The sequence below is a fragment of the Orcinus orca genome, chromosome 11 (assembly GCF_937001465.1).
Source record: "Orcinus orca chromosome 11, mOrcOrc1.1, whole genome shotgun sequence".
Lineage (NCBI taxonomy): Eukaryota > Metazoa > Chordata > Mammalia > Artiodactyla > Delphinidae > Orcinus > Orcinus orca.
In genome coordinates, this window is record NC_064569.1 from 40676406 (window position 1) to 40928397 (window position 251992).

The following is a 251992-nucleotide window of genomic DNA, read 5'->3' on the forward strand; positions in this document are numbered from 1 at the left end:
AAGTGAATGAACTGGAAACAGCTCTTACGTGTCAAAAGAAATATTGAAAGAGCAAGTTAGATTGACATATAGAGTTTGATACCTTTTATTTATAGTTTTTAAATTACTATTTATTGTTTATGGATACATCTAGTAAAAGTATAAAAATGTAATAATATACTTGGGAATGATACCGGCTGCAAGATGGTGGATACCTTTTAAATAACCATGTTTTGGGAAGGAGGAAGGGAGGTAAATAATACTAGGGATGCATGTATAGGGCCTTCAAATGTATCTGTAATGTCTTTAAAGTTCTGAAGCAGAAATAGATGGTGAGATAGGTACATAGGTATAATTCTCTATACCTGGAAATATTTTCAAGTAAAAACACTTTTTAAAAATGTAAAAGAAGGTAGAGGAAAAGGAGTTCCCAAACAATACTGGCATTAAATGTTCTAACAAGAGAAGCAGGAGAAAGAGATGTTAAAGAAATTAAAGGAGAAAATTTCAAGATGTAAAGTATAAATGCCACGTAAGTGAGATGACGAGTCCATTGGATTTGACAGTTGGACGGCTACTGGTAACCATTACCAAACTGATTCAATAGACTAGGAGTGGAGGCCTGATAATAGAGGGTTGAGAATAGGTTGGAGAATAAGTAGAGGGGAGCCAGTGGCTTACTTTAAACGTTCAGTGATGGAGCTGGACCCAAGTGCATAATCAATCTTAATCTAATCCCTCTTCTCTCCTCTTCCCTCACCTTTTTTCCACACCTTTCCCTCCCATGCCCAATCCACTAGCTGTATGTTGGCTTCTTCCTCAGGTGCGTTCTCTATGTGACAGGAAAGATTGGTCAGTAGCAGTTACAGGCTTACGAGGTCCTTGCAGCAATTTCCAGATGAGGAATGAATTCTCCTCCCCAGTGTCCAAATCTTTCACACAACAGGACAAATCACCCTCAAGAGTTTTGGGCTTTTATGATTCTGTAGCTTATGGTCCTCAGCCATCAAGGGAAGGGATACACCCAGTATCTATATATCATTTAGGTACTTCTTATCTGTTATTGCTAAAATTGTATTTCTTTGATTGCTGGTAAGTTTTTAAATGTTTTTGTATCCTTATTAGCCATTTATTATTTGTTACTTATTTTTTCATTAGGTGGTCAACTTTTATTTACTGGTAGGGCTCTTTTTTTATAATCTATTTTTGTTTGTTTTTTATAATTTATTTACTTATTTATATTTGGCTGTGTTGGGTCTTTGCTGCTGCGCGCGGGCTTTCTCTAGTTGCGGCGGCGAGTGGGGGCTACTCATTGCAGTGCGCGGGCTTCTCATTGCAGTGGCTTCTCTTGTTGCAGAGCGCGGGCTTCAGTAGCTGTGGCTCGTGGGCTCTAGAGCGCAGGCTCAGTAGTTGTGGCTCACGGGCTTAGTTGCTCCGCGGCATGTGGGATCTTCCAGGACCAAGGCACGAACCCGTGTCCCCTGCATTGACAAGCGGATTCTTAACCTCTGCGCCACCAGGGAAGTCCAGGGCTCTTTTTATGTTCCGGATATTTCACCGTCTGTTAAATATACTGGAAACACATTCTTATTTGTAATTTAAAAAATGTTAACGTTTATATCAGCGGTCCCCAACCTTTTTTGACACCAGGGACTGGTTTCGTGGAAGACAATTTTTCCACGGACTGTGGCGGGGGTGGGGGGGATGGTTCAGGCAGCTTGGGGACACCTGTTGTATATGGTTTCTTGCATTTTAATTGTTTTGGGGGCCATATCTATCAACATTCACCTGTACAACTTGCTTAGGAAGCCCTGCCTATGCTGAAGTTATTAAATATTTTTCCTCTCTTCTAATACCTTAATTTTTTTCTTTAAATTTTAACTTTTAAACACATTCAGTTTCTTTTGGTGCATTATGAAGTGTCACTCTTATTTCTTCTAAATAGTAATTTGTTAAAAAACAATTTGTTAGATACTTGATCTTTTCTCCTTGATTTGAGGTGCCACCTTTATCATAAAGGAAATTCCTAGTTATGCGTAAGTCTGTTTCTTCAGTATTTATCAAATTCCTTCTATCCTCTTCCTGCACTAATAACACCCTGTTTTAACTCCAGTAGCTTTTTAGCATATTTTGTTATTTGAAAGGACAAATTGTTCCCATAGTTTTTTTATTTAGAATGTTTGGCCATTCTTGTGAATTTTTTTCTTTAATATGAGCTTTAGAATCACCTAACAAATTTTGTTAAAAAAAAAAAAAAACCAAAATGTTCTGTTGAAGATTTTATGGATATTGCATTGTACTTACAAGAAATTTTGGGAGAACTGACTCGACAAAAATTATGAGTCTTGCCACTAAAGAACATGCATGTTTGTCTTATCTTTCATTATTCACAATCAGTATTCCTTCATGACTTTTTGGTTTTGAGGCTTGTTGATTTTTAGTATGTTTTGATATCTGCTCAGGCAAATTCCTCTTCTAAATTTTTTAATTTTTCTTGACTTTCCTTGAGCATTTAATCTTCTATTTAAACTTTAGAATCTGCTTGTCAAGATTTAGAAAATTACAGTAATATTTTGATAAAGATTGCATTCACTTTTTTTTTTTTTTTTTTTTTTTTTTTGCGGTACGCGGGCCTACTCACTGTTGTGGCCTCTCCCGTTGCGGAGCACAGGCTCCGGACGCGCAGGCTCAGCGGCCATGGCTCATGGGCCCAGCTGCTCCGCGGCATGTGGGATCTTCCCGGACCGCGGCACGAACCCGTGTCCCCTGCATCGGCAGGCAGACTCTCAACCACTGCACCACCAGGGAAGCCCTGCATTAACTTTTATAGATTAATTTTTGGAGTATTGATATCCTTATGATATTGTGTCTTCCCATCTGGGAATAGGTAACTATTATTTAGGTTTACAGTTTTCTTCATATAAATCGTACACATTTCTTGTTAGGTTTATTCCTACTTATGTTTTGCTGTGACCAAATGGATTTTTCTTTGAATTGCCTATTGCTGTAAGACAGGAAATTATTTATTTTTATATGTTGGCCTAATCTTAAGCCACTTCATAAAACTAATTGTAATTCTGATAGAACTAAACTAAGCTCCGTGAGAGTATACACCTTTTTCAAACACTATTCCTAGCACCTAGACAGTTCCTAACATGTTACATTAACTCAGTATGTTTGAATGAATGAATGAGTGAATGATAGTATTTTAGTTGATTCTCTTGGATTTCTGGGTAGACAATATTTCCAGTTTTTCAACTGTTATAATTATGAAACTTTTAGTAAAGATTGCTTTGTAGATTCATGTTTTAAAGTACCCATTCTCTTAATATATAGCAATATTAGAAAAAACAGAAAAAGATACAATTACAAAGGTATGATCTCCTGCAGAAATATTTCTCTACTTAAAAAAATGTTTTTTTATGGAAATTTTAAAATATATACAAAAGTAGAATAGTATAATCAAACTGCATATTCCCATCACCCAACTCCTTCTATGATCTCAGCCAATATTACTTCAGATATACCTCTACCTTCTTCTCACCCCACCTTACACTGGGTTATTATGAAGCAAATCTCAGGCATACCATTTCATCCATAAATATTTGAGTATGTTTTCCCATTAAAAAGTACTATTTTAAAGTTATATAATCACAATGTCATTACCATATGTAAAAATATGACAATAATTCCTAAATATCTAGTGTTCAAATTTTCCTGATCCTCATAAATTTTTTCTTTCCTTTAAAAATCTCTTATTTAAGGGCTTCCCTGGTGGCGCAGTGGTTAAGAATCCGCCTGCCAGTGCAGGGGACACGGGTTCGAGCCCTGGTCCAGGAAGATCCCACATGCCGCGGAGCAACTAAGCCCGTGCGCCACAACTGAGCCTGTGTTCCAGAGCCCGCGAGCCACAACTGCTGAGCCCATACACCACAACTACTGAAGCCCACTCGCCTAGAGCCCGAGCTCCACAACAAGAGAAGCCACCGCAACCAGAAGCCCAGGCACCGCAACAATGAGTAGCCCCCGCTCACCGCAACTAGAGAAAGCCCGCGCTCAGCAATGAACACGGAACGTAGCCATAATTTAATAGATAAAATAAAATTTAAAAACTGCCATAGTCCTCATGTAAACCAGAAGACATACATACATATATTCCCATAGATTCTCCTTACATTGTTGCAGTTAAACGGAAATTTCAAAGTCTACTTCCCAGTCAACCTTATTACATTCCTTTTTTAAGCTGAAATTCAATTTTTTTTCCCCCTCCAGCCCATGAATGATATAATACTGTCTGGGAACTACTAAAGAACAGATGCTGAGGCCTTACTCTCAAAGGACCAATTTTGGATCAGAATGGAAGGGAAGGAAAAACACTGGAATTCCCTCTAATTCTGCAGGGGACTTTTGACGTTTAAAAAAAGATTCAATACTACTAAAGAAAGACTATGAATGGCAGTTTAAGGCATCCGCCCCAGTAGTTCCTGGTAAAAACACACATGTGTGGATCCTTATACTGAATTAAAATATTAATACTTTTGGAACACCTATTAAGTCATACACCAAGGAGGATAAAAAGATAAAGAAGACGAAGTTCTCCTGTAAGTGGTTAGATGTCTAGGAAGAGGGAGGCAGATTCTCCCTCCTTTGTCTTAAATGCTAGAACCGAAATAGAAAAAAAAGAGCTCCTGGTAAATGCAATCGGGAAGCCCCAGTGAAAGAACTGGCCTGAGTTCAAATCTTTATGAATCGGAGGTGTCAATCAGGGGGAAACGGAAGAAGTGACAAGACAAAGGGATACACTACTAAGTGAAGAGAACTGGAAAAAGCAAGGCCTGGGGCCCCTGAAAACTGCGTGGTCGTGAGTTCGTAAAAGGTAAAGGCTACGTGTCCCGGTGGACATCAACACCGTTGGCGTATTTAGCGTTGGAGAAATCGGGGCGGCGGGCTTGGACTCGTCGTTTCAGGAGTCTCCCAGTAGAGGGCGCCATCAGACCGCGAGTGCTCAGCCTGACTCGGCTTCGGAGGCGGTGCATCCTCAGCCCGGGGGCGGGGCTGCCGCGCTCACGTGACCCTTGCTCATGGCGGCGGCTGCAGCGGAGGCGCTGGCGGCGCTTGGCGGCCGGAGCCGGATCCTGTAGCCGGGGTGTGGGCTCGCGTCAGTCCGTCCCTCTTTCGGCCCCCTCGGTTGTCTTCCGGAGTGTGGCTGACAGAGCCGGGATGGCGGAGCGAGGCCTGGAACCCTCGCCGGCTGCGGTGGCGGCGCTGCCGCCCGAAGTGCGGGCGCAGCTGGCGGAGCTGGAGCTGGAGCTCTCGGAGGGTAGGAGACGGGCGGGGGAGCGGGCGCCCGGGCGCCGCTGCGGCTCGCGGCGAGGGGAGACCAGGTCCCCGCCGCGCGCCCTGGTGGCCGTGCGGGCAGAGTGGAGGAGGGTGCCGGAAATCTGGCCCGGGCTCTGAAGGGTCGCTCCCCTTCTCTCTCACCCTGGGAAGTGGGTTTCCGTGTGATTCATTGTGTTTCCTGGGAGGGGGTGAGCAGAGGCTTGGAGAGAGGTCCTCCCCAGGCCCGGGCTGCTTCTGTGTTCCCTGCCCCCCAAAACCCGAGACAAAGCTGTGTCCTCCCGCTTCAGGCTTCTGCCCGGGCGCCGGGGCACGGTGGGGGCGGGGCGGGGGTGAGGCCGCCAGCAGGGTGGCTGACAGCTTTCTCCTGTTCTCCTCTACCCTTTTCCAGGGGAGGGCCCTAGCCTGTTTCAGCTCCCCTTCCCCGTCTTCAGAAAAAGAGAAAGACAGGGGAAATCCGCCAGCATTTCTTCTTCCTTCTTTAACAATGCGAGATGCCTCCCTAGTGACAGGAGAGAGATAGAAGCGGGGTGGGCCGTAGAGGGTCCTAGGGAGGCCAGAAGAAGTGGCATTAACACAGAGAGGGACACACAGGGCTGCTTCTAGAACACCTTTGTCATAAGGGTTTTTTTTTCCTGGTGCCTGTATTCAGGCTGAATTGTCCGCATCTGATCACCTTTTGCAGTCTTTGAAGAGGGAAGGAGAGAGGTGGCTACCGGTTACAGGCAAATCCTGGCCGGCACCGTCTTTCTTTTGTTAATGGATTGTTACAAGGAGGGTTGGATTGGTATTGAGAATTAAAAGAATGGAATAAGTCGAGCCACTATTATTAGAGAAGTCTCTGGACAACAATGAGAGAAACGTTGCTCTGTTGTGGGCATGTGATCAGGCTTCTTGTGCAGTTGTGATCAGTTCTCCACAAAGTTCCTGTTTTTATCACAGGCTGCCTCTGAGACAAAAGCAGCATTTTCTCCAAGCTTGATGTCAGTACTGTGGTGGTGTCCCCAGAGTTGCATATTCTTATTAAGTTCTTTGCCAAAGGCCCTCTTCGCTAGCATTTTTCAAGTGGATTAAAAATTGTTGGTTGGAAAAGAAGAATGTGATAAGTTCCCAGGAGAGTTCTGACTTTTTGTTTACTTATCAAGGCATTCTCTCTCCCACCCCGCAGTCCTTTACAATGAAAAACCAGAAGTAGATTTGAGTGTTATAAAGCCAGTTGGGCATGGAGGGAAATAATTATTTTTAATAACCCTGTTAGGTTTTCCCAATGTATAGGGAGGTGCTGTTTTCATTTGCACTTAATTATCAGCATATTTTTTTTCAATTAACCAGTTGGGAAGTTATTCTTTGGCCAGTCCCCAGAATCAGTTGTGGTGGGTGAGTTTGTTTCTGTGAAATGTTTAGGGCATTGCTATCTTGGTTCTGCCTCTCAAAAAACCTCATTCTTCTGGACTAAAGCATTGTCATTCAATCCGTGATGACTTTCATTCAAGTCAGACTTATAAAGGTTACTTTATAGTATCACATCAGCTATCTTTGATTAGCCAGAAGGAGAGAAGTTTGGCTGGATGTTTGCATCAGAACGAGATTAAAAATAGGAGTTGATTGCTTTTACATGGAGAGGGAAATCCTGGAAGCTCTTTATTCTTGATATATCTGCTTCCAGCTTTTTATCGTTTACTTCTCTGGGTGTTTCTAGAGATGATTCCAAGGAACTATTTCTAGGACTCACACTGATTAGCTCACCTGTGTCTCCTTCAAGAAAGTGTGAAACTCCTGCAAACTGTATTGCCAAGCCTTCAACATTTTTAAGGACAAGTGCATGGTTTGTTTTCTGATGCAGGGTTGTTTTGCTTTGGCGTGTAACTGAGTTTGAATTGGTTTCTTAAAGGTTTATACTACATCATCTTGTATTTCATCTCTTTTAGCGATGGAAAACGGGAAAAAATGTAGTTGAAAAACCTCGGACCTGCAGTGTCAGCATCTTGGCCATCTGTCTGTCTCTCTTGCTTAAAGTACAGAGGTTGGTTGACTGGAGGAGTAGGTAGACATTTTTAGGAATTCAAGTGAAGTTGAAACCACCAACAACCCCCAAATCTATAGCATGCTATTTGTGATGTCTGTACCATATTTTGAAAGGACCTTTGTTTGTTTAAAATTTTCTCTACGGTTACTGCTCTGACAAAAGTACTTTTTTCTTCTGGGAAAAAAAAAGATGCTTTTAACTATGTGTTCATTGTGTGTTGTTGGCTTTGGTGCACTCATTCCTCCATTTTATTCATTTTTTTAGGTTCAGGCTGTAGTTGGTCCTAATTATAGCGATCGTCTGAGCTGTATGCCGTTAAAGAATTTTCTTTGTGCTCGCCTGTATTTTCAGCTGCAGGCTCTCTCTGGTCGCAGATGGGCCAGCTCTGCACCGGAACGCAGGTTGTGCCACTCTGGGCGGTTTGCCGCAGAGTGCGTTGCAGAACCCAGTGCTGTGGCTGCTGCTTCATTCAGGCAGGTCACCATGGACTTGGTGCTTAAAGCTGCCTGCTTTTGCACCAAAAAGAACAGCCCAGCACTGTCCAGAGAATCATTTAAAATTGAACGGACACCTCATCATAAGCTTTTCTGTAGACTAATTGAATAGGCAGGAGGTTTCTGCAAGTATTCCCATAACTGAAAATTTTTTCATGATTCACATGTATTGTTACATTTATTATGTATTTGGTAATAAGCTCTGTTGTCTGAACTGGAGTCATATGTTTTAGTCAAGTGTATGCACGTAAAATAACACTAATGAGGGGAATTTGTTTAAATCTGTCTGATAATTCATTGTGTTTGTGTCATGATCTTATGCATTATGTCGTTTGAGTCTCACTGCAACTTTGTGATTAGGTAGAACAGATGTTATTAACACCTGTTAATAGTTTTTTGTTGTTGTTTTGGTTTAACAGAAGGGAAAACTAAGACTCAGGTTAAGTATTTTGTCTAAAGTTGCTCACTAATAAGTGCGTTATCTTAAGCTGACAGGTAATTATGGCATCTGTTACCATCAAATGATTTAAATATCTTTATGGTTATTGCACAAGCTATTAACTCTAATTTTTACTCTAAGCAAATGCTACGAAATAGTTGTATGCCACAATTCCAAAGAGTCTTGTTGATTCTCTTTCTGAAATCTCTTTTAAATCTATCTTTCACTTATTTGATTCAGCAGACATTTACTCTCTGCTTACTATGTGCTAGGGATACAGAGGTGAGTATGGAACTGTGTTAGCTTTCAAGGAGCTCTGAGTCCGGTAGGGGAATCACTTAAAAATACCAACAAAACAGTCCATGAGACAAAGCAGTCCATGAGGGTTCTGTACAGAAACTGCCTTCTAAGAAAAGAGGAAGCTGTCTGCTTTGTTGTTGTGAAAAAGGAACAGCAGAGAACCTTAAATACAAAACTGGAGGCTGGTAGAGAGGGCTGTGATTTAGCTCGTGAAATTGTCGTAAGTGTGAAGGAAAGAAGGCAGTCTGTGGCAAATTAGAAGGGGTGCAAGTCTTTCAGTGCCTGAAAACAGTCCCAAGATGACAACTGGAAAGGTATTTAAGATAAAATAATGCTTACAGGAAGGGATCCTCCCTTTTCTTGTTTGAACACTTCTCTGACCACAAACACAACAAACCCAGTCACATCCTCCCTTTCTCCTGTCTGTTTCATCACGTATCTCAGGGTCCTCAGAGAGTGGTACAGGTCCACCTTGAAGGTGGAGGGGAAGGAGACAGCTGCTTCCTAGGAGTTGAAGTGAATCCTCTTTAGGAGTTGGGCAGAGGTGGGGGAGTTGAAGAGGAAAAGGGGGAGATGCTGAATTGAGATTGTATTTCACAGTGTTCAAAGTGGGCAATTGGAATTAAGCCACTAGAAAACTGGTAAATCCTTCTTACTTTACTTATAATGGGAAAGTGGGCCACTTCCCCCCAAATATGTAGCATAGTCATTAATTCATAAGAAACACCTTTATCAGAAAATTATGACTAAGCAGTTGTCATTCCTAGTGTTAGGAGTATTAAGGAAAGCAGGTGTGTGGGTTTTTGAAAAACCAAAACTGGGCATTATCTAAGTGATTTATTCTCTGAAAGTTGCATATCTATATTTTTGGTGGGCTATACCCGCCTTATGTTGGAGCTTATCTTTAGGAATTGCTTGTCAGAGCCTGTGACACATTCCTTTGAAAATCCTCATAGCGGCAAATTTTAATTCTTTGAGGGTAGAGTTTCATTTTATGGGTTACTTGGTGTCAAGTAGAGAAAAGCTGGTTGATGTTCTTCTGGAGTCCAAACTAGCTGTGAATGAAAAAATTAGAGTGATTATAAATGTGTTTTATTTGTAACTGTCAAAAAATTAGAATGATGCTAAACTGGTTTTGAGGGTAGTTCCAGAAGAGTAGTGACAGACAAATTCACTGGAAGAATGATTCACTTTACTGTAAAGGATAGCGCTTGTTTAGACACCCTAGTTCTATGTATTTTGAAAAATTAATCCTGTTGTTTGACAGTCCATAACAGTGAGCTGGATTTTTTTTTTTTATAAATTTATTTATGGCTGTGTTGTGTCTTCCTTGCGGTGCGTGGGCTTCTCATTGCGTGGGCTTCTCATTGCGGTGGCTTGAACTGTTTCAGAGTTTGGGCTCTAGGTGCGTGGGCTTCAGTAGTTGTGGCACATGGACTCAGTAGTTGTGGCTCGCGGGCTCTAGAGCGCAGGCTCAGTAGTTGTGGCTTATGGGCTTAGTTGCTCCGGGGCATGTGGGATCTTCCCAGACCAGGGCTCGAACCTGTGTCCCCTGCATTGGCAGGCGGATTCTTAACCACTGCTCTACCAGGGAAGCCCCTGGATTTTTGAATAAGAGAAATCTTTAACCCTTCACTCTCAGCCCAGCCCTTGGTGGCTGCTTTCTTTCCTGGCCTTTGTGAGGATTAACACCTCAGGGTTGAAAGTTCAGATGATTGGCTAAAAACAGCCTTCACATGTATTTGTATTTTAATGATTATAGTTCTTCATGGTTCTCTCTCATGATTAATCAGGAATGGTCTTTGAAACACTCCTTCCTGCTTGTCTGCACCATTTCTCACAGTTCTTTAAGAGTTAGTTGAAGTTCTACCTTTTTTCTAAACCTGCCCCTGAACACTGTGAGCTCTCTTTCTCCAAACCTTATAGCATTTACAGTTTATATCATTTTTGCCAGTCATGGATCTTGTAAATATTTAAATTGTTTTTCATTTCACCTCCATGTAAGCTCCTAAGTCCTTTAAACAACTGCTCAACAATTTCTTTCTTGTATTGTTTTAGGAGTGCAATAAATTTTTGTTCACCTCAGATTTTAATTGAAGCAAAGCCTCTGTCTTGGGGATTTGATTTTGGCACAAGGGGTGGGGTTGTATGATCATTTGAGGAGCACGGGTTTTGGCATCTGGTGGGCTTGGGTCCAAGTCCTGGCTGTCACTTAGCCCTGTGACCTTGGATGGACTGCCTAACCTCCCTGGTTTTAGTTCTTCAGTTCTTAAAAAAGGAAGGACAACCTTATTAGAGTTGTAAGGAGGTTTAAAGTGAGATCGTAGGAGAACAGCTGAGTGTGGCGTGTGCGTGTAGTAAGTGCTTGGTATGTGTAATCTTTATGGTTTCTGATAGTGAATGGTTGCATAGTGACTTGGCTGTTTTTAATATCTTGTGTTACTTAGCGGAATATGATTACATATGAAGTGATGAATGGAATCAATTAGTGTAATTCTTTTTTGCAAGTAATACTTGACTCCTCCATCAGTTGCTCCTGTCGGCACCCTCTACCCTAGTTCAGCACATGTTGTGTCAGTGCAAGCAGTTGACTAGAGCAGCACAGAGTAGCTGGTTTGTTTCACGTAGACATCTGGCATGTGTGCATTTCTAAGCCTATAGGCTCTGGCAAATGGCTCTGAAATTTAAGCATCGTTTCTTAGACTCAAGCATCTTCACGCTATGTATGAAAAGGCACGTGTGGATGCTCAACCTTCACATGGCTTTTGACTCTTCCTTTTCCCCCGTTTGTCCTTCGTGAACAACTCCTTTTGGCTCCTCGTTCAAAAGTTTTCTTGCATCCATTTTTCCTTTAAGTTGCATTTACCACCAGCCTTGTTCAGTCCTCTATCTTTAGACCTAAGGGTCAGCTCTAGATGGATCTTTTATCTTTTAAAAATACCATTTTTATCTAAAGGCGTTGCTACATCCAAGGCTCTGTCGCTCATTGTCTTTATTTTAGTTTTTATTTTTAAAAATATGTATTTATTTATTTATTTTTGGCTGCGTTGGGTCTTCGTTGCTGTGTGCGGGCTTTCTCTAGTTGTGGTGAGCGGGGGCTACTCTTTGTTGTGGTGCGCGGGCATCTCATTGCGGTGGCTCTCTTGTTGCGGAGCATGGGCTCTAGGTGCGCAGCTTCAGTAGTTGTGGTGTGCGGGCTCAGTTGTTGTGGCTCGCGGGCTCTAGAGCGCAGGCTCAGTACTTGTGGTGCACGGGCTTAGTTGCTCCGCGGCATGTGGGATCTTCCTGGACCAGGGCTCGAACTCGTGTCCCCTTCATTGGCAGGCAGATTCTTAACCACTGCGCCACCAGTGAAGTCTAGTACAACTTTTTTTGGACTATGTCATGGACATTTAAGTAAGACTTTTCGTATATTTGTGTTTATAATGAATAAGTTGCCTTCCCTGGTGGATGCTCTTCTATGAATAAAATATTTTCTGAAAGGCCATTTCTTTGGAATTTTATAGCATCACAGCTGACAGGATCTTTGGATACACGGGTTGGCTTTAGTGGACCTGGAAACTCTAAAGCCGTGTGTAGAATTGTGAGTGTGAGTGCTTATGTGCCTTTTTGGGGAACAGAGTCTCCAGCTTTCATCAGTTTCTCAAAGAGGACTGTGAAGCGAGAACCAAGTCTGTGTACTACCACTCTTCATTCTTACTAGCCTGTAAGGAACGCCAGACTCCCTCAGCATCCCTCCTCAACACTCACAAACTTACCTATATCAGTTCCCACCCGTATCCTCTTTCCTTCTTTCCTCAGAGGAAGAACTGTCCCCCTCCTGTTCTGCAGTGTGTCCCTGTGACTATGATCTCAGTCCTCATCCCTTCTCCTCTTCTGGGATCTTGGGATCTTACTTTATTGATCCATCTATTCACTTGTAGTCTTTTGTCTTTGTTTTTTCCTCTCATCTTTAGCCTCTCACTTAACACTTGGCTCTTGGCCCCCTCCCTTCAGCCTATAGATACGCTGAAGTTTCTCCCATCTTAAGAAAAGTATCTTCCCGCGATCTTGTATTGGAGCCTATTTGCTTTTGTGTGCTAGCGTTCACTCCCTCTCATAGATCCTAGAAAGTAGAGCCTACATTTCCTTTATTTTGTTTCTTACCTTTGCTCACTCCTTAGTCCGTTGCTTCTGTCTTATCAAGCCTCTGAAAAAAATGTCTCCAAGGCCACCAGTGACTTCTGATTTTAGACTGAAAAGTACCCACATCTTTCTCTGCATCTTTCTCTACAGCATTGGATGCTGTGGACCAATATCTTTATAAACCTCCCTCCTTCCTTAGCTTTTATGGTATAATTTCCTTCCAGCTCCCTACCTATTCCTTCTGCTCTCCCTTGGGCTTCTTTTTCTCTTTCTTCCTCCTGGTGTGGGTGTTCCTGGTATCTGTCATTAGCCTTCATCTCACTTCACAGACACTTGCTGACTGATCTCATCTATGACCAGGGCCTCAGCTGTCAAGGCTGGGAGATGACTCCCTAGTCTGTATCTCTAGCCCTGACTCCTCTCTGCTCCAGACATCCTATTTATTCTCCCCAGACAACTGTAACTTAGTAGGTCCAAAACTGTACTCCTTGTTTCTGCTCCGCAGATACTTGGGGGTCATCCTTAACTTCTGATGGGTCACTAAGTTCTGTTGATTCTGCTTCTTCCCCTCCATTCCCATTGTTTCAGCCTTTGTTTAAGCTCTTACCATCTTTTGCTGAGACCATTACAGTAGTCTCCTAACTCGTCTGCCTGCCTTCAGTCTCTTCTCTCTTCAGTTCATCCTTCTCTATTCTGTGATGGAATGATCATTCTGAAACACAGATCTAATTGTGTCCTTTTCCCTGTTGAAAAATTTTCACTGGCTTCCCCAATCCACAGGATAAATTCCAGGCATCCTTTGTGTAACAAGACCTGCCTGCCTGCCTTTTTAGCCCCGCTTCCCGCGCCTTCCATGTTTTTGCTGTCTTCTCTAGCCGTGCCAAATGACTTGTATTTCCCTGAATGCATGGTGCTTTTTCACTTCCATTCCTTTGTACACGTTGCCCTTCTCTGAGAAATGCCCACTCGGGCATGTTCTTCCCCTTTTTCTGTCTCTTTAACTTCTGTTCCACTCAATTTCCTGTAAGAAGCCAGCCTTTCCTAAGCTCTCTTAAGAAGTTAAGATCTCTGTATAAGTAGCCATCAATTATTGAGTGCTTATTATGTAACATGCCCTGTGCTTAGCACTTTATATATCCTGCCTGACCAGTAAGTAGGTGCTGAATAAATTGCTGCTGTTGTTATGGTGATGAGGGAACTGAGCTAGCAAAAAGCAACTGAACCTTGAGTGGAACAAAGGGTGTGCCAGCTCCTGCCCTCACACAGACCTGATCTTTCCCTTTTTCCCTACCAGGAACAGTAACGTTCTGAAGTGAATGGCAAAGGGGAGAGAACACACTTGAATCATTTAGAACTGTTTCTGCTGCTTACTGTATGATCTTGGACAAGTCTTTGAAGTGTGCTTCTAATCCTAACAACTCCTAAAGATAGGTGTGTCATTTCCATTCTGTAGAGACTTGTTAAGGAACGTGAAGCCTGAAAGTAAAGTGTGCTGGGGTTGGAACCCACCTCAACTTGGCTCCAAACCCCACGGTGTTACCACACTGCCTCCATCTCCCTGAATCACGTTTCAAGTAATTTCAGCAAAATTCTTTTCCATCTTAACTATTGGGCCCCGCTTTTCTTAGGATACGGCTTCTGTCTTTGGAGTTTGGGAGGTAGGGCTCCCCAGAGAGAAAAGAATGGGAATGTTCTATCCTAAGAGAAATGGATAGCAGTTGGAGTGAGGTTGGTTATTTTTGACCTTGCTTTGCCAGAACCAGCACTCCAACATATATTTGGAGGATTTCATTTATATCAGCTTGACTTCTGGAAGGGTGTGACTTCTTTTTTTCTAAAAAGAGCAAAAGATATTGGGTAAAATCCTTTAAGACTGCGTATCTGTAAAGTAAGAGATAATTTTATGTACTTCTATTTTGATGTGAGATTGATTTTTCTTCCTTGAATTGAGATGGGGTTGATGAGAAGCTGAAAGGGGAAAATCCAGAAGGAGAATATCTTGGATGCTACACAGGACAGCCCTAAATGAAAATGCACAGGTCTGGCATCTTTGAAAGGTCCTTGCTGTGCCCTGGACTTGAGCTTCTGGGCTACAGATAGAGTATTGTTACATTCTGGTTCAGAAAGAGTTTTTTGTTTGCTTTGTTTTTTCCTTAGGATATTTAATGTTTAATTTAAAAATTAATGTTTAAATTAATGTAGATATTTCTGTAAATGACATTTACTTTAGTTGATTTTTCTGGAGTTATTTTTTGTCAAAGAAGAGTGCTCTCATATCTCCTTTTTTTTTCCAGAGGACTCTTGCTTTTAGGGGTAAACTAAAGCAGCTGTAGGATTTTTTTCTTTCTTTTTAAGGACCTTGTTTCAAGGTTATGTTTGGGTTATGTTTCAATTTATTCATAAACTGGAACCTTCTGGGTTTTAATTCAGGTCAGGCATGAATGCATTACAGTGCTGGCCAGTCTTGTCACTGAATCTCCTTTTTTTTTTTTTTTTTTTTGCGGTACGCGGGCCTCTCACTGTTGTGGCCTCTCCCGTTGCGGAGCACAGGTTCCGGACGCGCAGGCTCAGCAGCCATGGCTCACGGGCCCAGCCGCTCCGCAGCATGTGGGATCTTCCTGGACCGGGGCACGAACCCGCATCCTCTGCATCGGCAGGCGGACTCTTAACCACTGCGCCACCAGGGAAGCCCTGAATCTCCTTTTTATAAATGAACCCAGGGGCTTCCCTGGTGGCGCAGTGGTTGAGAATCAGCCTGCCAATGCAGGGGACACAGGTTCGAGCCCTGGTCCGGGAAGATCCCACGTGCCGTGGAGCAACTAAGCCCGTGAGCCACAACTACTGAGCCCACGTGCCACAACTACTGAAGCCCGTGCGCCTAGAGCCCATGCTCTGCAACAAGAGGAGCGACCGCAATGAGAAGCCCTCGCCCGCAACGAAGAGTAACCCCTGCTTGGCACAACCAGAGAAAAGCCCACGTGCAGCAGCGAAGACCCAACACAGCCAAAAATATAAAAAATAAAAAATGAAAATGAACCCAGCAGGAATTGTGAGGAGAAGTTTCTGATAGTTTCTTGCATAGTAAATCTGTGACTGAGGCAAGCAGGCTGTCTTAATTTTTTTTTTTTTTAATCAAGGTATAATTGACATACAACGTTATATTAGTTTCCAGAGTATGACATAATGATTTGATATTTCTATATGTTGGGAAATGATCACCTCAGTAAATCTCATTAACATCTGTCATCATACATAGTTACAATTTTTTCCTGTCTTAAAATTGTAAAGAGTTGTCATTCTTTTTTTGGCTGCGCTGCATGGCATGCGGGATCTTAGTTCCCTGACCGGGGGTTGAACCTGTGCCCCCTGCAGTGGAAATGCAGAGTTTTAACCACTGGACCGCTAGGGAAGTCCCAAGAGTTGTTATTCTTACTTTATTGGACTTCCTTTCTGGTTTGGAGAAACTGTCATTTGTAAATTGAATGTGTAGCAAAAGCATTTGTGAGTTTTCCTCCCATGGTTCTTTGCTTATCATTTTCTTCAAGGAGACCAAGGGAAGTCCTAGAAGAGAACTTCCTGTTAAAAGAAAAGACAACGTCCTCATTTGTTGGTTCTCTGAGCTCTAATCTCTAATGTTACTCCTATATTATAGTTATTTTTCAAATGACCTTAAAGCTATTGTGTGATCATTTGCATAAATATTCTCATCTCCCTTTGTAAGCTGCTTGAGGACAGCACACAGCATCCTTCAGCATAAGTGCTTTTCAGTAATTATTCAGCCAGTGAATGAATCTAGACTCTTGTCATCAGCCTCCTTATCTATTCTTATTTCCTTAGTAGTATCTGACAGACTCTTCTATTACAGTCAGACTGGTTTCCTCACTCTTTTTCCTGACTGGCTCATTCTCATCTCTATGCCTTTGCAGCGACTATTTTCTTTGTCAGGACTACCTTTTCTCCTAGTAAAATTTACCTGTGGTTTCACGGCCTGGTTGATGTCCTTTCATCATGAAACCAACTGACTACTTTAGTCCTTATTAATCTCTTCTATTTTTAAGCTATTGTTGTATTCAGTGACAGTTTAACACTTAACTGACAGCTGTTTATTTGTTTTGTTTATGTTGTTTTTGCCTCCTCAGTTAGACTTTAGATTTTGTGAGTGTAATGACAAGGTCTTCTACCTTTGGGAACTTGTAAGGTGCTAAACATCAATATATCAGTAAAGATGTATTGAGCACATTTATTTACAAGATCTACTGAGAGGGTGAGAGATACGTAGAAGGCAGATACCCTGCTCTCAAGGAGCTTTCAGTCTAGTAACTTCTCAACAAATAGCTGTTTGGGCTTTAAAAATATTAATTTAAAGTAATTGTCTTTTGAGTGAGCACGTAGAAACTATTTTATACTTGAGTGATAAGATAGCATTTAAACAACGCCATTTGAAATGATTCTGGGAAAATGGCAGTTTGAGCACATCTCTGCTGCCCTCTTTTTTTAAAACTCAGTTCAAGTAAAATAACAATTTCAAAGCTTAGAACAAAAATACTAAGAGTTGGAATGGGAACTCATGAAAGTCGAAGGACTTGGAGGATAGATCCAGGAAACCAAAAATGCAGATAACAAGAATTTTAGAAGGAGGAATAAGTAATAGAAGAAAAATTCCCTGAGCCAAAAAAAGATTGCAGATTGAAAAAGACTGAAGATTGAATGAGTTCACTGTGTTCCAGGCAAGATCGATGAGAAAAGGCACAAACCTAGGCATATTCTGATAAAATTCTTGAATTCAATGGTAAAGACAAAAAAAACCCTACAAGTAAGTTCCTAGATAGAAAGATAAAGATTCAGAAGAAAAGAAAAGGTGAGAAACATTCAAAAGAAGATAAAGATACAAAAGAAAAAGTTAAAACTACCACAAAACAGACTGTTCTCATTTGCATCACTATAGTGTTAGTGTAAGAAGCAGACTATTTAGAGAAAAGGTCCACTCCAAAAATCTTATAGACAGTCTAGATACTATTCACCTTTCAGGGAAAAGAAAGCTCTGTGTGGGTGTGCAAGGATTCACATTATATCACCCATAGACTCTAATCTGGACAGTATACTCTAATCAAACAAATAATATTTCCTCTCCTCCTTCCAAAGTAGGAAGAGGAGAGGAAACAGTGATAGACAATGGACTTTGAAATATATATATATCATATATTATTGTTACTCTATGTTACATATATATATCAATATAATTACATATATTGAGAGTGATAAGGAATGTGTAATATAAATGCTAAGTAAGGATCTTTGAAATTGAAGACACATATTGAAAGAGAAAACCTTGCTGTCTGAAGGAAATATTCTAAATGATTCCAGCAAAACTTGGACATCGCAGGACAGGGTAGTGTGTGGTGAGTGGGAACTAAAAGCATTCTTTGGTATCATCGAGATGTTGGCAGGGGAAGTATGGCAATGAACTGCCTTTGTGAGGAGAAGAATACTTCATTTATAATAGTGCTAAAAAAATTGTAAAATACTTAAGGGAAAGTATCACAAGAAAGGCACAGGCTCTGTGTGAAGAAAATTGTAAAAGATTAAGGATGATCTGAAAAAAATGGAAATATATACCGTGTTCCTGGATGGGAAAACTAAATAGATGTAAATTTAATGGAAATTAATTACAACTCCAGTGGAGAATTCTTTTGGGGGTGGGGAAATAGGTAAAACAATCTGTGTTCAGATAGAAGAATAAATGTTTTAGAATAGCCAAGAATATTTAGGCACAGAATAGTGAGGTGGTCCTTGCTTTACCATGTATTGAAACAGATTCTAAAATGATCATACTCAAAGCAGTGTGGTATCAGCATGTGAATAAGGATGAGCAAACAATAAAGTATCCCAATCCTTGTATATGTAAGAAACATAATTATAAAAACATGAAGGTTTTGCAAGCTTAGACTAGCTTTCTTTCCAATTGTCTCAAATTAACAAAAGATCTTAAAATAAGTTGGCCAGGGCTCCATAGGACATCAGAAATACTGATATTGTATTTATCCTTGATACTCTATTTATCCTGCCAAGAGGAGCACACTGGAACCATTCCTCCTGCAGTGTCTTTCCAGTGCCTCTACAAAGCTTAATATTGTGGCATCTGGCAAAGGAAAAATATTTAAAGGGTTCATCTTAATTTTCACAGAGCAGGCAATGAAGGGGTGATCTGGAGCTGAGAAGCAATAAATTGATAACTGGCACATTCTTGACTCCTCTCTTTTCTTCAATCCAACGGCCCATATCTAGTCCATCAGTAAGTCTTTTTGGTGCTACCTTGAGAAATACCCTCGCATCTGCTTCTCCATCATTGATCACTGCCGATGATCACCTTGCCTCTGTTACCTCATCTGTAGCTTCATAGTGCCTTATCTCGTGTCCCTGCTTTTTTCTCTCTAACCTATTTTCCAAACCTAATTTGTAAAATACAAATCAGATCATGTCGCTTCCCTGCCATTGAATTTCCTTCGGTGGACTTCTGTCTTTTAAATAAAATTCCAGGGACTTCACTGGTGGCACAGTGGTTAAGAATCCACCTGCCAATTCAGGGGACACGGGTTTGATCCCTGGTCCAGGAAGATCCCACATGCCGCGGAGCAACTAACCCTGCGAGCCACAACTACTGAGCCCGCACACCACAACTACTGAGTCTGTGCTCTAGAGCCCACGAGCCGCAACTACTGAGCCCACGCGCTGCAACAGCTGAAGCCCGCGCGCCTAGAGCCCGTGCTCTGCAACAAGAGAAGCCACCACAATGAGAAGCCCATGCACCGCAACAAAGAGTAGCCTCCACTTGCTGCAACTAGAGAAAGCGTGCGCGCAGCAAGGAAGACCCAATGGAGCCAAAAATAAATAAAATTAAAATTAAAAAAAAAAGTAAAATGTAATTCCAGCTCCTGTTCCATGGTCTACAAGGCCAGCACTCCTGTTCCCCCATCTACTTTGCTTCAGCCACACTGGCTGACTCTTCTTTCCCTCCTTTCTCGTTTCCTCCCTCTCTCCTTTTCTTTTTTCCCTCTCATTCTTTTCCTCTCTTCCTTCTTTCTCTGCCTCCCTCCCTTTCTCTTTTCTTTTCCTTTTTATTTATTTAGCTACTATTTACTGAGTGCCTACTTTATGCCACATAGGTACAGGCAATACGGCAGTGATTAAAATAACAAAACTCCCTGCCCTTAAGGGGCTTACATTCTGTAGGAATAGACAGAAATTAATAAGTAATTTAGATTGCCTGTCAGATGGTAAAAATTTCAGTGGAGAAAAATCATGAAGAGCAATAGAGAATACTGGGGCCGGTCAGTGAATACAATTTAAAGTAGGGAGTCAGGGATGACTTCATCATAAGATGGCACTCGAACAGAAACCTGAGGATGGTGAGGCTTTTTCTCTCCTTTGAACAAACCATGCTTGTTCCTGCCTCCAGACCTTGTTCCTTGCTTTTCTTCTGCTGAGAATGCTCTGCTCCAAGTGCTGTGCTTGGCTGGCAACTTTGCCTCCTTTCTGTCTCAGCTCAAAAGTGACCTTCTCAGAGATGCCTTCCCTGACTGCTGAGTTTAAATGAGCAGCTCCTCCCCACTTTCCCCATCTCATCTTTTTATTTATTTATTTTGAAGTCAAAGTGATTATTTATTTATTTATTTATTTTTGGCTGTGTTGGGTCTTCGTTGCTCTGCGCTGCCTTTCTCTAGTTATGGTGCGCGAGGTTACTCTTCGTTATGGTGCGTGGGCTTCTCATTGTGGTGGCTTCTCTTGTGGAGCACAGGCTCTAGGTGTGAGGGCTTCAGTAGTTGTGGCCAGTGGGCTTCAGTAGTTGTGGCTTGCGGGCTCTAGAGTGCAGACTCAGTAGTTGTGGCACACAGGCTTAGTTGCTCCGTGGCATGTCGGATCTTCCCGGGCCAGGGCTTGAACCCATGTCCCCTGCATTGGCAGGCAGATTCTCAACCGCTGCACCACCAGGGAAGCCCTCATCTTTTTTTTTTTTTTTCTGTTTAAAATTTTCTATTTAATACCACCATTTGAAATGATCTTGTTTGTGTATTTATTATCTGATCCCAGTAAAATGTTAGTTCTGTGAGAGGCCTTGCTGCCTTGCTCCCTGCTGGATGCCAGGACCTAGAATAGAAGACACTCAGTAGACACTTGTTCGCGAATAGATGGACTTTGCAGGGAGAAGATTCCAACAGGATTCCTTAGATGGTGATAGCTTTACAGAGTAAAGAAATGTCGGCTCTGTCCCAGGGCCTCTGCTGGGAAGGGACAGGGACCCCTGTGGAAGCTGGCCAGGGCTGGAACTCAGGGGCCCATGATGTTTCCTGGCATTCGGTTAGTTTCTCATGTTTGTTTTTCCTTTGTTTCCTTCACCTATTTATCTGCACGCTCTGATTTTCCATGTGACTTTTACAGTTGGGTGGTGTGTGACAACTTTCCATTTTATCAGCGGACCTGGCTCTTTGGCCCATACATTTCAGTTCAGCTGATATTTATTATGCAGAAGTGTATAGAAGATGCAGTGCCAAGCCTGGTAGAGCGCTTGCATGAGAGCCAGAGCTGGAGCCAGGCCGCTGAGGACCTCTGCTCCCTGCATGGAGGGACGTCCACTTCTGTGTTGACTTGTACTTGCCTGTGTGTCGATTCCCTTTTCCTCTACCTTGACCAACTGTATTACTCACAGGATCTGATCTGAGGTGTAAGCTCATTGGGTGAGTTTTTCTGTAGAATAGATAGTGTAAGCAACCTCGTTTTGGTTTAACTGGTCAGTCCTGGTTGGGAAAAACTAAATATTTCCCATGTTTGGTTTTTCAACATCTTTTCTTGGCCACATTACATCTTTTCCAAAATGTTGGAAAACCAGGGAAGTGAAATATTTAGCCATATGGTAAGTATTTGGTTTGTTGAACTGTCACACCTTTGGACAGTTTATCGTCGTTTATGCAAATTGTGTGGCCAGCTAGACTTCTGAGGGCATTCATAGGCCGCCCATAATATGTCTGCCTGTATGCATACAACACTTTTATTTTAGGTCCCAATGTTTTCTCTCAGGTGCCTCTTTGAGTACCTGTGTCCAAGATGTTGTTCAGACACTAAATTTATTGTAATTTTACACATAGGATAAATATAATAAAAATCTCCAATATTCCATTTATTTATTATTCTGTCATCAACTTGAAGTTTATCTTTGTGGCTGAGAAATAGAACTTGTGAAACATCTTAATAATTAATATTATCCTATTTCAGCAAGGGTTGAAAGAAATATGATTTAGATGATTATCATGTTGAAAATAAGACTAAAGTATTATATGTTTATCAACCAGAGATCACCATTGACAGAAGTAGTAAATTGCTCAGAATTCTGAATTTGATTTGATTATCTTCTAACTTTTCCTTGCAATTGTAGAAAAAAGAGTTTTTCATTAGAGGTAGGGATTCTTTCCTGCCTTCCCCCCACCCCCCCGCCCCAGTCAGATTTTTTTGTTTTTGCAGTACGCGGGCCTCTCACTGTTGTGGCCTCTCCCGTTGTGGAGCACAGGCTCCGGACGCGCAGGCTCCGCGGCCATGGCTCACGGGCCCAGCCGCTCCGCGGCATGTGGGATCTTCCCAGACCGGGGCATGAACCCGCGTCCCCTGCATCGGCAGGCAGACTCTCAACCACTGCGCCACCAGGGAAGCCCCCCAGTCAGTTTTAGTTGTCTGTTTCCATACCTATAAAATGTGGTTAGGAATGCTATCAACCTTATAGGATTGATGTGAGAATTAAATTAGTTAATACATAAAAATACAGTGATTAGAACAGTGCCCAGCCAGGAAGTCCCTGACAGTAGTTTTTTGCAGAGATAGGATATTGCAAACAGTATGTTTATTGCATAATAAATGCCATAAGGAAGGCATGTACAAATACTGAGGGTGCTCAGGCAAAGGGCGTTCATGTGCCTGTGTTGTTTCTGGGGAGGAGTATTGCTCAGGCTCAGAGTCATCAGTTGAATAGGAGTTTGGTGGGAGGACAGACCAGAGAGGAGGATAGTTTAGGTTTGGAGAAAGACATGGGTTTGTGAATCACTGGAGTATGTTGGAGGAATTACGATGATTTAGTAGTCATTGCTAGAGCATAAAGAGTAAGCTCAGTAGGTCCAATAAACCTGGACAGGTGGGTAGGTCTTAGAATTTTATCTAATTTATTTATCTTAAACTTTATCTCGTAGGTTCTTGCTTCTCAGTAGGAAATGTGCCAGGGTACTCAAAACTGTAGGATAAACATGGTACAAGAATCTTCTTGGGGTATCCATTTAATTGAATTTTGGGGAAATTATTGCTACATTAAAACATGAATATATTATAATACAGGATTTAAAATCCAAGATAAAATATAATTTTAACTTTTTAAATAAAAAAATAATACATTTTGCCTTAGTTGCTGGCTTTTTCAGGCTGTGCCTCTTCTAGACCCTCCACTCCCCCCCATCACTTTCTTCAGGTGAAAGTTTAAAAACCACCCATATAGGTCATGGGGAATCATTGAGGAATTGTAAGCGGGAGTGGATGACATCTGTATTTGGTGGAGATCAGCCTAGAGGAGGATGGTTTCAGGCTCCTGTGTCACACAGTCAAGGGTCACCATTCACATAGAATACAATGCGAAATACCTTAAGTAGATAAGAACAGGACAAGAGGGCAAGACAGGACAGGGAGAGTTGTAAGGTGGCTACTGAAATGAGCTGGTGGCCTCTGCAGTTGGATTGGGGAAGAGGGAATGAAAAGAGGTATTTAAGGAGAGAGAATCGATGAGACTCGTGTAGAAGAGGAGAGCGTGTGATGTGTTGGAAGAACCTAAGTTGACGCCTAAGAAACTTAAATTTCTGGCTTAGCATCTTGAGGGAGGGAGGGCACCATTTTCTAGTACAAGGAATAGCAGAAGAACAGTTTGGAGTACGGGAGGAGATAAATTCAGTGTTCCTGAATTGGAGGGGTCTTTGGGCCATGCGGGTGAAGGTGCGTAGCAGGCAGTTGGCTATGTGTGTGTGGAGCTCTTTAGAAAGGCCTGTCCTGATGACACACCTTCAGTTCTCCCGAGTGGCCATCACTGGCAGTGAGGCCCACGGGCATGACTGAGGTGGTCTGAGGGGAGCATAGCGAGTGAGGAGAGGCTAAACAGAGAGCTCTGGAAGTGCTGCCATTTAAGGGGGGAGGCTGAAGGAAAGGAACCTGAGAAACTGTCAGAGGTATGTGTGGCCAAAGAGGGAGGAGAAGAGCAAAGCAGCAGGGAATTTCAAGAAGTGCCTGTCGCTGCAAGAGAGTTTAAGAGTAGACTGGGAAATGCCGTCCAGATTCACCCGTGGAGGAGGCCACTGCTGGTGACCTTTGCCTGAGCTGTTTCAGTGGTGTTGGGGGTGGGGACTGCAAACCTGTCCGGAGAGGGTGAGGCATCCAAGGCGGGAGAAGGAAGTAGAGGCAGGCTGCCCGCGCTGCTCTTGCGAGCCTGGCTCTGTGAAGTGGAGGAGAGAACAGTAGCTAGGATGCTTATACATTCACCTCCTCTTTCTCTCCCACTAGAAGGTAAGTTGCACGAGGGCAGGAACTTCATTTTATTTACTGCTATATCTCCAGGGTAGAAGAGAGCTCCTGGCACCTAGTAGGTGCTCAATAAATATTTGGTGGCTGAATTAATGAGTTATGTTAAGATGGGAGAGACTTGAGCATGTTCATTTGTAGGGTGGAAGGGTAAGAGGTCTTGGAGAGGAAGGTTTGAAGGTCTAGAGGAGAAAGGATGTGATGGAACATGGTCTCCATGAGTCAGGAAAGTTTGAGATTCCAAGCCCCTCTGGAGTGACTATCCAGGATACCAGGAGTGGCTCCTTTTCTGCTGAAACTGAAGGAAAGGAGGAACGGATGGGAGCAGAGGTAGATGTTTACAGGTGGTGGAGGAGGAAGTTGAGGGAGTTCTCTCCTGATGGTCTTATGAGTATTCTCTGAGTTAAAAATAAATTAAGAATGAGTATCATGTGTGTATCCTTGGAAAACATTTTGTGAAGACATACAAAAAAGCCACCTCTATTTAAGCAGCTATGCTTATGGCGAGAGTCACAGACAGGTAATTGTAGGCACACACAAGGTTGTGGTCGGTGATATAAAGGGTAGATGAGGTAAGGATGCACCCAGGGGATGAGTAAGTAGGTGAGACAAGAGGTCTCAAGTTTCAGACGGGAATGCAGGGAGTGGCTGGGAGCTGGGAGGAGGGATCCACACACACTGTGCACGCCATTTCACCCTGCCCCAGGAACCTTCTGTCAGCAGGAGACTGTCCTTGGATCATGGGGAAGTGGGAGGAGAGGCAGTGCATGGAGCTCGGTCGTTCCTCTTTGAGATAAAACGAACTGAAACCTGAGGCTTGAGGGAAGTAGAGTCACTCATTGTTAGTAACTCTTCTGGTTCTAACCAGGCTGGTTTTCCAGTGATTTATTTCTGATTCATTTGATAGGAAACTGCTTTCCCAACTTTTGTCAAACCTGTTATCTGAAATGATTTGTCTGTTTAGAAGCACAGGTAGTAGTGAGAAAGGATATGAGAGTGTCGCAGTGAGTCATGAAGAACAAGACATGACCATATTTATTTACTACATCAGGCTTTAGCTAGAATTAATTTAAAGAATATTGAAGTGTCCATTTTATTTTAATTAGCAATTGTTTAGTAATAAAGTTTCACTTGTTCAGAATTCTCTATTTTCAGTCTATTTGAGTTCAAGACTGCCTACTTCTCAGAAACTTTCTGAAAGGGAAACTAGAGTAGTAAGGATGGGTCTTTTAGTCTTCTAGACTTTCATTGAAATTAAATAACCCAGTGAAGCAAATTTTGTTTTTGTCTTTTGCTATTAACCTTAATGGCCATTATTGCGAATCAGTCTCTGATAGCTAAGCAGCATGAGGCAGGTTAGAGTTGAACTTGAGTCCTGGCTACTTCTGTTCTTGGATTTCTCACATGTTAAAACACGTTCCCTATAAAATGAGCAGAGGATCTTTCAGAAGGGGATCTGATTCTAAGAGTTAAAGGGGTTTTGCTTAGAACAAGTTGCAAATTCTAATCACTTATTTAACTGCCCTATCAGGGAAGGCAGGTTTATGGTGTAAAAAGCACCTGTCAATTTTTGGAGATGGAGAGAAGTACCTTTTTTTCTCTTGACAGGAGGTGAAATCAGAGGTTGACTAAGACATGCTAATTGGAACTTGGTATCGTCTCAGTTGGCTCAGTACTTAGAATTCATTTTCTCTAAGCCAGTGGTCCCCAATCTTTCTGGCACCAGGGACTGCTTTCGTGGAAGACAATTTTTCCACAGATGGGGTGGGGGGAGGGTTCAGGTGGAATGGGGGCGATGGGGAGCAGCAGAGGAAGCTTCGCTCGCCCGCCCCTCACCTCCTGCTTGCGTCCCGGTTCCTGACAGGCTGTGGACCGGAACCAGTCAGCAGCCCGGGGGTTGGGGACCCTTGCTGCAAGCCATCCCAGTTCTGATGGGCAATGGGGGGAAACCCTATGTGCCTCCACCTCATTCCCCCCAATTCTAAGTTTTTTAGCCATTAGTTGAATAGTTAGCACTCCAGTTAGGCCTTTATTTGGGGGAAGAAGAATGACTTTATCAGCATTTGGGGGAGAACCTAGGGGACAAGAGAGTCTCCAGGTCAATTTGGCATCAACAAGCTGAGGACCTGTTTCTCATTTTTACAGAGAACTAAGTTATAGCCAGATCCCTATTTTCCTGGAATTTATGGTGTGTGTGTGTGTGTGTGTGTCTAAGAGAACATGTTGAAGACTTTTGAAAGAGACCTGACGTCTGGACCCTCTTTACAGATTGTCATTTTTGTTGCCTTTTACGGGAATCAACTGGGAAAGCATTCTGAGATGAGGCATGTCAGAGACAGTGAGTGAGGTAACAGGGAAAAGGTCACTGGGTTCTGGTCCCATTTCTGCTATTTCTTTGTGACCTCAGGCAAATCATTTAACCTTTCCTGGCTGCTGGGAGATGAAGTGGCTAGATGAGGGAATCTAGTTCTTTCCAGCTCTTAATTCCTGAGGTGACCTGTGAGTATGGTTTAGGAAAATGTATGAAGAAAAAATCATATATATATATATATATATATATATTTTTTTTTTTTTCCCTTGGCCGTGACACACCGCGCAGCACGTGGGATCTTAGTTGCCCGACCAGGGATTAAACCTGGATCCCCCCTGCAGTGGAAGCAGAGCCCTAACCACTGGACCGCCAGGGAATTCCGGAGGAAATCCTGTTGATATTTTAAATTCATTAAGACAGTTATCATTTAAAGGAAATCCATGTATAATGAGAATCATCAGTTGCCTAATTTATATTCATTCAGTCAAAACTTATATATTGAATTTTCCTAAAGCGAGGTATACATTTAATTATTCAGGATGTGTGCTGTTATTATTTTGGTCTAGTGAGGCTTAGGGGATGGAACTTTCATTCTGACTCTTACAAGTTACAGGTTATCAAATTCCCCTCCTAATGCATCTCCTCTTCCCTTTGTCCCTCTATGCCTCCCCAACCTCAGCATCCTGTGTTTATCTTTGGTAATGCCTGTGTTCCCTTACATTTCTTTCCTTTTTTTTTTTAAGATTTATTTATTATTTATTTATTTATTTTTGGCTGGTATTGGTTGTGGCATGAGGGATCTTCGTTGAGGCATGGGGGATCTTTTGTTGCAGCACGTGGGCTCTTAGTTGTGCTGCATGAGCTTCTCTAGTTGTGGTGTGTGGGTTTTCTATCTCTAGTTGTGGAGCATAGGCTCCAGGGCGCATGGGCTCTGTAGTTTGCAGCACGCGGGCTCTCTAGTTGAGGTGCACGAGCTCAGTAGTTGTGGTGCACGGGCTTAGTCGCCCCACGGCATGTGGGATCTTAGTTCCCCGACCAGGAATAGAACCTGGATCGAACCCATGTCCCCTGCATTGTAAGGTGGATTCTTAACCACTGCACCACCAGGGAAGTCCCCCCTTACATTTCTGTTTATCCTTCCCAGAGGCTGGAAATCATGTCTTATTTGTCTTTACTTTCCTTATTGTAAAACATTGAGGGGAAGAAAGGTAATATGTGAGGAAATAGGTAACAGCAGAGTCAAAGATGGCCCAGATTTTAATTTGGGGTAATGGGAGAATGTTTATGTTATACGTAGAAATACCTGAGGTGCTGGTTTGGGGAGAAGATGATGAATATAATTTTGGAGATGATGGAATCTGTGGCACTGGCAGGACATTCAGGTAGACTGTTCAATAGGCAGTTAGAAATGGTGACTTATATCCTGGAGCAGTTGGAGGATTTGAGCATCATCTTCATGAGGTTCATCAGGGTGAGTCAGATCTTTGAAAGGGAAAGTGAAAAATGAAGCTAAGGGGGAATGCCTGTATTTAGAAAGCTAGAGGAGAAAGAAGAGTCATCCAGGCTGCCAGAGGTGATCGCAGAAATAGGAGGTGTACTGGGGTGCGTAGTAAGTGGCTTTTATGGAGGTAAATACTCAACTATGTTAAAGCTACAGAGAGGTTAGGAGAATTAGATGAGGGAATACAGATGATTGGATTAGTCAGTTCCAGTCCTGTGGCTGGACCAGAGGCTACATTAAAAAGTGATGAGGACACAGAAGCAATGAGTCTGTAGGCTTCTTAGTTTGAAGTTGGGAAAAATGAATTAAAGAACAAGGGCAGGTTCAAAGGAGTACTTATTTCTCTTAATTTTTATTTTTTAATAATAGAGGATACTGAGAAATCCTTATAGGCCTGGGAGGCTAAGAATGGAGGCTAAGAAAAGATTGTGTTGGCTAGGGAGATTTGGACACAGATTAGATCCCTGGAGGGTAGATGAGGGTGAATTTGAGAGCAGGCTGCCGTCAGGTTGGAGAGGAGGGAGGAGCATCTCTCTGAGACAGGAAGAATGGTTTGGTTGAAAAAAATGATGTAGGGAGAGGAAATTGGTGTGGGATTAAAGGGAAAAGAATATTCAGAAAGATGGAAGCATGGGGTTTTGAGAAATGTGAAAAGAATTTGAGCAGCAGCTGCAGGGGAGTTCGGGAGGAATTAATGAAACAATGAAAGCAATGCTGGTGCTTGTAGGCAGACAGAGTGTGGTCAGCATGAATTTGGAGGGGACACAGTTGTGATGCTTGTGTCCAACTGTGAGATCAGGGTGTCATAAAAGTCGTCAGTGTGAATGACGCTGGCTGCAAAGACAGTGACAGGACCTGGGGTCTGGGGGGAAGCAAAAGAAACCAGCAGTAAAGATGGAATGTGCTCTGGGGGCTTCAGGACTTCAGTGCCCTAACCTGGGCTTCGTAGTTGAGACCAGCAGCATTCCTGAGTCCCTGTGTGTTTGTTTTTATGAAGCAGGAAAAAAGATGGTCTTATTTAAGGGTTATTGAAGTGGAAATGAGGTATGAGAATACTTGTAAGAATACTGTGCATTTTTTTCCTATTAAATTAAAAAAAAATGGCATGGGAACATTGTTGAAAAACTCCATGAAATGGAAAAATAGCCTCCCTCCTCCCCCCGCCCAGCCCCATCCCACTTCCCAAGATGTAGCCATTTTTTATCAGTTAGTAGTATAACTTTCAATATGTTAAGTCACCTTTAGGAAGCATGTCTTGATTCTCTGCTATGAACAGTTGAGGAGTGTACCCATTTCCAGAACTCTTTCCTTCTGAGTTTTTGCAGTCATATTAGTGTTCTTTTTTAAAAAAAACCCTTTATTTTTTTTTAAGTCTTTATTGAATATGTTACAGTATTGCTTCTGTTTTTTGTTTTGTTTTTTTGGCCTCCAGGCATGTGGGATCTTAGCTCCCCAACCAGGGATTGAACCCACATCCCCTGCATTGGAAGGTGAAGTCTTTAACCACTGGACCTCTAGGGAAGTCCCTACTGGATCTACTTTTAATTTTGTCTCTGCTTTCTATATTCCTTCTCGGTCTTACTCAACTGCTGTTGTTTCTTGTACTTTAAGTTCTCATTTTTCTTGTATTCTTAAAATTTGGAGTAGTTATTTTTGATATGGGGTGCAAGAGAGTTAAACTTTTAAGTCCTTGCCTTTCAGTAACGTCTTTATCTCTCATTTGATTGTCATTTCTGTGAATGTAACTTGTTTTTATACTCTGGATGCTTTTAGGGTTTGCTTTTCGTCTTTGACGTTCTGACGTTTTCCCTAGGGTGTGTCTAGGTGCCTGTCTTCTCCATCATCCTGTTTGGGGGTTAGAAGACTCTTTGAATTTACTGGTTGTCTTTCTGGAGCTCAGGGAGAATTTTGTCTTATTATTTCTTCCCTTCCATGTGCTATGTTTTTAAATCTGTTTTGTGTTTGCTGTCTTTCCTCTCTCTCTTTTACTTCCGTTTTAACAGCAGGTTTATTCTTAATTTTTTTTTTTTTTTTTTTTTTTGCGGTATGTGGGCCTCTCACTGTTGCGGCCTCTCCCGTTGCGGAGCACAGGCTCCGAACGCGCAGGCTTAGCGGCCATGGCTCACGGGCCCAGCCACTCCATGGCATGTGGGATCTTCCCGGACCAGGGCACGAACCTGTGTCCCCTGCATCGGCAGGCGGACTCTCAACCACTGCGCCACCACGGAAGCCCTCTTAATTTTTATAGACGTGATATCCTCTGAGCATGCTAATTAGCATTTTTTTTAAAGTTCTCTTTTAATTCCTGAAATAACTAATATTTCCTTTGGGGCATGTTTTTCCAGAGGTCCATCTTGGTCTACTTTTCCTGTTCTGTTGGGTTTCCTCAGATGTCATTCGTGGTTGTTCGCAGTTAATGTGTCACTAGGTTGATTAGGTAGTTGGTGTGGTTTTCTTCTGGAGTTGAATAGGTCTTATTAGCTATTTACATTTTTATTATGGAATATCACATGCAAAAGAGTATATGTTATATGTGTGCACAGTTTAAGGAAAAACAGCAAATTGTCCATCATCTAGTTTAAGAACTGAAACCTTAAAATACCTCTGAAGGCCCGTTGGGCCTGTCCTGTTACTTTCACCTCACTCTCAAATGTAACCATCATCCTGAATTTTGTTACTCATTCCCTATTTCTGCTTTATAGTTTGTATGTATCCCAAACAAAGTATTATTTAGTTTTGTAAGTTTGTGAACTTTAGGAGTGGAATCATGCTGTGTGTATTCTTCTGTGACTTGCTTTTTTTTTTTTGCTCAGCATTGTTTAGGAGGTTCATTCTTGCTGATGCAGGTTACTGTAGTTCTTTTTTTGTTTTCCTGCTGCTCTGGCATTCCATTGCATGAATTCACCACATTTTATTAGTTCATTCACCCATTGGCAGATATTTCAGTTGTTTCTAGTTTTTTGCTGTTGCAAATGACATTGCTATGAACATTCCTGTGTATGCCTTCTACATTTAAATATATATATATTTTTTATACCTTTAGTCATGGATTTTCAAATGCATATATAAAAGTCTAGAATTAAACAGAACAAAATCTCTGGATAGGAAATTGTGAATGATTAAAAATGCTTTTATAAACTTTGTATTTTCCATAGTTCCTTACATGCCCTTAATTTTATGGTCTGGAATTTTAAAAAATCAATTGAACATACTCGCTATTTTTCTTTGGAAAACACAGAAAAGGATAAGAGTTGATAAGAGAAATTTGCATTAATAAATGTGGAAAAATTCAGTGCAACTTTCATAATGTTAACTGTGTTTTTTTGCATCCTTAAAGGTTTTGTAGAGTCACTAACAATGCCATCTATATCAAGTTAGTCTATTTGTAAGTACTTCCAAGCTTGAATTATAGTGTTTATGTCAAGTTTGTAACTTTTTAAACTTCTTTTCTGTTACTTTCCTTTTCATCTACCATCAGTCACTCACATTTCCTTTGTCAGCATCATGCAGGATAAAGGAGACTTACCAAAACCTTTGCTATCTGAGGACAAAGAATATTTTTGAAAGCGTTCAAAAAATTTAAGAGATTTATTATAGGTTAATTAAGCTTTTGAATTGTGAAGATTTTGGGTTTTGTTTTTGTTTTAGTGGTAAGGTTTCTCAGAATGAAGCATGCCAGGCTTTTGATAATGATTTTTGATACTCTAAATAACACAGACTCACTTTGGGTAACAATTTTTCTATATTGCCTCACTGACTCAGAGCACCAGGTGACTGAGCAAATAGATCATTCAAAACAACTGATCAGGACTGCCCTAGCGGTACAGTGGTTAAGAATCTGCCTGCCAATGCAGGGGACACGGGTTCGATCCCTGGTCTGGGAAGATCCCACATGCTGCGGAGCAGCTAAGCCCGTGCACCACAACTACTGAGGCTGTGTGCCACAACTACTGAAGCCCTTGTGCCTAGAGCCCGTGCTCAGCAACAAGAGAAGCCACCACAGTGAGAAGCCTGGGCACCGCAATGAAGAGTAACCTCCGCTCACCGTAACAAGAGAAAACCCATGCACAGCAATGGAGACCCAACGCAGCCAAAAATAAATTAAAAAATAATAATAACAAATAAAAATTTAAAAACCAACTGATCACAGAGCTTGGGAAATTTGTGTTCAATTTTCATTGATTGGCAATAGAACTGATAAATTTGGCCTCAGACATAGGAAAAATCCATTTTATATACTAGTAAACTTTGTGGAACAGTTTTGTTTGACCTTCATTTAAAGATGCACCCCCTCTGATAAGCATCACTCACAGGCCTCTGGAGTTCTTACTCTAAGACAAGTGTCATTCTTTGAGTGCTTCCTGAAGTACAAAACATGGTAATACTTCCATTTAAACATATTATGGGAGTTACTTGAAAATTTCTGATGATCACACCGTGGTATTAAATTTGGGTAATGGAACTTGCTTGATGTAAGCAGTTTTTTTATTTTTTTAATTGTTTTTTTTTGAGGTACGCGGGCCTCTCACTGTTGTGGCCTCTCCCGTTGCGGAGCACAGGCTCTGGACGCACAGGCTCAGTGGCTGTGGCTCACGGGCCCAGCCGCTTCGCGGCATGTGGGATCTTCCCGGACCCGGGCAGGAACCCATGTCCCCTGCATCGGCAGGTGGACTCCCAACCACTGCGCCACCAGGGAAGCCCATCCTCAGTTGGTTTATGAAAGAACCTAAACCTCAAGTTTTGGAGGAATCCCAGAGGTCCTCCTCACTTGCACCACCTCTTTGCAGCAACATGTACTGTACAAACTTGAGAAAAATTGGCCGTGATGCCAGTTTTAATTCAGGAAGGTCAAGTTTCAGAGTTGGGTGGAAGAAGAAAGTTGATAATAGTTTAGACTTATGTATGGCTTAGGAGATTAGAAAGTGAAAATTGGGGTTGATGCAACAACCCACTTAATGTCCATATTAACTCCTAAAATGCGAGCACTTTGTTTCTTATATCATCTCCTTTTCATATTTCACCAAACAAAATACTTCATGATCTCTGTGCCCTACCATGGGAAAGCCTTTTAGAAATTTTATTTTGGTCTTGCATGACTTAAAATATTTGTGAATGTATTGTAGAGAAATGTTAGTTTTTCCCGTACAGAATGTGATGCTCTTATTTATTGATTAGTCCCATCTTAACAATATTTATAGAGTCTGGAGGAAAAGACGGGGAGAAAATGACCCAAATATTGTATTTTAATATTTTAGTTATTTTTAAGGTAAGTTAGTAAGGGAAAGGGATCCATGTGTACTTGGTTTGAATGAGAGTCAAAATCCCTAAAAGTGCTTAGGGTGTTAGTAATAGTTGTAATTCCGGTTTGAAATTTTCATCGTCGCAGTATAAAAACTGAACCGATGTACTGACAGTTGGAGGGGAAATTTCTTTTTTTGTTAATCCATGGTCACAGACAACTTCTGTTTGGAGAACAGAGAGAAAGGCAGGCTAAGAGAAATACAAATAGAAAATGTTTAATCCTGTGTTGTGGCTTACTGTAGCATTTCTTATCCCCTTAAATTTTGGACTAGACTTCTACTAGAATTCTGTGAACTTGAGTGGTATGTGTGATTGCCAGCTGTGTGACCTTTTGAAGTTTGGAACTTTCTGGAATCTTAATTCCTTGTACTCTCCAACCTGTAGTGTGGGAAGGTAACACACATACACACACACACACACACACACACACACACACACACACACACAATTAGGGCAGGCTAGAGAATCTCATAAATAAAATGGAAAAAGGCTACAGTTGTCTTGGAATTCATAAACACGTTTAAAAGTTCATTTTTTTATCTTCGTAGATGTGTATTTCAGTAAGTTTTTCCTCTCTTCATTTCCCTTCATAAAAGGAAAAGATTTTTTTATTCCTGAGTTATCACTCTCCTAAAATATACTGTTTTGCTCAGATCTGTGCTATGTATAGAGTTATATTCCTGCCCACGTCTGGTGTGGAAGGAGAGACACAGAGAGGAGAGTGGTGACTGACTCAGAGAGATGTAAATGATCTTATTATACTTGAGCTGCAACCACACCTAGAAACCTTGACAATAACAGGGTCTGTGTTTGATATTCCTTACTTGTTAAATCCTGTCTGGATTTTATTATGTCACATGTGTGTTGTTCATCAGCAAAGTCGAACGGGTGCTAGAACAATTGCAAAGCTTTTATCAGACTCATGATTATGCTGTTTCTCACTTTGGCCATACAAAGAAAATGAAACACATAACCAAAACAAATTTCTAGTTGTTTCTGGTATTGTTGGTCTGGTTCAGTGGTTTCAGTGCTACAGATCCTATACCAAGATAGATTTTCATGGGTAAATTCATTAAGGTTAAGATATTCTCAATGTCTGTGGTAAGCCGTTAATGTTTTTAAAATAACTTTTCCCTCATTATAAAAATAACACTTTTTAAAAAAATTTTATTTATTTATTTTTGGCTGCATGGGGTCTTCACTGCCGCGTGCAGGCTTTCTCTAGTTGCGGCAAGTGGGGGCTACTCTTCCTTGCAGTGCGCGGGCTTCTCATTGCAGTGGCTTCTCTTGTTGCGGAGCACCGGCTCTAGTAGTGCGGGCTTAAGTAGTTGTGGTGTGCAGGCTCAGTAGTTGTGGCTCACAGGCTCTAGAGCACAGGCCCAGTAGTTGTGCACAGGCTTAGTTGTTCCAAGGCACGTGGGACCTTCCCGGACCAGGGCTTGAACCTGTGTCCCCTGCAGTGGCAGGCAGATTCTTAACCACTGAACCACCTGGGAAGTCCCACACATGCTTAATTTAAAAAAAAAAAAAGGAAACTAAAGAAGAAAATGACTATTTCCTTAAACCTAACGCCCAAATATAAACACTAATACTATTTAGTAAATCTCCTCTAGTCACTTTTCTATTTACATATCTTTTAAAAAAAATCGAGGTACTACAGTAAATTCAGTTTAGTTAACTTAAAAAAAAACTATTTTGAACAGTTCCTATTTCATCATTCTTTAAAAACATGACTAAGTAATATTCCATGGGTTTGGATATACCATAATATTTGGATATTCACCTACTGTTGGAATTATAGGTAGCTTTCAGTTTTTCTCCAGTAAACTGCTTTTAAAGTAAACTTTCAGGGAATTTCCTGGTGGTCCAGTGGTTAGGACTCAGCGCCTTCACTGCCAAGGGCTGCGTTCAATCCCTGGTCAGGGAACTAAGATCCTGCAAGCCTTGCGGTGTGGTCAAAAAAAAAAAAATTATAAAGTAAACTTTTAAATTGAAGTATAACTTATACAAAAAAAGAGTCCAAATGATAAACGTATAGCTTAGAGAATTTGTAGTGAATTTTTATAACATGAACACACCCATGAAACCCCCCAGATCAAGAAAGTGTAAGTTAATTGCCAGCATCCAGAAGTTGTGCCCCTTCTCGGTTATTACCTCCCCAAAGTTAACCACTACTCTGGCTCCTTTCCTCATTGATTGGTTTTGCCTGATATGAATTTTACATAAATGGAGTCATATGTATGTTCTCCTTAGTTCCTGGCTTCTGTTACTCAACATTGTATCTGTGAGTTTCATCATGTTGTTACTTACAGCAGTAGCTAATTCTTTTTATGCTATACAGTATTTAATTGCATGACTCTACTACAATTTATTGTTCATTCTACTGTTTGTGGACGTATGGTTTATTTCCAGTTTTGGCTCTTATGAATGTTATTCTATATGTCTTTTGGTGCTGTACCTTGGATATATACCTGGTAGTGGAAATGTGTGGTCATATGTTCAGTTTTCATAGATATTATCAAATGGTTTCCCAAAGTGATTATACCAAATTCCCATCAACAATGTATGAGAGTTCCGTTTGGTCCTGTACTTACCAGCACTTGGTATTGTTAGTTTTCTTACTTTTAACCATTCTAGTAGATACATAGTAGTAGTATTTCCTAGTGGTTTTGATAGTGAGCACCTTTTCATATATTTATCAGCCTTTTGGATATGCCCTTCTGTGAAGTACTTGTTCAAATGTTTTGGCAATTTTTAAATTGTGTTTGTCTCTTTATTGATTTATAGGCATTCTTTATATATGCTGGGGATGAGTTCATTGGTTGCATACACTGCAAATATCTTCTCTCTGTGGCTTGACGTTTTACTCTCTTAATGGTCTCTCTTGATTACACAGTAAACTTTAAAAAATTGACAGTGTTAATTTGGTAAAAATGTAGACACATCGTGCCTTGCCAGAGGTTACTTACTTGGAGGACAGTGCGTAAGGGGATAATAAAATCAGAAGTTCTGTTATAGTTAGCTTTGTCCAGCATAATGGCCATGGTTTGCCTCCCCAGCAGTGCCAGCTCTCTTACAAATAAATGTGGGCCCTTCGTTGCAGGGGGAACCAGCTGAGCACGTGGATGGATCGGTGAAATTTCTCTCTAACCCTGGGAGACTACTAAAAGCTCAATCCCTTTTAATATTGGCTTAGTAGAACCATGTTTTTATACTAAGTATTGTACATACAAGTTAATGCTTAAATTGCACGCAGTGGCATAGGATCTTGATATGTTTTAATCTATCCATTTAAAAAGTAGGGATTATATAAAAGAGTAAAAGATGACTTTATTTTTCTCCAGACTTAGAAGAAAATAAGAGCTGCAAATCAAAAGTTAAAAATATAGGTACTGAGGGCAAAAAGACAGAAAGGAAGTATTATTTAGTGGTTAAGGACTCAGGTTGGAATTCTAGCTCTTCTGTTTACTAGTTTGGCAATTTTGGTATGGTATTTATCTTCCTTCAACTTTAGTTTCCTCATATTTGAAATGAGGGTAATAGTGAACCCACCTGGTAAGGCTTTTGTGAGGATTAAATGAGATAATTAATGGCAGGTGTCTGTGGCCCATAGCGCTCAATAAATGTTTATTTACTCTTATTAGGAAGTAAAGGATAAAAAATAAGGTTAAAAACATTTATTTATTTGTAAGGACAAACCGAATTTACATATGCTTTTGGGAAACCAGATTTTTTTTTTTTTTTTTTTTTTGGCTGTACCACGCAGCTTGCGGGATCTTAGTTCCCCCACCAGGGATCAAACCCAGGCCTACGGCAGTGAAAGCACAGAATCCTAATCACTGGACTGCCAGGGAATTCCTGAGAAACCAGAATTTTTAAGAGAGCTAGAATAAAGATATAAGTGATCCTAAAGGTTCATAAATGCACATATTCAAAGATTGTTTTATCCCACTTTTCTCCTTTTGGCTTCAGAGTCATATCTAGATTTGAAACTGCCTCTCCTGTTTAAGCTTTTGTCCTGTGGAGGTAACTCTTCCAATCAGCGTTTGTCAGTAGACACCAGGAGTTCAGTTTATACAGCTCAACCACTTGCACTTTTTAAAAAAAATAATTGATTTTTTAAAAAACACATAATACTTGAACTGTTTTTGTTTTTTGAACTGTTTTTTTAAAAGTTTTTCTTTGCTAAAAAATTAATCTCCCTCTAAGAATATAGTCATAATTTTCTGTGTTAAATCATCCTTTGATTCCTTCGGAAGACAATGAGGGAATCCTAAAATGAATTCTCTTCTTTAAGGGTAGAGAAGTAACACATAGGCATTGTCTCCTGGTTAAGAATTCATTCTATCCTTTCTGTGATTTGAGGTTCCAAAAAGAAAACAAGATATATCTGTAATATCTTATAAAAACAAAGGGAACTGGAGACTAGGTAAGTTTTAAAATATTTCTTCTGCCTTGGATTTCTAAATGAACAAAAGGAAAGAATAAACTTCATGAATATTATTCTCTACTGTTATAGACTGTCTAGATTAGTGCTTCTTAAAAAAACATTTTTTATTATGGAATATCTCATTCATAAGAGTAGAAAGAATAGTATAACAAATCCCTATGTACCCATCACCCAGTTTAACAATGATCAGTTTATGACCAGTCTTATTTCATTTATAACTCTGTTGTCTTCCCCCCACCCCATACTGTTTTAAAGCAAATCCCAGCTATATCATTTTATCCATAAATATTTTAGTACATATCTCTAGAAAATAAAAACAAAAACAAAAAACTCTTAACCAAAAACAAAAAAATAAACAAAAAAACCTCTTAAAAACAAAACAAAAAAACCCCATTATACTGTTATCACCTAAAAAAAGAAAAATTTTAGTTTTGTCAAGTATTCAGGCATGTGTTCAGAATTTCCCCAATTGGCCCATTGATTTTTCGTCTTCTTTAACTGTTTGTTTGAATTGGGTGCTTTTTGGCTGCTGTCCTGTTCCCAGTGTGCTGTATTTTGACATTGTATTTCATGTGTGGATATTTCATAACCCTAGGATTTGAAGGAGGGTGGGGTAGGGGACTAGCAGAAGTATAAGAATCTTACACGAGTGTATGAGTTAGTAGGCTGGTCTGTGGCTCTGATTATTTGAACAGGAGGAAAGTAATCAGTGCAAATTGGCCAATAGGCAGGTACCGTTCTCCTTTAAATTTCACAAAAGTGTCTCTACCTTTGCTGTTGCCACTCCATCCTTCCTACTGTGCCTTCTGCCTTCCTCCTTCCCTGGACATGTTCAATGTGTATCTAAAATATTTTATGCTCTTTTGTTTTAAAATTGTTTTTAACCTGTGTTTGGGTCCTTGCCTCACTCTATTGTGATTATCTTTCTACTTGCTTTTCTTCCTTATCTCAATGAAAACCCCTTGAGGACAGGTACTTCCTTGTTTACAGTTAACAGTTCCAGTACCTAGCACAACTTAGAGTTAGTGCTCAGTAAATGTTGTGGAACTGTAACTAGGTTTTCCGTATTAATATTAATTGTTATAATTTATTACAAGACTTCAGATCTATTATAATATTTACCTCTTTGTATTAAAATAAGTCATGATGACTGACAGTCTTCTGTGTTGGGCATTGCCCTTGGCCCTTTACATGAATTTTTTTTAATCCTTATAGTAACTAATGGATAGATAGAATCCCCATTTTATATTTGAAGAAACTGAAGGTCGAGAGGTTTATTAGTTTTCTTAAGGCCATACACGTCCATGCCGCTCTGGCTTTTAAGCCAGTGCTCTTTCCATTACATCACATCCCCTCAAAGGGCTGATGTGTCTGCATGGGGGAGAGAGGGAGAGACTGATATGAAACTTAGGACACTGCCTTTGCCTCTGAAATAGTATTCAAGAAGAGTAGGCAGGACTTCCCTGGTGGTGCAGTGGTTAAGAATCCGCCTGCCAATGCCGGGGACACGGGTTCTAGCCCTGGTCTGTGAAGATCCCACATGCCACAGAGCAACTAAACCCACACGCCACAGCTGCTGAGCCTGCGCTCTAAAGCCAGCGAAGCACAACTACGAAGCCCACGTGCCACAACTACTGAAGTCCACGCTCCTAGAGCCCATGCTCCGCCGCAAGAGAGCCACCGCAATGAGAAGCCTGCGCGCTGCAACGAAGAGTAGCCCCGCTCGCCGCAACTAGAGAAAGCCTGCATGCAGCAACAAAGACCCAATGCAGCCAAAAATAAATAAATAAATAAATATATATATATATATATATTTAAAAAGAGGAGTAGGCAGGACCAAGTCAGAGGTCAGTTATCAAGAGGCTGTATAAAAAGTTTCCATGAAGGGACTAGGGGGATAGGAAGTAGACCAGGAAATAAATTGGGAGGGTCAGAGCAGGAAAAGCTGCTTAGTTAGACATCAGACTGGAAGGCCTGGAGGAGATAGGAGGCTGGAGAGGCAAAGATAGAGACAGAGAAGGGACAGGGTACAGGCATGTCACAAACTGGTTTGAGTCACATCTCACAAACGTGAAGTTCCTTTAGCGTAAGTCCCCGTAAAGCACAGTTTGACATTTCTTGCTGGGCTAGGGGTGGGTCCTCAAAGTGAAACACCAGACTGAACAGACCATGAGAGCCAGGAACCAGGGATGCCTAATTAATATTCTAAGCTGCTTTTATGGTGCTGACACATAGTAAATACTTAATACAGGCTTTTAAATCAATGATGAATTTATTTCTAATCTTTTAGAGTTTCTGACATGGAAGAGATGCTGAGAACACTGTAATTTTGTAAAAATACATTTTACGTTCAACAATGTTCAAAAAGGAAAAAAATAGCTCAGTTTGAGATTTGGGGCAGAAATTTGGGAGAAATACTGAGAGACATGTTCAGAAAAGGAAGTCCTGTCATACTTGGACTGAAAATAAAGAAGGGGCAAGATAGCTGAAGTTAATGACTTGGTACTTGGTTATCAATACAATTGAATTCAGTGAATGCCTTTTGAACACCTATTAATGTGCCAAGACAGTGTGCCAGATATTATACCAGGCTAGGGATAAATTAGATAGCCCTCTCTTTGGGAACTCCCAGTCTAGACTAGAGGAAGACAGAAAAAACAGTGACAACGCTTATCATCCGTTCTATTGTGAGACATATGTCAAAGGAAGTAAGGGAACACAGGGAAGTTCTGTATTAGAGTCGCGTTCAGCTGAGATAGACAGAAAGCCCAAATTAACAGTGGTTTATGTGAGGTAGACGTTTGCTTCCCTCTCACATAAATGCTTACTTAGGTGGACTGGGGGGTGGTGTGGTATTTCATGGTGTTAGAGCATCCGTGTTAGTGCTCCACCATGTGTGGCCCCAACCTCACGGTCTGAGATGGCAGCCTCTTCATTCAGGCAGTAGGATGGGGAAAGGAGTGAAGAAGAAAAGGCATAGAGCTGTCTCTTAAAGAAGGTCCATGAACCCTTGTGCTTATATTACATTGGTGAGAGCTTCATTATATAGCTACCCCTGTAGTTAGCTAAAAACGGGGGTCCTACCCAAGTGCTTAGGTAAAAATGGGGGTTCCCTAACTTAGAAGAGGAGGATGAATTTTGCAGAACAGCTAACCGTCTCTGTCACTAGAACCAAATTTTACCTTTCGGAGAAAGTGATGCTTAACCTGAGACCCGAAGACGATGGGAGTTAGCCAGGTAGACAAGATTAAGGAAGGCAGAAGGAGGCATGGGGATGGAAGAGACATTGACAGTTTGTGGGACTTCAGGTCTTAGGTTTGATTCGGCATTGGGTAGGTAAAGGGGAGCAGCCTCGGATGAGCCTGACGAATCAGTAAGAGCTGTGTCAGTCATTTTAATGAGTTTGTATTTTATTTTGTAGTCAGTCAGAGCCATTGACCAGTTTTAACCGAAGGAGTGACTTGATGAAATTTCTATATTAGAAGGGTAGCCCATGTTATTTGAAAGACAGATTTTGGGTGTGGTGAGCCCACTTTAGCTCCAAGACCACTTAGAGAGTTGCTACAGTGGTCTGGGGGAGAACTAGTGGTCTACTTTTAGTTCCCCAAGCATGCCAAAATACTCCCTTCCCTTCCCCTTCTCCCCTTCCCTCCCTCCCTTCCTTCTTCCTTTTTTTTTTTTGTTCCTCAATTTAAAAAAAAATCAAGTTCACATACCATAAAATTCACCCTTTTAAAGTGTACAAATCAGTGGTCTTTAGTATGTTCACAAAGTTGTACAACCATCAGCACTATGTAATTCCAGAACATTTTCATCACTCCAAAAGAAACCCTTGCCTGTTAGCGATCACTCCCTGTTCACCCAGCCAGCCCCTGGCAGCCACTAATTACTTTCTGTCTTCGTGGATTTGCCTATTCTGGACATTTCATATAAACAGAGTCATATGATATGTGGCCTTTGTGTCTGGCTTCTTTCGCTTAATATGTTTTCCATGTTCATCCATGTTGTAGCATGTATCAGTACTTCATTATTTTTTTGGTTGAATAATATTCCATTGTATAGATATACCATATTTTGTTTATCAGTTTATCAGTTGAACGTTTGGGTTGTTTCTACTTTTTGGCTATTATGAATAGTACTGCTGTGGACATTAATGTGCAAGTTTTTGTGTGGACATGTATTTTTAGCTCTCTTTGGTATATATCTAGGAGTGGAATTGCTGGGTCATATGGTAACTCTGTGTTTAGCTTTTTGAGGAATTGGTAGATTTTTTCCCAAGTGGCTGCACCATTTTACATTCCCACCAGCAACGTATGAGGGTTCTAATTTCTCCACATCCTTGCTAACATTTATTATCTGTCTTTTTGTTGATAGCCATCCTAGTAGGTATGTAAATGGGTTGTTTGTCTCTTTATTGTTGAATTGTACGTTTATTTTATATTGTGGATAGTAGACTCTTTTCAGATACATGATTTGCGATTATTTTCTCCCACTTTGTGGGTTCTTTCTTGATAGAACAAAGAGTTGTGAACACAAAAGTTTTTTATTTTGATGAAGTCCAGTTTATTTCTTCTTTGGCTGCATGTGCTGTTGGTGTCATATCTAAAAAAAATGGTTGCCTAATCCAAGGTCATGAAGATTTACACCTATGTTTTTCCTTTAAGAGTTACATAGTTTTAGCTCTTACCTTTAGGTCTCTAGTCCATTTGAGTTAATTTTTGTATATGGTGTAAGGTAGGGGTCCATATTTATTCTTTTGCAGATGGATATCCAGTTGTCCCAGCACCATTTTTTGAAAACTCTTCTTTCCTCCACTGAATTGTCTTGGCACCTGTGTCAAAAATCAGTTTTGAAATTGGAAAGTGTGGGTCCTCCAACCTTTGTTCTTCTTTTTCAAGATTGTTTTGACTGCCAAATTGTTTCTTGCTTTGTAGCTATCTATTCTCTTTGTCTAAAAGACTTATCTTGCCCTTGTTCTGGAGAATTTTACTTATCCTCAAAGATTCAAATCAGCACAGCATCTCTGTGAAGCATTTTGTTTTTGCCTTTGCAAAACTGATTGCTCTCTCCTTCAAGCCACCACTTTATTTATCTCAGTCTTCCCAAATGCAGGAATGAGCAAACTAGGGCCAGAAGACCAAATCCAGTCAGTTATCTTTTTTTTTTTTTTTTTTAAATGACCCAGGAGTGAAGAATCGTTTTTCAGTTAACAGAGTTACATTTTAAATGGTTATATGAGTACCTACATAATAGTCTTGATTTTGCCTTCGGCCAGTAAAGCCTAAAATATTTCCTATCTGACCCTTTAGGAAAAAGTTTGCTAACCCCTGTATTTATCGTGCAAAGCATATGTAATATTTTACATGTCTTTCATAATAGAATGAGCTTTTTAAGGACAGGACTGAATCTTGTTCATTTTTCTGTTCCTATTGTCTAGGAAAACACTTGGTATATGGTAGGGGTTTAGTGAATGTTTTTTCGATGGATGAATAGTGTGACACAAAGTTATTTTTAAATTATAATTTAATTACTCTTATAATATCTTGCTTTTTTTGGCTTTATCTACTTAAATTTTGTATACAAGTATGAATTACGTAGATTTCAGAATTTCTTTACACCTTAAGAAAGACTTACAGAATATAGTTATGGAACACCTTTTTAACAGAGAGAAAAATCCGAGTACATATAAAGTAAGATTTATTGAGGAATTTATTAGAAACAAAAGCAGGATTCCTCCTCTTGATTTTACAGTTCCTTCTATGGAAAAGATATGAGTACAATTGAATACAGCAGGCTGCTATGCCTGTCAGCTTTGTTTCCACTCTGCACTGATTCCATCATCTTACCCTATCCTAGGCCAACCAGATGTGCTTCCTTTCTCAAATAAGATGAAAACGGTTCATTGTTTATGCACACTTGTGCAAACATGTACAAATGCAGCAAAAGTTAGTCCTGCCCTTTGGGAAATACAACGAACTAGTATTAAGTGAGAGGCCGCATGGTTTACTCCAGGGATGGCATATAGTTTTAGATGCTTACTCCTTCCTGTCGGTTGGAGGTATGCGCTGTGGAGAATCTGAGGCCATGCCTGAGATCAGTGAATAGAAACCTCTGCTTTTGTTGCAGGAAGAGGACATGTATGCCACATATTTACCTTCCATAGGTGGTGGAATAAGGCACAGTATGGAACCTGACTGATTCAGATATTTCCAACACTTATTTTTAGACAAGCTATTTTGTTCTTTGAGAGTCTCAATTTTCTTATTTGGAAATGAGTCCAGTAATACCTCCTTCACATGCTTGTTAGGATGAAATAGGGTAATGCATGTGAAGCATCTACCCACTGTTTTGCAAATAATAGGTGCCTAACACGTGTTAGCTCTCAAATAGGGACACTTCTGAACCAAGAATGACCACATCACGGCCCTATGTCTCAATTTGCAGGGGCTAATGTAGTAGGCAGTGGAGAAAGAATTTTTAAACGAGATGTCTGTTTTGAACTTATAACTGGTTTTATGTATAAATAATTTAGAAATGCATTATTTACAAAACAATTAAAAAAGATACCACTTCCTATTAGGCTTTATTCCTTTTACTGAAGCTGCTTATTCAAAGGTTAACAATTTACCTTGGCTTATTTTTACTTCCCTTCCTCCTTGACATTCACAGCACTGTTAACCACAAACTTAGTTGAAGCCCTTTCATCCCTTGGCTTTAGTGAAAATAGCACTTTCTAAACAATTTCACTCTTTTTTGGGGAGGAAGGGACAAACTTTTATGTTTAACTTTAACCATTGATTTTTTTTTTTTTTGGGGGGGTGCGCGGGCCTCTCACTGTTGTGGCCTCTCCCATTGCAGAGCACAGGCTCCGGACGCGCAGGCCCAGCGGCCATGGCTCACGGGTCTAGCCGCTCCGCGGCATGTGGGATCTTCCCAGACCGGGGCACGAACCCGTGTCCCCCGCATCAGCAGGCGGACTCCCAACCACTGCACCACCAGGGAAGCCCTAACCATTGATTATTGATTCGATTGGTAGTTAAAATTAAAGTTTGTCTCAAAAGATTGAAAGATATCTAGGAAGTAATAATTTCCCTGTGTAATTTTTTTAAATTAATTATTTTTTTTGGCTGCATCGGGTCTTAGTTGCGGCACGCCGGATCTTTTGTTGTAGCTTGTGGACTTCTCTAGTTGCAGCACGTGGGTTTAGTTGCCACATGTAGGCTTAGTTGCCCCATGTAGGCTTAGTTGCCCCGCGGCATGTGGGATCTTAGTTCCCTGACCAGGGATCGAACTTGCATCACCTACACTGCAAGACAGATTCTTAACCACTGGACCACCAGGGAAGTCCTGCGTAATTTAATGATGACTACAACCCTAGACAAAGAGTCATTTAAAATGCTTAATGGAAATATTAATTGGTACCATTTTTTCAAGAAGATAATTTGGCAGTAACTCAGAGCAGGGTTAACATTCTGTAATTTGGGATCCAGCACATTCCATGTCTAGTAATCTCTCGCACAAAAATAATAGCAAGAACGGTAAAAATATCTATCGTGAGATGTTAATCTAAGCATTAGTCTAAGAGCAAAAGTGGGAAACAAACTAAATGCTTGTCAGTAGAAAAATAGTGAAAATTTACTATTTTTTTTTTACTATCATCTTTACTATTCATTCATTAAAAAAATGAGCTATACAGGTACTGAGCTAAAAAATGTCTGATATATTAAGTGAAAATAATCAGGCTGTGACACAGTATGTATAGCATGATTTCATTTTTGTGTTAAAAGAAGTGTGTATATGTTAAACTTTGTGTAAACATAGGAAAAAACTCAATCTTAATGATTTCCATTGGAATTGGGTTTAGAGAGGCAGAGTAAGGAACTTTCACTTCTTACTATGGCTGATAATTATGGGTGACTTTTACATTTTTTGTGTGTACTTTTCTGTGATTTTTCAAATAAAGCAACCTTAAGAAAAAAGAAAAATTAATGGAGAACAGTAAGGGGGAGATATGGATCCAACTAGCTACTCTTAACAAGGATGCCCTTTAAAATTGTATGTATTTATATGCATACTCCTGTATATATGTATTGATACATAAATTTATGTATACACACACAAACACACATACATATGAGTGACTACAGTTGGACATTCAGTTAAGCTGCATGATGCATTGTATTGACATGCATTTTAAAGTGCAAGACACAAAGAAGTGTTTTTTCAAACATCACAGTGTACAATAATAGTTCTTAAGTTCTTTAAGAAGTGATAGGATTTGTTCTGGAAATGTACAGTTTTCTAGTGTTGCAGTAATGTGTGTCCACGTTTCCCCAATGCAGGTTACAGCTTGTTCATGTCTCTTAGTTAAAGTTTAAATTTTATGGTAATCAACCAACTGCGTGACCTTTGAAACAGAGCAAAGAAAGTACTCCAGAGCAATGAAACTCTCAGTACAAGCACTCTGGGTTTGGACTGTAAGTTGGAATTCTCTTCCAGTGACCAAGTCAGGGATGAGAGTAGGGTCTGTTAAGAAAGCTGTGTGTTGTTCATGATTTCCTGTTTAAATTTATTTTATAATGATCTCCTTTACATGTAGAAATATTTAGCTTATGTCTCTGTGCTCTTAATTTTGTTTTATTCTGAATAATTTTTAAAGAACTGAATCTTGGGCTTCCCTGGTGGCACAGTGGTTGAGAGTCCGCCTGCCGATGCAGGGGACGTGGGTTCGTGCCCCGGTCCGGGAAGATCCCACATGCCGCGGAGCGGCTGGGCCCATGAGCCATGGCCACTGAGCCTGCGCGTCCGGAGCCTGTGCTCCGCAACGGGAGAGGCCACAGCAGTGAGAGGCCCGCGTACCGCAAAAAAAAAAAAAAAAAGAATTGAATCTTGTGACTTGTTCTTTTTTAGATATGGAAATTTAAGCTCCGCATGTAACAAAGGAAAAGTCCTATTCCAGATTTAATAGTCAAAATACCTAGTTGTATCAGATTTGGAAATTTTCTTAACCTTCCCTTCAGTGTCACTGGCAATTTTAGATTTTCTAGAGACTCTTCAGTTTGCAGGTTATCTGTGCTTCTGTTTTCCTTCTTCATTCCCCCGCCTGCCCCCTGGAACGGCAGCCGTATGCTCTGTGTTAGTTCTTTGCCTAGTGAAGGCAAAGGAGATGCCTAGAAACTGTCGATTTGTTTTTTTAGGCCTGACTAGTTTTGTGTGTAATAGATAACATTAAGTTTTGAAAATTTCGATGAGATCTCTTGGGTTTTAAATTTGGGATTAAATACCAGCTTGCTTTTTGAGACTTGAAGTTTCCTGACGATTTGGCCAGTTTCTTCATTGATTTTTTTTCTCTGTTCGTCTTTTTCATGAGACTGTGACATTCACAAGTGAATTGAGAAATTGAACTACTCAGAATCTAAGTATGAATATTTCATGAGAGACACGCTGTCTAAAAGAACGAATAGCCTCTAAGATATTCTTTATAACCATTGGTATATTACTAGGTCTGTAACAGTTTACCATATTACAGGATTCCTGAGGGGGAATGGTCTGGAGAACCTAACAGGCTTTTCTATCTCTCATGATTCATTTTACTTTATTGAAAAATTACCTTAAACATAAGGAAGTGAATAGCTGGTAGAACTGGATTCTAAACTGTGCAGCTTCAGTGGGAAGGGAGTGATTTGTCAGTCAGTGCTTGCGCTGGCTGTTAATCTACAGGCAACGCACTGGCCAACTTCTGTGCAGTTGGTAAACACTGCTGTGGGCTGGCGACAGGTGCTGCTTACACACATCTCAAAGCAAGTGACAAATTGCTCTTCTAGGGATTCTATTTAGCCACAGATTTAAGGTTTATCAGTAGTGTTTTCAGAAAACAATATTTTGAGAACCAGATTCTGTCATTTCTTTGTTTTGAAGTCTGTAGTCAAAGCAGCTTACATAATGTATACGTTAACAATAGCTTCCATTTATCGAGTACCGCTTTGTGCCAGGCACTGTGCTAAGTACTTTACATATATTATTTATGCAAAAACCCTGCAAGGTAGGTATTGTTATTTTCATTTACACATGAGAATTAAACACGTGAACCTTTTTTTTTTTCTAATTAAAAATTTTTGGCTGCGCCACATAGCTTGCAGGATCTTAGTTCCCGGACCCAGGATTGAACCTGGTGGGCCCATGGCAGTGAAAGCGCCAAGTTCTGCTGCTGGACTGCCAGGGAATTTCCAACACTTGGACCTTTTATCACACTTCCTTTTGGTCAACTTTTTCATTCTTTCCTTTACCTCTTTTTTTTTTTTTAAAATAACAGTGTTATTGAGATATAATTTACATGCCACAAAAGTTCACACTTTTATAGTAAGTGTACAGTGAATTTAGTGGTATTTACTCTATTTACAAAGTTGTGCAACCATCACCACTGTCTAATTTTAACATAGTTTCATCATCATCCCATAAAGAAACCCCAAACCCATTAAAAACCACTCCCCCTTTCCCTCTCGCCCTGCCGTAGGCGACCACGAAACTTCTGTCTCTGTGGATTTGCTTGTTCTGGATTTTTCATATAAATGAAATCATATCATGATATGTGGTCTTTTGTGACTTCTTTCACTTACACCTTTTCTTTGTAAAGTATCAAATATTACATCAGTCAGGGTAGTTGATTCAAAAGAATAAAGCAGTAATTATATGGTAATAATTCTTTTATTATTGTTGAGTAACATGGTATTTTGAATACGTAGATTTCCCAGATGACTGATACTTACCATAAGCACATTTGAAGAGCAGAAGCTATTCAGATTTGAGTCAGGGACGATGTAATTCAACCTAAATTGCATGATATATTTTCTCTAATTTCTTAAACATAGCATAGTTAATAACCTGGGGTTCATTATTTTGAATGTTTATTGCACTGTACTATATTGCTGTGGTGTCCTTGGGCATTGGAGATGTGAAAGACTCATCTCTATGTTCATCTCTGTACTGAATGGCTTCTGATTGTTGTGCTTTAACGGTTTCTGATACTTCTCTGTGAGATCAGTTCATTTATTTTAAATTTGAATTTGATTAAAATTTGTTCTTTTTCCCATATTGAGCAATACATACTCATTGTAGGAGAAGTAAAAAATCATAGCTAAGAAAAAAGATGAAAACTTACCCATGTACCACAGAGCTAACCATCGTGAATATTTTGGTATATATCCCCCTAAAGTCATACACACATGCACACACCCACGCTTGCAGATGCACAGGGATGTATACATGTATGCAAGGACTTGATATAATTCTATGTCTTTTATTTCTTTTTCTTCCTTTTTTTCTTTTTGCCAAATGGAATCATACTCTTTTGTAATCTGCTCTTTACATTTCAATAAATATATTTTCACAACTTAAAAAAAATTCAATGAATTTATGTCAAAGAATTTTACAACGTATTCAAAAGAGAATCCAAAGAGCAGGCACTTGTATAGACAATCAGGAATGCTGAAATAAATTTACTAATAGATACAACACTGGTGTTTTGAGGGGCAGAGTGGTGAGAGTATCAGTTACATTACATTTTCTCTGGACAGAATTCATTTTCATTCTTATCAGTTTTATACAAGTTCCAGAGTTGTGAAATAGCTGTCAATGACTGTGAAAGCCCCAGACTCCAGTAGTTTCAGATAACCCTGGAAGGGTGTACCTCTGTTCTATTGAAAGGACACTGAGTAATCTTTTTTACAGAATCATTTTTATTTATTTATGTAAAATTTTTTAAAAAAATTTTTATTCATTTTTTATACAGTAGGTTCTTATTAGTTATCCATTTTATACATATTAGTGTATATATGTCAATCCCAATCTCCCAGTTCATCACACCACCACCACCACCCCCGCCCCCGCCACTTTCCCGACTTGGTGTTCATACATTTGTTCTCTACATCTTTGTCTCTGTTTCTGCCCTGCAAACTGGTTCATCTGTACCATTTTTCTAGGTTCCACATATATGCATTAATATATGGTATTTTTTTTCTCTTTCTGACTCACTTCACTCTGTGTGACAGTCTCTAGATCCATCCACGTCTCTACAAATAACTCAATTTTGTTCCTTTTTATGGCTGAGTACTATTCCATTGTATATATGTACCACATCTTCTTTATCCATTCGTCTGTCGATAGGCCTTTAGGTTACTTCCATCACCTGGTTATTGTAAATAGTGCTGCAATGAACATTGGGGTGCATGTGTCTTTTTGAATTATGGTTTTCTCTGGGTATATGCCCAGTAGTGGGATTGCTGGGTCATATGGTATTTCTACTTTTAGTTTTTTGAGGAACCTCCATACTGTTCTCCATAGTGGCTGTATCAATTTACATTCCCACTAACAGTGCAAGAGGGTTCCCTTTTCTCCACACCCTCTCCAGCATTTGTTGTTTGTAGATTTTCTGATGATGCCCATTCTAACTGGTGTGAAGTGATACCTCATTGTAGTTTTGATTTGCATTTCTCTAATAATTTGTGATGTTGAGCAGCTTTTCATGTGCTTCTTGGCTATCTGTATGTCTTCTTTGGAGAAATGTCTATTTAGGTCTCCTGCCCATTTTGGGGTTGGGTTGTTTGCTTTTTTGATATTGAGCTGCATGAGCTGTTTATATTTTTTGGAGATTAATCCTTTGTCCATTGATTTGTTTGCAAATATTTTCTCCATTCTGAAGGTTGTCTTTTTGTCTTGTTTGTAGTTTCCTTTGCTTTGCAAAAGCTTTTAAGTTTCATTAGGTCCCATTTGTTTATTTTTCTTTTTATTTCTATTACTCTATGAGGTGGATCAAAAAAGATCTTGCTGTGATTTATGTCAAAGAGTGTTCTTCCTGGGTTTTCCTGTAAGAGTTTTATAGTGTCCGGTCTTACATTTAGGTCTCTAATCCATTTTGAGTTTATTTTTGTGTACAGTGTTAGGGAGTGTTCTAATTTCATTCTTTTACATGTAGCTGTCCAGTTTTCCCAGCACCACTCATTGAAGAGACTGTCTTTTCTCCATTGTATATCCTTGCCTTCTTTGTCATAGATTAGTTGACCATAGGTGCATGGGTTTTTCTCTGGGCTTTCTGTCCTGTTCCATTGATCTATATTTCTGTTTTTGTGCCAGTACCATATTGTCTTGATTACTGCAGCTTTGTAGGATAGTCTGAAGTCAGGGCGTCGGATTCCTCCAGCTCCATTTTTTTTCCCTCAAGACTGCTTTGGCTCTTCGGGGTCTTTTGTGTCTCCATACAAATTTTAAGATTTTTTTTGTTCTAGTTCTGTAAAAAATGCCATTGGTAATTTGATAGGGATTGCATTGAATCTGTAGATTGCTTTGGGCAGTATAGTCATTTTCACAATATTGATTCTTCCAAGCCAAGAACATGGTATATCTCTCCATCTGTTTGTATCATCTTTAATTTCTTTCATCAGTGTCTTATAGCTTTCTGCATACTGGTCTTTTGTCACCCTAGGTAGGTTTATTCCTAGGTATTTTATTCTTTCTGTTGCAGTGGTAAATGGGAGTGTTTTTCTTAATTTCTCTTTCAGATTTTTCATCATTAGTGTATAGGAATGCAAGAGATTTCTGTGTATTAATTTTGTATCCTGCAACTTTATCAAATTCATTGATAAGCTCTAGTAGTTTTCTGGTGGCATCTTTAGAATTCCCTATGTATGGTATCATGTCATCTGCAAACAGTGACAGTTTTACTTCTTCTTTTCCAATTTGTATTCCTTTTATTTTTTTTTTTCTCTGATTGCCTTGGTTGGGACTTCCAAAACTATGTTGAATAATAGTGGTGAGAGTGGACATCGTTGTCTCGTTCCTGATCTTAGAGGAAATGCTTTCAGTTTTTTACCATTGAGAATGATGTTTGCTGTGTGTTTGTCATATATGGCCTTTATTATGTTGAGGTAGGTTCCCTCTGTGCCCACTTTCTGGAGAGGTTTTTTTTTTTTTTTTGCTGTACGCGGTCCTCTCACTGTTGTGGCCTCTCCCATTGCGGAGCACAGGCTTTGGACGTGCAGGCTCAGCAGCCATGGCTCATGGGCCCAGCTGCTCCATGGCATGTGGGATCATCCCGGACCGGGGCACGAACCCACGTCCCCTGCATCAGCAGGCAGACTCTCAACCACTGCGCCACCAGGGAAGCCCATCTGGAGAGTTTTTATCATAAATGGGTGTTGAATTTTGTTGGAAGCTTTTTCTGCATCTATTGAGATGATCATATGGTTTTTATTCTTCAGTTCGTTAAAATGGTGTATCACATTGATTTGAGTATACTGAAGAATCCTTGCATCCCTGGGATAAATCCCACTTGATCGTGGTGTATGATCCTTTTAATGTGTTGTTGGATTGTTTGCTAGTATTTTGTTGAGGATTTTTGCATCTATATTCATCAGTGATATTGGTCTGTAATTTTCTTTTTTTTGTAGTATCTTTGTCTGGTTTTGGTATCAGGGTGATGGTGGCCTCATAGAATGAGTTGGGAGTGTTCCTTCCTCTGCAGTGTTTTGGAAAAGTTTGAGAAGGATGGGTGTTAGCTCTTCTCTAAATATTTGATAGAATTCACCTGTGAAGCCATCTGGTCCTGGACTTTTGTTTGTAGGAAGATTTTAAATCACAGTTTCAATTTCATTACTTGTGATTGATCTGTTCATATTTTCTGTTTCTTCCTGGTTCAGTCTTGCAAGGTTATACCTTTCTAAGAATTTGTCCATTTCTTCCAGGTTGTCCATTTTATTGGCACAGAGTTGCTTGTAGTAGTCTCTTAGGATGCTTTGTATTTCTGTGGTGTCTGTTGTAACTTCTCCTGTTTCATTTTTAATTTTATTGATTTGAATCCTCTCCCTCTTTTTCTTGAGGAGTCTGGCTAATGGTTTATCAATTTTGTTTATCTTCTCAAAGAACCAGCTTTTAGTTTTATTGATCTTTGCTATTGTTTTCTTTGTTCCTGTTTCATTTATTTCTGCTCTCATCTTTATGATTTCTTTCCTTCTGCTAACTTTGGGTTTTGTTTGTTCTTCTTTCTCTAGTTCCTTTAGGTGTAAGGTTAGATTCTTTATTTGAGGTTTTTCTTGTTTCTTGAGGTAGGATTGTATTGCTATAAACTTCCCTCTTAGAACTGCTTTTGCTGCATCCCATAGGTTTTGGATCGTCGTGTTTTCATTGTCATTTGTCTCTAGGTAGTTTTTGATTTCCTCTTTGATTTCTTTAGTGATCTCTTGGTTATTTAGTAACGTATTGTTTAGCCTCCATGTATTTGTGTCTTTTACTTTTTTTTCCCTGTAATTCATTTCTAATCTCATTGCATTGTGGTCAGAAAAGATGCTTGATATGATTTCAGTTTTCTTTAATTTACTGAGGCTTGATTTGTGACTCAAGATGTGATCTATCCTGGAGAATGTTCCATGCGCACTTGAGAAGAAAGTGTCATCTACTGTTTTTGGGTGGAATGTCCTATAAATAACAGTTAAATCTATCTGGTCTCTTGTGTCATCTAAAGCTTGTGTTTCCATATTAATTTTCATTTTGGATGATCTGTCCATTGGTGTAAGTGATGTGTTAAAGTCCCCCACTATTATTGTGTTACCGTCCAATTCCTCTTTTATAGCTGTTAGTAGTTGCCTTATGTATTGTGATCCTCCTGTGTTGGGTGCATATATATTTATAATTGTTATATCTTCTTCTTGGATCGATCCCTTGATCATTATGTAGTGTCCTTCCTTGTCTCTTGTAACATTTTTTATTTTAAAGTCTATTTTATTTGATATGAGTATTGCTACTCCAGCTTTCTTTTGATTTCCATTTGCATGGAATATCTTTTTCCATCCCCTCATTTTCAGTCTGTATGTGTCCCTAGGTCTGAAGTGGGTTTCTTGTAAACAGCATATATATGGGTCTTGTTTTTGTATCCATTCAGTGAGCCTGTGTCTTTTGGTTGGAGCATTTAATCCATTCACGATTAAGGTAATTATCAATATTTTTGTTCCTATTGCCATTTTCTTAATTGTTTTGGGTTTGTTTTTGTAGGTCATTTTCTTCTCTTGTGTTTCCCACTTAGAGAAGTTCCTTTAGCGTTTGTGGTAGAGCTGGTTTGGTGGTGCTGAATTCTCTTAGCTTTTGCTTGCCTGTCAAGCTTTTGATTTCTCCATTGAATCTGAATGAGATCTTTGCTGGGTAGAGTAATGTTGGTTGTAGGTTCTTTCCTTTCATCACTTTAAATATGTCATGCCACTCCCTTCTGGCTTATAGAGTTTCTGTTGAGAAATCCGCTGTTAACCTTATGGGAGTTCCCTTGCATGTTATTTGTCGTTTTTCCCTTGTTGCTTTCAGTAATTTTTCGTCTTTAATTTTGCCAATTTGATTACCATGTGTCTCGGCGTGTTTCTCCTTGGCTTTATCCTGTATGGGACTCTCTGTGCTTCCTGGACTTGGGTGGCTATTTCCTTTCCGATGTTAGGGAAGTTTTTGACTATAATCTCTTCAGATATTTTCTCGGGTTCTTTCTCTCTCTCTTCTCCTTCTGGGACCCCTATAATGTGAATGTTCTTGCATTTAATGTTGTCCCAGAGGTCTCTTAGGCTGTCTTCATTTATTTGCACTCTTTTTTCTTCATTCTGTTCCACAGCAGGGAATTCCACCATTCTGTCTTCCAGGTCCCTTATCCATTCTTCTGCCTCAGTTATTCTGCTGTTGATTCCTTCTAGTGTATTTTTCGTCTCAGTTATTGTATTGTTCATCTCTGTTGGTTTGTTCTTTATTCTTCTATGTCTTTGTTAAACATTTCTTGCATCTTCTCAATCTTTGCCTCCATTCTTTTTCCGAGGTCTTGGATCATCTTCACTGTCATTATTCTGAATTCTTTTTCTGGAAGGTTGCCTATCTCCACTTCACTTAGTTGTTTTTCTGGGGTTTTATCTTGTTCCTTCATCTGGGACATAGCCCTCTGCCTTTTCATTTTGTCTGTCTTTCTGTGAATGTGGTTTTTGTTCCACAGGCTGCAGGATTGTAGTTCTTGCTTCTGTTGTCTGCCCTCTGGTGGATGAGGCTATCTAGGAGGTTTGTGCAAGTTTCCTGATGGGAGGGACTGGTAGTGGGTAGAGCTGGCTGTTGCTCTGGTGAGCAGAGCTCAGTCAGAATCATTTTTAATAATTGCATGCTGTTTCATAGTATGCTTTAACATAATATATTTAACCCATCCCCCATTCTTGGACATTTAGGCTCTTCGTGTTTTTTCAACTTTAGACACCATGTGCATTGCGTAGTCTTAAACACTGTATCTTTTCTTAATTTCTTTAGAATCAATTCCTGCCCCCTGCCTGCCTGCTTCTCCAGTCCTGTAGTAACATTTGTGGGTCCTGTAACAAGTTGTGTATTTTACATCTCTTTTCTTTTACACAATTCACTTTTCTTGCCAGTCTTATCTTTCATGTCACAGTTTGGGTGACCCCTTCCCTTATCACTCACTCCCAGGGCTGGGTTCTAGGTGCCTTTCATATGCCACCTCTTAGTTCCTTTTATCAACCCTCTTGTAGCATTTCCCACACTGTCTTGTGTGTTACTTTTCTTCTTTCGTTAGACTATGAACTATGGACTATAAGCTCATTGTGGGCAGTGTTGGCATCTTCTCTCTTCTACATTGAAACATTGCCTGACACATGATATGTCTCTTCGCATTTTTATGCAGGTGTTTTTTCTATCTTCATTTTAGGAATCAAATTCTACCTTCTCTATTCCAGTACAGCACTTTTACACTTACAGTCTAGAGTTTACCATATACTGCTTGGTATTATGGTTCAGAGCCCAGTAAGTCTTCCCCAGAGATTGTCACTTCTTAGGGCAGTCCCACTCATCTTTGTCACCTCCAGAGAACTTAGGGCAGTGCCTTGTAAGCAGCCATAAATGTTTACATTGAATTGATTCATATGCTCTTCATTAGGCCTGTCTTCCACTCATGTTTCTTGTTAACCACTTGTTTCCTTGTTTCTCACCTAAGCTTTTTGTCTTCTTAATTGTGGTAAAAAACACGTCTCATAAAATTTATCATCCTAACCATTTTTAACCGTACATTCAGTAGTGTTAGGTATATTCCACTGTTGTGAAACAGATCACCAGAACTTTTTCATCTTGCAAATCTGAAACTCTGTGCCCATCAAACAACTCCCCATTTTACCCCTTCTCCTGGTTACCAGCCCCTGGTAACCACCATTCTACTTCCTGTTTCTATTGGTGTGACTACTCTAGGTACCTCATATAAGTAAAATCATACAATATTTGTCTTTTTGTGACAGGCTTCTTTCACTTAACATAATGTCCTCAAGCTTCATCCATGTTTTAGTATGTGTCACAATTTCCTTCCTTTTTAAGGCTGAATGATATTCCATTTTATATATACACACAGACACACACATACACACATATATCACACTTCCTTTATTCATTCATCCATCAGTGGACATTTAGGTTGCTTCCACATCTCGGCTATTGTGAATAATGCTGCAGTGAACATGGGAGTGCACATATCTCTTCTTCGAGACCCTGCTTTCAGTTCTTTTGGATATATACCCGGAAGTAGGATTGCTGTATCATATGGTAATTCTATGTGTAATTTTTTGAGTAATCGCCACACTGTGTTTCATAGCAGTCACACCATTTTACACTCCCATGAACAGTGCACAAGGATTCCAATTTCTCTGTATCCTTGCCAGCACTTATTTTCTGTTTGTTTTTGATAGCAGCCATCCTGATGCGTGTGAGGTGATAAGTCACTGTGTTGTTGTTTTTAATTGAACTGTAGTTGATTTAAATATTGTGTTAGCTTCAGGTGTATAGGAAAGTGATTCAGTTATATATATATATATTCCTTTTCAGATTCTTTTCTGTTATAGGTTATTACAAGATATCGAATATATTTCCCTATGCTATACAGTAAATGCTTGTTGTTTATTTTATAGTGGTGTGTTTTTGAAGTCACTGTGTGTTTGATTCGCATTTTCCTGATAATTAGTGATGCTGAGCCTGTTTTCATATCCTTGTTGGCCATTTATATATCATGTGTAGAGAAATGTCTAATCAAGTCCTTTGCTCATTTTTTTTTTGTTTTGTTTTGTTTTTTGCGGTACACGGGCCTCTCACCGCTGTGGCCACTCCTGCTGCGGAGCACAGGCTCCGGACGCGCAGGCCCAGCAGCCATGGCTCACGGGCCCAGCCGCTCCGCGGCATGTGGGATTCTCCCGGACCGGGGCACGAACCCGCGTCCCCCGCATCAGCAGACGGACTCCCAACCACTGCGCCACCAGGGAAGCCCCTTTGCTCATTTTTTGATCAGGTTATTTGCTTTTTTAATTGTTGAGTTGTGGGAGTCCTTTATATAGTCTGGATATTAACTCCTTATCAGATCTGTGATTTGTAAATACTTTAAAAATTTTACCTTTATTGAGTTATAATTGACACATAAAATTGTAGGAGATTTAAAGTATACGTTGTAGTAATTTGGAACCATACACATTGTGAAAGGATTTCCCCCTCTGGTTAATTTTTTAAAAAAATAAATTTACTTACTTACTTATTTATTTATCTATGGCTGCATTGGGTCTTCGTTGCTGTGCACGGGCGCTCTCTAGTTGCGGCGAGTGGGGGCTCCTCTGCGTTGCAGTGCGCAGTCTTCTCATTGCGGTGGCTTCTCTTGTTGAGGAGCATGGGTTCTAGGCGTGTAAGCTTCAGTAGTTGTGGAACATGGCCTCAGTAGTTGTGGCTTATGGGCTATAGAGCACAGGCTCAGTAGTTATGGCACACGGGCTTAGTTGCTCCGCGGCATGTGGGATTTACCTGGACCAAGGCTCGAACCCATGTCACTTGCATTGGCAGGTGGATTCTTAACCACTGTGCCACCAGGGAAGTCCCCCTCTGGGTTAATTTTCTTTTCTTTTCTTTTCTTTTTTCTTTCCCCCCCGGTATGCGGGCCTGTCACTGTTGTGGCCTCTCCCGTTGCGGAGCACAGGCTCTGGACACGCAGGCCCAGCAACCATGGCTCACGGGCCCAGCCGCTCCGCGGCACGTGGGATCATCCCGGACCGGGGCACAAACCCACGTCCCCTGCATCGGCAGGCGGACTCGCAACCACTGCGCCACCAGGGAAGCCGCCCCTCTGGTTAATTTTAACACACTTATCACCTCACATATGCATGTATGAATTTAATTAATTAATTATTTATTTCTGGTGAGAACATTTAAATTCTCTTTTAGCTACTTTAGTTATACAGTAGAGTGCTACTAGATACAGTCACCAGGTTTTACATTAGATCCTCAGACCTTATTCATCTTACAGCTGAAAGGTTTTATCCTTTTACCACCTCTCCATATTTTCTCTAGCCCACAGCCCCTGGCAATCACTTTTTTACTGTTTCTGTGAGTTTGACTTTTTAAAAAAATTCCACATATAAGTAATACCATGCAGTATTTGTGTTTCTGTCTGACTTATTTCATTTAACATAATGCCCTCAAGGTTCATCCATGTAGTTGCAAAGGGAGATTTGTAAATATTTTCTCCTGTTCTGTAGGTTGCCTTGTTACTCTGTTGATTGTGTCCTTTGATACATGGAAGCTTTTAAGTTTGATGCAGTCCCATTTGTCTACTTTTGCTTTTGTTTCCTGGGCTTTTGGTGTTATATCCAAGAAATCATTCCCCATTCCAATGTCGTAAAGCTTTTCCCCTAAAGTTTCCCCATAAAGCTTTGTAGTTTCAGGTCTTACATTTAGGTCTTTAGTTATTTGGGGTTGGTTTTTGCAGATGGTGTAAGGTAAGAGTCCAACATCATTCACTTCCATGTAAATATCCAGTTTTCCTGGCACCATTTGTTGAAGAGATTGTCCTTTCTCCATTGAGTAGTCTTGGTACCCTTTCACTTAAGCTGTTTTTTAAACTGTCATTTTATTTGCGAGATCATTTGATTAAATCTCTCTCCCACTATACTGAAGTATCATGAAGGCAGGGATTGTGACTGTTTTGCCGACCTTCGTACCCCAGCATGTAGCACAGTGCCTCACATTTAGTATAGGCACTCAACATTCATTTATTGAGTAAATGAGTTAAGCAGTTTAGCGAGAGCCAGCATGTATATTGCAGGTCGGTTTGAGAAATATTGCCAGAAGTGTTGCCAGGTAGGACTGAATTACATATCTGATAGCACTGTCCATTTTATCTAAATAGGATTGTTATTCTGACAGCCAGTATACAGTCTTTTAAAAAAAGTCTCCTAAAAGAGGCCTTTGGTTCATTTCTCTTTTCCTTTATAATTGAATTTTTACTGAAATTTTATTTGTATTGAAATTTTATATGCACATATTTCAAAGTTAAATAATTTTATAAGATTTCACCACAAACAGGAGTCTTCTGCTCATCCCATTCACCCAATATCTTTCTCCCTAGAGCTTTTAGCTGATTCGTTTAGGTTTTACCTTTATGCCTTTATGTAACATGCAAACATTACTTCTTTTTGATTTTTAGTTTTGGTTTTTTTTTGCGTTATATATTAGTTCCCACCTCAGGCACCCACCTCCATTTTCTATACCACCTTCCTCTCCATATAGCATAATTGTGGTTAAATGTTAGATTGATATTAAATGTTCACATTATTATGACTATATAAATGCTATTGACACTAAATATTGTGGTACGCCATTAAGATTTCTTCTTTCCTGCTTAAATTTGTTTTCTTTGGAATTGTTCGATATTTTTATTTGCTTATTTTCTATGTATTTATCATTCATATGTCTCCAAACTCTCTCCCAGTTGCCCGAGTCTCCCCTTTATGTGATCGTTTGCATTAAGTATTCTGTCGGTTTCACCTTCTTGAACAGGTCCATCCTGGAGTCTTCTGACCCACTCTGGGGTAGATGGGTTGATCTGGTTGTGTGGCACAGCTGTAGAGGGGATCACCTTTCTCTAGGTACCTCAGGATTGCCTTTGCTTTTTGTGTTGCATCCTCTGGTTTCTGGGTTCCATGTCTTTACCTTGGGATTTACTCCTTCACTTTGGCTGAGTGCATCTCTGAAAGACATCTCTACATGCCTCTTACTTTTTCAATACAGGGTCCGCCTCCTCAACTGTGCTGGTGTCCCCCATTCTAAAGATGCTCTATTTTGTCTTCTAGATAATAAATCTGTAGTCTTCTGCTAGGGTGAGGAAAGGGCATTCTCTTGGCTGCATGGAGGAAGGGAGAACATCTGCGAGTCTAACTTTTCTTAAACAAACTTTCAACAAATCTTCCTATTTGTAACCTACTTTCACCCCCATTTCCAGAAGGAACTGGTCCAGCCCATTCCTGAGCCTTTTGGATTTTCACAGTGTAAATTGCCCCGCTTCCCCATTGCCACTTAGGATTCAGCTTTCTTGGGTCTGCTCAGTCAGCTATCACTTTATCCTGCTTCACGTCTCTTCGACTTCTCATCTTTATACCAACTACTCATCTATTGGTATGTCTTCCTCCTTGCAGGGTTTTGTCACTAGGAAAACAGGTGTTTACTTGTTATGTAGAAAACACATGAATAATAGAACAAACATATTAGGAAGGCTGAGTTTATTATCCTAAATGATAATACATATTGTGAGACTTTCTGAATTGCTAAGTCTTGGTTCTTTGTGTATAAAATGGGGATAATAATCTCTTCCTACTTTACGGGACTTTGAGAGGCAAATGAGATAGATGGAGCAAAAGAGTTTGGGAAGCTCTGAAATGGTATGTAATTTTTGTGCTCATCTCGCTTTCTACACGTGGTTCAGGCAGAGGTCCGGGAGGTGCTTTCCGAGTGTGGTGTGTGTGCAACAGTGGGAATTAGTAGATCCCTGGGGACATGGCTGCAACTTGGGTGGTATCTCCACTTTTGTGTGGAAGCCATCGCTGCTCTGTCCTCTTAGCTTGGTAGATCTGAAGCATTGGTTATACCATTCCTGGTAGGGACACTGATGTTCTCACAGCAGTTTCAGGGCCTCCCTAGGCAGAGGACACTGCAAGGATGCATGAAGATGGCTGCCCCCTGCTGAACTGTGGCTTATGGGCTGCTCTGGGGGAGATACTCCCTGAGGGATCTGCTGGAGCCCATGGTGGGCAAAAGCCAGCAAAAATTTATTACCATTATTGTGACTATATCTATATGCATGGCCAGCATAGCCCTGGAAGAATTTAAGTTATATAAACTTTATGAATCTTAGTAAATACTGTCTAGCATTCTTGTTGTTTCTCCTAAGGTTGAGCTTGCGTCTCTGCCATATAATTGGCATACTTCCTTGTTTAACTAACCATGTTTCCTTTTTTAAATAAGGAAAACTAAGTACATAAATGGTAGTGTTATAGATAGTAAAGAGTGAACGTTGGGACTTACCTGGAGGTCCAGTGGTTAAGACGTCGCCTTCTAATGCATGGGGTTCGGGTTTGATCCCTGGTCAGGGAGCTAAGATCCCACATGCCTCAGGGCCAAAAAGCCAAAACATAAAACAAAAGCAGTATTGTAACAAATTCAGTAAAGACTTTAAAATGGTCCACATCAAAAAAAGAAAAAAGAACAGTGAACATCAGCACAATCCAATGTAAATTGTCACAAATTTCAAGATTTATAGGGTTTTATTAAATAGATTAACTCAATCTAGTTCAAAAACTTTTAGAGATTGCATTGTTTTGATCAATCTCCTTTACCCTTAGAGATAACCCAAATAACAGAAAAACTTAAATAGTTTCAGATACAGCAGTGCTGGCTGAGGATATCAAGGTGATTTAAAAGTTTCTGTGCTTCTGCCAAGGGTATCATTGAGGGTACACAAGGGTACACTCCTAGGATTGAAAGGAACCTTAGGAATTCTCTGTTCTGACATTTTTTATAGATGTGGAAATTGGGGTCCTGAGAGGTGGGGTAGTTTGCTTGAGGTCACTGAGTTGGCAACACTGTATTTCTGAACTTGTTTGCTACCAACAAGGAGCATCTCAACAACAGTTCAGCTTCCAGTCAGAAATGGCCAGATTAATATGCCTAACAACCTCTATTCTTTCTCATACTTCAATTAATGTCAGTAAAGAAAAAAAAAGTTGGGCTTCCCTGGTGGAGCAGTGGTTAAGAATCCACCTGCCAATGCAGGGGACACGGGTTCGAGCCCTGGTCTGGGAAGATCCCACATGTGGCAGAGCAACTAAGTTTGTGCACCACAGCTATTAAGCCTGTACTCTAAAGCCTGCGAGCCACAACTACTGAGCTCATGCGCCACAACTACTGAAACCCACGTGCCTAGAGCACGTGCTCCGCAACAAGAGAAGCCACCACAATGAGAAGCCCGTGCACCGCAATGAAGAGTAGCCCCCACTCACCGCAACTAGAGAGAAAGCCCACGTGCAGCAATGAAGACCCAACCCAGCCCCAAAAATTAATTAATTAAAAAAAAAAGTTAAGCATTACCTCATAAGGGTAAAACAGAAGTATAGAAGAGACAATAGCAACAAAGTTCTGAAATTTGCAGAGCAAGTGGATGAGTGATAGCTGACTGAGCAGATACAAGAAAGCTGAACCTTAGTGGCAATGGGGAAGCAAGGCGACTGTGTAAATCCAAAAAGCTCAGGAATGGGCTAGACCAGTTCGCTCTGGTGATGGGAGTAAAAGTAGGTTACAAACAAAGATTCATTGAAAGTTTGTTTAAGAGAAGTTAAGACTCGCAGATACTCTCCCTCCATGCAGCCATGAGAATTCCTCATCCTAGCAGAAGACTACAGATTTATTTTCTAACGAGGGTAAAATAGAGGATCTCTAGAATGGGGGACACCAGGCACAGTTGAGGGCAAAGAGGGCATGCTGTCAAGGCACTTTCTACTCATGTGTAATTTCTCTCCATACCTAGTATCATATATCAAAGTTGATTTAGTTCCAAATTTGCGACACAGGTGATTAGGTGATGCCCACCCCCACCCCTTCCCCAGAAAGGGACAGACTTCTTACTAACCATTCTCCCACTGAGTGAATCCTTTAGGTTTTTGGATAACATTTCATTTTACCTTTTCTTGCCTCTCCTGTAATTTAGAAGTTAATCTTCACAGAAAAGAAGAGGATGATGTAATGAAGTTTAAAAGTCGAAGGGTAAATATTTTCTTGGTATTATACCAGTTTTGTCCTAACAATTGGACTAATCAGCAGTTGGTGCTTTAGAAAAATATTATTTTATTAGTCCATAGATCTTGGAAGTCACCTTAGATGTTTTGGCCATGGAGGTGGGGATGGCGTACAAAGAATCCTAAGATGTATTCTTTGTTCTTGTAGAAGGGATGAGATTCAGCACACCAAGTTCAATCTAGTTGTCATTGTGTAAAGTGTAAGACTGGGTAAAAAGTTTAAAAAAAATCTTGTTCCCTACCCTCAGAGGGTAAATGGTCTTTCTGCCATTTGCAGGAACATGGATGGACCTAGAGAGTATCATACTAAGTGAAGTAAGTCAGAGAGAAAGGCAAATATTATATGATATCACTTATACATGGAATCTAAAAAGTAATACAAATGAATCTATATGCACAACAGAAACAGACTCACAGACATAGAAAACAAACTTAATGGTTACTAAAGGGGAAATGGCAGGAAGGCTAAATTAGGAATATGGGATTAATAGGTACAAACTAATATATATAAAATAGGTAAGCAACAAGGGAACACAGGGAACTATATTCAATATCTTGTAATAACCTATAGTGGAAAACAATCTGAAAAATTAATAAAACGGAATCATGTTGCCATATACCTGAAACTAACACAATATTGTAAATCAACTATACTTCTATTTTAAAAAATAAATTTAAAAATAAAATTGTCTTTCTCATTATATTCTAGTATCTCTTAATCTCAGGTATTCCATCTCTAAAAGATTCAGTGGTTTGAGATTCACATAAACCAATATCATATTAAAGTGTTAGGCAAGTGTCTGGCAAATAAACTGTTTCAACATTTTTATGGCTCAGTATTTCCTAAATTTATTCTATAGAATAAAACTTTTAGGAAATAGCAACCCATATAAGAGCACATACCTTTAACTGCCATGCAAATTAGGTTGGCGCTGAATTGTATTTCATTCATCAGCCATTTCCCCCCTATTTACTCAATATAGATTGTTTATGGAAAGTTAGACACCCCAGATCCTTTTCCTTCCTCCACTCAACCAAGGGAATTAATATTGGTGAATATTTGAGATTTTATTTTCATTGTCCTTCATTAACTATGCTTAGGGGCCATCATTTTGAATTGGAGACGTTTCCAGGTTCTTAAAGAAGGCTGATGAGTGTGTTTTTTGTTCGTTTGTTTTATTATATAACTGAAGAAATTAATTGATTCTAACGTAATACTGTTCAATCTCTTTTGTAATGATTGGTTTGTTTCCCTTTGAGGGATTCTTAATCTACTAGTAAGTGACCAAGTTTTATCTCTGTATTGTGAGATAAGTCCTTCTTGATTGAATGAAAGAGAATAAATAATATAGTGTCATAATTCAGATATTTGGAATCACTTTCCAAAGTGACATGTGAATTGTTTAGTTATCTCAACTGACCTCTTGACTGCTGGGTACAAGCTTCTGAATAAAAAGAGGTGGTAGAGGGGCTTCCTTGGTGGCGCAGTGGTTGAGAGTCCGCCTGCCGATGCAGGGGAAACGGGTTCGTGCCCCGGTCCGGGAAGATCCCACATGCCGCGGAGTGGCTGGGCCCGTGAGCCATGGCTGCTGAGCCTGCACATCCGGAGCCTGTGCTCTGCAACGGGAGAAGCCACAACAGTGAGAGGCCTGCGTACCACACACACAAAAAAAAAGAGGTGGTAGAGGAAGGGGAAGTGTCATGAACTGTTGTTCCAGATTTTGGATCAGGTCTTAAATAGTGGTTATCCCTGATTCTAGAATAAAAAGACTATAGGGCATAGTAAGGGAGTATAGATGGTGATAAGGACAGGAAGGAAGTTAGCATTTAGGTCTCTTCTGTACATAGGGTTGGAGCAAATGCTTAAAAGCATAACTTTTCCATCCCTTACAGCAATGCTGTTTGTTTGTTTGCTTATTCATTCATTCATTCATGCATGCATGCTGCACTGCACAGCATGCAGGATCTTAGTTCCCTGACCACTGATCGAACACCCGCCCCCTGCAGTGGAAGTGTGGAGTCTTAACCACTGGACTGCCAGAGAAGTCCCAGCAATGCTATTTATATTGACAGTTATGGAGTTAATTTTCTTTAAAAATATCCTCAGGTTATTTTATGGTCAGATTAATATGTCACCTAAGTACAATTCATTAGTATGACTTTATGGCCTTTGGGTGGCCAGGGGTGGGGTAGGGACAGACTGATTGTAGTACAATATGAAATGTAAGCCAAATAAATACTTAGTCATGTTGGTACCAAGGGAATAATTGTAACTCTTACGAACCGCCAGGTCCATTTTAACTGTCTTGTAAAATCTAACTGCCATCTAACTGTCTAGAAATGATTTAATATCTCAGTTGACCTAGCTGCCACAAAGAAACCTATAATACTTTAATAAAATTAGGTGTAGAATAATTCTTAAAAATTTTAAGGTTATAAAGCATAGCTTTATTTACTCATGGAACCAGAAAACCAGTGCACCAATTTTCATTCAGTTCATTTGTTTGGGAGCTGCTGGTGGTTTGGTTTCAACGTATGCTTGAGTCTTGTTGAGATGTAATTTCTTCCACTTTGTTTCCTTTCCTTTTTTTTTTAAGCTCTTGTTCTGTGTACCTTCTTTGATCCTTAAGTCTTGAAGCATTGACATGACATGTGGCAAATTTATTTTTCAGTCCTTAGGTGGTGAGGATTGAGTTAATCATGTATCCCAGTTCATGGCACACCATCAGCACTGATCTGTGCAAGTCTTCTCTCTTAGCTTTCAGAATTAATTAGAATTAATTAATTTCTCTTTTGCCTCCACTTTCCACTTCTGTTCTCAGTCCCCCATAGTTAACTGTTCTAATATGTTTGATGTATTTTTGTAAATATATAGTAGTGTTTTTTTTTGATGTGTGTGTTGTTAAATTTACCTAAATGGTGTGCTGTAGTCTTTGTTCTGCTTCTTATCCCCATCAACCCCTGCCTCCTTCCCCCTTTAAAGACTATTTTTGTTGCTGTGTATATATCTAGTTCTTTGTTTCTAACTGCCATCTACTGTCTATAAATGATTTGTTCTCTCAGTAATAGACACCCAGATTGCTTTCAACTCCCCACCACCACAGACAATGGCATAAACAGCCTTGCACTTGTTCTCCTGTGGTCCTGCGGGAGAATTTTCTGGACATCTGCATAAGAGTGGATTGCTGCACGTACTTTGATTAAGCAACTGCCAGATTTGGGCTCTTTGTCAGTGTGCACAATGGATCCTGTTTCTCCATCTTCCTGCCAGCACTTGGCTTTATCTACCTTTCTAAGTTTTGCCTATCTGATAGGGGTAAAGTGGTATCTTAATGTTGTTTTAATTTGCATTCTCCAATTACTAATGACTTGCAGCATCTCTTTGTATACAATTAATCCATTTTGAATGCCCCTTCAGTGAATTACCTGTTCATATCTTTCGCCCATTTCTTTAATTAGAGTTTCTGTCTTTTCTTTGTTGATTTGCAGAAGTCTTTTATCTAGTTTAGAATATTAGCCTGGTATTTGCCTTATCCCAGTCTGTGATAATACGTTAATTTTGTCAGTGGTGCCCTTTGTTGAGCAGAAGCTAACCTTGATGTAATAAGTCTATAATTTTCTTTACCTTATGGCTTTCTGGGTCTTGTTAAATATAATAAAGATATTCTGTAGTTTTAATGATATATTTTTATAATTCAGCTTTTTACATGAGGTCTTTAATCTGTCAGAGTCCATCTTTGTATATGGCTTAGAATAGTAATTTTTTCTGTATGTAGTAAGACTGTTTCTCCAACCCCATGAACTAATTTGTGGTACCACTGTCCTTATATATCACATTCCTATGTTTTCATGGCTTTTTTTTTTATGTTTTTTTGTTTTTGTTTTGTTTTTTTGCGGTATGTGGGCCTCTCACTGTTGTGGCCTCTCCCGTTGCGGAGCACAGGCTCCGGACGCGCAGGCTCAGCGGCCGTGGCTCACGGGCCCAGCCACTCTGCGGCATGTGGGATCTTGCCGGACCGGGGCACGAACCTGTGTCCCTTGCATGGGCAGGCGCACTCTCAACTACTGCGCCACCAGGGAAGCCCCATGGCTCTCTTTTTTAATAGTCTTTGTTTTTTTAGATATATTTGTTTTTTCTCACATGAGTACCAACTGGTTGTTGTTTTTTTTTTCTTTCACTCAGCTTTGTGCTGTCTTAAAAACTCATATGGTACATAAGTTAAAAAGATGTCATTTCTTTCTCAAATTAATCTGTAAAATCAGTGTAGTCCCAATTAAATTCCATCTATTTTTTCCCTTTAGATTTGGCAGACATTTACAAATTTGAATGGAAAAGTAGAGGTCTTTTTCAAAATTGATCTACCACTTTCTGGTCCTCTTAATGCTTAGTCTGTCTAAGCTCACAACTTTTCTTGTGCCAACTTTGGCATTTTATATTTTTCTGGCAATGTATCCATTTCATTTCTTTTTTTAAGAATAAAATTTTTATTTTAGAACAAGTCTAGATTTACAGAAAAATTGTGGAGATAGTACAGAAAGTTCCCATTACTACTGACAAATTCTCTTAGCCTTTCTTCATCTTTGTTTCGCCTTCATTTCTGAAGGATATCTTCACTGAATTTATTATAGAATTTTGAATGACAGTACTTTTCTCTGAGCACTTTAAAATTATTGTTCCACCATCTACTGGCTTCCATAGTTTCTGATGAGAAGTCTGCATTTATTTAGATTATTGTTCCCCTATGTGTAATATGACTCTTTTTTTTTTTCTGGGTACTTTTAAGATTTTTTTTTTCAGCACTTTGATTATGATGTGTTTGGATATGATTTTCTTTAAATTTGTCCTGTTTGGGTTTTCTTCAATCTCTAAATTTATGTCTTTCACCAAATTTGGGAAGTGTATAGCCATTATTTCTTCAATTATTTTTTCTACACCAAGCAATTTTTTCTCTCCTTCTGTGATTCCAATGACATGGATGATAGTGTTTCATAGTTCTCTGAGGCTGTGTTAACTTTTTTCAGTCTCTTTCCTTTTTGGTCTTCATATTGAATCATAATATTCATCTGTCTTTATGGTCATTGAGTTTTCCCCCTGTTATCTCAATTCTGCTATCCAGCCCATCCTGTGATCTTTTTTTTGTTTGTTTTGTTTTGTTTTGTTTTGTTTTCACGGGCCTCTCACTGTTGTGGCCTCTCCCACTGCGAAGCACAGGCTCCAGACGCAGGCTCAGCGGCCATGGCTCACGGGCCCAGCCACTCCGGGGCACGAACCCGCGTCCCCTGCATCGGCAGGTGGACCCTCAACCACTGCGCCACCAGGGAAGCCCCCATCCTGTGATCTTTTTATTTGACATACTTTACTTCTCTGTTGTAAAATTTCCATTTGGTTCTCTTAAAAACACTTTTTAAAAAAGTATTTTATTTTATTATTTATTTATTTATTTTGGCTGTGTTGGGTCTTCATTGCTGTGTGTGGGCTTTCTCTAGTTGCAGTGCACGGACTTCTCACTGCAATGGCTTCTGTTGTTACGGAGCATGGGCTCTAGGCACACGAGCTTCAGTAATTGTGGCGCATGGGCTTAGTTGCTCTGCGGCGTGTGGGATCTTCCCGGAGCAGGGCTTGAACCCATGTCTCCTGCATTGGCAGGTGGATTCTTAACCACTGCGCCACTAGGGAAGCCCTTAAAAACACTTTTATTTTGAAATAATTATAGATTTATAGGAAGTTGCAAAGAAACGTGCAGAAAAGTTCCATGCACTCTTTTCCTAGCCTCTCTCAGTGTTAACATTTTGTGTAACTCTCATATGTTATTAATAATAAGAAATTGACACTGGTACAATCCATAGAGCGTTTTCAGATTTTTCCAGTTACACATGCACTTGTGTGTGTGGGTACAAGTATGTGGGTATGGTTTTATGCAATTTTATCATGTGTTGTATCATGTAACTACCACCACAGTCAAACTGCAGAACTGTATCATCATCCTTTTGGGTTTTTTTCATTGTTTCTACTTTTCTGTTGAGAACATCAGAAACAAAACACCTTTCAAGAGTGTTTACCTTTACCTCATGGAGCATGGTTATAATAACTGCTTTAAATTCTCTGATAATTCTAATATTGAATATCTGTTTAATTTTGGTTTTGGAATCTATTGATTTTTTTCCCCGAAGAATCAGTTACATTTTCTTCCTTCTTTGTATGTCGAGTAATTTTGAATTGTGTCATGGACATATTGAATATTATGTTGTGAGATTTTGGGTGCTGTTAAAATCCTCTGGAGAATGTTGAGATTTTTTTGTTTTAGCTGACAGTTGACTTGGTTAGGTTCAGATCATAAGTTTGGTTTCACCTTCTGTGAGTGGTGGTTCCAGTGTCATTTCAGTTCTCAGCATTTGTTATGCTCTTTGGAACTACACTGCCCATGCACTAATCAGACTTGGGCAATGTCATATTGTAGTTCAGACTCAAAGCAGTTGCTGTCCTTCATTGGATTTATTCTACACATGTGAACTTGGAGAGCAGACAGACACTTTAGGGGGTGGACACAGGGGAGAAGGACTCAGCCCAAGACTTAACATTTGTTTATATGTAGAATTGTTTATATGTCCTCTTTCCAGTTTTTTCTTGTTTGGTATATCCCTACATTCTTGGGCTTCCAGAGGCCCCTTTCCCATGTAGTTCTGTGGAGAAGGAAAAAAGGAAAAAATTTACATTGTACTCTGGCTTGCTTTGGCTCTTTTTTCCAGTCCTCTGGCCAGAACAAGAAAGTTTCTCTCAGCACTTTTAGAGAGAGAGAGAGAGAGAGAGAGAGAGGGAGAGAGAGTGTGTGTGTGTGTGTGTGTGTGTGTGTGTCTGTACGTGCGCATGCGCTGTGCCATTGTGAATTGGCTACCTGGACAAAGCCATTCTTGGGTCAAAGCTGGGCGGTGAAGGAATTTAAAAAGAAAAAAATAAAAAGGCGAGGAAATTCACTGGTACTGTAATTTTTCAAGTTTTTACTTCCCTTCCCTACTTGCCTGTTATTTATGTACTTTTCTCCATCCTCAGGTAGTTTTTTTTTTTTCTGTTTTCAGTTCAGAGTTTTTAGTTGTAATCAGTGGGAGAGAGTGGGCTTACTCCATCTTGGCATCTTTGGTAGAGTGTAATTTGTTAATTTCAGGGCAAAAAAAGTATCAAATAGTAGAGAAACTAGTTAAGGGCGTGGATTTGTGAAAGCAGAGAACTATCTGGTACTGAATATAAGCTTTCCATGGAACTGCTTCTCAGTCTGGGAAGAGTGTTGAGCTGTTAGAATCCATCAATGTGTTAAACCTAGTGGGGGAATTTGAGTAGTGAGCTGGGGGTGCAGTCATGCCTTGTCCATTTTTTTGTAGACCAAACATATTAGGTTGAAGCATGTGCAATTGACAATATTTGACTATCTTTGACTTACAAAAACCGCATTTTCTCATGATTTAACCTATATTTAACTCTCAGTTCTGCAATTTGAAGAAAGAAAATGAAACCTCAGGTTTAAATATGATCTGTATTAAGGTGATGCTTGATGCTTTAACAGACAAATCCAAAATCTCAGAGGCATAACACAGTCCAAAATGGACATTCCCGTTGTTGGACAGCGAATGGGGGAAGCTGCTCAGTGAGGTCACGTAGAGACTCAGGATGATGAAGTCTCCTCCATTGTTCATACATGGCTTCCAGGTGTCCTGGGGGTTGATATCCAGCCAGGAGACTGGGAAAGGGAAAGGGTGACAAAAAGAGAGGGTAACAAAACTTCTTAATCTTAGCCCAAAGTGGGTATGGTATGTTGGATTGGTGAGAACCAACCTAGATGTGGGGTGGGGGGTGGGGTGGGAGGGCAGAAAATGTATTCTGTATTTGTCAGCTGCTTTCCAGCACCAGTTGTGATGGGAAACATGAACCTCCGGTGGGCAGCCGGCCATCTCTGCCATACTACTTCTTGATCACTTGGAGAACATCTTTTGCTGTGTGCATTAGTTTGCTAGGGCTGCTGTAACAGAGACTAACAAAGACCACAGACTGGGTGGCTTAAACAATAGAAATTAATTTTCTCACAGTTCTGGAGGCTAGAAGTCCAAGGCCAGTGTGTCAGCAGGTTTCATTTTTTCTGAGGTCTCTGCCCTTGGCTTGCACACAGTGCCTTCTCACTGTGTCCTCACCTGGTCTTTTCTCTATGTGTGCTCATCTCTGGTGTCTCAGTGTGTCCAAATTTCCTCTTTTAACAAGAAACCAGTTCGATTGGATTAGGGCCCATCCTAAGGGCCTCATTTTAACTTACTTACCTCTTTAAAGGCTCTGTCTCCAAATAGTCACATTCTGAGGTACTGGGGGTTAGGGCTTCAATATATGAATTTTAAGGGGACAGAATTCAGCCCATAACACACACTCTACATTTATAACAAATGAATATGTTTTTACTAAAAGTAGTCATACTCCATTAAATAAAAGAAGAAAGTGATGTTAGATATATGTTATAATTATACTTTTACTGGATCTGTAATAAATTTTAAATTATACATATTAATGAAGATTGCCAGTATCTCAAAGGCATTTTTCCTTATTTATTAATCAAGGAAAAAAGTTAGTGATGAAGATAGTTTAGTTTTTAGCAAACGTGATCGTTTTTCTCTTCTAGAGTTTGTGTTTGGTTCTTATTGTAGCTTACCCAAGGGGTATGTTAATTACTGAGATAGTAAAGAGAGTTACTAAACATGTCTCCTATAAGAAAATCACCACCCTCTACAGTGTAAAAGTAAATCTCTAAGTGTATATTGGACATTTTAGAATTTTGTCTTGTTGTGACTTGCTAAATGACATTTTGTTACTGAAAACCAAGGCGATGTTATGTGGTTGGTAATATCCTTTTTAGCCTACCAGACACTTGAAGGTGAAAGAGAATGTGCCTGTGAATTCCACCATCCGAACTGTTGGACCCCTTCCCTTGGTCTGCTCTTTTGTCACTATTTCCAGTGTGTTGGAGGTGAAGCTCTAAGGCAGCGTTCCCCAACCTTTTTGGCACCAGGGACTGGTTTCCTGGAAGGCGACTTTTCCACAGATGGTGGGGGGCGGGGGTGTGGGGATCGTTCAGGCGGTAATGCTAGTGTTGGGGAGTGTTGGGGAGTGGCAGATGAAGCTTGGCTTGCTCACCCACTGCTCACCTCCTGCTGTGTGACCCGGTCAGCAGCCTGGGGGTTGGGGACCCCTCCTCTAAGGGAAGGATGAGGCTCTTAACCCTTTATGTAGGTGGTGATTAAAGATTGTGTAGCCTCACTGTCAACTGTCAGACCCTTTTTTTGACTTCTCAGGATTACCTTTTACCAAATGGTGGCTTGAGATTCAGCTCTCCTTTATATAACTATGCTCCACCTTTATAGATTTCTTTTCTTTTTCTTTCTTTCTTCCTTCCTTCCTTCCTTTCTTTCTCTTTCTTTCTCTCTTTTTCTCTCTCTTTCCTTCCTCCCTCCCTCCCTCCCTCCCTCCCTCCTTGTGGCTTGCAAGATCTTAGTTCCCCAACCAGGGATTGAACCCAGGCCCAGGCAGTGAAAGCACCAAGTCCTAACCACTGGACCTCTGGGGAATTCCCTACTCCACCTTTAAAGGAACTATAATTATGATTTTAAAAGTTATTATATAAATATCAGGTAAACATTGGTCACTTTAGAGATTTTGCTTTTATACTTGTTTCCATAATTACTATTTTAAAAGTTATATAGATATCAGATGAATACTGGTTTTTAAAAAGATTTTGTTTTTTACATGTTTTTATATTTATTGTGAAACTAATAAGTTTAAAAATCTTCTAGCTTCCAAGAAGGAGTAACAGCTCAGCTTCTGTGTTGACATTTGCTGCTAATTGTTAAAGTGAGAAATCTTTTGCAGTTTGGTGTAGAAACTTGTCACCTCTATGAATGAAGTTATCCAATTCCTTTGTGAGAGATTCAGTAGTCAGACTGGTTTTTTGCTGTGTCATGATTCCTTTATCACTTCTGAAAATCAACTCTAGAAGATTTTCCAAGTCGTGGTTAAAAATGAGAAAGTTCCATAATTTTCCCTTATATGTTATTTAACATGTTCATATATTGAAAACAGATCTAGGGGATTCTATAGTATATAATATATATGTTTCCTCTCTCTTTCTTTTGCTTTCTCTCCCCCACCTCTCCCCGACCCTGCCTTTCTTTATATATATATGTATTTAAACACCTACAGTGTTCTACATGTATTAATTGGATCAGTAAATATTTGAACACCTACTAAGGTCAAACATCGTTCTGCATGAGACAGTTGCTGACTGCCTAAAGATATAGGCATCAATATGTGACTATAGGTTGTGTAAACAATTCTTTTCAATACCTTGAGTTACTTGAGGCCTTCCTTTCAGTGAGCAACCTTTAATTTGTAAAATGATAGTCTCAGAAGTTTTGATTTCATTCTTTCAACAAAACTTTTATTAACTGCTTTACTATTTTAGTAGATTGTAGGGATAGCAAAATGACTCTGACCCAGTTCTTGTCCACAAAGAGCTCACAGTCTAATCAGGAGCTGACTTGTAATGAAAAGGAGATTAAAGTTTGATTCTATGTTGAGGTAAATGATAATAGAAGTATGAAAAGAAAATGCCATGGCAACATAGGGGAGAGGTTGGGGAAAGGGTTTGCCAGGAAAAGCCTCACAGAATATATTATTGTTGGCAGCCCTTTGAATGACTTTGGCTGTAAGTAGATGGGAGTTCAATTCTCTGTGACCCTTGGAACCTAGGCCTTTTAATTATTCATAAATAACTTAAGCGTACATCTAGGACTGGGAATTTATTTAAAAGATGCATCTGTCTTTCTAGTTTAAACTTTAGTTTAACTAGTCCTTTAGGAATAGGCATTTAAGGATGCAGCTGTATGGCAGCATTACAGATGTTTGCTCTTCAGAGCCCCTTATAACACAGTTACAGTTATCCTGCTTTGCTTAGGTTGCCCTTTCCTTTTTAACAAAAAATATTTCTCATTTGTCTTCATTCAGTCCGTATAAACAAAGCAAAACTTTTTTAAAAAAAATCAGAAACTTGGATCTACTCTACTTTAACGTCCTCATGTGTCTTCCTTTTCTCTTCAACACTAAGATGTCCATCACATGCTGATACACAAATATTACCCCCAGACTAAGATCGTAGTCGCGTCAAACTTTGCTGAGTAATATATGGCTGCTTTTTAAAAGAAATATACCTTTACAAAGGAGATTCTGGTTTTTTTCATTTATATATTATGAAGTTAAGATATATTTCCTAGAAAAAATATTTTGCTGTAAGCAGAACTGAAAGCATTTGCTAGGAGAGAGTTAAGGGTTGCTAAACTCAAGGCATGCAGGATTGGTGGTGAGCCGAGAATGCTTTCACAACAATTTGATTCAGCAAACATTTACTGAATGCTGTGGTCAAAGCATTGCTGCTAGACCCTCTGACGGGTCAGAAAATGAACATAGGCTCTGTTTTGAAGGATCTTCCAATTTACAGCACTGTTTCTGAGTCTCCTCTGTTCCATTCTCCATGTTTGCCATTTCCCAGATAATGAAAATTAGAGCTGTGATTTATCAAGTCTGTAAGCTGGAAAGGCTATAAAATTAGTTTGCTTAAAATGTTGGTTGCTGGTTCTCCGTAGTGCTGCCAGTATTTAAAATAACGGAAAATATTTGGTGTCTCCTTCCGCAAATTAACATTTCCATGAGTGGCTGCTTTTCATAGAGCATCTCGAGCCAGCCCCTCTCGTGCTGTGAGTCTTCATTGACAGTATTAAATCAGATCTGAGCAGCTCTAGGAGACAGTTGAGAGTTTGAGAATATGCCCAGTGTCAGCATCTTGGCTAGAGTGTGCTGTGAAACAAAGAAAACTCTTGGCACCCAGTAAGTGGTTAGGCATGTACCATTCTATGTGTGAGCTCCAATAAATAAAGCAACGTAGGGCATTCCGTGCTTTCATTTGGGCAGAACTAAATGGTTAAGTGTCCTTTTAGGCTTTCCCCTAAGTCTGTCCCAGGCAGTCAGCACATAATCCAGAAGATGTAAAATCTTCAAATACAGCCACTTATCTTTATTATGTAGAGCTCTGTGCTGGGTGCTTCAGGCTGTAAAGAGACAAGACTGAGTACCTGTCAAGTAGCTTACAGATTGAGTAGCACCCTGGTCTAGCTGTTCCACCGGTCTTCCCACTACAGGTCCATTTTTTCCTGGCCTACCCTGGTCTGTAGCCACCTACCACTTGGTGTTGACCCATCATCATTCAGTATGGTTATTCCAACACAATCTGTATAACCTATCCTGAATGTAGAGTGGATATTGGAAACAGTAGAAGAGATGGGCCTTGATCCCTGGACAGGGTCTGCAGTGATTGGTGAAGCCCATTGTAGAGCTATTCACTTGAGGTACTGCTTCAGGGCCATTTTATTTTTCTGACTGAGTCCCATGATTGTCATGGAGCAGGCAGAACCCAGATAGGAAGCAGTCTTTAAAAATGGTTAGCCCAATTTTGTTTACGTTTCCTTTTTCTACAGTGTGTATTTTTCCTTCCTCAGACTAAAAATAGCACAATGTAGTGTATAATAGTGTGGGGTTATTTGCATGAAATCACTGAATTCATTTATTCAAATAATTTGTCTTCTCAAGTATTTTTAAAGTGACCAGGGATAAATATTTATGAATTACATTTAAGTACTTGGAGGGTATTTTGGAAATGTGTTTTTCTTAAGAATAGATTTGTGCTATGCTTTCCTTGACTATGTTTGATGATATTAAGAGTTCTTGGAAATTTTTTCCAAAATCTTGCAATTTGAAAGTGGGTGGAGTGTTTGGAATTAATTTCAGCTGTAATTATATCTTTAATGGTGGTAGTCTCTTGCCTGTTTCATATTATAACAAATGAGAAGTGCAACACCCTCATCATCAAAATACTTAAGAAACTTGCATCTAAAAGGAGGATGGGGAACTAATACAACCTGTTTAGAAGTCTTGAGTTATTTTACTCTGATTACACTAAATTAGATTAATTAGATTATATTTATCTAAAGTTAGGTGGTTGTTTACTTAAACCTGGTGTTAAGATCTAGAAAGGAGGGGAGAGCAATAAAAGCACCTTTCTCCCCCACCAAAGTTTTCAGTAAATTGAATAAAAACTAAAGGATTAGCAAATGGTGGCCATAATATTACCTTTATTATTGATAAAGGTGAAGGTAAAGGAAGCAGCTTAATATTAGAGCCAAATTGGCTTGCTAACTAAGTTCCAAAATTAGGCAGACCTACCCCCTGGTCACAAGTAGTGCTGGATTAGAGAAGGCAATATGTGGTATACAGAGCCTCCACCCAACCCAATTCCTATAGGCAGCTCACTCATATGAGGAAGAAGGGCACGGCTGGACCATTTATTTTTCCCAGATTTGCCAATCAGATCAGTTGCTTCCCTCCCCAGGATAGAAGCATCTAAGTGGCAAAGAAATGCCAGAGAGGTTACAACTGGTAGGGCTCCGTTCACAGAAGGGGACTTCAGAAATGAGGAATAAGCACTCCCCACTAGCATTTGGCTTCTTCTCCTGTGCGTGGTTTCTATGAAGAATGCGTTGGTGCCAGGTAGGAAATGGTAGCATAACTAGGCCAGGAGCAAACCTTTGTTTTGAGGAAGAGGCCTTATAACAATTGGCCTCTTGAAAATTATAGCAAACGTTTGTTTACCAGAATCATAGAAATTGTCTGTCCTTAGGCAGCCCTTGCTGCCTTTCTGAAGCATCTGTGATTTAGCATGCTTTGCTGGGCATTAAATAAAGGCCCACAACTTAGTCTTCTGCTGTCCTTTAGCATTTTAAAATATACTTGCTGTTCTGTCTCTTCTTTGAGTTTTCTTCACAGACTCATTTTGTCTCCTCCCCCAAACCCTAGTGTTTCCCATGATCGTAGCCAACTTTCTTCTCACTTGACACTCTCACCTTGGCTGTCAGCCATTTACACAGTTTTAACTGTTTAGTATCTTGATGATTTCCAAATCTTTATCTCCACCCAGACCTCTGTTCTGAGCTCCATATTTATATGTCCAGCACTCTATTTAACAGTTCCACCTGGGTCATGTAAAACTGACTTATTCTTCCCGCACACTCTCAACTCCCATCAGTCAGAAATCCTTGTCTTTTGTTTTGTGTCCACAGTCTTTGTGAGTGGCATCTGAGCCTATCCACTAGGTTAGGCCAGAAACGTGGATGTCACCTCAGCAGGCTCTTCCTCTCCTTTATTGCTTACCTCCCAGGTCAGGGGTCAGTATCTGGCCAGAGACCTGTGAGCCAAGAATGGTTTTTACATTTTTAAGTGGTTGTTTAAAATAAGCATATATGTGTATTTGTTACAGAGACCCTATGTTGTCTACAAAGACTAAGTATTTACTATCTGACCCCTGTCTGAGGCCAGCAAGTCTTATCAGTTCTCCCTCTAAAACATCACTTTTAATTGTTTCTTTCTATCCCCCCTGCCCCCCAAAATCTCACCTGCCCTGTTTCTCCCTTGGCCTCCTAACTAAGTGTTGTCATATTTCTTTATAAAACACAGAACCTAGTGATGTCCTCTCTTGTTTAAAATCCTGCAGTGTATTTTGCCCTTTTCTCCTCTGTTTTCTGCCTGCCACCTCTTCAGCCTGTAGGACTCTGCTCAGTTGTCACCTTTTCCTTAAGCCCACCTGCCTTCTTATGGAGTTATGCCCCTATTCCACCTGGTCTGTACTTCTGTTATTACACATTCTAGATTGTGTTCTGAGAATCCATTTGCCATTCAGTCATCCCTACAACACTGTGCGTACCTGGAGGACAGGTTCCATTTCCTATTCGTTTCTATGTCTTCTTTACCTAGCTGTGTGTGGCATGTCAGAGGACTGTAATGAATTAATGGGTGTTTTAAGAAATAGTTCTTATTCCTAAGATATGAAAAAATATTAGTAGTCTAAAGATATCATTAATCAGTTTGAGTTGGTAGGCAGGATTTATAACATCTAGACTTTTGATAGAGTCATGCTACATTCTCCTGATTTCTGTTTCATAGCTTTTTCAGTATTACATTTTTAATTTTGAGATAGTTGTAGATTCACATGCAGTTATGAAGAAATAATACCAAGCTATCCCAGTTATCTTTTACCCAGTTCCCCCAATGGTAACATATTGCAAAACTGTAGTACAAGGTCACAACCAGGATATTGGCATTGAGGCAGTCAAGATACAGAACATTTCCATTAACAAGGATCCCTCCTGTTCCCTTTTATAGCCACACCCACTTCCCCTCCCACCGCAGCTTGCCCCTCCCCCATGGCAATCACTAACCTGTTCTCCATTTCTGCAATTGTCATTTCAAGAATGCTATCTAAGTGGAATCAGTATGTAACCTTTTGGGGTTGGATTTTTTTCACTCAGCATAATTCTCTGGAGATTCATCCAGGTTGTTTTGTGTATCAGTAGTTTTCCTTTTTGTTTCTTTTTGTTGCTGAATTTTCATAACTTTTAAAAGATGAAACTCTCCCCTATTTATATATCACTGCAGTTTTTTTTTTTAAGGCTATTTACATTTTTTTCCTCTTGTTCTTTATCTGTAACAGTGGTTTTCAAACTTTGTACTCTTCCCCTGTACTTTTTTTTTGGCGGTACGCAGGCCTCTCACTGTTGTGGCCTCTCCTGTTGTGGAGCACAGGCTCCGGACACGCAGGCTCAGCAGCCATGGCTCACGGGCCTAGCCGCTCCACGGCATGTGGGATCTTCCCAAACCGGGTCACGAACCCGTGTCCCCTGCATCAGAAGGTGGACTCTCAACCACTGCGCCATCAGGGAAGCCCCAAACTTTGTACTCTTAAATTGAGACTCAAAGAGCCTTTGTTTATATGTGTATTGCATCTATCATTATTTACTTACTACATTATAAATTAAAACTGAAATATTTTAAAAATATTTAGTTCACTTAAAATAACAATAAATCTATTACATTCTCATAAGTAATATATTTTTATGAGAAATACCTGTTTTCGTAAACAAAAATCATTTAATGAAAAGAAAAGCACTGTTTTACATTTTTTGTGACTCTAATGTCTGGATTCTCATATCTACTTACTCATTTAATCTGTTATGATAAATTGTTTTGGTTTAAGTATATGAAGAAAATCTGGCCTCCCATAGCTATGTAGTTAGAAAAACCAGGAGATAGTCTTATCATATAACTGTGGATAGTCTTCTATGGTACTACAGCCAAACTCAAGTGATAGTTTATTAAAGATTAGTTACAATGTAGGATGGGAAACCAATAACTTTTCATACTGTTACATTAAAATTATAGTTTGAATGGGTCATTAACTTGTGTATGATTTTTTGTTTTTAACATCATGCATTGGTCATTTGGAAAATATTGAATCGCTGTGTTAGTTACATCTTGCAAATTGTGACACATTTCATTATACATTGTCAAAAATTATATTTGTTAATCTCACCTTCAGTCTCATAAGAAAAAATGCTGAGTATTGGGAAGCTGTCAATCTCAAGTTTTCTAAAATTTTGATTTTTGCTTTGAAATCACTGTCAGTTCATTGAAGTTTATGATTGTCATTAATGCTGCCAGTAACTGTCTCACTTCATTAATTTTTAAGAACATGTCTGCCAGATACTCAAGTCTGAAAACCATAGTTTGTTCATCATTTCAAGTAGAAATGGTGTTAAAGTAAAAATGGTGTTTGGGTGTTAAGTGCTCAAAGGAGGTAGCCATTGCCATCCGTGGGGCCATTTTTCTGGCCAGGCTCTCCACCATCCCCATGCAGCGAGGCTACTGGGGTAACAAGATTGGCAAGCCCCATACTGTGCCTTGCAAGATGACTGGCCACTGTGGCTCTGTACTGGTGCGCCTTGTCCCTGCCCCCAGGGGCACTGGCATTGTCTCAGCCCCTATGCCCAAGAAGCTACTGATGATGGCCGGAATTGACCACTGCTACACCTCTGCCAGAGGCTGCACCACCACCCTGGGCAACTTCACCAAGGCCGCTTTTGATGCCATTTCTAAGAACTACAGTTATCTCACTCCTGATTTCTGGAAAGAGATGGTGTTCACCAAGTCTCCATATCAGGAATTCACTGACCATCTTGTAAAGGCCCACACCAGAGTTTCTGTGCAGAGGACCCAGGATCCAGCTGTAGCGATCACAGAGTTTTATATGAGAAAAATAAAGTGAATGTAGCTGGTTTTAAAAAAAGGCAGTCAGTTCAGCTCACAACTCAGTTATGTAAGTGCTCTTCTTTGAGACAACACAGAATATTAGAAAGGTGTGGACTCAGGGGTCAAAATGTAATAAAACTAGTGACTACCACTGTGAGTGCAGGGCCTAAATCACCAGCTGTCTTGATTTGTCCTAAGGCTCCAGCCACTTTATTCTCCATGGCTTTTATACCATCAGAGCAAATAATTTAGAAGTGTAAAGTTTGAAATCTATTGTTATAGATAAAGAACAAGAGGTAAAAATTTAAAACAGACTTTCACACAGTAAAAATGGCAAATAATGTCTTAATATATTATTAAACTATTTTATACTTTGTGGACCTTCGTAAGTTCTTGGGGGACCCCCAGAAGCCCACGGACCACATTTTGGAGGACCGCTGATTTACAGTAATTTGTGATGACTTATTTCTTTCTCTTTTCTCAGATTTCTTCTGTTTGCCTTTACTTTTGCTGAGATAGACCCTATAGATGCACTGATCTAGGTTGAATACCATTACGGGTCAGAGCTCCACTCTGGACTGGCAGCCTCAGCATGGGCACTAGGCCAATGCTAGGACTGACCCTGGGCACAAAAGAGAAGACTAGTTCACAGCCTCACCTTGGGCAAGCAACAAGGAAGGGCCATAAACCTGCTAGCCTTGTTGGCTTGCTGTGTGTGCATTCAGAAACTGGTCACATCACATGGACCTGAGTCCAGAGGGAGACATTAACTATGACTACTCAAGTGCTTTCCTTCTGAAGCAGTCTTTCAGGCTCCGGGGTGGGAGAGATTCTCAGGCTAGAAAGGGCCCTCCATAGGGCTATCAGACCTACACACTCTAGTCCCAAATCTTCTGAGTCATATCACAGCCTTTTCATTCTAATTATCTCCAGGAAAGGGCCTCAAGTTTTCCTGGCAGTAATAAACCTTAGGAGTTAAGAAGTTTTTCCTTATGAGTACTCTAGATGCTCCCTTATATAACTTAAGTCCATTTTCTTTAGTTTTGTTTTTAATAAAAATAAAGAGCTAATAACAGTGCTTCTCATGCTATTGCTTTATATTTTGAAGACAATTTAACTTTCTGTATCTTCACTCCAGTCTACTTGTGCAATTTTTTTCTTCTATTTTTAACACAGTTCCTTTAATCCAGTGGTCCTGAACTGGGGTGATTTTGCCCCCAGGGGACGTTTGGCAATGTCCAGAGACATTTTTGATTGTCAGAACTTGGGGGGATGCTTCTATCATTCTAGTAGATAGAAATCAGAGAGCTTGCCTTCATTTCAGCAAAATCACTCATTATGTTGTTACAGTAAGATTTTCACTGAATTTATACTCAGATGATAGGAGCATCCTACAGGACAGCCTGTATCAACTAAGAATCATCCAGTCCAAAATGTCAATAATACCAGTCTTAAAAGACTGTGTGTTAGTCCTTCCTTGTAATTTGTTAGCTTTTTATTAATTTTTTTTCTTGCTGAATTAACAGTTTGATTTTACTTTGCATATTATCTAGAATTGTGGTTTTATTTAGAGAAAGTATTTCGATTATGTTCAGAATAATTAAAGATTTTAGAGGTAGATTACTCTTTTGAATATGACTTATGTTTGTACCTCAGGCCATAATACAACATTAGTTTCTGTACCTGAGTGAACACAACTACCTGATGACTTTTAAAAATAATTTTTATGGGCCCCAACCAAATCTTAAAAGAACTCTTCTAGAAATTCCTATAATTAACCAGATTTGGGAACCACTGAAACAGATATGTATTCATAAGCTAGGAAACTTTTAGGACAGCTAGTACAAAGAGAAAACGTTCTTTGTGGCTCTCAGAGATAATATCCACCCTACTGGGCAACCAGTTCTGTCAGTGAAACCAGTCAAGTAACCCTCCCATTGACAAGGTGGAACTGGAGCAGCGGTGTCCAATAAGATTGTGGCTCTTTCCAGTCATATGGTGTCCAGTTCATTTTATTTGCCACAAGTTTGGTTTTAGAAGGGGGTGGTGGTGAAAAGAGATGAGGGAGGCGATAGAGGAGAATTGCTAGTAGAATCGAAGAAATATGATCTACCTTATATCTCAGGAGGGGAATTACTCAGTGCTGACTTCTCTTCCGTAGCATTCATTTGCTACCCACATTCACCACAGTGGTTAAGTGTTCTGAAAAGCTACTTCTGGTATAAATTAACCTGATCAAGGCAGCAGGGGCACTGACTGGGAAGCACAGAGGGCTGTCTAGTCCATTCCCACCATCAAGGATCCTCTGGTCTTGGCCCTTTACTTCTTTTGGCTAAAAGAGAAGTTCATGAAGGTGAGCTTGTTTGTTGGGGTGGTTCCAAGAGCTGTGGAGATGAGACAGTTGTTGAGGAAGGAAAGAAAAGATGGTCACTTTTTTTTACTTTTTCTTTTCCTTTTCATTTTTGAGACCGAAATGTTGCCTTTAATAGTGATCGAGGCAGAGCTTACTGTGGGAGCCGGTGAGCCTGAAGCCGAACCCCCAAGTCGGACAGTAGTGGATAGGCTGCAGGGGGACCTGGGCAGTGGGGCAGGCTTGATCCAGCAAAACAGGCAAGAGAGAAGGATGGTGACTTTTGAAATAAGGCGAATTTTGTTTGGAAGGATAATAGCTTCTTTTCCTGATTAGTTAGTTGTTAAGCAAACTAGAATTTTGGAAATGAAAAAAAAAAAAACTATGAAACTTTGGAATATTAGTTTATATTGGAAGCATGAAATAAATATTGGTTGTATTTTATTCTTCTGGATTTCTTTTATTATTTGTTTTTACTTTTTTAATTAGAGATTTTCAAACATATACCAGAGTAGAGAGACTAGTATAGGGAATCTCCATGTACCAATCACCCCAATATCAACAGTTACCAACACATGGCCAGTCTGATCTCATCTGTACCCTAACCTGCTTTCTTCCACCCCCTCCAATTATTTTAAAGTGTATCAAGCATCAGTATGTAATTTTATCCAGAAATATGTAAGATATTCAGTCTGTGGTCACATTTCCCCTGATTATATAATTTTTTTTTTTGTCTCTTTGGTTTGTTGTCTGGTCTCTTTTTTAAAGATGCTGGTGATCAGATGATTGAATCAAATCCTGGGAATGTGTAGAGAGTCCATAATATTCTATTTTGGTGAGGGGGGCGGCATTTACTTATATTGGATCAGTGATTTCCAAAGATGGTATTACAAATCTAATTCCTGGTATAAATTTGAATAACAAATCGATTGAAGGAAATATTTACCATGTACAGAAAATGTTACTAAATTTCCATGTAGACATAACCCCAGCCTGAAATGGGCTTTATCACTGCCAGGAAGCCCAGCTGTTAAGTTTGCTTTCTCAGGTTCTAAGAAGACTATTTCGTACCTTTCCCTCAAACCTCATAGACTTCTGTTCTCTCAGCTGATGGCTTTGTTTGATGCTTCTCTGAGAAGCATCTGTCCAGAGGGACACCCTCATCTGCCCTCCACCACATCTAGAGATTTTTTGGCAGCTGGGCCACTCTTCTCTCATTTCCCTCCAGTTGGTTATAATGTAGCAAGAGCTTGTTTCTCCCCCCCGCCCCCACCCCCCGCCATTACAGTCCTTTCCTTTGTGCTGAGTGTCCCACCTCCTTCACAGGGACCTTGCCGCTTCTGTGGTCCCCCATCTCCCTCTTCCATCTTCAGGCTCTCCCTGTCTGCTAGAGCATCCCTGTTAGTGTACAGATACGCTCTGGTGCACTCTGTCTCTAGAATTAAATTGTCCCTTGTTAAATCCACCTCTGTCGATACTTAGTGACCCGCTTTCTCTCCCCTTCACAGCTCTTTTCAAAAGAGTTGTCTGTTCTCTCTTCTACTTTTTTTTCTCTTCCATTCACTCTTTAAACCACTCATTACTGGCTCCATTCCTCACTACTTCACTGAAACCGTTCCTGCCAAGAGCACCCAGGTCCTCTGCGATGGAATCTAGTTGTTTTCTTTCTGTCTCATAGACCAGCCCTCCTTCTCTTTTACTGCCTCCCCTTGCCCTGTGTGACCTCTAAGTGCTGGCATGCCTCCAGGCTCAGTTTTGGGCCTCACTTCTCTTTATTTGTACTCCTTCCCGCGGTGATTTCACTCACTCCTGTGGCTTTAAATACCATCTTTATGCTGATGACTCGTAAGTATGTATCTGCAGCCCAGACCTGTCCTCTGAATTCCACCTAGAGATCGGTAACCTATGACTCAGGCTTCATGGGTGCAAAAGACAGTTCTGGCTTTTCCCCTTCAATCCTTTTTCATTTCAGTAAGTAGATCCTGATACACCCAATTGCACAAGTCAGAAACTTGGGAATCATCTTAAATCCTTCCTGTCTCCATCCAGCCAATCAACATGTCTTATCAATTCTCCCTTAGTACATATCTCAAGTACATTCACCTCTCTCCATCTGCGTTTCACCACTAAATCCCTGTTATTTCTCAACTGGAAAACTACTTGAGTTTCCTAATTGGTTCCTCTGCTTTCATTTTTGTCTTCCATACACTATTCTCCTCACAACAGGTACAGTGCTCTATAAAAAACACTTAACCACATTATGTAACTCCTTGCTTAGTCCTTAATGATGGCATTTCATGTAGAATAAATTATTGGCTCCTCACCATAGCCTTCAGCGTCCTGCCTGCTTCTCCAGCCTCATCGACTGCTTTCCCCTCCCTCATTATGGAGGGCTACCTTGTCCCTTTCACACCAGAATCTTTCATGCCCCAGGGCCTTGACACTCACTGTTCCTTCTGCATGCACTAATCTGTTCCTGGCTCTTGTCCTTACTGTTCAGGATGCAGCTTAAATGTCACCTCGTCTGAGAGCCCTTTTCTGATCACCCTTCCCAAAGTGGCTACTTGCCCACCTCAGTTTCTTCTTTGTCACATTATCTGTTTTTTCCAGCAATATTTATTGAGTGCCTACTCTGTGCCTGACACTGTTCTAGGCACTGGGGCGATAGCAGTGAGTGAGGTAGACACACTCAGGAAGCTTCCATCTAGTGGGAAAACAGACAAACCACAAATATATCATATTCTGACTGTGATCTGTGCTGTGTAGACAAATGAAGCAGGTGGGGTGAAGTGAGGGATGCTGTTCTAGACAGCGGTTAGAGGAGGAGACATTTTGACAGGGATTCCAATGAAGTGAGAGAGCATCATCTTGGGTATTTACTTGCTTCTTTTCTGGAAGTATATCTAGAAATATAAGCTCTAAGAAGTCGGGGACCTCACCTGTTCACCGCAGTTCCTGAAACCTAGCACGGTGCCCGGCCTTCGGCAAATACTTATCAATGAATAAATGACCTTTAGGTTCCCACATAATCATGGCATTCTGTGAAGCAGTGCATTCTAGATGTGGCCCACTTACCTTGTCTCTGTGAGCTTGAGTCTTTTCCTGTGTTCAGTGAGGGAATCCACCTCAGGGAGTGATCTCTAAAGACTGCCAGCCTCACTGTGGATGCTGTGGGCGATCATGTACTCTGTTCCTGGTTTCACCGAAATGGTGAAAAGATTGCAAAAGAGTTGAGCATTCACGTTAAAACAAGACTTGCATTTAAAAAGTTATGTCAGCTACAGTCCTGAGTAGAATGGCCTAGCGGAGGCAAGAGGGTGGATTATTTGGAGGATGTGGAGGGGCTGGGGCAGGTCCAGGCAGGAGCTGATGGTGGCCTGGACTCAAGAGGTGGCCACAGAGATAAGGGAGAATGCTGAAGAAATGGTGGGACTTTCCCAGACTTGCACAGAATTGAGGCAAGAACCCAGACTTCATAATCCAGAACTTTCACTCTTCTCTTGATACTTTAAAAAAAAAAAAAAAGTCTTCGGGAATTCCCCAGTGGTTCAGTGGTTAGGACTCCATGCTTTCACTGCCGAGGGCCTGAGGTCAATCCCTGGTCAGGGAACTAAGATCCTGCAAGCCGCGTTGATGGGCCGAAGAAAAACCAGTCTTGAAGTCAGCCTCATAGAAAGTTGGAATGTATGAATGTGTGTGATGCCAGTGAGTTATTTAAAACAAAGACTGCTTTTTAAAAAATATTATTATAAACATCTAGATCAGAATTTGCCTACATGAAAATGTGCTTTTGCTTATTATATGTGCATCTTTGGGCAAATTCTCAGGAAAGAATTTGGAAAACAGGAGAGGGAATGATATTTTCACTATATGTATATCTTTTGTATCTTTGGATTTTGAACCACGGGTGAATGTATGATAAAAGTAAGTAGTGGGCTTCCCTGGTGGCGCAGTGGTTGAGAGTCCGCCTGCCGATGCAGGGGACGTGGGTTCGTGCCCCAGTCCGGGAAGATCTCACATGCTGCGGAGTGGCTGGTCCCGTGAGCCATGGCCGCTGAGCCTGTGCGTCCGGAGCCTGTGCTCCGCAACGGGAGAGGCCACAACAGTGAGAGGCCTGCGTACCGCAAAAAAAAAAAAAAAATACTTTAACCATTTCCAGTTCATTTTCGAAAGCTAGAAATCCACATAAACCTTGCCTGCCACTCGTGCTTCTCTATTCTGCTCTTCCCACTGGTTCTCTTAAGTTTTCCAATTACTTGTCTACATACTGCAAGCATTCTGCCTGCATTTCTGTTTTGAGGTCCATCAGAGAGTAGAAAGACAAGCTGTATTATACTTTAAACTCTGTCCTAGTTGTGTTTGAAAACAAGGTATAGGAAAGAAATTTTGAAGAAAATTCTCTCTTGGGACCATTGGCTTTTATAAAAATGTAATCTGTAGGCTTAGAATTTATTTTGGTAGCTACAGAATACTGATGAATGAAAGCAAAGCTAGACTTATATGTTCAGTTACCCTGACCCACCCCTCCCCCAAGAAAACCAACCTTGGAATAACACATTGGTGAAACAGCTTTAGAAATTGTTTTGTTAGTATTTCTACTGTATTGTGCTTACACAAGATATTCAGAGTTCCGAATGGATGTACAGTAGTTATTTCCTTACTAGTCACTTCACTGAAGATCAGGAGGACCTTTTTCAGGGAATGCTATCTGAATGAGATACCTTTCTATCCCTCTACTGTGTGGGGAACAGGCACCTTTAACAAGACCATGATAGCTAGAATTCCATCTTAACCCAGCTGCTGGGTTATATGTGTATGGCCGCTGCTGTCCATCTGGGTGTTGTGCCTGTTTCTATAGAACGTTTTAAGTGTAGAGGGTGGAGTGGGGACCGGTGAAGTCAAGTGATGTATAAGGGAAAATCTCTTGACGTTCAGAATTTGTATTATTTGTATTAAAGGTGAGGACCTTTAAAGTCATTTAATTTAATGAAGTGATTGGAAGTGTCTTATTGATTTAAAATTGTGATAATCCTGCTGGTTGCCTTAAAATGACAAGTAATTGCTGTAGTGCGCTATTTTCTATGACATAAGGTAAAACTGATGGGTTATAGAGTGCTGTTTTCTCTAGGGTGATAAGAAACATTGTTTCTGAAAACGTGGTAAGAGACTGAGTTGAGACTTGGAATGATGAGAGGGAACCATTTTATGAGAAAGTCTGGGGAAGGTGTTTTTCAGGCACAGGAAATGATTGGTGCAGGGATCCTCAGATCAATGTATTTGAGTAACTGCAAAGGGTGTGAGGTTGGTGAATTAGAAGAGTGGTGATGGGATCCATAGATACGGGTGAACAGGAGGCAGATATAGTAGGCTCTTTTGGGCCAGAGGAGGATTCTTCATGTTACCTAAATTTTAAACAATTGAGTGATGTAGGACCTCCAGGAAGAAAAGTTAGAAGAGGTTAAGAGGAGAAACTTGAATATTACAGTGGAAATATGTGCTAATCAGGAGCTAATTATTTTCTAAGATTCTCATGCTGCTCTTGTTTCTCTCTTTTTTCTTCCTTGCAACTGTTGAAAGTAAGGTGGTGGAGTAGATAGGCAGAGTAACATTTATAGCATGGTTTCCTTCTCTCTTTAAAGATGGCATTTGTCGCCCCACTGGAGGAATGATTGAGGTTCACGGTTGTGGCCCAAAGAGTGACTCATTGGGTTAATTGTTACAGCACCTGCTACTAGAGGATCATTATTGTGATAATTATTTCCAGTGAAGGCACTTTTTTAAAAACAGGAATTTAGACTTTAATATAAAAGTATAGATTGATCAAGTTTTGATGTTATAAAATTTTAGCTTGTTTATGGACCAGAACTCACATAGGAAATTCCTTTTACAAGTTAGGTATACCATCTTTTCAAATAGTAGGAACTAAATCATTTGTCTCATTTCCCCATGAAGGCCAAGAAGCTGGGGGCTAAATTTAATGCCCAGTTGTTGAACCTGAAGCTATTCTAAGATTTTATTATATTGATTTTTTTTTTCTTTCTGTGTATCCATCTGGTGTGTGTTATTTTAGATCTTTTCTTTCTTTTTTTTTCTTTTTTTTTCCTTTCTCTCTTTAGCAGGCAACTAAATTTCAGTCTGAGCTAAACCTGAGTTTTACACTTCTCCTACAACCTTTCTCAACCTTTCTACTCTTGCTGGAATTAAAACCCATACACTAAGTAGAACTTATGTATAGCTCTAGACTTAATGTCCTGGTATAAGACCAGAGCTGAGTTTAGTCTTCTAGAAAGATCAAACATGTTGACTTTATGTTAAACTCAAAGCAGCAGCTCATTAAATACATGTCCCAGTTTTACAAATGATTCCACCCATTTTGCATATGAAAAAGAGCCAGTCAGAGATTAGTGAATCACCTAAGGTCACAGATGGAGATGATGTGAAGGCTACCCCTTTGTTTCAAGTATGAGATGCTGGAACACAAGCAACCTTCTCTGCTGCCTTATTAATTAATATTAGAGCACAGAAGCAAATGTCATCCTAAGCTTGAATCTGAACCATGATATCTTTTGCTCTTTTCCCTTTGATCTGATTCTCACACCTGTAAAGATAGTGTTTACCTCAAGGGATTTTGTGAGAATTAATTTAGGTTTAATTTTTAAGTGATGGGGCCTCTAGATGGAAAGAAACCTCCTGTTTTATTTGGCTGATGTTTAGACCAATTTTAGAACTTAGTAGAGTTTTCTTTAATTATATGAAGTAAACTCAGTGTATGTTAACGTGAAGCTTGGTACATATATTACGTCGTCACATGTATTACCTCGTGATATAGATCAAGATTCATATACTCAGTCATTATAAGGCTTTATGGTAAGTGTGAAGCAGTTTAGCGATTGGATTATTGATCTAAGAACTCAACATTAATTGTCAAATAAGAAAAGGACATTAGAACTATTAAAATAATGTATTTAAAAAGTTGAGCCCAGCTCAAATGTAACATAGGTATTTATAGTTTGATACGTGATAAAGTGTTTTGTCTATCTTGGTCTTATATCAACTTAGGTATTTTGCTGTTTTTATTTGCCTGACTGGTTTTTAGATTATCTGGTTTATTTTAACAATGGTAAAATAACTTAATGGTGTCAGCCCTAGGTGTCTTAAAGGGTTTGTCTTTCAGAATTGGTGACCCACCTTTCAGCTTTTTTGGGGGAAGGGGGAGCCGCACTGCACGGCTTGCAGGATCTTAGTTCCCTGACCAGGTATCAAACCCGGCCGTGGCAGTGAAAATGCCAAGTCCTAACCACTGGACCTCCAGGAAATTCCCCCACCTTTCAGCTTTTAGCTGTCATTCAATTATTTTAGTTTACTTTGACATTTTTCTCTTATTGAGAGGGAGGAGCTCTACTTTGAATAACTTGATGTGTTAAAAAAATTATTTTATTAGTACCATTAGGTTACACTGGCCGCATAAATTATCACAGAGCTTGGGTTCAAAGTCTAAAAGGATTAACACTTTGGCAGCTGTTGGCTCTAATGAGACTAAAACCATGCCGACTCTGGCAACGCAGGTTAGCAAGCTAGTGGTGCACACAGCTAGTGGGTTTCCTGTCCCTTTGTGTACTGGTAAATATATTTAGAACTGGAGAGTGAACTGGTAAGTTCTTTTTTTTAATGTTATTTATTTATTTTTGGCCGCGTTGGGTCTTTGTTGCTATGTGCGCGCTTTCTCTAATTGTGGCGAGTGGGGGCTACTCTTCGTTGCAGTGCGTGGGCTCCTCATTGAGGTGGCTTCTCTTGTTGTGGAGCACGGGCTCTAGGTGCGCGGGCTTTAGTAGTTGTGGCATGTGGGCTCAGTAGTTGTGGCTCATGGGCTCTAGAGTGTAGGCTCAGTAGTTGTGGCGCACAGGCTTCATTGCTCTGCGGCATGTGGGATCTTCCCAGACCAGGTTTTGAACCCGTTTCCCCTGCATTGGCAGGTGGATTCTTAACCACTGTGCCACCAGGGAAGTACCGACTGGTAAGGTTTTATTAACAGAAAGCTTCAAGTACACCAAGATTATACTTAATGTGGCCATTGAGGAGAATACTACATCCATGTCTCTCAAGTATAGTTTTTTCTTTCTTTGTGACAATTAAATGTATTAACCAAAAGTCTGTGTATTGATTTACATTATAAAATAAGCCATTTATTCACAGAAGAAAAATCTCCAGATGGACTAAAGTAAAAATGAGAAAAGAAATAAGTGGCCTCTGGCACATGCCCTCCTGGGAATGTATTGAAGGGCTCCTCCCTTCTCCCCCTTTACTCTCAACCTTCCTTCTTCCACCCTCAAGGTGGGATTTCTTTGTGCCTTTGTGATCTCATAACTCCAGGTCAACTTCTCGAACATGGTTTCTTTCCTTCTGTGTTTTTTAGGCATTTACAGTGTTCAGTAAAGCTGAATAATTCTATAGCACATTGCCAGTAGGTGCTGCCATCTTATACACAGTATTCCAGCCTGATAGCTCCATGGCTTTAAGACTTTGGTTCATGTAAGAAGAATCTAATCTCATTTATCAGTGCTTTATATAACTTAGTATATAAAAGAAGACCTTTGGCAGGGATAGAGTTTGTTTTAGAAATATAAAATAAGAATCATAAGTAGAAATGAAAAAGGGAGAAATTGGGAGAGGGTCTTAAAGACAAAGTTTTGACCATATGAGTTGGATTGTGTCTGTTTTGCATGGTGGTAAAACAGGTTAACAAAAGCCATATATATATAGATAGTTGAGGATGATCATTACTACGCATAGCCAGTCTGGGGTTAATTGAATCTTAGAGCTTTGACTGTGTCCAAGACCAGGAGACTTTCAGAGTGTTGACCTGGTTTGGATGATCCTGAAAAACACAGCTTCCAATTGGCACTAAAGTACACTGAAGATTCACTACCTAAGGAGTTCAGTAACCCAAGGTATTTAGATAAATATGATTTGCATGTTTTAAAAATAGCTATGACTTGTCTCAGTTTTATTTCTTTGAAACTTGGTTATTTTTACTTTTTATGCTAGAATAGGTAATATTTGCTTTAAATATAGTCAGATATTTATACAAGATCAGTAAAAATTTCCACTAACTTCTTTTAAAAATTATCTAAGCTAGTTTTTTCCTTATATATTTAAAAACTCACATATTTTCCAGTCTTTGTGAATCCTTCTGTTAATTTGCCCTTTAGGCAAACTAGCATATACACACAGAGATGTACTCTTTGTATGGAGGGGCTCCACTCTACAAAGTTTTCAGCACATTGTTTTTCACTTAGTTACTCTCAGAGCACTTTCCATATCAACATATATCGATTTACTTCATTTTTTTTAAAGGCCTGCATAGTGCATATTGGAATGGGAAATCCATCATTTATTTGACAGCATAACTTATTAAATCACTATAAAAGTTACTTTAATTTAAGCACAGGTGGTTAAAAATCTGGCATCTAATTAAAAAAATTTTTTTTATTGGAGTATAGTGCATTTACAATGTTGTGTTAGTATCAGGTGTACAGCAAAGTGAATCAGTTATACATATACATATATCCACTCTTTTTTTTTTTTTAGATTCTTTTCCCATATAGGCCATTGAATAGAGTTCCCTGTGCTATACAGCAGGTTCTTATTAGGTATCTGTTTTATATATAGTGGTGTGTATATGTCAGTACCAATCTCCCAATTTATCTCGCCCCACCAATCCCCTGGTAACCACAGGTTTGTTTTCTACATCTGTGACTCTACTTCTGTTTTGTAAATAAGTTTATTTGTACCTGGCATCTAATATTGAAATGTCTGGATTCTTTGTCAGCAGCATGGAATTTCATATAAATGAGTTTTTAATTTATCCATTGTCCTCAGAGTTTACAGACAGAAGCTCCCTCACTATTCTGCTTACTCTAGAGAGGGAAAAGGTTAAAAGTGAGAATGTTATCTTAATATAACAATATTAGGTAGTGCTGTGGCCTCCTGTTTCTGGAGGAGTATGATTAATAAATGAGCATCTCTTCTTTGAGTCAGCGGGCAGCACTGGGATGCCTGATGACTGAGGGCATCTGAGAGGAGGGAGGTCAGAAGAACTCGCCCTGGAATCAGGGAGCAGGGCTCTCAGACCTCTCCTGCGCAGTCCTGGACTTTGTCAGAGTAGCATGAATGATGAATGCTGACTCCTGTTTAGCTGAAACAGTAGGATGCTTTAATAATATTTTAGAGCTTCTCTTTTATAGTTATCTTTTCAGTCTTCTTTGTGAATATAAAGTTATGTTATATTAAAGTGAATGGTCACATTTAAGGGAGAAGGTTACCAGTGAACAGTAAGGTTCTTTGGATGGTTTAGTTGTTTTCAGCCCTTCAGAGTTTTCTTTATCACATTTGGCAAGTATATTTTTCTACCTCCCACTGGCATGAAGTGAGCGCTCTTGCAGAACATGGTCACACTTAATTCTGTCAGGTTGGGTCCAAAGCAGCCATGTGACTGACTGATGTTAAGATGCAGAAATAACTTAAGTAATTTCTAAATATGAGTTTGGTTTATTTTCCTTTCTTTAAGGAAAGGTGTAGGTTATCCACACCTACCTATTTCTGCATTAATGAGCAAAGGACTTTTTCTTTTTTTCTTTAAAGGAGGGACAAACTGGGAATCCTGATGATTTACTGGGTAAATCACTTAAGGTAATGATAATGGTAGTGTCATGGGAACAGTGGATATAACTTGCAACACAAGTTGTACTCCTCTTGAACAGAATTTTGTTAAGTAGTCTTAATCCTGGCCTTAAACTCTTCAGGAGAATCTTAACACAAGTTCTTCTGTCATCCTGCCTCCCATCCCTCACACACATACCTTTCTTCTCCATGCCCATTCCCACCGCACATCCTCCCCTTCTTAGAGACTTTTGGAACATATTATTTTACCTGGCTTTTCAGCTGCTTCTTATTGCTCTAAAATGTATCCTTGTCCAGCTCCAGATTCTCCGTGAATGCCACCACTTTACCTCTCTGGTCACCCATAAGTGGGTAATTCTACAAGGCATCCTGCTTTCCTTTTCTCCTTTGGCTACTGAGAATAAAAATACCTCCTTTTCCTTTTTTATCCTTTCCTTCAGATGCAGCTTTGATGATAATGATAATGATCCTTTACTAACAACTTTCAGAAGGTTTTCAGATTTATTACTTTCCTTTGCTCACACATGCACACATACAAATTCCTGTGAGGAAGGTAAGTTGGATATTTACATCCCTATTTTGCAGATGAGGACACTAACAGAAGGCTGGAAATGACTGGCTTAAAGTCACATAACTAGTTAAGAATAGAACCAGATCACTAACCAGATCATTTTATTCCAGAACCAATGCTTTTTACACCATACTATACTGTCTATTTTGTGTATTTAAAAAGTTTTTTCCTAAACAAAAATAGCTCCTTTTTTTTTTTTAACCCATGTTTATAGCAGCAGCATCATTATTATTTTTTAACATCTTTATTGGAGTATAATTGCTTTACAATGTTGTGTTAGTTTCTGCGGTATAACAAAGTGATTCAGCTATATGCATTCATATATCCCCATATCCCCTCCCTCTTGCATCTCCCTCCTACCCTCCCTATCCCACCCCTCTAGGTGGTCACAAAGCACTGAGCTGATCTCCCTGTGCTATGTGGCTGCTTCCCACTAGCTATCTATTTTACATTTAGTAGTGTGTATATGTCAGTGCTACTCTCTCAGGTCGTCCCAGCTAACCCTTCCCCATCCCCATGTCCTCAAATCCATTCTCTATGTCTGTGTCTTTATTCCTGTCCTGCTCCTAGGTTCATCAGAACCATTTTTTTTTAGAGTCCATATATATGTGTTAGCATACAGTATTTGTTTTGCTCTTTCTGACTTACTTCGCTCTGCAGGACAGACTCTAGGTCCATCCACCTCACTACAAATATCTCAATTTCGTTTCTTTTTAAAGCTGAATAATATTCCACTGTATATATGTGCCACATCTTCTTTATCTATTCATCTGTCGATGGATACTTAGGATGCTTCCATGTCCTGGCTATTGTAAATAGTGCTGCAGTGAACATTGTGACATGACTGTTTTTGAATAATGGTTTTCTCAGGGTATATGCCCAGTAGTGGGATTGCTGGGTCATATGGTAGTTCTACTTTTAGGGTTTTTTTTTGGTTTTTTTTTGGCGGTATACGGGCCTCTCACTGTTGTGGCCTCTCCCGTTGTGGAGCACAGGCTCCGGACGCGTAGGCTCAGCGGCCATGGATCACGGGCCCAGCCACTCCGCGGCATGTGGGATCTTCCCGGACCGGGGCACGAACCTGCGTCGCCTGCATCGGGAGGCGGACCCTCAACCACTGCGCTACCAGGGAAGGCCTATTTTTTGTTTTTTAAGGAACCTCCATTCGCTTCTCCATAGTGGCTGTATCAATTTACATTCCACCAACAGTGCTAAAGGGTTCCCTTTTCTCCACACCCTCTCCAGCATTTGTTTGTAGATTTTTATTTTTTGCGGTACGCGGGCCTCTCCCGTTGCGGAGCACAGGCTCCGGACGCGCAGGCTCAGCAGCCATGGCTCACGGGCCCAGCCGCTCCGCGGCATGCGAGACCCTCCCGGACCGGGGCACGAACCCTTGTCCCCTGCATCGGCAGGCGGACTCTCAACCACTGCGCCACCAGGGCAGCCCTGTTTATAGATTTTTTTGAAGATGGCCATTCTGACTGCTGTGAGGTGATACCTCATTGTAGTTTTGACTTGCTTTCCTCTAATGATTAGGGATGTTGAGCATCCTTTCATGTGTTTGTTGGCAATCTGTATATCTTCTTTGGAGAAATGTCTATTTAGGTCTTCTGCCCATTTTTGGATTGGGTTGTTTTTTTGATATTGAGCTGCACGAGCTGCTTGTATATTTTGGAGATTAATCCTTTGTCAGTTGCTTCGTTTGCAAATATTTTCTCCCATTCTGAGGGTTGTCTTTTCATCTTGTTTATGGTTTCCTTTGCTGCGCAAAAGCTTTTCAGTTTCATTAGGTCCTATTTGTTTATTTTTGTTTTTATTTCCATTTCTCTAGGAGGTGGGTCAAAAAGGATCTTGCTGTGATTTATGTCATAGAGTGTTCTGCCTATGTTTTCCTCTAAGAGTTTTATAGTGTCTGGCCTTCCATTTAGGTCTTTAATCCATTTTGAGTTTATTTTTGTGTATGCTGTTAGGGAGTGTTCTAATCTAATTCTTTTACACGTAGCTGTCCAGTTTTCCCAGCACCACTTATTGAAGAGGCTGTCTTTTCTCCATTGTATACTCTTGCCTTCTTTATCAAAGATAAGGTGACCATATGTGTGTGAGTTTATCTCTGGGCTTTCTATCCTGTTCCATTGATCTATATTTCTCTTTCTGTGCCAGTACCATACTGTCTTGATTACTGTAGCTTTGTAGTATAGTCTGAAGTCAGGGAGCCTGATCCCTCCAGCTCCGTTTTTCTTTCTCAAGAATGCTTTGGCTATTCGGGGTCTTTTGTGTTTCCATACAAATTGTGAAATTTTTTTGTTCTAGTTCTGTGAAAAATGCCAGTGGTAGTTTGTTAGGGATTGCATTGAATCTGTAGATTGCTTTAAGTAGTATAGTCATTTTCACAATGTTGATTCTTGCAATCCAAGAACATGGTGTATCTCTCCATCTGTTTGTATCATCTTTAATTTCTTTCATCAGTGTCTTATAGTTTTCTCCGTAAGGTCTTTTGCCTCCTTAGGTAGGTTTATTCCTAGGTATTTTATTCTTTTGGTTGCAGTGGTAAAGGGGAGTGTTTCCTTAATTTCTCTTTCAGGGTTTTCATCATTAGTGTATAGGAATGCAAGAGATTTCTGTACATTAATTTTGTATCCTGCAACTTTACCAAATTCATTGATTAGCTTTAGTAGTTTCCTGGTAGCATCTTTAGGATTCTCTATGTATAGTATCATGTCATTTGCAAACAGTGACAGTTTTACTTCTTCCTTTCCGATTTGGATTCCTTTTATTTCTTTTTCTTCTCTGATTGCTGTGACTAAAACTTCCAAAACTATGTTGAATAATAGTGGTGAGAGTGGGCAACCTTGTCTTGTTCCTCAGAGGAAATGCTTTCAGTTTTTCACCATTGAGAGCACTGTTGGCTGTGGATTTGTCATATATGGCCTTTATTATGTTGAGGTAGGTTCCCTTTGTGCCTAGTTTCTAGAGCGTTTTTATCATAAATGCATGTTGAATTTTGTGAGAAGATTTTTCTGCATCTGTTGAGATTATCATATGGTTTTTATCCTTCAGTTTGTTAATATGGTGTATCAGATTGATTGATTTGCATATATTGAAGAATCCTTGCATTCCTGGGGTAAACCCCACATGATCATGGTGTATGATCCTTTTAATGTGCTGTTGGATTCTGTTTGCTAGTAATTTGTTGAGGAATTTTGCATCTGTGTTCATCAGTGCTATTGGCCTGTAGTTTTATTTTTTTGTGATATCTTTGTCTGGTTTTCGTATCAGGGTGATGGTGGCCTCATAGAATGAGTTTGGGAGTGTTCCTCCCTCTGCTATATTTTGGAAGAGATTGAGAAGGATAGATGTTAGCTCTTCTCTAAATGTTTGATGGAATTCACCTGTGAAGCCATCTGGTCCTGGGCTTTTGTTTGTTGAAAGATTTTTAGTCACATTGTCAATTTCAGTGCTTGTGATTGGTCTGTTTATGTTTTCTATTTCTTCCTGGTTCAGCCTCCGAATGTTGTGCTTTTTTAAGAATTTGTCCATTTCTTCCAGGTTGTCCATTTTATTGGCATATAGTTGCTTGTGGTAATCTCTCATTATCCTTTGTATTTCTGCAGTGTCAGTTGTTACTTCTCTTTTTTCATTTCTAATTCTGTTGACTTGAGTCTTCTCCCTTTTTTTCTTGATGAGTCTAGCTAATGGTTTATCAATTTTGTTTATCTTCTCAAAGAACCAGCTTTTACTTTTATTGATCTTAGCTATTGTTTTCTTCATTTCTTTTTCATTTATTTCTGATCTGATCTTTATGATTTTTTTCCTTCTGCTAACTTTGGGGTTTTTTTGTTCTTCTTTCTCTAATTGCTTTAGGTGTAAGTTTAGGTTGTTTATTTGAGATGTTTCTTGAGGTAGGATTGTATTGCTGTAAACTTCCCTCTTAGAAGTGCTTTTCTGCATCCCATAAGTTTTGCGTCATCATGTTTTCATTGTCATTTATTTCTAGGTTTTTTTTGATTTCCTGTTTGATTTCTTCAGTGGTCTCTTGGTTATTTAGTAGCTTATTGTTTAGCCTCCATGTGTTTTTAATTTTTACAATTTTTTTTCCTGTAATTGATATCTAGTCTCATAGTGTTGTGGTTGGAAAAGATACTTGATACGATTTCCATTTTCTTAAATTTACCAAGGCTTGATTTGTGACCCAAGATATGGTCTGTCCTCAAGAATGTTCTACGAGCACTTGAGAAGAAAGTATATTCTGTTGTTTTTGGACAGAATGTCCTATAAATATCAATTAAGTCCATCTTGTTTAATGTGTCATTTAAAGCTTGTGTTTCCTTATTCTGTCTGGATGATCTGTCCATTGGTGTAAGTGGGGTGTTAAAGTCCCCCACTATTATTGTGTTATGGTTGATTTCTCCTTTTATGGCTGTTTACATTTGCCTTATGTATTGATGTGCTCCTATGTTGGGTGCATAAATATTTACAATTGTTATATCTTCTTCTTGAATTGATTCCTTGATCATTATGTAAGTGTCCTTCCTTACCTCTTGTAATAGTCTTTATTTTAAACTGTATTTTTTTTTTTTTTTTTTTTGCTGTATGCGGGCCTCTCACTTTTGCGGCCTCTCCCGTGAGGAGCAAAGTCTCCGGACGCGCAGGCTCAGCAGCCATGGCTCACGGGCCCAGCCACTCCACGGCATGTGGGATCCTCCCAGACCGGGGCACAAACCCGTGTCCCCTGCATCGGCAGGCGGACTGTCAACCACTGTGCCACCAGGGAAGCCCCTAAAGTGTATTTTATCTGATATGAGTATTGCTACTACAGCTTTCTTTTGATTTCCAGTTGCACAGAATATGTTTTTTCTATCCTCTCACTTTCAGTCTGTATGTGTCCGTAGGTCTGAAGTGGGTCTCTTGTAGACAGCATATATACGGGTCTTGTTTTTGTATCCATTCAGCCAGTCTATGTCTTTTGGTTGGAGCATTTAATCCATTTATATTTAAGGTAATTATTGATATGTATGTTCCTATTACCATTTTCTTAATTGTTTGGGGTTTGTTTTTGTAGGTGTTTTCCTTCTCTTGTTTTTCCTGCCTAGAGAAGTTCCTTTAGCATTTGTTGCAAAGCTGGTTTGGTGGTGCTGAATTCTCTTAACTTTTGCTTGTCTGTAAAGGTTTTAATTTCTCTATTGAATCTGAATGAGATCCTTGCTCAGTAGAGTAATCTTGGTTGTAGGTTTTTCCCTTTCATCACGTTAAATATGTCCTGCCACTCCCTTCTGGCTTGCAGAGTTTCTCCTGAAGGATCAGCTGTTGACCATATGGGGATTCCCTTGTATGTTATTTGTTGTTTTTCCCTTTCTGCTTTTAATATTTTTTCTTTGTATTTAATTTTTGATAGTTTGATTAATATGTGTCTTGGCGTGTTTCTCCTTGGATTTATCCTCTGTGGGACTCTCTGTGCTTCCTGGACTTGATTGACTATTTCCTTTCCCATGTTAGGAAGTTTTTGACTATAATCTCTTCAAATATTTTCTCTGTCCCTCTTTTTTCTTTTCTTCTTCTGGGATCCCTATAATTCGAATATTGGTGCATTTAATGTTGTCCCAGAGGTCTCTGAGACTGTCCTCAGTTCTTTTCATTCTTTTCTCTTTATTCTGCTCCCTGGCAGTTATTTCCATCATTTTATCTTTCAGCTCACTTATCCATTCTTCTGTGTCAGTTATTCTGCTATTGATTCCTTCTAGAGTACTTTTAATTTCATTTATTGTGTTGTTCATCACTGTTTGCTGTCTAATTCTTCTAGATCCTTGTTGAATATTTCTTATATTTTCTCCATTCTGTTTCTGAGATTTTGGATCGTCTTTACTATCATTACTCTGAATTCTTTTTCACGTAGGTTGCCTATTTCATCTTCATTTATTTGGTCTTGTAGGTTTTTACCTTGCTCCTTCGTCTATAACATATTTTTTTGTCGTTTCTTTTTTTTTTTTTTTTGGATGGGTGGGGCCTGAGGCATCCAGCACTGGAGTTTACAGGCAGTTGGATAGAGCTGGGTCTTGGTGCTGAGATGGGGACCTCTGGGGAGACCTCACTCCGATTAATATTCCCTGGGGTCTGAGGTTCTCTGTTAGTCCAGTGGTTTGGACTCGGAGCTCCCACCACAGGAGATTAGGCCCAACCTCCAGCCTGGGAACCAAGATCCCACAAGCCGGTCGCTGGCGGTTCCTCCCATCCCACCGGTGCCTGGTAGGTGCCCTAGTTGTGCGGAGATGCAAATTCCGCGTCCTCCTAGTCCACCATCTTGACTCCGCCCTTGCTCGAGGAATTCGTAGTGAACATCTTTTTTGCTGGATATATAATATTGTAAAATAGTTTTTTAAACTGTTAACAGTCACTGTAAAAATAACATTGAGTGGACAAATTTTTGTTATTCTTTTGGGTAGATTCCTAGAAGTAGTATTGGGTCGAAATATAACTGTTTTACAAACTTGTGAACGCTGCACAACTGTTTCCCCTGAAAGGATGTTCTGATTTCATTGTTTCTTCATATTAACCAGATAGCCATATAATATAACAGAAAGCTTGACAGAGAGTAATTATAGCCTTTGCCTAGGGAGACTGGAGTCACTGGTTGTTATTTATTAGTTTAACTGTTATCATCAACACCATTTCTATAAAAATGGCCTGTTTTCTGTGATGGCAGTAGGAGATTTTGAGATTATGATCTTTCGTATTGTTTTGCTCTTTTCCTGATCATGTAATTTATGACAACAGTTCTGTAAGGACATCCGTATTTACATTCACATTCAACTGCTTCCATTTCCTGCAGCTCAACTGAACAGGAAAAAAAATTGAAATATTGGGAACCTTTGTTTTTAATTAGTAAGCCACCTCAAATGGCTGGGAGATGGTGTCAGTTTATAGAACCAGAAAGGGCAATTTTCATGATGGTTAGTAGTTAACATTTACTTACTCAGGTTAGTAAATAAATACAAATAAATTCAGGAATGGTATATGTTTGAATTAAATACATCTCTGCCCTTCAGTTTTGTGCATATGACCAGGATAGTTAATTTAGACATCTTTTTTTTTTTTTTTTTTTGCGGTATGCAGGCCTCTCACTGTTGTGGCCTCTCCCGTTGCGGAGCACAGGTTCTGGACGCACAGGCTCAGTGGCCATGGCTCACGGGCCCAGCCGCTCCGCAGCATGTGGGATCTTCCCGGACTGGGGCACAAACCCGTGTCCCCTGCATCAGCAGGCGGACTCTCAACCACTGCGCCACCAGGGAAGCCCTAGACATCTTTTGATGTTTCAAATGATTTCCAAAACCTCCCTTTGGTTCCTACTAGCGAGTACCTGATGAGGACAAATTATTTTCTTAAGAATTTACTGTTTTAGTTATTAGCAGTATTAATACTAGAATATGTTGATTGCTATTTTCCACAGAAAAGCTGTTGTTGTAGTATGAATAAGTGTGGGTGTAAATAACACTTTACAAATGAGAAAAACAAATCTCTCTCTTGTGAGTCCCAAACTAGATGTGCTTCCTGTGTGGGGGGAGCAGCCTGATAGTAGGGTGGGGAAAGTCTACTCTCTGGAAGCACAGGCTGTAACAGGCCTGACAGAGGAGTGAGGAGGTGGGGCCCTGCAAGCCTGGCCTGGCATTAGCTGCCCATGGGCTGTCTTCTTTCCCCCACTGGATAGTTCAGGAGAATATTCACTTACCTGTTCAGATAACCCTTTTAATTGATTAGTTTTTAAATCAGTGGGTTACTTTAAAAATATTTCTGTAAAATCTGGACACTCCTATTTATCTTTTTTAACCCCTTCAGAAAAGTTTTTTCCAAAGGTGATTGAGTGTTTTGGAGAAGCCTGATATTTGCTTCTAGTATTGTGTTAAAGCTTGAAACATGTTCATATTTCTCAATTCATTGATTTGCATAGCTGTTTCCTCTTCCCGGAAGATTCCTACCAGAAGGCTCTTCTCAAGATGTCTGTATGACTAACTCCTGCCTCAGGTTTTGCTCAAATCTCACATTCTCAAATGAGTTCTGCCTGATTGCCCTATTTAATGCTACCGCCTGATGAACATCCCCCCATACTCTGCTCTCCTTCTTCTAAATTTTTCTTTTTCCAAAGCATTTTCCACCTTGTAACATTCTATATAATGTATCCACTTGTTATGTTTATAGTTTACTGTCTATCTCTTCCCTCAGATCTAAGCTCCACAAGGGAGTCTTTGTCTGCTCTGGCACACTCCAAGCACCTAGACCAGTGCCTGACGCCTCGCAGGCCATCAGCACTGGCTGAATGAGAGATTAGTAACACACACTTACGTATGTGCATGCTTATGTATGTTTATGTGGACAGTACAAGGTGTGTGGAACAGGCTGACCAGGGGAGCCTTTTAACTTAAAAGTATGTTTGCTTTTCATGTTTTATATATTTTATGATTTATACATTGTGTTTTTACATCTTAGCCAGGAATTAAACCCAAGCATCTGGCTCCAGATTTGGGACACTAACGAGTATGCCACATTGCCTCACAGTAGGATGTTTTTGTCGGCCTTTTTAATGTTTCTATGCATTCTTACTACACCTTGCTTCCTATTTAACCTGTTACTTTTATTCTAGCACTTAAATATTACCCTGTCTCATCCCCAGTCTCTAAAGAGCCCAAATCTGTTTGCATATGATTTTGTTCTAGGCACCATCTTCACCCCTGTGTTTTCTGGTCTGTCTTCTCCTGGTTCTACAGTTACTGATCCTATTATATAAGTCAACATAATGATCCTGTGATCAGAGAGCAAAAGTTCTCTTGCTCTTGTTATTAGCCACTCAGGGCTGGATCACAAAGGAGCTTTTGGAGTTCTGGAAATCCCCCTTGTCAGCCTTGAGCAGGTTCATATGTTTCAAATTTAAAGCTTGTATATTAATTTACTAAAGTAGTTTCCATCTTCCCTTTTAGGAATCTATAGAAAGAAATGAGGTAGAAATAGAGCAGCAATTTGCACACTCACAAATGGTATGGTAGCATCAAAGTTTATGTAACTTAATACATACATTATTCAGCAATATAATTGGTATCTAAGTTAAAATTCAGTATTTAATATTTGCAGCAACTATTTTTCTCAAGCAAATAAACAAGTGATGTCAATTTAAAGAGGCAATAGACAAGATTGACAAGATCATGCCTTTTTATAAATTAGCAAAGAATATAGTGTTGCCTTTGATATGTCCAGGTCTGAAAAGAGGACTAGGCAGGGTGGGGGAACCAGGAGAAGAGAACATCACAGTCCAAGAAATGAGCACTTAGTTTTGTCTTCATCTGAAGACTGCCTAGTCTAATGAAAAGCAAGCAGTTGGGAATTGGGTCTTTCAAAAGAGGCTCAAGTGGTTCAGTGACATTAGCCTGGAAAGGAAGGGGGAGAGCTATGACTTGGCTTGCCATTTTAGTGGTGAGGAAGATCAGTGGCTGTCTTTCAGATTTTTAAGCTAGTTGGTCACCTGAAGTGATTGAAGCTTGGTCCCATTTTTCTGCCAAGATAGGACCCAGTGGAGGTCTTTTCTCAGGAACTGCTCAAGGATAAATCCACAGTGATGATAAAGCCGTGGACTGGTTCCAGGCCTTGGCTTGCTGAATTAGAAGAACACTTTGGGGAAATGTTGACCTTGGCACTGACCAGAGCACCAAATTCCTTTCTCTGTATTGTTTTGCATCTCATGCAAGCTCCTGATGGCTTGTATTCTCCCAGATAGTGATAGTGTACTGAATTCTCTGCGAAATACAGAATAAGCTTTTGAAAGAATTAAGTGCAGATGAGTTAGGCAATAATTATTTACAGTACAAAAAGATTCACTCCATGAATGCTTTAAATAGCAAATTCCCAAATGCTCCTAAATATGATTGATTATATACATTTTTTGAGAAACAAATGTGTTAAATATAACAAGGTCTGTTGGCAGTATGCAAACATACACCCAACCTCAGCCCATTTCCTTATGAACTAACATTATCAAGTGGCAGTATATATATATTACATGCACAGTATATAATACAAGTAAATGGCACAGTAGACTATTTTTTATAGCTGGCCTTTAAAAAAAGTTACCTTTTATTGATTTGTATTGTATTGTTGACATATGAAGTGGTCTGTAGGATAGCAGTTCTTTGACATGTTTATAACTTACTTTATGGTCTAGTATGTGGTCAGTTTTCATAAATGTTCTATTTGTTTAAAAAGAATGTATATCAATTAGAATTCTACAAGAGATTTAAGCTGAGTGGCTCTTCTCAGTTTTCTCAAGTATGGTACATAGCTGGTATCATTTGAGGTGCACAGGAGATAAGGCATCCATTGTATATAATGAGTAGAAAGAAATAAACATGATGAACTGCTAAAGACATTATAAAGTGACTTAGAGGTTTATATACACATACCCACCAGTGTAGTCTATTTTCTAGATGATAGTATATTTTGAATAGCCATGATTTGATTTATTACATTTTAGATGCAATGAGGTGGTTTATTTTTATTTTTTTAATTTATTTTATTTTTGGCTGCATTGGGTCTTCGTTGCTGCACACGGGCTTTTTCTAGTGGCGATGAGCGGGGGCTACTCTTCTTCGCGGTGCACGGACTTCTCATTGCGGTGGCTTCTCTTTTTGTGGAGCACGGGCTCTAGGTGCGTGGGCTTCAGTAGTTGTGGCTCGTGGGCTTTAGAGCGCAGGCTCAGTAGTTGTAGCACACGGGCTTAGTTGCTCCACGGCATGGGGGAATCTTCCCGGACCAGGGCTCGAACCCGTGTCCCCTGCATTGGCAGGTGAATTCTTAACAACTGCACTGCCAGGGAAGCCCCGCAGTGAGGTTTTTTTAAAGCTTCATTGAGGTATAATTCACATGCCACATAATTTACCCATTTAAAATATGTAATTCAGTGTTTTTTAGTAAGTTCAGTGTTGTGCAACCATCATTACAATCTAGTTTTAAAACACTTTCATCCCCCCCAAAGGAAACCCCATACCCATCAGCTGTCACTTTCCATCCACTCCACCCCTTCTACTTTCTACCTCTATGGATTTGACTCTTCTGGACATTTCATGTAAATGGAATCATACAAAATTCAGTCTTTTGGGACTGGCTTCTTTCACTTAACGTAATGTTTTCAAGGCCATCCATGTTGTAACATGTACCAGTACTTTATTCCTTTTTATTGCTGGATAATATTCTGGTTTTGGACATACCATATTTTGTTTATCCATTCGTCAGTTGTTGGACATTTGAATTGTTTCTACTGTTTGGTTGTGAATAATGCTATCAACATGCATGTGCAAATTTTTGTGTGAATGTATGGTTTCATCCAGGGAAGTGTTTTTAGCTGATCTCCAACATAAATATCACTCATTGCAAAAAGGCATACAACCCACCTAGAACCCTTTCATTTGAAATTTGTTCTGAGAGTTTGGTGTTTGGTGGCAGGGGCAGAGTGGGTGGAGAGGGGAAGTAGCATTTATTGATTGTCTGCTCTGAACTAAGCACACTGCTAGGAGCTTTGTGTACATTCCCAATCCTGTTAACAGTCCTGTGAGACAAGTACAGGTTTCCTCATTTTACAGATGGAAAAAACAAGGACCCAGGAAACTTAAGGAATTTGTCCAAAGAGACAAAGCTGATAAGTGATGAGCTAGGCTTTCAACCTAGATCTGTTTGACTTTTGGAGCATCACACAGACATGGAATATCCAAAACATTTTAAACATTGAAAACAATTTTTTTAATGATAATCTCATTACTTCTTTTCATCACATCAGGTCTTTCCAGTGATTTATCTTTCTTCCTTTACTTGACAACTTTTTTTTTCAGTAGCAGCTATATGCTTATTGCTCTATGTCTATTAGCTGTATATTAGGTAGTTTTAAAATCTTCTGGCTAAGGTGAGGGGTTTTTGTTCAAACACGGTCTTACACTGAAGCATGATTGAGTGTTATCAGTAAAAGCAGAGTTGCTCTTGTTGAAGCTCAGAGAATTTCCTGGATTACTAATGGCTCTGGTATAGCAAGCTCTTAGTCTGAAAACATCATTCCTCAAACAGCTTGCTTATTTCCAGGCTGTAGTCCTTCAACAGTTGGCAAATTGGTAATTGGAATTTGTGTTCAAGCATCTATTTTTAACTGGGAGTTTATTTAGGTAATATTTTGATGGGGAGCTCCGCATATCAAATGATTGCTGTTTTAACTTTAAGAATAAAAATAAACACAAGCACAGTGTAGAAATGCCATCCTGATTGTGCTAAAAACCTTTCATGGAAACGGCATCTATCAGAAATATTTAACATGCACAGTGTATTGATGCGCCCAGTTCAAGACTCTTAATGTGTGTTCTTAGATAATTCTACAAAGAGTTGCTGTGCAATATTTTGATTTCAGATAAGTAAACCAGATTTACTTTATAAGAATTCAGCCTGGATCAAAATCACATTTACATAAAACTGGTTGTGAAAAAAGATTTATCAAGAGGATTAACAGTGAGAAGTTGATGAGGGTATGTCTCACCTATGTAACAGTTAAATTAGCTTTTAACAGTTTTAGTGCCATGGTTTGTGCTTCTGGTGGGGACACAAGTAGCAGCAATCATTTGCTGCCACAGACTGGAAATCACTTCATTTACTATATATTTGTCGAATTATGGGTTTGACTGTATGTAACAGAGATACCAAATAACAGGTACTTAAACCCAATAGAAGTTGACTTCTGTGTTATGTAATAGTCTGCACTAGTGTGGCCACTCTGCTCCATGAGGTCGTCAGTCTCTGGGCTCTTTCTGTCCTGAACTTCACCATCCTTGGATCTGGCCGTCAGCCCGTGTCCAAGATGACTGCTCACCACAGTCCCATTTCAGCTGTCAGGAAGGGAGAAAAAGGGAGGACGTGCTTTTTCCCTTAAAGAGCAGGACCTGGAAGTTGCACACATTCTTTCTGTCTGGACCACATTGGCCAGAACTTAGTTATTTGACCACACCTAGCTGTGAGGGGACCGCGAAATGTGGTTTTTATCCTGAGGGTTGTTTTACCCAGCTAAAAATTCTCTTCTGGAGAAGAAAAGAAGAGTTGGTGGGGGCACTTGTCTGTCTTTAAACTCCTTGGCACACAAACTGCTTATGCTTGGCTTTTCTTTCTTTTATACTTGGTTTTTTATACTGTTTCCTCACCTTTCATGTTCTGTTAAAATATCAAAATTGCATTCTGAAAAAACTACATTGCAAAAACACTTCAAATGGGAAAGGTAATAAGGAAATAGTATTTCAAATTCACAATGACAAAATATATATATATTTTTAAAATTTATTTTATTTATTTATTTTTGGCTGCGTTGGGTCTTTGTTGCTGTGCGTGGGGTTTCTCTAGTTGGGGCGAGCGGGGGCTACTCTTCGTTGCAGTGCACGGGCTTCTCATTGCGGTGGCTTCTCTTGTTGCGGAGCACAGGCTCTAGGTGCGCAGGCTTCAGTAGTTGTGGCACACGGGCTCAGTAGTTGTGGCACACGGGCTCAGTAGTTGTGGCTCACAGGCTCTAGAGCGCAGGCTCAGTAGTTGTGGTGCACGGGCTTAGTTGCTCCGCAGCATATGGGACCTTCCCGGACCAGGGCTCAAACCCGTGTCCCCTGCATTGGCAGGCGGATTCTTAACCACTGCACCACCAGGGAAGTCTCGACAAAATATTTTGAATGAAAGAATTTTAATAGTAAAGTTTTAAAAAAAATTCTAAGTATACAGCTACTAATTGAACAAATCCAACTTTAGATTATTTCTAGCTTTTATTCTAGAACAGTAGCTTTTCTCATTACTTACACTACTGTTATTATGATGACTGTTTATCCTGCTTAATATTCACATTTCCATGTATTGACAGCTCTCAAAGTTTATTTTTGTAATATTCAGACAGGTAGCAAGCAGTGTCTTGTTTTGGGGGGGTGATGAGGGTAGGGCAAGAATGGTGTACTGGGTATTTTGTTGTTACTGAGGATAAGTGTCAGTAGTGGTGTTTTTTTCCTTTTAATTCCTAATTTTGATTGTGATTAGTACCTCGAGTGAAGTACAGGAAATATCTGTTCAGACTCTGAAGTATTATTCCTTGCATTGTTGTCTTTGCTATTTTAGGAAGGAATTTGTTGTTGTTTTTTTCTCCAAGTGAAACTGCGGGAAAGAAGTAGATTTTTTAGGTAATGGTATTGGAGATTTAAATATCTCCAGGGAAACAAGAGACACACACATTACAGAAAGAAAGAAACCATTCTTCGTCAGCCAAACCGAAAGTTACAGCTCCTAAACACTGGTGAATGGTGTATACAAAATTACAAGTCATTTGTAAAAATCCTTAAGCCGTTTTTATCCCATTTCTTTCTTTCACTCTACTTTTTTTTTACCTGCTAAGGATATTATCTCCTGGGCCAGTGAAAAGCCACGGGCAGCTTTCTATTACCAATTGTGTAGCTGCAAGATCATTTTTATTCTTTTTGCTTTTGCTCAGGGAGCCTCTATTCCTGAGAGTATTATTAACATTTAACATTTATTCTTTTTGTTGAGGCTGCATTGAGGGGTGTGGGTTGTTTTTATTTAATCTTTAAAAATAGTGACCACCAGCTAGTTCTTTTAAATTTTGCCATGGTAGAAAGAGGAACTGGCAGCAGCATCTGGCCATCTTTTATGGAAGTCTGATTCAGGATGGACCCCGTTGGATTTAGGAACTCCCTTTTCCTCTTCTGATAGCTTTATCCTCTCCCTTCCTCTAGTAACCCATCCCTCAGTCACTCTTTCACCAGACCTGATCCCCTTCTCAGTTTCTACCAATTCCCACAAACCTGCTCCCTGCACCAGCAATTATCTCTTCATTTATAGACTCTGCCCCTGCCCCCCAGGCCTTTTAGGCGGAAATGCCAAAGAACATTTCAATTTTTAGTGTTTCTTCTACAACATAAACTAATCTTTAGTCTTCCTTATCACTTTTTTCATGGTTTTTGTCTTTAATCATTTTTTTTGTTTTTTGGTTGTTGTTTTTTGGTGTTTAGTAGGTTCAAAGTGAGAAATGAAAAACAGGTATGGGGGGTGGGAAAGGAGAATTAGCCTAGCAGGGAACCTTTATATACCTTCCTGATCTCCCTTCTCTAATTCCTTTCCGTACTCTCTCCTTTTGGAATCCTATTATTTCTTCTGGAGGGTGATGTATTCTGCTATCTCAAGGTGAATTGAGTGCTTTCCCCATAGAAACTTTAAAAAGTTATAGAAGTTAGGTTGATAGTATTACAAATCATTTATTCAACGAGTATTTATTATTGATTGATTGTTAATAAATACTTGCTAGCCTGGGTCCCATCATCCTCCTTCCCTTCCATTCCCCTTTCTTGTTAAAACCCAGCTCTCAGTTATTCAGACCATCAGCCTTCTCCCAGAGGTTACTGGAGAAAATCACAAAACTGGAAATTGGTGCCACTAAAAGTTCCTTTTGTCCTCTCTCCCTGGACTCTCGTCAGTGCCTGACACACTCTCATCTCTTTAGTTAACCCCCTCTGCCATTAGAGTAGCAGATGTTATTAAGTGCTAGGAACTAAGAACTTTGCACGTATTATCGCTTTAATCCTCACAAAGTGTATATTCTATTATCTTTGTTTTATAGTTGAGGAAATTGAGGCTTAGAGAGATTAACTTTTTTCAGACACAGCTGGCAGAGCTGGGACTACACACTATATCTTCAGAGTATGTGCCTCCTATTCTTTTTTTTTTAACATCTTTATTGGAGTATAATTGCTTTACAATGGTGTGTTAGTTCCTGCTTTACCTCCTATTCTTATAGTGGCAACTCAATATCTTTACCAAAACCCTCTCTTCCAGCTCTTTGGTCCCTCTCAGCAAAGAGCCTTAGCAAGGCAGTGTTGAGTAGTGGTTAAGAGCTTGGACCCTGGAGTCAGACCGTCTAGTTTGAAGCTGGCTCTCTCACAGTAGTGTGTCCTGTGAAGGTAACTTAATCTCCCTGTGCCTCACTTTGTCACCTGAAAACTGGGACTAATAATAATACCACTTATGGGATTGTTTTGAAGATTAAGTGAGTTAACACATGTGAATGTTTGTTTATTTATTTGGTTGGTTGTGCCGGGTCTTAGTTGCAACAGGTGGGCTCCTTAGTTGTGGCTTGCTGGCTCCTTAGTTGCGGCACATGGGCTCCTTTAGTTGCAGCAGGTGGGCTCCTTAGTTGTGGCATGCAAACTCTTAGTTGTGGCATGCATGTGTGATCTAGTTCCCTGGCCAGGGATCGACCCCGGGTCTTCTGAATTGGGAGCGCGGAGTCTTAACCACTGCGCTACCAGGGAAGTCCCTACATGGTGAATGTTTTGATGAATGGTACCTGGCATGAGGTAAGTACTAAATGAAAGTAGGGGGAAAAATAGATCAAAAACCTTTACTCTGATGCCTATGCAGAAAGAAATTTAGAGGTCATCTGACCAGAGTCCCTTTGTCTTCTGCCCCCCATCCCACCCCCACCCCCAGGGCTCCCTCAGCAACTGTACTGCCTTATCCATCCTTATCTCCTTTCTCCGAGAAAGGGATATGATTAAAGTCCTACAGCACTTCCAATCTTTCATGCATCCTGACAGACACAGAAAATGATAATATTTGCTCAGGACAGTGGGATTAAAAAGGCTGTTTGCCTGCTTGAGGTGACTGCTCCAGGGTTCCCAGCTTCTCTAAGCTCTGTCAGGCAGCCCAAGGGCTGAGGATAAACGGTTCCACACCCAGGAAGCACTCACAGATCAAGGACACAGACCACATTCCCAGCATAGGTTGACCCATGAGGTACCCCTTCCCCCAGCTCTGGATCTTATTCCCTCTAATCCTTTCAGGAACTTCAGCCCTTGTCAGTTGCCTTGTTCCCTGGCTCTGTTTCATCATGTTACTCTCCTGCTTAAAGCCCTTCAAAGGCTTTCTCTCTCATTTATAATGAAATCCCTAAACCTTTGCATGGTCTCCAGGACCCTGCAGGATCTGGGCCCCTGCTGCCTCCCCTACCTCATCTCACCCCACTGGCCGCACTGGCTTTCAGCTGTGCTCCCTCCCAGACGTGTCCCCCTCAAGGTCTTCTCAGGGGATGTGCTTAGCACTACTGCAGGCCCACTGCCCCTGCCCCCAGCTTCTGTGTCGTTTTCAGAATATTTAAGTGTATTCATTTTTTTCTTAAGGTCTCAGCTTAAATGTCACCCACTTCCTCAGAACAGCCTTACCCAGCTAGCTGCCCAGAAACTGCCTGCAGGTTTGCGCTGAGCAACGTGCCTGCTGACGTCTGTCAGAGCCCTCTCAGCCCCTGGACAACTTCTGTGCAGCCCTTATCAAACTTGTATTTAAGTCATTCATTATATGATTGTCATTATAAGGATATCTCTGTGCTGGAAAACTCATGACCATGACTATAAATTTTGGGACCAAGTCCATCCTCTTCTGTTCTGTACCTCTAAAGTAGTGCTTTGCAGGTAGCAAGTTCTTAGTTTTTGTTGGTTGAATCAGTGTTTCACCCTCTTTCTAATAGCTCTTTCTCTATAATACATAAATTTGTCCATCTTCAAGAGAAAGAAAAGAAGACTCATTCTCCTTGACTCTGTAGCCTTCTGTAGATACTGCCCCATATCTTGTTCACTTTATAACAAAACATATTGAAAGAAAAAAATCTGTTACTCTCATATTACCACTTATCTACGCTTTAGTACTGTAAATAATCTGTCTTCTTCCTCAAGTTCCTTTAACACTGTTCTTAACTGGGCCACTGGTGATCTAGCTGCCAAATCTAGCTGGTGCTTTTCGATTCTGATTTTACATTTGTGACAGTGTACATTATTCATCATCTCCTTCTCGCTTTCCCTCTCCCTCTTCTCTCCTCCGTCCCCCTGTGCCCTCCTGGTCTCCCTGCTGTGTCCTAGTATCATCTCTTTTAACTCTGCCCATTCTTTAAATGTTAGTTTTCTCTAGGATTTCTTTTCTGCCCTTCTCTTTTCACACTGTACTCCCTCTGATGATATCATTCACACCCAAGCTTTCAGCTCCCACCTTCTACAGTGATGGAGAGAATGTATATATCTTACCCAGAGCTCATCTGTCCTATTGCCTACTGGATACCTTCCCTTGGTGTTTTTTTTTTTTTTTTTTTTTTTTGCGGTACGCGGGCCTCTCACTGTTGTGGCCTCTCCCGTTGCGGAGCACAGGCTCCGGACGTGCAGGCTCAGCGGCCATGGCTCACGGGCCCAGCTGCTCCATGGCATGTGGGATCTTCCCGGACCGGGGCACAAACCCGTGTCCCCTGCATCGGCAGGCGGACTCTCAACCACTGCGTCACCAGGGAAGCCCCTTCCCTTGGTTTTTGCCTTGTCACACATAGCAGTGCCAGGCAAGTGGCATTCATCAAACATTGACCAAAAGCAGCCTTAGAGCTCATTTGATCCTTATTTCTACATATATGGAAACCGAGGCCCAGAGAAGTATAGTGGCTTGCAGGATCAGAGACCTAGTTTGGAGCAAAACAGAGAAGAAAACGTAAGTCTTCTGACACCTGGAATCTGAGATCAAACAAGTTGCTTATTTTGTGATCCACATACTACAACAGTGGTGGTATTCTCCCTACTTATATTTTTCCCTGAGCGTCTTTGGTTTCCAGAGCAGTGAACTGGCTACCAACAAAATTCTTCCTGTGTTTAAAATTTTTCACTTTATTTCTGTACTTGAGAGAGGACATACTTAGATTTTCGATTCATTGTTAATTTCATCTGCACCATTGACAAAGATTGCCTGGCACCATGCACTGTTCAATTCAGAGTCGATGAATGGTATAGATGTCATTACATATTGCCTAGTTTAAAACAATTATTCTGATCGATGCTAGAATAAAGGCAGAGTAATTGCATATACCTAGCTGTCCTTGTAAGAAATGGTTTTCTAATTTTCTGAGGAAAATTAAAGATAAAAATCAGGGAAAAAAAGAAGCTGAAAAGAAAATTACCTTTTTTTTCTTTTTCTTTTTCTTTTTTTCCCATTCCCCACCCACTCGAGGCATTTGTAGTTTTAGCCCTAAATTAAAACTACAACATCCATAGTCAGATGCATGTAATCCTGTTTTGTACATAATGGCACTGTTTTATTTACAGACATTTATATATATTTATTTGAACTAATCTGCTCGTTCCTGGTTTAGATATTTGTTCTTCCTCTTTGATATGTTTTCCTTCTTTTAGACTCTTAGCACCCAAAGTCACTAACTTCACTGGCTCCTACTGCTAAGGATCTAGAACTGTGCCATGATGTGTCTTTAGAGACAATGCACTCTCTCCTCTTTTAAATTTTTTTTTTTTTTTTAAAGAGAACCTACCAACCCAGAATTTTCTAAATAACCCTTTTAAGGATAAAGTTAATATTAGGACTTAAGGGTGGGACTGGGGCTGGGGTGGTGTCAAATACAACTAGTCGAGTGTGTGCTACGTGCCAGGAACTTTTGTATGTATTCTCTCATTCAAGACTCATCATAAGCCCTCAAGGTAGGAGTTATTCCAATTTCGCCTATTATGAAACTGAGGCAGAGTTGTTCAGTAACTTGTCCAGGAGCCAGTAAATGGCAGATTGAGGGTCCAAACCCAGGTCCAGGTCTGCCTGATGCTAAACCCTGTGCTTCTTCTACTGGCTGAACCATCTCAGAGATTCCTCCTGTCCTGGTTAAACATTCAGGTCATTTGTATAGCAGATCTCTTATTTGCAGACATAGTTTTTCTAATGGACACATGAACATACCTTTTGCATTAGATGAATTAGTTTAGCCAGCTGCCTGATGATGTAGTAGCCTTAGAGTTTGGTTTCTCCGTGTGTTTCAAGTGTTTTACTCTGTTGCTTTTTATTCGTTTGAACTTGCTTGGTGCCTTAGGTGAAATACCATCTGTAAGAATTCATATATATTTGACCTAGAAAACAGAACGGTGCAGCCAGAGCAATTCTGTGATTTGAGTTTTGGGAGAAAGCAGTCTGGGCTTACTCTCAAGTTCTTGATGTGGGAAATGTCTAGTTATTGTCCTAAATGAGGTGAGGGGACATCTACAGAGAATGGAAATTTGAATGTCTTGAAGTTAAATTTTCTTGAAAATCTTTTGTAAGATTAACAAAGTTAAAAGAAGAGAAGACCGTAGCTTTTATAGGCTGCCAGTTGAATACTTTAGAATCACTGATTTTTTCCAAAAGAAAAATTAGATAAAGTAAAAATTCTCATCTTTCAGCAGATTGAAGTATTTTAACAGAGGTTTACTTCTGCTAGACTATGAAAATATTGTATCTTTTCACCCTCCTTTCAACATAAGATTAGTCCTATCTATGTGCAGAAAGAAACTTCAGAGAGTTTTAAAAGTAATTCAAGGTTTCAAATTCTTTGGAGTCCTCTTAGCCCCTTTTAGTTCAGATAAGGGAAGAAAACTAGGTAGGAAAAAAAGGCCAAAATGCCTCTATATCTGGCTTAAGGGGTAAGGCCATTGTTTTCGGTGATGATGAGCCTTTATTTTGTATGTTTGTGAACCTTTATATATCACCTCTGGAAGGAGGATATTTGGAGGATCCGTGGCTGGTACATGTAATTCATTGAATGGAATTGTCACTGTAAGGAGAACATGGTAAAATTTAACGATCGATAACTTTCTTTGTCTTCTGGCCCATGTCTCCTGGATATGATCCAAATCCTCTGCCCTTTTCAGTTTTGCTAAGACTGACCCCATTCACATTCTCAGCTATATTTTGGCTCTTTCTCTCTATGTGTGTATTTATATTCCTAACATACGAATAGCCATAAATCCCAGTCCGACTCCCCATCTCCAGTCATAGCCAACGTGTCCCACCTTCCCGGTCTAACGTTTACATGTAGAGGATAGAATAGGATTTAGATACAGGTATAGATTTAAAGGTGATGAGTCTAGAACTTTTTCTTCTCAGTCTCTCATTTCTTTCCCTCCTAATGACTCCTTAACAAAACAGAGAGGCCACATTCTCCCTTAGCTGAGTATTTAGTAATGATGTGTAATCACTTCTTGCTGACTGTTTTTTTAATGCACTTGGACATTTTCTACAGTTGGCTGTCTCATTTAAAAAATAGCTAAAAGAGACAATTCACCCAGAGCCCTGTTGCAGGCAGGGTGGTAGTGGTGGTGCCGCTGGTGTTTAATGCCTTCTTGAAAGTCATCTATATTTTGGGGTGAGTCATAAAAATTGTTTGTCCCATGCTGTTCATTCTATGAACAATAGGTTAGTTTTATACTTTCATTGTGTCTGATTTGGGGGCCACTTACAAATGAACAATGGACAAAGAACAATAAGACCAAAGACCCAGATTCTAGTCTAGCCGTGTATCCTTAAAAAAGATATTTATCTTTTCATGTCTCAGTTTCTTGTTCTGTCATAAAGGTCATGCCTTTCCTGTATATTGAAGAGGAGTTTTTGGCAGATTAAATGGATTGTCAGAATATTTTGAAAATCTAGAATGGTGGCTGCATTATATAGAGGCATTTAAGGAAGGGGGAAGTAAATTGATGACCCATGAGATTATATAAGCCCTAAACTTCAAGCCTCTGAGGATCCCGTGTTGATGCTCCCCTTTGGCTGGACCTGCAGGAGTAGCGGTAGGGCCAGTGTCCTGCCCTGTTTGCGGGAGACTGAATTTACAGCTCTCATATCCGCCTGTTGCTCCAAGCATGCCACTCTCTTTCACAGCCGAGGGTTTGAGAAATAGTGTCTTCACCCTCAGTGTCTCTCTGTCTGAAGTCATCCTTCAGGACCCCACCCAAGAGCAACTTCTGTGAAGTCTTCCCAGTGTTTCTGAAGCTGAATTTGGAGCTTCTCTCTGAAAATGAATGTAGTGTAGTGTTTAAGAGGAGGCGCCCTGGAGCCAGGTCTGCCTGGGTTCAGTTCTTGACCATAGCACTTACTAGGTATGACTGCGGGCAAGTTGCTTAAACTTCCTGTGCCTCACTCTCCTCATCCTATAACATGGGAATGATGATAATATCACCTGATAAGACTGCTGTGAGGCTCTTCAACGGAGACTGATACGTAGTAAGCCCTTGATAAGTGTTGTTGTTGTTTACTTATTTATTCTTATTGAATATTATAATTATCTTTTATCACCGTTACTTCCTTCATACTTACGTAAGACTTTGTACATAATCTCTAATGTAGCACTTGTCACTTTTATCGTAGTTATTTTTTTAGACCTGAAACTTCTTGAAGACATGGATACTATTTTATTCATCTTTGCTTAACACTCTGTGTGTCATCCATTCAGTGCTCAAAAATGTTTTTTTGTGGCATCTTCCAAATCCCCCCAGCCATTGCCCCCTCTGACTGAATAGGTGTGACTTTGAGGCAGAGCTGCAGTGGCACATACCTTTTTATTTCCTTCGGAGCAGAAAGAGTTTATGGCTAGAGCTGTAATCCTTGCTCTCAACAAGCTGTAATCCTTGTCCAACAACACCATACTTACATCCGACTTGGTGACCCTCCAGAATTTCCCAGACCCTGTGTTTATTTAGCACCTAATTGCTCAGGGTGCTGCACAAGGTCATCTGTGAGAATTACTTAACATTGCCCTACTTCTCTCTGGGAGATGAGAATCATAAAGGAACTACCAAACACGGCCATACCCATGCAGCAGAGGAAAACTAGTAAAGCAATAAGTGACTGCGCCATTAGGAGTTCATGTCATAGCTCTGATAGTAGAAAGGCCAGACCCAGACCAATGTCACCACTCTGTAGAGCTTTCTTTCGGTACCCAAGTAGAGAGCACGACACTCCCTTCTGGGCCCCACGCTGCAGTTGGTGTGCACCTGTCCGTGGCGCTTCATTGTGGAGCATTAGTGATGCTGTGTGCCTTGTCTCCTCTCTCTGAACATAGTTGCCTGCCCTTGCCCCACCCAGCCAGTAGGGTAGGCCTTCAGTAAATGTTTATGGCTATTGGAACTTTTGATATCCCAGAGCCCACACTAAGTACTTTTATTTTTATATTTTTAATTTTTAAAATTTATTTATTTTATTTATTTATTTTTGGCTATGTTGGGTCTTTGTTGCTGCGTGCAGGCTTTCTTTACTTGCGGCGAGTGGGGGCTACTCTTTGTTGTGGTGTGTGGGCTTCTCATTGCGGTGGCTTCTCTTGTTGCAGAGCACGGGCTCTAGGCACACGGGCTTCAGTAGTTGCAGCACGCAGGCTTAGTAGTTGTGGCGCACGGGCTTAGTTGCTCCGCGGCATGTGGGATCTTCCCAGGCCAGGGCTTGAACCCGTGTCCCCTGCATTGGGAGGTGGATTCTTAATCACTGTGCCACCAGGGAAGTCCCCACACTAAGTACTTTTAATCACAAATAAAAACATTGCAACATGGATATTATTGTTCCCCATTTTGCAGACATGGAAACCGACACGTATCAAGAGGTTAAGTGAAACTTGTCTAGAGTCAGATAGCCAGGAAGTGATAAGGCTGTGCTCCAGGTGCAGCTGTGTCTAGCTCTTAGGTTCTGAACCACAGCATGGTGCCGCTCCTCCAGTGTAAACATACACTCCCCGAACTGCTAACTGACTTGTGGGACTATTCCTCCTATCATCGCTGACCTTTAAGAGGCTGGGTTGGCTGGCAGGCTCGCACCCACCTCCTCCCAGGCGCTCTGTCATTCTGCTGGGAGATGAGTTGCGGGCTGCCTGAGCCAAGCCACTTTCATTGATCCCAGGTGGCGAGGAGAGAAGTTGGGAACACGCTTCCTTTCTGTTCTGCCCCACACACCCATCTCTCCATCGGTCTGGTGTGGCTCTTCAAGACTGTGGTGGTGCTGAAGCATCTAGACAGTCTTGGGTCACGTGGGTCTCTGACTGCTCAGGGCTGGTCTCTTGGGTCCCTGTCTCATCAGGCCAGGAGCCTTCACACCTGCTGGGTGCTGCAGACCTCTGGAAGTGGCTACTCTTCTGAGTGTTCACTAAGTGGGTGAAGAAATACGTTACCCTAGTGGGAGGGGAAGGCTAATCCTCCCTGTATTTGTTTACTTCTCAAAAAACTTGAACAACAGGTTTAACTTAGCTCTGTGCCATTTTAATGCAAATTTTATACAGGTATAATTACGGCACTCCTTTTTGTTTTATATGCCAGCTGGCAAAAAATCTGTTGTGAGTAAGAATGCCTGTGGTGTGACTTAGTATCTGTGAGCTCCCGAGGCTCCGTGCTCTCCCTGGAGGCCATGTCGCCGAGACAACCTTCTCACGCACCCTTCTCACATTAAGTCAGCAGAACTGTCCAGCACACTCCAGACAGGATTCTTCAGTGCAGCGATTTCCACACTTCCTGGATTTTGAGACTCATTGGAAGGAACTTGTTAGAAACACAGGTATCTGGATCTTCATCCAAACTTAGTGGATCAGCATCTTCATGGGAGGGGCCTGGAATTTGTATTTTTACAAATTCCTCGGGTGATTCTTAAAAATTGGGCAAGTTTAGAAAGCATTGCTTTAGTGCAGCAAAAAGCATTTTTTTAGTGCAAAAAAAGCATTGCTTTAGTGCTTAGCTACAGGTGGTAAGAGTGATAAGAGCACAGACTGTAGGAGGCAATGACAGAAGTGTGGATAACAAATTCAGTTACGTGGGATAACTGAATTCCTTCTGTCTGGTCTTGCTCTCTGACTAAGGGATACCTCGCTATCTGGTGGGAGTTCCTTCCGATTTTAGTGCCCAGTGATTTATGTACTATTCCTCTCTTGCTTTTCTGGCCATCTTCGAGGTCTAGCTGTCGAATTTCAGTAAACTTTTGGTTCACTAAATTTCTCTCCCTGGGCGTTTCAGCTCCTGCTAATGTAAAGACCCATTCCCCACTCATTCTCCCATTTCCAGTTTTCCACCCAAGCACATGTGTCTCGTTGATTTATTGTTCTTTCACTGCCTTCGTTTTACCAGTTCATTCAGTCACTCATTCAATAAGTGTCTATTGTGCCGGGCTGCAGGCGGGCTACAGAGATAAACAAGACACAGGCCCTGCCCTCCAGTGCACAGTCTAGTAGGGACATAGATGTGTAAACCAATAATTAAAATACCAGTGATGTGCTGAGTGCTATCACAGAAGTGTGTGCAGAGTTGTAGGGGCACCAGGAGGAAGTGACTAACAATTGGTGGCAAGTGTCGCAGAGGAGGTGACTTTTGAGCAGGGTCTTGTACTCAGAGAAAAGGGAGGGGGCATTTGTAAGTTATATCACCATAGTCCTCACTTCTCTTTGCAGTGCATCTTCTCCTAGGGCTCTTCACTGTCTTTGCTCGTTTATGGAACAAATGGAGCTAATTGGCATGGCTGAATCAGACTCTCTTTATTGACCTTTTTCAAAACCTGGGATGGTTGGTTGTTGAGTAATGTCCATGATACCAAGTCTAGCAGTTTGTCCCACGATCATTTACCGACAGTGAATGGTTGATACTCTAAACACTGAAGAAAGCTTTTAAAGCCCTTTCACTTTATCAGATGTGTTCTGAGCCAGCAGAAGTGGTCTTTGTGCTTTTCAGGGAGTGGCATGTGTGCGCTCATGTGTGTGCGCACATGTGTGTGTGTGTGTGTGTGTGTGTGTGCGCGTGGTGGAGGTAGGGGAGCTTGTGAGTGGGGAATGGGACAGGAGAATGCTTGTTTCTTTTGCAATAAAAGACATGATTTCCTGTTTCTCAGGAATGTTTCCTTGGTAGGCTCCCACATCTCTATTAGTTTTGTGTGTTATTAGAGATTACCTAAACTCTGCAGTTTGCAGATTTGACAAGGCTTGGTTTTGATTTCCAAAAATGCACTGTGGGTTTTTCTTGCTTCACTAGGAAAACAGAGATGAAGGGCCATTGTGATTAAATTTGTACAGTCTAGTAAGTAGTCATGATTGCAGTTTTAAAATGTTTGTTTCTTGAAATAATGGATGCTCATTGTAGAAAACGTATAAAATACAGGCAAGCAAAATTGCAAAGAAGCTAAAACCAATCCATAATCTTGCAGGCCATAACTAACCACTCAATATTTTGGTGTATAAAAATCCAGAATTTTTTCTGTGCATATACATGTATGTATAAAAATGTTGTTATTCCAGAAATTGAATATACTGTGTAAACTGTTTAGTATCTTGCCTTTTTTATATAATTTGACCATCTTATTATGTTAACAAATATATATCTACAGAACTATTCATTCTTAATGAAAAAAACTTTATTGTCAAGATTATACAAGTCGTTCAGGCTTTTTTTTTTTTAATCAAACTCTGTTAAAGTATATAAAACAAATGAAAATCCCCCATAATCTCATTCCCCCAAGGATAAACATTTAATATATGTATATATATATAGCCTTCTAGACTATTTTCTTTATATATGCAAACATTTCTATTACCTTTTTTTTTTTACAAAATTAGTTCCTATTATACCTAGTGTTCTGCAACTTGCCTTTTACCCTTAATATATTTTATTTTATTTTAAAAAAGTTTTTTAATATTTTTATTTAGTTAGTTATTTGGTTGTGCCAGGTCTCAAGTTTTGGCTTGCCGGTTCCCCAGTTGCAGCACATGGGCTCCTTAAGGTGGGCTCCTTAGTTGTGGCACGTGGGCTCCTTAGTTGCGGCAGGGGGGCTCCCTAGTTGCGGCTCGTCGGCTCCTTAGTTGTGGCACGTGAACTCTTAGCCACAGCGTACATGTGGGATCCAGTTCCCTGACCAGGGATCGAACCTGGGCCCCTTGCATTGGGAGTGTGGAGTCTCAACCACTGCGCCACCAGGGAAGTCCCCCCTTAATATATTTTAGAGAGCTTCCTGTGCCAGTACATTTGGAATACCTGCATAATATCATGTGGATCAGGGTTTCTTGTCCTCAATACTGCTGACATTTTAGACTGGTTAATTCTTTGTCGTGGGCCTGTCCTGTGCATTGCAGGATGCTTAGCAGCATCCTGGCCTCTATCTTTTAGATGCTAGTAGCATCCCTTCCTCTAGTTGTGACAAAAATGTCTCCAGACGTTGTCAGTTGTCCCCTGGAGGGCAAAGTCATTCCTAGTTGAAAGCCACTGATACAGATGGTCTATAATGTAAGCATCTAGAGACCTTCCAGTTTTTCCATGACAAAGAATGGGTCAGGGAATATTCCTATACTGATTTTTGTGCGCCTCTGTGAATTTTATCGTTGAATAAATTCCTAGAAGTGCAGTTGGTGAATCAGAATTTTGATAGAAATTGCCAAATTATTCCAGAGATTGTATCGATTTATTTTTCAACTATATCCTGATGGTTCCAAATCAATATCTCTTTCTGAAGTTCTAGATTCATGTAGCCAACTGTTGATTGGACATCTCCTCCTGTGTGTCTCATAGCCCTTTCCTAAGCTCAACTGTCATCTTCTTCAACCCACCAAACATGCACTTCTTGCTGTATTTCTCTGTCAGAGAATATCATGACCATCTGCCTGGTTGCTCAAGCCAAAAACCTTCTCCATCCTACACTGAACCAGTCATCAAATCCTATCTAGTCTTCCTCCCTAATGTCTCTCTTAATCCATTCACTTCTTTTCATCCCTTCTACCTCTATCTTTAATTTAAGCTACTAGCCCAGATCACTGTAGTAGCACTGGGGCAAGAACTAGCCTCTCTGGCTTTTACCCTTGGTTCCACGCTCCTCAGGAAGAGTAAACTTGCTGCACTCTGTGATATGCAAGTGTTACTCGCCTGCTTAAGCCTTTCAGTGAGCCCTGCTGCCTCTCCGCCATCTGCTCCATCAGTCAGATGCTGAGGCCAACACATCTAATGTTCATCACCCATGATTTCAAATCTCTGTATCCATCAGAATAGGCTTTTTTCTCCCCACCACATATATTTATTCACCAGATATATTTATTCCCCCGGCTTTGAATTACTCACTGTCCCTTAAATGTCCCTTTGTTCTCCTGCTGCATTTCCTGGTCCTTTTAACCATGCTCTCTGCCCATCCATTTTCTACCCTTTCTTTAGGACCAAGCATATTTCTTGAACTCTTCAGCCACAGAGTTTCTCCTCTATTAATCAGTTTTATCCTTATTGCATTTATTGTATATGTACTTTTTCATTTAACCTTGTGAAAAAGACATACATGAATCGAAATAATACAAACCAGTGAACCAAGTGGAGAGGATATGGGAATTCCAGCTCCAAGTTCCAGCACAGATCCTAGGGTGCAAAAGTGCATTTCAAAAATCCCATCCCAGTGCGTGAACCTTGACTTCTCCCCTTAACTGGACTTTTGATTTTTATGTGGTTCTGCAGAGCAATGTAATTGAATACCTCCCAAGTCAATTGCATTCATTTGGTCAAACTAAAACCTTGGAGAGAAGTTCATTTGTCTGCCAGCCTTGCCACGTTCCATTTTGGTATATCTTAAATACCACGGAAACAGGGGGTGCCCTAGGAACTTGGGAATCTCTGACATGGAATGCAGCATACTGCTCTGCTAGATTGGTGTAGGGATAAACCCTGCAATTTTCCACAAGAAGTCAGCTCCAATCCTGTGGGAAATCACACATAGCAAAATCCTTGGCAAAGAACTATACATTTTTTTCCTACTCTCTATGTAGTAATTCTGTAACACTCTGTAATTAATTTTATTTCTACAGTGAACAACCACAGAGTAAGAATAATGCATAACCTAAGTTTCTGTTCTTGCTATTTTAGGGGACATCACACAGAAGGGATATGAAAAGAAAAGGTCAAAACTCCTGTCTCCTTACATCCCGCAGACACAAGGTAGGCAATGAGAAGTGGTTTAAACCTTTTCAGTAAGAATGCTGTCTTACAGGAGACCTGTCTTTTTTGTTGGTTCCTGTTTTTTCCCTCCCTCACCAGGGAAGAGAAAAAACAGAAGGAAGGAAAGGAGGAAATGAATCTTAATTGAGCATCTGCTGTGTGGTAGGCACTTTTAAAATACCCAACGTCATCAAATCATTTATACAGAACTTGAGTGGTAGTGTGTCTATGCGTAGCTGACATGATTCAATGGCAGAAAATTCCAGGTTATGGAAAAACTGCATCTTTTAAATGCCTGAGCATGAACTGTAATGGAGAGGAGCAAGTGGGGCAAAGATAAGAAGGAGGGACAGATTTAGTTTGCAAGGCAACCCAAGGATTGCAGTCCCTGAGCATTTGGGGGTAAGAACCCTAAATAAACTCTTAAACTATTTCACAGCCTGACTTATTCCTTCTGCAAAGAGACTGGCGTGTTCTTTATATATCAGAAAGTTCTGAGTCACTTCTGTGCTTAATTCCAGGCGGGTTGCTGGAACCTTTGCCTCTAGGCAAGGCTGTCTGTTTCTAAGTCATCATATTTTTAAAGTTACTCAGCCTCCAGGATTTCCTTTGATAGCCTGTTTCTATTTAATCACTTTTACTATAAAGAGTTTTTTCTTTATTTCTAACTTCCCCCCTGCAGTCAGTTAGAGTCCATTTCCACAAGACTGTGTTTTGTGGAACTAATAATTGCTTTTATTTCTGGATTATAATCCTTTGAGGACTTTGGATCCCCCATGGTTCTAATATCAAGCCTGGCACAAGGTTTATAGTCTGTAAATATTTGTTGAATGGATAATGGAATAAATAAATGAGCAATGGTGGTATACCAATCGATTTCACTGAAGTCCTTGTTTTATTTCCTGCATTATTCTTGGAAATTCCTCCCTGCAAAAACTAGTAGGTCAATTCAGTGATAGCCAGTTTAAAATATCTTAATGAACAGATGGATGTAGAAATGAATTGAGAGAAAAGAGGTGGAAATCAGGCCAGTGACAGCTAATGAAAAGCCAGCTTTTGCTGAGCAAGGCATGACAGAAAAGGGGAGTCCTCTGATTGGCTGCTTAATTATGGATCTGGTCCATGCCTCTGTAGGCCCAGAGATTTACTGTAGTCACTTTGTGCAAAAGCAATCAGATCCTGAGAAAATAACTCAGTAAGGAATGTAACTATAAAAAGGATCATGATCTGTCTCATATCTGTTGTCAGGCTACAAAGAAACCAAATCATGTTCAAAAACCAGTTTATCAATTTACTGTGAGAAACCACTGAGACACATTCAAGTCTGTGTGGTCAGCACATTCTTGCCCCACGGGCAGGCCTACGAGAGGAGCTTGATCACACATAGAAGGTTGCTTAGTGAGAATGGATATGACGAAGCAGACATTTAGTTACAGCAGGCCAAGAGAATGTGACATAGCATCTCACAGTAGGGATGGTCTTGCATGTGACCTCATGGAAGAGAAGCCATTTGATGGCATCTCCTTCCTGCTATTAGACTTCAGACTCACCACATCAGTGCCCATCATGTTTATCACCTCCTCCCTTCTGCTTGAAGAGGTGATCTGTCCCTCCTAGCCAAGGGCAGTCCTTTCACCTGGGCTTTTGATCCCATCTCCTCCTCCCTTTTCGGAAACCTTTTACTATCGTCCCGTGACACCAAGGACAGGGCAGTGGGAGTGGGCCGCCCCAGTGCAGGCAGTGAGGGGTGCAGTATCTAGAGGAATTTTAAAAGCAGTAATAAAACCAACAAAAAGTTGGTCGGCTTTTTCTTATCACCATGGATAGCAATTCTAAATGCTGTAAGTAGTAAAGTCTCCTCCCGCTGAGTCAGACAGCTGCACTGCCCCCTCGGTGTGCCACTGCAGTCAGCTCCCTGTCTCTCTTGTACTGTCACTCTCTCCCTCTCAACCAGATTATTCCCCCAGAAGTTCATCATACTCATTACTGTTCTTTTTTAAAAAAATCCTCCCTTGGGAATTCCCTGGTGATCCAGTGGTTAGGACTCGGCGCTGTCACTGCTGGGGCCCAGGTTCGATCCCTGGTCGGGGAACTAAGATCCTGCAAGCTGTGTGGCATGGCCAAAAAAAAATCCTCCCTTGTCGACCACTTCCATCTCTACCCTGTCTGTCTCCCCTTTATGATCAGACTGCTGAGAACTGTCTATATTTACTATCCCTGTTTTCTCAACACCTTCTCACTTCTCAGCCCATTCCAGTCCCTTCTGAAGCTGCCATAAGTGATATCTCAGTACTATTTGCCACTCTGCCTCTTGAGACACTCTCCTCATTTTCTTACTCCTCTCTTCATGTTGCTCCTAGTCATCTTTGCAGGCTCCTTCTCCTGTGTTAAATGTTGGAATTCCCAAGGCAAGACCTCAAGCCCTCCTGACATCTCACTCTATATCAGTGGTTCTCACATTTTAGCCTACATCAGAATCACTGGAGGACTTGTTCATATACAGATTGCAGGACCCTGTTCTCAGGGTTTCTGATTCAGTAGGTCCAGGTTGGGGTTCGAGAATTTGCATTTCTGTCAGGTTCCCAGGTGATGGTTGCTGGTATGGAGAACCAATGCCCTGTCTCCCTAGAGCTTTTCAAGGGAGACTTTTCTTAGTGGTAAAAAGTCTCTCAATTTGTGTTTGTCACTTTCTTTTCCCACCTTTGTTCTTGAATCTATTCATGTCTTTCCCAGAAATGGATTGTTTGTAGGGCTGGGTTATATTGTATGGATTCTGTAGCAAAAGAAGAGATTACACCTTGACATTTTTACCCCGTATGTCTTTGTAGATTTTGAAGAAGGCGTTTAGTTTGATTTTTTTTTAATGGCATTGGATTTAATGCAGATTTTAAACTTACTGAATTGTATTAATGCTTTATATAGGATTAAATGAAATGAAAGTCATTTTAACACTTTTAGTAGGAGTTTCCTACTTACTTCTAGAGGGATTCAACCTCTTTCAAACTATTTCTGTTACCTTGTTAGATTTCATTTCCTCCAGTTGTGAGGTGTGCTTCATTGTGAGGGTGGCTCCTTGAGTGTAGTATGTAAAAGTAACATTCTCCACCAGTCTCTCTCGAAAGAAAAAAGTAATACTGCTTGCAGCATTGTACTGCTAGAACAATTACATGCACATGCTTATCTAAAAATTCAGTGAGTGATTTTCCATACAGAATTGACTTGGAGTGACCTTAGGTTGCATATTTATGTATATTTTAGATTTCTTTTCTCAAATGTTACATAAATCTTTAAAATAGGACCTTCAGAAAAAAATTAACAATGTAACAGGGAAAATGGGGAAATATGGAAGAGAACACATGGTTGAAGAAAATACTTAGTGGAAATTGAGTAAGGACAATTTGGGGTAATAATAAACATAGCTTTGTTCACTAACATCACAGGGGTTAGATTCTAAACTTACTGTATAACAAAAGTCTGATGTCTCAAAATTACCCTTGGAAATCACTTTAACCTGTCAACATTGGAGCTGGTTGTTGTTTCTTTAGTTTCTACAAAACCCAAACTTTATCTGGTATTTAAGGGCATGCCGTATGAAATTCATATCTTGATAAAGGTTAAAACCATACTCGGGGCCGCAAGATGCTCTCACTATGAGAGGCAAGGGAGAAATGAGGATGTGGCAGGTTCATATCTCCTCGTTCTGAGCCGTATGCTCTTTGAAAGGAATGACCCATAGAACATCTTTCAGTGGCTTGGAAGCTACGAGAGCCTGGATATAAAGCTTCCCACACACCTCAGTTATTAGCAGCTTTGCAAGGAGAAGAGGCCAGAAATTAACTCTCTTTTGTCAAGGCCCAAAGAATTGATTATTCAAACCACATACACTCTTAACTCCTCTGTAAATTAGTCGCTCTTGGCCACATTTGGATTTAGAAGAAAATGGAAGGTTTTGTGCAGGGAGGCAACTTCCTGTAGTCTAATCCTTAAGATGTTTTGCATACAAGTAACTGATTAATTCCAAATAGTTTTAATAGAAAAGAGTTTATTCTAATGATACCTGGGTTGCTGACAGAACCTCAGGTCAGCACGTATTTACTGTGTGCTTTCTGTGCTCCAAGTACTGTTAAGACATCAGGAGGCAGCCAGCATTGGACAAGACTGCCTGGGACCCCCTGGCTTGCTCCCTCAGTCTACTAGGGGTTTGCTCAGCTACAACTAACACTAAGAAGGCTTCCTTGACCAGCTTTATCACAAACAGTCCCCACTCCCATGATCTGCGCTGCGTTTATAAAAAGCTCTCTCTGACTGTCCCATAGATTATGGTTTGTTCGTGTGTCTTATTCCCCTACTGGACTCTTAAAGTCTTTATAATCAGGAACATTCTCTTTTTATTATTATTTCTTCATGTCCCCAGTTTCTAGCATTAGTACCTGGCACATAGTAGAATTCTATAAATGTTTGTGGAACTAAACAGAAGGAACATTTAGAATTTAGAAATATTTCCTTTCGTAAACATCTGTGAAGATGGAAGTGTCAGATAATGAAAAAAGCAGATTGCTCTACAGATTGGAGAGTGATTGGTCCTGGCAACTTGTCTCTACCTTCAATAGATCTTTTAATTTAGATCTACTAAATCTCAAGAGACTGTGCACACATATTGATTCTCATCAATATTATATTACAACATTATATCAATATTAGCATTCCTCTTTACTTAATTTTTATTTTTAAATGAGATTACTGAATCTATTTTACAGAGTCAAATGCTACTACGAGGTTTGTAACAACAACAAAAATAAGCAGTGTCCTCTTCTTCCCCAGAGACAGCTTCTTTCAACTGTTTTAACTGTTTCTTCTGGCATTTACCTCTGTAGGTAAAAGATTAGAATTTTTCTCTCTTACACATTCTTCCCCCAACCACCTGGACACCACACACTCCCCTTCCCTTTACCCCTTCCTTCACATCTCCCATCTCATACTCACTGTGGGCTGTCTGTTCAATGTACTACTTTTGTTGTTGCTAAGTTAGCATTCAGTGTTTGCATTATTTTGATTATGTAAATATTATTCACAGCTAAGTCACTTGGTTTACTAGGATTACATTTCCTTTCTTTCTCTCTCCCTTTTTTTTTTTACAGTTAATCCATTGTTTTATTATTATTATTATGTTTATAGAGACAACTCTTGATGCTGTCTCTTCCTGAACTGATTGTTTCTTTGTCCTGCTACAGACCTTTATTATCATTCTAGTGGTGTTTTAGGAAGGAGTGGGGATAGATAGAGGTGTTACTCTGCCATGTTTAATCAGGATTCTTTATACTAACGTTTCTATTTAAGGATTGTTCAAAACTTGTACCAAGATCATTTCTATTAATCTAAAAGATCTCAAAGACGTCAGTACCTTATTTGCTGGTTGTTCACCAACAAGCCAATCAAATGGTCTCTACCACAGCCTGATTAAAGTGTTGAAACTGGGGGGCCTCCCTCCTTTGGGTGGTTCTGAGAACGAGCCCTGCCTCAGCTCTGTTTTGCAACTCTCTGCTATTTAAAACTGCCCTTGAAGTTCAACGGTGGCATCTTCTGTTGGACCCACATCCTTTGCTTTAGGATATTACTGCAGCTTCTGTTTTTCATGGCATTGATGTACACATTCCATTCTGTCCTTGTGTATTTGAGATCATTTGTGACCTTTGTGTATTTGTTTTTCTTCCTTCATCCGTTGACTTTGTCCTACTGTCTTTCACTTCATTTAATTGTGTTTGTCTTCTGCTTCAGAATAGGATCTCGCCTTTTATATATTCCTTCCTGGGCTAGGTTCCCACATTATTTTTCCCCTGGGCCCTTACCTGCTGCCCTTTTAGGGGTAAGACATGTCAGTTTATGATTACACTTACGTGTTGGCATTTTCTAGCTTGTCTTGGTAAGAAGTGCTGGTGGCCCAAAGGTTCTTTCCAAACTTGGATTCCTTTTGTGGTTGCTGCCTATTTTGCTGCAGGGTATTTGCTCACCAGTGTTCCAGTGTATGTACATATGCTGCACTTGCCAGTTGTTCCCCACCCCTTTCGTCCCAGGTCTTCTGAGTTCAGTCCTGCCTTTGAGATTGTGCAAATGTGTATATAACCGAGTGAAAATGAAAGAAAAGAAAGCCTTGTAAGTTTTATCCTCTCTCTCTAAAGACTCTGGTAACTCCTCTCAAGGATAGTCTGTGATCCTGTTATTCTTACAGACCTCATGTAATTGTATGAAAATTGTGAGAGGCACAAATTTTTGCATAAAATATTTGCGGCTTAGAGATACACAAATAAGCAGCCTTCTCAGATTAACAGTTAACCATATCCTTCAAGTTGGTATCTCTTCATTTTTGTCTTTGTTTTTCCCAGCCACCCACTCCCATTGGTGGAAGTGAGGAGACAGAAAAGATCTTAATTTCTTTATTTTAACTAAAATTTTGGGTGCCTGCAGCGTAATACCCAGAGCTAATTACTGCAGGAGATAAAAGATGAATTAAGACCAGCCTCTGACCTCAAGTTTATTTATACTATAAAATAGGAAAGATAGGTGCACAAATGAGAATCATAAAAGATAGAGTGAAATAGGGGCTTCCCTGGTGGCGCAGCGGTTGAGAGTCCGCCTCCCGATGCAGGGGACGCGGGTTCGTGCCCCGGTCCGGAAAGATCCCACATGCCGCGGAGCGGCTGGGCCCGTGGGCCATGGCCGCTGAGCCTGCGCGTCCGGAGCCTGTGCTCCACAACGGGAGAGGCCACAACAGTGAGAGGCCCGCATACCGCAAAAAAAAAAAAAAAAAAGGTAGAGTGAAATAAGCACTGTAAGAAAGTTCTAAACAAAATATTACGGAAATTCAAAGGGATGTGAACCTAAAACTAGCTACTGAAATCAAGAACAGCATTTTGGAATGCTGTAGAACATTCCCAACCATATAAATGTTAAGTAGACAGAGTGCCTCTTTGTGTGCTGGGGGTGGGATTGATTGTATTTTCTCTATCACGTTTTGATTTTAAAGTTCCTTCCCAAGTGAGGATCACAGAATAATGGAAAGAACATGGAATTTTTTATTCCAGTCCCAGTTCTGCCCTTTCATTAGCTAGGTTTGGACACTTGTATAGTTGCTGTGAACTGGAGCACGCATTGCAATCTTATCTGTACCCACATGCCTCATTGGAAGGAAGTCCGCTGTCTTTTGGGGCTCCTCTTTCCTCTTGAATTGTGCAAGAACCCCCTGGGATATAGGTAGTACAGGAGGAGAGGTGGTCAGTGTAGCTTCCACACCCAAATGGGAAGAACCCCATTGTCTGCTGCTGCTCCTCAGTGCCTCGTGGGGCGCTACTGAAAACCGATCCTCACCTTGTGACCAGCAATGCTGTCCCACTGCTAACCCTGGGTCCTGCATCAGTCACTCTGAGGAAGGTGCTCGGCTCAGCCAAGGTACCCCACTTGGATTCTCAGGGCAAAGCTCTAAGTATTGTGTTCTTTTAGTCCACGCACAGCCATTTTCCTGATGCCAAGTGGCCCAGGAAGCTTCAGGTTTACCCTAGGCAGATGGCCCCTTTCCAGACTGTGAATGTGGACTCTTTCTTTCCTCCCTTCCCCCAGGCAGCGAGGCAGGTTAATCACCCATCCTTCTGAGGAAAACTCTCCTCAGTGAGCTCCCAGGGAAGAGTCTCTGAGTGATTCAAGGTACCTTCACCCAGGGTGGAGCGTGGAGTTGGGAGTGGAAGCTCTGTTTATAATGATTCAAGGTGATTATGGACACACTCTCACTGTAGAAAAACAAATTTAATCTGGTATAGGTGTCCTGCCTCCTTTATGGTATCTGTTAGATGGTGTTATGAGTTTAAAGAGCCTGTATTATCACTGATAACTGTATTATCATTGTTATTCTGTCATTCCCTTTCTAAAGCCCTTTAAAGGCCTCTCGATGGGTTAGGAAAAGTGACCTGACCCTGCTTTTCTTCTATGGCCTCATTTTGTCTCACTCCACCTCTTTCACTGTGCTTCAGCCCCACCAGTCTTTCTTAGACTTGTCAAGGCTTTTCTCCCTCACGGGACTTATACAAATACCTCGTTGCTGTGTAAAGTAGCCCTCCCCACACCCCCACCCCCACGCTGAAGCCCGCATCAGCCTATCCTTTTAACAGGCTCTTCCTGAAACTCTAGTACAAATTAAATTCCTCATTACGTGGGCTCAGAGATCTTTGTCTTTTTCCTTCTCAGCGCCGATCACGTTGTAAAAGATACACCTGACTGGGTGATCACTTATTTAATATATTTCTTCTCTGACACCAGCCCCAAGACCAGTGACCATGTCTGCTTAAAAAGCTGAAGCATTATGTTCGCTGGTTCTCAGAGCACATCCTCCTTCCCTCTGTTACTCTTACAGGTGAAAATTCCTGTTTAATCATTGGCAGAGTTGAAAGATAAGAGGCCAAGGTTGGCTTTCCTCCATGTTTCTGATTTGGAGATTTTGCATGGTTTTATACTAAAGATCAGCTTCTTTTCCAGGTTATCGTTGTTATTATGTTCAAACAGTAGAATCATGCAAGACTGTGATGTCTCTTTCTGCCAGAGAACCATAAATTGTGTACATGCTGACCATTGAGAAAGGAGGCTTTGTGTTGTAGAAGAAATGAAAATTTGTCTAAACTTATTGTTAATAAACATTGTAACATCATCACTATTTAAACATAATGGTGACCCCTAGTGGATATTCTGTATAACAGACTGAAAGATCCAGGAACTCCCAAACTGAAGTGGTCACTGTGTGTCGTGATCAGCGAGTAATTTTTTTCTTTGAATCTCAAGTATGTTTCACAATAGAATTTAGAAGTTTGGAAGAAGGCTTGATTTATGAGGTTCACAGCTCTCCTTATAGCTGTCTCCTTACCTAACCTATATTTAAGGTCTTTTAAAATTACTTTGATTTTATACAGAGCTCTTTCAGTAAACAAAGTGGTAAAGAAATGGTAAAGTTCTCCAGAGTACCTCATCCCTACCTCATCCCAACTACTTAGGGGATTTTATATCCCCTCCAATCCGTATAATTGTATGTGAATAGTTTTTACATGCACAATTGTAATTATATACATAATATTTGGTGTTCTTTTATTACTGGAGACCTTTTCATGTGTCTGCATAGTCAACAGTTTTTCACTTTTCGTGGCATATAATATGTATCTCCTCATGTTGATACATAAGTTAATTCTGTCTTTGCTTTTAGCTTCTTACTGTGGTAATGAAACTGTGCACATCTTATTCAAAATGTAGAAATCTCTACTTTTGGGCCCCAGGTAGTTCCTGAGATCTGGTTGGAGTGTGAAACCATGGCCAGGGAGCGATTCATCTTTAAGCAGCAACTTGCCTGCCCAGCTGACATTGGACATGCTGTTAAATAATGCCCTGCTGGGCCCCTATGTCCTCAGACCTCTTCCTCCTCTTTCAGGAGACCTGAGGTCCATGTTTCCTGCTTCCTTCTGTGATGAATTGGTGCCCTGGCAAGTAAGCATTCCAAGATTTTTTTAATCCAACCAGGACATAGTTTCCTCCTTCTCACCTCCATATATGCATTGAATTACCAGTTGCTTTGGGGGAAAGAAAAAGAAGACAATTGATTTTAGAAGATTGGAAAATCCTGCTCACAATGTCATAATTTCTCTAGGAAACTGAAAACTGGGCATTATTTTAACTTATTTTGGTAAGAATCTGCTCTCTGTGGTATGCCCTTCAAATTAAGAAAATCCAATATCATTTTTATTTTCTTCTTTATACTTAACTGTTACCTTGATGTTCTATAATGAACATATATTATTTTTATATCCTGAAAAAGAGAACTTCTCTAAATTATGGAAACCTAGTAAAGCTGTGGAATAATATACAAAACATCCAATCTCATCACCTAGAAATGATGGCTATTAACGGTTTACTGTATTTGCTTTCCATTTTTTTAATGCACATATAAAATATATCTGTAAGTCTTGTGTTTTAAAAAATGAAACTCCAATACATGGAAATTAAAATTTATAAAATAAAATTCGTAATAAATTGGAGAGTGATTATTAACAATCAAACAGATTAGCTACAGAGTTTCATCATTAAGCTTCCCTGTTATTCTTTCTTTCTTCCTTTCTCCCTTCCTTTCTCCCTTCCTTCCTAATATTTATATATTGATTGATTGATTGATTGATTGATTTTTGGCTGCTTTGGTTCTTCATTACTGTGCATGGCTTTCTCTAGTTGCAACGAGTGGGGGCTACTCTTCATTGCAGTGCGTGAGATTCTCATTGAGGTGGCTTCTCTTGTTGTGGAGCACGGGCTCTAGGTGTGCAGGCTCAGTAGTTGTGGCACACGGGCTTAGTTGCTCTGCGGCATGTGGGATCTTCCTGGACCACGGCTCGAACCTGTGTCCCCTGCATTGGCAGGTGGGTTCTTAATCACTGCGCCACCAGGGAAGCGCCCTCTTTATTTTTGGCTGCTTTGGGTCTTTGTTGCTGCATGTAGGCCTTCTCTAGTTGCAGCGAGCAGGGACTACTCTTTGTTGCTGTGTGCATGCTTCTCATTGTGGTGGCGTCCCTTGTTGCAGAGCACAGGCTCCAGGGTGCGCGGACTTCAGTAGTTGAGGCGCGCGGGCTCAGTTGTTGTGGCTAGCGGGCTGTAGAGCGCAGGCTCAGTAGTTGTGGCGCACGGGCTTAGTTGCTCTGCGGCATGTGGGATCTTCCCGGACCAGGGCTCGAACCATGTCCCTTGCATTGGCAGGCGGATTCTTAGCCTCTATGCCACCAGGGAAGTCTTCCCTATTATACTTAAAGTATATTCCTAGGATTCAGTTCCTAGGAATTCATTTTATTCTTTTTTTGTTTCTTTTATGTCACCTCTCTTAAACCTGAACAAGTATATTAAACATTTGAACCAAGCTTGTTCTGTCAGAAATCCATGTTTTTGTGGCATTGTGCTTTGGGCACCCGAGGAATGCTCACTGAACAAACTTGTCAGCCACTTACTGAAACTGCAAGTTGACCTTTTGGTTTCATTTCTGGCAAGCTACCTTGAAATGTCTGTCATGATTTTAGACCCAAAGAGACCTGGTCTGCTTGGATGACTAAATACCCGAGGGGACCGAGAAAAACTTTGCAGAGCATCATACTAATGTTGCTTGGTGAATAGCGTGTTGTGAGGCTTTTTTTTTGGTACCAGTTCAGTAGATCTCTTGGCTAAGTGTCATCTGACTCTCAATTCTCATCAGATGTCTGTATTTATGTTACATTTCCTTGTGGTTTGTTCTTTGATAACCTCTAGATAATCCTGAGTGGAAATGTTCGTTCTTTCTAATTCTTCCTCAAATTTATCAACTCCCAGTTCCCCTATCACCTCCCGATCATTTTTTGGTAAAATTTTTTATTTAGTCCACATTATCTTCTTTTTTCCTAATTAATTACATTGAAAAATACAAAATAAAAGCACAGTGAGGGAGGAATCAGAAAAAAATACATCAGGCTTTTGTTTCCATCTGTTGTGAAATGAGAATCCATATTCCTTCTTTTTATCCTTTGGATTATTAACTATCTAATTTGAAAGCGCCATGTTTCTTAGCAGGGTAGTTTGGTTCATCCTAGCAAATCTGCTTACTTAATTAAAAAAAAAGAAATTAGTGACAGGTAATTCAATTTTATATTCACTATAACCCTCCAAAAAGGAATACAAAACCAGTGTTTTAAAATGGGTGCTTTATCTGTTTAAGTCAAACCATTTTCTCTGTGCATGTTTACAGACAGAGTAGTTCATGTGTGCTAATCTGATTTCCTTCCTGTATGTATCATCTGACCATACAAATAAAAATAGCCCCTTTCTATTTTTTGTTCTCTGTTTAAAGGTAATTGAAATATGTTTTAAATAATTTCTCTAGTGAATGGCTGAAAACTTTATTTGGAGGGGATTTCTGCGTTATCTTTCACATGAAGGGAGATGATTTAAAAAAATTAACTCTTGACTGTAAATCCTGAAGCATTTAGATGCTCCTAAACTAAATTATTAATTCTGATTGCTTTCCTCTTAAGAGCCTTGGGAGAATTTTCATAACCTTTACAGGTCGAGAACCTGTGGAGTTAGACCTGGTTTGAATCCTGGCTCTGCCATCCTCTGGCTCTGTAACCCTAATCCATGTCTCTCTTTTCTTTTCCATAAAAAGTTGAGAGTGATAGTTCTGGCTTTGTAGGGTTGTTGTGAGGAATAAATAAGAGAAAAATTCACAGTGCCTCGCACAAAGCAAACACTTAAATGTTAGCTTTTATTATGATGATTTTTTAAACATCTTTATTGGAGTATAATTGCTTTACAATGGTGTGTGTGGTTTTTTTTTTTTTTTTTCTTTTTTGCGGTACGCGGGCCTCTCACTGTTGCGGCCTCTCCCGTTGCAGAGCACAGGCTCCGGACGCGCAGGCTCAGCGACCATGGCTCACGGGCCCAGCCGCTCCGCGGCATGTGGGATCTTCCCGGACCAGGGCACGAACCTGTGTCCCCTGCATTGGCAGGCGGACTCTCAACCACTGCGCCACCAGGGAAGCCCTAAAATGGTGTGTTAGTTTCTGCTGTATAACAAAGTGAATCAGCTATACGTAAACATATATCCCCATATCTCCTCTCTCTTGCGTCTCCCTCCCATCCTCCCTATCCCACACCTCTAGGTGGTCACAAAGCACCTACCTGATCTCCCAGCGCTATGTGGCTGCTTCCCACTAGCTATCTGTTTTACATTTGGTAGTGTATATATGTCCATGCCACTCTCTCACTTTGTCCCAGCTTCCCCTTCCCTGTGTCCTCAACTCCATTCTCTACGTCTGCGTCTTTATTCCTGTCCTGCCCCTAGGTTCTTCAGAACCTTTTTTTTTTAGATTCCATATATATGTGTTAGCATACGGTATTTTTCTCTTTCTGACTTACTTCACTCTGTATGACAGTCTGTAGGTCCATGTACCTCACTACAAATAACTCAATTTCGTTTCTTTTTGAAGCTGAGTAACATGGCATTGTATATATGTACCACATATTCTTTATCCATTCATCTGTCGATGGACACTTAGGTTGCTTCCATGTCCTGGCTATTGAAAATAGAGCTGCAGTGAACATTGTGGTACATGACTCTTTTTGAATTATGGTTTTCTCAGGGTATATGCCCAGTAATGGGACTGCTGGGTCATATGGTAGTTCTGATTTTAGTTTTTTAAGGAAACTCCATACTGTTCTCCATAGTGGCTGTATCAATTTACATTCCCACCAACAGTGCAAGAGGGTTCCCTTTTCTCCACACCCTCTCCAGCATTTATTGTTTGTAGATTTTTTGATGATGGCCATTCTGACTGCTGTGAGGTGATACCTCATTGTAGTTTTGATTTGCATTTCTCTAATGATTAGTGATATTGAGCATCCTTTCATGTGTTTGTTGGCAATCTGTATATCTTCTTTAGAGAAATGTCTATTTAGTTCTTCTGCCCATTTTTGGATTGAGTTGTTTGTTTTTTTGATATTGAGCTGCACGAACTGCTTGTAAATTTTGGAGATTAATTCTTTGTCCGTTGCTTCATTTGCAAATATTTCTCCCATTCCAAGGGTTGTCTATTCATCTTGTTTATGTTTTCCTTTGCTGCGCAAAAGCTTTGAAGTTTCATTAGGTCCCATTTGTTTATTTTTGTTTTTATTTCCATTTCTCTAGGAGGTGGGTCAAAAAGAATCTTGCTGTGATTTATGTCATAGAGTGTTCTGCCTATGTTTTCCTCTAAGAGTTTGATAGTATCTGGCCTTACATTTAGGTCTTTAATCCTAAATGAGTTTATCTTTGTGTATGGTGTTAGGGAGTGTTCTAATTTCATTGTTTTACATGTAGCTGTCCAATTTTCCCAGCACCACTTATTGAAGAGAATGTCTTTTCTCCACTGTATATTCTTGCCTCCTTTATCAAAACTAAGGTGACCATATGTGCGTGGGTTTATCTCTGGGCTTTCTATCCTGTTTCATTGATCTATATTTCTGTTTTTGTGCCAGTACCATGCTGTCTTGATTACTGTAGCTTTGTAGTATAGTCTGAAGTCAGGGAGCCTGATTCCTCCAGCTCCATTTTTCTTTCTCAAGATTGCTTTGGCTATTCAGGGTCTTTTGTGTTTCCATACACATTGTGAAATTTTTTGTTCTATTCTGTGGAAAATGCCATTGGTAGTTTGATAGGGATTGCCTTGAATCTGTAGATTGCTTTGGGTAGTATAGTCATTTTCACAATGTTGGTTCTTCCAGTCCAAGAACATGGTATATATCTCTCCATCTGTTTGTATCATCTTTAATTTCTTTCATCAGTGTCTTATAGTTTTCTGCATATAGGTCTTTTGTCTCCTTGGGTAGGTTTATTCCTAGGTATTTTATTCTTTTGGTTGCAGTGGTAAATGGGAGTGTTCCCTTAATTTCTCTTTAAGATTTTTCATCATTAGTGTACAGGAATGTGAGACATTTGTGTGCATTAATTTTGTATCCTGCTACTTTACCAAATTCATTGATTAGCTCTAGTAGTTTTCTGGTGGCATCTTTAGGATTCTCTATGTATAGTGTCATGTCATCTGCAAACAGTGACAGTTTTACTTCTTGTTTTCTGATTTGGATTCCTTTTATTTTGTTTTCTTCTCGGATTGCTGCGGCTAAAACTTCCAAAACTGTGTTGAATAATACTGGTGAGAGTGGACAACCTTGTCTTGTTCCTCATCTTAGAGGAAATGCTTTCAATTTTTCACCATTGAGAACGATGTTGGCTGTGGTTTTGTCATATGTGGCCTTTATTACATTGAGGTAGGTTCCCTCTGTGCCTACTTTCCGGAGATTTTCTATCATAAATGGGTGTTGAATTTTGTTGAAAGCTTTTTCTGCGTCTATTGAGATGATCATATAGTTTTTCTCCTTCAATTTGTTAATATGGTTTATCACATTGATTAATTTGCATATATTGAGGAATCCTTGCATTTCTGGGATAAACCCCACATGATCGTGGTGTATGAATGTGCTCTTGGATTCTGTTTGCTAGTATTTTGTTGAGGATTTTTGCATCTGTGTTCGTCAGTGCTATTGGCCTGTAGTTTTCTTTATTTGTGACATCTTTGTCTGGGTTTGGTATCACGGTGATGGTGGCCTCGTAGAATGAATTTGGGAGTGTTCCTCCCTCTGCTATATTTTGGAAGATTTTTGGAAGGATGGGTGTTAGCTCTCCTCTAAATGTTTGATAGAATTCACTTGTGAATCCCTTTGGTCCTGGACTTTTGTTTGTTGGAAGATTTTTAATCACAGTGTCAATTTCAGTGCTTGTGGTTGGTTTGTTTATATTTTCTATTTCTTCCTGGTTCAGTCTCAGGAGGTTGTGCTTTTCTAAGAATTTGTCCAGTTCTTCCAGGTTGTCCATTTTATTGGCATGTAATTGTTTGTAGTAATCTCTCATGATCCTTTGTATTTATGCAGTGTCAGTTGTTACTTCTCCTTTTTCATTTCTAATTCTATTGACTTGAGTTGTCTCCCTTTATTTCTTGATGGGTCTGGCTAGTGGTTTATCAATTTTGTTTATCTTCTCAAAGAATCAGATTTTAGTTTTATTGATCTTAGCTGTTGTTTCCTTCGTTTCTTTTTCATTTATTTCTGATCTGATCTTTATGACTTTTTTCCTTCTGCTAACTTTGGGGGTTTTTTGTTCCTCTTTCTCTAATTGCTTCAGGTGTAAGGTTAGGTTGTTTATTTGAGATTTTTCTTGTTTCTTGAGGTAGTATTATATTGCTATAAACATCCCTCTTAGAACTGCTTTTGCTGCATCCCATAGGTTTTGGGTCGTTGTGTTTTCATTGTCATTTGTTTCTAGGTATTTTTTAATTTCCTCTTTGATTTCTTCAGTGATCTCTTGGTTATGTAGTAGCGTATTGTTTAGCCTCCATGTGTTTGTATTTTTTACAGATTTTTTTCCTGTAATTCATATCTAGTCTCATAGCATTTTGGTCAGAAAAGATACTTTATATGATTTCCATTTTCTTAAATTTACCAAGGCTTGATTTGTGACCCAAGATATGATCTATCCTGGAAAATGTTCCATGAACACTTGAGAAGAAAGTGTATTCTGTTGTTTTTGGATGGAATGTCCTATAAATATTAATTAAGTCCATCTTGTTTAATGTATCATTTAAAGCTTGTGTTTCCTTATTTATTTTCATTTTCAATGATCTGTCCATTGGTGAAAGTGGGGTGTTAAAATCCCCTACTATGATTGTGTTACTGTCGATTTCCCCTTTTATGGCTGTTAGCATTTGCCTTTTGTATTGAGGTGCTCCTATGTTGGGTGCATAAATATTTAGAATTGTTATATCTACTTCTTGGATCGATCCCTTGATCATTATGTAGTGTCCTTCTTTGTCTCTTGTAATACTCTTTATTTTAAAGTCTATTTTGTGTGATATGAGAATTACTACTCCAGCTTTCTTTTGATTTCCATTTGCATGGAATATCTTTTTCCATCCCCTCACTTTCAGTCTGTACGTGTCCCTAGGTCTGAAGTGGGTCTCTTATAGACAACATATATACAGGTCTTGTTTTTGTACCCGTTCAGCTAGTCTATGTCTTTTGGTTGGAGCATTTAATCCATTTACATGTAAGGTAATTATCGATATGTATGTTCCTATTACCATTTTCTTAATTGTTTTGGGTTTGTTATTGTAGGTGTTTTCCTCCTCTTGTGTTTCCTGCCTAGGGAAGTTCCTTTAGCATTTGTGGTAGAGCTGGTTTGGTGGTGAATTCTCTTAGCTTTTGCTTGTCTGTAAAGGTTTTAATTTCTCCATTGAATCTGAATGAGATCCTTGCTGGGTAAAGTAAATTGGTTGTAGGTTTTTCTCTTTCATCACTCTCAGTATGTCCAGCTACTCCCTTCTGTCTTGCAGTTTCTGCTGAAGGATCAGCTGTTAATCTTATGAGGATTCCCTTGTATGTTATTTGTTGCTTTTACCTTGCTGCTTTTAATATTTTTTCTTTATATTTAATTATTGATAGTTTGATTAATATGTGTCTTGGCGTGTTTCTCCTTGGATTTATCCTGTATGGGACTCTCTGTGCTTCCTGGACTTGATTGACTGTCTCCTTTCCCATATTAGGAATGTTTTCAACTATAATCTCTTCAAATATTTTCTCTGTCCCTCTTTTTTCTCTTCTTCTTCTGGGACACCTATAATTCGAATGTTGGTACATTTAATGTTGTCCCAGAGGTCTCTGGGACTGTCCTCAATTCTTTTCATTCTTTATTCTGCTCTGCGGTAGTTATTTCCACTATTTTATCTTCCAGGTCACTTACCGTTCTTCTGCCTCAGTTATTCTGCTATTGATATCCTTCTAGAGAAATTTTAATTCCATTTATTGTGTTGTTCATCATTGTTTGTTTGCTCTTTAGTTCTTCTAGGTCCTTGTTAAACATTTCTTGTATTTTCTCCATTCTGTTTCCAAGATTTTGAATAATCTTTACTATCATTACTCTGAATTCTTTTTCAGGTAGACTGCCTATTTCCTCTTCATTTGTTTGGTCTGGTGGGTGTTTACTTTGCTCCTTCATTTGCTGCGTATTTCTCTGTCTTCTCACTTTGCTTAACTTACTGTGTTTGGGGTCTCCTTTTTGCAGGCTGCAGGTTCATAGTTCTCTTTTTTTTGGTGTCTGCCCCCAGTGGGTAAGGATGGTTCAGTGGGTTGTGTAGGCTTCCTTGTGGAGGGGACTGGTGTCTGTGTTCTGGTGGATGAGGCTGGATCTTGTCTTTCTGGTAGGCAGGACCATGTCCGGTGGTGTGTTTTGGGGTGTCTGTGAACTTACTGTGGTTTTAGCAGCCTCTCTGCTGATGAGTGGGGTTGTGTTCCTGTCTTGCTAGTTGTTTGGCATAGGGTGTCCAGCAGTGTAACTTGCCGGTCGTTGAGTGGAGCTGGGTCTTAACGTTGAGATGGAGATCTCTGGGAGAGCTTTCACCATTTGATATTGCGTGGGGCTGGGAGATCTCTGGTGGACCAATGTCCTGAACTTGCCTCTCCCACCTCAGAGGCACAGCCCTGACGCCTGGCTGGAGCACCAAGAGCCTGGCATCCACACGGCTCAGAAGAAAAGGGAGGGAGGGAGGGAAGAAAGAATAAAATAAAGTTATTAAAATAAAAAATATGTTATTAAAAATAAAAAAGTAATTCAAAAAAAGAAAGAGAGCAACCAAACAAAAAAACAAATCCACCAGTGATAACAAGTGCTAAAAACTATAGTAACAAACAAACAAACAAACAAACAAAACGGATAGACAGAACCCTAGGACAAATGGTGAAGGCTAAGCTATACAGACAAAATCACAGAAAGAAGCATACACATACACACTCACAAAAGGAGAAAAAGGAAAAATATATATATTTTAAAAAAAAAGGAAGAGAGCAACCAAATCAATAAACAAATCTATCAATGATAATAAGCTCTATGTACTAAACTAAGATAAACATAAAACCAGAAACAGATGCAGAAAGCAAACCCCAAGTCTACAGTTGTTCCCAAAGTCCACCCCCTCAATTTTGGGATGATTCGTTGTCTATTCAGGTATTCCACAGATGCAGGGTACATCAGGTTGACTGTGGAGATTTAATCTGCTGCTCCTGAGGCTGCTGGGAGACATTTCCCTTTCTCTTCTTTGTTCGCACAGCTCCTGTGGTTCAGCTTTGGATTTGGCCCCACCTCTGCGTGTAGGTTGTCTGAGGGCGTCTGTTCTTCGCTCAGACAGGACGGGGTTAAAGGAGCAGCTGAATCGGGGGCTCTGGCTCACTCAGGCCGGGGGGAGGGAGGGGTGCGGATGCGGGGCGAGCCTTCATTGGCAGAGGCCGGAGTGACGCGCGCTGTGCGTTCTCCTGGGGAAGTTGTCCCTGGATCATGGGACCCTGGCAGTGGCAGCTGCACAGGCTCCAGGAGGGGAGGTGTGGATAGTGACCTGTGCTTGCACACAGGCTTCTTGGTGGCTGCAGCAGCGGTCTTACCGTTTCATGCCCGTCTCTGGTGTCCGCACTGGTAGCCGCGGCTCACGCCCGTCTCTGGAGCTCATTTAGGCGTTGCTCTGAATCCCCTCTCCTCGCGCATCCCGAAAGCATGGTCTCTTGCCTCTTAGGCAGGTCCAGACTTTTTCTCGGACTCCCTCCCAGCTAGCTGTGGCGCACTGGCCCCCCTCAGGCTGTGTTCACGCAGCCAACCCCAGTCCTCTCCCTGGGATCCGACCGAAGCCCGAGCCTCAGCTCCCAGCCCCCGCCCACCCTGGCAGGTGAGCAAACAAGCCTGTCGGGCTGGTGAGTGCTGGTTGGCACTGATCCTTCGTGCAGGAATCTCTCCACTTTGCCCTCTGCACCCCTGTTGCTGCACTCTCCTCTGTGGCTCCAAAGCTTCCCTCCCGCCCACCCCCTGTCTCCGCCAGTGAAGGGGCTGCCTACTGTGTGGAAACTTTTCCTCCTTCACAGCTCCCTCCCAGGGAGTTTCTTGCCTTTTGGGAAGTCTGAGGTCTTCTGCTAGCGTTCACTAGGTGTTCTGTAGGAGCCGTTCCTCATGTAGATGTATTTTTGATGTATTTGTGGGGAGGAAGGTGATCTCCACGTCTCACTCCTCCCCCATCTTGAAGCTATCAAGGTATCAGAGGACCATACAGTCTCTGTCACAACTACTCAACTCTGCCTTTACAGAGTGAAAGTAGCCATAGGCTAACAGATGCATGTGGTTGTGTTCTGATAAAACTGTTTATAAGAAGAGACATGGGCTATTAGTTTGTTGACCCGTGTTCTAGAGAAATAAGACTTAGCAAATGAAACAAGGTGTGAATATATCAAGAATCAGTACAGGTCTTCTGGGAAATGGATTATCAATAGGATTTAGGTTGGTTAAAAACTTCCATTTATAACCCCAGACGTTACACTTAAAAGTCTCAGTGTTGAAATTGTTCTGCTCAGATATTTTATAATAAAACTCTCAGCTACTAGGAACCATCAAAAATAAACATTTCTAGATCCATAAAAGCACTTTAATAGAGAGCACCCTAAAATATACTATTCCTTGCCTTCTTAAAAACAGTATATAAGGGCTTCCCTGGTGGCGCAGTGGTTGAGAGTCCGCCTGCCGATGCAGGGGACGTGGGTTCGTGCCCCGGTCCGGGAAGATCCCACATGCCGTGGAGCAGCTGGGCCTGTGAGCCATGGCCGCTGAGCCTGCGCGTCCGGAGCCTGTGCTCCGCAACGGGAGAGGCCACAGCAGTGAGAGGCCCGCGTACTGCAAAAAAACACAAAAATAGTATATAAAAAAATAATCTTGTTTTAAAAAAGGAAACCTTTTTTATTACATCTTCTGACTTCGTGGGTCAGGAATTTGGGCAGGGCTCAGATGGGTGATTCTTATGCTCCACATGGTGTCACCTGGGGTCCGTCACTAAGTACTTTTCACCTGGTCTGTAAGGTCCAGGATGGCTTCAGTGACATGTCTGGTTTTTGGCAGAGGCAGATGGAAGGCTGGGCTCAGCTGGGACTGTGGACTAGAGGTCCTACACCTGGCTTCTCTAGCATGCTAACCGTTTTTTAAAATTGCTATGACTTTGTCGTTAAACATCTCAGTTCCTGTAGTACTGTGATTCCGTCAGCCTTTGCTGAGGTTTGTGGGGCTGTTACTTGCACTCCCCAGACCACTGTCTTTCAGTCTGCTTTTTTCTTTTTGGGTTTCATAAGCCAATTCTTAGCTGTGGTCTGGAGCAATGCATTTGCTGGGTAGGTGACATCTTCCTATAGTGGGCACTTAATTTGCTGTGTGAAGGTACCCTTCTGGGCACAGCTAAATGATATTTAAGAAACTTAAAATACTCCTTAAAAGAAGCAGCAAATTCCTGCAATATGCGACAACATGGATGAACCTGGAAGACATGATACTGAGTGAATTAAGCCAATCATAGAAGGACAAATACTGTATGATTCCACTCATATGAGGAATCTAAAATAGTCAAACTCATAGAAGCAGAGAGTAGAATGGTGGTTGCCAGGGGTTTGGGAGTGGGGGAAATGGGGAGTTGCTACTCAGTGGGTAAAAAGTTTTAGTTACGCAGGATGAATAAGTTCCGGAGATCTGCCGTACGACATCATGCCTGTAGTTTACAATGCTGTACTGTACACTTAACAGTTTGTTAAAAGATTATATGTCATGTTAAATATTCTTACCACAGTTTAAAAAAAAATATGACTTAGGAGCTAACACCATTTGAAAAAAAAGGCACTAAAATGTCAGAACTTAAAGTGTTTCTCTTCTGCTTATTTTACTGCTTATTTTCTCTGCCCCATATTCTTGGTAAAACAGTAAATGTTGGGAGGACAGAATATAGGGACAGGCCAGGGACTAGAAAGGGATAAGTTCAATGGTGATTCCAGTTGGAAGAGGGGCTAGTAAGACGTGACTTGAAGGTGTGTTTGCACAATAACCACCCTAGTTTTGTTTTAATGACGTTTACTTGGAGTAACTTACGATGGGGAGGCCAAAGCTCCGCAAGCTATGCTTTGTGCAACTATGCAGGATTAGGGGGGCATGTACACCCCACCCCACCTGCCATTCTCCCACTTGACCAGTCCTTGGAGTCTCTGGAATGGCCTTTTCATTTACTTATATTTCCCGTCGCCTGTTGACAGTTACAGCTCCAAGATGATATTTTTTTAGCCTGGATGTCTTTGTATCTTTTTAACATATTTACGTTAAATAAAGCTCTCTGACCCTTTACTGGAGATGGGGTAATAGTACCTACCTCAAAGTTTGTGGAAATGCTTAAAGTGCTCAGAAAACATCAGCTATTATTGTCATCTGATAACCATCTTCCAAACTTCCTGTTTCAGAAACTGATTCAGCAGTACAGAAAGAACATAGAAACCAGACACCTGCTCCATCTGCAGCTCAAACTTCCGCTCCTTCTAAGTACCACCGAAGTCGATCTGGGGGAGCCAGGGATGAACGATACCGATCAGGTGAGAGGGAACTGAAAATTACCAGTGGAACAGTTTTTACTAACTGTAGTGTGAACTGTATATCCTGAGATATATGTTTGTTTTATTTTTTTCCCTTGAAGTGCCAACAGGTGTATATTAACTAGTACCTGTTACGTGCCAGGTGTAGTAGATAACTCTTATTTGCTGGGGATACAGCCCCAAATAAGACATTTCTGCCCTCAAGGGCAGAAGAGGAGCCAGGCAAGTACAAAGGCACTGTGCATAAATAAGAAGGCAGAGGGCTAGGGTCTCATGGGATGGTACTGGGAGAACTCAGTAGGCTCTGTTTGAAGAGACATGTCCTTCTGTGTTTGCCAGAGCTGTTGATTAGTCTCTTGACTGAGGGAGCTGGAACAAAAACTCAACAGTGAAATTTCAGATTGGTAAATTCTTAAACTTTATTTCTTCTCACCCAGGAAAAACCCATGGGAAAGGAAAAGGTGATGTGCTGTGGCTGGCAGTGGGGGCATGCTCCTGCCACACCGTGTCCAGCACTGATGAGCAAAAATGAATCATAGACCCTCAGGGGGACGTGTGGCCTAGTGAGCTCATCCCATGCCCACCTGCTGTCCACTGCACTAGGATAGTCTCCGCAGCATGTTTATTGTTTTAAGGACTAGCAGAATTAAGCCAGAAGACTAACTGGAATGTTATTTTACTTTCTCCAGATTTTTGTCTCCCTTATACCAGCCAAGGTTACCTTATCCTTTTCTTGAATTGAAAAACAGGGTTTATATCAACCCTCTCAGAAACTGCTTTAGAGGATGGTTATTTTGTGAGCTGATATTATTAGATATATATTTTCACACACTGGAAGGAAGGAGGGAATGAGAAGTGTTCAGTCAGAAAGATAGAGGTTGCATGCCACAACAGAATCTCCCCTTGTACCAAACCTGGTGTTGAGTGATCAGAGGAGGCTTTCTCAGAGAATAAAACATCTGAACGATGTCATGGCAGCCAGACAGAGTGAGGGAAATAGCATCAGATAGTAAACCTGAAAGTAGTTCATTATGACTGAAACTTAGAAAGCAAGGGCCCAGAACGAGGTGGGAGATGAGGCTAGAAGATGATCAGAGACTTGAGGAATCTTGAATACCGTTGAAGGATTTTCAGCAGAGCAGTAACAAAGATTTGTAATCTGTTCTAGTAACTTGCGCCAGCTGCACAGGGCCTAACATACCTAAGAGGTAAATAAATATTTTGGAGAAAGGAAGGAAAAAAAGTAGTATTAGTTAGGGAATGGATTAGAGGGAGGTAAGGCTAGATTTGGAAAAACATATCAGGAGCTCCTGTTTGTCACCAAGACCCCAGCCCGATTTCCCAGCACCTGGTGTTGCTTTTAGAGGCTGGGGCTCAGGTGCTGCAGGAGCAGCAGGTTCTAACCAGTCCAGAAGGGCTCTAGCCTGTACAGCTCTCATCCCTGGCCTTCTGGGAAGATTTTTGTTTTTTGTTTTAACTTTGACTTTCTCTTTGGTTTTACAGCAGATAACAAAAGGATTAGTAAGGAACCCCAAAGAGGATTCTCTATACTCTATGTCCAAGCTGATCACATAGAGAAAAAAGGCTTTAGCCAGCTGATTCAACAGTGTAAAACTTTGATGTACACCTACCAAAACCCAACTATCCTTTTTTTCTTTAATATCCTTATTTATTTGTTTGTTTGTTTGTTTGTTTATTTATGGCTGCATAGGGTCTTCGTTGCTGCGTGCAGGCTTTCTCTAGTTGTGGCGAGCGGGGGCTACTCTTTGTTGCAGTGCGTGGGCTTCTCGTTGTGGTGGCTTCTCTCTTGCGGAGCATGGGCTCTAGGCATGCGGGCTTCGGTAGTTGTGGCTCATGGGCTCTAGAGCACGGGCTCAGTAGTTGTGATGCACAGACTTAGTTGCTCCACGGCATGTGGGATCTTCCCAGACCAGGGATCGAACCCGTGTTCCCTGCATTGGCAGGCGGATTCTTAACCAGTGCGCCACCAGGGAAGCCCCAACTATCTTTTATACCAATTCTTTCAGATTTACCCCCAATATTAGAAAGTATACTCTGTGAATCAAACACTGGTTAGCAGACTGTGGTTAGGTGCAGGGGTATTGAAGAGGGTTTAATAGTTGGGTCTCGGTTATTTGTCTCACTAGGACTTTTTTTTTTAGGGTAGTAGCGAGAAGAAGGCCAGAGAGTAGGTAAAGTAGGGAACAGAGGTGATTTTAAAACCCTGAAGATATTGAAAGTTATGAGAGTTCTGCAATACTGTCATGAGCGGGGAACATGAAAGAAGAGGCCTGCAAGCATGAATTTTGGCTAAACATCACATTTTTCCATGTTAGGGTGTGCCCAACTAAATAACAAAGCAAAGCTGAGCACACGACGAGAATTCTAGCTTTGGTGAGTGAGAAGCAACCAACGGTAGCCGCAGAAGTAGAGCAAATAAGTTGTAGAAATCTATGGGACTGGAACTTCGCCTCTTTGCCGCTCCATTCATAGGAAGGGTTACGTTTACATGTCACATGCAAAAATAGCTTAAGAATGGAGGGTATGTTTAGAAAAAATTACAAGCATTCAGATTAAAGTGATGGGTACACAGAAAGGATTTAATATTGATTTCAGTGAATGTAACTTGAAAATCCTCTCTTATTTGGTGGAGGCTTATTAATACCTACCACATTTCAACTAATCATAATCAAATCTAAATAGACTTAGTGTTTCATGTTTCAGACATGGTGTAAAGAGCTTTTATTTATTCAGAGTTTAGATTATCTGCCCTTATTCTGTTCTTTGTGCTTAGCCAAGAGGGTCTGACATTTCAAATACACTAATTTAGTACCTCCTTTACCTGCCCATCAAAGCAGGATACACACATGTGTTATGGTCACAAGTGTAGTCACAGTCAGTGCCTGAGATGGAAGGTCGCTCTGACAACTTCTTTAATGTTAATCTTTTGAGCAGTTAGCTCAAACAAAACAACAAAACAAAAAAAGGCCTTTAAAGGAGCAGTTGTATCACCTTATTCAGCTCAAACATTCGTGCTGGAAAATGAAACCCAGCTTTCTGGTGCTCCTGGCAGAGATATCCAAAGTCAGCCGCGTCTGGGGACTGAACTTCGGAAGTGATTTCTCTATCAGAGATCAAGATGAATTGTATACTGCTGAATGAGTCAAATCCAGTCACAAGAGCTGCCTGTTCTTATCGATAAAGAGGCTTTGCTAACACAGGAACTGTGAACATCTCCTTTTGACACACGTGTATGGGCCAGGGCTTCTCATGTTAGGAAATAAATGGGTGGTTTGATTTGTTCTGTGGTCGATGCTAAGAATCCTTATGGCAGAGAAGAACATGCTCTTTAATTATTACTTATCCAGATATCATGGGCCTTCTAAAGCTTGACTAATGTGAACAAGTCCCTAGTTTTCGCAGGTTTGCTTTCACATGTTTCATGTCTCGTGCAGCAGTACTTTTGACTAAAAAGTATGAGCATTTAATGTGCCGTCTTTCTGTTGAGAAAGTGCTTTTTCTCAGTATAAGCAATTATTCATTGGTTTTCCAAGACAGCTAAGAACCATAGTTTCATCTAATATAAGAAGGACACTTTTCACATTCTAGCATACCTGAAAGCAGGATATCTTTTAAACATTTTTTTTTTTGGCTCTGCCATGTGTGTTGTGGGATCTTAGTTCCCTGACCAGGGATTGAACATGGGCTCTCAGCAGTGAGAGCACGGAGTCCTAACCACTGGACCGCCAGGGAATTCCCTCAGGATATCTTTTTTTTTTTTTTTTTTTAATCTGGACGATATCTTTTATATAAGGTGGCATCATAGATTCAGTAAAATGACAATCTTGATTCAACTAAGTAAACCTCAGGGACACTAAAATAGTATAATAAATATAAATGCAGTATAAAATTATTTCATTTCAGAGACAAAAGTACGTTGGTACTGTGGTCTTAAAAGTAACAGCACAACAGTTTGGCGCTATCTTTTAAAGTATTCATACACTTTGACCCAGAAATTCTCCTTCTAAGAATTTGCACCTACGTATGTACACAAAAATATATATATACGAAAATGTTTGTTATCGTATTGTTCATAATAAATACAATGATTAAATAAGTTATAGTAGGTCCACACAATGGAATTCTGTGAAAGCTGGTTTAAAACTTCTGTGAAGGCTCGTGGAAAAACAATGAGGTTATTAGATTTATTTGAGCAGATATGGAGAGATGTACAAAATACATTTTTAAGTAATAAATACAAGACAGTATGTAGCATATGATCTAAATTTTGTAAATATTAATACTAACAATTACATATATTATTATGTACACAGATACAGAAATCTGGAAAAATATATACCAGACTATTGAGGTGGGATTATTTCTGGGAAGTGATGGGTCTAGGGAAAATTTTCACTGCAGCATTATATGTGTTTAGGTCTTTCCCCAATATGTATATTAATTTTTTCCAGGATTTTTGTTGTTGTGGTAAAATGCAAAATGCATATAACAAAATTTATGTATATTAATTTTAAACAAAAAATAACAAAGATTGTTTTCTTTTTTTAAATCGAGGTATAATTGACATATAACAAGACATTAGTTTCAGGTATATACCATAATGACTTAATATTTGTATGTATTGTGAAGTGATCACCACAATAGGTTTCATTAACATCTGTCGCCTTTCATAGTTACAAAAATTTCTTTTTCTTGTGATGACAACTTTTAAGACGTTCTCTTTTAGCAACTTTCAAATGTGCAATACAGTATTATTAACTATAGTCACCATTCCATCCCATGACTTATTTATTTTCTAACTGGAAGTTTGTAAAAGATAGTTATTAAGGTGATATCCCTGGATAAAATATTTAAAGCCTTACATCAGTTGTTCTTAGTGATTTTTACTCTAAGTGTGGATTTTTCTGACTTAATTCTGTGAGCTAAATGCAACAATAACTACCTCTGTCACCTTGAGAACTTTCTTTCTCTATGCAAATATGATCTCTGATATGGTGACATTTGCCAAGGTGGCTGCCACTGGCACACCAGGACCATTTTATTTCTTTAGTAATACACTTCCTCATACCAAGGAAGATAAATTGAGTTCAGTTCAGTTAAGCAAGCATTTATTATAGACCTCCTATGAGTTGAGCACAGTTGAGATGCTAGAGAAACACAGGACTCCTTTCTTAAACACAGAAATCCTTTATACAAGGTAGAGGCAGCATAGAAGAGGGGGTGACAGGGGAAGGAGCCCCTGGGCACCAGGCACTGTCAGCGGCAGGCTTCGTGGAGGTGGTGAAGTCCGAGCCATTTTGAACAATGAATAACTGTTTGCTATATAGATATTCCAGGCTAAAGAAACATAATTTGTAAAGGCAGGGGAATGTGAAATGCAAAATTAAAATTTCACTGCTCCTCCCCACCAGCAGATAGAGTAGTGCCAAAATTAATGTGATATCCTAATGTTCCAGAAGTTAATAGTTGCTGCCTTTGCCATAATTAAAGATGTGAAAGTGATCAGTACCTTAGAAATCGGTAAAAATTGCATGACTACTAATTGGCTTACAGGTAACTCCTTGAACTCTACTTCTCTACCTAAACGACTCAACCGGCCCACACATCTGCCTTTCAATCTGTCCTCATCTATCTGTCTGTCTGTCTATAAGTAGTGTCCTAGCAGGTAAGGGCACTTGGTGTCTGTTCTGCCCCTGGTCCTTAACGCCCAGCTGTGCCACTTATGTACCATGTCTTAACCACTTCATAACAACAAGCCAAGGATAGGAGCAGCTACTTAAAAAATGTAAAATAACATTTTCCACTTAACTTTTTGGGAAAGATGACAAAACATGGCCCAGTATTGTCCACAGATGTGGGGAAATGGACAGTCTCTCACCTCGTTGGTAGAAGTGTTATTTCTTTTATTACTAATGAGACTGGACATTTTATTTTATTTTATTTTATTTTTTTTGCGGTACGCAGGCCTCTCACTGTTGTGGCCTCTCCCGTTGCAGAGCACAGGCTCCGGATGCGCAGGCTCAGCGGCCATGGCTCACGGGCCCAGCCGCTCCATGGCATGTGGGATCCTCCCAGACCAGGGCACGAACCCGTGTCCCCTGCATCGGCAGGCGGACTCTCAACCACTGCGCCACCAGGGAAGCCCCAAGACTGGACATTTTAGAATATGTTTATTTTCCATTTGTGCTGCCTCTGTAAACTACCTGTCCATTGCCTACGCCTATTTTTTTTCTAAGTTGGGTTCTTTTTTTTTTTTCTTATTTGTAAGAGTTTTTCTAATCCTAGGGATGCTAACATTTAAATTAACTAGAGGTATTAACCAACACAAAGAGACAAGAGAAATCAATTAGAGGTGTAAGAATTAGAAAAGAGGTGAAGCTGTATTTGCAGTTGGTATGATAATTCATTTTAAAAACCCAGGAGAATTGATGACAGAATTAATGAAATAATTTAGTCAAGTAGCAAGATCTGAAACTAGTATAGAAACCAGTAGCCTTCATATATGCAAACAATAACTGGTCAAAAGATATAATGGTAGAACAAACCTCATTTACAAAAGCAATAAAGAAGATAAAACGTATTTAGGAATAAACTTCAGGACTGTGTAAAATCTTTATAAAGGAAACTTTAAAACACTCTGAATGACACAAAGTAGACATGATAAATGGAAAGGCATCCCTTGTTCTTAGATAGGATGATTCAACATCACAAAAATGTTAGGACTCCAAAAATTAGTTTATAAGTTTAATCCAATTCCAATAAAAACACTATCAAATTTATTTATGGAGCTAGAAAAGATATTTTTGAAGTTCATTTGGAACAATAAACACGTAAGGATAGCTAGGAAACACTGAGAAAGAAAACCTAAAAGATATTAAAATATACTCCAAAAACTGTATAATTAAAACAGTGTGGTATGGCATACAAATTGGCAGACAGACCATTGGAATAGAATAACAAGTTCAGAAATAGACCAAAGTACATCTGGGATTTATTATATGATAAAGATAGCATTGTGAATCACTTGGGTGAAAAAGTACTTTTTAGTAAACAATGCTAGGACAACAGGAAAAAGATTAAGTAAATCCATACCTCACACCATATACAAGCAAAAACTTCAAATGGATCAGAGATCTACAAGTAAAAAAGAAACCATATAAATACCTAAAGAAAATATTAGTCAATTTTTTAATAATCTAAGCTTATGGAAAGCCTATGGGAAGGCTTTCTGAGACTCAAAATCGAGATGTGATACAACGACACAAAAATTTTTTTACTGAGGTAAAAACACATAACATAGAATTACCCTCTTAAAATTTTTAAGTGTACATTATATTGTTAACCATATGCACATTGTTGTATAACAGCTCTTTAGAACCTTTTCATCTTGCATGACCGAAACTTTATACTCATTGATCAACAACTCTGTTTCTCCCTCCTGCAGCCAACCACCATTCTACTCCCTACATCTATGAATTTGAGTACTTTAGATACTTCTTATAAGTGGTATATATTTGTTTTGTGTGTGTGGGTGACTGGCTTATTTCACTTAGCATGTCAGTGTTGTAGCATATGACAGGATTTTCTTCTTTTTTAAAGCTGAGTAATAGTCTATTGTATGTATATACCACATTTTCTTTATTCATTCATCCACTCATGAACATTTAGGTTGCTTCCACATCTTGGCTATTGTAAATATGCTGCAATGAACATGGTTGTGCAAATATCTCTTCAAGACCCTGCTTTCAGTTCTTTTGGATATATACCCCAAAAGTAGGATTGTTTTGGGTAGTTCTATTTTTAATTTTTTTGTGGAACCTCCATACTGTTTTCCATAGCAACTGTAACATTACAGTCGCACCAAGAGTGCACAAAGGTTCCAATTTCTTCACCTCCCTGCCAACATTTGTGATTTTCTGGTTTTTCTTGGTTTTTTTAAAAGTGACCATTTTGTCTTCTTTGGAGAAATATCTGTTCAAGTCCCTTGCCCATTTAAAATTGGGTTATTTGAGATTTTGTTGTTGTTATTGAGTTGTAGGAGTTCTTTACATATTCTACCTATTAACTCCTTATCGAGTATATGGTTTGCAAATATGTTCTCTGATTCAATAGGTTGCCTTTTCACTCTGTTGTTTCCTTTGTTGTGCAGAAGTTTTAAAGTTTGGTGTAGTCCTATTTCTATTTTCTGCTTGGATGTCCAAGCAAATTATTACCCATTCCAAGGTCATGAAGTTTTTTCCCCTGTGTTTTCTTCTAGGGGTTTTATAGTTTCAGGTCTTATGTTTAGGTCTTTAATTCATTTTGATTAATTTTTGTATATGGTGAAAGGTAAGGGTCCAACTTCATTCTTTTACATATGGATATTCCAGTTTCTCCAGCACCATTTGTTTCTATCAAGACTATCGTTTCCCTGTTGTATAGTCTTGACACCCTTGTTGAAGACCGTTTGACCATATACACCAAGATAATTTCTGGGCTCTCCGGTCTGTTCCATTGTTCTACATGTCTGTCTTGATGCCAATATCATGGTCTTGGTTACTGTAACTTTGTGATGTGTTTTGAAATCAGGAAGGGTGAAGCCTTTAGCTTTGTTTTTCTTTCTCAAGATTGTTTTGGCTATTTGGAGTCTTTTGAGATTCCATATGCATTTGGGAATTTTGTTTTGTTAATTCTTCAAAAAGTGCCATTGGGATTTTGATAGAAATTACATTAAATCTCTAGATTGCTTTGGGTAATATGGACATTTTAACAATATTAAGTCTTCTAACCCATGAACATAGGATGTCTTTCCATTTATTTTTGTCTCCTATTTCTTTCATCAATGTTTTATAGCGTACACATCTTTCACCTCCTTGGTTATGTTTATTCCTAAGTGTTTTATTCTTTTTGATGCTATTGTAAATAAGATTTTTTTTTTACTTTTCAGATGATTTGTTTTTAGTGTTCAGAAATACAACTGATTCTTGTATGTTGATTTTCTATCCTACAATTGCTGAATTTGTTTATTAGTTCTAACAGTTTTTTTTTTTTTCTAAAAGTTTTATATGTGAGATCTCACGGGTTTCCTACATATAACATCATGTCTTCCACAAACAGAAACAGTTTTACTTCTTCTTTTCCAATTTGGATGCATTTTATTTCTTTTTCTTACCTAATTGTTCTGGCTATGATGTCCAGTACTGTGTTGAAAGAGTGTGAGAGTGGGCATCCTTGCCTTATTCCTTAGGAGGAAAAGCTTTCAGCTTTTCACTGTTGAATATGATGTTGACTGTGGGTTTTTCATGTATGATCATTATTATCTTGAGCTAATTTCCTTCTGTTCCTGGTGTGTAGCATGTTTTTATCATAAAAGGATGTTAATTTTGTCAGATGCTTTTTCTGCATCTGTTGAGATGATCATATGAGTTTTGACCTTTGTTCTATTAGAGTTTTACAGATATTGAGTTGAATTTGTTCACATTTGTTGAATCAGCTTAGGTATGGTATGTATGGTCTTTTTAATGGTCATGCTGTATGGTCCTTTTAATGTGCTGTTGAATTTGGTTTGTTAGTATTTTGTTCAGGAATTTTGCATTAATAATCAGGGATTTTGGTGTGTAGTTTTCTTTTCTTGTAGTATCTTTGCCAGGCTTTGGTATCAGGATAAGGCTGGCCTTATAAAATGAATTTGGAAATGTTCCCTCCTCTTCAGGTTTTTGGAAGAGTTTGAGAAGAATTGGTGTTAATTCTTCTTAAAGTGTTTTGTAGAATTCTCCAGTGAGACCTGGGCTTTTCTTTCTTGGAAGGTTTTTGGTTACAGAGTCAGTCTCCTTATTAGTAATCAGTCTGTTCCAATCTTCTGTTTCTTCATGATTTAATCTTGGTAGGTTATATGTTTTCTAGGGACTTGTCCATTTCTTTTAGGTTATCCAATTTATGGTGCATAATTATTCAGTGTCTTATAATCTTTTTTATTTCTGTGACATCAGTTGAAATATTTCCTCTTTCATTTCTGATTTTAGTTATTTGTCTTTTCTTAATCTAGCTAAAATTTTGTCAACTTCGTTCATCTTTTCAAAAAATTAACTCTTATTTTTGTTGATTGTTTTCAATTGTTTTTTTTATTCTCTATTTTGTTTATTTCTACTCAAATCCTTGTTATTTCCTCCTTTTGCTAACTTTGGTTTTAATTTGGTCTTTTCTGAGTTCCTGCAGTTGTGCATTTAGGTTGCTAATTTGAAATCTTACATAAATTTTTTATTAAAAAACAACGTTTGCGTGGCAATAAACCACTGCAAACAATATCAAATGACAAACTGAAAGAAAATATTTCTAACATATCTCAGAGATAAAGGGCTAATATCCTTTATATATGAAAAACTTTTAAAAATCAAACGAAAATAGGGGCTTTCCTGGTGGTGCAGTGGTTGAGAGTCCACCTGCGGATGCGGGGGACGCGGGTTCGTGCCCTGGTCCGGGAGGATCCCACATGCCACGGAGCGGCTGGGCCCGTGAGCCATGGCCGCTGAGCCTGCATGTCTGGAACCTGTGCTCCGCAATGGGAGAGGCCACAACAGTGAGAGGCCCGTGTACTGAAAAAAAAAAAAAAAAAAAATCAAGGGAAAATAAACTGAGAATCCCAATGGAAAAATGGTAAAGTGACATGAACATTCACTTCACTTCCAAACAAACAAATACTAAATGGCTCTAAAATCCTCTGTAAAGATGTTTAATCTCACTAATGATAAAAGAGGTGCAAATTTAAAGTATACTGAGGGAATTTCCCTGGCAGTCCAGTGGTTAGGACTCCACGCTTCCACTGCAGGGGGCATGGGTTCGATCCCCGGTTGGGGAACTAAGGTCTTGCATGCCGCACAGTGCAGCCAAAAAAAAACAAAAAGTAACATAAAATAGTACCATTTCTCAGCCACTGAACTGGCAACAGTGAAAAGGTAGATAACACACTTTGAAGGTGAGGCTATGGGGAAACAGGCACACCTATACATTGCTGATAGTACTACAATATGACAAAGCTCTTTCAGAGGGGAATTTGGCAAGATGTAACAAAACTTAAAATGTATTCAATTTTTGATTTAGGAGTCTCACTTGTAAGAGGTTATCCTGAAGATATATTGTCATCAGTATAAAAATACATTTGCACAAGGCTGTTTCTTGTATCATTATTTGTAATTGTAAAATATTGGAAACACTTAAATGCCCACACATAGGATAGTAGTAGAATAAACTGTGGTATACAATGGAGTGCTATCTATGCTGCTTTAAAGAATGAAAAAGATCTCTAGTAGCTGATACAGAATGAATTCCAGGATCTATTGTTAAGTGAAAAAAGCACAGTGCAAAACAGTATATATTGTATGCTACCTTTTGTGTATGAAAGACAGGGATATGAGAAAATATGGTTATTTGTTGCAAAAAGAAATATAGGCAGGATAAATCAATAAGGAGATTGGTTACCTATAGAGAAGGTAGAATTGGGATAGAAGTGGTTATTGGGGGTAGTGACACATCTTTAAGTTTACCTTTTGGTATAGTTTTGACTTTTGGAACCATGTTAATTAAAGAAAAACTGTATGTTTACTCACAGTATTCCTGACATCTAGTGTGTGGGTTTTCCACACTGAGCAATTCTCCAGTTCTCTGCAGACACCAACTAAGTATCCTACAATTTAATTCAATTTTGACATTAGCTACCTGGAGTTAGTGCAGACCCCAGAGGCTTATTCCCACAAGACTCTCCCCACCTTTAGACGCCAATCACAAGTACAGATTTTCCTCGACTTACAATGGGGTTACATCCCAATAAACCTATCGTAAGTTGAAAATATTGTAAGTTGAAATGCATTTAATACATCTAACCTACCGAACGTCATAGCTTAGCCTGATCTGCCTTAAACGTGCTCAGAGCACTTACATTAGCCTACAGTTGGGCAAATGGAATGGCTGTATGGTTACAGAATTGTTATAAGTGTATCAGTTGTTTACCTTTGTGATCTTGTAGCTTGCTGCCACTGCCTAGCATCACGAGAGAGAATCATACCCAGGAAAAGATAGTTCAGAATTCGAAGTACGGTTTCTATTGCATGCATATTGCTTTTATACCGTTGTAAAGTCAAAAAATCATAAGTTGAATTATCATAAGTTGGGGACTGTTTGTAGTGGGTGCCCACATTACCCATACTTCTGTCCATCTTGGCTACAGATGAAGATTCCCACAACCCCCTCCTCAGGGTTGATTATTTGTTATAATGGCTCACCGAACCCAGGAAAATACTTTGCTTAACGTTACCAGTTTATTATAAAGGATACAAATGATCAGCCAGATAAAGAGGTACATAGGGCAAGGTCCAGAAGGGTCCCAAACCCAAGAGCTTCCATCCCTGTGGAGTTTAGGGTACACCACCCTGGTGGCACGAGGATGTGTTCACCAACCGAGAAGCTCTCCAAACCCCTTACTTCAGGGTTTTTTATGAAGGCTCCATTACCTAGGCATGCTTGACTAAATAATTGGCCATTGGTGATTAGCTCAATCCCAAGTCCCTTTCCCCTCCCCAGAGGATGGAGCATGGGGCTGAAAGTTCTAAGCCTCTAATCATAACGTAGTCTGTCTGGTGACCAGCCCCCACCCAGAAGCGATCCAGGAGCCCACCAAGAGTTGCCTCATTAGAACAAAAGACATTCCTGTCACTCGGGAAATTACAGGGTTTTAGGAGCTCAGTGTCAGGAACCCAGGCAGAGACCAAATGTATGTTTCTTATTGTGTCACATAATGTTTAATCCACACTTTGGAAAGGACCTGTGGAATACAAAGAAAAACAAATGAACCTAACAGTATTACTCAAAGAATAATATAACCACCAAAGGGGGGAGGGGTGAGAACTAACCCAAATAGCTTTTTTTTTTTTTTTTAATATTTATTTATCTTTGGCTGCATTGGGTCTTCGTTGCTGCGCGTGGGCTTTCTCTAGTTGCGGCGAGCAGGGGCTACTCTTCATTGCAGTGTGCGGGCTTCTCATTGCGGTGGCTTCTCTTGTTGCGGAGCACGTACTCTAGGCGCACGGGCTTCAGAAGTTGTGGCTTGCGGGCTCTAGAGCACAGGCTCAGTAGTTGTGGTGCATGGGCTTAGTTGCTCTGCAGCATGTGGGATCTTCCCAGACCAGGGCTCAAACCTGTGTTCCCTGCATTGACAGGTGGATTCTTAACTACTGCATCACCAGGGAAGCCCCCCAAATAGCTTTTTTTTTTTCCCCAAATAGCTTTTTGAACACAGTACTTTAATTTAGTCTAAAGACAAAAAGAACTCAAATATTGAACTCTAGTTAGATTTACCTTTCATAGGAATTTTGAAACTTTCTGTGTATTGTGGCATTTAATGAATGAGTAAAATATATTGATTATACTGTGAACCAGGTGTTTTACTGTTAGAGAAGGGAGTTTACAAATGGAAAGGGGAAGATTGGAATGAATTCTGTGGTGTTGAATTGGAATTGTAGGTATTAATATGAACTCATGGTTTTTAATATAGATGAAAATAGATATAGATACATATGTGTGTATATTGGTTTATGTTTATATTCCTTTATCCACTGAAAAGGCTTAGAAGAAAGACCCCAATAGCAGTGAGCACTCCTAGTTCTAGGATCTTGGTTTCTAAATACCATTCTTCACTAAGAGGAGCCAGAGCTCCTTGGAGAAATGTATAATTCCAGTGCTGGAGCAGGGAACATACCAGATGAGCATGGATCATCTTGTACCACAAAACAAAGAACATTCAAAGTGACCAGAATACATCAAAAGGATATAAGAAGTGGTTTGAAGGGGCTTCTTTTGGCCAAAGCTGGGATATGTGAGCATCAAAATAAGTAACGATAGTAACAGACTAGTCATGGAATAAAATGAGAATTGATAGGTCCAAATATAAATAAATAAATGGTGATATAAATAAATAAATAGTGGAGAAAGGAAAGCTTTTTCTTAGAAGAGAATACCAACTAATAAATACAGAAGGAATGTTGGAGTTATGAAACCACCATTTTGTAACCATTATAATAATTGATTCAGCCAAGAATTATCAATGGATGCTGAAACTAGTGGGTGAACGTTTAAGGAAGTATGTAACATTTACATAGTCTCAAAAGTATTCACCCATAAGTTATTTATTAATTACACAAAGGAAAGAATAGTAACTTACAGTAGATTAATTTAGCAGACACCATCTTAACTAAGTAAAGTCATTATTACCAGTAGCAGGGCAGATGCATCTTGATATCTTGTTTCAGGAAGATACATTACTTCTGTGGTATTCCTGCAAAAATGCATAACCTAAATCCAATTCTGAGGAAATATCAACAAACCAAAATTAAAGGACATTCTACAGTGTAACTAGTCTGTACACAAATGTCAAGGTAATACAAGATAAAAGTTGAGAAACTGTTACAGATTATAGGATGATAAAGAGACATGACAACTAAATGTAATGTGTGATTCTGTATAGTGTCCCGGATCAGGAAAAAAGGGGGAAAATTGTAGATGACATTATTGGGACAGTTGACTAAGTTGGAATATGGGTTGTGGGTTAGATAATAGTTTGTATCAATTTTGAATTTCTGGATTTTGATAAATGCACTGTGGCTATATAAGAAAAAAATCCTCCTTCTTAGGAAATACGTTTCAGCAGTTGTTGGAATTAATCCTGAAGAAACAGGATTAGACATATGTGCTAAAATGAAAATACTGAATTATTCTTGTGGATAGTTGTATGAATAGTAGCAAAAATTTGGAAACACAGTTATTTAAATAAATCATGGCACATTTATACAGTGAAATACTACACAGCCCTTTAAAATTATATTGTAGACCTGCATTTACATAGAAAGATGTTTCTAGTTATGTTAGTGAAGGTTTTTGGGTTGCATGAAATAGGATAACTCAGTCTAGCTTAAATGGCTGGGGTAGTTTATAGAAGCAAAGGAACAGCTGAGAAATCTCCAGGAAGGAGAGACAGCTCTGGGGATCTCAACCTTGAAGTTCAAGAACTTTCTTTCTTTCTAGGGCACTGCCATTCAAGTGACTCCACTCTGGGAGCTGTGGTTTCTTGATTCAGAGTTTCAATTCCCCCCTCTCCCCAAAACAATCCGATTGGTCCAGCTCTTACAAGGGACAGGCCTTTAAAGGTCATTTGCTTATGTAGATTGGGCCCATTCGTTGAGAATGGGAAATCATTGTGATCCAGGAAGCCACCTCAGATGTTATCTACCTCAGTAGGATTTTATAAGAGTTAAAAAATGAAAGCACAGTACAAAATACTGTGTATAGTATGATCCTATTTTGTACAAGTGTAGATTGAGTTTTGGGATGGGAGTGGAGAATCAGGAGTTCTGCCTGGATATGCTATTTTGCGATTCCTATTAGACATTCAAGTGGAGAGCTGAATTCTTTTGTGGCCAGAGTGGCAAACAAGTACCATCAGCCCTTATATTTTCTAGATCAAAATCAGCCCTTCTCTTCCTGTGGTATAGAACTGAGGAGTCTCAACCCCTTTCAGACAGCTAAGCAAATCCTAAATTTGAAGAACAGAGAGTGTCCTGTAGGCACCTGCACAGCACGCATTCCGTTCAGAGGTCGGGTCCCCACCGGGCCCAGATCCGCGTTAGACTTTTCCTTTCTCTCCACCCCCACCCCCATCTCCATCAGCTCCTTCTCTGCTGTGTTAAGCAGTCTCATTATCATTCTCGGCTTCATTTTCCTCCCCTGTAAATTATCCTTGACTACTTCTTTTGTCTCTTTTTCATATTCATTTTTGTTATAACGCAAATGATAAATAAAACTCACCTAAACATCCCGTTTTAACGATTGAGGCAGTGATAGTTCAGCTCACAGAAGTAAACACTTTGAGAACCAGGACCTAATAAATGCAAATGTTTAATCTTTCAGATATCCACACAGAAGCAGTTCAAGCTGCGCTGGCAAAGCATAAAGAACAGAAAATGGCTTTGCCCATGCCAACCAAAAGGCGGTCCACATTTGTCCAGTCTCCCGCGGATGCCTGCACACCTCCCGGTAGGTTTATCAGAAGCTTTCTGTCTGACAGTTACTACTTCGATGTTTCTCAAATGACTTCTGCTTTTTCTTTTCTGAGGCAGGAGCCAGAACTCCTCTCCTGTCATCAGAGGTGTATGAGAGTACACACTGAAGGTGACAGGTTTTGATTGTTGCATCATAAACCACACACAAAGAGAGGCCTCAAGAGTAAAGCTATTTTTTAAAAAAATTTCCTTCTGAGTTTTCAGCATTTCCTTGCTGTAATCTCCAAACTCATGTAGTCATAAATAAATAAAGCCAAAGCTTAGGGTCTAAGAAATATCCTTCTGTAGTTAAATATAATAGTTATTCTCATTGACACCCAAAATATGACCCAGAGTCATATATGTCTTTAACAAATTTATACTCCTAAATCAGATGCTTTTTCTCTGCAACAATCACAGGAATGTGTGGTCTTGGGACAAAATTTTTTTGTGTCATGAGAGAGAGAAGTCATGCAAAGTTATAATAAATCTGGAAGACGTATGTAAGTGTGTTTATATGCGTTAATGTATTTTGTATATGTTTTTAAGAATCCACTTTCTATAATAGGATCAGGAGATCAGCGGGAACCAAGAGGCCCATCCCCATCCCCTAGGCTTGGAAGCCTTACCCCCCACCCCCATAAATTCATATTTGAGGAGCAACTGGAACAACTTCAAGTTGTCTTTTCTATTCAGAATCTTTCCCAAAGCTTTAAAAAAATTGTGAGATGAAATCACAGACAGAATCTCGATGTAGGCCTCTGAGACTAAACATAGTAAATGTATTTCACAGCCTCAGTGTAGTGTCTGTCTCGCTACCGTCATGTTACTGGTAATGAAATCTTCGGGGAAAAATGTTTCCTGTACTGTTTTGGTCTCAGCGACTTACCCTGTCTTTTGGGGGAGATTCCCAGGAAGGTTACATTTGTTGTGGTTGACTTTGATTCACAGCCGTCAGGTTGAGCTGTTCACGCTGATCCTATTCCCTGGCCTGGGTTTATATTAATAGTCTTCTACTAGGTTTTGGCTAACTTCTCAGAGCATTTGGGTGTGCTGTGGGCTCATTAACTGTGTGTGCTTTTTTTTCTTTACATCTGTGGTGTCAATATGTTCAAAAGAGAAATAGCTCTGTGGCTTCAAGTGTTTCTCAAAACGTAACACAGGATACCTCTTGCAGACCATCACAATGAGACATTCTGTGTCTATAGTGGTGCATACTTCCAGCCCACTCATTCAGAATCTTGGATGGCTTCCCTTCCGCATTAGTACAGCACCAGTTGGGTCCTCGTGGACAAAGGGGGCTCTCAGTTTCGTAGCTATTCCTTCCTGGCAGATTCTGCTGCAGCGCAGCTGAGGGTTCAGTTGTAGTAAATGGCAAAGGGTAGGGATCAATGTGACTGGGAGTTCTTAGAAACAGTCCTCTCGAGAACTGTACTAAAGAAATGCAGTTTCACAGTAAATAGTCTGCTCCCATGGCCTCGGGTGAAATGTGAGAGTGCAGCAAAGGATCTTAAGAATGCTCGGAAGGAATGGAAACCTTTTCTATCCCCTTACAAAAGTCATTGCCTGAGGGGGATTTACCAACTCTAAATCACGGCTATTCATTGCTGAATGAGACTATAGTCCTTTGGAATTCACCACAGGCCTCTGTATTTCTAAACAGTAATGTTCTCCTCTGTCTGCAGCCTTGAAGATGTGGCATCATTTTCTTGATCACCTTGTGGTTTTAATAATTTCATGATTGTAAAGATTCAGTCCTCTCTCCTAAGACCTTTTATTCAGCAGAGCAGAGAAATAAAAAGGTTTCCTATCCATTTATGTCCTCTTCCGGGAGCTCTGAATAGTACATGAGAGATGTTAATATGCTCTTAGAGACATCAGTGTTGTCAGATAGAAGAGGAATTCTCTCCCAGCATGAGCATTGAGAGTATCCCACATAGCGGTTTCTAACGTGGCCCCCGCATAGAGCTGGATCTTGATGCTTTTGTTCAACAATAACACACGTGTCTGGGACAAACCCTGTGTTCCAGTGTGAGGGAATGTGTGGGAAGGGCTGTATCATAAGGCTTCCGTTAGCACCTTTCACGTGGGGGTAGAATGTGCTCTGCATGGGTTAGGATTTGGATTCCATTCTGTCCAAGCATCTGAGAGCCACCGGTTAGAGACTTGGCTGTCGCACTTTAGCCCTTTATCGCTGTGTCTCCCAGAGCCTGTTGCAGCCGAACCCAGGGGTGGCAGGCAGGTTTCCTCTTGCACATTTACTCTGATAGCCCCCCAAACCCTGAAGTTTAGAGGAAACGCTGAAGCTGCGCTCAAGGGGTGGGGAGGAAGAGGAGAATTGACATTAATTACTGCTGGTTATGGACTGATTTTCTAGGCAGCTATAAAGGTGACCTTGCTGTGATTTTCTTTCTAGAAAAGTTGTGCCAGTCTTGCAGAGCAAAATTAACCTCAAATTTCACAGTATTTTAGTTGTGTTGTCCTTTGCGCACTGAGAAGCCACACCACACACATCACAAAACATGTTTCCAGTCAGAGCCCTTACTCTGCACGTGCTGTGCCAGGTGAACCTAGTTTCTGGGATACCTGCTAGAGCACGCTGGCCAGTCGGCTTCTTTGGGAGGCACCCAACACATAACTATCGGAATTACTGAACTGATGAAAATTTAGAGCTGTTTTTGGAGAGATTTAACAAAAAGGATTTAAGGAGTAAACTATGTCATAAGTCTTGGCTTTATTCGTAGTATCATATAGTCTGGAAAATATGGTAAACAGCATGAGAAATCATTTGTCTTTTGTTCATAAATCCTTCTCAAACAATAAAATGTCAATCAGCCTAAAATTTGCTTATTGATATGTGCACTGCTTTCTGTCTTGTGGATTGGAAAATTTAAATTCTCAAGTTGGTAGCAATCTATGGTTCTTTTAGTGCCTGTGGCCTCTTACATAGTCTTTTAGACTGCTTGAATTACTGCCATCCAGTTCCCTTTATGTGCTGAAACCATTTACTAATGTCATGAGGCAATTACCTCAGCTCTTTCTGTGTAGGGGTTCTTTGTGTAACACTATTACTCATTCATACAGATAAACACAATGCAAAAACTACAGCATATATTTTTTCTCCTCTAAGCTTTTTCTGCACCCGTGTGGACTTACCCTACACTGCGTTCTGAGGGTACACAGATGAACAAATAGACCACGTAATGACCCCAAAACACAGTAAGGTATTTTGACTGACTTGCATAAAATGAAGCTTAAAATGTAGAGGTCTGTGTCCACAGGTCTCCGCTTGAAAGTGCCTATAGTAGTAATTCATAGGGCCGGACAAAAGAGAGATTTACCTCTCTGCATTTCTATATGTGAAAATGATGCCCATGAACAGACTGGGATATTGTTATACTTTTAACACACTTTAATAATGCTTTATAGGATTACACTATGTAAGGGACTTCCATATACCAGTGGCTGCGCTGCCTCATTTGTTCCTCATAACCAACTACTCTGAGAATTGTGAAGTCCAGATTTCTTTAGAGATGAGGAAACAAACAACCTTCTAGTCACTAAGTGATTTGCCCCAGGTCATTCAGCAATTATGTGTCAGGCTCCTTTCTTGATTTTCTTTTTTCTCTACTAAAGTGTCAGGTTTGGAAAGTCCTTTTTTACTTAATAGATACTCCTGTATGCGTGGTCCTGGAATGGGTATTATTCCAAGCAAATTGAATAGCTATTGCCTTCTGAGAGCTTATAGTCCAAAACACATAATAGATGGTTACCAACTTGGAGAGTTTCCCCAGAATATTCTAATTTTATTCAGAACCACAAAGTAAACAGAGATGGCTAATCAGACCTCTATAAACGTGGTCTAATTAATAGAGTTGGATCTTTTAATAACATACTTTCATTATTGGTATGGGTTATGAGCAAAGCTCCGTAATTACTTGGACGATTAGTATTCAATATTCTTTAAGCCAAAGCACAATAAAAACCCACTCTATCAGATTGAATTTGTTTATTTCAATAGGTTATTGTAAAATTTAAGGTTTTCCAAGAAAAGTAATTTCATAGTTACCATTTCTTGAGTACCTCTGTGTACTGGTCAAAGGGCTAAGTGCTTAACATATATATTTTTTATCATTTGTTCTCTCAACAATTCTCTGTACCATTTTACGGATGAGAAAACAGATTTAAAGAGACTCAGTAACTTGCTCCGACATCTGTTTCTAGCTATGTAGTCAGTTAGATAACCTGAAAGTTCTCTCCTAGAAAGAGAGGAAAGAAAATTTCTCTTTCGAAATGCTAGATAGAATATAACCAGCTTCCTTTTAAATACACACAGGAGCAAGAGGAAGAGAACGATCACTGAAAATCAGTGTGATGAGATGGAGCTGACTTTGGCTGCCCAGGGAGAGGGGAGACAGTAAACAAGGGGCCTAAATTTTAATTACTATAAGGGTAGAAAATATAAAACCTTGGACCTGTGTAAGGTTGGAAGCTGGAATTGAGACCCCAAGAGGGACTCACATCTTTAGCAGAAGGGGGAACTAGAAAAAATTAACCTGCCAGCAAAAGAAGACCTTGTCGAGAAAGCTTGCCTGTTGCCTGACCTTAGAATGATGGGGTCAGGGACCTTCCCTAACAATTTGTGGTTAGTAGGTACAAGAATTGAATTTCAGTGGCCTGCCTGGTAAGAACTAATGTTAGAAAGTGGTCCTAGGCTGATGATAACCCGGGGCGCAAATGGTTTCTGGAAGGATACAGCATCAATTCAGGGACTTACGATCCCCACAGACGAAGATCCACTGAATTTTTTTTTCTTTTTCTTTTCTTTTTTTTTTCTTTCTTTAAGATCCACCATGAAAGAGAATCAATAGAAAAAGAACAACAACAGCAAACAGTAGAGTTAAGACCCGTAAGAACTGATTTGCCCAACAGCTATCAGTGGGGCAGAGCTAAGATTGGAATTCAAAGCAGCCTGATTTTAAAAGCCTATTCTCCCACTTGGCATATTGCCTCGCATTCTGCCATACTGTCAAGTAAATGTTTTCTGGTAATTTTGGAGCTCTAACAATTGCTGCATGTTTGGTCTAACTTTTCAAGTAGGTAATAAGTTAAAAAAAAAAACACCTCTCTTCTCACCCCAATATTAATTGTAATATTAGTTCATTTTGTGAGATGTTTTTTCATAGACCTGGGACAATACCTAGAAAAACAGTGGAGATCTCTTATAGGTAGAGTGAGCCCGGAGTAATTATTACTAGTCAGTGCTCCTCCCTCGTAAGTATCCCCGTTTGGATGTTAATGGTCGGGCAATGCATGGGCCTCTGCTGATTAGGCTCTACATAGTGATTTTCAGCCCCAGCCAGCTCTCTGTCCACACAGGTTACTGTGGGATGCTGGAAAATCTCTTGAGTAGCTCTGAACATCTCCCTAAGCCTTGTCTGGTGAATCAGTATTCACCCTTGTTGAGTTTAGTGCTAGATTAATCTGTTCAGAATTTGTAGCCCAACGTAAATTCAGAATGGACTGCTTCCCAAACTAACCTTTTAATCTTCTCTTCCATATATGCTTTTACTCCCGGACTGCCCCTTCTTGGGTCTCTAAAGCTTTTCCCTCCTAAGCTTCAAACTCTATCTTTGCCTACATGGAAACTTCCTTTGCCTCTCTTGAAGGTTCTGGAAGTCCTTAATTCCCCTGAGCCACCAACGCAAGCGAACATGACACTTTCCTGCCTGATACCACCCCTTCCCACCTGCCAACCCCAAACACACACAAAAATTTCTTTTCATGGGCTCCAGAGTATTGTACACTAACTGTACAATGGTTAATGGTTGTTTCCTTTATTTGTTCTTTGAAGCTCCCATTTTCTGGCCTAGTGTATGTGGCATATTTTGGAATAGTTGTTAGGATGAGGTCTTTCTTTCAGTGAATCTTGACTTACCTGCTGTTCTAAGCTGGTATCTGGGCCTAGTTTGGGTATCAGCTGTCAGAACCCAGTGGCAAGCGCTGTCTTTCCAGGAACTTTTGCACCTTGCACCATACCCTCAGGTTGTGTAGACTAACCTTCAGATGTTACCATCCTCTCACCAAGGCATCTTTTTCACCCCTACAAACCTATGAAAATCAGATTTGTTGAAGTATAATCGACATACAATAAGTTGCACATATCTAAAGCATATACTTTGCTGTGTTTGACATAGCAAAACTGTGAAACCATCACCACAATTAAGGTAATGAACATATCTATCACCCCCCCAAAAGTTTCCTCATAATTCCCTTGTAATCTCAACTCTCCCCCTCCCCATGAGGTAACTAACCACTGATCTGTTTTTTCTGTCACTATACATTGGTTTGCATTTTCTAGAATTTCATGTTTTTGTATAAATAGAATCACACAGTTGTTCTTCTTTTCGGTGGGTGGAAGGTCTGACTTCCTTAACTCAGCACAATTACATTGAGATTCATCCATGTCGTTGTGTGTATCAGTAGTTCATTCCTTTTTATTGCTGAGTAGTATTCCATCATAAAGATATGCCACAATTTGTTTATCCTTTCAGTTGTTGATGGACATTTGAGTTGTTTCCCATTTTTAGCTATTACAAATAAAGCACCTATGAGCATTCATGTAGAAGTCCTTGTACAGATAGATATATGCTTTCATTTCTCTTGGGTAGATACCCAGGAGTGGGATGGAAAGATAATATGGTAGGTATTTAAAATTTTAAGATAAACATTTTTAGATATAATAGATATATTTTCTACCAAGAATAAGGGAGTCATTTCCACAAATGGCTAAGGAGTGCTACAGCAGTTAGTAAATAAATTCAGGACTTTTCTTCCCTTAAAGTCCACAAACTAATTGTTTATATGTTTCCTAATTGGTTATAAATGGATTTTAGGCTTCTGGTGATCACTATTAAATGATACTGTGTTAAAATCACATCAGTTATAACCTGAAGGTCAAACTGTGTTTCCAAAATAGTTTTCTGTTGTGTAGACCTATTATATTCATAATATACAGGAAGTTAGGCAAGGGCTTTAGTTATGGTGGATAAGAGTTGTGAGTTCCTGGGCTTCCCTGGTGGCGCAGTGGTTGAGAGTCCGCCTGCCGATGCAGGGGACACGGGTTCGTGCCCTGGTCTGGGAAGATCCCACATGCCGCGGAGCGGCTGGGCCCGTGAGCCATGGCCGCTGAGCCTGCGCGTCCAGAGCCTGTGCTCCGCAACGGGAGAGGCCACAGCAGTGAGAAGCCTGTGTACCGCAAAAAAAAAAAAAAAAAAAAAGAGTTGTGAGTTCCTGTTCAACCAGAGCAGAATCAGTGGGAAAATGATAGCTTTATTTCTATTAATATTCATTTAATCTTGCCCAATTTTCTGCTAATCCATAACAATTTCATGGGCGACAGTTACTTTAAAAAAAAAAGGTACCAAATAAATGTATGAATATTTAAGGGAGCTTGTTTTTAATCTTTAAAAAGACATAGTCCTAGAGCAGTGCTTACATTTTGTGTGATCTTAACATGTGATCAGTTGTAAGCATTTCACAGCCACAGTTTTGTGTCTGTGAGGTAACATAGGGTGGGTTTTTCAGGGCAGAAGGGGACTTGATGTTTATTGGCCACCTGCTGTATGCTGGCACTGCTGGTGCTTTCTGTAGCTTGTCTCATTTCGTGGTCTCACACAGCAGTTAGCACAGAGGCGAGTTTCCTCAGCTGATTTATGTGGCCCTTAGCAACCCAGTGCTGTCTACTCGTCCAGCCTCATCTCTCGTCAGTACCAGCTTTGCATCCTGTGCTTCAGCTGGTCTCATTTCTTCCAGATCCACAAATGTGCTTTGTTTCCTGTCCCCTCCCAGGTTTCTTACATGCTGTTCCCTCTACCTGACTCTCCTCTCTCCTCTCATAAGTAATTCCTGCTTACCATTCCACCCTGGTTGAGGTCTCACTTCCTTGGGTGCCTGCCTCGAACTCCTTTAAGACTAAGTCCTGTTAGAGTAGGGACTGTGTCTTCTTGCTTACCATTTTATTCCTACCAACTAGTGTAGTACTTAGAGTATTTGTTGAATGGACAAACAAGCAAACAACCTTCTCAGATGGGTAATTTTGTCCCCAAGTCACATAGCTAGTAAGTGGTGGACCCCAGAGTTCAAATGGAAGGAGGACACCAAAGCCATGTTTTTTCCACTACACTAAGCCTCCCCACAGTTGTAGTCACTAAACACTCTGAGGAGGACTGGCAGGCAAATGAGGTAATTGAATTGAAACAATATACCTAATTACATGTTGATCCAATATAGGAACATAATGAAGCCAATTTTCCATAAACCTAATCATGAAAATACTGGTTTTACTATCTTTTTAAAATTGAGTTATTCTGACTTTAGACTTAACACAGATTACAATAATTGATTCAGTAAAGACAGCCTGCAAATACAGTGGAGGTTGTGGGATCCTGAGAGGTATCACCCCGAAAATACTTTATTCTTAGGGTCAGATTCACCTGTCCTATTCCTCCCACATGTACTTTTTTTTTTTTTTAAGCATATTTGCAAAGACTGAAATCTCTGCCTCCCAAGGTACAGATGAAATGTTAGAATATTTTCTTGGAGATTATGCAAAAATGTTTTCCTTAAGTAAAAGGTTACAGATTCTGTTACTTTTCTTTCTCTGTATTTTCCTTTAATCACCCTCTGTTTAATTATAAATCTCTTTTCCTTTTGAAGAACCTCATCGCTTTATCCCTTTGGAGTCTGGTCACTGTTTACCTCTCCAGCCTCATCTTTTGCCCTTCCTTACCTCCTCAAAGTGTGCTCCATTTACATAGAAGTACTTCAGATCCCTGACTGAGATTGGTGCCCCTCCTGTGAAACCCTTTGCTCACCCCATTTCCTAGCATCTGTTATATTCGTATGAAATAGTCTGAGGAGTTGTGTATCTCCTTTATTAGATGGTAAGCCTTCTTAGGGCATTTACTGTCTCAGAAGAATTCATACATCTCAGAATCCCCAGAACCTGACAGTTCCCAGCACACATTATGTAGCTAAGTAGTACATTGTAATAAATAAATAAGTAAGTAAATAAGTAAGTTTTGGGCCTCAGATCTCCTTCAGTATGAGAGAATGAGTCAGAGGTAGTTCAGAGCAGGAAGCAAGGATGTAGTCATTATTCTAACTTTCTTACCCCGGATCTGCGCAATTTGACTTCTAGATTAAATTAGTCTTTTGTTCGAATTTCCATTGTCAGGTTTTAGCAGTGTTCTAGCCCTGTTAGTTATCTGTTTGGCTCTCTGAACCAAAGTAATAGAATCTGGACCCGCAGTTTCACCTGAGTTAGAGGAAAGAGTTCAGCAGGACAAACCACAGAATATTTACTTTTTAAAAAATTGAATGAAATTCAATCCACAGGCCATAAATTATAACCCTCAAAATCATTTAGAAGGGTTTATCTGACATCAGACTAAATGCCACTCTAACTTGTACGACTCGTAAGCTCAGAGCCCTGGAATAAATTCCTGACTTCTGCTTCCCTTGGCTATCCTATATTTGGTTGAATTTTTCTTTTTTTTTTCTTTTTTTCAACATGCTTTTCTAATTTAGACCTTATTTTCCTGAAGTCAGAGCCAGTCTAAATACAGACGTCAGTGAATTTCTCACAGTTCTCTGACTGGGAATCAAGGAGAGAAATACGGATCTGTGACCTCTCCAGTCACGTTTGGAGAGCTCACCTGTGCCCTGTGACCAGCTAGCTTTTCCACTAAAACCATGAATGCCTCCAGGCTGAGCACTGTTTCTTATTCCACATAAGAATAAGTCAGTTCCTCAACACCTAGTTCACTGTGTGGCACTTTAGTTGTTGTTACCAAAAATAAGTGTTTATATTTCCCATCAAGATCATTTTCTTTTAAGTAGACACTAATTAGTAAGTACTTAACGAAAATCAGTATAGCAGCCTATCACAACGTTCTCTAATAAAGAGACTGAAGAAGATATAGAGGCACTTCAGGGTTATTTGAACATAAGAAGATAAGCCAGAAGAATTCAGATACTGATTAAGCTCAGAACAGAAAAACAGTGAAGTTTAAATGTTCTAAAATGGGTTTTTTAAAATAGCTTAAAATTACCTCTAGATTTTGGCTGCTTTATTTTTGCAGACTTTGGTTCATAAACCTTTCCTTGAGATTCTCAAGAAACTTTACATATTAATCTACCTTAAGAATATAAATGTTTTTTGCTGCTGTCAAAATTGAATGTGTGATCGATGAGAAAGATCTGAAAGCCCTCTGTTCTAGGCAGGATCGAGAACTTCTTTTTTTCTAATTCCACACAGACACGTCTTCGGCCTCTGAGGATGAGGGCTCTCTGAGACGCCAAGCTGCGCTCTCTGCTGCCTTGCAACAGAGCTTACAGAATGCTGAGTCCTGGATCAACCGTTCAATTCAGGGATCGTCCACTTCTTCATCCGCATCTTCTACGCTGTCCCATGGAGAGGTCAAAGGAACCAGTGGGTCTCTAGCTGATGTATTTGCCAATACTCGAATAGGTAGGAGCTGGATCTACCCGAGAAGCCCAAATTATGTTCCATTTGGCTCCCAGTATCCAGGAAATAGGTTATGATTTGTATTAGGTTTTTCAGGGTGGCCTAAAAAAAATAGAATCAGAAAGAACATGACAGTTAATGAGGCAAAGAAGGAAACACGAGCATTAGTTACACTTGCAATGATAGAGAGCGTCTGCATTATTGGTACATAGTATTTATTGCCCACCTGAAGCCATAGCTATTTCTATAAGCAATACTCAAGCTGCAAGATATAACACCAGTCTTAGTGTGGTTTATCCCTATTGGAGAATATTCCATCAAGTAAAAGGTGTTAAAAGATGCCATGTATTAGATTTTCCCAGGATTGTTGTCTACATTCTCTCAAACACAAAAAAATTAAACCTGAGCAAATTCTGAACTAAGACAATATCAATAAGACCCTTTTGTCTTTAGCGTAAAGACTGGATTTATTGTCGTTGCTGCTGTGCTATTGCTACAACGGAGTGTGCGGGCTGAGAACGTTGGTACTCTGTGAGCTGCTACCTGCTGCCAGTGCTCCTCTATGGAGTATAGCTTTCGCTTGGCTCTGCTTTGTGTGTGTGTGTGTGTGTGTGTGTGTGTGTGTGTGTTCTAAGAGTCTGTGACATCTGCAGATAAGGATACAGTTCAGATCTCTGCTTTTGCTTAATTAGTTGGTACACATGGCACTAAGTGATGTATATGAACATCGTGTGTCTGTGATACTTTTCCTTGTTTTTTAACAATCCACTTGCATTTTGGTGTCTTAATTTTTATATCAGTGACCTTCCTGTTTCACCTTATATATATCTTTATTCTATTCATTGATTTCTGAAAAGAATAACTTGGAAACCTTTCAATTTAAGCCTATAATTTTTAAAGAAAATAGCTACCTTGAGGGTATGCTTGCCTACATTAAAAGGCCAAGTGCCAGCAACTGATGGCTTGTCCTGCACTCTTAGCTGTGCCCTTAATTGACTGAACCTCCCGAAGCAGCTACGGATGAACATGCTCACCACCCTTCTATTGGGAGGGTAAGCAACAGAGCCATGGTGGGGTCAGGTTTTATTCCCACATTGTCTAAAAGAGAGCAGTTTCACTTGTTAAAAATATTTTCCTGATACCCAGTTAACTTTACCTGAATTTTTGTTAACAAGATGATTTCATCTGACTTCATAGCTCATATTGCTTCCACTCTGTGAAAAGTTATTGGTTCAGGTACTCACAGGAACCATTTTATCCCACATTATTGCCTTTCGGATGTCTGCTCTAACAGAAGTAATTCATGTTTCTAAAAGAAAAATTTGAAAGTACAGATAAAAGGGAAAATAATCTACAAACCCACTTCTATGGATAACACTTCAGTGTTATCACTTTCACGTATATTCTTCTAGACCTTATTTGCATATAAATATGTAAGGTTTTGTTTTTGTTTTTACAGAAGTGAAATTGTACTAAATATAATGTTCATAACCTTTTATTAGCAGTGTATCACAGACATCTTTTATATCATTAATACAGAATTATACTTTTTTTTTATGGTTTCAAAATATGCAACTGTATGGCTGTGCCCTAGCTTATTTTAGCCGTTTCCCTATTTTGGACATTTAAGTGGTATCCAGTTTTTTGCTATTATGAAACCGGAATGAACATCCTCGAACACACAACTTTGTGCATTTGTTTGATTATTTCCTCTTAGGATGTATTCCTATAAGTGGAATTGCTGGGTCCAATAAAAATGTCTATTTTTAAAGCTTTGTTATCACATTATCCTACAGAAAGAATATACTGCAATATACTTGTGCAAAGTATTTAAAGCTTTAAAAAATATTAAACTAGTAATTATAGACTTTTGGGGCATGGAAAGCTTACTCCCAAATTGATTTTAGAAATTGTTTACATTATGCTTTTTCCCTTTTCCATAGTTACGAGTGGCCTTTCATTGTTCTTGCGAATTGTATACTTTGCTTCCTCTAATTTTCGTTTTCTTCTTCTAAGTTTTTTGTAACACATCCCTGTTGAATGGCTCTCTTCCAACTATATCATTTTCTTTATAGTAAGAATCCCTACATGAAGCAGAATATAACAACACTGTTTAATCGTGCTTAGAGCAAGGGAAGAACCTTTTCTGTCAAGTAAATCCAAGTAACCTATTGGTTATTTTATAAAAATTAAAAGTGGATTTTATCTGGTTTTCTTCATTTGGGAACTTGAGCGATCTGACTCCCAAGACACAATTTCTGTCTTCAGTGAAAGAAGAAACATAGATAAACCAACGTAAACATGAAGAAATGCTCAGAAGACTAGACTTTTAGTAGCCATAATGATCATACTTTGATTTCATTTTGAAGTCACTTGCAATTTTTATTTTATTATGGTTATTTTTATAACATTGGATTTCTACCAGACTTTCTGTGTAGGAAACAGCATTTTTGAGAAATATTTGATATGCGATTTTATCTTACTAAGGCTGCTCAAGTTCTCAAGAGTAATAATTTTAGAAAGCTGATATGCCCTGGCTTAACCTCTTCCTCTCTCATTATATCTTGCTAGTAAAATGTGATTTTAAAGGTTGTTTTATTGGAGCTAATGTCCCATTTATGTAGTTTTCTTTCTTCTTAAAAAACAAACCAAAAAAAAAAGATTTAAAGATTCTTATTTTTATTGCTAATGTAATATAATTCTAAATTTTGGTTTCTTCCCTCTTAGAGAATTTCTCTGCTCCCCCTGATGTCACTACAACTACCTCTTCTTCATCATCATCTTCCTCAATACGCCCAGCAAATATTGATCTACCCCCATCGGGGATAGTTAAAGGCATGCACAAAGGATCCAACAGGTCCAGCCTCATGGATACAGCTGATGGTAGGCATCTCTGTTTGATAGCTAAATAGGGCATATTAGTTAAACAGAAAAAATTCAAATTATAAACAGCACTGCCTGATGTCCAGCAGTGGCAGAACTATACTGCGATTGACCTACTCACACAGATCATCTTGAGCTCCCTCTTTTCAACGTCTGCACTGTAGCAGCACTAACACTTGTTCACACTTCGTCTATACTTTCAAAAAGATACTCTGAACAAAAAGTATGGAAAAAGGAAAGAATGCTATGAGAGAAAAGGGATGTTAGATGAAATATTTAAAGAGTATTAATAATAGCATATTTTTTCTCTGTTGTCATAAAAATGATAATGTACGTATTTGGCCCAGTTGAAATAGAATGAGACTGTGGACAAAGGCCAAACATCATTAGAAATAAAAGCTCCTAAGAGAATTGAGGAACTGAAATATCCCTAAAATCAATTAATTTTAACTTACCATTTTTTCCCTTATAGGTGTTCCTGTCAGTAGCAGAGTATCCACAAAAATCCAGCAGCTTCTCAACACTCTGAAACGACCCAAAAGGCCTCCCTTAAAAGAATTTTTTGTGGATGACTCTGAAGAAATTGTGGAAGGTAGTGGTAATATTAACAAACATGTATATTCCTTAGAAATTTCGTAAGCAGTTGCTACATGTTAGGTATTATAGGATTTAAGGATGAACAAGGCATCTTTTTTGGTTGAAAGAGTTGATAGCTTTCTGCTCTTTATATTTTAAATCTGAGATGAAAAGTAAAGAGAGAGGGAGGGGAGAGAAAAACAAAGAGATAACTATGGAACACAGAAATATGCTCTTTGAAATTAGGAACAAACACATAATTTTTAAAATTGTTTATATTTGGCATTATCCTAGAACAGGAGTGTCAAATTCGATCTCAAAAGTTTGCCCATTCTTTTTTTTTTTTTTTTTTGGCTGTGTTGGGTCTTAGTTGCTGCACGCAGGCTTTCTCTAGCTGCGGCGAGCGGGGACTACTCTTCGTTGCAGTGCACAGGCTTCTCATTGTGGTGGCATCTCTTGTTGTGGAGTATGGGTTCTAAGCGCACAGGCTTTAGTAGTTGCAGCATGCGGGCTCAGTAGTTGCGGCTCGCGGGCTCTAGAGCACAGGCTCAGTAGTTGTGGCGCACAGGCTTAGTTGCTCCAAGGCATGTGGGATCTTCCCGGACCAGGGATTGAACCCGTGTCCCCTGCATTGGCAGGCAGATTCTTAACTACTGCACCACCAGGGAAGTCCTGCCCATTCTTTTCTAATATAACCCAGTCGTTTTGTTAAATCAACCAGTCAACACATATATGTATCTGCTTTAACGTGGTAGATGGTGAAATAGGTTCACGAAAATACAGTCACTTCCTTCTTCCTTCATGTTGTTGTTTACAATTTAGACAAAACATATACTGTAGGTGAAAGCTGAGTTTAGTCAATATGTATGTGTCAACTGGTACAGGCAGTTTGGAGAAGGGAAGAATTCCATTTCATCTGTGTGGTTAGGGAAGGCTCCCTAGAGGAAGTGATAAGTGATTTATTCATTCAATAATTTTAAAAATATTTAGGGATAAAATAATATGATGTCTGGAATTTAATAGAAGGATTGGGACGGGACCATATGGCGGCATAGATGGAATGAGGGTGGCCATTTGATAGTTCTATCTAACAAAAGCTTTCATCCAAAGGACTAAGTCTTGGTAGTTTTGCAGTCCTGTATTTTTTTACGTCCTGAGGCTAAGAGTAGGCAAACCTTAATGGAACTAGGCATGTTGGTAGACCAGATCCAGTCTTAGCCCACTTTGTACAGCAGGAAGCAACGAGCAACCTGACGTATGAGGTTAAGATGAATTTCTGTTTCTTTAGGAGTCACTAAACTCATTGAACTATGGTCATCTTTCTTGATGGACTGATATTTTCAGGGTGTCTGTGCCAGTAATATTCTCTTCAGTCTTTTTAGTACTGTGTATTGACTAGGCAAGTGAAGGTCAAGGTTTAATAGAGTTATACTTGAGCAATATTCGTACTTGAGCTCAATTAGAATAGAGCTAACAGCTTTCCACTAATTTTAAATGGGCAGCATGTTTTTATTTGAATGACAATTACCTTTGGAAAAGAAAAATACCTATATGTCTTTGGAAGTCTGGAAGAGTGTGCCCCAGGGTCTGCATTGAGGCCTAATGGATGGCAATAATGTACAGACTTTTATGACCAGAACTATGCCTACCATATATACAATCTGTCCATAAAAAGAAAACTATTTATTTAGAATCACCCATGTTTATTTTTATACTTAATCCAGTGGTTTAGGGTCTGAGAATATGCAAATGTTATTTACCTAGGGCAATGAGTTGGGAAGAGAAACTGTTAGTTTTGTATCAGTAGGAAAATGAATGACATTTTAAGTAAGTTTCCCCAACCTGTCATTAAATTGAGCTGTAAAATAAAATTTATTTCACATTTCATTTGCCCTTCTAATACTTGCTGCTCGTTCCATCTGTTCTCTCTTCTATAATGCTTCTCTCATCTCCTACTCACCTGGCTAATCCCTACCCTTCCCCTCCCTTTAAGACTCAGCTCAGGCATTACCTCCTCCAGGTGGGAGACCCCATCCCCTAAGCTGGGTGGCATGGCCCTCTTCTGCCCTCTCTGTACCTGTCTCTGTCACGCACTGGTCATGTTTACTTAGCTCTGTGTATGAGTGTGTCCCCACTGTCTGGATACTCCTAGAGGGCATGGACCCTGTATTCCTTGTACCCGGCATTATTAGAAGCAATAAATGTTTGTTCAAAGAATGATATGTGCAGCATTTATCTTCTCAATGTTTATCACATCTTGTGCACATAATTGGCACTCAGTGAATACTTGGCCTTTTGTTCCATATGTAAATTATCTTTCCTGCTATGAAAATACAGGATTTTTTTTTTTTTGCTTTTTAATGTTTGAATAATACTTGTTTATTGTAGAAAAATTAAGAGGACTTAAGTTTTGTCTATATGAAAGAATATGAAATATTAGTCACCTCCAGTTTCTGGAATTGCCCATGTTAATGATCCTGGTGCTTTTCTTTTTTGTCCCCCAAGTTCAGTTCAATTTAATTAACATTGATTGAGCAACCATTATGTATTAGGCACTCTAGGCAATAAGAGGAATATGAACCATGTCTTCTCTCAAAAAGCTCTCAGTCAAGGGACTTCGCTGGTGGTCCAGTGGTTAAAACTCCACGCTTCCAATGCAGGGGGCCTGGGTTCGATCCCTGGTTAGGGAACTAGATCCCACATGTCGCAACTAAGGGTTCGCACACCGCACCTAAAGAGCCCACGTGCCGCAACGAAGATCCTGTGTGCCGCAACTAAGACCGAGAGCAGCCAAATAAATAAATAAATATTAAAAAAAAAAAAGAGCTCTCAGTCAAAGGGGGAGAAAAAATTATAGAGTAGTAGATGCTCTTGAGCATCCTCAGTACTTTAATAAGGGTGTACTAGCACACAGTGTGGAAGCACTAAGGAAGGAATGGCCCCGGGCGGCTTCCCAGGGGAGGTACCATTAGAGCTGCATCCCGACAAGGATGAGTGCAAGTTCACCAGGAGGCAAAGGGATTGGCCGTATGAGATGTGCACAGAGGTATAGAGACATGGAAGGAACGTTGTCATTCATGCCCATTGTCTGCCTGAGTCCAATATGACCCTGTTGTATCCCCATTTTATAGATGAGGACAATTGAGGCTGGGGTAACTCCTATTGCCTCAGGTCACACTAGTAAAAAGTGAATGTAAGCTTGGGTTTTCTGATTCATAGTTCAATGCTTTATCATTAAACATAACCTGGTGAGGTGGAACCTGGCTTTCTAACATTGGACACAAACTAAAGGTCTAAAAACAAGCTTACTAAAAATTGTAAAATTGCTAAACAGAAATGTATGCTTTGTGTTTTTTTGAACGTTCAGGCATTTGCTTTGTCAGGGTCAGGATTTGTTGTGTAAAATATATTAAATATGATTTTACGATTATGTGGGAAAATGAATTAAGGCCCAGTTTGTGGATTACTATTTCTAACGACGTCCTTTATTTTCTCAGAGTGAGTTCAAGCCAGATAAAGATAAAGGGAAAGGGGAAATATACTTGAGATTAGAGACCTAAGTTGTGTTACTTGGTATTTGTACTTACTTCAGATCTTATTTTCATAACCTGTTGGGGTTGTTTTGGTACAGTACCTCAGCCAGACCCCAACCAACCCAAGCCTGAGGGACGGCAGATGACCCCTGTGAAGGGAGAGCCACTAGGAGTCATCTGTAACTGGCCTCCTGCTCTTGAGTCTGCCCTGCAGCGCTGGGGCACCACTCAGGCAAAATGCCCCTGTCTGACTGCACTGGACGTAACAGGGAAACCAATTTACACTCTTACTTATGGTGAGTTTCAGGAGTCCAGTTCCTTCCTTTTCTCCTAATAGTTCTTCAGATTATCATGGGTAATGTTTTTATCTTGCTATTTAGCAGTTACTGGTCATTGTGTTTCACTAGATCTTTTAAATTATTTTAATAGGATCCTAAGTTCTAAGTATAGCTGTTGCCAAATATTTTCTTTTGCTAAAGGGACTGTTGCAAGCCAGCTGATATTTAAAAGAAGAAAGAGACTTTTTAGATCCACTGATGTTTAAACATTAGGAGAGGATTTTAGGAAGACATTTGGGCAGGATTAATGGCATATGGTAAAAATCAGGTGGTTTTATCTAAAAATTGAAATTGGTTACTTTTTAGATCTTTGTCATTTACTTCATCCTGCCTCTTGCGTGTAATAGGCACAAAATTCTATAATGAACAAAGAATCAGTAGTTTTCCATTTAGTTTTGTTTTACAAATTTTTTAAATAACTTTATTTTTATTATTTCTTTTTTTAAATAACAAGAAGAATGGATTCAACTTGGGCTGTGAGATTTTGTACTAGTTTATTCAGACAGATTCCTTTTTCAACCTTCACAAGTGGTATACATTGTCCATAGATCTCCATATAGAATACTTTAGAGAAATAGTTTTTATTTAAAGAATTGTACAGATTGACATGAGTTTCCATCTTCAATGCCCCTCTGAACGAGTTGTGTGTAAAACTAACATATCTTTGCAAAATAAAATGATTTTACTTTCTTCATAATCTAAAATAAGAATTTCTAAGGGTGGTCGGGGAAAGGAGCCAGAAGAGGGGAGCAATAGGCTTTTCCCCCTAAAATTGTTTTTAGCATTCATTTCAGAAGCTGTACATTAATCTCATCCATGTACCCTTTAAGAAAGCAGTCAGCTAGCCAAATCTTTACATGTTTATTTAACATCTTTGACTATATCCACATGTTTCATATAGTTAATTTCCATTTTATTGTCTGTTTTCACTGAAATACAGTGGTATGGAATGCTCAGTCATTTGAGGCGTACTTTTGCTTTGCACTTACTTCAGGTATCCAGTATCATATGTGTAAGTGTTTCTTCAGAAAAAGCTTAGAAAGAAGCTGTCTTCTGATTTTCAGTCCTGTGATAAAAACTTGTTTCCTTCCCTTTAAATCTGATCAGCTCACATCAGATTATTTCTAAAGATATTCAGATTACTTCAGAGAAGAATTTGAAATATTATCTAAATCAGAGTGAGCTTTCGGTGATGTTTCATTTTTGCTTGAAGGCAGCACTGGCTTTCGTAAACTAGAGTGACTGTGAAGCAGTTTTTGTGGCGGAGGGCCTCTCTGTGTGTTGAGGGTGATGCTTGTCTAATGTATCATTTGCTAGTGGCCGTTATCTCCTTTGGTGTGCTGATGAACTGAATGCCCTCTTGCTGAAGTAGGCCTGTGTTTTTCTATATGACTGTTTTCTTTTTCCAGGAAAGTTGTGGAGCAGAAGTTTAAAGTTGGCCTACACACTGCTTAATAAACTGGGGACCAAAAATGAACCTGTGTTAAAACCTGGAGACAGGGTAATTGGTTTTTTTGTTTGTTTGGTTGGTTTTTTGGGGGGTTTTTTGTTTGTTTTAGGGAGGCGATGCTTATTGTTTTCTAGCATGCACATTCTGAATTTTTAATGTACAACAGCACAATTTATATAACTCTTACTCTTAGAAAATGAAAATGGTTTGGTTCCGACGCAGGTTATATAATTCTTGCATTTATAGTTTGAAGGATATTCACGTGTCTCTTTACTAATGAAAATAAAGAGAAACCTAAATCTTTCTGTAAATAAATATTTCAATATTTAGACAACAAAAATAGCAATCAAGTTTACTCTTTGATTTTTTTCTTTGAAAAATGCCCCATAAAACTTTCAAAACAATATTCTGGGGTTTTTTGTGGACAGGGAGGGAGACTTATGTTACTTCTAAGAAGAAACAAATTGACATCATTAATTTCTTTTTAAATTAGAGGTGACATTAAAATTTTTTTCAATATTTAAAGGTTTTATTCACTTTCTAAATAAAATTACTTCTTATCATCAAATATTACTTTTCATTTGGGCTTGTAGAATGAAACACCAGCTACATACACAACAGAATTCATTTTAGTAGGCTCATGATTACAAAATTTCCTAAACTAGCCTTTTAAAGATATTAATACTTCTGCATTTTGGCAAAGGGCATCTAAAGTATGGCTTTTACTTTTAAGTATGACTTGTGAGTGTATCATAATCTTCACTGAACCCTAAGAAGGTAATTTCGTGTCTTCCTAACAACATGGACACTTGTGTGCAGAAAGGAAATGGGTTGTTTAAATGTCTTGTGCATTTAGCATTTTTTTTAGAACTCTAGAAGGTTCAGAACTGAACTTATCTTGGGAGTAAGTTAAGAGAATTTTTAAGTGAGAGAAAGAAAGGGAGAAACAAAAGTCCAATGACATAATTAAGTTTCAAATGTTAATCTGTGAATATCCAAGCCAAGGAACAAACTCCACAACAATCGTGACTTCTGTGTTTTTGCATTCCTTGAGGAAATTAGGAAGGGTCAGTTATCTCTGATGCATTACAGGTGAGATCACAGGTTTGAACATATTATGGAGGTTTCACTGTTTATCTTTTGTAAATGAATTAACTTTATATTCATAATGGTTTCTGCCAGTATTGCTTATACCTACTACCAAATGCCTTCTTGCTAGTATACTTGCATTGTTGGTTAAGTGAGTATAAGGATTAATGCAATGAATCTGTTAAAAAGTAAGAAACCTTAGGTTTGCCCTAAGGTGGTAATTGAGTCCGTCAATGCTTGTAGGTTCTCTCTGAGAGATATAAGGCTTATTCTTTAATATGTTAGTCTGTCTAGAGAGATCCATCACATTAATTTTATTGCTTTAGCCCTGCACTAAAGTAAATTGCCTTAGGTTTTCTAAGTAATTAACTTACTACTGAAGGTGGGTTGTTCACTGCTAAATCACCAATAGAATTAAATGAAAAATTCTTATGGTGATGATGCTGAATTGCATTATAGTCCCCGAATTGTGCCTAGTATAATCATGGGAATGACAGAGATCTTTTTAGATGTGTGCATCCTTCTGAATAAGTTAATTTTCTTTAGGCCATTAAATGGTTTGATGTATTGTGTCCATGCTAAATGTCATATATAAATCTATCACTTAGTGGCATTGAAAGCGTTAGTCTCCTCTTATTCCTCTGTATTGAATGTCATTATGTATTATAGGTAGCCCTGGTTTACCCCAACAATGATCCAGTCATGTTTATGGTGGCTTTTTATGGATGTCTCCTGGCCGAAGTGATTCCAGTGCCTATAGAGGTACCTCTTACCAGAAAGGTAACATTGCTAAATTTAAGAGAAGGGTAGCCTGATGCGACATGGCAGGCATTGGGTTCTTGGATCAGTTGACTCAGTTACAACATTAAAAAATAGTCTGACCACTTTCTTAAGTACTTAGCTTCACTTTATAAAAACATGAAAGTTGTAGAAAATTTATTTATGAATATTTATAAGTTTCATGAAAATAACCTGTTTTCAACCGAGATAGAAATTTTCTAGTGTTATATATCACGTAAAAGTTATGGGGACATACTTGACTTTTCAACGATTACCATTTATAAAGAGTACCACTCGGGAATTCTCTGGCGGTCCAGTGGTTAAGACTTGGGCTTTCAGTGCCGTGGACCCGGGTTCAATCCCTGGTCGAGGAACCCACAAGCCACGTGGTACAGCCAACAACAACAACAAAAAGTACCACTCTCGGGACTTCCCTGGTGGTGTACTGGTTAAGATTTTGCCTTCCAGTGTAGGGGGTGTGGGTTTGATCCCTGGTCGGGGAGCCAAGGTCCCACATGCCTTGGGGCCAAAAAAACAAAACATAAAACAGAAGCGATATTGTAACAAATTCAATAAAGACTTTAAAAATGGTCCACATCAAAAAAAATCTTAAAAAAAGAAGTACCACTCTTGCTTCAGAGACTATAGATAATCCACATTTACAATAGGTGAAACCTTTCTGTGAAGGGATTTCCCTTAACTGTATCATAACATCTAGGGCCTCCATTAAGTCGAAGGGCGATGCAGTGATGTTGTGTTACTACTCTGGGGTACAGAATTTACTTTGACCACACATCCGTCCTACTAAAATAAGCATATGTGGCAGATGTCAAAGTTTAACTGAATGATTTCTCCATGAGCTGTTTGACCCTAATTTTCTTGTGCAGTTTATTATTGGGAGTTGATGGTGAAGACAAATATGGTAGAGACTATGGATTTATAAGAAAAAAAGTATTTTCTGAAAGGAATAAAAAACTGGGTAGCATCCCTGAAACTCTGGTTGATGGGTATAGTATCTTTAGATTGGTCAGGAAACCATAGGGTTGTTCTTAAATTATTAAGTTGGCAATGTTTATGTGGCTTCATAATGATACTTTTAAGATGAAATTTTAATGGAAATGCTTTAGGCTATCTCTTTTGGTTTCTTCCTCAGCTATTGCTGTAAGGCTTAAATCTACCCCCTTTAAAATAGAATAATAAGGAGTATGTGGACCTGGGTATAACCGTCCATTCACTTTCATTGTAGATTTGTACATTTGATGTCCATTTACATTATTTATTTTGTTCTGACCTGAATTGCTTTGCTTTTGGATTTGGAGGTATGGCTAGGTCAAGACAACTTAACCATGTTCACTTTTATTTCATTTCCTGAGATTAATCTAAGAGAGGAGTGTTGCTGACCGTTCACTAAAATGGTCGCATTTGGCTGGTGGAATTCATCGTTAGCAATGTCAGATTAATAAAATGGGATTTGCACTCAGGAAGTCACTGTGTTGTAGAAATTATTTGGAAGAACATATTGTCACTGGATTTTGACAATTGCCAGATATCAGGGGGTTCCACGAATGTGTCACACAAGTGCCAGAGTGTTACTAAGTGTCAGGTTTGGGCCTTCAGTATGCTCACGTTCACTCCCCTGCCTTGCTCATTATCTTTTCTCCACAGGATGCTGGAGGGCAGCAGATTGGCTTCTTGCTGGGAAGCTGTGGTATTGCCTTAGCTCTTACCAGTGAAGTTTGTCTAAAGGGATTGCCAAAAACCCAGAATGGAGAAATTGTACAGTTTAAAGGTTAGTAATATTTGTACCTGAATTATCATTTAAAAATTAAAGCTGAGTGCTTTAATTAGTGTTTTAATTTAATAATAGCTAAGTACTTAACATATATTTTCTTATTTAATTCTCACAATCTTATGAAGTAGGTACCATTATTATCCCCATTTTACAGGTGAGGAAAGTAAGACACAAAGAGGTTAAGTAAGTTGCCCAAAGTCACAGCTAATATATGGCAGAGCAGCGATTTGAACCCAGATCTGTCTGATTCCACAGCCCACACCCTTAACCTTTATGCTGATGGTTGGAAAAGCTACCACTCTGTTCACTAAAGCTAAATGCTACATGTAGAGACAGAGGATAGACCCTATCCTCAGTGGACTTCCACTGCCAAATGGACCTCCCAGTTGTTGAGGTAATGTCAAGGCCTGGAATCAGCATGTGGAACGATGGTACTTTCGAAAGAAAGTACAATTGTCTGGTGATTTATCACTAAACACTAATAAAGATATTTTACTGGTTATAAAATGACCTTGATTTGGTCTCTTGATATTTAAAATGACCAATTCATTGTGAACTCCTTTCCTGATGGCTTAGGCAATTCAATTTTTATTTTGGGTTTGATTTAGGTTGGCCCCGGCTCAAATGGGTTGTAACAGATTCCAAGTACCTTTCAAAGCCACCTAAAGACTGGCAACCCCACATCTCACCTGCTGGTACAGAACCAGCATACATTGAGGTAAGTCCTGAGACTAGGATGTACATTCTGACTTTTCCTTTGGCTTCAATTGCTGTCCCACAAAATTTAAAACTAATTTTTTGTAGTGTTAATGTTAGTAGATCCTCCTGGTTTGTTAGATTTCCATCTTTTGGCTTGTAAAATGCCTTATAGTGGCCCTTCTATTCTAATTATTTTGAACATAAATACATATTCAAGAGAAAGACAACAAAGAAATTGATCCTTGTCATATAAGAAAGTTACAAAAGACTTAGAGAAGTTCAGAGGTTTAAGAAATGCTTTACTGGCAGAGATATTTTTCTGCTGCTTTGGGGATGGGAGTGGTGGGGGGTGATGGGAAGCAAGAGACTGGAGAATTGAGGAGGACAAATAGCTGTGCTTTAAAAGAACAAATTTAGGGCTTCCCTGGTGGCGTAGTGGTTGAGAGTCCACCTGCCGATGCAGGGGACACGGGTTCGTGCCCCGGTCTGGGAAGATCCCACATGCCGCGGAGCGGCTGGGCCCGTGAGCCATGGCCGCTGAGCCTGCGCGTCCGGAGCCTGTGCTCCGCAACGGGAGAGGCCACAGCAGTGAGAGGCCCGCATACCGAAAAAAAAAAAAGAACAAATTTAACAGATAAAGAGCAAGAAGAAACAGATGGCTAGAGGGTTTGGTATTGAATGTTAGTGTAGGAACTTGACTGATTGATAACATAATTCAGTTGAGGGATTAAGTCCTACTGCATACCAGGCACCAGGCCAAGTGCTTTATTTTTTTTATTTTTACTTTTTTAAAATTTATTTATTTTTGGCTGTGTTGGGTCTTCGTTGCTGCGCGTGGGCTTTCTCTAGTTGCGGCGAGCGGGGGCTCCTCTTTGTTGCAGTGTGCGGGCTTCTCATTGCAGTGGCTTCTCTTGTTGCGGAGCACGGGCTCTAGGCACACAGGCTTCAGTAGTTGCAGCACACGGGCTCAGTAGTTGTGGCTCGCGGGCTCTAGAGCACAGGCTCAGTAGTTGTAGCGCACAGGGCTTAGTTGCTCCGCGGCACGTGGAATCTTCCCAGACCAGGGCTCCAACCCGTGTCCCCTGCATTGGCAGGCGGATTCTAAACCTGCACCACCAGGGAAGCCCAGGCCAAGTGCTTTACATGCATTATCTCAGTCAGTCCTCACAAGTACCCTATGAGGTGGGGGGCTGTTATTAAACCTGCTTAGTACCTGAGGAGACTAAGACTTTAACTTGAGTAACCAACCAAAGGTTTGTCTAAAACCTTTGACTCGAAGTTGACAGAACTCGGACTCAAACTCATACCTGTTTCACTCTAAAAGCTATGCCCTTGAGTACTCTGCATCTTGCTTGAGACATATTAGTAAATGCTCACCAACTGTTTGCTAAATTAATGAATAAACATCCATAAATTTTAAAAAAAGTTTGGGGAAAAAAATCCACCCAACTTGAGCCCTGTAGTGATAACTTTGGCTATAAAAGGGAAGAGAGTGGGCAGTAGCTTTGAGGCAACGTGGTGATGTTGGATCGAAGGAGGATTGCTTTTAAAGATGGAAGGGATCTGGATACATTTAAATGACAGACAAGTAAACAGGCGATTAAAATACCAAATTTAGCAGTCAGCTCTCAATCCATATCATCTCCCAGTGATGACATGGTTCACCCCTTCATCCCCCTTAAAACTGCTCACTGGCTTCCCTGACTACTCACTGACCACTCCTTTTCAGTCTTCTTTATTGGTTCTTCCTAAAAGGTAAAGTGCCCTTCATTCTGTGGCCCCTGCTTAGCTCTCTGACCTCATGTAGAACTACTGTCCTCTACATTTCTATGCTTCTGCTATTCTGAATTAACTTGCAGTTTTCACTTAGGACCCTCTTATTACCCACAGGACATTGCTAGTGAGTTTCAAGTATCCTGTGGGTAATAAGGAGCTTTTAAAGGGTTGTCAGCAGAAGAGTGACAAGAATAAATATGTTGTTAAAAGATTTATCTGTTTGGTGGAGTTAAGAAGCGAAATGGGGAGCTTTCACAGTTATCCAGGTGAGCCCAAGTTCATGGTGATGTGGATGGAGAAAAGTGGTTGGATGGAATTGAGATACAGTAAGAAACAGAAGAGACAGGACTTAGTGACTAACTCTGGAGAGGGCGGAGGCAAGAAAGACACTTGGGTTTCTGACTTGGGCAACTGGATAGATGATGGATGGCATCCTTCGCTAAGACAGGAAATACAGCAAGAAAAGTTTTCATGGGCAAAAGGTAGAGGGGTGGTGTTGGCTGCGTTTCACAGGAGTACGGGTCATTCGAGGGGAAGGGTTGACCCTCTGAGTCTGGATCTCTGGAGAGAGGTCTGGACTGGAAGTAGAGAATTGGGAGTCATCAGGAATGTGGTACCCTGATGAATTAAAGTGAAAAGAGAAGAGGAAGAACAGAACGTTCAGGGAATGCCAACATTCAAGGGATGGGCAGAGAAAGTGGAGGGAAAGGAGAGAGAGAGAGAATATTGAATAGGAAGGGGAGTATCACAAAAGCCAAGGAAGGAGAAAGTGTCAAGAAAGGAGGTGTCAGATATTACAGAAAGGTCTGATAAAGTAACGTATGCAGTATGTGCTTTTGATTTAACAATAAAAATGTGACTGATCTTGGTAAAAAGCAACTTGAATGGAGCATCGAGGTAAAAGCAAAATTATAGCTGATTGATTTGGAGGAGTGAATAGGCCATTTCCCAGCCTCCCCTCCCAGCCGGGAGCTGCTGATAGACAGAGACCACACTTGCACACCTTTAGCTCTTGCTCTTGCCGTGTATTTGATACTGTGCTTCTGTTAACACGGCTGAAGTCACATGTTTGTTTTAGCTTCTTTAGCAGCCACTTCACACTGACGACTAATTAAACGTTTAAGAATTTTTCACACATACTTTCGCTGAGCTTTGACATTACCCAGTCCTATCTTTGTGTGATTAGAGTTTGGGGCCCAAGTGCGTAGCCTCAGATATTTATATGAAATGTTAAATTCAGCCCATCGTCATGGCTTTTCGGGGTTTCGTTTTTGGATTCTAATTTTGTCGTTTGAAATAACCCATTTTGTTGTTTCTTGTGTTTTTGTTTTTGTGTTTTTTTTTCCTAGTATAAAACAAGCAAAGAAGGGAGTGTAATGGGAGTTACAGTGTCCCGCCTTGCAATGCTGTCTCACTGCCAAGCTCTGTCGCAGGCCTGCAATTATTCTGAAGGTCAGACTTCACCCCGTGACTGCCTGCACTGTGAGCTCAGATCTGTGTGACTTCGCGCAGAGCGCTCGGCGGCTGGACTCCAGTTAATGACCGCATTCAGAGGGAAATGTTCTAAGACACATTCTTGGCTTGCTTTCTTCTTTTTCACAAATATGCTGTGATTTAAAGAAGCTAGAATTCTGGGCAAACCAAATATGTAAAGCATGATTTCTAGAGTGCAGAAATAGAAAACTAATTAAAACCATGTGCTTATTAGCCGCGGAATGTCAGGTACCTCCATCTCCCCATGCATTAGAGCTGCCACCAGCTGTATGGAGTTAGAGTCAAAGAAATTCTGCTACCAAAAAACACAAATTAAAACACAAAAATGTATTCTGGGTTGTTGGACTTTAGATGTGTTGATATATATTGTGTAATGACTATTCCCCTTAGAATGTTCTTCACAATATTAATTTTTTTAGTGTTTTATTTTCCTTTCATAGAATGAAACAAGTTAATACATGCTCATTATAGCAGCATTACAGAGCTGCATTCTTGTCTGGTTAAAAATATATATGTGTGTGTAATGAAATCAAAATGCCAACAAATGCAGTTGATTATTATATAATACATTCATATAATGGGTTATATGCTGAGGTATTAAAACTCATGTTCTTGAATATTAAAGATTGTTTCAGTATATCATTAAGTGGAAACAAATTAGATACAGAGCAGTATGTACCAATTTTGTTAGTCAAGTATCTGTCTCTATATAAGCATTATAAGTATATAAGCTTAGAATTATATGTGCATGTATGTAGATATAATATATAGATATATACATACACCAACATTTTTTGTTTTCTCTAGGAAGTATAATTTTTTACATATGCTTGTGAAACTTCCAAAGTTTCTAAAACAAACATGTGTTCCTTATATAATTAGGAAAAAATTATTATCTCGAAGACAGTGCCAAAGTCAAGGAATTCCAAACTCATTGTTTCTTCTGTGACCACGTCACCCTGTGATCAGTCCCCCAGCCAATTTGAGGGTACCCTCAAAGTAATTAGAAGTAATTAGAAGACCCTGAGAACTTTTAGTGGTTTCTTTAAAAGTACCAAATCAGTTGTTTAATAGAGGCAAGTGACATAATTTTGCTACTTAACACTAAAGATGATTTCCTTGTGTTTTTTCCTATTTTTTTCTATTTTAGGGGAAACAGTAGTAAATGTTTTAGACTTTAAGAAGGATGCGGGGCTGTGGCATGGCATGTTTGCGGTAAGCTACACAGAATCGAGGCCTTTAGTGTAAATTGTGCTTATGATTCAGGTCACTGTGTGTGCTGTGTAACCACAGCATCACTCAGTGCTTGTTTGAAATGTAAGCCCCTAAAAGATCAGTAGTATTTTCCAGGGGAATTTGATTTTGTGATACGAATGGTAATTTTTTTAAAGGAGAATGTAATTCTGTTTTTTCTTCATTGTGTGGTTGGGTATACCTTTCACATAATAGTATATAGGAGAACTTAGGATCAAAAATCCTTTAAATATCTGCTATGATGACTCAAAGCTTAAAAATTTCTACAAATGGCTATATGTTTATTTATAATTTTCAAAAAACTATGAGAGTCACCTCTTCTCTTTTCTGAAGAAAAGATTACTTAAATATATCTGGAACTTTGCAACTGTGTTTAATAATATCTAACCTTTCCATTGGACAAAATGTCTTGAATGAGTCCATGCTGCAATGAAAGAGTAGAATAACAAGGTAGATGAGACTGCTTTCCATAATAGAGGAACAGGTACCATCCTAAGGGAGTTAGAAAAAGGTGACTTCCTCCCAGCTGTGGCCTCAATTTTTATGGAAGAGGTGACAGTTGAGTTGGACTAAAAAATGGGTAAGATGTAGCCATACAGAGATGTTTGGGGGGTGGAAGTAGAAGGGGGGACATTTCAAGTGGGAAAAGCTACATATGGAGCATGCTGATTAGGAGGGGAGAGAGGAGAGATACAGTATCCTACAGTTGAAAGAACCTTTGAGAGTATCTCATCACACATGGCAGGAGTCAGAGAAAGAGTAGGAAATGAAGCATGGGGAAGAGGAGCGGTTTCCCTTTTCTCCCAGGACCCCTCAAATTAGTGTAAAAAAAAAAAAACCCTTATTCCTTGAGCATACATGCTTTCTTGCTCTTTTCTAAAGTCCTTCCCATTTTCTTTTTTTTTAATCAGCGGTTAAGAAACCCTTGTGAGGAGTTAGAGGGAATCTTCTCTCTCTGATACACAGAGCAAGATAGGGACACATGTGAAGAATTAGTTATACACACCATTCTTTCCCTGAAATCCAAAAGTTTGTCACCATAGCTAGAAACTTGGGGGAGGGAGGAAAAAGAGGTTTACAGTGGTATTTTGGTATCTTTGGGCCACTTGGGTGGTGAACAAAATGGCTAGTCTAAGTACCAAGACTTAACTACTCTGTCAGGCTGGGTCTCTGTGGGGACAGGGGGTCCTGGGTATGTTCGGTCTGGGTGGCAGGAGAGACACCAAATTGCATGACCCCCTTAGGTTACTCAGCTTTATCTACCGCAACACCTAACGGGTCTGGGCAGGACCTCCGGTAAGCGACAGGGAAACGTTGATTTCTTGCTTTGTAAGACCCAGCCCTTGGTGGTATGTGGCAAGCATAAACATGATGAAAGCGCTCAGAGGGTTAGAGAGCAGTTTGGCAGTTCTCTGTTCAGTGGTAAAGGCACACATCCTATGACTCAGCAGTACAAATTTTCTGTACCTACCCTAGAGACACACTTACACACGTGCCAGGGAAATGAGTATAAATATGTTCCTTGAAACATTGTTTGTAATTGCAAAAAAAAATCTGTCAATAATAGGGAAATGCCCAAATAAATTGTGGTACAGTCATACTATAGAATACTATGCAGCAGGTCCAAAAAATTGTATAGATCTCTTATACTGATGTACATAGATTTAGCGCTAGAACAATTTAAGTGAAAAAAAAGCAAGTTGGGGCTTCCCTGGTGGCGCAGTGGTTGAGAGTCCACCTGCCAATGCAGGGGACGCAGGTTCGTGCCCCGGTCCAGGAGGATCCCACATGCCATGGAGCAGCTGGGCCCGTGAGCCATAGACGCTGAGCCTGTGTGTCCGGAGCCTGTGCTCCGCGACGGGAGGGGCCACAACAGTGAGAGGCCCACGTACCACAAAAAAAAAAGCAAGTTGTAGATATATGTATAGTATGATGCCTTTTATGTTTCTCTGGGGATGAATATATATGTAAATACATGGGAAAAAGACTGGAAGGATCCATGGCAGATTCATAACAATGATTATCTCTGAGGAGGAAAGAAGGGAACCAGGTTTGAGAATAGGTAGCAAAGGAGGCTTCAACCTTATAGTTAATATTTTCAATTTTTTTCAAAGAGCATGTGTTTGAGTATTATATGGTTAAAATTGTTAACAAAATATCAGTTCAGTTTTAAAATGCTAAGTATGTATTAGGTATTGATTACTTTTTATCTTTCTTTGCTTTTCAGAATGTAATGAATAAGATGCATACAATTAGTGTACCCTACTCTGTTATGAAGACTTGCCCTCTCTCTTGGGTCCAAAGAGTACATGCCCACAAAGGTAGTTACACACAGCATCTAAGCTTTGATTACGTGACTGTTGGCAATTTCAGGGATTTTCAAATTGCTTTTCTAACGACATAATTCTATGCCTTGGTGCCTTGACAGGTTTTAGAGTTTGGTTATTAAAAAATCAGATATGTTGTCTAGTTCATCTCAGTTGATGTCCATTCTTAAGAATTGTGCCTGAATCCGGGCCCTGAATTAGATTTATTGGGTGCTTTGGTGTTCGAAGCTTCCTTGGCTAGGATACAAGGCCTGCCTGCAGGTCACAGTGAGCGAGGCAGTCGTGTGTCCAGTCAGTTGCCACTGCCTCAGAGCACCTGGAACAATTTCTTTGAAACCGTTTTTATTTTTCTCTAAGTGAAAATCATGATTCCTAAAATAAGTAAAAATGTTTTTATTATAATATATTAATATCTACCAAATTTAACATGTGTGTATTGACTTTATCTCTTTTGCATTTATAGCCAAGGTTGCTTTAGTAAAATGCCGAGACTTGCACTGGGCTATGATGGCACATCGGGACCAACGAGATGTGAGCTTGAGCTCCCTCCGCATGTTGATTGTGACTGACGGAGCTAATCCCTGTGAGTATTTCTAGAGTGTCAGTCTGGGAATATCCTTTCCTTTGGTAGTCTGAGGTTTTCATCCCCTTTCTGTAAGCATTTTTTTTTTATATCTGTATTGAGAGATAATTCACATACCATAAAACTTGCCCATTTAAAGTACCCTTCAATGGGGGACTTCCCTGGAGGTCCGGTGGTTAAGAATTTGCCTTCCAATGCAGGGGGTGTGGGTTCGATCCCTGGTCGGGGAGCTAAGATCCCACATGCCTCCTGTCCAAAAAACTAAAACATAAAACAACAGAAGCAATATTGTAGCAAATTCAATAAAGACTTTAAAAATGGTCCACATCAGAAAAAATCTTTTAAAGAATTAAAAAAAATAAAGTACAGTTCAATGGTTTCAGTATATTCACAGAGTTATACGGCTATCACCATTGACCTGAATTTAGAACATCATCCTCCCCAAAAGAGACCCCATACCCATTAGTAGTCACTCCCCATTTCCCATCCTCTGTGCCCTAGCCCTAGGCAACTGCTAATCTACTCCTTGTCTCTGTATGTTTATCTATTCTGGACATTTCGCATAAATGTAGTCATGCTATATGTGGTCCTTTGTGACTGGCTCCTTTCACTTAGCATGTTTTCAAGGTCCCTCCATGTTGTAGCCTGTGTCTGTACTTTATTCCTTTATATTGCCATATAATATTCTATTGTATAGATATACTGTATTTTATTTAGTCATTCATCATTTGATGGATCTGTAAGCTTTTAAAACCACTCCATGCTCACTCATTTAGGTCCTTTCTCTGTCATGTAACTAAAAAGAACTATGAGAAGGTAACTTGATAGAGCCAAGTGTCTGGACTTTATGTAAATTCCCTGTCACCAAATCTAAGGAGTTTGCGAAAGCTTTTAGAGATCTTACTGTGTTGCCTGCTTTTCCTGACAAGCATAAACATCTTGAAGCCTCCACAGGGTAGAATCAGGTAAAGCATTAGATACTACTGTGTTCTTTGTCATCGTGGATTTTTGTCGGTAGTCACAATGATCATCTTGGTATAAAACACAGACCTGGGACTGACCTTAGTAAGAAACAAGTCAGAGAATACATGAACAGGATGGAACTAAGCCAGAGTACTAGTAATGCACTGGCTAAACTGCAGTAGTTACTTCAGGAAGAGTTGCTTGCTTCCGAACTGGCCACCTGTTGCCTGCGGTGCATCTCTGCTATTGATTGGGCAGTTTGGTAGGAGCAGCCTTATTTTAAGTTGTAACTTTCAATAGTGTCACTGACCTTTCGTGGGCTAGATGAGCATTTGTTTGTCCTTGAAACCTATCAACCATTTCACAGGCACAGTAAAATATTTGCATGGACTTGATGTACAGATGTGTCGGCTTTCTGTTCTTTACCAGTTTCCTGCAATAATGAAAATCATGTTTTCAGTTTTCAAGTTGATCTGTTTCAACTCCTCAGGGTCTGTGTCATCCTGTGATGCCTTCCTGAGTCTGTTCCAAAGCCATGGTCTGAAACCTGAGGCCATCTGTCCGTGTGCTACTTCCGCCGAAGCCATGACTGTCGCAATCCGCAGGTATCGTTGAGAATGTTGGTGCTCTTGATGTATGTTACAACTCTGATCAAATGTGCAGAATGGACCAGGTGATGACAAGGGGTGTGATCTAATTTTCTGCTTCATAATCCTGAAAGTGAAAATGACTTTGTAAAGCAGTTTGAAGCATCTCATTTATTTTTCCCACTCTTGCCCTAAGTGTAACTGGTAAACTGAAATTATACTTTAGTTATTAACATCTCGTATTTGTGAATTAGTTCTTTTTCTGTCTTGTTTTGCCCTTCAGAATCCTTAGTTAGCATCTTAGACTACAAGTAGACTGTTCTTGATTGTAGCTTATATATGCAAAGTACCTATATAGAGAGTACACCCAAGCCAGTATATTCCTTTTATTTATTTATTTTTTAATTGAAATATAGTTGATTTAGTGTTGTGTCAGTCTCTGCTGTACAGCAAAGTGACTTGGTTATACACATATATCCCTTCTTTTTTTTTTTTAATACAGTAGGACCTTGTTGTTTATCCATTCTAAATGTAATAGTTTGCATCTACCAACCCCAAACTCCCAGTCCATCCCGCTCCCTCCCCGTCCCCCTTGCAAGCCAGTATATTCTTAACAACTGATTAAAATTTACTTTTTCCATCTGAATGAAAGTTCACCATGCTTTGCACATGTAAATTAGATTAATTTGGCATGTTTTGGGTAGAGAAAAATGCGGATTTTTGTGTGTATGCTAGCCAGAGGAAATTTCCTTTCCTACATGTTCATACTTTTCTCTTAGTATCATTTTATTTGCCAAATTTCATGAGTTTATTTTGTTTTCAGGCCTGGAGTCCCAGGGGCCCCTTTGCCGGGAAGAGCCATTCTCTCCATGAATGGATTGAGCTATGGGGTAATACGGGTCAATACTGAAGATAAAAATTCAGCACTGACGGTTCAGGATGTGGGACATGTAATGCCCGGGGGTGAGTTCTCAGGGGCATCATTTGGTGTTTCATGAAGATTCGTCTTTAGAGATAGTGGAGCCTGATAAAATATGAGATCCAAAACCAGGAATCCAAAATCTAGTACTAAGTCACTTAATTTCAAAAAGCCTCTCTAAGAGTTAAGCGATTCTAATCATACTTATTTCCGGCAGAAATTGGATGATTTAATTGTGAATGTTTCAGTTACAGTTGTTCACATGGAAAGCTAAGTACTGAGTGATACTAAAGTTGTCCGGTTTTCACTGTAATTGCCAAGACGATGGGCTGGCAGAAAGTTAAGAGTACATTGCTTCCTGCGTGTTTGAATTTGATCTGTGTAAGGGTATTTTAATTTAACCTGTTTCTTTGGACTTTGTAGTCATTTTGAATAAGTCACTGTCTTTAAAAGCTTCGGTCTGCATCTATTGTATGTTTTTATTTGCTGAATTTAAAAAATTCTTTAGTATCGGGTGAAAGGTGGAAATTTCAGATATACCTATGTAGCATCAAGTCTGTTTTTAACATTCCTGTTTGGTATTCTTACTTAATGCCACTCAGTGAATGTAAAACTTTCGTGGGTTCATAAGGATGAGACTGTTTTTTCGAAGGTTTTCCAGACTGTCCCTTGACTATACTTTCTGTACACTAGGAATGATGTGCATTGTGAGACCCGATGGACCTCCCCAACTCTGCAAAACAGATGAAATTGGAGAAATCTGTGTCAGCTCCAGAACAGGAGGCATGATGTACTTTGGGCTTGCTGGTGTGACAAAAAATACATTTGAGGTACGTGACGTTAAAGTTTCATGGGGAACGTGTTGCGTGAGGTCAGTGTCACTAAGGCAGCTGAGCGGGCTGATGGGAAATAGCACAGCGTAGCTGTTGGGAGTGTGTGCTCCAGAGGTAGACTGCCCGAGGTCCAGCCCTGACTGCCATGCACTAGTTGAGCCGCTTAACCTCTCTGTGCCCCAATTTCCTTCTTTTTAAAATGTGAGTAATGATAGTATCTACCATAGGAACGTTGTGAGAACTAAATGAGTTAATGTTTATAGAGTGCTTAGACCAGTACCTGGCACACAGGAAGCGCCCTTGTTTATCTCTTACATATATGAAGAGTAAGAGGCCTCACAGAAATTCACCCTGGTGAATGTGCCATGGTTTGAGCGTATAAGACCCAAAATTTAGTTCTGAGAGTGCAGTGAGAATGGATCCATCTCTCAAGAGTAGGCTCGAGTTAACCACGCTTGTAAAGACTAATGTAAACCAGAATGCCAGCTCCTAATGAAAAATGAAAACCTGGCTTGTCACGGGGGCAGATTGTTGCCGTTATTCAGTCTTTCAGTGAGAGAAATATTTATTGAGCACCTTCTGCATGTCTGGCACTATTCTCCATGCTTGTGGTACATCAGGAAAATACATAAAACTCAAATAGCTCATATTTCAGTGGAACTAGCACATCGTTTTTCTGAAGGCAGTTCTGCATGTGAAGCCAAATTGTAATGAAAGTTTGCCTGGTGAGCCTGGAAATCAGAACAGGCGTAATTAATTGTCTGTATTTCCTAATTGGGATTAACCTGCCTCGGGGTACCTTTTAGGGAAAAGAGAACTCCAGTTTATGGGCCATGTCCCCTTCACACTAGACAGGGCTTATATGACCACTGCCAATTTTCAGTCTTTGAGCTTCCCTTTTCTATAACCTAGACTAGTGGTTCTCAGTCTCAATATGGCAGGGCACATCTGTCTACCATCCCATTTGAAAATCAGTGCATGTAATTATGTAATAATAGATGTAAATGGCAGGAGAGTGTTATCTATATGTGTGGTGTGATGTGGTGGCTCAAAAAGGCTCCATCATCTATGTTTATACAGCCTAAAATGGCATAATATATATTATTAAATGTCTATTATTACCACCACCACCACCACCACCACCACCACCACCACCATCATCATCACCATCATCACCATCATCATCATCACCACCACCATCATCATCATCATCATCATCATCATCATCATCATCATCATCATCATCACCATCACCACCATCACCACCATCACCATCACCATCACTATCACTACTACATTCTTGACCTACCTTCAAAAGTTGTGACCAATTCATAAACTCTTAAAGCACATGCTTACTGCCATTCTCTTGGTTTACTTTCACAGGTGACTAATTATCTGCTGAGTTTTCATACATTTTACTAATTTTATTCTCACCTTATTTCTCTTTTAAGTGCTTGGACTACATATGTTTCCAATAGCTGAGTTTTCTTCATTGCATTTTCCTTATATAAATAAGATCTTCAAGCAGTGTTTGAAGATACTAATAATATTTTATTACGTTGCCTCCCCTGGGAGGGCAAGTGCCTAGCTAAAATTCTCAGATTTGTTACTAAGCTGCTAGGTCCATAGTGATGAAGAAATTTTGAAATCTGCAGGATAAATTTAATGACCGTGAAGTACAATAATAATACTAACCAAAAAAGGAGAAGAAAACTGTTGCACTGGTTTTGCAAATTAAAGTTTCTCATATTTTTCTTACTGGATTCTTATATTTAAACCCTGAGAGAATTTTTCAATGTGGTTAACACTTCACTAGAACAAAAGATCTAAAAATGGCTGCTTAGAAAATAAAAGTGTATTTTAAAAATAAGCTACTGGTAGGGAATTCCCTGGCGGTCCAGTGGTTAGGACTCCTTGCTTTCACTGCTGAGGGCCCAGGTTCATTCCCTGTTTGGGGAACTAAGATCTCACAAGCCGCGTGGTGCAGCTAGGAGGAAAAAAAAAAAAAAAAAGCTTCTGGTGAGAAAAACTTTGCAACACATATGAATGCAAAGAGCTAATTTTCCATCGTCATCTCTTACTAGCTATTTGATATGAGGCAAATGAAACTCTGTGCCTTTCTCATCTGTAAAATGAAAATATTCTGTTTCATAGGGTTTTCTTGAGAATTAACTGTATTTACACCCATGCCTGGTACATGATAACCATTTTATAAATGTTAGCTCTTGTTATAGTTGTTCCCTGTGTAAAAAAAGAAATCTTAAAAATTAAAGGGAAAAATCCAATCAAATAGAAATAATAGACAGGAGACATGACTAGGCTATTCATAAAAGTAATACAAATGGCCGGTAAATTAAGGAAAAGAAATTCATCCATGTTAGTAATAAATAAATGCAGCTAAAATAATAGTGGGATTTCTTTTTTTGCCTACCAGATTGGCAAAGTTTAGAAAAATTGATAACATGTAATATTAGCCAGAGTATGGGAAAAACATTCTAATATGGTATTGGTGGAGTGTAAATTGCTATAATAATTTTGTAGGACAGCCTGTTAAAATTGAAAAGACTCATGCCTTTTGTACAAATGCACAGAAATATGTACAGCAGTATTCAGTAAAGCACTGTTCATATAGTGAAAAATTAGAATGACCTACCTAGCCAGAAAGACTGGTTACATTCTAATAGTGCTGATTCTGATGGTTTCCTGAGTACCGACTCTAGGCCAGGCACTGTGCTTGCATCTACAAATCTATTTATATTCCCTTGATCTTTACCCTAAGCCTGTGATAGGCGTTGAGAATTCCATTTTATGGCTAAAGAAACTGAGGTATAGAGAAATGCAGGAACCTTCCTAAGGCCCATGTTACTAGTAAGTGGCAAAGACAGACATTGAACTTACATCTGACTCCAAGGGCTATGTTGTCTCATTCCCCCATGTGATGGTATGTTATAGAACTCTTGTACAAAGAGAGCTAGATTGACTATTACCAACTTGTAAAGGTATCCAAAATACATATACGATACGAAACACATATAATATATGAAAAAGCAAGTTACAAAATAGTATATATAATACGATCCCTTTAAAAAATGCTTAATATGTTACTATGTGAATCTAAAAAAGTCCGGAGAGATAAACAACGAATTATAAATGTTTGTTATGTCTTAAGCAGGTGGGATTACTGGATTCACTATTTTTTATAATTTTAGTTTTCAACAAGCATGTATTACTGTTCTAAATTCTTTTTTTTATTTAAGACTTTTTGAAAATCAAATACTTTTTTTTTTAAGCTAACATTTTCACTTTCTTCCGTCTTTTAGGTGATTCCAGTGAATTCCGCAGGCTCTCCTGTTGGGGATGTACCGTTCATCCGGTCGGGATTACTGGGGTTTGTAGGGCCAGTAAGTGACACTTGCATATTTGTTTTGGTGCATCTGATCCAAATATTTGTACTTTGGTTCACAGAACAAATTCTTATTAGTCCAAGAGTATTACAGGGCCGCTTAACTTACATTTAGAGCAGTTCCTGTAAAAATGTCATAAAATGAGTAATGTTTATTGTTCCAGTTACCCAAATTCATTTTATTCCTTCAAACTAAGACATTATCTTTTATTTTCAAAACTCTTTTCACTTATTCTTCCTATGTTGCATTGATTTGATTAATATATTTCAGTAAGTTAGAAGAGTGCTGAAAAAGTTAACCTTCAATAGCAAAGGGAAGCCATAGTAGTGTACAGATCATTTTCATACAGATTATCAGTACTACACCAGGTGTAACAGTAAATTCTCTGAATGAAAACGATTTGTTTTTCAGCAGGCGGTATTTAGAGGCATTGGGTTTACAGAGACAATTAGGATATAAAACCTGTTCTCAAAGAGCTCACAGTTAGTTTCATGAGCCGGTGAGGAAGGCAGAGAGGCAGAGCATGAAGGGCTTTGCATGACATAATGGGAAGTTTGGATTTTATCTTGTAAGTAGTAGACCTTCATTATCATAGTTGAGCCCACATACCTCCCTCCATCTTAATTACCTCCTTACCCTCTGTTTTTTCTCCTCATAACAGTTCAAGTTCTATAAGAAAAGATCTAATTTTATTTTATTTCTTCCCCACCATTTATGGGTGACGGTGGGGTTGAGGACATACCTCTAAGAAAATCACTCTCCTAGAAAGAGACATCTGCACCTACTGTCTTGACTTCTTCACTCAGCACCAAGAAATTCTCAGAGACCCAACTCCTTTTAGCTTCCATTCCACTATTGAGGTCCAAGATGGAGCTCCAGCCATCACATCTGCATTCCAGGAAACAGGACAGAAGAAAGGATGTAGCCCTACTATCTCTTAAGAGAAATTCCCTGAAGCTGCTGAGCAACACTTCTACTTACATCTCGTTGTTCTGAACTAGTCACCTGGCCACACATAGCTGCAAGGGAGGCTGAAATGCATGCCCAGCTAGAAATTCTACTACTGTGAAAGAAATGGAAAAATAGATGTTGGAGGACCAGCAGAGACTGTCTTGTTCTCTTTATTCACTTCCACCGTAGGACTTTTCAGACTGTGTTGAAAATGGCTGATTTTCTTCTGTCTTCTGGGATGACAGAAGGATGGGCCAGTAGCTTCTTGAGACTAGAGATTATGTCTTACTTACAAAGCCTAGTCAGTGTATGGCATTACATTGTGCTTAGTAAATCAATTAGTGACATTCAAATGGAGATGACTACTAGATAATTCAATATATGTAAATGGTCCAAAAATTTAGGAATTCTATAATGAATGGGAAAAGTTAATTTATTTCAAATGGGTCTGGGAAAATTATTGATAAAAATTATATGAAATAATAATAGAATTATTTATACAGCGATGCTTTGAGGACATTGACAGCAGACTTTCCTGCAGCTCGGTTATTTTTTTGGAAAGGAGAGGCTCCTACAATTCCTTAGACCTTTCTTTATTAACTTAGTTCTAATATTACCAGATGGAAACATTACCCTTATAAATCTGAGACATTCATTCTCACATTAAAACTGTTTTACTCTCTTCCTAATTCCAGTGTTAAATGGTCTAACAATTTTCTCCTCTGCATCCATCCCATGAATAAGTACAGAAGATGAACTAATACATAATCATGACTGGGAAAATGAACTGTGCTCATTTGGCATCCTAGTTGCTTTCTTATAAAATTCCTCCATGGGACTTCCCTGGTGGTGCAGTGGTTAAGACTCCACACTTCCACTGCAAGGCACACAGGTTCAGTCCCTGGTCGGGGAACTAGGATCCCAACGTGCCTTGCAGTGCGGCAAAAAAATAAAATAAAATTCCTCCCTAAGAATGAATATGGGGCTTCCCTGGTGGTGCAGTGGTTAAGAATCCACCTGCCAATGCAGGAGACACGGGTTTGAGCCCTGGTCCGGGAACATCCCACACGCCACGGAGCAACTAAGCCCGTGAACCACAGTTACTGAGCCTGCGCTCTGGGGCCCGCGAGCCACAACTACTGAGCCTGTGTGCCTCAACTACTGAAGCTCATACGCCTAGAGCCTGTGCTCCGCAGCAAGAGAAGCCACCCCAGTGAGAAGCCTGCACACTGCAACGGAGAGTAGCCCCCACTCGCTCAACTACAGAAAAGCCCGCGCACAGCAACAAAGCCCGCGCACAGCAACAAAGACCCAGTGCAGTCAAATATTAATTAATTAATTAATTAATTTAAAAAGAATGAATATGAATGGTTTCCCTTCTTATATACTATTAAGACCGCATTAATTGTAAGATGCCACTGATTCTGAGATGTCGAGATGTGAAACACTTTTTTAGAATCCATAAAATACGATATTTTCTTTCCTACAGTTTTTATGAGATTTATTTCAAGGCAGGAAGTAAAATGTCTGTTTTGCTATTTAAATTATGTAAATCATTGTTACCTTTCAGGGCAGCTTGGTTTTCGTGGTTGGAAAAATGGATGGGTTACTGATGGTTAGTGGTCGAAGACATAATGCTGATGACATTGTTGCTACTGGATTGGCTGTTGAATCAATAAAGACTGTTTATAGAGGAAGGTGAGTAGTACAGAGTTCAAAGGTCAGCACTTCTGGTGGAATCTAAAGATACCTCTGTAGGGTGATTTGAGTTGTATTCTGTAGATGCTGTAGATTAGGTTGTTTTTGATTAAGTGTAGCAGAAACCAGGCTTTGAATATTTATCTTAAAATGTCTGGTTCTTTGGCTGTAATTGAGGGGCTGTAACCATATCCTGTATTTCAGGTTTTAATTACTACTGTTTGTTGAATCCTGAAGACTGAGGAGAGATTTCTGAAACACTGAACTTCCTACATTCCTTCAATACAGAAGTCACCCCATTCAGTCTAATTGAGATAGATGCTACTCTGTAGGAGTTTACATCTAAGAATTGTTCCCTAACTTGACTCTAAATTATTACCATTTTAATGTAGAGATTGACATAGTACATAAGCGCTAATTTCAAATTCCATGGATGAAGTCGACTAGATATCCTCTTTTCTTTGCTTATTAACTCAAGAAAAGATATTTGGCATATATTTGAGTAATTGATGTCCTGTTCAGTAGTTTTCAGTCGTGGATATATGTCTTTAAAGCAATCCTGGTGTCCCTTAGTTTTTGAAGCAGTAGAAAAATTAAACCACTAGAGAACCAGTTCCTGAAATGTATAGTTTTTTGTAATGGTGTGGCTTCCTGTGAGATGTAAACTCCATGGGGTACTGGACCTTCTGTCTTTGGTCACGGTCACATCCCCAGCACTCAGCACAGCGCCTGGCACGCAGTAGGTGTTCATTAACTATGTGTGGATGAAAGGAAAGAAGGAAGGGAGGTGGTCAGGCTTGCTGGCGTTCTCAGCCCTCCAGTGCCTTCCCGTTATTTCACACATTCATTCAGCAAGCGTTTATTGGGTGCCAACTGTGTGCCACTGTTCTGGATGCTCAGGGTGTGGCAGTGAACAGCACAGGCCACGTCTCTGCCCGCGGGAACTCACATTCTCATTGGGGGAAGAGCAGGTAACCACATAGGGAAACAGATACTAGGTGAGCTGGTGATGAGTGCTGTGCAGGAAGGACACGCGGGGTGGTGGTGCCTGCGGGTTATACGGGAAGTCTGGGAGTGCCTCACTAGCAGGGGGACGTTTGAGCCGAGACCTCACTCAGAGCAACCCCTCCCCCCGCCTCCAGGTCCTCCGTGACCACCTGGGCGGGTCTGACCTCTCCCCACCACTCTCTGCTTCACCACCCTGCTCCAGGCACACTGACCTTCTTGCTGTTCCTCAAACCTGCCAAGCTCGTTCCTACCTCAGAACCTTTTCGCTTTCCGTTCCTTCTGCCCGGAAACCTCTTCCTCCAGATCTCCGTGCGGCTCGCGTCCTCACCTCATTCAGGTCTCTGCTCCAATGTCCGCTCCTCAGGGAGGCGCTGCCCGCCCCCCAACCACCCCCCGACCCACACACTGCTCCGCCCCCGCCCTGCCTCGGTCCCCCGGTGTGTAGCGCGACGTGATTGTTCTGTCTCTGACACGCAAGCTCCACAAAGACAGGGACTTCAGCTTATTTATCGCTACGTCCCAACATTCACGACAGTGGCGCTTAGTACGCGTTTTTTGAGTCCTCGTTTTGATGGTAATGGTTGTGACGTTTTCTTTTCTAAACTACTCCTTCCTGGGCAGTGCGGTGGGGATGTGTCCTCTCTGTAATTCCAACTGAGCAAAGCAAATAGGACTGGTTGTAAAGGGAGTCCTGATGTGTTTGATCTGTCTCTCTTAGAATTGCTGTGTTTTCTGTGTCTGTATTTTATGATGAGCGCATCGTGGTGGTTGCGGAACAAAGACCTGACGCTTCCGAGGAAGATAGTTTCCAGTGGATGAGCCGTGTGCTACAGGTGAGCGCACCTGGGGTCTCTGTCGGGGAGGTTGACTTTGCTGTCAAAGGCAGCAGAAGCCACTGCTGAAGCATTTTCTTCAGTGGACCAGTTATGTTGCCTTTTTTTTTTCCTGCCAGTAGCTACTCAAATATTCCAGCTACTGTTAGCAAAAGCAGATAGTACCACGCCTCCTTGTGTACCACAAAGTATTTTTCTGCTCAGGTTGCCAAAAACAATTGAATTTGACCTGCCTCAGCAAGTTCTTTCACTCTTTTGTGCCTGAGTGTTAACTACCCATGAACGTTTTAACTGTCCAAATGTGGAACACATCTTTGACATAATCAGTCCCCATGTCAACAGCTGCAGTCTTACTGCATGCTACAAGTGGTGCCTAGAGTGTGAGGAATCCAATATGAGCTGCTGTTCTTCCTTTGAAGGAGCTTTACTGTGGAGTTAGAGATCTAGGTGAAGTAAACCACTAGGGAAGGAGGAAGATATGGGCTCAGTATAAGGGAAATGTTTCTAGGGGAGCAGGCTAGAATGATGAAGAGAGCCTAGTATTCGTTTAGAATCATACTTTGAATCCCAGCTCCACTACCTACCACATAAGTGCCTTTAGGCAGCTTACTTAACCTCACTGAGTTTATTTTCTCGTCTGTAAAGTGGGGATAAAATTATCTATATTACAGAGCTATTGGAAGGTTAATTGATGGTAATTAGATAATGAATTGAAATATTTAGTGCCTGCCTTCAGTACAAGATGATGGCGATCATTATTAATATAAAAAAGAACAATCATAAGCATATCTCCAATGAGGAGTTTATCTTAAATAACATTCCCTTTCCTCTCGGTCCCCTCACTCTGCTCTATTTTATGCTTAGTATTTATCAGCATATAAGTGTCTTCATATGTATTGTTTTCTACATCCACTATAATAGAAGACCCGTGAAAGCCAAGAGTTACTCTCTTGTTCCTGTTAGTCCAGAACCAGATGGCTATGCCAGCACATCATCAGAGTAGGCTCAGCAAATATTTGTTGGATAAATGGATGGTCCAGAGAAAGCATGGACTGTCCTTACCATTCAACTTATATGTATTGGGATTGTTCCCAGTGTCTATAACTTGTCTGCTTGGGGCATTTGGATTTATTTATTGCCAGTTAGTAGTAATGTTGTAGAAATGTTGTAGGCATGAGATGAGTGATGGCACTAGATGACTTTTAAGATCCTTCCTATCTGCAGGGTCTGTGATTCGGAATTATCAGTTGGTATAGCACAGGCTGTTTGTAGTGCAAAACTCAGAGAAAGGAGAGAATGCTGAAGATGGGCTAGATAGAAAACACTGAAGAGAGTGGGACTGGGCGACCTCTGAGAGACGGCTAGCAATCAGACCCGCAGAGAGAATTTTTTTATACTGTTCATATTTTCAAACACACTGCTTATTTCATTCAGAAAGAACTTTGGGGGATAGTGGTAGAATCTTGTGGTGAATTATGTATTTTTTCCAGTTACAGGAAGCAAATTTCCCAGGTTGTTATTTTTCCCTGGAAAGCAACTATAGGAATTAAATGCAGTGCTAAACTTACTAATCCAAATTTTTGTTAAAGTCATTTGGGGCCTGATTTGGGTGTGAAATAAGAAGGCATTATCTTATATGTAGCTTCTCTGCTTGGGGTACTTGGAGCCATAGTAGAACATTAAGAACTCCATGTGTTCTGGTAGGTTAGAGCCCAGAGGTTGTTTAATTCCAGGTCAGTGTATGATATAAACTAAACACCTAACTCAACACCTTCTAAGGAACGTCGTCAGTGGATGACTTACCAGGTGGCATATTTTCAGTGAGGAATCCAAGCTACACATGATACATTTGCTAACTTCCTGTATATTCTAAGATACTCAAGACTTAGGAACTGTTACAGACTTCCCATTTCCTAGTTATCTCTGTTGGTTAGTGGATTAGTCTGAAGAATATGCTTTCAAGTTTATTCCTCTGCCCTTTTAAGTCATTTTAATAAAAGGCCTTGTCTGTCTTTTATGACTCTTGGTCCATTCGTCTTCTCAGGCTGGATCTCCTTTTCAGTAAGATTTGTGGGTAGTACAAAAGAACCCTCTCAACTGGCATGTTTAGAAATGGTATTGATGGTTGGTCAGTTAGTTTTCAAAGGTGATTGAAGCAGAAAACCATAACAATGAGAAATTCTTCAAGTATTAAATTTTAACACAAAACATAACAAGTGTGCCTTTTATTTGACGCAGAGGCGTGTGAGTGTGAGTTACACCAGTTTGAGTTCCAGGTCAGCTTACTTCCATAAACTACGTCCAAAAGCATTGGTTTCTGGTTTCATTTCCTTTAAGTTAGACTAGAACATGAATATTTGAACAGAAACTTACGTTTTAGAATTAACTTGCCCATTCCTATCAACAGTAGGAGTTCACCTCTAATGAGTCTTTAAAAAGCATAACTCTACCTATTTTGCATTCATATTTTATCAGTGGATATAATAGTTAATTATCTGAGCACAGTAACAAGAACAGCAGCTGTAAAAGGAATAGAAGCAGGCACAGCTGACACTCAGTGAGCGCACGGGTGCGTGGCTGGGAACAGGGGTGCGCCGAGGGAGCTGTTGGCCTCCAGGACTCAGTGTGAGGTGGGCCTCACCTGGATGTTTTGCAAAGGGGATGCCTAGTAACCTGGTGAACCGCTTAAGCAAGGGCTTACTTACAAAGCTTCTGTTTTGTTCATAATAAAAATACTGGGACTTCCCTGGTGGCGCGGTGGTTAAGAATTCGCCTGCCAATGCAGGGGACACGGGTTCGAGCCCTGGTCCGGGAAGATCCCACATGCCGCGGAGCAGCTAAGCCCGTGTGCCACAACTACTGAGCCCACGTGCCACAGTTACTGAAGTCCACACGCCTAGAGCCCATGCTCCGCAACAAGCCACTGCAATGAGAAGCCCGTGCACCACAACGAAGAGTAGCCCCCACTCGCCGCAACTAGAGAAAGCCCGCATGCAGCAGCGAAGACCCAGTGCAGCCAAAATTAAATAAACAAAATAAATAAATTTATTAAAAATAAATAAGTAAAAATTTAAAAAAAATTAAAAATAAAAATATTTTGCCTCTGTTTAATTGAGCTATGTTGGACAGCTAAAATATTAAACGAACCGAAACAAATTTCTAGGTTTTGGACATTATCAATCAAGAGAGAACATACTGAGGCTTGCAAATCAGTATCCACCTCTGTCCGTTTAGATTGTACTGGGTTGGCCAATACCTCACCACTCTGCCATCACTGGAAGGATTAGGTACCTTTAGATGTATGGGATACTAATAATCTACCAGATTCTAGACCTAGAACGGAGAGAGAAAGAAAAACTCTAGGGCTTCCCTGGTGGCGTGGTGGTTAAGAATCCACCTGCTAATGCAGGGGACATGGGTTTGAGCCCTGGTCCGGGAAGGTCCCATATGCCGCGGAGCAACTAAGCCTGTGCACCACAACTATTGAGCCTGTGCTCTAGAGCCCGCGAGCCACAACTACTGAAGCCCTCGCGCCTAGAGCCCGTGCTCCGCAACAAGAGAAGCCACCGCAGTGAGAAGCCCGCGCACCGCAATGAAGAGTAGCCCCTGCTCGCCGCAACTAGAGAAAGCCCACGCGCAGCAACGAAGACCCAAGCAGCCAAAAATAAAATAAAACACAAAAAACTCTTAGAGTAGAATAATGCATTGTGTTAGGAGGATGTCAAATGTCATAAAATTAATCTCACTGAGTATTTATTTTGTTTGTATTTTTCTAGGCAATCGATAGCATTCATCAAGTGGGGGTTTATTGTCTTGCTCTGGTGCCTGCCAATACTCTGCCCAAAACTCCACTGGGAGGGATCCACATATCTCAGACGAAACAGCTCTTTCTGGAGGGATCGCTACATCCCTGTAATATCCTCATGTGCCCACATACATGCGTGACAAATTTGCCAAAACCCCGGCAAAAGCAACCAGGTAAGAATGCTGGCTTTGAAGGCATGACATTAAAACTGTAACTTGAAGAAGCTGAATTCTCTCAGCATGATGTTTTTCTCTAGAGTTGGACTTTACAAAGATTAGTAAGTAACATGAGAATCGTATCAGCTGACCAAAAGCAGGAAGGAGTGAGATTTTGTAAAATAGCTTTTCCAGGTTTACTGTTGGCTCAGTCTTCTGAGTAATTCTCAGTAGAGTGCCTCCATTTTCCCTGGATGTAAGGTATGGGGTCAAGGTGATCAGAATCCCACTGGCGGAGGTAGAATAGAGCAAGTCCCGTAAGGGAAGGTTCTGATAATAAGAAGAGCTAGTATTTATTGAGGCTTACTAAAAGCCAAATATGAGCTATACATTTTACAAATATGATCCTAGAGCTTCGCCCTCAGCTGTGGAAAGTAAAGTTCAGAAAAGCTAAGAATTGTGCCCAAAGTCATATAGCTGGTTAGTGACAGAGGTGAGATAAATAGCATGTTTTGCATTTGCCATATTCCTATGAATTCAAGATGCAAATAGAAGTATGTGAATTGCCATGTGAAACAAGGAAAAAACCAAATAGTCAATTTCACCATTTTGCCTAATTTCTGAACAAACCTAGGTTGTAGGGCTAATGAGTAGGAGACTAAAGGCAGGAGTAAGTGATTGATGGTCAGTCATGTTAAAATATCTGTTTAGGGCTTCCCTGGTGGCGCAGTGGTTGAGAGTCCGCCTGCCGATGCAGGGGACACGGGTTCGTGCCCCAGTCCGGGAAGATCCCACATGCCGCAGAGCGGCTGGGCCCGAGAGCCATGGCTGCTGAGCCTGCGCGTCCGGAGCCTGTGCTCTGCAACGGGAGAGGCCACAACAGTGAGAGGCCCGCGTACCGCAAAAAAAAAAAAAAATCTATTCAATCCAACATGAAGTCATTAAGTTTTATTGAAGCTTTTTCATTTTAATTGAGAAGTTAATGAGAGCCTCCCAGTTTCTTGTATGCCTGGAAATACATGAGAGCCAAAATCTGGCCTTTACAGTTCCCACTGCTACCACATACACTCACACACACATACACATAGTGGGAAGATTAGGAAGTCAAAGGGAAGTATGGCATTTAATTATATTTCCATTAAGACCGCTTTTGCTGAAAGGTAAATATGATGTACAATAATAAAATAAAAGGTAAGCCTCTGACTCTCTAGGATATTTTTATTAGGATATTACAATGTTAATCTGCTCTGCTTTGCAGTAGTTATTACTTCAGTGGTCTGGTGGCTGAAGGTCATATCACATTTGGTTATATAGACGTTATTGTCAACTCACCAAGTAACCTTATCTTAGTAACAGTGTATATAGAGCTAAAGTATATATGATATTTATCAGTTTCTGCTAGTGGAAATGACAGTTTATGGAGGCTAATATTCTAAAGGGGCAGTTGGAATCAAGTCTGTACTAATCAAGAAATATATAAAAAGAAGTATCTTCATATTTCCTGCCTACGTATCTGATGGATATGTAAAACATACAAATCCTTCTCCATCTTGTATTCTGTTATACTGAAGTCCTACATTTGTCATATGAGTAAAATCCTATTTTAAATAGCATTTAATCTAGAATTCCTTTAACAAAGCTTTCATTTCAGTAGATGCTTAAAGGATGCAACTCAGAGACATAGTAGTTGCTTAAAACATTGCTTTTGCTAGCCAGATTTCACCCAGTTTTACTAAATGATGAAACCTGTATAAAAGGTTTATTCCTAAGCCCTCATAGGCATAGCATCCACCTGTCTGATGAAAGCATTAGGTTTGGATTCTGTGTTTTTGCTGTCTGTTGTGATGGTCTGCTAAGATCTTAGTGGAATGCTTATGGGTCAGACCAAAGCAGCTTGAAAATGTAGCATTGGTGGAACAGACATGATGTGGGGATAGCATGAGAGGATGGGGTTTAAGAAGAATACAGGAGCATAGAGATGGTTGGGAGTGAGGTAAAAAAGGAAAGGAGAGGAAAAGGAAGATAGAAACGGTGTTAAGGTAGCCCAGTGACAAAAATCTCATTGAGATGTCTGTTAAGCTGTCGTGTAAAGAATGGGAATGTGTTAGGACTGGCTTTGGCTGCACGTTTCAGATGAACATAACGGCTGCTTAAACAAGAGGCAAGTTTTTTCTTTCTCAAGTGAAAGAAATCCAGAGCTAGGCAGTCCAAGGCTAGGATGGAACTGGCTAGGAACCCTCAGTCACTGTTGGTCCAGCTTCCCATCTTATTGCGTAGGCATTGTTATCAGTTAACTATTGTTATAGATGTGCTGCATAACAAATAATCCTAAAACTCAGTGGTTTAAAGTAAGAAGCATTTATTTTTCACTCATGGAATGTGGATCTGCTGAACCTGGCTGGGATCCGCTGGCCTTGGCTTGGCTCCAGGCTGTAGGTTGGGTTCAGACCTGTTCCATGTGTGTCCTCATCATGGGACCAGCAGCTACCTGTGCCATATTTTCCTCAAGGCAGATGGCAAAAGCAAGAAGCAAGCCAAACCATACAAGCATACTGAAAGCTTCTGTTTGCTTCATGTTTCCTAACATTTTATTGTCCAGACAAGTCAGACCAGGCCCAAAGTCAATGGAGCAGAGAGGTATATACTCCTCTCATGTAATCACAGCAAGGAAGACTTGTAAGAAAATCAAACAATCTGCCACAGCCAGCCTTAGCATACTGCCTCAGGGTTCATTTAAGCTCCTGACCTCCAGCCATCAGTTCTGCATTCCAGCTAGCAGGTGGGAGAAAAAGACAAAGAAGGGAATACCCTTCCCCTTTAAACATATCTTCTAGAAATCGCACATATTACTTACTCTTACCTATTATTCTCCCACGCTAAAGAATATAGTCTTTATTCCAGGCATTTGCCCAGCTAAAAACTGGGGGTTGTGTTTTTAAGGAAAAAGAGGAGACTAGGGCTTGATGACTAGCAGTCTTTGCCAGTGGAAATTTACAGAATTTTGTGGAGAAAATAAGAAGACATATTACAGGTACAGCACAGTATCAGCAATTAGCCTCGTAGATGTTATTGCTTTCAGTAATTTTTCACTCTTTGACTCATAGTCTCAAGAAATACACACAAAAGGACCTCAAGAAATTACTGCTGAATTATTTTTATCATTTTAAATTACTCTGAAAAATTCACTTTTTAAAACATCACACCTTTATTAACTTTACATTGTGAGTCCAGGAATGGGCAACTTACACAGTCATATATAGTCTGAGTCCTGCCTACATAAAAAAGGCTGTCTCCAACATAATATATCTGTTAACGTATTATGCAGTCTCTTGGGAAAGAATTTTGCATATTGTATTGGATTGGCCAAAAAGTGCCTTCAGTTTTTAAGTAAAAATAAAAGACATTTTTCATTTTCACCAAGAACTTTATTGAACAGCATATTCACCATTTTGTTCCACTACCTTCTGCCATTTTTCAGGCAACTTCATAATTCCATCTTCCCAAACCTTTTTCTTTTTGAGCAAAGAACGGTTCCAGGTGCCTTTTACAGTCTTCCAGGGAATTGAAACTTCTTCCATTAAGAGAATTTTGTTAAGACCGAAATAAATGGAAATCTGAAGGTGCAATGTCTGGTGAATACGGCGGGTGAATCAGAACTTCCCAGCCAAGCTGTAACAGTTTTTGCCTGGTCATCAAAGAAACATGTGTTCTTGCGTTATCCTGATGGAAGATGATGCGTTTTCTGACTAATTCCTCTTTTTGTCGAGTGCTGCTTTCAACTGGTCAAATTGGAAACAGTACTTGTTGGAATTAGTCATTTGATTTTCCAGAAGGAGCTCATAATAGAGGACTCCCTTCCAATCCCACCATATACACAACATCACCTTTGGATGAAGACTAGCCTGTAGTGTGGTTGGTGGTGGTTCATTTCGCTTGCCGCACAATCTCTTCTGTTCCACATTATTGTACAGTATCCACTTTTCATCTCCTGTCACGATTTGTTTTAAAAATGGAACGTTTTCATGACATTTCAGTAGAGAATCGTGAGCAGAAATACAGTCAAGAAGGTTTTTTTTGCTTAACTTATGTGGAACACAAACATCAAAGCAATTAACGTAACCAAGCTGGTGCAAACGGTTTTCAGCGCTTGATTTGGATATTTTGAGTATGTCAGCTATCTGCCGCGTGGTATAATGTTGATTGTTCTCAGTGACTCGATTTGATCGCTATCAACTTCACCTGGTTTACTCAACCATGGAGCATCGTCCAGTGAGAAGTCTCCAGCACTAAACTTTGCAAACCACTTTTGACATATTCAGTCAGTCACAGCACCTTCTTCATACACTGCACAAATCTTTCTATGCGTTTCAGTTGCGTTTTTACCCTTTTTGAAATAATAAAACATTATACGCCGAAAATGTTGTTTTTCCTTCTATCTTCAATATTAAAATGGCTACACAAAAATTCACCAATTTTGATGAGTTTTTTTTAAAATGCACACTGATATGACAGCTGTCATAATACAGTCTAACAAAATTGTTTCGAATGAACTTAAAGACAGCTAAGCACTACTAGAGAGCCATCTTACGGAAAAAACCAAACGAACCTTTTGGCCACCCAGTACTTAAAATTTCAGTGGACATACACTTTGTAGATGAAAACTGTTTAGCAGAGTATTGGAGTTCTTTACCCTTAGGGTGTGTTTTTTTTTTGAGTTTAAAATTTTTCTTTAACTTTTTATTTTGAAGTAATTTCACTTACAAAAAAAGTTGCCAAACAGTAAAAGAATTGCCTTATACTCTTTAACCAGCTTCCCCACATATTTAAAGTGATTCCATGATTTAAGTGATTTTGTTCCAGCTATTTCAGTACATTCATAATCAACAGATTTTGGCAATAAACGTTATTTAATATTAATCAAAGCATAGCATCAGCATTATTCAAAACTCAGCTGGCAATAAATTTTGTTATATTTTAGCTGTCTTCTTAGTTTCATACGTTGGAGTCTAATCTTTAAGTGACCATCAGGAAAGGCATACAAAGCCCTAGCATTATTGAGAAAGGGAGAGTTTTCACTTTTTTTCCCCCAAGTGGCAAGCCTCTGGAACAGTTGAAAATACTGTAATGAACACCCATATACCTTCCCCTAGATTCAGCAACTGTTAACTTTTTTTTTAACTGAATTCTTTGAAAGGAAATTGCAGACATCATGACACTTCACCCCCAAATATTTCAGCAGTGTATCTCTAGAGAACAAAAACATTCTCCTAAAATTTTCCTAATCAGCCACAATGCCATTATCCTATTAAGAAAGTTAGCATTGAGCTTCCCTGGTGGCGCAGTGGTTGAGAGTCCGCCTGCCGATGCAGGGAACACGGATTCGTGCCCCGGTCCGGGAAGGTTCCACATGCCGCGGAGTGGCTGGGCCCGTGAGCCATGGCCGCTGAGCCTGCGCGTCCGGAGCCTGTGCTCCGCAACGGGAGAGGCCTGCGTACCTCAAAAAAAAAAAGAAAAGAAAAAAGAAAGTTAGCATTAATATAATCCTATCATTTAATAATACACAATCTATGTTCATATTTCTCCACCTGTTTATTTTAGTAGCTGATTTTTTTTTAATCCAGTATCTAAAGTCACACATTGCTTTTGGCTGTCATGTCCTTTAACTTGAAAACTCCCAAATCTGTTGTGTCTTCAAGACACGGACCTTTTTGAAGAATCCAGGCCAGTTGTCTTGTAGAATGTCCTACAATCTGGATTTCATTGCTCACTTAAAATAAAGCCCTTCTGATTTTCCTGATGAACTCACCCTCAGTCCTCATAGATGGCAGATTTCTTTTCAGACCAGATATTTATTACTGTTAAGCCCCCATTAGGGTTTTATCCATGATTGGAACAGATGAAATGTATCAGTAGGAACCAGTGCAACCAACTGTCACCTCCTCGGAGTGAAAACTTCCCTCTCTACACAGTCCCTCCACCCCCCAATCCATGTCTCTCCTGTGGTCCTATTTTCTTTTTTTCCAGCACTTCCTGCTACCTGACATTATTTGTGTATGTGTTTATTGGTTGCCTTTCCCCGCTAGAATACAAGCTGTATGTCTTGTTTGCTACTTTGTCCCAGTGCCTAGAAGGGTGCTTAGTCGGTATTGGTTGAATGAACGTTTGAACCAGCTTTGGTCAGTCTGGAAATGCTTGTGGCTGGCGTGGGGCTGGTATGTAGCTTGAATCGCCATCTCCAGAGAGCTGATTTTTGCTTTTACTTACAGGCGTAGGCCCTGCTTCTGTGATGGTTGGGAATCTGGTTGCAGGAAAACGCATAGCACAAGCTGCAGGAAGGGATCTTGGGCAAATTGAAGAGAATGATTTAGTGAAGAAGGTAAGTGTTCCAGAAGTGTTGATTCTTACAAACAAGTCAAGGACAGAACCTACGCTTCAGGTAACAGATGGCAGATGCATTGTCCAGCTTCTTAAAAGTTGCTGACCATGATTCTTTTTTCTGCTTTATGACTTCAGCACCAATTTCTGGCGGAGATCTTACAGTGGCGAGCCCAGGCAACTCCTGACCACGTACTCTTCATGCTGTTAAATGCCAAGGTATTAAAAATGCAATTGTATGTCTAATCAGCTGGCTATTGTGAGAGTATCTTAGGCACACTTGATCTCTTTCTTTCATCAGAAAAGTTCTGTTGCCAACTCAGAGGAAGGAGTTGTTGCTTTCTCCTCGTTTTGGTATATGAGGATAAATTGTGCAGTTATTTCAAGGTTGAAATGAGACCTCCTGGAGTGTTATTCAATACTGTCTCTTTTTGTCACAATCAAGTTGTCTTTATTCAGTTCTGATAGGAACCATAGGACAACCATGTAATTACATAATCTACAGATAGACAGAATGCATTGTGTCAATGTAATTTTTAACCCAGTTTGACTTTTAATTCTTTGATTTCCACCAGAAATAAAATGACTTTAGATCAACATTTTAAAAACCAGTTGTTTCTAGTACATACTTAAATTATTTATTGCTAACATAAAAAGCAAATTGAAAATTATTCAAGAGTATGTTTAACTATTGCTTTCTAATGGATGGTTCGCCAGAATATTGTATTTTTTAAGTTATGCATTCCATGGGAGTCTGTTGAGATTTGTTTGTTTTAATGGTTGAGTCCGAAGCTGGTACTGTGACCACAGCATAGAACAGTATTTGTCACCAGCAGGGGGAAGACTGGAGGGCCTATTGGAGTCCCTTAGGGGACTTACCCAGATGGCCCCCTTCTGCCCCAGGCCCTGGATTCTGATAGTCTCTCTCTCCCTCCTTCCCTCCCTCCCTCCCTCCCTCCCTCCCTCCCTCCCTCTCTCTCTCTCTCTCTCTCTCTCTCTCTCTCTCTCTCTCTCACACACACACACACACACACACACACACACACACACACACACACACACACACACACACACACACACACCCCACACACACACACATACACAGCTTTGAGAATTTATGCAGTGATGGAACCTGAGAGGAATATGCTGTGCATCTTAGTGAAAAGTCAGTTAAAATCTTAAGAACCATTGCTCTATAGTACAAAACTTTGGGACTTCCTTGCTCCACCTCTGCATGAAGTGGGCTTCTCTTCAAGCCCATGGATTGATTAGGGTCCTTCCATTTCAGTAAGAAGATGCCAATCCAGCTTGTTCCCCTCTCCACTCCCAAGCTTGGCTACAGTTAAACTTATGGCCCTGTCAAATCATACTTCAGATCTATTTGTTAGTGAAAGTAAGTTGAAATTTGCTTCTTGGGTAGAGAAATAATATATATGGATGACTAAAGGACATGTAGTCCATCTATTCTTCTGCATATTCTAACATTTTACCTTGGATTAGCCCAGGCCACCAGAAAGCTTAGGAACCATACAACATTGTTCCCTTATGCCCAGAAAATGCTTCTTACTGAAGTTTAGTTTACTGCCGTACCAAGGACCAAAAAGAGAGCCATTGTAAGAAATGGCCTTATGAATTTAACCCTGATTTTAGCCAAAGGAATATTCATTTTAGTGTTATAACCTTAATGTCCAACAATAGACAATTGACTAAATAAATTATGGCATATAAACATGAAATACTATGCAGTCATTGAAAATAATGTTATAGAATAGTTGATGACCCAGAAAATAGTCATAATGTGGAAGTAGGAAGAGTAGGATATAAAACTTTAATAATAATTGAGTACTTACTGAAGACCCTGTCCTGGGTGCTTTCCATTTCATAGTTCATTTTAAGGTTAGGGGAACGGAGGCATAGAGACATGAAATCACTTGCCCAAGGTCGCAGGGCCCTAAGTGGTAGGACTAGGAAATTAGCTCCTTCATCTGAACCCAAACTAGCTTCAGAGCCCACATTCTTAGCCAATGCACTCTACAGCCTCTGGCATAATATAGTATACCTTTTTTTTTTAATGTTGCATGTGAATTTATATATAATACATACTCATTTGTTAAAAACCAGGAAAATATACAGCAAAAGTTAATAGTGGTTACATCTCATATTTACTAATCTATATTTTCCAAATTTTCTATATTGAACTTGTACTACTTTATATTAATGAAATTTAAAAGTTATTTTTAAAAGAAACAGCTCAGTAAACTTGTTTTTATCATGAGTTTTTTAAAGTTAAGTTACAATAATTAAAACTGTGGTATTGGCACGATATAGACAAATAACAGTTTGGTTTTATCTGGTAAAGTTGAAGGTGGGCATACCCATTGACCCAGCAATTCCATTTCTAGGGCTATACCTGACCAAAACTCATATATTTATGCACCAGGATATATGTATTAGAATGAATTGTCCATCAGCAGTAGAATGGATGAATAAATTGTGGTATGTTCATGCAGTTAAATACTGTGCAGCAACAAAAGCAAATGAACTATACACCTAAGCATGAGAGGTTAGATGACGCTTCATAGAATGTTGAGAGAAGGAAGCAAATCACAAAAAAACATATGTACAGTACAACTATGAAAATCAAATATTTCATAGGTGGTAAAAATATAAAGAAAAAGAAATTAGCCACTAACATTAAAAAGTCACGATAGTGGTTCCCTATGGAGGGAAGGAGAAGGCACCCATGAGGGTGCTTTTAAGCAGGGGTCTTTTTCACATCAGGCTGGTTCTTACACAGATGCTTGTTTTATATATATATATATATTTTTTTTTTTTTTTTTTTTTTTTTTTACCGGTACGCAGGCCTCTCACTGCTGTGGCCTCTTCCGTTGCGGAGCACAGGCTCCGGACGCGCAGGCTCAGCAGCCATGGCTCATGGTCCCAGCCTCTCCGCGGCACGTGGGATCCTCCCGAACCGGGGCACGAACCTGCGTGCCCTGCATCGGCAGGCAGACTCCCAACCACTGTGCCACCAGGGAAGCCCTATAATTTTTTATTAAGCTACACGTTCATATCTTATGCACTTTCACACTCGTGTGTTATATTTTACAAAGGCACAGGGGTTCAAAAAGCCCAGCTCGGTGAAACTTGAATTGGACAATAAGGGTATTTATGAAGACCCGCAGGAGAAATTATTCTCAGGACCAGGAATAATTGGCCATCTCCTAATCTGCTAACCTTTGTTAATTCACTGTTCGTGTTTTTGTTTACATCTCTGCTGTTAGAATACTCAGAGCCAAACTCGTGTTTTACACAAGTGTACTTAACCACATAGCCAGCGCCCTGACCTCACTCATGCCCTCGTCCTGCTTTCATTTCTTTTATTTTCCCCTCTTTTCTTATTTCTTCATGTAAATACAAAATTGCTATGTATTTTTAAAGCTATCTTAAATAAGAGAGACTGTAAATACATACGTTTGATTTAAGTTAATGTTGTTAGTCCCTAAGTACCTTCAAACATTGAGAAAGAAAAGGAATACCACACACGTCTTTTGGTGCTTGGGGAATTTTCACTGAACTTGATAGCTTGCTGCAGATAATCTAGCAAGGCACAAGCCTTCCATATAATGTCAGATTGGCTCTGTTTGTTACCGTTTTCCTTACTGGGCGTCAACCTGCTTATCCTTTCTTCTATTAACAGGGAACTACGGTGTGCACGGCCAGCTGCCTTCAGCTTCATAAGCGAGCAGAGAGGATTGCAGCAGTTCTTGGTGACAAGGGACATCTCAATGCAGGAGACAACGTTGTATTACTCTATCCACCTGGTAAGTGCTGGATTGGTAGACTAGACAAGCTCCATTGCTAGACTACAGACTCTAAGAGGACAGGAGCTCAGGGCTGCTATACATGACCACGTGGGCTGTGCGCACAGGCTCATGCCACGGGAACAGGCCTCTCCTCTCAGGGTTGTGCAGTGTGAGGGCTCTGCCAGGACCGGGTCTGTTGTATTTACTCTTGTATTTCCTGTCTTGTATAATACTCTTGTATTTCCAGGCACTGTCTAGCTCAGTGCCTGGCACTATGGTAAATATTGAATGAGTGAATGACAACTTCTTGACTTTTGGAAACACTCAAAAGAGACCCTTATTTCTAGGAGTGCTCAGGAACAGGACTCTTTCACCCAGTTTTCAAAAGCATGTTGTGTGTGAACTCTGACTTCACATTCTCCACATCGTAATTCGTGCTTACTGTCCCTCGATTATTACTGCATTCATCTTCCACGCTCTAATTCAGCAACCTCTTTACATCAAGAGGGACTCAGGGACTTCCCTGGTGGTGCAGTGGATGGGAATCCGCCTGCCAGTGCAAGGGACACGGGTTCAATCCCTGGTCCGGGAAGATCCCACATGCCGTGGAGCAACTAAGCCCATGCACCACAGCTACTGAGCCCTAGTGCCACAACTACTGAAACCCGCATGCCTAGAACCCGTGCACCGCTACGAAGAGTAGCCCCCGCTTGCCACAACTAGAGAAAGCCCACGCGCAGCAACGAAGACCCAGTGCAGCCAAAAATAAAATTAAAGAAAAGAGGGACTCAGAATTACTTGATGAGTTTGGTGTAAATATTAAAAATTTTAGGTGAAATATTTCAGTTGTCCCTTTCTTTAGTCTTCGGCCACCTAACTCATAAATCCAGCCTTCTGTGGTCTTTTATCCCTTTTACCTCATTTTACTGTGATTCTCACTTTGCTTTTTTATTTACATTGATACTAAGATTTCTTAGAAGGTCATCTGGTAAAGGAATTCCTCCTTGTTCCTGGGAGATTGTCTTCCATCTACCAATTAATCATGGTAATGGACCACAGCACTTCCCAAGGAGGCCACCCTTCGAGTCCTGATATTGCAGAGGCTTCGTATCAAGTGATGCCTTGCCTCCCTAAAACCTGCACCCACTGGGGGAGTGACATCTTGGGGGTCCAATTGCTGTTCACATAGCGGCCTTCTAAAGAGTGAAAGAAAGCTCAAGTGTTCCTCATCTCTCCTTTTCCCATTCTTTTATCTTCCAAGTGGAGCAGCCCTAATTTTTGCAGTTATTTCTCCTAGGTAATATCAAGTAATGATGTCAAAATACCTTCGTCAGGTATCTTTCAAGAGCTTACTTCTGAGCTCCTTTCTCGTTATTTATTCTTGGCTTCTCTATATTTTTTTTTAAGTTGTTTTATATGCATCCTTCTTTACCTTCTGTTTCTTCTAAATTTAAAAAATTTCTTCCGATAATGTCTCTGTTAAATTACGGTCTAGTGAACCCGTCTGGCACATGATTTAATAAACTGATTTTGGAATAAATAAATAAATTGGTTTTGGAAGCTCTGGCTTTTGCTTTCTCGGTGACAAACCAGGCAGCTAAGTGGCTCTGTCTTGCAGGCATCGAGTTAATCGCTGCGTTCTACGGCTCCCTGTATGCCGGGTGCATACCTGTGACCGTCCGACCTCCTCATGCTCAGAACCTCACAGCCACATTGCCCACCGTCCGCATGATTGTTGATGTAAGTGCCGGGTATAACTTGCCTTGTCCTCATCTCATAAAACCCAGAGTCAGACAGCTAAGCATCCTTACTCATTTTCCAGTCTAATTGAGTCAGGAAGTCGAATCTGTCTCCTGCAAACTACCTCCTTTTCCTTTATCTGATCAAAGTGACCAGCATTTTCCAGTGAAGGAATGTGGGGAAAGCAGTTTTTGGTGAGATACAGGATTGTGTTTTTATCATGAACATTAAGGAAGTGAAGCTGTCATTAGTATTTCTCCATGAAACTTATTTTTTTCCCTCTTCTTAAAAAAGTCCTAATATTTTTTCTGCACAGTAACCAAGGTAATTTTAAATGCCAAACTGAATTCTCCCCATGTCAGGTCACTTTTTGGGGGGTTAGTCTTATAAATTCGCTTGGTATAGTATTAAAGTATACTATAGTAGGAAAGTAAGATAAATCTTATTCTAATCATATCCTAATGTACTTTAAAGCAAAGAGTTACAAAGTTCCAATTTATGTCACATTTGTTTCTCTAAGAACTGCTGCTCCATCCCCAACTGGAGCCTGCAGTATAAAAGGTGCATTTGCCACAGATGATTTTACTACAAAGTTCAGTTTGGCAAAATGCCCTGGTTATATTCTGCAAAGTAGGCCGGAGCAGCAGGGAGGGGAGTTTCCTTCCACTGACACAGTTTGCGGGGTGAGGGAAGTTGGTCCCCATGCGTTTCCACGTGCGGGTGTGTGGGAGAGCTCGTTCCTCTGAGTGCACAGAGTCCCTCAAGTCCAGGGTATGTTCTAGGTCCGGTGTGTTTCACCATATTCCCTGGACTGTTGCAAACACTACCTCCTTCAGAGATGATCCTCCAACACCTCTCATTCCCTGAGTACTACGAAGTCCATGTTTCTATTTTATTATGGTCTTCATGAAATCAAGAGATCTGGGGATCCATAGTGAGGTTATAACCATGGAATATTTGAGAATCACTGTTGTAAACAGTAACTTGTGTTATGAACAAGTCCATCATTCTAATTCAGTGTTACGCATTTTTCAGGACAAATGTAAGGGGAACACTGACCTCCATTGTCCTGTGTGTATTCTTTGAAAAGCTGGTACTGCCCTGTCCCAGTATGATGTGCAAGTTGCTTTTAGCAGCAGCCAGAGCCTATGGTGCTACACGGGGCTAAGCCTCATGGTGCTTATTTTTGTCCATTTGTTTCTAGGTCAGCAAAGCAGCCTGCATTCTCACCACACAGACCCTAATGAGGTTACTGAGGTCCCGAGAGGCAGCAGCAGCTGTGGATGTGAAAACCTGGCCAACTATCATTGACACAGGTGAAAGGGAGATTTCTCCAGAGGCATTGAGGGGGCAAGAACATTCACTCCCCGAGATTTCCTAGGTTCTCATACCAAAGGTGTTTACACAGCTCTTCCGTTGCAGCCCATTCCACCTGCTAAGACAGAGGCAAAACTTAATATCCACTCAGCTTGAGTTACCAAAGGACTGGATACTGCAACATCCAGATCCAGAGAAGCAGATCACAGTGTGCCAGAACTCTGGCGACAAAACGTGACTTGCTGTTACTCTTGGCATCGTCAAACGGTGGTTAGGTGTTTATGCCAGATGTGACCGTAGACATGTTGGGCTACATAAAGTATGGGGAGGATCTGACCCTTGACTTCCAGATGTGATAGAGTTGGAACAGCATTGCACTAGGAGTCAGAAGACCTGGTTCTGGTTCAAGCTTCAGTCCTTATTTTCTGTATAACCTTGTCTGAGATGACCCTTTCCTAAAACACTACCTACCCTGGCCCGACTCACATATTTATTGAGAATATCAAATGCAACATAATATGAAAATACTTTGAAAACCATAAAGTGTATGAATTTTAGATGGTGTTCATACTAAAGAAGGGGGTAAGACTTTGGGATAGCTGGAGATGGTGGTGGAGGGGAGAGTGTGGGTTTTGGAGTTGGGCAGACAGGTGTAAATCCTCATCCTCTGTTACTCGTAACTACTTCATGGGGTCATGAAGATTAAATGACATAATGTAAAGCACCAGCATACAATCACAGTAATAACAACATCTAACTTTTTATTGAGCCCTTACCATGTGGCAGTCATGTAACATGTATTACCTAATTTCCTCCTTCTACAACCCTATTAGATAGGTGCCAGTTTTAGCCTCATTTTACAGATAAGAAGACTGAGGCACAGGGAGGTTAAGTAAGTAGCAGAACTGAAATTCAAACCCAGTCAGTTTGGCTCCCCTCCCAGCCCCTTAATCATTATCTCCTCCCTACCAGTTTTCAGTAAGTATCACGTAGTGTCCACTTCAGGGACATTTATGTGGATTTAAATGCAGGGATGACATCTATTTATGGTTATTGTGTCCAGATGCTGAGCTATATTTTTTTACATATGTTACTTAAGGATATACACAAAGTCATTTGTAATATGTAACACAGGTGGATTGTGTTGGTGTTAAATGATGTAGATAGATCTGCTGTGGTTACTGGACTCAGTCATGTTTCAGGAAGACCTGGAATGTGGTCTGTGATACAGACAACAGAAAGGTTTCTTTAGGTATTTGAGTGGCCCTTCCCTACACAGAGGTGGGTTGAAGGTGATAGAGAAAGTCTTTGGTTTGACCAGAGATGAGTGCCCAATGATACAGAGATTGAAAAGTCAGAGTCAGAATCGTTTCTTGATCTGGAAAGCCAAAGGAGCCATTGAGGAGGCATGGCTGGGGCCAGAGACATCCTTGATATCTTTGGATATGACATACTTATAAAGCAAATTTGGAGGGAAGGGAGAGGTTATCATAAAAGAGCAAAGGAAAATAATTCCCAATTCTAGATTATCATTCTTAAAATCAGTCATGTTACCTTGGAGAAAAACTGTCCAACTTTTAAAGCAGTCCATGGTTACTGTGACGTGTACTAAACTGTAAATAATGAACTTTAACTTGAAACCAGCATAACAACAAGTAAAGCTTCTTGAGTTGTCTTAAAGTGCTTTATATGAATTAACTTCCTAACAGTTCTGGGAGGGCAGGTATTATTACCACTTTAGAGATAAGGAAACAGACACAAAGCGGTTAAATAACATCAAGATGACATCACTGAGAAATGGCAGAGCTGGGATTTGAACACTGGCAGTCTGCTTCTTTAGCCTGTGTTTTCAGCTACTATGGTATATTACCCCTCTCTAATCGTCTAGTAAATACATCTGCCTGATGTAGTTTCCTTGCTTATATTGTCTATTGGTGCCCTCAACCCCAACCCTCCTCTAGGAGTGACATATGTGAGCTGGTTGGTTAAATACGAGAAGCCTCAGCTTTAGCAAATCCCAGAAGCTAAGTGTGGCCATAGCAAAGCCACAGAAGACCGGTTGAAGAGCAGTGATTTTCGAGTTCCAACGTGTCTGATTTTTTTTTAATGTTACTGAAGTGTAGTTGATTTACAATGTTGTGTTTAATCTCTGCTGTACAGCGCAGTGACTCAGTTATACATATATATATATTCTTTTTCACATTCTTTTCCATTATGGTTTACCGGAGGATATTGAATATAGTTCCCTGTGCTATACAGTAGGATCTTGTTGTCAACATGTCTGATTGACATCGGGTTTTTTCTTTTCCTTGCAGATGATCTACCCAGGAAAAGGTTACCTCAGCTGTACAAACCACCCACTCCTGAGATGTTGGCGTACCTTGATTTTAGTGTCTCCACAACTGGCATGCTTACGGGAGTGAAGGTAGAGTAGTCGGGATATATTTACTCTCTCACTGGATGCTGGTAAAGTGCCAGGGCTGCAAAAAATAGAGATGACCACTGCCCCAGGGACTTAAGATGGAGAGGCCAGCTGGTCGTACCAGAGACCAGTAGGCAGAGGATCAAGGGCCACTGCTATATTTAAATAAAAGCATTGGCTCTTCTGGCATAAGTTATCCCAAGGAATTTGTGTTATGAAGTGTTCTGAACCTAGCATAGAAGCCAACAGATAACACGAGTTAGTTCAAGCCAGTATGAAGTCATAGATTCGTATTTCATAAAACTCAGTATTGAGAAGTTAACAGATAGACTTACCCTTCAGTTAGACTTTGATTAGGCTTTTTGAAGCAATGAAAAATATACATCATTTTGAGGAGCTGGAGGGAATGTAAGCTTCTCAAAACTCTCGTTAGAGCTGCTTTTCTGCCTGTGGGATGCCAGTTCCATCCTGTTCCATGTTCCTTACCTTCCAGATGTCCCACTCTGCGGTCAATGCTCTCTGTAGAGCCATCAAGCTCCAGTGCGAGTTGTATTCCTCTCGGCAGATCGCCATCTGCCTTGACCCTTACTGTGGACTTGGCTTTGCACTCTGGTGTCTCTGCAGGTAGGCATGGAAGAGCAAAGAAACAGAATGCATGGGAATATCTTTGGGGCTGTGAGCATCTCATCCTTCCGTTTGCTCCCTTAATTTGGTAAAGTTTCAATAAAATGCTGATGCTTTCCAGAATTTGTGCATCTAATGTATCTTCGACGTTTGTCTGGTTTGTTTGTATTCCCTCTATTAGTTTTATGCCTCAGACAAAAGGGCAGTGATCTTACTGCCTCTTCTGTGCTCCATCCTGTCATCCTCATTTTAGAAGCAGAGCCAAGTAGAAGGATGACACTTGGGTGAAATGTCATACTGTGTCAGCCAGAATGCACCCCCTAGGCTTGGCAGGAAGGAATGTAATGAGATGGGTGACAGCATGTGGCTGGAAAGTAGCACATTGGCCACATTGTTCCTTGTGGGATAGCAGATCCCAACTCCTTCTACTCTCCTCCCAGAGGACCTCATCTCAGCCTGCATTTTCACCTCCTTGATGGGCATCTTCATGAATGCTTCACAGATGCCTCAATTCAACATCTTCCTTCTGTGTCCCCATTCTTCTTAGGATGGGCTCATCCACCTAGGTTAGGGGCCCACACTAGGAACTTGGGCTTTATCTTCAACTCTATATCTTTATGTCATACTTCCAATTAAATGTCAGATCCTTTGGCTCCATTATTCTTAAACCTATCTCTACATAAGAATCACCTAGGGGTCTATGAAAAAAAAATTAATGGGGCTTCCCTAGACATACTAACCTAGATCTCCAGAGGTGGAAACCACAATTCCAGTATTTTTTTTTTTAATACAGGATTCCTGGGCTCCTAGTTATTCTGGTCTATATTCAAGGTTTAGGAAGTTGAGGATTCACGGCTGGAGATTGTACATACAATACAGGACTCTTTCCTTTTTACAATACAGGATTCCTTCCTTTTTATCCTGGGTGCACTGTCAGGGTTCAAGCTCTCATCCTCTCTCACCTGGATTATTGCAGCCTCTCCTAACTGTCTCTCAGCCTTCAGTGACTCGTGTCTCCAATAGCCGCTCCGTGTAACTAGCTTTACCCCAACTTCAAGCTATAGTGACAACCTGCTGGGTAAATTCTAAACTCCTTGATATAATAATAGATCAGTGATTTCACAGTTTGGCCCTGACCCTTCTGGCTTCAGTTCTCACAACTCCCCAGGCATTCTATGCTTTAGTATTTCACTCTGGAATCCTATTTCTGACAACCTCACACACACCATGTAATTTTATATTGCCGTGCCTTTGCATATGCTCTTCCCTCTGCCTGGAATGCCCTCACCAGCTTCCCCATTTTTCCAGCCACTGTCAAATTCCTACTCATTCTTCAAGCCCGAGCTCAACTGCTGCCGACTCAGTGAAACACCTGCCGCCCCTTGTGTTCCCAGTTTGAATGACTTGCTCGTCATTCTGTGATCGTGATGGCCTTTATTCACATCTCAGTTACCGCCTTCCACAGTCTGCTTTATTCTGTAGTTATTGTATCTTGTGAGTTGCATAGGAACAAGGCTGATTCTTAGACCTTTATATCTAATATGACCCAACCCTGTCCTTCATGCTCAGTAAATATTTGCTGAATTGATGGTGTTCTAGGATGAATTGATAATGTCAGTTCTTGCCTTTTTTCATTGCAGTGTCTATTCAGGTCACCAGTCCATCTTAATTCCTCCTATGGAGTTGGAAAACAACCTTTTCCTCTGGCTCTCCACGGTCAACCAGTACAAAATAAGAGACACTTTCTGCTCCTATTCAGTGATGGAGCTCTGCACCAAGGGGCTTGGAAACCAAGTGGAGGTGCTGAAGGTAAGAAGCAGCTGTAACCAGGAGACAGTCCTGAGGGAAATGGGCCAGGCGAGATGATACCCCACCTTGGGCTGGCCAGACACATCTGCCTGCTTTTTTTCTAGGCAAACAGGTGTTTGTAAACCTCAGGAAGTTTATCTCTTTCAGTTTCTAATTTAATGCACTCTTTCAGAGTTTAATCTGATTCTTACATTGTGGAGAAGAAGGTAAAACTGGTGAGGAGGCTGAACAGAAATGACTTTATGTGAAGATGAACAGAAACTGTGACCTCCAAGAGGATTTTTCCCAATAGAATTTGCAGCCTGAGAATCTCAGAGATTGGCGACTGCCCCAGAGATAAGGTCGCTCATTCATGAGTGTATCCCACGATCATATGTCTAACTGGCATGTGAGAGTCAAAAAACACTGAATTTTCTTTAGTAGAGAAATGTGACCTTAAGAATGAAAAAAAGAGGTAAGAGGTTAGATATCTATGTTGCTAAATTTGTTTTTCTCTCAGTCCCATCTCTGCATTTGAAATAGAGAGAAATGTAAGGTATAGAAATAAAGAGGGATTAAAAATATATTGCTGAAAACCTAAGATTTTTAGGTGAAAGAGGAAAGAAATAGAGAATGAGCATATTGACCTGTGGATAATGACTTTAGTGGAATTCCTTGGCATTTTCTGAAAAGGCATATGTTTTCTCTGGGTGTCTGAGGTGAGAAAACATAGTTCCTTGGCTTTTCCTGACCATAGAGATAGAGCAGTGGCCCTGCTTGTTCAGCACTTCTGTGATTCTGCTGACCTCGGCTCCTGTGCGTGGTGTCTTACAGACCAGGGGAATCAACCTCTCCTGCATCCGGACGTGTGTGGTGGTGGCTGAGGAGCGGCCCCGCATTACTCTCCAGCAGTCCTTCTCCAAGCTTTTCAAGGACATCGGTCTGTCCCCTCGGGCTGTCAGCACCACTTTTGGATCAAGAGTCAATGTAGCGATATGTTTGCAGGTGACTGTCATGAAATCTTGCTTGTGTGGGGGGCTCAGAGCCCAGGCTACCGCTTAGCTGCTGTAGGCCTCTGGGCTTTTTATTTGGACTTCACTGTACCTTATTTTGCCCATCTGTAGAATGAACATGGTAGCATCGTCCTTCACAGGGTCGTTCTGTAGAACCACTGAGTTTCTAGGTGCCAAGCACTTGGAGCTGTGCCCGGCAGTTGAGCTCTAATGTAAACGTTTACTCTAAGTAGTGGTTTTATGGTCCAAGATGATGAGTCGAGAAGATTTCTGAGTCCTATTTGAATTTTATTTATATGTTACCCTTTGTTTTCTGTCTCCTCCATCTTTTACGCCTTTTTTTTTTTTTTGCAAAAGAAGTACAAATAAGCCTGCATTCTTTTCTGCAGCCAGATGGCGATTTTGCCATGTTATCTTGGTGGGTAAATAACAGAAAAGAGGCTGAAATAACAGAAAAGAACTGAGTCTGATTTTATGTAGCTTGGAAGCTCGTAAGGCAAATACAGACATGGACAAGAGTGAGAGTCACAGAAGGTGGTGTAAATGGGTGGATACTTTCAGGTCCTCTGTGTCTGTGGTCGGATGACTTTGGAGCAGCATCATGACGCTTGAACTTTGGAGCCTGTTGTGGGCCCCTTGCTGCCAGCTTGGGCCAGTGCTGGTTTTGAGAGTCCCATGCATGCTGGTCTGTCTCATCCCTGCCTTGAGTCCAGGGGTGAGGACCCTCCTCAGCCTGGTAACCTTTCAGTGCTGCTTCGGCCCCCAGCCTACTCTACTCCCCTGGGGGAGGAAAGGAAAGAAAGATGAGAAGAAAGCGGGGCCAGGAGTCTCTTTCGTTATAGCCCTGCCTCATCGTTCAAAATAGAGTTTGGATTTTTCATGTATGTGACTAAATTATCTATTTCTTGATTTGAAAATGTAAAATATGGAAATACCATTCAGTTAATTTTAAATAAACAATACATTTATTTTTCTTTAGGGAACCTCAGGGCCTGATCCAACTACTGTGTATGTAGATCTGAAATCATTAAGACATGACAGGTACAGTAGATTGGTTATGCTTACTTTCTGTTAGCGTTCCTAAGCATGAAAAGTTCTGAGCCTCGAGAAAGTCAGCTCTCCCCACTCCTTCCTTCTGTTGGTGTCTTCTGGGGGGATGGGAGAAGGGAAGAAATTCATTTTCATTATTAATACCTAATAAGGTTTTCATTTATAAGAAGAAAGCTTTAATTCTCACAGTTGCTGCACTGTTCTTTAATATTAAAATGTAACACTGGTATTTTGTAACATTTGACATAAATTACACTAAAATGGATAGACTCTTTGCTCTGGAAGTTTAAAAATAACTGAGACAGACAGAATAAATGAGGCAGAGTAGGGTTTTTGAAACAACACTTTATCTGAGCCCCAGGAATAAAAGCCTTCCTCCTCAGCAGCTCACAGGTGAATCGTAGCTATACGCCAAGGGGAGCTCCTGGCGGAGGGCTCTGGGACCTTTTCCTGAGTCCCACTGACTTGGGCTGTGTTCACAGTGTGGCCCGTGGCAGTGACCCAGGCTGCACAGGCAGAGCGTCTCTGGTGCTGTGATTTTCAGCCTGGGGAGAGTTTGTCCTCCAAAGGACATTTGACAGTGTCTGGAGACATATGTATTGTCACAACAAGGGGATGCTACTGACATCTAGTGGGTAGAGGCCTGGGATGTTGCTAAACATCCTACAGTGCACAGGATAGTGTCTCACAAAGAATTATAACAAAATATCTGACTCAAAATGTCAGTAATGCTGAGTTTGAGAAACTCTGCTCTGATGTGAGGAGAGATAGATTAGAGGTTTGGGGAGGCAGTGTAAATAGCTGTGGTAGATGCGGTGCAGTCATTTTTTTTTTTTTAAGGCTCTTATGTTGTAAATATTGTTTTTCTGCAGGGTTCGTCTTGTGGAACGGGGTGCCCCCCAGAGTTTGCTCCTCTCAGAGTCTGGAAAGGTAATTTGTTCTGTTAACCGTTGGGAAGGTGGTCTGTGTGTAGAAGTAGTTAGTTTTTGTTTTCTGTGGGGTGTTTTTTTGTTTGTTTGTTTGGCTGTGTTGGGTTTTCGTTGCTGCACGCAGGCTTTTTCTAGTTGTGGCGAGCGGGGGCTACTCTTCATTCCATTGTGTGGGCTTCAGTAATTCTGGCATGGGCTCTAGAGTGCACGCTCAGTAGTTGTGGTGCATGGGCTTAGTTGCCCTGAGGCATGGCACATGGGATCTTCCCGGACCAGGGCTCAAACCCGTGTCCCCTACATTGGCAGGTGGATTCTTAACCACTGCGCCACCAGGGAAGTTCCCCCGGTTTATTTTTTATTTATTTTTTATTTTTTTTTGCGGTACGCGGGCCTCTCACTGTTGTGGCCTCTCCCGTTGCGGAGCACAGGCTCCGGACGCCCAGGCCCGGCGGCCGTGGCTCACGGGCCCAGCCGCTCCGCGGCATGTGGAATCTTCCCGGACCGGGGCACGAACCTGTGTCCCCTGCATCGGCAGGCGGACTCAACCACTGCGCCACCAGGGAAGCCCCCCAGTTTATTTTTGAGGTTGAATCTTGTTATACCTCTGTCTCCACTGAGCACGATCCCGTGAGCACCGTCTCCACTCCTGCCTTTGTACACTCCCTCACCTCACTAAAGAGATGGGGGCGGGGAACTGCATTTCCTAGAGGTCATTAGATTTAATTGAACCCCGTCTTTGTGTTTTCTCTTTGATTCTTAGATTTTACCTGGAGTGAAAGTAGTTATTGTTAATCCAGAGACCAAAGGCCCTGTTGGAGACTCTCACCTGGGAGAGGTATGTATAATATTCCCCTTTACTCTGAAGAGTCAGCAGTGAAAGACTTTAGGGTTCATATTTTAGAAGTCAGGAAACTGTGGCTATAGCTTTTCCCTCATGGTGAATTTTTGAAAGTTTTCATCTTTCTCTGTGAGGCTCAAAACTGACATGGACAGAGGGGAAATTGAGACCAAGATGGAGTGAAGATTTAGGCACCGAAACTAGAACTAGTCCCAGATTGGTCCACTGACATACCCTTAACTGAAAAGGAAAATGGGCAAATCCCACCTGTTCCCACCTATTAAGGAGTGGAACTAAAAGGAGCCACAAATTTTAAATTTTTAAAATTTATACAAATTTTATATTTTATTCCAAAATGTATCCATTTTTGTATTAGTATAAAAATATTTAAGACTTAATTTTTCTTCCCCCAAATCCCTGAGAGACACTGATATCTCATCTCATAGCTCACTGGGAGCAATGTTGTGGGTGCACGAGGCAGATGACCCGGGCTCTGCCAGTTACCAGCTTCTTGTGATTGGGCAAGTTACTTAACGTCTCTGTCCTCAGTTTCCTCAACCATAAGTAATAATGGCACCCACCTAGTAGGATTGTGTGACAGTTAAATGCATTAATACCTGTATCTGTCATATATTTGGAACAGTGCCTGTCACACAGTGAATACTAGTTTTGTTACCATCGTCGGCTATTGCTGTGTTTACATTGTAAATTCAAATAGCCTGTAGTATTTTCCCGCGGTCTTCGTAACTTAGTTTCAGAGCATAGAAATGATCCCTTGATGCATTTGTGAGACTCTGAAAGAGGCTGAGAAATGAGCCAGGGAGGGCTTCCCTGGTGGCTCAGTGGTTAAGAATCCGCCTGCCAATGTAGGGAACATGGGTTCAAGCCCTGGTCCAGGAAGATCCCACATGCCGCGGAGCAACTACGCCCATATGCCACAACTACTGAGCCTGTGCTCTAGAGCCCGTGAGCCACAACTGCTGAGCCCACGTGCCACAACTACTGAAGCACGTGCACCTAGAGCCCATGCTTCTCAACAAGAAAAGCCACAGCAATGAGAAGCCCGTGCACCGCAACGAAGAGTAGCACCTGCTCGCTGCAACTAGAGAAAGCCCGTGCGTGGCAACGAAGACCCAACGCAGCCAAGGATAAATAAATAAATAAATAAATTTATTTTTTAAAACAAGAAAGAAAGAAATGAGCCAGGGAGGCAATGTAGCCTCAAGGTTAAGAGCACGGCCTCTGTGGCCACCCAGGCTTGGGTGTAGGTTTCCTTGTTTCTGCATCTTAGGCAAGTTACTTAACTCCTTTTTTTTTTCATCTGTAAAATGGGAATAACAGTAGTACAAACTGTATTGTCATGTCATATATGTCAGGATTGATGGAGGTAAGGCATATAATACTGTTCAGCACATGGTAAACACTTGATAACTGACAGCTGCCTTTATTGTTGCAGCTGTGTTGTTACTATAAAAATGAGGTTAAAAAACCAAAATAGGGACTTCCCTGGTGGTCCAGTGGGTAAGACTCCGTGCTCCCTATGCAGGGGGCCCAGGTTCGATCCCTCGTCAGGGATCCCACATGCTGTAACTAAGATCCCATCCCAACTAAGAGTCCGCATGCCGCCACTAAAAGATCCCACAACTAAGACCCAGTGCAGCCAAAATTAATTAAATTAAGCCAAAATCATCTGTCCCAGAGAACTGAATTGATTCTGGCGAAATGTGACCAGTGCTTTTTCTTGTTGTAGATTTGGGTGAACAGTCCCCATACAGCCAGTGGCTATTACACCATCTATGACAGTGAGACTCTTCAAGCTGACCATTTCAACACCCGCCTCAGCTTTGGGGATCCTGCTCAGACCCTGTGGGCTCGAACAGGATACCTGGGTTTTGTCCGCCGGACCGAGCTCACAGCAGCCACCGGAGGTATCTTCAGCAGTTCCTCACCCCCGTCCTGCTGCGCTTTGCAGCCCCTAGCACGGGCTGGCCTTCCGCAGCCTGCCTTTGGATGTGGAGTGTGTGTGTTGAATTATTCCATTCTCCGACTCTTGAACCCATACACGAACTTGTATTCATTTGAAGTAAGACTTTGCCCTCAAAGAGGACCCAGGGAATAAGCACTGGGGCCCCGTGTCAGCATCCCTGACCTGTGGGTTGGCTCGGCCAGGCAGTCATAGAGATGTGCCTGGTGATGGGTAGATGCCTCTGGCAGGACTCGGCCCTCAGCAAGCTCCTGGGACAGGTATTCCACCTTTAGTCCCTTGCTCCTAAGCCTTGCGAGCGGGAGGCAGTGCAGAGGAGCCAGCCTGCCGAAGCACTCTGTCCCTTCAGCGGCTCACGTTGGACACGAGCCTGCTTGGCAGGGCTCTCGTGTAAGCAGCCCCCAGCCATCCTCTGCCCACTGGGCAGCCACAGTGAAGCCGTGACTTCAACCTTCCTGACGGCATGAATGGCCATTTTAAAATACCCAGCACCAATTGCATCATCCACACCCAGAACTGACACAGATCACTCACTGGACTTGAGCAGCTGGAACTGAGCCAAGTCACTTCTCCTTCACCCCTTGCATGTGTTCCCCACTGACCAGCTCCAGAGTGTCTCCATATTTCACAGGGAAGTAGAATAACATACTGGTGGTGAGGGAAGCATGCCTAGCCAGGTGCCTTGGTTTGGAAGCCTACCTCTGTCATTTGCTGTATGACCTTGAGCACTCACTCAACCTCTCAGTTTCCTACCTGGAAAATGGGAGTGATAACGTTTCCTGCCTTGTGGAAATGATGTGAGATTAAATGACATAATGCCTTCAGGTGCCTGGGACAGTGACTGGCACCCAGAAAACACTCGAGAGTCATTAGCTACTCTTTCCGTTGTTTTTGTTACTACAGTCTTCAGCTCTTGTATGATGGGACTCTGCTGGCCTTCCTCATCCTTCTCTCTCCAACAGCTCCTAGCAGTTTGTTTTGCTAAATTTTTCAGAAATCTACCTTTTCCTGAAAATACAACATTCTGTAGACCTAGCTAAATCATCTCTCTTCTTCTTTTCAGTATCTATATAGACATAAACCATGTAGCCTTGTGTATGCACTGTGTGCATAAAATCTTTAAAAAAAGATTTCTGCAACGTCCTGCTGGATTACAAGCCTATTAATAACCAGGACTAGAGTCTCTGTGGAGTCCTTGAAGATGTCTAGGAACAATGACATATGTTCACTTCTTTTCCATCTCAAATCCTCTCCCCTCCTCCCCTCCCCAGCCATCATCTGGCTAATTCCTATTTATCCTTAAAAGCTCAGCATGGCTTCAGCTTTTCCCTTTCTGAACCCTTGAGCTGAGCTCGGGGAGGGGGGGCCCTAGTGCACACTCGGGTCGCTGGGCTGACCTCATCCCACCTGATGTCCATCCATAGGACATCTGTTGTGTGTGTGTTTCCCCCACTAGACAGTAAGTATCTTCAGAGCAGGAATCATGTTATATCATCTTTGTCTCCGCAGCACTAGGCACAATTCCTGGCACGTGGTAATAATAATAATGACGATAGCTAATGTTTTCAGCACTTACAGTGTACCAGGCATCATATTAACTCCCTTAAGTGAATTGAATCCTCACAGCAGCCATTTATTATTACCCCTGTCTCACAGAGGGGAAGCAGGACTCAGAGACTTAAGTTAATTCTCCACGTTACGGAGCTGGTGAGTGGTGGCGCCAGGTGACGTGGCAGGCAGTCTGGACCCTGTGCTCTTAACTCCAACGATGTAGTACACTCAGTGCGTCTGATGAACCAGGTTCCTCTTTCTCTCCCCATCAGAGCGTCACGATGCCTTGTACGTGGTGGGAGCTCTGGACGAGACACTGGAACTGCGAGGCCTGCGGTACCACCCCATCGACATCGAGACCTCGGTGTCTCGGATCCACAGGAGCATGGCCGAATGGTAAATCCCCTGCACAGCATAGGTTCCCCCGCAGCTGCGGTACCAGTTAAAGTTGCTCTGTAGTCAGCCGTCTGTAGCAGACCACCTACGGCTGTGGAACTCCAGGGGAGCCAGAAAATAAACGGACTGATCCTTGTCTGGCAGTGTGCCGTCTGCTAAGACAGGCTCCGTGGACTCGTGGTGGGGCTGGGTCCTTTTTAATGGTAGGCGCTTACCGTTGGAAGGGACCTAACTGATCATCCGCCTCTAGAAAGTTGGTAAAGGGTGGTGGGAAGAACCATGACTTTCAGGTCAAAAGACCCAGCTGGAAGGCCCAGCGCTGCCAGCGTTCCCAAGGAAAGAGGCTGCTTTCCTCATCTGAAAATGCCTCCTCTGCTCCTTCCTGATTATCAGGAGGATCCAGTGAGAATGTGCTTTGTAAGCTATCAAATGGTAAGCAGATGAAAAGGACTGTTATTATTATCTGGTCCAGGTTCCCTCTTAGTGCGGGAATTCCCCCTACATTACCCCTGACAAAGGATCATCCGACCTCAACGTTGACTAAAAATTTCTTAAAATTAGAACTCTGTAGTTTTTACCTATTTGCTTTCATCGTGGATTCTTAACAGTACAGAATCCATCCAGTTTCTTTTTATACATGTTTAAGTCAGTGTGTCCTTCTCAGGTTTTTTTTTTTTTTTTTCATGCAAAGTAGCCACAGTTCTTTTAATGGTTTGTTCATGCTTTCCAGATGCTTCTTTGTCTTGCTTTTGTCAGAGTCTCTCCTCTGAACAGACCTGAACAATGCCCATGAGGTGTAAGAACAACGCAGAGAAGTTGGGCGCCATGGTTACCCCCTAATTTTAACCATTTGACTTTTGATGCTACCAGATATTGTGTACATTTTTCTTAAGGACTGAATCTGTTTTTCAAAGCAGTTCAACACTGCAAAACACAAGTCAGGTCATACCTTCTAACCCAGCAAACCCCACTGAATGTAAGGCAACTTTCTACCTTATAGCACAATAGGAGAGAGCGTGTATGGGGCACTGAGTTCAGATGAGGCCAGGCCAACTCCCTTCCCGTTTGGTATTATAATATAGATAATAATCTTAGTCAAAGCTCTTATGTTGCAAATATCAAGAATTCTCTTCAAAACAACTTAAGCAAAAGAGAGTTCATGGACAGAATACCTGGTTATCTCAGAGGTTCCTAGAAGTCTCTGACCAGCTCTGGATCTCAAGAAAGGTAGAAACAAGGAATGGGAAGGCCATCAGGAACCACCGTCTTCTCACTTTCTAGAGCCATGTGGGCATCCACTTCATTCTTTCTCTCCTCCCTGAAGAGCCATTCTCTGTACTTCTCTGCACACCTGCTACCCCAGAACGTTCAGTCCACGTGTCCTCAGTTCAGGTGACCAGCTAACAACTTTCATTCCCACTTCCAAACTCCCAAGAGATTTTAAATGGCTCAGCTAATCAGCTGTGATCATAGGGGCAAGGTCATGTATTAAAGACGTGGCTGAGAGCCTTCTGGTTGGATCCAAGCGAGAAGGCAGTTCTCAGGGAAAATGGGGATAAGTCTTGGGCAGACACTGTAAGAGATGACATGTTAACTGAATGTCATTGAAATTTCAGTGCCGTGTTCACGTGGACCAACTTGCTCGTGGTGGTTGTGGAACTGTGTGGCTCTGAACAGGAGGCCCTAGATCTGGTTCCTTTAGTGACAAATGTCGTCCTGGAGGAGCATTACCTCATCGTGGGCGTCGTAGTTGTGGTGGACCCAGGCGTTATCCCCATCAACTCCAGAGGAGAGAAGCAGAGGATGCACCTCCGTGACAGCTTCCTCGCTGACCAGCTGGACCCCATCTATGTGGCGTATAACATGTAACCAGCCTTGTGGGGACTGCAGGGGCCATCCTGCAAAACCACAGGACCAAAGACCCGTGACTAGGAGGAAGCTTTCATATGGTGTGAAATAAGCTGAGATGGCTACATTATATCCTTCATCTCATCCTGTGGGATTCTGCAATCACGTGACACACAGGAAAGGGGAATTCTGTGGTAGCAAATGAAAAAAATATTAACAGTCTGTTGGTCATGAGCTTTGACGTAGTGTGAGCAGCACGTTACTAAAGCAATTACATCCATGTTGCATTTTTTTCATCTGTTGTATATAGTTGTATTTTTATCTAATGCTGTTTTAGAATTTTGTAAGGGAGTTTAATGAATTCATGTGATGGGGTAGTCTGAGTTACACAGTTCCCCGCTCTGTACTGTATTTTGCCATTTTACCATAGTTAGACCTTCTGCGGGTTTTGTTAACACAGAACTACTTGGCTTACTTTCAGTTGACCCATAGCAAATCAGATAACCCACTGAATATGAGAATTACTTTATATATAGAAAATTCTTGATGGTAAAACATTTTGACCAGTGTTTTAAACATGTAAATAAGAATACACATAATTCAGCTAAAAATTGAAGAATTGGCTTGTATAGTTGTAACAACTAAAGTAGAAACATTTCTACTTTGAGAGAATCTCAGTATTCTCTGGATGCAGTGTAATTGAATAGGTGACTAAAAAGTGCAAATTGTTTGCAGGTTTTGCTGCACATTGTACTGTGTCTCTGTTGGCTGGTGTATTTTATAAACTGAAGCTGCCTATGTTTGTTTTTTAAGCTTGCATTCCCAGAATCAGCTTAAGCTTTTAAGAATTCAGCCTGTTTCTACAAACTGAATAATCTCAGCTGAAAAATCAACATGTTAGGAAAAGCTAAGATTCATTAGATCCCACCCAGTTCTAAGGAACCGGAATAACTCACTCCGGCCCCCAGTGTTGAAACCGTCTTTCACGTTTAGAATGACTGCATAAGAATTTAGAATTTCCTCTTTTCCAGGCCCATTGTATACTGTGTCAGCAGTTATACATCTAGCTTTTCTTTTCTGAGGACTGAAGAGCATCCTCTGTTCTTCCAGTTCACGAGGGCGGGGATTTTAAGAACAAGAGCAATAGGCTGGGAAGGCAGTGGGATCGATAGTCACGCGAAGGCATAAGGCCTCGTAACTGCATGTCTCAGAACTGACCGATTTGGGTTGCCAAAGTAGCCAGGCTTATGCTGAAATAGGGGAAGTCTGATGTATGCAAGAAACTCTTTTGAAATAACTGTGGTGCCCAGGCCAAGCGGACAGAGCCTGGGACTGAGTTTGGCCTCTGGCTCGGTTTCCTTTCTTTGGTCTGATACTTCACATATTTGAATATAGTTGAATTTTATTATTTTTTTCTTACAGAAATATTTTTTAAAATTAAAAAAAAAAAACTCAAAGTGAACAGAGTTAACTTGTTAAATCAGAATGGTTCTCTTTGACCCACTCTGGTCTATTGTGTAAATATTTATTTAGACTATTTTAATAATACACATTATTTACCCCACTGTAACATCATGTAAACTAAATATGTTTTTAAACAATTTTTTAGACTTGTAATTACCCTGAAAATAAGGTTTATAATGCAAAGACCAGACCCTTCGCCACGGCAGCACTCCTGGGGGGCTGCCCTTACACAGTCTCATGACTCAAAGCCACTTTATTGCCTCCCTTTTACATAACCCTCTTTTCCTCCCAACTCGTTCTCCGCAGAGGGAAGACCTCAAGACATTTTCCAGTTCCAGATCTCTTTTTCAACATTTTGGATGACGTTAACTTACACATGATGGGAGAGGTTCTAGGATGTACAGGAAAAAAGCACTTGCATTGGGGTAAGAAATCCAGTGACTAGCAGAGAAAACAGCCTGCTTATTTGGAAAGTAATTTTCTTAAGACAGTTTTTAATGATTCACTAATCAAAGCAAGGGACCCTGAGGATCTTCTAGCTCCGTAATCCACAAGTTCTAAGAAAAAGGTATAAGGCAGAGTCTATCCTATGGGTTGCTTTCATAATTCTCATTACACAAGTTAGGGTGTCTGCTAGAAATATACTGTGAGCCACATCTGTCATTTTAAAATTTCTAGTAACCACATTTTAAAAAGTAAAAAGAAACAGGTGAAATTGATTTTAATATATTATTTAGCACAATATATGAAAAATACTATCACTTCAACATGGGATCAATATAAAAAATTATTGAGATATTTTACTTTCTTTTTTTCATATTATGTCTTTGAAATCCAGTGTGTATTAAGCACATCTCAATTCGGACTAGCCATATTTCAAGTTTTCAGTAGCCACACATGGCTGTTGGCTACCATACTGGACTGTGCAGATTATACTCATTCCTTCAAATAAAATATTCCGTTAATCTCATGGTATGGCCAACTCCCAGTTATTTAGGGGCTGATTATCTAGTTTTGAAGTTCCTCAGGCCTCTGATTTATTGTTATTTTTTTTGCTTTCTGCCTTGTGGCTGCTTTATTTATCTTTTGCCTATCCCCCAAAGCCAGAATAAGCTGGTGGAGGAAAGAAAACTAAGATGCTAAGATGTGTCTTTCGGGAACTTCACCAGTAACTCTGGTAAAGTATCCTCTGGAAGGGGAAGAGAGTCAGTCATTAGTTTAGAGGTGTTTGTGGGATCATCTACAGATCTGATGCCTAGTCTGTTGCAGACTTGGTAAGAAAACTTTCTCTTGGTGACACAACGCTCTTAGTCTTTCCACACTAAGTAGAACCTTTGTGGTAGAACTGACTCTTAAGAGAGGCCCCAAAGGCCATTATTAATAGAAACAGCCTGGCCAAAACTTGGGAACATATTGTGTCTGGGTTTTTATGCCTGTGGGGAGTGGGGGTGGGGGCGGGGGGACTAAAGAATAGCAAGCCCTCATTTCAGATAAGAGAAACCTATTCATCTGAAAGTTTTTGAAACTCTTTCTGCCTCTCAGCAGAAGTAACAAGGTAGATCAGGAAGGGGCTTCCTCAGAACAAATGCCATCTCCTGCATCAGTGAGACCTTGGGAATGACCAGCATGCTAATGGGCATCAGTGAATCCACACTCTTTATTTCCTTCCTGCCTCATAAAGGGCCCCTGCTTTCCCCGTACCAGGTCCTCCTGAAGTTGTGCTGCCTCAGGCTGTTTAGGGACCATTGCCTGTCTATTGGTCATAGGAGTGTCTCCTTAACTTTAGTCCCTGGGCAATGCTTGCTTAATGCTTTTGTTGAATCAACAAAGGGCCCGAGGCCTTAGGCTTTTTTGTTAAGGTCTGTGCCCCAGGCATGGTGCTCAATATCTTGGCCAAATAAATTACTTTCCTTGAATATCCAGGAATCTTTAGACTGAAGCAATGAGGAGTTATCACCTCACCCTCAAACTACAACATGATCTATGCCTTAGAGTTGTTTTTGTTGTCTGCTTTCGTGTAAAAACAAGAGTATTTGGAGCAAGCTGCAGTACTCCAAATACAAAATAGGCCTTTTCTTTATCATTCATGCAACATTTCTGGTTTAGGTCTATGTAGATGGGCCATGTTATTTGTCCAGAGGAAGAGAGTGTAAAGATATAAGAATAATTTTTTAGTCCTAAATGCTGTTTTGTTTATTTTTTGTCAAGATATTTACCAGTGTCAGATTCAAACTATAGTACTGTGTAATTATGTATAAAGTTTTTTTTTATTTATTTGAAATTAGACTAGATATACATTTTTAAATTTAACATCTGGCTGGACAGTGTTCTATTAACTCATTGAATGTGTTTCCTTTGTCTTGTGTTAATAAATATTGATGCCTGATTATGTTTAATGCTTCACACATCGGGAGAATTGATAAATTGGAATTAATAAATTTTAAATTTAACTTCAGATGGTAAGACCCAAAGATACCTGGAGAGGTCTAAGGAAAATGAACACAGAGATCCGAAGTTATAGCAAATCAGTTCTATAAAAGGAGGCCAGATTGAGGAACAATAGAGAGTCATTTTGAAAACTAATAAGCCTTTTGTCCAGACCAATTATAACTTAGTTTTCCTCCTACCCCTGTAGCATTTGGTAGTTTTTAACTATTGATCATACATGTTGTTATTATTTTTTAAAATCTGTAATTGGACTGGGTTTCAGCTTTTCTCATTTGCTCTCCCATTTCCTGGTTTCAAGAAACTTGATGGGAGTTTTTATCAAATTGAGCATATTCTCAGACACTGAAACTGGTCCTTGAATTACAGTCCAAGCTATTCAGGCAGCTGAGAACTTTTCTTTAACTTAATACACATTTATTGAGTGCCTACCCACTAGGCACAAGTCACTGTGATAACAACTGAAGCTAGAGAGAGAGAAACTCAAGTCACTGCCCTCAAGAAGATACAGGAAAACAATACACTATATTAAGGGTTGCGAGTAGAGGTGGACTGTGGGAGCAGGTAGGATAGGCACCCAATCCAGTGATGAAGGAGGATAATGAGGAATTCGGGCTGGAGGAGGTAACATCTGAACTGAGTCTTGAAGGATGAGCTATAGCCAAATAAAGGCAGCAAGTGGGGAGGCAGAGTTGTATATTCTGGAAACTGCAATTTATTATTAGGATGTAGGGTTTAAAGGGAGAAAAGTAAAAGATAACTATCTGTGGAGGTCTGAGCCAAGGACAGATCACTAAGGGCCTTGATGTGTCAAGCTAAGAATTTTGGACTTTTATCCAGAAGGCCAAAGAGAGCCAATGAGGTGTTTATAGCAAGGAAATAACATGCTCAGATTTGCAACATAGAAGATTATTCTGGTAGTCATGTAGAAAATGGATTGGTGCAGGTAGGGAAAGAAAGGTAAAACCTGGGACAGGGAGATCAGTTGAGAGGCCTTTGCAGAAACTGCAGTGATAGAGCAAAGCACTTTAACCAACGCAGTGACAGGATGGAGACCAGAGACAATGCATGTAAACTTGGGAGAGAGTAAGATGTCAATCGATAAGGAAGGAGGAATCCAAAATAACTTGTAGATTTCTGACGTCGGGAGTTAGGTAGATGTGGAGTCATTTACCAAGATAGGGAAAAAGGAGGAATGGATTTGGGAAAGAAGATGCTGTGTTCCATGTTGGTCACGTTCATTTGAGGTGCTGTGGAGGTCCAACAGGCTGCTAAATATTTAGGTCTCTGCCTCGAGAGCTCTGGCCCAGAAATACACATTTGGGAGACATTCTTTTAAAAGTGGTAGTTGAAGCCATGGAACGGATGATAGTGCCAAGAAAGATCATGTAGAGTGAGAAAAGGCCCAATGATGGAGCCGTAGGGAACACGGGCATTCAAAGCCTGAGGGAGGAAGAAGAATCCACAAAAGGGAGAAGGAATGACTGGAGAGATAGCGTCAAAACCAAGAAGGAGCTTGGGCATAGAAATCGAAGGACGAGTTTTAAAGAGGAGGGAGTGCCCAGCAGTGCCGAAGGCTACAATGAAGCTGAGAAAACAGGGACTGGCTAGCGTCTGTGGTATCTGGCAACCAGGCAGTCACTGGTAACCTTGGTCAGAGCAGAAGCAGTGGCAGCTATGAGGGCAGGAGGCAGAAGACTGGTTCCGGAGAGGTGTGATGGGAAGTGTGACCGAACAGAGGCTACTCTTTTTAGAAGCTGTATCTACACATAGAAAGGAAAGAGATGGGATAGTAGTTAAACGAGGGATGTAGAATTGAGGGAGACTATTTTTAAGACAGAAGAAATAAAATATTCCTGAGTAGAGGGAAAGTTTCCAAATAAAGCAATGAGGGATAATGGACAAAACAAGGTCACTGAGAAAGTAAGAGGGGTGGGGATCCAGAGAACAGGTGGAACGATTAGCCTTTAAGGGGAGGAAGCACATTTTTTCAAATAAAACTGGGAAGAGGCAAGATCCTGATAGTAGGAAGTTAGTAGAGGCCTACTACTGATGACCTCCTTCACTTCTCTGAATCTCCATTCTCAGTCTACAGAGATGAATATTCATTTCTGAGATAATCTCTAAAATAAATATGATAGAGCTGACAAAAAATAACATGGAATCTGCAAATAATGGGAATTCCTAAAAAGCAGATGTAAGAGGGAAATTTACATGAAACTCATAGAAACAAAGACTAAAAATAAAATAGTTGTATTCAACTAAAAAAAGAAAAAAAGGGCCCTCTACAAAAGTAGAAGGAAGGAAATAATGAAAGGCAGAAATTAATAAATACAAATAAAGGAAATGTAAAAGGTTCAACAAAACCAGAAGCTGATTTCTTAAAAATAACCTAATCTCTAGTAAAACTTGTGTATGCACATGCACACACACACACACACAAAAAAAAACTAGTAGGAAACACAAAGGAGAATATAACTACAGCTACAGTATTTTTTTAATCTTGAGGGATTATTATAATATTGCAGTAAATTTGAATTTTAAATGAAACATAATTTTCTAGAAACTATGAGATTTGAAAATTTCACTCAAGAAGTAGAAAAATCTGATTTTTACCAAACCCACAAGGAACAGGTAATCCTTTTTTCATATATAAAATAAAAAGCCACCCAATTCATCGTACAAAGTTAGTATAACCTTGATACCAAAATCAGACTAAGGCAGTGTTTTAAAATTCTAAATAATCTCACTTGTGAAAAGATGCAAAATTATAAAATCTAGCTGTTTTGGTTATCTGCTATGTAGTACACTGCCCCAACTTGGTGGCATAAAACAAAGTCGTGCATATATACATTCTGTGCATCATGAATTAGGGCACAGTGGGAACGTCTTATATCTGTCCCAAAATGTCTGGCCTCAGCTATGAGGACTCTTAGGTCTGGGGGGGATGATTTGAAAAGCTTGGGGCCAGAATCATCTAGACTTCTTTGCTCACATATCTGAAGCCCAGGCTGGGATAACTGGAAGACTGGACTCAACTGGGACTGTTGACCGAAGCACTTTAATGTAGCCTTTCCTCATAGCTAGGACTTCTTACAGCATGGCAATTGGGTTCTGAAAAGGAGCATCAGAAGAGGATCATGTTAAGCTGTAAATGTCTCATCCACTCTTGGAAGGCATGCACGTTCCTTCTGTTGCATTCTACTGCTCAGCCCAGATGCAAGAGAGATGACTCTACATCTTGATGAGAGAGAAGCAAAGTCACATTGCAAAGGAGCATGTGGTTTGGCAGATACCTCTGTGCATATGTCTGAAGATATTATATTGGAAAATTCAATCTTCCACACTAGCAAACCAAACCCAGTAGTGTATAAGAAATAATACATGAAAATCAAAGAGGGTCAAATCAAGGATGGTTCAATATTAGAGAAATCTGTTTATATAATACCTCTTATCAACAGCTTAAAAGAGAAAGCCATATGATTATCTCATCTCAACAGATTCAGGGGGGAAAAAAGGTAAACTTCAACATTGACTAATGGAAAAAATTCAAACAGCAAGGAATAGAAGAAGACTTTTTAAAAATTTTTTATTGAAGTATAGTGGATTTACAATGTGTTAGTTTCAGGTGTACAGCAAAGTGATTAAGTTACATATATATGTATATATTCTTTTTTAGATTCTTTTCCATTATAGGTTATTATAAGATATTGAGTATAGTTCCCTGTGCTATATAGCTATACAGTAGAGGTCCTTGTTGGTTATCAATTTTTTATATATAGTAGTGTGTATATTTTAATCCTAAACTCCTAATTTATCCCTACCTGCCCCTTCACCTTTGGTAACCAAAAGTTTGTTTTCTATGTCTGTGAGTCTGTTTTTGTTTTGTAAATAAGCTCATTTGTATTATATTTTTAGATTCCACATACAAGCAATATTATATATTTTTCTTTCTCTCTCTGACTTACTTCACTCAGTATGATAATCTCTAGGTCCATCCATGTTGCTGCAAATGGAATGTTTTCATTTTCTTTGTGGCTGAGTAATATTCCATTATACATATGTATATATGTGCCATATCTTCTTTATCCATTCATCTGTCGATGGAGACTTAGGTTGCTTCCATGTCTTGGCTATTGTAAATAGTGCTGCTATGGCGCATGTATCTTTTCAAATTATAGTTTTCTCTGGATATATATGCCCAGGAGTGGGATCACTGAATCATATGGTAACTATATTTTTAGTTTTTTAAGGAACCTCCATAGTGTTCTCCATAGTGGTTGTACCAATTTACATTCCCACCAACCATGTAGGAAGGTTCCACACCCTCTCCAGCATTTATTATTTGTAGACTTCTTGATAATGGCCATTATGGCTGGTGTGAGGTGGTACCTCTTTGGAGTTTTGATTTGCATTTCTCTAATAATTAGAAATGTTGAACATCTTCTTATTTGCCTATTAACCATCTGTATGTCTTTGGAGAAATGTCTATTTAGATATTCTGCCCAATTTTTAATTGGGTTGGTCTTTTTTTGTTTTTTTTTAAATATTGGGCTGTGTGAGCTGTTTGTGTATTTTGGAAATTAATCCCTTGTGGGTCACATCGTTTGCAAATATTTTCTCCCATTCTGAGGGTTGTCTTTTCATCTTGTTTATGGTTTCCTTTGCTGTGCAAAAGCTTTTAAGTTTAATTAGATCCCATTTGTTTATTTTTGTTTTTATATCCATTACTCTAGGAGACAGATCCAAAAAAATTTCTGTGATTTACATCAAAGAGTGTTGTGACTACGTTTTCCTCTAGGAGTTTCATAGTATCCATTCTTACATTTAGGTCTTTAATCCATTCTGAGTTTATTTTTGTATATGGTGTTAGAAAACATTCTAATTTCATTCTTTTACATGTAGCTGTCCAGTTTTCCCAGCATCACTTATTGAGGAGACTGTCTTTTCTCCATTATGTATTCTTGCCTCCGTTGTTGTAGATTAATTGACCATAGGTGCTTGGGTCTATTTTCTGGGCTTTCTATCCTGTTCCATTGATCTATATGTCTGCTTTTGTGCCAGTACCGTACTGTTTTGATTACTGTAGCTTTGTAGTATAGTCTGAAGTCAAGGGAGCCTGATTCCTCTAGCTTCATTTTTCTTTCTCAAGATTGCTTTGGCTACTTGGGGTCTTTTGTGTTTCCATACAAATTTTTTTAACTTTGGGGAATTTCCCTGGCAGTCTAGTGGTTAGGACTCAGCGCTTTCACTGAAGTGGGCCTGGGTTCAATCCCTGGTCAGGGAACTAAGATCCAGCAAGCTGCATGGCGTGGCCAAAAAAAATTTTTTTTAATTAAAAAAAAAATAATAAACATTTTTTTGTTTTAGTTCTGTGGAAAATGCCTTTGGAATTTGATACGGATTGCACTGAATCTATAGATTGCCTTGGTAGTATGGTCATTTCAATAGTATTGATTCTTCCAATCCAAGAACATGGTATATATTTCCGTCTGTTTGTGTTGTCTTCAATTTCTTTAAGCAGCGTCTTCTAGTTTTCAGAGTACAGGACTTTTGCCTCCTTAGGTAGGTTTATTCTTTGGTGTTTTATTCTTTTTGATGTGATGGTAAATAGGATAGTTTCCTGTTTGCAGATGACATGATACTATACATAGAAAATCCTAAAGACTCTACCAGAAAACTACTACATCTCATCAATGAATTCGGTAAAGTTTCAGGATACAAAATTAATATACAGAAATCTGTTGCATTTCTATAAACTAACAGTGGAATAGCAGAAAGAGAAATTAAGGCTTCTTTGATAGATAGATCATCTGTTACAAAACTACAATAAAAAATACTTAATGGTGATACTTTAGAAGCACTACCATGAAAGTCAAGATTATGATGAGGATGCTTACTGTCTATCACTGTTTCTATTCAGCATTGTACTTAATATTATAGCTAGCATAATTAGGGGAAAGAGAATGAGCTATATGAATTGCATACAAAGGAAGAAAAACATTAATATTTGTAGACAGTATGATAGTCTGTGTTGAAAATACAAGAGAATCTACAAATTTAAACAAATAGGAATTTAGCAAGATTGCTGAATACAGGATAAACATATAAATATCAATAGCATATGTCTCTAGTTTATGATAATGGTGGAGTTAACTTGGTCAGATTAACCCTCCCAAAGATAGAAATAACTACATTTGAAAAATGAAATGCAATAGGTGACATTTGTGTGTTTGTGACTTTGTGTCTGAGGACATCCCCATAACTCCAAATAGCTTAAGTGGTAGAGAGCCACACCCTATTGGCTTAAGGTGTAAAAGGACAGAGTCTCAGGTTGGCAGAGCAGCCAGAGAGTAGTTAGGTGAGAAATCTATGCAGGGAGAAAGCCTCAGAAGATGTAAGTCCCCAAATCTGCATATAGAATCTGTCAGAATCTTTGACTAAAAGCTAAACTAAATTATGTGGAGAAAAACCCAGAGTTCCTGGTGAAACAGAGCATCAGCTAGAAGCTGAAAGAGTTAAGCAGAGATTTCAGCCATTGTCCATGACAGAGGAAAACGAGATGGGAAGTTAAGCCCTCTCAAATTAACTGCCTTCTGGAATAAAAATCACTCTGTAAAAGAGTATAATCCATCCCAATGATAAAACTACTAGAAACCTGAAGAAACAGAAAAATATGACTCATACCTAAGGAAAAAGAAAATCAGTCGATAGATACCAACTGCAAGATCACTCAGATGTTACAATTGGTAGTCAAGAGCTTTAAATCAGCCATTTTATATATATATATATATATATACACACACACACACACATACATACATACATACTGGGACTTAAAGGGAAATATACACAAATGGATAAACAGATAGGGAATCTAGCAGAGAAATAGGAACTATAAAAAAGAATCAAATGGAAATTCTAGGACTGAAAAGTACAATATTGAAATGAAAAATTGAGGAACTTAATGAGCTTAACAACAGATTGAAGATGGTATAATAAAGAATAAATGGGGCTTCCCTGGGTGGCGCAGTGGTTGAGAATCTGCCTGCCAATGCAGGGGACACAGGTTCGAGCCCTGGTCCGGGAAGATCCCACATGCCGCGGAGCAACTAAGCCCATGCGCCACAACTACTGAGCCCACATGCCACAACTTCTGAAGCCCACGCTCCTAGAGCCTGTGCTCTGCAGCAAAAGCCACCGCAATAAGAAGCCCATGCACCGCAACAAAGAGTAGCCCCTGCTCTCCACAACTAGAGAAAGGCTGCGTGCAGCAACAAAGACCCAACACAGCCAAAAATAAATAAATAAAATAAATTTATTTTTTTAAAAAAAGAATAAGTGGACTTGATGACTGATTATCAGTCTGAAGAACAAAGAGAAAAAAGACTGAAGAAAAAAATAATGAAGAAAGCTTTAGAGTCCTTTGGAGTTCCAGGTGGGAAAGAGAATGGGACATAAAAAAATATGTGCAGAGGACTTCCCTGGCAGTCTAGTGGTTAAGACTCTGTGCTCCCAATGCAGGAGGCATGGGTTCACTCCCTGGTCAGGGAAATAAGATCCCGCATGCCACACGGTGCGGCCAAAAAAATAAAATTAAAAAATGTGCAGAAATAGTGGCAAAGCTCCCCATATTTGGAAAGACATATATTTACAAACTGAAGAAACTCCAGGAACCCCAAGTGGTATATAGAAAACCACACTTAAACATGATCAAGGGCAAACAGCTAAACTTCAATAAAGCAAAAGTCTTAAAAGTAGCCAAGGGGCAGTGACACATTATATACAGGAGAACAATGATACAATTAATAGCCAACTTCTCATTAGTAATAACAGAAGCCACAAGAACAAACACAGAATGATATATTTAGAGTGCTGGAAGGAAAAAAAAAAGCTATCCAGTTCTATAACTCATCAGACTATCCTTCAAATATGAAGGTGAAACCTCAATCCGATAAAGACCATCTATAAAAACAAATTCACTGCTTACACCACACTTAATAGTGAAAAACAGGATGATTTCTCCCTAAGGTTGGGAACAAGGCAAGAAAGTCTGTTCTTACCACTTTTATTCAACATTGAATAAAAGGCAATTAGGCAAGGAAAAGAAACAAAAGGCATCCAGATTGAACAAGAAAAATTAAGGCTATCTCTAGTCCCAGATGAAATGACTTGTATATATGAAATCCTAAGGAATACACACACCCAAACTATTAAACAAGTTCAGCAAGGTTGCAGAATACAAGATCAATAAAAAAGATATTATTTCTATTTACTAGCCACGAACATTCCAAAAATGAAATTTAAAAACCAATTCTAGGACTTCCCTGATGGCTCAGTGGTTAAGAATCTGCCTGCCAATGAAGGGGACACAGGTTCGAGCACTGGTCTGGGAAGATCCCACATGCCGTGGAGGAACGAAGCCCATGCACCACGACCACTGAGCCTGCACTCTAGAGCCCGCGAGCCACAACTACTGGAGCCTACATGCCACAACTACTGGAGCCCACATGCCACAACTACTGGAGCCTACATGCCACAACTACTGGAGCGCACATGCCTAGAGCCCGTGCTCCACAACAAGAGAAGCCAGCAAGATGAGAAGCCTGCACACTGCAACAAAGAGTGGCCCCTGCTCGCTGCAACTAGAGAAAGCCCACGCGCAGCAATGAAGACCCAACGCAGCCAAAAATAAATAAATAAAATTTTTTAAAAATTCTATTTAAAATAGCATCAAAAGGAATAAAATATTACTTATTATAACCAAAGTACAAACTTGTATACTAAAAACTATGAAATCATTGATAGAAACTAAAGACCTAAACAAACGGAAGTTCATCCCCATGTTCATGGATTGGAAGATTTATTATTGTTAGGATGGCAATATTCCCCAAATTGATCTACAGATTCAATGCAATCTCTATCAAAATCCCAGCTGACTATTTTGCAGAAATGGATAGAGTGATCCTAGAATTCATCTGGAAATGTAAGGGACTCAGAGTAGTCAAAACAATCTTGGAAGAGAATAATTAAGTTGGAGTACTTACACATCCATATTTCAAAACCTACTACAAAGCTATAATAAGGAGAGTGTGATACTGGCATAAGGATAGACCTATCAATCAGTGGAATAGAATTGAAAGTCCAGAAATGGGAAAACCTCTGAAACTGTCCCCAACCCAGCCAAGTTAATAAAACAATAACAATATTAATATTGCATCTCAGGGGGGAATGGTGGAGATTAGTGCCATTCATAAGAATGTCAGATTCAGAGGCGTTGGTCCTTGTTTAAATTCACCAGTCTGGTCCCTGCAGAAATTCTTGGATCCTGGGGGATGGCAGTGCACTACTGCAAATTCAACCAGATAGTAGACCCAATTATAGCTGTTGTACTTGTATCTTTGCTAGATCAGATTAATAAGGTCTCAGGTACATGGTATGTAGCCATTGATTTGACAAATGTGTCTTTTTGTATTCCAATGAAGAAAGAAAATCAGTTCTCATAACAAGGAAAATAATTTGCAACTATGTGTGGTGATGGATAGTAACTAGACTTATTGTGGTGATCATTTTGTAATATACACATATATTGAATCTGAAAACTAACATAATGCTATATGTCAATTATATCTAATTTTTTTTTAATTTTTTAAAGAATCAGAAGTAGTTCACATTCACATAGAAGGGACAGGAACATACATTTATAGCTTTGCCCCAGAATTACATTACCTGACATCACTCTGATCAGACAGACAGAACAAGAAGTGGTTAGTACGCTGAAGGTCTTGGTAAGCTGCACGCAATCCAGAGGATGGGAAATAAACTCTATGAAAGATTCAGAGGTCTAGTGGTCAGGGGCGTGCTGACATATCCCCTAAGACAGAAAAAAAACAAATGACTGCATCTTGCATCCCCTTTCTCAAAGAAGGAAGCACACTCTTTGGTAAGCAGGCCTCTTCAGGTTCTGGGGACAGTACATTCTATGCCTAGTAATAATGCCCATGAAAAAGTAATACCAGGTGACAGCTTTAAGTCAGGCGTGGAGTCATATGATATTGCAGATTCCGTGGAGGTGACAGTCGTGGAAAAAGAAGCAGTGGGAAGTTTATGGCAAGACCCAGCAGGAGAATCACAATGCAAGCTATTGAAATCCAGGAGCAAGAATATGCCAGTTGTAGTAGAGAATTGTAAGCCTTTTGAAAATAGCGACTGGTGTGCTACTGGGCCATGATAGAGATGGAAAACTTGACCAGGGGACCCCAAGTGACTATGCATCTGGAACTGGCCATCATTGGCTGGATTCTGTCAAATGCACCAAGTTGTAAAGTCAGATGGGCCCAACACCAAGACGACATAAGACAGGAACATTACACCTAGGACCAAGCCTAAGCAGAATCAGAGGACACAAGCACTATGCGTGCAGAGACAACCCAGAACCCACTGTTACCCACTGCAGTTGCACCTAAGTGTTCTTCACTCAGCTCACACCTATGGCCATAGTGGTGCATGGGGGTGGCTCCAGCTGAAGCAGGTGTAAAAAGCCTGTTTGGCTATGGGTGGGTTCTGACCCTTTTCAGGGGTAACTTTGAAAGGCAGTTGCAGTGGAAATCTTCCCAATTGGCAGATATTAATGTGATCACCCATTTTGTGTGGAAGGAGAAGTGGCTCAAAGTGAGAATATATATGAACTCATGGGCAGTGGCAAATGGCCTGGCCAGTTGGTCAGTGTCTTAAAAGGAAAAAGACTGGAAGATTGGCTGCAACAAGGTCTGCAGTAGAGGTATATGGATGGATATAGGGGAGGGAAGACAGATGATGAAGATCTTTGCTTCATATATCAATGCCCATGAAAAAGAATTCACCATGGAGGAGACACTGAACATCCTAATAGACAGAATGACTTGGCTGGCTGATGTCAGCCACATACTGGCCATCTCAGTATCGGCACGATAAGCACATGAATGGAATAGATACAGTGGTAGAGATGGAGGCTATGCCCAATGGCACGGACTCCCACTTACCAAGGCTGACGTAGCTACTGCTGTCTCTGAATCTTCACGTAAATATTGACAGAGACCAACACTGAGCTCCCAAGGTGGCACTATTTATTTAGGAGACTAATTGGCCACTTGATAGTAAGTTGACAACACTAGGCTTCCTCCATCCTAGAAGGGCTAGTGATTTGTTCTCATGTGAATAGACTTACCTTTTCTGGATAAGAATTTGACCATCCTGCCCTCTGAGCCTCCCTCAGCATCACTACCTGGGGGCTTACAAAGGGGCATGATACTTGCAGGCTGCTCTGACCAACATAAAGAAGTTTCCTCCAGGAAGCCGAATTTCATTTCCAAGCTGTCTTGCTACAACTCTGTCATCATAATCTTGAAGGTAAATAACTTGATTGCATACACTCCAACTAGCACAATAACTAGTACTTGTCCATTGCAGGATTTTTCTAGTGGAACCAGCTAGGAGTCTACTGCAATTCACAATGCAAGAAATAGTGATAGGTTGGATTTAGGGGATAGTGGTGAGGTACACAGAAAGGGAGGAGGTCACATGGAAATAATTTCTCCTGTATCCAGGTGTATTAGTTAGGATTCTAGAAATAATAGCAATCAAAGTAAGCCAGTTTAAATAGAAAAGTGCTATTCATTAGAATGACAAAGGGTGGCTCATGGAACCTAAGGGCTGAGGCAGGCAGCAGGTTCTAGAACTGGGGCCTACAAAGCCACTGGGTAGCTCTCAGCTCATCTGCGTCATTCACAGATGGAAGAGGCTCATTACAAAGCTCCTAAGCTTTAGGATCATTTAACTAGAGAAAGACTAATTTTTGTCCAAAGACAAATTTCCATAGGGGAGACTCTGATGGCCCAGCTTGGGTCAGGTGCCCGCTGTTGGTAAGATATGGATGACTGTGAGAAGTTTCCATAAAAAGGAGGAGGGATAGATGGACAGCCCTGTAGTTGTCCACTACTCCAAGGGCCTCACAGACTAGCTCTAGGAGTTCAATTCAAGCATAGTTAAGATGAAGCAGCAAAGTTTCAGAGCTAAGTTATCTGGGACAACTCTGTTTTAGGAGTGTTAGCTGAAACAGTACGATTGTAGTTCATACAATTCCTGCAGGCATTTAGGACCTATCCGTATTTAGGTTTTTAATTTTTGTATTTATTTTTTAATTTTTGGCTGCATTGGGTCTTTGTTGCTGCACGTGGGCTTTCTCTAGTTGCGGTAAGCGGGGGCTACTCTTCATTGCAGTGCACGGGCTTCTCACTGTGGTGGCTTCTCTTGTTGCTGAGCATAGGCTCTAGGCGGCATGGGCTTCAGTAGTTGTGGCACGCAGGCCCTGGAGCGTACGGGCTTCAGTAGCTGGGGCTCGCGGGCTGTAGAGCACAGGCTCAGTAGTTGTGGTGCACAGGCTTAGTTGCTCCGTGGCACATGGGAACTTCCCAGACCAGGGACTGAACCCATGTCCCCTGCATTGGCAGGCAGATTCTTAACCACTGCGCCACCAGGGAAGTCCCCTTAGTTAGGTTTTCCTGCGAGTTTAGACTTGAGTACTGAAAAAGGACAAAACAAAAAAAAAAAAATTAAGCCTATTTTTAGACCACAAAGCCTACATTTACTAGCTTTAAATAATTTCTGCCTTTTGAGAGCTACCCTGTTCCAGATACTGTTTCACAGCTCTCAAGTCCTCCACTCCAGTTCAGTCCTCTTGTTAACCCATGAGGCTTCTCAGGGTGTGCAGCCAATTCATGTTTTTAGCTAAGTTTCCAGCAGTTATATTGCAGTATCTTCCATACTAATATCCAACATTTATTTAGTGCTTACTCTGTGTCAGGCATTGGCTCTAACTTTACAGGTGTTAAACTCATCCAATCTACAAAACTCCATGGGATAGGTAGTATTGTTAAACCCATTTCATTATAATGTCCCTCTCTCCTAACTAGAAAACAGTACTGCAGGAGAGCCCATGAGGTGTCACCACTGGCTTGACCAGTTTATTTTAAAAGTTACCTTTGAAAGGTAATTGAAAGTTAAATTTCTTTGTTTCACTCTACTTCCTCCCTTCTGAAGTCAAAGAACTGTCCATCTGGTTTTTAAAACTCTTACTATTTGGATAGAACTATGTGCATCATAACCAATACTTTTTTTTTTCTTCATCTTCAGTTATTCCTCAAGTTGCAGAAGAGTAGTAGGTACAGCTTGTGACACTTCTATGAGAAACAAGGCCAGTGGAAATACTTGTGAGTGGCAGTGTTGCACAGCATAATATTTGATTTAGACTTAAGATACTTTATGGGTGGAAGAGGAACTAAAGAAGGAGCAGTCCATTAACATTTTGAAGGTTTCAGTAATTTAGTTTCTTTTGATGGTTGACGTTTTTCAGT

At 40.3% G+C, this 251992-nt stretch overlaps 2 protein-coding genes across 6 annotated transcripts; both read left to right on the top strand.

Moving 5' to 3' along the window:
- The first annotated feature begins 5044 nt into the window (after positions 1-5044).
- DIP2B (disco interacting protein 2 homolog B) lies at positions 5045-238542 on the top strand. Of its 5 annotated transcripts, none has more exons than XM_033436309.2 (38): positions 5046-5299; positions 122553-122624; positions 144540-144668; positions 160620-160745; positions 171072-171284; positions 174009-174164; positions 174637-174759; positions 178372-178569; positions 180021-180112; positions 181820-181930; positions 183596-183719; positions 184331-184440; positions 187547-187649; positions 188842-188906; positions 191173-191266; positions 191736-191855; positions 193309-193423; positions 194229-194368; positions 195018-195154; positions 198478-198558; positions 201083-201210; positions 202937-203051; positions 206828-207029; positions 213278-213387; positions 213525-213605; positions 217087-217210; positions 218811-218932; positions 220137-220248; positions 222565-222674; positions 223165-223295; positions 224936-225104; positions 225918-226088; positions 227076-227137; positions 228019-228076; positions 228836-228910; positions 230664-230841; positions 232721-232844; positions 234461-238542. In XM_033436309.2, exons 1-38 carry the CDS (start codon positions 5200-5202, stop codon positions 234711-234713), a joined length of 4734 nt encoding a protein of 1577 aa, XP_033292200.1. In that variant the 5' UTR covers positions 5046-5199; the 3' UTR covers positions 234714-238542. The 5 variants fall into 5 exon arrangements, with proteins under 5 accessions (XP_033292202.1, XP_033292200.1, XP_004274379.1 ...); XM_004274331.4 differs by having other exon boundaries at positions 174637-174756; XM_033436312.2 differs by lacking the exon at positions 5046-5299 and adding an exon at positions 76499-76636.
- LOC105748205 (40S ribosomal protein S2-like) lies at positions 79743-80251 on the top strand (the record flags this gene model as incomplete). Its single annotated transcript, XM_033436314.2, has 1 exon — positions 79743-80251. A coding segment is annotated over one exon (501 nt), but the record flags the coding sequence as incomplete, so codon positions are not given.
- Positions 238543-251992: the final 13450 nt, after the last annotated feature.

Bases quoted from the DNA above. Each gene is read 5' to 3' on its own strand.
- DIP2B (XM_033436309.2), top strand. From the start codon at position 5,200: ATGGCGGAGCGAGGCCTGGAACCCTCGCCGGCTGCGGTGGCGGCGCTG. The intron at 207,030-213,277 runs GTAAGAATGCTG...TTTTACTTACAG, and splicing joins ACCCCGGCAAAAGCAACCAG to GCGTAGGCCCTGCTTCTGTG. The intron at 220,249-222,564 runs GTGAAAGGGAGA...TTTTCCTTGCAG, and splicing joins GCCAACTATCATTGACACAG to ATGATCTACCCAGGAAAAGG.